The 288,358-nt window shown below is 46.8% G+C and overlaps 4 protein-coding genes across 8 annotated transcripts; 1 reads left to right on the forward strand and 3 right to left on the reverse strand.

The window, feature by feature from the left end:
- Positions 1-12,644: 12,644 nt before the first annotated feature.
- Positions 12,645-118,964, reverse strand: ABCA2 (ATP binding cassette subfamily A member 2). 3 transcript variants are annotated; one of them, XM_061603650.1, is made up of 49 exons: positions 118,285-118,964; positions 87,690-87,783; positions 83,761-83,872; positions 81,177-81,343; positions 80,794-80,921; positions 78,708-78,806; positions 77,685-77,870; positions 75,442-75,660; positions 73,104-73,432; positions 68,259-68,418; positions 65,656-65,784; positions 63,773-63,940; positions 62,749-62,845; positions 60,981-61,154; positions 58,966-59,068; positions 58,244-58,358; positions 51,023-51,213; positions 49,654-49,804; positions 48,294-48,498; positions 45,469-45,633; positions 44,572-44,752; positions 42,690-42,902; positions 41,988-42,184; positions 41,469-41,657; positions 40,261-40,445; positions 38,727-38,847; positions 38,421-38,630; positions 36,970-37,182; positions 36,223-36,325; positions 35,214-35,542; positions 34,108-34,321; positions 33,628-33,733; positions 32,370-32,481; positions 31,718-31,778; positions 30,490-30,664; positions 30,073-30,188; positions 29,386-29,533; positions 28,253-28,376; positions 27,043-27,175; positions 25,744-25,861; positions 24,842-25,020; positions 22,677-22,818; positions 21,286-21,420; positions 20,743-20,846; positions 20,440-20,532; positions 18,581-18,683; positions 16,300-16,437; positions 14,824-15,030; positions 12,645-14,686 (listed from the first exon to the last, which is right to left on the reverse strand). In XM_061603650.1, exons 1-49 carry the CDS (start codon positions 118,348-118,350, stop codon positions 14,651-14,653), a joined length of 7,443 nt encoding a protein of 2,480 aa, XP_061459634.1. In that variant the 5' UTR covers positions 118,351-118,964; the 3' UTR covers positions 12,645-14,650. The 3 variants fall into 3 exon arrangements, with proteins under 3 accessions (XP_061459634.1, XP_061459632.1, XP_061459633.1); XM_061603648.1 differs by having other exon boundaries at positions 38,340-38,630; XM_061603649.1 differs by lacking the exon at positions 118,285-118,964 and adding an exon at positions 88,899-88,983 and having other exon boundaries at positions 38,340-38,630.
- An 8,722-nt stretch (positions 118,965-127,686) lies between these two features.
- Positions 127,687-135,713, forward strand: FUT7 (fucosyltransferase 7). Its single transcript, XM_061603850.1, has 2 exons — positions 127,687-127,792; positions 133,024-135,713. Exon 2 carries the CDS (start codon positions 133,173-133,175, stop codon positions 134,196-134,198), a length of 1,026 nt encoding a protein of 341 aa, XP_061459834.1. The 5' UTR covers positions 127,687-127,792; positions 133,024-133,172; the 3' UTR covers positions 134,199-135,713.
- A 24,123-nt stretch (positions 135,714-159,836) lies between these two features.
- NPDC1 (neural proliferation, differentiation and control 1) lies at positions 159,837-213,923 on the reverse strand. The gene is made up of 9 exons (XM_061603948.1): positions 213,725-213,923; positions 176,477-176,623; positions 168,417-168,512; positions 168,072-168,242; positions 165,823-165,889; positions 163,806-163,893; positions 163,238-163,317; positions 161,037-161,133; positions 159,837-160,131 (listed from the first exon to the last, which is right to left on the reverse strand). The coding sequence occupies exons 1-9, from the start codon at positions 213,795-213,797 to the stop codon at positions 160,054-160,056; spliced, it is 897 nt and encodes a 298-aa protein (XP_061459932.1). The 5' UTR covers positions 213,798-213,923; the 3' UTR covers positions 159,837-160,053.
- Positions 213,924-217,910: 3,987 nt separating this feature from the next.
- ENTPD2 (ectonucleoside triphosphate diphosphohydrolase 2) lies at positions 217,911-276,449 on the reverse strand. 3 transcript variants are annotated; one of them, XM_061604135.1, is made up of 9 exons: positions 276,246-276,449; positions 246,580-246,697; positions 242,976-243,126; positions 241,744-241,903; positions 238,287-238,517; positions 236,588-236,857; positions 234,009-234,128; positions 224,933-225,067; positions 217,911-223,511 (listed from the first exon to the last, which is right to left on the reverse strand). In XM_061604135.1, the coding sequence occupies exons 1-9, from the start codon at positions 276,375-276,377 to the stop codon at positions 223,308-223,310; spliced, it is 1,521 nt and encodes a 506-aa protein (XP_061460119.1). In that variant the 5' UTR covers positions 276,378-276,449; the 3' UTR covers positions 217,911-223,307. The 3 variants fall into 3 exon arrangements, with proteins under 3 accessions (XP_061460119.1, XP_061460121.1, XP_061460120.1); XM_061604137.1 differs by lacking the exon at positions 276,246-276,449 and adding an exon at positions 249,362-249,450; XM_061604136.1 differs by lacking the exon at positions 276,246-276,449 and adding an exon at positions 247,219-247,292.
- Between the last annotated feature and the right edge of the window lie 11,909 nt (positions 276,450-288,358).

Consider the following 288,358-nt stretch of genomic DNA (forward strand, 5'->3'; position numbering starts at 1 on the left):
GTTGCTCCTGAGGGCTGGCTTCAAAAGAACCTCTTCTGATTTGGCAACATTCATTTTCCCTTTCAACAGAGATGGGTCCTCTTTCGCTTTTGCCTGGTGTTTGCTTTGAGCTTTATTCTGGCTTTTCACTGACTTTGAATCGTTCTGGCCCGTCTGACAGTCAATGAGGTTTACATTCAGATTGCCCTGTTCGTTTCTAAAAGCTTCCTTCTCTGATGTGAAGATGTCCACTGTCCCCTTTGCTGCTGGTAACCCTTGGTAAAGAATCTCCCTTTTCTCTTCACTTCTCCTCTCCTGAATTTTGTGGCAGGGAAGACTCTCTATAGACCGCAGAGTGGTTACTCCCTGCTGAAGACTGCAGGAAGTTCTGCACAAATCTGGCTCCAGATTTCTCCTGGGGAATATTTGAAGAGGTTCTGCTTCAGTTAAAATGGTCTTTCTTTTCCCCTTGACCTCGGGAAGTTTGGCATCTGATGCCTTGGGTGTCGCTGACTTTGGATCGGTGGTCTGGCTGTTTGCAAGTCCCCCTTGGCCCAGCCCTGGATCCAGAGGGATCTTGGGGACTTTGCTTAAAGGCTGGGGTGCAGGATCCATCCACTTTCTTTTCCCAGCCATGAAGGCAGGTGCCTTGCCATCCGGCTTGGCCTTCCCCTCACTTGGAGCTTTGTTTTTAATGGTGTCATCTTTTGGCTTGTTGTTTTTCTTCAGCTCTTTGAGTGGAAGCGGAATGCCAATATCCTTGATGATGTAAACTGGGCGTGGGATCAATGGGCTGCCCAAGGGCTGCTCCGGTTTCCTGTCCCGCTGACCTCTTCGGAGGAGGCATATGTGTCCTGGTGCTGCTGAGCCCTTGCTGAATTTTTGCACAGCAGGGGAAGTTGTTTCAGCCCTCTTGGGTTTCATATCATTCCCAGAAGAATCCAGTTGCTTGCCTCTTCTGGGCAGATGTGCATCTTCTGTGGTTGGTTTGCAGAGGTCAGTTGCTGGCCTCGCCTCTTCCCTTAGAGACTTGGAGGCCACTGGTGCTAATGCCTGGTCCCTCCCCAGGGCCTCTTCTGGAAGGCAGGCCTGAGATGGTTGTTCTCCAGGGGCAATGCCTTCCGTTGCCTCCTGGGAACCCAGAGGAAGAAAGAGGCATTCTGGAAGGAGCGGCTCGAGGGAAAGGATGAGGTTCTCTATCTCAGGATACTCAGAGAGGAGGTTCTCAGGCAGCTGGAACTCATCCCGAAGGAGACCTTCTTCGCCTGCTGGCTGGGGAGGAGGTGCCTGATGTTCCACCACTGAAAGAAAGAAAAGGAAAGTGTAGCAGTGACTATTTGAGGACAAAGAATCCTCAAAGAATCATGAGCCAACAGTGTGATGTGGCTACAAAAAAGGCAAATGCTATTTTAGGCAGCAAATCCAAATCATGTGAAGTATTGGATCCTCTCTATTTGGCACTGGTTAGGCCCCATCTTGAGTACTGCATCCAGTTCTGGACTCCACACTTTAAGAAGGATGTAGACAAACTGGAACAGCTTCAGAGGAGGGCAACGAGGATGATCAGGGGACTGGAAATAAAGCCCTATGAGGAGAGACTGAAAGAACTGGGCATGTTTAGCCTGGAGAAGAGAAGACTGAGGGGAGATATGATAGCACTCTTCAAGTACTTGAAAGGTTGCCACATAGAGGAGGGCCCGGATAACTTCTTGATCATGCCAGAGTGCAGGACACAGAATAATGGGCTCAAGTTGCAGGAAGCCAGATTTTTGCTAAACATCAGGAAAAACTTCCTAACTGTTAGAGCGGTAGGACAATGCAATCAATGACCTAGGGAGGTGGTGGGCTCTCCCAACACTGGAGGCACTCAAGAGGCAGCTGTACAGCCACCTGTTGGGGATGCTTTAATTTGGATTCCTGTTCTGAGCAAGGGGTTGGACTCAATGGCCTTATAGACCCCTTCCAGCTCTACTAGTGTATGATTCTATGAATCTATTCTGCTTGGCTGGGACAAAGCATAAGCAAACCTAAGACTCCCATGATTAACTATTGAGACATGTTAATATTAAACAAAGGGATCAAATTCATCAGTGTATTTATCTGGATCCATGTTAATTATGTGTGGGAAAACTATAAGAAGAGCTAGATTTGGTCATGAAATCAGTCAAGCTCCAGCCAGGGAGCTAAACTTGTGTTAGAGATTTTGGAAGATATATATTGCAGCAGAGTGCAGAAATAACTGGCCTCGTAGTTGAAAGAATAAAGAAACTTCACATTTATTACCACAAAGAAGAAAAGTCATGTATGTTGAAGCATCGATTCAGCTTCCACTCAGGGACCCCTTACTAACTACTTGAGAACAAAGACCAGAAGAGAAGGGAGGAAGGAGAGAAGCAAAGCCTGCAAAAACAACAAACACTCCATAGGAGGAACCAGCAGAGGGAAGAATAGATTGCCTTTCTGTCTATTCCCCCACCCCCATTGGTTCAGCTGACATGTAACACGCATTGGTGCTTTACTCTCAACAGCTTGGAAGGTGGATGGGCTTGCTTGCTCTCTGTGTGTTTCAGCATTCAGCCCAGCATTGTTGGTTCAGGGTTCTTTCATTTCTTGTTGGGCTAGAGATTTACCTGAGATGTCTGTCAGCTGGACACTACCTGCTGCTGCTGGCCTCTGAGGTTCTTGGGGAACTTGTACCACTGAAAGACATTAATTGGGAGGAATCAGTGAGTCTACAACCGAGGAAGACCTTTGAGATCATGATATGGGAACTCAGAGCTCACCGCAAGAACGTACCCAATCCTCTCCTACAGCAACAGGGAAGGGGCGACAGCACCAGGCTAACAAATGTGACCCTGGGCAAAGGCTTGAGACCTGCTGAGGCTATCCTAGGCACCCAATGAACTAAAGTGACCCAGACACCCTTCAGAAGGTGAATGCCCCCTTGGAAAAGATCAGCACAAACCTTTGGAGGGTGGGAAGTACCCACAGGCTGGAGCAGATGCCAGGGTGGTTTGGGATTCCGCTTCTTTGAGGATGAAAAGCAATTGGTTGTTTGCTGCCGATGGCATATGGATAGGTGTGCCCGTGTGGGCAATGGGATCCTTCTTTTCCAAAGGAACGGGGCCCAAGGATCTGTGGCTGTAGAGGCCCATTCCATCCCGGAAAGAGGCTAAGTGGACGTGTCCGTGTCCAGGAGGCTGCACTTGTACTACCTGGAGGTGGGATTGCATGGGCCTGGGAGTTGGGAATGTGCTGGGCTGTGCTCTCAGTGGCCCACAGAAAGGTCCCAAGAGATGTCCAGCTGTTGTCCACCCCTGCAGAGAAGGATGGAGAGCTCCTGGGCTGAACATTGGCAGCTGATCGCCCTGTACTCCCTGCAGGAGTGGTCTTTCAGCATGCAAGTATCTGTAAGTGGTGGCGATGCCTTGCTTGGGATGTAATGGCAGCACTGATCCTTGAGGCTGCACCCAACCCAAGTTCTGCCATGGTCCTGATGTTTGGGAGATGCTGTGTAGACCTCCCACAGTTGAGGCGGCAGTCACTGGGATGCTGAAGTGCTGGTTTTTGCACCCTTCCAGCCCCCTGCTGTTTGGAGTCTGTTCTGTAACAGAAAGAAAGTAGCCAGGCATGTGAAGATTGCACACCTCCTGATCAGCCTTAGTACGAGTCAGCCCTTAACTAAAACCCAAGTGAATATATTGTTATAAGATTGGGGGATTGGTCTGGATGATGTCTGTGTGAACCCTCCAAGCCTGTTATTCTGTATCTGGAAAGAATCTCCTGACCTCCTTTGTTAGGTTAATGAGTCTACATGTCTAAAGCCTTGGTCAAGAGCAGATGTGTTGCCATAAGAACAACTGGGGTAGGCCTCCCTGTCCCCTCATCCCAGGGCCAAGAGGTAGCCTATGTGTTTTTAGTCTGGAATAGGAGAGAGTCTTGCTCTCTGTGCTGAATCCAAATCAGGTATGGCTTTGGGGAGTCTCCCTGGAAGCCTGATGGGGAAGCAAGATCTCTTGGAGTGCTAATGCTGTAGTCCCTTCCATCTCATGCTCAAGTTGTATATTTGTGTAAATAAAACCATATATCCTAGAAGATACCACAGTCTCCGCTGATCTTTTATTCCAAGCAAACCAAACCCTGGATAAGCACAGGAAGCCCTAAAGGCTCTCGCCACTCAGAGACTGGGGTGCACACAACAACATTTAGCCATTTGGGGAGTTCACATACATGGCCTGAATGTTCCATACAACACTCCCATAAAGAAGGTCAATATTCAGCTGGAAAGGGGGGCTAAGACTGAGGGAACATGAGACTTGGTTGGTGCTCAAGCGCCTGTTTTTAAGTGCAAAAAGGAAATGTTTTTGGTGCTCCTTGCAGAAACCCAGGCTAAGGGATCCATTCAGATCAGCATCCCACAGAGGAGAACACATAGACCTGGGATCCTATGAACTTGTTGACTGCCATCCCCACAGCAACCCCCAAGATTCTAACCCGCCAGAGAATGTTATGATGCGAAAGGCAGCGCAAACTGAGGGCCAGTTGGCCTGAGATGAAGGTGCCAGGAAAAGCAGAGTCCCTGAGGACAGCCAAAAAGTAACTGGAGTCACAAAAAGTTTGAGTCATAAAAAGGCCTTCCATCCACTCCCCCGATTGTAGGTTTCTCCCAAATATGACTGGCGTAATTTGGATACCTAGTTCAGTCACAGGACCCAGCTAAGTCTTACACCTTTTCACTTTGCCAATTTATATAATTAAAACTGATTATGGTTACAACAGGAATAAGGAGCATCATCCATTTAAAGTCTCCCTTCTTCTAACGGAATGATTTTTATTTCTAGCTCTCAAACTACTTTTGGCTCTGGACCAATGTGGATAATTTGGGGTGATGCCCTCCCTGCGACCCATAACTTAACATTCTATCTTGTTACTGCCTGTAAACATTTAGATTATAAGCTCCTCGGGACAAAGACCTGTCTTGTTTGTATATTGTAAAAGGTGCAATGTACATTGACCATAGTACAGAAATAAATAAATCTATGCTTCTGAAAATACCTAAGCAATTGTGGGCACACAAAAGTTAATCAAAACTAAGTCCCACTGAAAGCCATCAAATAGATCTTAGTCATGGCCAACCCAACCCCTGCTAATGTTACTGGGACTTAGCCGTGACTACTTGGGGTGGATTGTTTCCTGTGCCTTTTGAAGTGAATTCCCCTTTCTGCCTTTTCTCTTGTCATCTATCACAGTTTCCACATCCATGGATTTTACCTCCTCTAAGTTGTCTGAAGACTTTATCACTTTCCCAGCTATGATTCCTGAACTTTACATATGAGACAATGAACACCTGGATGGCACAGTGTCCTACCTGCCATGATGATAGAGAATGTTCAAGTAACACAAGTGGGAAATTAACTTGCCAATCACTGGAGAGACCAAATCCAGTGCTCCTCATTGATCAAGCGTCCGGTAAGAAATAGGTAAAGGAATGGCGATGATGCAAATTGTTTATTGCTGTCTCTATGGTAACCCTGCAGATTGTGAGGAAGGGGCTAGGAGACTATTAGAATCAGAATCTGATGAAGAAAGATGATGTCATCATGGAAGGCGGAAGTGCAGGTCAGGGGTTGCTGCCTAGAGCTGAGCTAGGGTGGGAAAAGAGTGGCCAGTTCACCCCACCTGGTAGATCATTCATCTTCACAGCCACCCTTGCGGGACAGTCCTGCTTGCAGGCTTCCCCCAGGCACCTGGTTGGCCACTGTGAGAACAGGATGCTAGACTAGATGGGCCACTGGCCTGGTCAAGCAGGCTCTTCTTATGTTCTTATGTTCTTCAGTCAGTCAGTCACCTTCAGCCTCATCTAGACAGGGGAAACTGGAAACTTTGAAACATAGTCAACAACTTGAATTCTCCTTTAGGAGACCAACATGGTGCACATTTCAACATTAATTGCCAGCCTTCAAATGTCATCTTGTCAGGCACTAGATTTGGAAAGATCAAGCAGCTTGTAGCTGAGCATCACCATTCCTGGTATATTTTGTTTTTTGTGTTGCAGGAAGTTAGAGAGTCCCAATTGGAGAAATGGTGTAGTGTACAGTAGGACCCCGTTCATACAGCCGGTTACGTTCCGGACCCCCGCTGTAAAGTGAAAACTGCTGTAAAGCAGATCCCATTGACTTACATTGACCAAAATGGTGCCCGGCGGCAAAAAACCGATGTAAAAGCGGAACAAGTGCTGTAAAACGGGGCCTTTCTACAATTCACAGCCACTGTATTAGTGGAACGCTGTAAAGCGAAGCGCTGTAAAGCGGGACTCGACTGTAATAATCCAGATTTCAAATGTCACATTTGCCATGGATTCACTAGACAGCTCTAGGGACGGCCACTTTTTCAGCCTCAGTGGGCCCTCCAGCATGAGTTTCAGAAAAGACTACAAGAAGATAATGTATCTAAAGCACTTGGAACACATTTAAATACTTTTTTCTTTCAATTTTTTGCCCCATCCCTCCTCCTGGCTAGAACTCAAGGCAACTTAAATAAGATCCTCAAATGGTCTCCCATCCGCAGACTGGACAATCAAAGAACTGCCATGATGAAATGGATCTGATGACATGGGCCGTGGCCCACAAAATCTTACGTTATAAAATATTAAGTGAGCTTTCAATTGAATTCCTAGAAATCAGCTGGGAAAAAACTAGATTCAGTTGATAAACCAAGTCCAAGAAATCAAATACAGCAGTGTTTCTCAAACAGTAGGTCAGGGCTTGGCCCTTTTCTGGTGTGCCTCAGTGCCACAACCTGTCCATGCCCTCCTTAATTGCCTGCCTAACCCCCTTGCCAATCCATAGCTTTCAGGGTGGACCAATGCCCGCACCAGCAGTTCCTTGCATGCTGAGGAAAGGTGACCAGTCGACAGAGAAGTTCAGGGGGGAATCAGAGAATAATAGTGTTGGAAGGGGCTATCAGGCCATTGAGTCCAACCCTCTGGTCAATGCAAGAATCCAGCTTGAAGCATACCCGACAGGCAGATATCCAGCTGCCTCTTGAATGTCTCCAGTGTTGGAGAGCCCACCACCTCCCTAGGTCACTGGTTCCATTGTCATACCGCTCTGACAGTTAGGAAATTTTTCCTGGTGTTCAGCCAAAATCTGGCTTCCTGTAACTTGAGCCCATTATTCCATATCCTATTTTCTGGGATGATTGAGAAGAAATCCTGGCCCTCCTCTATGTGGCAACCTTTCAAGCACTTGAAGAGTGCTATCATATCTCTTCTCAAGGCTAAACATGCCCAGTTCTTTTAGCCACTCCTCTTTTTCCTATGTGTAAAACTTTGCATTTATCCCTGTTAAATTTCATTCTGTTTTCAGCCCAGTGCTCCAGTCTATCAAGTTCCCTTTGAATTTTGTTTCTGTTGTCCAAAGTATTAGCTATCCCTCCCAATTTTGTATCACCTGCAAATTTGATAAGTATTCCCTGCACCTTCTCATCCAAGTCATTCATAAAAATGTTGAAGAGTCCTGGGCCCAGGACTGAGTTCTACAGTTCGCCACTCGTTACCTCCTCCCAGATTGAGAAGGAATCATTGATAAGCACTCTTTGATTACAATTCTGTAGCCAACTGTGGATGCACCTGATAGTTTTTCCATCCAGCCCACATTCAGGTAGCTTGCTAATCAGAATATCATGGGGCACTTTGTCAAAGGTTTTGCTGAAGTTGAGATATATCATGTGCACAGCATTGCCACAGTTTGCCAGGGAGGTTGACCAATAAAAAATGAGATAAGATTAGTATGGCAGGATTTGTTCTTGGCTTCTAGTAATCACTGCATTGTTTTCAAGGTGCTTACAGAATGACTGCTTTATAATCTGCTCCAGAATTTTCCCAGGGATCGTTGTCAGGCTGACTGGTCTGTAGTTCTTAGGTTCCTCCTTTTCCCCCCTTCTGAAGATAGGCACAACATTAGCTCTCCTCCAGTCATCTGGCACTTATTTTGTTAAGATAATAGATGGTGGTTCTGAGAGTTCTTCAGCTAATTCCTTCAATACTCTAGGATGCAGTTCATCAGGCACTGAAGATTTTAACTCGTTCAAAGTGATTAGGTATTCCTTGACCATTTGTCTATCAATCTCAAGTTGCAATCCTGCCTCTTCTGCATCACATTTCCCAGGAGGGTCATAGACCCTCTTTTGGGAGAGGACTGAGCCAAAGTAGGAATTGAGCACTTCTCTCATTTCTTTGTCATCTGTTATCATTTTGCCATCTTCATTAAGTAGCTGTACCACCATTTCTTTTCTCTGTCTTTTACTATGGGTGTATCCGAAGAAATATTTTTTGTTGCTTTTGGCATCCCTTTCTAACCTCAGTTCATGCTCAACTTTAGCCTTCCTGACGCTATCCCTGCAACTCTGTGATACCTGCCTGTACTGTTCCTTTGTGGCCTGGCTTTCCTTCCACTTCCTGTATGTGTCCTTTTTTTGTTTTCAGGTCATCTCTAAGCTTTTTGTGAAGCCACATTGGCTTCTTCTGCTGTTCCCCCCCCCTTTCCTTGTTGGAATTGCTTGCCATTGTGCTTTTAGAATTTCCTTTTTTAGAAACTCCCACCCATCTTGGGCTCCTTTTCTCATTAGGGTCGCTTGCCATGGGACCTTACTTATTATTGTTCTGAGTTTATTAAAAATGGCTTTCCTGAAGTGTTTCCAGGGTGTATGTATGACTACATCAAACTTTTGCTTCCTTTAAAATCAAGAACCGTTGTATAACATGGTCACTTTCTCCCAGAGTTCCCGTAACTGCCACTTCATCCACCAAGTCATCTCTGTTGGTGAGAATCAAGTCAAGGATAGCCAATCCTCTAGTTGCTTCCTCCACTTTCTGTAGGAGAAAGTTGTCTCCAACACAAGCCAGGAATTCCTTTCTCCCTCTTCTGAGGGGAAAGGAATGAGAAGATGAGATAAAAGCCATAGAAAGGAAGGGGCTAAGAGAGGAAAGCTGTTATAGGAGGAAGAAGAGAATGTGAAAGGTCCAGGGAGGAGGGACAAAAGAAACTGGCAGCTTATTTTGGGGGAGGGAATAAGAGAAAAGTTGAGTGTGAAAGAAGAATGGGAGGAGAGATTACTGGACATGGGTAGAAATAGTTCGAGAGGCATGTGGGATTAGCAAATTCTGCCTGAAATGGGAAGGCTAAGTCACAACGCCTCCGCAGCAAATGTCTGCACTCCACTTAAGGTAGGCTAACCTATGGAACTCCTTGCCACAAAGAAAACTGTGGCAAAGAATTTCACAATTCCCAAAAGCAGATTAAATAATGGATTGCAGTACCTGGATTTTGCAGTAAGTGTCAGCAGATTGTGCCAAACTCTCCCTCCGCTTGCCATCATTGTGAGAGTGGCTCTGCCTCTGCACCACCATTTTGTGATGTGTGGGCCTCAGTAATTTCCAGCCTTCCCATGCGGGTCCTGGGGGTAGAAAGGTTTGGGAAGCTCTGCTCAAAGTCTTCCATCATGAGCAAGGTTTGCCAAAGCTCAGCCAGCAGGGCCCAGAGAGAGCTGTCCAGGCTCCTGATTTGCCTGGCCCATATTCATTACCGCTTCCCACCAGCAAGCACGAAGCCAAGTCCTGGGTCTTTTGCAGTGGTCCCCAGACAAGATTTCCTTCTCCTTCTCTTTTTAAAAAACTTTTCATTTTTATTTCCCTTTGCTGACAGGATGGTTGGGTGCTTTGCAAAAGCACAGTGCCCGTGAGACCCCAGCCATAAAATAAAGTACGTGCTTTACAAGGTAAAACACTAGTGGCCTCGGAGACTGTGGCTCTGAGATCCTCCAGTTGGCTGCACCAGTTACCTGGTTTCCACAGGTTCTGCACCCCTTGATTGAAAACTTGGGGCACCTTCCCCAAGCTGGCACCCTCCAGATGTCTTGGAATGCAGCTCCCATCACTCACCTATTCTTCTGACTGTAATTTCTTTTAAGCTATTTTTAACATTATATTTTTAAGTTGCTATAACCTGCCCTGGGACTTCATGCAGAAAGGCAGGTAAGAAATTGATCCAACAGTATGAATAGTAGTATTAGGAATTGTCATCTAAAATATCTAAAGGGACCAGCTGACCAGGAGCAGACATTTTCCATCATTTCCCCCACCAAACCCCCAGAGCCTTCAAAATTCAGCATGGCCTTTAAAAATAGTCTGTGATATATATACTTGTTGCTGGGAATCACAAGTAGAGAAATGCTTTTGTTCTGCTTGCAGGATTCCCATGGAGGCAGCCAGGACCTGGGCACAGTGAGTCTCTGACCACTTTCCTGTGTCACTTTTTTGCAGCCTGCTCCAGTTGGCAAGCCTCAGGGTTTGAGTGAAAAACAAAGTAGACCCCGCATGCTAGGGAGGGGGAACAAAAATTGATTCAGTTTGGATTAAAGCCAGGCCCATCAAATTCACACTTACCAAAACAATCTGAGAACCAAAACACAGCCATCCTTCAAAATTCACACTTAGCTGAATTTTGTGAGGCAGTTCTCCAACCAATCTTTACAAAAATGCATAACTCAGGGGGAGTGTGCATGAACGAATGAATATCATAGTGAAAATGACATTTAAAATGCATCATGTTGGGAGCAATGGCTTGCAAAAATGCGTAGATTAGTCAAAACTGCACAGAAAAAATGTGCTTATTAAGAGAAATTCACACTAAAATACTGAAGAATTTTCATTAGGATTTAAAAAAAATGCTGCAGAACTGAATTTAAGATTAGAAAAATGAAAAACTGGGAGAACCAAAACTGACAAGTCTTTCCGTCCCTACCGCAAGCCTAAAGTCTGCCCCACCCCAAGACACTTGACCATCAGTGGTTGGTTATTACATTTTATTAAAACAATCATGATATTCACATTTTGTTTTTTGCTAGCAATATACAGGCGCTTGTAAGTCCCTCGCCGGCTGCCTGTGCTTCCTGTGCAAACCGATTCAAAGAGAAGGACTCCAGGCTGGTGAGGCACAGTACGTACAAAGCTGGCACATGTTAGGACGTTGGGAGAGACTTTTGAAGTAGGAGACAGCCCAGAGTCTTAAGGCAGAGTGCCGGAGAGCAAGAATCAAAGAAAGACGGTCCTGTACAGGGCAGGATCTGGAAGCGTCTCTCAGTTCACTTGCTCCTCACATTTCACTCCAGCTTTTCAGGGTGCATTCTTGGCAGAGCTCAAAAGCAGGAGGTTCCAGGGATCAGGTTGTGAGCCACAACTGGCCTGAGCTGTAGCACCCATGCCACTCAGGCAGGAGCAGATTTTGGGAACCTGCATAAAACACCCCACCCTGCCCCCACAACCCCTTACATGCCATTGACCCTTTCCTCTGGCTCTCAATTCTCTCCTTAATCTAACCAAGCTTGCGCTCTCACTCTCACATTCTGTGTCACACACACACACAAAATCTCAACATAAATAAATAAAAAATTTGTGCTTGCTCAATGGAAAAACAAACAAAATCGATATCCAAAATCCTCAAGTTTCACAAGGTACAGTTTGTAAATCAACATGTATTTGTGCTAAGGGCTCCATTTGGCAAAAGCTGCTTAGCTTGCTGGGGGTGTAAAAAGCTGCTTTAGACAGGGCCCAACTATCTGTCCATCCATGTCCTCCAGGGATGTTTACTGGATGAAAATGAAGGGACATTCAGACAGACAGGTGTGAGCTGGTGGATTTTAGTGGTGATAATGAGCGAGGGACATGCAAGCTGCTGGGTACCAGGGTAAGGCCATCAGACTCTGACCAGAAGCACATGGAACAAAAATACCCAACAGGCAGAATTTTGGGAGAGAAGTGAACAGAATGCACCTTTAAGCCAGACACATGTTTAATACAGCCCAGTGTAGTCTATTCCAGGGTTTGCCCAAAATACAGCTTAATAAAAAGGAAGGCGTCATATGCAAAGTTGTCCATTTAGCCCCTATTCAGACAGGCAGTAGCTCTCCAGAGTCCACATCACCTGCTGACTGAGATTTTGCTAAGGAGCCCCCACCCCTGTAAAAAATGTGAGTGGCCACTTGTAACAGAGCCTTTTCAGTGGTGGCTCTGCAGCTGTGGAACGCCACCCCTTGGGGGGTGCAGCATGCCCCACCCCTTGCTATGTTTAAGAGGGCTGTGCACGTCTACCACTTTTCAGTCTCCAAATCCCTCTTAAACATGGCAAGGGATGAAGTGGGAAATATTCCCTGTATAATTCTCCTGGGGGCAGATTTCACAAAGTAGTTCTTCAGGGAGTTTCCTTCTTGAATAGCATTTCTTTATTTATTAAATTTATACCCCACCCTTCCTCCAAGGAGGAGCCCAGAGAGGTAGAAAGAAAAAAAAGATTATTTTGCTGCAGAAACACCCTACGTCTATAGTTTCTAGGTTTGCATCAGCAGCCTAATCTGCTAAAAGGTACCTCAATACTTGTAATGACCAATGGTTTTTAGCAAACACATTTGACTGATGGCCTCTTTCCAGTGGTCTGTACTGGGTGACATATGTAGGGGATTTTGTGCTGTGGGTCCTTCCATTTTAATGCTGCTTTGCTGTTTTATTCATTAGATTAATTTGTGGAATGTATCTTTGTACTGATTTTTTTATTTTATAGTAGCGCAAAGTTTGTTAAACAATTTGAGATATATCAGAAGCCACTCGTGTCTCAAAAGGCAGGAATGAATTTATTAAATAAAGTTAAACAGATGCTGGGGATTGAACGTGGACCCTTCTGCTCTACCAATGGGTTAGGGGCCGAATGAAAGCTAGTGAGGGAAAATGACATCCGAACTTAAGAAAAATATATAGCCGTTTGATCCAGAGTCACACCTATCAGCCCCTTAAGGCCTTCTCTGACTAGAAGTGGCTCTGCAAGTTTCCAGTCACTCAATTTCTAATGGTTTTACCTGGATTGATTGAACCTACACAACACATCTGTATACACTCTACCACTGAACGATGATACACCTTTTCCTCTGTATGCAAGCTGGAAATACACATCACCTTCACAGCTGAAAAGAACATTCAAGACTAAGAATTATCCATCCACAGAGGCGCATGTGAGTCACTGTTCTAGGCATGGTGCAAAAAGGGATAGGGCTTGATGAGCATCAGATGCCCGTTTTCAGAAGAGAAAGTTGGGGACGCACTGGAACCGGCAGAACAGTGAGCGTGTTTCTACCTGGAGATTGATGGTGCGATGTCTCCTGCACTCAGTGCTCTATTGCTGTCATGCTTAGCTCAGAGGTTCAGCTCAAGAGCCTATTCACTGGATACTCCCTATGAACCCCATTGCCAGTTCCGAGACAGGATTGCAAGGACCCAGGACCCAAATTCACTAAGAGGAAGCCCTCTGTCCTCTCAGCCTCAGCTATGCAAAGCCCCACTCTGAATGTTCTGCCTTCAAAAGCTTTTAAAGATGCATTTCTGGAGTTTTCAGCCATGAGGACCAGTAACACTAGGGTGTGTGTGTGCGTGAGTGTTTTAAGAGTGTGTTTGTGTCAGGGAGAGCAGCATTTCATGATCAGTCAATTTTAAAAAATAGCAGAAGGATCCAGGGCTGGATTTCATCAGAGCAGCCACAGAGGGGGAGAACACATGCATGCCCCACCCTTCCTTGGTTCACCAGCATTTTCCAGTTCTGTAAGCAGGTGGTGCCGTTGAACTCTTTTGGCCCTGCACTGAGTGACAAAGAAAGAAAGAAAGAAAGAAAGAAAGAAAGAAAGAAAGAAAGGAAGGAAGGAAGGAAGGAAGGAAGGAAGAAAGGAAGAAAGGAAGAAAGGAAGAAAGGAAGAAAGGAAGAAAGAAAGAAAGAAAGAAAGAAAGAAAGAAAGAAAGAAAGAAAGAGTGTCTTCACAAATATGACCTGCTGGAGTCCCAAAGGTTCACCCAAACAGCCCTCGTCTTCAGAGTTCCATTCCGATGAAACATCTCTCAAGATCCTGACCTTTTTGACATCCCCCCCCAAACCCACCTCCCAAAGATCCTAGATGCAAGTTATTTAGTTAGCCAGCTTCTTCACCTTCCAAGCTCCAGCGGAGATCTCACGACAGCCCCAAGGCTGCCAAACCAGAAATGTCAGGGCTATAGAAAAGACACACGAGCCTTGCAGGGTGCCAAAGGGGGCACTGGGAGTGGTTGGAGGCACCGGCTCCTCTTGCAAAAGCATCCGACTGTTGTCAACAGTAAAGAGTCACAGAGTCGGGGAACAAGTTGCAGCCCCACCATCGCAAAAAAAACCCAACCCAACCACCCTACAAGGCCGCTCCTGATTTGGCACTTTCTGGGCCCGAATCCTGTCCGACAGCCCTTCCGAGTGCCAGGAGGTCTCCTCCTCTGTGCCAGGTTCTGGAATTGTGCTCTCTCGAGAAAGCACCTCTGCCGCCCCTGCGGACACCGCAGCCCGCAATCCAGGCATGGCCCTCCCCCTGACTAGGCCAGCTCCTCTTTGGTGGGCCTTGCCAGCCAACATGGAACCATTGTGGCTCCCCAGGGCAAGCCGCCAAGGTCAGACGCTTGTGTGATGGGCCTCCTCGCGCCTCTTGCCCCTGGCGATCAACTGCCGTTCAAGCGAGGTTTGGTGATGGGGAAGGCTGAGGAAGGCAGATATCGAGAAGGGGGGGGAGTCTGTGGTTCCAAAGCCACGGGAGGGGGCTGCGTCCCCTCCTCTCCTCAGCAGAGCGTGTCAGTGTTGAAGGAGAGCTGGGCCTGGCGGGGAGAGACAAGAAAGACCACATTTAACCCTGCTGCTCTTGGGGGGGGGGGAGAATCCAAACCTCTAAAGAGCACCCCGCTGACACGAGGGCAGTCTTGGGGGGGCTCTCCCCCTTCCCTTGGCCCCTCACCCGCTCCTCTTCGAAGCTGATCAGTCCCTCGTCGTCTGTTTCCAAGTCCTCGGGCTCTTCCACCACCAGGGACCGCAGCTCCGTCGGGGCCGCACGGGGCCGCAGGAGGTTCAGCAAGCGTTGCAGGGGCGACTCCATTGAACAGGCCGGGCTGCTCTCCTGTTGATCCAGGTTGTCACTCTGCTTCTTTGCAAAGTTCACAAATACCTGGTTTGTGGGGAGGGGGGCAGAGGAAGAGAGAGAGAGAGAGAGATCTGTCTCCAGGGGTCTGGGGTCTTTCTCCACAACCTGCTACTTCAGATTCCTTTTCAAGTGGGCGTGCTAAGGTCTGGACCTGGCACCTTCTGTATGCAAAGCAGCCGCTGAGCTATTCCTGAAGGTGTGGAAAAAGCCGAACCTTGGCTCAGATGGCTTGAAAGGGGGCTTACACAAATTCATGGAGGAGCAAAAGGCCATCAGTGGCTTCTCCACGCTCTGCGAACTCCCATATTGGACCATTGCAATGCACTCTACATGGGGCTGTCCTTGAAGACGACTCAGAAGCTTCAGCTGGTCCAAAATGCAGCAGCCAGATGACTGCCTGGGGTTCCCTTTACAACTCATATAACCCCTGTTCTAAAACAGCTGCATTGGGTGCCAGTTTGTGTCCAGGCCCAATGTAAGGTGCCCTCAATGACTTAGGCTCCAAATATCTGAACGACTGCCTCCTTTTCTGTAGACCCTCTTGGGTGCTGAGATTGGCAGAGGGGGGACTTTTGGTAGTCCTGCCACCCTTGGAAGCTCTGGGTGGTGGCGGCCCAGGAGAGGGTGTTCTCTGAGGCAGCCCCTAAGTTGTGGAACCCCCTCCCCACCGAGGTGCACCTGGCAACTTCACTAAATAGTTTTCGGCGAATGCTGAAGATGCACCTCTTTACCTTGGCCTTTGGCACTTGAGAGAAATATTTTTTAAGACTCCCCCTACTTTTGTCACTGCAACTTGTTTTAAACTGCTTTTAATGTTGCATTTTAAATTGTTATAGCCCACCCTGGGTGAAGGGCAGGTGATGATGATGGTGATAATAATAATAATTGTTGTTGTTGTTTTGTGCCTCCAAGTCGATTACGACTTATGGCGACCCTATGAATCAGTGACCTCCAAGAGCATCTGTCGTGAACCACCCTGCTCAGATCTTGTAAGTTCAGGTCTGTGGCTTCCTTTATAGAATCAATCCATCTCTTGTTTGGCCTTCCTCAGAAGCTCCTCCATGATCAGAGATACAGTAAGTCTTCCACTGAATACTGGTTATAAGGCCTTCATATCCTGCTAACCAGCTTTAAGGGGCATCTGGCTGGCCCCTGTAGAAAAGAGGGTTCTGGACTAGACGAGTACTGTGACCCAGTTTCCCACAGCAGGGTGCTCTTATGTTCTGACTCTACCCTCGCGAGATGGGCCCCTCATGCCGGAGAGCGCCCCCCCCACGCCCCTTCTGCACTCACATTGTCCAAGGTGGTCTGACTGACGGAGTAATCCTCAATACCCAAGACGGCCACCACTTGCTCCATCTTGCTGAAGACCTGAGCCAGCGAGATCTGCTCGGACTTCAGCTGGTACTGCACTTTTGTATGGTGCCTCTCCTGCGGCGCACATAAGAGCAGAGAGGAGAAAATAAAAGGGGAAAGGTCAACGGCAGAAACCATCTCACTCAGCCCTTCTTTTGGTCACCCTTCTTCTCTCTTCTTAGTAGACTTTAATATCCACTGCTGTGTTCACAAGAATAGAGGGCAAGCTAGCTCGGGTGGATCAGGGGATTCACTTATTTATTTTATTAAATTTATACCCCCCCTTCCTCCCAATAGGAGCCCAGGGCGGCAAACAAAAACACTAAAAACACTCTAAAACATCTTTTAAAAAGACTTTAAAATATATTAAAGCAGAACATCTTTAAAAACATCTTTTTCAAAAAGCTTGAAAAACATCTTAAAAAGCAATTCCAACACAGACGCAGACTGGGATAAGGGCTCTACTTAAAAGGCTTCTTGAAAGAGGCGCCAAAAAGATAACAGAGATGGTGCCTAATATTTAAGGGGAGGGAATTCCAAATGATAGGTGCCACAATGCTAAAGGTCTGCTTCCTATGTTGTGCTGAACAGCCACTTGATGAGATTTATCTGCGGGAGGCCCTCACCTGCAGAACGCAGTGATTGACAGGGTCAATAAGGGGTAAGACAATCTTTCCGTTATCCTGGTCCCAAGCTGCATAGGACTTTGTACACCAAAACCAGAACCTTGAACTTGGCCTGATAGCTAAAGGACAGCCAGTGCATTTCCTTCCGCAGCAGGGAGACATGTTGGCGATACCCTGCCCCAGTGAGCAGTCTTGCCACTGCATTTTGCACCAGCTGCAGTTTCCAGCAACCTCAAGGGCAGCCCCACATACAGCACATTATAGTAATCCAGCCTGGAGGTTACCAGTGCATGGACAACAGCGGTCGGGCTATCCCAGTCCAGAAACGGACGCAGCTGTCTTACCAGCCGAAGCTGGTAAAAGGCACTCCTAGCCACGGAGGTCCCCTGGGCCTCTAGCGACAAAGATGGATCCAGGAGCAGCTCTGGATCCTACGGCTTGACTTGTGTAGGTTTTTCTCCTTTTCATCCACCACCAGGTTTGTGTTGGAGGGGTGTCGCTGATTCTTGCTCTGAATTGACCTTTTATTACATTTCTTTTTAAAACCCCATACTGCTTCCAAGGAGGTCAGGGTGGTGTGCCTGGTTCTCTCACTCCTCTTCCCATCCTCACAACAGCCCTGTGAGGTAAGTTCAGGCTGAGAGATAGCACCTAGCCCAAGGAGCTCCAGGGAGCTTCATGGCCAAGTGGGGATTTGAATCTGCCCCCCCCCACTGCCATTGCCCATTTTGCATCTAGCCCTCCAACTGCAACATGGGCTCTCTTATCCTGACTGTCTGTCTGTCTGTCTGTCTGTCTCTCTGTGTGTGTGTGTGTGTGTGTGTGTGTGTGTGTGAGAGAGAGAGAGAGAGAGAGAGAGAGAGATGTTTTTCACCCTGAGTCAGAGAGAGAGAGAGAGAGAATGTTTTTCACCCTGAGTCAGAGAGAGAGAGAGAGAGAGATGTTTTTCACCCTGAGTCAGAGAGAGAGAGAGAGAATGTTTTTCACCCTGAGTCAGAGAGAGAGAGAGAGAGAGAGATGTTTTTCACCGAGTCAGAGAGAGAGAGAGAGAGAGATGTTTTTCACCCTGAGTCACTCATAAAACTAGAACTCAGTGACGACACCCAATGTAGCTGAATGTTGGAAGATTCAGACAACAGAAAGTACTTCTTGACTCAGCACATAGTTAAACTATGGAACTCGCTTCCACAAGAGGCAGGGATGGCCACCAACTTGGATGGCTTTAAAAGAGGATTAGATAAATTCATGGAGGAAATGGCTTTCAGTGGCTACTAGCTACGATGGCTACGTACTACCTCCACTGCATACCAGTTGTTTTGAAGGAGCCACAAGCGGGGAGAGGTGCTGTTGCGCTCACGCCCTGCTTTCAGGCTTCCCATTGGGGCATCTGCCTGGCCACCGTGAGAACAGGATGCTGGACTAGATGGGCCTCTTTTGGCTTGATCCAGCAGCCAGGCTCCTGTGATGTTCTTTTACAAACCGTTCAGGCGGAGGGATTTGCAGCATCTGTTCCTTCCCCCAGAGATGCATTCAGGGGCCAAACTTTCAGAACGTGGAGCCTCTTAACATTCTCATGCCGGAAGACGACTCACCTTGAGGACAGCGTCCGGGAAGTTCCGGTTGAAGAACCGCACCACCTCCTTAACGTTCAGGCTGGATTTGGTCCGCACCGTGATCATGTAGCCGTCTCCAAATCTGGCCAGGATTAAGAGGGCAGGGATCAGGGATCCACCCTCACCACTCATGTGCATCCCCCCTCCCTGAGCAAGAACATGTCTTGATGTTTTGCACCTTGGCCTGTCACTTTGATGCGCCTCTACAGATGGACTAATGTACAGCTGAAATGAACAACTGCAGGAGCAGCAGCAGCAGCAAGGGTCCCTGATGAATCCATCAGCAGATCCACTTTTAATTACACAAGAACCCACACGTGTCTGAAATTCACGCGAGTATAAAAACTAGAGGGTATCCTCTCTCCTTTCTGTGAGAGAGTGTGGGAAAGCCTCCTCTAAAAAAGAAAGTAATGCAAATGAATACTCATTAAATCAGCTAATTCATGACTAAACCGCATACAATCAACTAGTCTGGAGCACCCAAGGCCTCCACAGCGCTCGCACAAACCAGGTCCTTCCAAATGGTATCTGATGACGTGGCACAAAACAGCAGTGAGGAAATCGCAGAGTGGAAGGCCAGGTGTGTTTGGAGGCCTGCAAGCCCTTGGCAGGTGGGAAGTTGTGTTACTGCTTCATGCCACATCCTGGAACAAGGCAAGGCCTGCTCAGATCCCCTGAAGACCAGACACGGACTGTGCACGTGCCAAGGCATACGTGGAAGTGCGGCTTCTGGGCAGGCCCGGTCTCAGCACCCGGCACCCTTGGGAAGCTGCCCCCCCCTTCAATTTCATTTATTTATGTATTTAAAATATTTCTATCCCACCTTTCTACCCTACAATAGGGCACTCAGGGCGGCTTACAATAAAATCGAGCCCGTACATAATAAAATTGTACACAATAAAAGCACAAAAACATTAAAGGACGTAAAATGCAATTAAAATACATAAGACTATACATATACACACATATATGTATATATAGGGAGTGGTACTGAAAAATTCTTGAAGTGGAAGTACTACATTTTGGGACAGATTATCTTTAGGCCTGTAAAGAACCTTTTTTTAAAAAAAATGTTAATATTTTGTTATTTAAATTCCTGTGCACTGTATTCTTTTTTTGATGTGCATTTTGTATTTGTGTTTCTTTTTTCCTTCTTTTGTGAGCCTCCTTGAGGGCCTTTTGGCCAAAAGGCGGCATAGAAATAGAAGGAAGGAAGGACCAAAGGAAGGACTACTGAGGTAAAAATTAACACAGAAAGCATAACATCAGTGTCAGGTTCAATCCCACCACCACCGTCGCAGCACTCTGAGCAGGTAAAGGGGGCTGCATCTCGCCATCCTTCATTCGAGGAAGGGTCCATAGCTCAGTGGCAGAGCCCTGCCTTGCATGCAGAAGGAACCTGGTTCAACCCCTGGCAGCATCCCCAGGTAGGGCTGGGAGGGACCCCTGCCTGACACCCTGGAGAGCGGCTGCCAGTCAGTGTAGGCTACGCTGTGCTAGATGGACCACATAGGTCTGGCTCAGTGCAAGGCAGCTGCCCATGCTCCCACAATCCCCTTCTGACCTAGCTCTGGGGCATTGTGGGAAATTACAAGGGTGATGAGTCCAGTGCTGCTCAGGCTGCCCCCCTCACAGCCAAAGTAAGCCCACTGCCAGAGGAGGGGCTTGCTTCAGCCGGGGCCCCTTCAAGCACAGAGCTGGCCACCCCTCGTGGGATCTGCACCCACAGCCAGCCTCACATCAGCCAATGCCGCTCCCACACCAGGACCAGCAGGGGCAGGCAGAGCTGCCCTTTGCCGCCACCCCACACCCTCTTGCCCCCCTCGCCTTGTTCTTACCTGTTCTTTAGGTGCTGGATGCTGCCCAGGCACTTCAGGCGCCCATTCACCATGATCGCCAAGCGCGTGCAGAGAGCCTCGCATTCTTCCATGCTGAGGGAGGCAAAGCAGAGGGCATCGGTGCAGAACCAGCCAGGCCGGGCAGATCCCCCTGGGTCTGGGCCGCCCACGTGGCCTCCCTCCACCCCAGAGCGAGCAACCCAGCGCATGCTCTGACTGCAATGAATTACCTCCCTGCTCCTCCCCCCTCCTCTCACCCTGGGTCTAAGAGAGCAGGGAGGGGCAGCTCAAGGCACCACCAACCTGTGCGATGTCAGAACCACTGAGCGGCCCGTCTTGATGATGTCCAAGATGAGGTTCCATAGGAAACGCCTGGCCTTGGGGTCCATACCTGTGGTTGGCTCATCCTGCCAGGGAAAGGGGGCAGAGGGTGGAATTAGCTGCCCACAGTGGCATCCTTGAGCCTTACCATCACTGGGGCTGGCCCCACACAAAGCTATGGGCCTTGAATATAAATCATTAGGGGAAGGAGGGATCCGTTAAGCCCAATTTAACAGTGCATGTTTGCTGCAATTTACATGGTTATCGTTTGTGGCTGGAAAACTTGGCTTTTTAAACCCCTCTGTAGATGAGAAACCCAAGTATTGTGGGTGGGTGGAAGGTGTACATTAATGCCAGCGTTCTGTCACTAGGTGTCACTAGAGTGACATAGACACAGCACTAGAACTGTAGTGCCACCTAGGGGCAGTTTTTCTGATAAAGTATTATCCATTATTGAAGCACGGCTCATTTTTCTGCGCCAGGAAGGATGGTGCCAGGGACCCTAACCCCACCTCCCCTCCTCACCAGGAAAATGAAAGCTGGGTAGCCAATAAGGGCAATGGCTGTGGACAGTTTCCTCTTGTTGCCGCCACTGTAGGTGCTGGCAGGTTTGTTCGCATATTTGGCCAATTCCAGCTTCTTCAGTGCCCACTTCACAACCTGAGAAAAGCAAAGGGGACATCACATATACATGCCCAGGTAACACCACTGTAGTTAGGGTGTTGGACCCAGGAGACCAGAGTTCGAATCCCCACTCAGCCACGGAGCTCACTGGGTCACCTTGGGCCAGTCACAGTCTATTAGCCTAACCTACCTCACAGGGCTGTTGTGAGGTTAAAATGGGTAGAAGAGCGCCTCCATTGGGCTCCTTAGAGGAAAGGTGGGATATAAATCACTACCTCGCAGCCTAACCTACCTCACAGGGTTGTTGTGGGGATTAAATGAGGAGAGGGGAGAGCCATGTATACCACCTTGAGGTACTTGGAGAAAAGGTGGGATATAAATGCAACAAACAAACTAACCAATGTAAGAATAGATAAGCAGAGCCTGACTGCTAGATCAGACCAAAGGTTCACCTATACCAGCAACCTGTGGTCAGCCAGACGCAGGGCACCAAGGCAATAGCCCTCCCCTGCTGTGGCTTCACAGCAACTGATGTTAAAAAGATGCACCGCCTCTGAACATGGAGCTTCTACCCTTACCTATCCTAAGAATATTGGAAGTATCCTGCAGGATAAAAAAAATCTGCCTAGCCCAGCGTATTGCTTACCCATCACAACCGTAGCCAGGAACAGACCTCTTATCCCCTCCCATAAATTTCTCTAGCCCTCCATTCAAGACCAGGGGCCACCACCACCACATCCTGTTCATCCCGCAAGTTAGTTAGTTAGTTTATTTATTTAGTTTGTTTGTTTGTTTGTTTATTTATTTAATTTATACCCCGCCCTTCCTTCCAGCAGGAGCCCAGGGCGGCAAACAGAAACGCTAAAAACACTTTAAAACATCATAAAAAGACCTTAAAATACATTAAAACAAAACAATGTTAAAAACATTTTTTAAAAACTTTAAAAACATATTTTAAAAAAAGGGCTAAGGATATTAAAAGACATATTAAAAGCAATTCTAACACAGACGCAGACTGGGATAGGTCTCAACTTAAAAAGGCTTGTTGGAAGAGGAAAGTTAATTACTTGTCGCGTAAGGAAGAAGCAGATCCTTCCGTCTGCCCTGATTCTACAGCCAATCACATTTGTTAGGTGAATCACAGAATACACTTTGCCCTTATTCATTAACAAATTAAATTCATATCCTGCCCTTCCTCCCAGAAGGAGCCGCAAAGGCTTCAGGTGGGCAAGCTGCCTGGGCAGGGGTCCCTGGGAAAGAGACGGTGGAGTCACCCCAGCTGCCCTCCTCACCCGTTCCTCGTCCTTCCACGGAATGCCACGCAGCCGGGTGTACAGCTCCAGGTGCTCCTGCGCGGTCAACTCATCAAAGAGCGCATCGAACTGCGGGCAGTAACCCAGGCTCTGCTGGACTTGCAGGAGCTCCTTCAGGATGCTGCAGACATGGAGAGGGGAGTGAGACCAAGCAGAAAAGCCAGCTCCTCCAAGTAGCCCCAAACTTGGAAACGCTGCACCCCTTTGAGGGAAGGGAGAGGTTGCCAGAAGCCACAGATGGCTTCCAGGACCAGGCTCCCTCCAGAAGAGCCAAAAGCCTGCAGGATTATTATTATTATTATTATTATTATTATTATTTCCTTTTGTAGATTGCTTACTATCTAGCTGCCCTCCCCGCTCTATGAAAGTGTCAGAAATTACGTTGGCCATGAAGAAGGTCAACAAGCAGGTAAAAGGTTATCACCCCTTGGTGCGGCTTGCCACCATTTATCTGCCGCTTTCTATAGCCCAGTGGGGAGGAGAGCCTGGCCGGGAGTCCAGAGGCTGTGAGTTCAAATCCCCGCTCGTGTCTCCTGGGTGTAAAGGGCCAGCTAAAGATCACCCCACAGGGAGTGGCTCAGGGGTTACGTGCCCTGCCACCTGTGCAGCCGTGGGCAAGCTGCAGAGTCCCAAGGAGCCCAGTTGCCCCCCAGCTGGCAGCTTGGACAAGGAAGGGCCTGTGGCAAGCTGAGCAGGCCCTAGCCAGCTGGGGAGGACTAGCCTCGGAGGGAGGCAATGGTAAACCCCCCCTGAATACTGCTTACCATGAAAACCCTATTCGTAGGGTCGCCATAAGTTGGGATCGACTTGAAGGCAGTCCATTTCCATTTTCCATTTTTTTTCAAAATCACAGGCTCTGGGAAAGCAGTTAGTATGCAGGTTTGGGGAACCTTTGGCCCTCCAAATGTTGCTGAACTACAACTCCCATCATCCCTGACCATTGGCCATGCTAGCTGGTGCTGGTGGGAGTTGTAGTTCAGCAACACTTGGAGGGCCAAAGGTTCCCCACAGCTGCTACAACAGGAGCGAAGCCTGTCAGATCAGACTATTTAGTCCAGTGGCCATACTTCAGGAGGCCCCCAAGCAGGGAATGAAAGAACTGTCCCTCGGTAGCGACTGGCATTCAGAACCACGCTGCCTTGACATGGAGGGAGCCATCCTGATTAACAGCCATCAGTAGGCCTCTTCTCTTCTGTGAATTGGTCTTTTAATGTAATCTAAGCCAGTGGCCATCCCTACATCCTGAGGCAAGGAGTTTCATAAGCTAATTGTGCAGTCTGTCAATTGCTTGATCCCCACAATCTAGCACTCACAGGTAGACTGCCTCTGAACATGGAGATTCTACCCAGATATTACAGCGAGTATCTATTGAGAGACCTCCCCCTCTTCCATGCATTGGTCTATAATTCCCCTTTAAAACCATCAAAGCTGATGGCCATCCCCACATCTTGTGGCCATGGGTTCCACAAATGATGTTTAGTTTCAAGAAATCTTAAGTTCATAAATGAGTTACACATACACACTACTAAACTTCCTAAGCAATAAGCATAATTATAAAGAAAAATATAAATGATTTCAATAGACATATTGTCTTCGTTTCTGAAGTACGTCTTGAGAAATACGCTTGTTTCACTGACAAAACAGTGTCCCCGGTGATGTTTGGTTTTAAGTTCTCACAAATCCCAACAATTTTGGAGGACCCAGAAATATAAACTTGTGCAAATGGAAGCTAATTATTTATCAGTTCCAGATGTGGTGAGTCTACTTGCCCTTTCAACCATCCTAAAATAATTTGCCGGGGGACGGGGGGCCATGTCCCATTATTTCTTGACGTTCACGTAACTATACATAAAGGCTGCTTAATTGCATTGCGTCTCTAGCAGGTATCAGTACGATTTGAATATAGCTCATGTCATCCATGGGGGAGAAGATGCCACTGGCAGGTTGCTTATAAACATATTTTCTTCCGGCTCCGCACTTATTAACCTGGTGGGAGCATTCACACAAGTGAACCGTGGGGAAGAAAAAGCAGAAATAAGGGGCCAGGTTTGCAATGCGACATTTGTGACCTTCTTGCCCTTAGAATAGGATAGGCTGTACAGAGCACTGATGCCGGAACTGAGCCCCACGCACCGTGGGCATACCTGTGGCCATTGATGAAGGCCTCGCCTCCAGTCGTGATCTCATCCCCCGTCAGCATTTTGAAGGTGGTCGTCTTCCCAGCTCCATTGACCCCGAGCAGGCCAAAACACTCTCCTGGGCGGACGCCTACGCACAGTCGGTCCACGGCCAGGATGCGTCCAATCTTGCGGGATTTGTACACCTGGCACCCAGCAAAGGAGCAGAACGATCAATGGAGGCATTTATGAGCACCTTGATGTACCATCAGCTGTGCTGGCAGCAAACTGACCAAAGGGCTGCTTTTCCTAGTGAGGGACTACCTGGATCTCGCAATGTGCAGCGTGTGTCACTCTTCCAGAAAACAGCCAAGCATGGCTGCCTCCAGGTCCCACAACAGGAGCCCGTTCCCCTCACCAGCTCGCCAAGAGGATCTCAAGGGCTCCAGGAAGGGTGTGCATGCGTGTGTCTTGCACCCAGACTCCCAAGGATTGCCTCCTCCTGGGCCAACAGCCCTCTGGTTCCACTGCCACCCCAGCACACTGGGTATTGGGTTTCAAGGGCACCCCCTGGGCTGCAATACCAGCCAGCCGGCGCATTCCATCAGCTGACCCCAAAGGACCAATCCCGGGCCACCAAGCATTATAAAGACGCCCCAGCCTCAGACCTTGTGCCTCAGTCACCGAGGAACGTGTCTCTAGTGCGAGGGCACTGCCTTTGATCCTGCTCCCCTGGACCTTAACCCCTGGGCCTTCTTTGGACTAATGCACCTGCTGCTGGCTTCCTCTGATCCTTGTTTGCTGCACAGGGAATCTGACCTTTGCCTGTTTCGGATCACACTCACAACATCAGGCCCACTTAGGATGGCACGCAGCCCCCTCCCACGTCCTAGAGTCCAATGCAGGGCTAGAGGAAAGGTGCCTTCTACCTTGGTGAGGTTCTCGATCTTCAGCATGTCGTTGTCCGCGTCTCCCCGCAAGACTCGATGGCGCTCATTCGCTACGTCCGCATCGTCTTCAATGGGCTTGGTGGATACGGGTAGACGCCTAGATCAGGTGGGGGAAGAGCAAGGCTCTAGGGTGAACGCAGCCAAAGAGGGCACCTCGCTCTTCTCCCAGACAGAGAGAGAGAGAGAGAGGGAGGGAGAGCAAGGCACTCTCCAAAGGATGGATTGGAATGCCTCCATCAACCAAAGGCGGCAATTGAGCGGCACTGTTGACAAGGCTCATCGCGTCCTCTGCAGCTGTCAGAACATGCCATCAATCACCCCTAACAGCAAAGCTGATCAACTGCAAACCCCCTGGAATGTCATCAACTGAACAAAGTGACTTAAAGAAAAAGTCTCAAAGCCACTTTCAAACCACAAGCATGAAAAGAAAGTGGCGATATCGTAGCTGGAATGGTTGTATGCCGAGAGAAACACACACACACCACAGACACGCACCCTATTCAATGGGGCAAACTCCCTAACTCAGCCTAATCTAGAAACGTGAAACTGAAAAAAATTACAGGGATTTTTCTCCTTCTTCACTCCTGCCTCCATTTCCCACCCTTCCTTAACTTGCCACCCGTGTTGAATGTTAGATTGCAAGACCCCTGGGGCAGGGACCTCTCCTCTTATATTTGCACAATGCCATGGACGATGATGGCACTATATAAATAGCAACCAGCACCTCAGCTGAGGATGAAGGTTCTGGCCTGAAGCTAAGCAGCCCCTTTTCTCTCTCTCCCATCATTCCAGCGGGGTCCCTGGTGGGCTGCCCCTCCCTCTCTCTTGGGATGGACAAATCTCTCCATTTCAGCTTCCCATATTTCCAGTCCATAGTTTGCCCCATTTCTGCATCAGCTTGTGATTTTTTTTTAAAAAAAGAAAAAGACAAAAGTCTGCACATCTTCATGTGCATTTCCTCTAATATAGACATTTTGTATGAAATCTTACCCAATATACACATTTTGTGCATATTTTTGATTAGAGAGCTGCACTGTGAAATTCATAGGAGTGCAAATTTCAAAGGGCAGCTGTGTTTCGCTTCAGGTATTGCTTCAGGAAGTGCAAATTTGGTAAGTTTGCTATTTCTCTCCCCCCCCCACACACACACACTTTCACACACATACACACTCACTGTGGTTTCTGGAAGAAATTGTAGCAAATTTCAAAATTTATTTCAAAATTTATTTCAAATTTTCACAACATTTCTTTCAAACTACCACACACATACATACTCACTGTGGTTTCCGGAAGAAATTGTACTGGCACATGATTGTGATGAAGAAGCCCACAAAGCCTTCAATCGTCATGGCGACCAAGCCCCGGGTCACAATGTCCCACTCAAATGGCGACTTCATTTTGTCAAATTGCCCTGGGGGGGGGACACAGAGAGACAACAGAACTAATGGTTGATGAGCACCAAAAAATCCTTCTTGCTGGACACGGTCATTGCAACAGCAAAACTTGTTCTGTTTCTGCTCAGCAGTTTTCAAGCCAGATGGCCCTTATGGGCTGTTTTCAGCTTTGATTAGCAAAAGCCCCATTTTATTCCCAAAACAACAACAGGTGCAGGGCTTGAGCCCATGGGATGTCTTTCTTTCCCCTGGATCCCAGATGTTTCAATGCAATGTTGTAGATACTTGAGTGGGTGATAGAAAGACATCTGCACATAAAATTATCAAACTGTAGAGTTGGAAGGAACCTATAAAGACATTGAGTCCAACCCCCTGCTCAATGCAGGCATCCAAGTTAAAACATCCCCAACAGTTGGCTGTCCAGCTGCCTCTTGAATGCCTCCAGTGCTGGAGAGCCCACCACTCTCTAGGTTATTGGTTTCATTGTCATACCACTCTCACAGTTAGGAAGTTTTTCCTGATGTTCAGTCGAAATCTGGCTTCCTTTGTCTTGAGCCCATTATTCCGTGTCCTGCACTCTGGGACGATCGAGAAGAGATCCCAGCCTTCCTCTCTGTGGCAACCTTTCAAGTACTTGAAGAGTGCTATCACATCTCCCCTCAGTCTTCTCTTCTCCAGGCTAAACATGCCCAGTTCTTTCAATCTCTCCTCATAGGGATTTGTTTCCATTCCCCTGGTCATCCTTGTTGCCCTCCTCTGAACCCGTTCCAGTTTGTCTGCATCCTTCTCAAAGTGCAGTATCCAGAACGGGATGCAGTACATGTTCAAAAGTTCTTTCCCCCTCCATTAGCGATTCACATGTCCCAGGACTAAATCATGGCACTGAAAGGGACTAAATCATCCTTCGCCAACCTGGTGCTCCCCACATATTTTGGACTACAGCTCCCATCTCCCACCATGACGGCCACACTGCCTGGGGCCAATTGGAGTTGCAGTCCAAAACATCTGGAGACCACCAGGTTGCTGACAGCTGGTTAAACTATCGCCATAACAAACGTAAATGGGCTGGGGGTCGGTCAGGTTGGGGAACTTACCAATCTTAGCATAGTATTCGTTGATGTACTCATTGTAGGCCATCTCCATCAGCCCATGGCCCAGGTTATAGTTGGGGAAAATCAGGAAGCAGCTTTTTAAGTAGCTGTTCACCACCTTCAGGTCCTGTGCAAAGAAGACGTGTGAAGAGCCCCAGAGTCAGATCAGACCAAACAGCCATTTATTCCAGTGTCCTGTTTCCCAGAGTCCAAGCGGTTGCCTCCAGGAAGCCCACAAGCGGGGCATGAATGCAGCAGCCCTCTCTCCAGCAACTGACATTTGGTGGCAGACTGCCTCTGGACATGGAGGCTCCATACAGCTATCACAAACTCAATAGCCTTTTCTTCCAAAAAAGGTATGCCATCTCTGCTCTCCCCCCACTTTTAAAGCCACCTAAGCCAGAAACCATCACCACATTTTGTGACAGTGAGTTCCATAAGCAAATTGTGCATAATTTTAGCCTTCTCTTTCTCCTGTCCAGAATTTTCTGCCCAACAGCTCATCACTGAATGACCCCATAGAGTCCTACTTGTATGGGAGGGGGAGATGGGATAAAAAACCTTAGCATGCGTAATTTTATAGTGGTTTGAGTGTTGGACTACGACCTGGGAGACCAGGATTCAAATCCCCACGCAGCCATGAAGCTCACTGGGTGACCTTGGGTCAGTCACTGCCTCTCAGCCTCAGAGGAAGGCAATGGTAAACCCCCTCTGAATACCGCTTACCATGAAAATCCTATTCGTAGGGTTGCCATAGGTCAGAATCGACTTGAAGGCAGTCCATTTCATCTCCCCCTACCTCATCCTTTTTTATACACTAAAAACCCTCCAACCCTTCAAGTCCCTTTGATCATTTCGTCTGGTCTTTCCTGCACCTTTTCCAGCTCTGCAATATCCTTTTAGATATGGGGCAAGAAGGGGTGTACAATTAAGGAAACAAGAAGAGCTGTTGACCAAATTAAAATCAAGAGAGAGAGGCTATCCCCTTTGTGAGTTTCATAGCTAAGGGGGCGGGGAGTTTAAACCCAGGTTTCCTTATTCAAAAGTCCGGCTCTTCAGCCGGCTCTCTAGGCAGCCTGGGGGTGGCGGCGGAGGAAGCGAGGCCATTCCTTTTCATAGCCCCTCGGACAGCTCACCTTGTCATGCTCAAAGAGCTGCAGCAGGAAAGTGGCCACGGTGGCTGTGATGCCAATGAACAGGTTGATGACGATGAGGAAGACGTATGCTGAGCTGGGCACCTCGAACCAGAAGGAGGCCGGGTACATAATGGGCGTGATGGACCAGCTTGGGGGTGGGGGTGAGGGGGTGGTAGAGTGGAAAAAGAGAAAAGGCATCAAGGGGCAAATCTTGCCGAGTGTGCCCAAGAGGCAGAAGAATTTCTCCCGCTGGATCAGGCCAAAGGAGGTGTCTAGTCCAGCCCCCTATTTCTCACAACGGCCAACTAGGTGTCCGAACGGGAATCTCACAAGCAGGGCAGGAAGGCAACTGCCCTCCCCAGTATGCCCGCAACACCTGGTTCTCTTGAGACCAGTGGTGGCCAGTGGCTGCAATGTCAGTTGGGCAGTGGAATCCACTCCGGGTTTCAGTCCAAACTTTCAGCTGTCCAAGGGGCTTCAGCTGATTCCACTGCCTCAATGACATGGATCCACTGGTGGCCACTCCTCACTCCCTGTGAACATGGTGGTCCCATCTAGCCATCAAAACAGAGGGAGGAGGCCTCCCTCCCTCCCCTCCCTCCCCTCCCTCCCCTCCCTCCAAAGATAATTCTGGATGTCCACAACTACAACACAAGACCGCAAAAGTCGCTGGTAGTGCCGACGTACCCGTACAGCAGGAAAAGAGAGAGCACAGCCGGGAAGTTTGTAGGTGAGGTGTACGCTGGCAGGTCGAACACAAAGAGGATGATAATGCAGCAAGTTGCAGGGACCAGGTAGTTCAGCTGGGGACAGGAAAGGAAGGCGTGAGAGGGGAGTTCCTTGCAGGAGCTACCACTGCCCCCACCGCCGCTGCCTCTGCTAATCTGATTGACAGAAGCTCTTCAAGATGCATCTGGCTTTTCCCAGCCTAGCTATGTAAGAGCTGCTTCTCTAGATCATAGAATCATAGAATAGTACAGTTGGAAGGGGCCCATGAGGCCATCAAGTCCAGCCCCCTGCTCAATGCAGGAATCCAAATCAAAGCATTCCCGACAGATGGCTGTCCATGGGGGGGGGGAAACAACAACACCCTTGTGAGGATACCATGTCCCAGACGTAATTGGCCAGCCAGTAGATCACCGGGTCACAGCCGCTCACGAACTGGAGGTGCTTGGCTTTGGTGGACTTCTCAGCCACTAGGAAGACCACAAAGCTGGCCGGCACGAAGGACATGGCCACGATGATGAAGATGGCGATCACCACATCAGTGCCCTGGAGGCTATGGTTGGGCAGGAGAAAGAAAGAGGAAGGCAATGAGCTCAGGCTCTAGGACGTGGTCTGTTGCAAGCTATGAGAGAAGGTTGTCAGAAAAGTGAGGGCTGCAGTCTTTAAATTGGTAGACCAAATCAAGGGTGCGTAGGGACAAGTCAGACCATTGGTCTAGCTCAGTGCTACCTGCACTGACTGGCAGTGACTCTCCAGTAGTTCAAGGAGGGGACACTCCCAGCCCTACCTGGAGATGCTGTCAGTGGGGATTGAACCTGTGACCTTCTGCATGCAAGAGGCTCCTACCTGCCAACTTTTGAAAACTCAAATGCAAGTGAGGAGGGGTGGAGGCTACTTCCCCCGGATCTTGTCCCCATCCTCTTTTACCAACGAGAAGGAGTAGAAGGTCCTCCTTTAGTGCAAGGAATCACATGCAGCCCCACTAGGTTGAGCATAATGTTAGGGTAGGTTTGGACAGTGGACTGTTTGGCTGCTTATGAGAGTCCTCTTTGAGACATCGGTGAGACCAGATGGGATCCAGCTGCAAGGCTCTGCTGACGTTCTTACGGACAGGCATGTTTATAAGACACCCACGGCTGTCGGCCTTCTCAGTGAGCTCTGCAAGGCAATCTCCCACCCACCCATGGCTGAGAGCGGCAGACTAATAGTTATGACCACCTGTTGTTGGTGGTTGTTTTACATTAATACTTTTATTTTAAATCAGATTTTTATTCCTTTATCTGGTTGTCCCTCTGCTTTGATGACATTTATCCCTCCCACCCACCCCCCAAAAATTATTTATCATTTTTATTTATTCTCTCCATTTATCAGTCAGCTCATAACAAAAGTTCTTTGGGCAAGAAATTACGTTTAAAATGAAATAAAGCACAACACAGAATCATATAAACTTTGCAATGTGTGGGGAGATGGAGACAAGCCTCCTTGGATCTTGCTCCACCCTCTTTGTTCTTTAAGGGGGGGCACAGGGTCCTCTCTCGGTATACAGAGTCAAACACAGCCCCAACTTTGAAATTTTGAAATCAAAAACAAAGAAACGGATACGTACAGGTAATCCAGGGAGAGGCTGGCACTGGTTTTGTTCATGGGGTGATTGGTCAGGGTGATACCTGCAGCACACAAGAAGGAGGATAGAAACTAGGTGAGTTGTTTCATGCTCCAGGAAGGGAAGAAGCTATAGCCAAGAACAGCCTTCTACGATCAGACGTTTTGAACTACAACTCCCATCAGCATTTGCCGGTGGGGCTGATGGGCGTTGCAGCCCAAAATTCTGGAAGGCACTAGCTTGGCGGAGGCCAGCCAAGAACCTATTCCTTTGATACGGTGTTCCCGTTCTCCAAAATAAGAGCCATCCAAGTGAGTTCCCGGGCTCAAGATTCTTTTCCATGCAACTCCGCCTCTATCAGATCATAGAGCATCTTCCACGGACAGACCACCCAAACCAACATCAGGACGAGAGACGCACACAAGAGGCCTCCTAAGCTACAGATTTAGCACATCAGCAAAAGATCACATAGGTATTTGTCAACTCAAATGAGGCACAAAATGCTGAGAACTATTAAGTGGAAATAAAAAAATTTAAAAAATCGACGTGCCAATACCTGTCTCAGTCGACAGTATTTGTTGGCTTCCTTACCACTGCAGATCAAGACCCTCCCACCCAGGTCCCCAATTTCAGCGCCGGGGGCGGACTGGCTCACCATAGGCAGCGCGGTTCCCCCTGGAGGCTGGCAGGTTGGCACGAAGGATGGCGTTGTTGAGGGTGTTGAGGTAAGTGGGCATGCTGTGGTAGCCCTTGTTGTTGTAGAAAACCTGAGGAAAGAGAGGGAGGGGATGAAACATTTCAGAGCCAATCTGCTCTTCTCTTGACAGCACAGAATGGCACCCACATTTTATCCACACAACAGCCCAGTGAGGTCAGTTAGGCTAAATGATAAGTGTTGCCCTAAGGTCATCAAATGAGCTTCATCACTTAGTGTCGCACTTGGAGTCATCTTGGGGTTGTCTTGGAGAAAGAAGACAATGGAAGAAATGTTTCTAGTGCTATTGGTCACAGAAAATGGGGTAAGGTGGGGAGAAGCAGAACGGGACATTGGAGAATAGTTTTAGATAGTTTTATAACTGTTATGTTCGGTTTATTTATTTTGTTATGTTATGTACATTGTTGAGATTTATTGTTATGTTTATTTAAAATGTGATGTATTTTTCCTTTTAATTGTACTGAATATGAATTGTATAGTATATGTTGTATTTGTTTTTTATGTTGTAAACCGCCCAGAGAGCTTCAGCTATGGGGCGGTATAGAAATTTAATAAATAATAATAATAATAATAATAATAATAATAATAATAATAATAATAATAATAACAACAACAACAACAACTCATCTGGGGCTCAAACCTGGTTCTACTACAACTTTCCCCAACCTGGTGCCCTCCAGAGGTTTTGGGTACAGCTCCCATCAGCCCCAGCCAGCACAGGTTGGGGAAGGTTGTTCCTAGTCTCACTGCCAATCCACTACACCATGCCTGGTTCTGATTCGGCCCACACCAGCCTCCAAGACCACAACGCCTTCTCCTTCCAACAAGCCTTTTAAGTAGAGACCTTTGTGCCCATCTGCATCCGTAATGGAATTGTTCTTAAGATGTTTTGTTTTAGAGACGTTTTTATTCTATTTCTTAATCACTTGTCGTTTGCCACTTTGGGCTCCTTTTGTGAGGAAGGGCGGGATATAAATGAGATAAACAACCACCCAACCAGAATCTCTTCCTTTGTCCAGTGTTTAATCGGCTCTGCTGGTTTTAGCCTTATGTGCTTGATGGTGTATTTTAGTATGGATTGTTGCTACTTTATCAATTGTTTGGCTGTTTTTATTTTGGGTTCTGTATTTTATTTTGTATTTAATTTTGGGTTCTGTATTTTGGGTTATAGAGATATTTTATTAAATAAAGCACACACCTGGGCAGCTCTCCGGACAGCAATTTTCCGCACCATGGGAGGAGCCATTGCCCCAAAGGATGCTGGGATGGATTTCTGAAGATTGCCAAAGGTCACCGCTCCGTACCTGTGAGAGAAGAGAATGCAAAAGGGAAACATCAAGGTCACACCTTTGCAAAGGATTTTAAATTTGAAAAATTGAGAACCAGAGGAACCACCTGGCTAGCTGTGGTGGCTGGTGCCCATCGGGACTTGTAGGGCGAAAGGTGAGAGTGCCAATAACACCCAAACCCACCCTCTCACCAGTTGTAAGTAAGAAGGCAGGCAGGTGAAGGGTAGCTGGGGGCAGACTGAGGATGGTGGAGCAGTGCACCAGTCGCCCCAACGGATCAGCTTCCAGTGCTGCCTAGCCTCCCCTCAAGCTGGGCAACCCAAAAGCACAATGGCAGAGACAGACAACTGCCTCACCTCCCTGCCCCCCAGACCCCAACACACACCTACCTGTGCAACCGAAAGCGGTCTGAGGTATAGAGCAAGTACTCGGAGATGTTGCGCCCCGTAATATCCACCAGGATGTCACCGGTCACCACCTTCCTCTGAGATGGGTGGCCCCCAACCCCGCTGGGGCAGGAGAACCCAGTGCCCTGCATGGAGCAAGTGCACTTGATGGGTTCATGAACGATGCTGGCCAGGGACGGGGCAGAGGTGACTGTCTCTGCAAAGGTAAGACCAAACGCACTGGGCTTAGCCCAAGGATTCCAGAAGAGTGTCCCAGCTGAAGGGCAGGGGCCCTCCAGATGTCCTTTTCATTGAGCATTCACAATGTTTTGTGCTCATGAGGGTATTGGGACGTTCATACACAATTATAGAGATTATCCTCGACTGTTCTTGAAAATGGTTTTTTTTAAAAAAAATCTGCCTCTAAAATATCAATATTAAGAACAATAGTTTTATCATTTTCTTTCATTTATCAATATTTCCTTTTAAATTAAGATCAATATTTTTTCAAGAGAAAAAAACAGATCAGTAAAAGCAGTGGCTAACAGACAAAAAACGACCTTGAATCAATTGCTGGCCCGTTAAGTCGATGAAATACTTTCGAACTGGCACCAACCAACAGATCCCGTCCCCAGACCTGTTAAAGGCTTGCATGGCTGTTTGTTTGTCTCATGAAGCTTTATCGTTACACCTAAAAACCACCCATCCTTGCCCAGTGTAGTTCCATCCTGCATGAAAGGATGGCGTCTCTGCTTCTTGCTATAAAAATGGAACTGTCATTTTAGCCGCAGTTGGTAACATACTCTGAAATCATCCTTTTCTGTTATTATTATTTATTTATTACATTTATACCCCGCCTTTCTTTCCATGCTAGAAACCCAAGGTGGCTTACATATGGTTCCCAGGCAGTCTCCCATCCAGGCACTGGCCAGACCTGACACTGCTTGGCTTCAGCAGGGGGCTGGCCTCATGTGCCTCCAGACCATAGCCTGGGACTGTCTGCTTCTTCAAGTATCCTAACAATGCATTCAACTGGAATTCTCAGCCTTCTGCAACCCAATCCTGCCTCCTCTGGCTCAGCCGCCAACAAGGCCACTCCCAAGTTTTACCTTTGACGGTGAAGGGGTAGGCGGTGGAGTTCCAGGCCCGCAGCAAGTCCTCGTCCAGGGAGAAGGGGTAGTCAGAGGGAGCGGGCGAGGGAGGGGGCGGCACGAAGTTGGAGAGGGGGAGGCCCTGGGTGAAGGAGTCCACGCACATGGCATCAAAGTACTTGGCTGCCAGCATCTTTGATTCATTGCTGTTGAGGTTCAGAGACTGCACCAGTTGGTCCAAGGTGCTGTTGAAAGCCGTCTTCAGCACGCAGGTGGCCCCCACCCCTGAGGGCAGGTAGAAGGTCCCGACCAGCTGCTGGGGAGTGGCATCTGCTGACTGCTTGAACCTGTCAAGGGAGGAATATCCGTTAGAAGCGGGGGAGCCGAAGATATCTTAACACACATCCCTCTCAACTAAAAGAGAATGGTTTAAGAGCAGATGCATCTAGCCATGCTCTCCATTTCCAAGAGGCACCAGTGGCGCCCACAAGACCAGAGCCAGTCATCGCCTATTTGACCCTGTTATTTGGCACTCTGAGATATACTGCTTCTGAACATGGAGGCTCAACTTGAGTGGTCAAGGACTAGCCACTGACGGAACTCACCCACCATACATTTATTTAAACCTTCACTAAGCTTGCGACCATCCTCACATTCTTGTGGCAATAATTTTACATGCTAAGCGTCTACAGTTGATGGGCACTGGTGGCATAATGGTAGCAGACTCTGAAGTACAGGCTCCAGTAAGCCCAGGCAGTCAACAAACAACCTGCCCACAGAGTGAGTGAGTGAGTGAGTGTGTTTGTACGTGTGTGCATTTTGTCCAGGCACTGATGCTGGATCCAAGAGGAAGCAGACATTCCTCAAGTGAAAGGGATTATGTTTGTCATAGAATCATAGAATAGTAGAGTTGGAAGGGGCCTACAAGGCCATCAAGTCCAACCCCCTGTGCAATGCAGGAATCCAAATCAAAGCATTCCTGACAGACGGCTGTCCAGCTGCCTCTTGAATGCCTCCAGTGTCTCACCTGTATTCCGGTCGCTCTTCACTGGCATATGGGATGAAGTTGCCTTTGGGTTGGGTGTAGTTGTGATATTGGGACGGGGAGAGGACGAGGGGAGGCAGATCTCCTGCAGAACAAACAACATCCATCTGAGAGAGAGCCTGGGGCGCCAGAGGCCACATTCACAGTAAACACTGATTCCACTGTTATTCCACTTTAAGCAGTCATGGTTTCCCCCAAAGACTCCTGGGTACTGTAGTCTGTTAAGGGTGCAGAGAGTTGGTAGGAGACCTCTGTTGTTAGGAGACCTCCCGCAGAGCTACAGCCCCCAGGGTGGTTTAACAAACAATCCCTTTGCACAGGGAACTCTGAGAATTGCAGTTCTGCGTGGGGAATGTAAGTACAAGACAGCTCCATGCATTCCTATATTTCTCCATTTCTATTCTTAGGCTACTTTTTCACCCAAAGGGCTTCAAAGCAGCTTGCAACTTAAAAGTGCTTTAAAATCCAGAATCCAAACAAGATGCCCATGCAACTGAACTAGAAAACCAGGGCACCTAATGGAATAAAAAGGGTCACTCCAAAAAATCTGAACAATGGAGGGCCCATGGCTCTGCAGGGGAGCCAGGTCCATGATCAAGGTGCAACAAAAAGGCCCTGTTCCTTGGTTGGCCTTCACCTCTGCAGCGTGCTAGCATTGGGTTTAATCTGGCTTCCTGTGTTCTGGGACAGCTGCAGTGGCAGAGCCTTTTCTGGCTGAACGGCACATACCTATCTCAGGCACGGAGAGAGCCACCGTCATCGCCACACAGACAAAAAAGGCAGGCAGCAGGATCTGGGAGAAGAGTGCCTTGGTGTTGCGCTTGGCACAGTGGAACCGTTTCACAATCAGCCCGTGGAACTGGCGCACCTTCAGCCAGGAGCCTTCCAGCTTGAAGCTCCCCTGCCCAGCAAGCCCGTGTACCTCCAAGTCAGCCCCTTGGTCTGCACCGGGGAAGAGCAGAAAGAGAGGCACAGGAGGGACTGAGGCACCTCGCTCGGCCACTCGGGTGCACTCATGGAGTGCTCCAAGGGGCTTTTCCTCAAGGAGATACGAGAACAACAGACTGCAGACATATACGTGGCTCCCACATACCAAAAACAGGGTCGAGAAGAAGCCCACCATCTTAAAAGTGAAGGCCTCCAAGAAAGGACAGGACAGGGGCCTATAGGAGTGGCACCCTATAAAGTAGCATTTATATGATGCTTAAGTCCTGCGCCTGCTCCGCCCTTAACCTGCACCTCTACCACCCCCTCCTGTGGCCTTCCCCACTGTCAAAATGTAGACTGGAAGCCCCTTTTCATATTTATATTACTCTGTAAAGTGCCTTGAACATGAATGATGTCTACAAATAACAAACAAGGGGGGGCAAGCAGAAGGAAGGCCTTGCAAAGCGATCTGTTACTTGATCCTAGAGGTTCCCCTTCACCCCCAACATTAGACCTTCCTCAGGCAATATTTGTTTACAAGTGAAGCTAAGAGCACAGGTTTTGGCTGACTGAAAACCTACTTTTGATTGACCAAAACTGTGCCCCAAGTTAATCAGGATGCAGACAGAAAAAATAAAATTCAAGACAAGGACCTATCGGAACTGCAGATGGAAAGCATCATAACTGAAGAGGCATTCCCCATTTTCCCCTTAGTCCAAGAAGGGAAAGTGAGAAGTGGCAAGTGTGTTGGAAGAAGTGGTTCCCCCTGCCCGCTCCTCATTTCTCACATGGGAGGGAAGGGCCTCTTAGTCAGTGGCCCCTGAGGCACACTGCACACACTCCAAGTTCATGGACTTTTATTATAATATTTGATTCTTGTTTTAAATCACTTTGGGACTTTTTGTTGTAGGAAACAATATATAGATTTAATAAGCCTCACCTTACCTAAAAACAAAGTCAAGCAATTAAATTTTAAGCGACAGACCTAATGAAAAACAGTTTAATCTGGAGGGGAGGAGAACTCCAGATATTTTTTTTAAAAAAACACACCCCAAATCCTTAAGATTTCCAGGCGTAAGATTTTCCCCACAGAGCTCCGCAGCCGGAATGTAGGATTCCCGTCCCCACTGCCTTCCCAAGGGAACACGCAAGGCCTCTCACGTGTTACAAACCTTGCAGGCTGATGTTATCAGGGTCTTGCGGGTTATCAAACAACGGAGAGTAATCCCCATAGAACTCCGAATAAGCCCCACCTTCATCGCCTCGCATGGAGCCTGCCGAAGATGACGACCGCAGCGACGTCTGAGACTGGGCCAGTTTGGAGCAGGCCAGTAGGTTGCCCTGATCGGCCTCGGGCTTCCCGAGAGTTTCTGCACTCGGAAGGGGCTCTCCATTGGCCTCAGCCTTGGGGCCCAGTTGGGAGTCGGGCAGAGGAAGGGCATCTTTTTTGGACTCTTTCACATCTGCAAGGAATGGACAGGGAGAGAGGACTGCTGGATGCATCCACAGAAGCACGGTGGGCCTCCTGAGACAGTGGGGCACAAGAGCTTGATTCTTACCAGCATCGCTGTTCTCGAGAGATTGGTCCTCCTCTGAGACCTTGAGGAAAACTTCTTCCAGGGTGGTGTCCATCAGCCCAAAACTGGTCAAGTCCAGTTCATCCAAGCTATGTTCTAGGTGCTAATGAATGCCGTTGGGAGGGAAGCAGAAGTGTGTTTGGCCACGGAATCAACACAGGTGCATCTGGCTATGCTCCATCAGAAGCCACCCTCTGCTCTCTTTATGCCCAGTTAAGATACTCTGGATAAGCCAAGAACATCTTCTCTTGCGCTTTCCATCCAGAAACAAAGTTTCAGTTGCAGAACCACATGCAGCAGTGGTCTAAAGCTTTAAAAAGAAGCATGGTCACCAACACGGCCACAAAACGCTCATGCGCTGGCCCGTCCTTTCGAGATGGGCAAAAGGAACTTCTTCATTTATTCATTTAGTAGATTTATATGGTGCTTTTCAGCTAGAATGACCAAAGCACTTGACACCTTTTATAACATGCAACAGATACATCAAGCCCCACTTGATGTAAAAAAGGGAGGGAATTAAACAAAAAACCCGCTGTGGATGCAGGAATCCACTCCAGATGTTCGTCCCCACAGGGAAGATGACATCAGCTGGCCCAGGAAGGGAGAGGGGACAGTCCAAAGGAAGTAAGGCCTCATCTTGCCGTCACCTGTCTCCCTCCCACTTCACACCATGCACATCTCACAGAATTTGCATTGACAAGTTATGCTCATGGCTGCCAGTTTAGGTGGCTTTAAAAAATTCACGGAGGGAAGGGCTGCCAGTGGCTCTTAGTCATGGTGAGCAGACAGACCCTCCATGTTCAGAGGCAGTCCACTTTTGAATATCAGTTACTGGGTAGAGCCACAGAGGGGATGGGCTATTGTCCGTGACCTGGCAATAGGTTTTCCTTAGACATCTGGCTGGCGACTGTGGGAAGCATGACTCTGGACTAGATGGACCTTTGCCTGATCTAGCAGGGCTCTTCTGATGGCCATGCATTGATTGTGCATGTCAGGCCTCCATGGAAGCACACCAAAACCAGAGCATGAGCATTCTGTGGCCATGCTGGTGGCCAGTGGAGGCTGGTGGCTCCATGTCAGCAGGGCAGTGGAATCCGCCCACGTTCTTAGTCCCAAATGTCAAGGAGGTGTCCACGGTGCTTCGGCACCTTGTTTGGACTTTCAGTTCAGACTAAAACCTGCCCCACTGACATGTAGCCACCAGCAGTTACTGCTGGTGACCACACTTTCATTATGACTCAGGGGGAAAAGGAGTGGAGATCAAAAGGGAGCAGTGTGTTGTTGTTTTAGAACATGCATTTAGCTATTAGCCCAAAAAATAAAAATAAAAAGCGTTTGTATCCCAGTGCCCAGGCATTTGAGGGCGAGGGGTGTGTGTGCATGATGACAGATCAAAAATCAAAAACAAAAACCCAACATGCCCCCATTTACTCATGCATCCCTGTCTGCCCGCTCCCCTCCTCTCTCTCTCTCACACACACTTTCTACTTTTGTGCATTCTCCAACTGCCTGGTACCTGGAACAGCCTTTCAAAGCAGCCCTTCTTGACTGCTTCACTGGGCAGGATGTAGGACAGCTCCGTGTTGGTGTTGGAGACAAGAAGGCAGGAAGCGACGTACTTCTTGATGAACTGTGTGACCCGCACCTCGGAGCAGGGACTGACGGAGGACTGGCAGGGAGAGCTGTGGGTCTGCCCAGAGTCTGAATGTAGGGCGGGAGGGCGGAGAGAGAGAGATGAATTACTCAGACCAGCCCACACCTTGCAGTGGAAGATGTACAGTAAAACAAACATGTGCGATGGGAAAGGAACTCAGGATGGTCAGCCAAGCTAGAGGCAAAGACGCAGAAGGCACCAAAATGAAAATGGATTCACAGAGCTGGAAAGAGCACCCAAGATGATCAAAGGGCTGGGACAGCCTTTTTTCTTTTTACAAGGAAAGTCCAGTGTGTTTGCAGCTTTCAGTTTGTGGGGCAAATTAAACATTAAAAAAGGACGAAATGAAAAGAAGCTTATAAGATTATGCAGTTTCTAAACTCTCTCCCCCCCACACACACTTTTTCTCCACACCATGGATAAAATTATAAAACCCTATCATTCTGTCACCTTAGCTCTCTCTGTCACGCATCCCCACCCTAGAATTTGGAGGCCACCCAATAAAACTGATGGCAAGTAGACTCATAGAATCATAGACTAGTTTAGTTGGAAGGGGTCTCTAAGGCCATCAATCCCACCCCCCTGCTCAATCCAGGATTCCAACTTAAACCATCCCCAGACTGGTGGCTGTCCAGCTGCCCCTTGAAGGCCTCCAGGGTTGGAGAGCCCACCACTTCCCTTGGTTCCATTGACTCAGGAGATATTAAAGGAACCATTTCTTTACATAATGCAGAATTACTTTTATGGAATTTTCATGATGGAATAATGACCTCTGGCTTAGGTGGCTATGAGAGAGATTTAGACGAAGGGTTGGAGGAGAAGGTTATCAGTGGCCACCAGCGGCAATAGCTAAATAGAACCCTCATGTTCAGAGGTAGTCTACATCAGAGTACCAGAAGCTGGGGACAAACAAACAAGGGTGGCCTCCTCTCCCCTGCTGCCCATGCCATGCATGAGAGGCACATAGAGTCAAGTTGTTCCACAAAGAATCCTGCTAGGGGCCTAATACAATTTCCCATAGCAAGGACTGACAGCAGAGCAGCTGGGACAGACAGGAGCAGGACACCCACCCTGACACATGTTGGTCCGGGCATCTGACTGTTTCTTGACGACAGTCAGCTTGTATCCATCGCCGTAGGTGCTCTTCAGAAAGAGGGGGGACCCACAGCACTTCAGCTTCCCGTGAGAGATTATGGCGATGCGGTCTCCCAGAAGGTCGGCCTCATCCATGTGGTGCGTAGAGAGGAGGATGGTTCTTCCTTTGGGACAGAGGAGAGATAGTTCATAGCCATCGTGGCTAGTAGTCATTGGGGGCCATACTCCTCCCAAAACACACCATTGCCAATATGCCAGCTGATCTCAAGGAGATCATCCAGCTACCCAACCCCAAGATGAATCCAGGCTAGAAAGTGCTATAAGGAGATTGCAAACCCAACTCCAGAAAAAGGACATCTGATTTTCTAAGCTGTTCTAGATAATTCAACCAGGCTGCACAGCACTGGAGAGGTGAACAAAAGGATTTGGGTTTGCAGGAAACACCTCCACCGTTAGAGCCCCGGTAGGGTGAGGCAGCCCCCCTTTATGCTTGCCTTGTTTATATTTGAGGATGAGGTCCCAAATAGCCCTCCGGGCGTAGGGGTCCACGCCAGCAGTGGGCTCATCCAGGATGATGGCCCGTGACCCCCCAACAAAGGCAATGGCCACCGACAGCTTCCTCTTCATCCCCCCCGACAGTGTCTGCACCAGGGAACGGCACTTGTGGGTCAGCTCCAGGTCCTCAATCATCCTGGAGGAACACAATGATATGTGGGGAGGGAGTCTTCCAAAGTGGCCGGGGCCGACTCCAGGACTTTGGGCCCCCTCCGGGAAGACTCACAGTGGCCCCCTGCAAACAGTAAGGGATGGAAGGAGGGTAGTATCCCCTGTGCCCCTCTCCCAAATCCTGGCCCCATCACCTCTAAGTATGATTAATCCAGCCTTCTCCAACCTAGTGCCCCCCACATATGTTTCGGATACACAACGGCCATGGCTGGCTGGGGCTGATAGGACTTGTACTCCAAAACAGCTGAACAGCACCTGGTTGGGAATGGCTGGATTAATATTTGGGGGCTCACAAATAATAATACAATAATAATACAAAGGGGGAATCTAGGATGAGGGCGACCATATGTGCACTGTTTCTGAATTTAGGATGTGCATGCAGGTCTCCAACCCCAACCATTACATCCGTGGGGGCGGGGAGGGAGGGAGAGAGAGAGCAAGAGAGAGAGGGGTGGGGTGGGCATGCCTACTTGTCCATCTCCTTGCTTATCTCCTCTTCTGCCATGCCCTTGAGCTGCGAGTAGAACCACAAGTGCTCCTCTACTGTCAGCTTGTCAAAAAGCACATTGTGCTGCGGGCACATGCCCAGGTTCTTTCGGATCTCGTCCATCTCAGTCCGGATATCATGGCCATAAATGGTGGCAGAGCCGGAGGTCGGAGGGAAGAGGCCAGTCAGGATGGACCTGAGCAGAAAGAAGGAAGAGACAGGCATCATCGAGCCGTGCCCACCGACAGCCAGCGGGCATAAGCAAACGAGGGTCACGGGCCAAGACAAAACGGCCTCCCAAATTGCCCCTTCCCCCCATTGTAGAAGGTGAATTTAGTAGATGGAATTTTCTCAGGGTTTTTTTGGGAGGGGGATGATGGCCACCATGGCAAGCAGACCCTGCAACTTTCACCCTGGACAAACATACAGTTTCCAGTAACCTGGCAGAGAATCTTCTGTTTTAAAAAGCAGACAGGCCACTAGCTTATTGTGTGATGTCATATTCATGTGATTGTATTTTGGCTTACTTGTTTTTAATACTGAATGTTAAGCTGCTGTAACCCATTCTGGTACAGACCTGGTGGTGAAGGGTGGGCAACAACACCAACAACAACAACAACAACACCAACAACACCAACAACACCAACACCAACACCAACAACACCAACACCAACACCAACAACACCAACACCAACAACACCAACACCAACAACACCAACACCAACACCAACAACACCAACACCAACAACACCAACACCAACAACACCAACACCAACACCAACACCAACACCAACACCAACACCAACACCAACACCAACACCAACACCAACAACAGTGTTGGAGGTGCCCTTGACCATCAACCTGCTGTGCAAATTGAAGCTGGTTCTGTAACTGGTTACCTATCATCACAGCTCCACCTTCCCTCGTGATGCCCACTACCTGGGGGCGGCAGTCTGAAGAGAGGACTGAGAATTCTTTATCAGACAAAGCTCCCCTCGCACGGCTGCAGGTCCTAGAGTACCCTTTGATGATGGCCATGACAGTTAAACAGGGTTGAAACTGGCTGAAAAATCTGTAGGGCCTTTAGAGCAGCCATCACCAACCTGGTGCCCTCCAGATGTTTGGGACTACACCTCCTATTGGCCCAGGATGGCACAGCCCTATTGTCTAAGGCAAGACAGTTGTGCTGGCTGGGCTGATGGGAGTTGTAGTCCCAAACGTCTGGAGGGCCTCTAAGTTGGCAAAGGCCACTTTAGAGACGGAAGAAAACCTGGAAAAGCTTCCAGCAACTGACCATTTGGAGGTGTGTCTATTGTCTATGTATTTTCGAGCTTATCATCTCACCACCTTAAGAACTCTGTCAACAGAGTTTCAGCAGCTGCCTTCTGTTTTAACTTTCAAGTGCCTGCTGAAAACCTTTCTGTTCCACCAGCTTTATGCAGGCAATTAAGAAAATGCTCTTTTTTTTGCAACAACTGACCTGTTTTTATTGTATTTTTAGATGTTTTTTTATTCTATGGTGGTGGTGGTTGTGTTAAACATGTTGTAAACTGCTTTGATGATTTTAACGAAATAGTGGTATACAAATATTTTACAAATAAATAAACTAGAAACTTGTTCTTTAAAAGCTAACAAACCAACATGCAAACTGCTATCCCCAGGGTGCCGGTCAAAGCTTCTTCTGATGGACTTCCATAAGAGTGTGTCCGTGCCCGATGAACTTCAGTGGGTCTGTTTCTTTTCCCATTGGTAGAATCTGCCCAGATGTAGCAAGGTTTGTGATGGACCTTGCCCCCCCATCCCCAGCCACTGTCGTCTTGCATTTGGCAATTTGGTTGCCCACCCCCCCAAGCTAAATCACTTACATGGTTGTGGTCTTGCCAGCTCCATTGTGGCCCAGGAAAGAGACCACCTGGTTCTCATAGAGATAGAGGCTCAGCTTGTTCAAAGCCAACTTTTTGTCTGTCTTGTAGATTTTGGTCAGTTTGTCCACACAGACCACCAGTGGAAGGTGGGTTGGCTCCTCCTCGATCCCACGAGTCTCATCTGCATGCAAAGCCAAGACATGGGAATGTCCTGGTTATTAGTCACTATGCAGAATGACACAGAGTGCCAAGGCCACCGAGATATGAGTTACAAGCTAGCCTAGAAAGAGGCTAGTAGTCTGTGTTTCCACGCTGGCTGAGGAGAAAATGCATATTACCTTTTACCTGGCTAGTGTTTTTTTTAAAGAAAGCCTTTTACGATGATGCTTTGTCTCTATCATCATCATCATCATCATTATTATTATTATTATTATTGATTAAAAAGTCCCAGGAAAGAAGGCACAATCAAGAAAAACGTAAACAAGAGAACGAAGACAGGAGAAATAACTTGCGCGGGAGGTGTCAACGGCAGGCAGGGCCATGTGCAGGTGGTCTCCTCTGGGTGAAAGCAGGAAACAAGCGGCAGCCTCAGCAGGAAGAGAGAGCAGGCAGTCCGAGAGGTTCCTGCCTTTGAGCAACAGGAGGAGCCAAATCCCACCTGGAAGCATCCAACCCCCGAGGGAGAAGATCTACTTGAACAAGAACACTTCCTGGCTCTTGGAGGAAAGGGGGGGGATGGATTTGTCTCAAATCTTGGTTGCCCTTTCCTGCCACCTTCTCTGCCTCTGTCCCATTGGGACCACTTAGCATTTCCTAAATTCCCTCTATAAAGCTTTTACCTGCCCTCTTGCTGGGCCTCTGCCCTGCCAGTGGGGCACTCCCATGCCTGCGACTTACCCAGCCTCCTGTTCTCCATGGCACAAGCTTGGTCTTCCTCCATGATACTCAGGCGGGCAGTTCGCGACCAGGGCCACGCCCACTCCCACGTCTCGGTGCGCCCATTTCCCAGCCAGTAGGATTTCTGCAAGGGGAAGTACCAGGGCCGGGGGAGGCCATACATTCCTAGGGGAAGGAACAAGAGCTAGCATGAAACCAGAGGCACAGCTGGGAGTTAGTCAAAATCCGTGCGCTACGAAACGTCAAGATGTGACCAGATTCCCCTCAACTGTTCTTTTATTTTCATAAACCCAGCTCTAACCTTCAAGGCTGGGAAAGTCATCACTTTGTCCCTGGTGTAAATGCCATCTACATCTGGTTAAAGATCACCCAAGTACAGTTTGTCACAGGCTTGTAAATACCCACTCATCTGGTTGCCTGCAATGAGGAAGAATCACCCCAGGTGATCAGGCAGCATTTGAGCATCCAGTTTTTTTGTTCCTTTAGGCAGCTGAGCTGCAACAGATGACTAACAGAGGTATGAGCTGACAGAAGCTGCCTACTCCCCTACAAAGCTGGCCTTCTAATATGTGCTGGCCAAACCTGAGATGAGACACATCTATTGCCACATGACCGGAAGAATCTAGATTTAACAACGAGGCTTAGAAATGGCATGTGGATGGCCTTTGTCCCCTAATTCATGCCTCATACCCCTGAGTTATTGGGGTGCTGATTTTGTGATATTATTTAGAAGAAGCTGGAACAGATGTTTCAGCTCTGTCTGTACTCAGAAACAGCCTGTGAGAAAAGTTATGCAGTTAACCAAAACAATGCAGCTTGTCCCATGCTTCTGCTCCGTCAGGTGGGATTGTTTATGGCTTTCTCAAACTTTGAAGGGACGATGAGCTAATTGGCTTACGAATGTTCCCACTTGGCTAATGTAAACAAGTAGCCTGATAATCAAAACAAGCAATCAACCTTGAGAATGTAACTGCATTCTCAGGCCAAGCTGTACCACATGCAGGGTCAGGAGACATCACCTGAGGGTGAAACTAGCTACCTGAATGATGGGAAGATGATGATTATTGTTATTATTATTATTTGTTAAATTTCTATACCGCCCAACTAGCATAGCTCTCTGGGCGGTGTACAACAGAGAAATAATACAACAAAGAAATATAAATATACACAGTATATAAGTAGCCAAACAATAATAATAAACAACAAACTAATGAAAACATCTCAATAAATATACAATTAAGCAATCCCCACACACTTCACAACAGTGTCTAACAAAAATATGCTGTAGTCCAAATAACAGCAAAAATGAATCTCCAAAATTAAATCTTGACCCCAAAAACAACTAAAAAACAACTAACCCCAGTAGTCCATAGACATCCCGAGCAGCAGGTTCACGCGCACATACACACACACACAGTCTCTGGCCCCTTCAGTAGTTGCTGTTTTTGTAGCTGGAAAGAGACAGGGCCCCACCCTTCCAGGCCAGGTGGAAATCAGCCAGAAATGCAGGGAGCAGGTCTTGCAGAAACTCACACAGGTAGATGGTCTTTGGCCCCTTCAGCAGTTGCTGTTTTTGTAGCTGGAGAGAGACAGGGCCCCACCCTTCCAGGCCAGGTGGAAATTAGCCAGAAATGCAGGGAGCAGGTCTTGCAGAAACTCACACAGGTAGATGGTCTTTGGCCCCTTCAGCAGTTGCTGCTTTTGTAGCTGGAGAGAGATAGGGCCCCACCCTTCCAGGCCAGGTGGAAATCAGCCAGAAATGCAGGGAGCTGGTCTTGCAGAAACTCACACAGGTAGATGGTCTCTGGCCTCTTCAGCAGTTGCTGCTTTTGTAGCTGGAGAGAGACAGGGCCCCACCCTTCCAGGCCAGGTGGAAATCAGCCAGAAATGCAGGGAGCAGGTCTTGCAGAAACTCACACAGGTAGATGGTCTAATAGGTATGGGGTGCCCCTCCTTAATCAGGGAGATTACGCCTTCAAGGAGCTGAAGAAGCCCCAAGATAACAACAAGATCAACCAAGACTCAAGAGCCACAACTCCTCCCAGGCAAGAGAATCCTCACTGCAGCTGTTCCAAAGGCTTCCAGCTCGCAGGGCAAATGTAAGAGCAATCAAAAACAGACTGGGGGTGGAGGCAGAGGCCCATTTGCCATTAGTCTCAGTTTAGTGTTTTATTCCTTGCAAATGACAGTTTGATGTACACAGCTTTGCTAATAAAGCCTTCAGTTTCTTCACCACCAGCAGTGTTCATGATCCTTTTGAAATTCCAAACTTGACAGTCTTGTGCTTGGCCAAGACTAGGCATTTGGTGTTACAACACGTGACTGCAAGAATGCATCACTCTTGCTGACGGAACTGGTCCTATGGAACTCCCACCAGGGGAAAAATCACTGGGCCCCTCCTCTTTCCCTCTTATTATCCATTTATGAGTTACATATATTAGAGGCCTATCAACCATAGCTCTCTCGGTGATGCACAACCCAAATCAAATATCAATGTAACAGGTCAGATAATACAACATCAGCACAAAAAGTATAAATACAAAAAAAGAGTCACAATAATGACTTAGGGGTAAAACTGAAGTGTTCAAATGCTGTTCAAAGTGGCACCCATAATCAGTATCAGCTTTAAGATGACAAAAATCTTAAATGGTCTGTGTCACGCACAATGAGCCTGCACATTTTTCTACCCCAAAGGCAGCAGCTGACTTACAGATCTCAGCCCCTCCCCTCTCTAGGTGCACACAGCTTCAGCCAGGAGGAGGTTGGGCAGCCCAGCAAGAACTGGCCTTTCCCCCATCTGCAAACACACACACACACGTACGTACCTGGGTGCACAGCCTCAATGTACCACGTCAGCACCCCGTAGACGACAGCATCAATGATCAACATCATCATGGAAAGGAGAAGGTTGAAGTCATCCCCCTCCACGGGCGACTGGCTGAAGGTGTGCCACTGGATGCCCACGCCCGCAACCTCATAGAGGGCGAAGTATTTAGAGCCCAGCCCAAAGGCTGTGGTAGACATCAGGGACTAGACAAGAAATGGGGGGGGAGGAAGGAGAAGAGTCAAAGATATGCTGCAGGATTTAATTTAATATTTGTAGGCCAGTTTTCCAGCAACCAAGCTGAGCTCAAACTAACTCGCAACAATTTATGAGTTGGGAAGTGACAACTAGGGCAGGATATATGATGTGGTGGGCTGTGTCTACTACACTGTCTGCAAACCTAGTCAAAATCCTGACTCAAGAGCTAAAATTAAAGTTTGGAAGCCAGTATAAATCATGCACACACCTGCACAATTCAACCTCCTGATACTCCTGGGAAGGGTGCAAAGAGGCCCCTGAAGCCCACCCCTCGTCTGGATTATTGGACATACAGCTCAGCCCCACTGGCCAGCAGATTTTGGCAGCTATTGTCACACAGATTGGCACTAATCTCCTCATTAGAAGGACTAGAAACTCATCAAAACAAAAAGTTGAAGCTGTTCTCAAGAAATAAAATTTCTACGGCCAGCATCAAAACTTGCTTGAAGTCCAGCTCTGAAGAATGGGCCAGCAACATAAGAACTTAAGACAAGCCTGGCTGCTGGATCAGGGCAGTAGCCCATTTAATCCAGCATCCTGTCCTCGCAGTGGCCACTCAGATGTGTCCAAGGGAAACCCAGAAGCAGAGCATGAGTGTATCAACACTCTCCCCTCCTGCAGCTGTCAGGAACTGGTTTTCAGAAGCATGCTGCATCTGACTACGGTGCCATTGGCAGAGCACAGCCATCATGGCTAGCAGCTAGTAGCAACGCCTTGAGGAGCGAAGAGGTTTGCAAAGAACAAATAACTGTACATTCCCCACGTTTGTTCAAGCTGGACGATGTTCTGCATGGCAAACGATGGTCTAGGACTCTAGTCCGCAGCTCAAGGGGCATTTTGGGAATGATATTAGGGGTGGGCATAAATATACGAGCCATGTTGTCCCTTCCCTTAGAAAGTTGCATTACCATAGACACCAGCATGATCACCACTACCCCCTCCCCTTTGGGCTGAAGATTAGCAACGGTGGGGTGTAGGCACCCTTCAGAGGGGCCAGATGTGGCACAAAGGCTTCCAGCTGTTGGCTCCTAGTCACCTGGGAAAGGAATCATAAGGAGCAGGGGCTGCCCGCCCTCCCCCGCTGGCCACGGCCTGTTACTCACAGCAATGCACTTCTCAAAGGCTGTGATCTTGTCATGTGCCACCTCTTCCCGGATGGCGACATACATGTAAGGGACGTAGCTGAGAAAGTAGATGATGCCTCCACAGGCCGAGGCGAGCTTGGCTTTGGAATAGAGCACAGACACCAGGAAGCTGAAGGGCGAAAGAGACAGGTGCACATCTAGCAAATACAGGAGAAAAATGGAGGTCCTGTTTCTCCAAAGCAAAGCCAATGGCCTTGGGGATGGTTCACCGACTGCAGGAGTCAAGCTCAGCCATCAGATTAGGTAGCTGATCTGCAGCCCAGTTCCAGCATCCCGCATGGCACTGCAGGGGATCCCAAGGTGAACCCGGTGGAACCTCTGAGACCATTGAGGCTGGGCATTTGTTGGGACCCCCATGCTCACTTTTGAAAGGGCACCCAAGCGCAGCAGGAAAGGACTCCTTGCTTGCATGCCCAGCTGCGCTCAGGTGAAGGGGGATCACTGGGGGCGCCTTGCTGAAATCCTGGAGCTCCTGGCACCAATCTGAGGCACAGATCTGCCCCTCCAAGGTGGTGCGCAGGCCGGGAAGGGCAAATATATAGCTATTATAAGGGCAAACAGGTGGGATGGTGTGCCACAGGCCAGGTTGGAAAAGAACAGCGGCTGAATTCACAAGCGTGGATAAATGTGTACAGTTAAATAGATATATATGCACCAGTTTGCTTGTATAACCTCATGATGCCAGATGGTCAAGGGTCTATGCAGGCCTCTGCACCATCATTCATTAACCTATCATGGGTCCTGATCAACCTCATCAGAGTTACAGGGTTGAGAACACGGTGGCAGAGGCCTAGTTCTTTCCTATGTGCCTGGACTGTACCACTTTTGACTGTAAGCGGGATTTGCATGCCTGTAGATTCCATCATGCTTCCACCCCAAATTAGAAAACCCTGCATATGGAAAACTGACACATCAGTGAGAAGGGCTCCATTCTCACCTTCTCCCTAACATGCTAGTTTTCTGTGCATAGGGATGTCAAAGCATATGGTTGGAAGTGGCATGATCCTGGCTCAGGTCGATCATCTCAGTGAGAAATGTAGGTGAGAGAAAATGGACTGTGAGCCAGGCAGCCCCCAGTTCAAATCTTGCCCCTGAGGCTTGCCACACAAAGTTTTCAATCACATCATCATAAGGTCTAGAAACTTGCTTCCCTACCATCACCATCACCACCACCACAAAAAAGCACTTGCAAATCAGCAATAGTAATAGCAATGCTGCTCCAAGGCGCACTGAGGATGGTTGTGACATTTTTGAAACATCTTTAAGCACTACACAAATGCAAGACACACACAGCTCCGACACACCCTGGTCCCCTCCCTCCACTCACCAGAACATGATGGTGGCCACAGCATAGATGGCCAGGAACAGCCAAATAATGCAGACGTCACTGTGCATCAGGACCTTGCCGTACTTGAGGATAGCGGTCAGCGCCGTGACGGAGATGGACAGCTGCACAAACCCCGTGATAAACCAGGCCACCCAATGCACTGCATTGTTTAGGCCCATCATCTTCATCACCTGCGAGGTGGAAGCGCGAAAGCATCAGCCCAACAGGCCCCCCTCAGTTCCCCTCTATGGGGACCACTCCCTCTCTTGCACCATTTCATGTTTCGTGAAAAACAGCATATCCAGTATCACATGTACATAATGTACATGAAATACCAGAGCAAGGTTTGGGTTGTGTTTATTTTGGTAATGACAGAATTTAATCTTCTTGTTCTGGTTTAATTTATTACATTTTGGATTTTGACTTTATTTTCTGCTTTTGTATCTTAATACTTTCATAGCACTTTGAAGGGCTTTCAGGTTGAAAAGCCATAAAAAATAAAGGTTTACTTCATCAACATCATCACCTTGCCTTTCCTCCAAGGAACTCAAGGTGGCACACATCCTCTCCTCTCCCATTCCAGCCATGCCTGTGACCGGGGGAAAGCCTCAATGCAATCACCAGAACCTACTTTTGAACAGATCAAGATAGCTGTGGTCACAGCTTGGAAAAGTTACTTTTTTCAACTACAACTTCCATCAGCCTCAGCCAGCATGGCCACTGGATTGGGCTAATGGGAGTTGTAGTTCAAAAAAGTAACTTTTCCAAGCTCTGGCTGTGGTCCTCTGTATTTGCATGCATTTGCATTTTGTATTTGCATATATTTGCTGTGTATGTTTGCACTTACATCGTTCATCTTGCAGCTAAGCTGCATTATTAATTGGAAATGATCACATTATGATCATTTTATGATAGTTATTTTTGGATTTTTGTTTTGTTTTTGTATTCAACTTTTTTCCTATTGAATTGTTTGTTCTCACATTATTGATATATTATTGTGCTTCTGATAGAAGGTTGACACTGAGTGCCTGAAGAGTTATTTATATGCTTTTGATGCTTGGTTGCTGCTATGGACCATTCTGAGTGCAACTTGGTTGATGGAAAAAGCAGCATAAACGTATTCAGTCAAGACAAAATTATATGGCCTGCCCCAGCACCTTTACAAGGACTGTTTCACCAGTTACATTTCCCCCCCCCAAGTTTTGCAAAAAGCAGACTGCGTGCAGGGGGATTATATTACTTTTTTTAAAAATGTATCCTGCTCTTCCTCCAAAAAGCAAAGAGTGGTACAAATGGCTCCTTCCTCCATGTTATCTTCACAATAACCTGATGAGATAGCTCAACCTAAGACAGAGGGGCTGGCCTAAGGGCTGGGAGAGGATCCTGTCTGCAGCCCTGGAGACCTACGCCAGCCAGTGTTGACAGTATTGGGCTAGATGGGCCAATGGTATAAGGCAGCTTTCCACATTATTATTTAAACCAGCCCTTTATTCAAAGCCACAAGGGCTGGAACTTTTATCATTAGGGAAAGGGCTGTAGCTCAGAGGCATCTGCTTTATAACGTAGAAGGTCCCAAGTTCAGTCCGCAATGGCACCTCCAGGTAGGGCTGGGAGTGTCCCCTCCCTGAAACCCTGGAGAGCAGCTGCCAGCCAGTGTAGACAGTACTGAGGTAGATGGGCCAATGGTCTGCTGGCTCTGGATAATCAGCTTCCTATGTTTCTCCATCACCCAGCAAGCTTTGTGACTGTGTTGGAATTCAAACCCAAGTCTTCTCAGTCCTAGGACAACATTCTAACCCATGGTAGCCAACCTGGTGCTTGCCGGATGCTGTTGGACTACAGGTCCCATCATCCCTGACCAATTATAACAGGAGGGCACCATGTTGGCTACCCCTGCTCTAACCACTGCAAAACACGTCTGCCGCATGGATGGAAAAGGAAACATGGATTGGGCTCCTTCTGGGAGGAAGGGTGGGATATAAATGTAATATAATTAATTAATGTAATTAATTAAATTGGCTGATCTTTCCTGTCACGTGGCAGCAGACATGCATCCACCACCAGGAAGAACTGGATTTGGATCAGCCAGTGTGGTGCAGTGGTCAGTGCAAATTAGGAGCTGAGAGACCAGGGTTCAAAATCCCCTCTTGGCCATGAAGCGCATTGGGTGATCTAGAGCCACGCACTCTCTCTCAGCCTAACCTACCTCACAGGGTTGTTGTGAGGATAAAATGGGAAGGTGGGGGAGAGAACCATGTTTGTATACCACCTTCAGTTCCTTGGAGGAAAATTGGGATAGAAATGTAATAAATAAAAAATTAAGAAGTAAAAACATCATTATAAATATAATAAAGACACAACAACTTCCATAGTGGCTTTAAATAGTTTTGTTTGTTTTAAGCCCAGAAGAATAAAAAGGGGGTTTGCCAGATGCCAAAACAAGAAAAAAGTAGAAGACGGAACAAGGGGATTGGCAATCCTGGACCTGATCTTAACTAACACGGACGAATTGGTCACGGGAATTAAAGCGGTTGGTACCTTGGAGGAAAGTGACCACGTAATGCTGGAATTCGTGATTCTGGGGAAAGCCAAAGGAGAATATAGTCAAACATGGACCTTGGATTTCAGGAAAGCCGATTTTAGCAAGCTCAGGGAAATGATGGGTAGGATCCCGTGGCTAGATAGACTAAAGAAAAAAGGAGCCCAAGATGCGTGGGAGTTCATGAAGAACGTATTACAAAAAGCGCAATCGCAAACAATTCCAAAGAGGAAGGAATTACAGGCTGGTCAGTCTGACTTCAATACCGGGAAAGATATTAGAACGGATGACAATGCTGTGATTAGAAGGAGCCAGCATGGGTTTGTCAAGAAAAAATCCTGTCAAACTAATCTCATCTCTTTTTTTGATCGGGTCACTAGCTTAGTAGATGGTGGAAATGCTGTAGATGTCATCTATCTAGATTTCAGCAAAGTGTTTGACAAAGTCCCCCACGACCTTTTGATTAGCAAACTGGTCAAATGCGGACTACATGGAAATACTGTCAGGTGGATTCACAACTGGTTGGAAAACCGTACTCAAAGAGTGGTCGTCGGTGGCTCTGCTTCGGACTGGAAGGAGGTTTCGAGTGCAGTGCCACAGGGTTCTGTCCTGGGGCCGATACTCTTCAACATTTTTATCAATGACTTAGATGACGGGGTGGAGGGAAGCCTTATGAAGCTTGCGGATGATACGAAACTGGGAGGGATAGCTAACACAATGGAAGACAGGAATAAAATCCAAAGGGACCTGGATAGACTAGAAAATTGGGCTGAAATTAATAAAATGACATTCAATAAAGACAAATGCAGGATTCTGCATTTAGGCCACAAAAACAAAATGCACGGGTACAGGATGGGAAATACCCGGCTTAGCAGTAGTGCGTGTGAGAAGGACCTTGGAATTGTAGTGGATCGCAAGTTGAACATAACCCAGCAGTGTGATGCTGCAGCAAAAAAGGCAAACGCGGTTTTGGGCTGCATAAACAGAGCTATAGTTTCCAGGTCAAGGGAAGTAATACTCCCACTATATTCTGCATTAGTCAGGCCTCATCTGGAATACTGCGTTCAGTTCTGGGCGCCTCATTTTAAGAAAGATATAGACAAGTTAGAGCGGGTTCAGAAGAGGGCGACGAGGATGATAGCCGGTATGGAGAACAAGTCTTATGAGGAAAGGTTGAAGGAACTTGGCATGTTCAGTCTGGTGAAGAGAAGGCTGAGGGGTGACATGATTACACTCTTTAAGTACCTGAAGGGCTGTCACATAGAGGAGGGTACAGATTTGTTCTCTGCTGCCCCAGAGGGTAGGACTAGGTCTAATGGTTTTAAGTTGCAGGAGCGTAGATTCAGATTGGACATTAGAAGGAACTTCTTGACAGTAAGGGCAGTTCGGCAATGGAACCGACTGCCTAGGGTGGTGGTGGGATCCCCTTCACTGGATGTCTTCAAGCAGAGGCTGGACAGCTATCTGCGGGAGATGCTCTAGCTGTGGATTTCCTGCTGTGAGCAGGGGGTTGGACTCGATGGCCTACAAGGCCCCTTCCAACTCTATGATTCTATGATTCTAAGATCATTTTGGGGAGGACTCTCCCCTGGGTCACTGCTTGTCACACTCCAGAGGGGACACACCAAAGACAGCTACTCTCTCTCAACCTCACTCCCCCAAATTTGTTAATATGAGGATAGTATCACTGGCCTACATTACAGGGCTGTTGTAAGGACATAAGAACATAAGAACATAAGAAGAGCCTGCTGGATCAGGCCAGTGGCCCATCTAGTCCAGCATCCTGTTCTCACAGTGGCCAACCAGGTGCCTGGGGGAAGCCCGCAAGCAGGACCCGAGTGCAAGAACACTCTCCCCAGGACAGATGACTAAAGTATGTACAGCAAGCATTGAATCTCGTTACGGCCAGTGAGACACTTCTTACTTTCTGGGCTAGGAGGAAGCAAGATATGCAAGCTGCAGCATTTAGTTCACACTCAGCATTGCTCCGCTGGCCCAAGGGAACTGCTGTCTAAAAAACTAGGCCATTAAATCACCATTTGTTATACCAACCACCTGCATCCATTGCTGCTGGCCTCCCTTCCTTGAGCTGACCCAATTTTCCTCCCAGTAGCTGAGCTCAGCAGTCAGTTAACAACAGTTCAGTTGGAGCATAGCTGAGTTGGTACTTGCCATAAAAAAGAAGGATTTTTTTTTGTGCAAAAAACCACACCAACCTCAATGGATGGCTTTCACCACTAGCCACCAAGAGCCTGCTAGAGCTCTCTGCTGAAATAGTTCTTTGAGGGCACTGAAAGTGGCTTGAGAGAGTTTAAAACAAGGCTGAGGAATCTCTGTGGCCCATCAGCTGTCGTTTATTTATTTATTTATTACATTTATATACCGTCCCATAGCCGAAGCTCTCTGGGCAGTTTACAGCAATTAAAAACATATACAAATTTAAAAACACATTTTTAAAAAAAACAATTTAAAAACACAATTTGAAAAATTTAAAAACAATTTAAAACACATGCTAAAATGCCTGGGAGAAGAGGAATGTCTTGACCTGGCGCCGAAAAGATAACAGTGTTGGCGCTGGGCACACCTCATCATGAAGATCATTCCATAATTTGGGGGCCAACATCAGCCCGAGCCAGCAAGCCCAATGGTCAGGGATAATGAAGGGCATTGCTGGAGGACCACAGCTTCTCCACCCCTGGTTTAGAACATATGAGCTCTGCTGCCCATTTCCCCAGTGTTAAGAGCGGGATGTGCATCCACCTTGCAAAGAGCGACCCTCTTCCAAGCTGCCTCTCCTATTGTCTCCCCAATTATGAGGACTGTTTCACAGATCTGTTTATGTGGCATCATTTATTCGGCCACCCAAGTTTCAGGCTTTAAAAAACCAACAACCTCATGCCTAATTTAAAATTAAAACAGTCAACTATTGGGAAGGGAATCATGTCATGCGGAGGAAGGAGCCATTGACAGAGCTTCAAGCCACTGCATGGCATTCCATCCAAAATGTCCCAACACATGCTGAAACTTGGAAACATGGTTTAAAAATGCAGTTTGCTGTAGCAAGGACAATCCAATTCTTTGCATTTAAGAGCACCTTGTATCCTTAACAGGCCCTCCTTTAATAAGGAATTGGTCCAAAATTGTGTACTTTAAGGACTTTTTCATCCTCCTCTTTTATGGAATCTTTTAACCTTCATCATCACCTCACAGGATTATGGGTATATTTAATTTTTATTGTTGCCGCCTGAGAGAGAGAGCTGCCAAGAATGTGAGATAGGGACAGGAATTGCCTGGTTGCGATAACTCTTCTTAACTCCAGTTCATGGACAGCCAGTCCTTCGCCCTGCTCCACGCTGGCAGGAATTGCTTTTGGCAAGCAGCACCTTCTGCCCGCTCTCCTTCCTCCCTCGACAAAGATGAAGCTATGTGCCCAGGCACTGGAAACCCTGGAGATTTACAGGAAGCACTAACTGGCTCAGTGCCCCTGCCACTTCATCATACTCTCGTTAAGCAGAGAGCCAACGATGGCCTAATGAGAGTAGCACTGCCAATACCCAGGAACAGAAATGAGTTGCCACTGGCAGGAAAAGGAGGAGGGGGGAGGGGGAGAGCACTCTCTGGCATTTGACGTAAACTGTGATATCCCCGCAGAGAAATGTCCTGGGAGAAAAGCAGGCATAGATCTGAGCAAGAGATCAAACAGAGCAGGGACCTCAGGCTGGTTTTCAGTGCCAGGATCTGGCCCTGGAAATTCAAAAGCCTGGGGAGGAAAATCCCTTTGGTCCAGTCCTCCAAGGCTATGAAAAGGTTGGTACTGGACAACATGGGAGTCAATATCTATTTTTCTATAACCCTGATGGAAGTCAACAGGAAGCCAATCAGTGGAACGGCATGTCAGCTTTTGCTAAAGTCAGCTTATTTGTTTATTAAACTTATATCCCACTCTTCCATCCAGTAGGAGCCCAGAATGGCAAACAAAAGCACTTTAAAACATCTTAAAAGCAGACTTTAAAATATATTAAAACAAAACACCTTTTTAAAAAAAAAAGTTTTAAAAATGATTTAAAAAGCAGTTCCAAAACAGACACAGACTGGGATTAGGTCTCTACTTAAAAGGCTTGTTGAAAGAGGAAAGTCTTCAGTAGGTGCCAAAAAGACAACAGAGATGGCACCTGCCTAATATTTAAAGGGAGGGAATTCCAAAGGGTAGGTACCACTACACTAAAGGTCCACTTCCTATGTTGTGCGGAAGAGACCTCCTGATGAGTTGGTGTCTGCAGGAGGCAGTGATCGACTGGGTCTATAAGGAGTAAGACAGTCTTTCAGGTATCCTGGTGCCAAGCTGTATAGGGCTTTGTAAACCAAAACCAGAACCTTGAACTTGAGTATCAATTTGCTCCCTGTCCATATGAAAGCAATCTAAAGCATGCAACAGCTGAGCAGGATCAGACCAAATGTTCACCTAGCCCACAGTGGCCAAACAAATGCCACCAGGAAAACCACAAGCTGGGAGTGAAGGAAGCATCCCTGCTCTCTCCCCAGCACTTGTTGGTCAAAGGTACACTACTCCTGAACACGGAGATTGAATTTAGCCACTAGTCGTTACTGGTGGCGGGCCTTGGCAAACAGCACCGCCTGCCAAGACCTCTCCCCCCCCCCAGAACCCCATCCGCTGGTCTTACTTCTTTCAAGCGGTGCTCCTTCTCTGCCACGATGTGCTGGATCATCATGGCTACCGAATAGACCCAAGAGATGACCATGCAGAGGGGCATCATGTGCTCAATGACAAACAGGAAGCTGCAGAGATGAAGAGGCGGGGCGTTACCTGCAGCAGGCTCCATGTCTGCAGAGCAGTGGAATACTGAAGCACCTTGGACAGATCCTTGAAAGTACGGACTGAAACCTGGATTCAGTATGCTTTGATTTGGATTCCTGCATTGAGCAAGGGGTTGGACTCGATGGCCTTATAGGCCCCTTCCAACTCTATAATTCACTGCCCTACTGATATCGGAGCCACAAGTCTCCACAGATTTTTTTAAATAAGAAATACTTGTATACCCCAATATCCTAAAAATATGCTGCGATATAAGGATTCAAGCAGCCTTAAGTTGTTCAGGCCTTTGTAAATTAATACAAGGACTTTGAAGATGGCTCAGTAGTAAATGGGCAGCCTGTGCAGATGTTTTAAGAACAGTCTGGCCACCGCATTTTGCACCAGCTGGAACTTCTGGACCAGGCCTAAGGGTAGCTCCACACAGAGTGCATTGCAGTAATCCAGCCTTAAGGTTACCAACACATGGATTACCATGGTCAGGTTAGAACTGGAAGGAAAGGGTCCCATTGCCCAAAGAAGTTCTGTGTCTCAAAACATCTCTCTCTCTCACACACACTTTTAAGGACTCACTCATCGCGGGTGTAGCATGGGTATGGAAACATCTGCACGTAGTTCCCAGGTTCCACCACATCATGGCCTACAAAGGTGTTGATAATGGCTCGCTCCATCATATCTTGCAAGGGAGAAAGACCACAATGACCCGTCACCCCTTTACTCAGGACATCTATCAGATATCACCTCTTACACCAATCATGCTTACACAGAAAAGGGGCCTTGGGACCATAGACTCCAGCAGGAAGACCAGAATGCTTTGCTCTCGGCAACCATCACGGCCACTTGCAAGGGACCTGTTGCACCTCTGTGCCACCACTGCACATGGCCAGGGGGCAATCTTGCTGCGAGCAATTCTGTTGGGATCAGGCGATGTGAAGGGGTCAGCATGGCTCCACCTGGCCCTATAAAAAGCTCTTGAGCCCAAGCCAGGTGTTGCTCAGCTCCATTCAGTTTTCTGAATTTGTCTCTTGAGGCCATGACCCAACCAACACTGTACACTCACATACACATGAGTACAGCTGAAATTCTGTGTTTTATTTGGACATTTCCACCACAGATTTCGGCTGCTGACAAGGGCGAGCTGCTCTTTAAGTGACCTCTTCCACAGTGGCGGCTGATGGTTCCATGTCAGTGGGGCAGTGGAATATGTTCTGGGTTTCAGTCTGAACTTTTGAAGAGCTGTCCAAAGTACTGGCCGCTTTCAGCACCTCGGACAGCTCCTTGATAAGTCAGACTGGTGTGGACTCCACTGTACCACTGACATTGGAGCCACAGTCACCACTGTTCTTCCGGATGCTGAGAACAAAGCAAAAAGTTCAGCAATACCCTACTATCGATTTACAATGAGCAAGGGGGATCCCATTGGTGGTGTCACCACTGGGGGCTGCCCAGCTGGCAGAGACCCATGAGAGAGCCTTCTCGGTGGCAGTTCACCATTTGTGGAATGCCTTCCCTACTGAGGCACGTCTGTCTCACTTAGAGATGTAAATTTCCAGACATTTTGAAGCCATGGGGGAAAAACACAGACATTTGGGGGAGAAATGAAAAATATGCAATACTTATTTTTTTAGCACCTTATACAAATCAAAAGTCAATTTGTTACTTTAGGAATGTAAAAAGTATCATATCCACTTAGTTTGGCATTAAATTATTATGTTTGGTATATTGAAAGTACAGTTTATTCAGACACTTACAAACTTAATTTACTTTTAAAAATTTTTTTGTTGCAAATGTAGCTACAAGCTGGAAAGAACCTAGCATCTCTTTCATTTTGCCAGTTTAGGAGAAGCCAGCAAAAAAAATAAAAAAATAAAAACAGGATAAACCATCCATGTTACAGTAAAAAAAGAAATTATGAATTCTGGAAATTGTGTCTCCTCCACAGTGCCAAGCAGACAGAAATCACCCATTTCCACAAAAACGGCTGAGAAAAGGAGGGGAGCCAATTAAGACTCATGGAATGCTACATGGAATTTCATCAGCCTCATTTTCTGAGCTTTCATGTTTCTGGTTCTTCATATTTGCCATCGTATTTATCATGGACTTGTAAAAACTGAAGGTTTGCCCAGATTGAAACAGACTGGTATACCCTTTCACAGCATATTTTCCCCCTAATCTTTCTGGGTTTTTTCCCAGGCCTTCATATCTCTTTCAGGAAGAATCTAAACACATTTCTGTTTACCCAGGCATCTGATGGCTGAAATTTCTGTTCCTGGCAACCCTGACATTATTAGCTGTGACAGCAGATGATTGTTCTCAGAAGTTTTAACTGCACGGGCTCCTTCTAGGAGGAAGGGGCGGGATATACATTTAATAAATAAACAAGTCACATTTTATCATGGATGTGTTTGCCTCCCTAGGCAGGCAGGATATACATTTTAAGAACAACAACTCACAGCTGGAGGACGTAGCCAGACAGGCAGGGCACAGGGGCAAAAACGTCCTGTCTTGAGGCTGAGAGGAGAGATGAAGGGGGCATATTTGGGGCCTACGTATGGGGCTGGCAATAGGGAGGCCAGGCATGTGCTCACCCTGGATCCAGACAAAGCCATAAAGGAAGTAGAAACGGCCTCCCGTGTTTGGGCCGGGCCTCCAATACGCTCGCCGGATCTCGTTGGTCTTTTCGGTGAAGCTGGAATTTTGCCGGATCTTGTACATGACGTGTGGTGGGAGGGAGCCGTCCTTGTTGGTCTGGAAGATCACACCTTCATTTGGAGAGGGGGAGGAGGAAGAGAGAGAATGGGGAGACACACAATAAGGGCCACAAAACTGCAAGGAGCGATAGGTCTACTCAGGCTCTGCCTTGCAACATCAGAAGAGCCTGGCTGTTGGATCAGATCAAAGGTCTGTCTCTTCCAGTGGCCCATTTCCTACATTTGCCTCTGGATACCAATGGGACTTGAGTGCAAGAGCCCTCTCTCCCACTTTGTTTTCCCAGCAACTGGTAATAAGCCTGGGTGCAAATCCTCAGAATATCAGGTTTCATTAGTTTGTTTTAAACTCAAGTTTCTAGCCTTAATGATGCAAATAAGCGTGAAATCCTGTGCAGATGATGCCTAGTATAACAAGGGCTGCAATTCTGTGGTAGCGAAGAGAAAGCACAGAAGATGGTTTTGGACACACAGGCCTAATCATTTTAACAAGACAAATCAAGCTTCTAGCCCTTAATCCCTAGCCCCAAAAGTAAGTGTGCAGGCAATGAATGCCTGCTGAAATCTGAGAAGCCAGAAGTAAGTGGTGGGGGAGTAAGATTTCCAGGAGTTGGCGGAGGGGAGCGGGGGGGGGGACACAATCATTCATGGTTTGCTCATGATTAGTAAAACAAGTATAAAATCATGCAAAATATCATTTATTTACTGTTTGCACAATTACACAGAACAAGAGGAATGATGTAAACTTGCTCCATTTCTGAGTAGTGCTGGGAGTGGAAAATGGGGACCCAGAACCCAGCGTAGAGACTGAGCCAGAACCTTCTGGATCAGGGACCCCTCAATCAGGGCCTTTGGAGCCTCTGCACACCCACCCGGAGACCCGGCAGGCCCAACACATCAGCACAGACAACGAGCTTGGAGGGAAGACTCTGGAGGAGGAGGAGGAGTGCTTGGCTTCAAGCCAGAGGCCTGCCCCTTGAAGGCTTTCTCCAGGAAAGGCTGGCACATCAGTGGGTGGCGATCTAGCCCAGGGGACATACTAGCCACCAGACCACTTCAAGAGGAGATTGCTCACTTGGAGCTTTCCATGGTGCTGCAACTCCCTCCCAGGTCAGGGTCAGGACAGGAGAAGTGGCTGCATCTCCCCCCTTTAACTGAGTAAGATGCATGCACAGGAAGGATGAGGTGGGGAGCAGGAGCCATCACTCAGTGGGGGCAGCACCTGATGTACATGCAGAAGGTCCTCCTGGGCTCAAGCACCTTCAGGTAGGGCTGGGAAAGAATTCTGCCTGAAAGCCTGGAGACAATAGTGTACTAGATGGAGGAAGGTAAGGTAGCTTTTTCTTTATTAAGAGCCACAAAGACTGGAATGTTCTTTCATTTTCAGGAAGAGACCACAGGCTCAATGAGACACCTGCTTTGCATGCAGAGGGTCCCAGCTGCAATCCCTGGAGGCATCTCCAGGTAGGGCTGGGAAAAAACCTCTTGCCTGAAACCCTGGACAGCTGCTGCCAGTCAGTGTCAACAGTATTGAGCTAGATGGACCAAGGGTCTGACATGCTGGAAGGCAGGTTTCCATATACGAGTGGGAAAACATGCAACGAGCCAAGGGCGGGAAAAGGGAAGGAGCACAAAGGAAGGGCCGTACTGGCAAAGACAGTGACGTTGTCTTGGTAGGCTTGGTTCAGTGTGTAGTTGACTATGCTCTCCTCATCCGGAAAGCCCTTGAAGATGTCCACGCTGACCTGGTGGTGGAAAAGGAGATTTCATTAGGGTCAATAGCCCACGGCTGGCGACGGCTTCCTATCTTAAGCCCTGTTTCCTCCATGGATTTATTTGTTTTATATAAAAGCATTTATACACCGCTTCATACTTTTACAATCTCCACGCAGATTCTGTAAGGCAGAAGCCTCTTTTCTTTGCAAGGGCAATCCCAGGTGCCTTGGAGCCGAGTAATGCACGAGGGACTGGGTGGGACCAAGCCACGGCAGCTCCAATTGAGCTGCATAGATTCCTTCACTTCGACTTTGTTATTCTTCCTGCTTACTGACACCCCTTTGGTTCCAGTCTGTTTGAGGGCTGGCAGGAACGCCTATAATTTTGGAATGCCGGTAAGGGATTGTATTCATGCACCCTCACCGTGATAATTTGGAAAAGGCAAATACAAACACCAAAGACCTATTTGCGCTCTGGTGAGGGGTGTTGCTTTGTTTTTTAAAATAGGGAAATAAATGCTCCATTTCTAGTTTTTAATAAAATTAAATATACTTTTTTTTAATTGTGCAGTTTCGAAAAACAAATTCATTGTTTAAAATGAAAAACAATTGGAAGTTTTAGTCTTTAAAAAACCACAAACATTTTGCAAGATTCCAGAAATATGATTTTGGAAGATTCCTGAATTCTAAACCTTTAGGTTCTGCTCTGATAAAGCAAAACCTCAAGATCCACAGCACAATCTGGCCGAGGTGGATTCTATAAGCACCCCTAGTTCCAGCCCAGCAGCGGCAGTTGGTGAGTCCAGTGTCAGTGGGGCAATGAAATCCACTCAGGGCTTTAGTCTGAATTTTCAAGAAGTTGAAGGTTCAGACTAAAGCCTGGAGTGGATTCCACTACCCCACTGACATGGAGCCACCAGCCATCGCTGCGGCCAAGATGGCATTAGGGACACCCACCTTGGACATGAACTGGATCCAGCCACAGGCAGCATTATCAATGGTGTCCAGTTGCTGCAGGAGCGTGCTGGTGTTGGGCAAAGAGAAGTTACTCTCCAAGAAGTTGTGAAGCAGGACGCTGTCTGAAACATTCAGGATTTCGGGGTGCTTGTGAAGGTCTGCGGCGATCTGCAGGTAACAGACAATGGTGGTAGGAAGGGAGGTGATGAGGGTTCTGCCTGTAGGCCAGCCTTCACCAACCTGGTACCCTCCAGATGTTTTGGACTTTAACTCCTACCAGCATGGTCACAGGCCAGGGATGATGGGAGTTGTTGTCCAACATCATCTGGAAGGAAAAGGCTGTTCTAGGTGCATGCCTGTTTGATGTGTGCGCACACACCCCATTCTGGGATGCCAAGATGATGCCACTTGAGCCTGGGGCCACTGCAAAAGAAGCTCTGCTCCTGGTGTCACCCTAACAATGACACCTTGGGGAGAAGAGTTTCACTGGCTGATCAGGAGAGCTCCATGATGGGTCCCACACCCATTTTTCCTACTCTTGCTCATGCATGCAGCACTCAAAGCACAGGAGTGAAGCCCCATCCCTGCAAAGACTCCTCCAGTAGCATCCCTGGGGAAAAGGCTCCTTACAGGGCCTGCCATCCACACTCATCTGGCCTGTCAGAAAAGATCCGACTGGAGAGGGCCTGCTGCTGGATAGCGGAGCAGGTGCGTGGCATGCAGAAGGACCCAGGGTCAGTTCTTGACTCCTCCAGTGACAAGGAATGAGTAGCAAGAGATGGAAAATGTCTTTCTCTGTCCAAGATCTGGAGAGCCACTGCCAGTCAGAGTCAAGATAATACTAGCCTAGATGAATAAACAGTCTGGCCTAATATGAGGCAGCTTCTGTCATCAAACAGGAGCTGGGAATCCATTGAAACTGCAGTCGAATTAGTAGTCTGGATTGTATCCAGTGTTAGTTCTACTAAGAGTAGATCCACTGAGACTGATGCACATAAATGGATCTAAGGTAGATCCTATACCTACCTTAGATCCATTTCTTTCGATGGGTCTAGTCTGAGTAAGTAAGATAAGTAACTTCCCACCCTCATTCTGCCACTGCCCCAAGGTTCACCATCAGTGGATTTGGAGTTTCTTACATCCAAATATTCAAAGTGGAAAGAGTAAAACCGACATATCCAACTGCAGAGGAAGAATTAAAGTACTGGATATCCCACAGCCGAAGACTGACTTAAATTTAATTTAACTGTCTTAAATACCAACATGAGTGGGAAGGGTTGCCCCCGCTGGCTGCAGAAGGCGGGAGCAGGCTGGGTTTTTTTCCTTGCCAAGGAGCTGTCTGCACAGAATTCCTTGTACTCCCATGACTAAAAGGGACTAGAAGCTTAGTTTTTAAAAATACAATTAAAATTAAATAGAAGCAGCCCTGTCACATGGGGACTTGCCTGTGGGTACAGTGACACAGCATTGGAACTTATACTGCTTAATACTGAATCAGCCCTTGTTCCATCCAGCTCAGTATAGCCTACACTGACTGCCAGCTGCTCTCCACGGTTTCAGGCAGGAGTCTTTCCCAGCCCTACCTGGGGACTGAACCTGCGACCTTCTGCATGCAAGGCAGATCCTCTGCCACTGAGCTATGCAGAAAAAATGCCTTCAGACCACAACCCAGACACCTTTTCTGTAACCTGCACCAGAATCCCAAAGCCTTAGCAGAGCTTGCATCGCTCTCTTCCCTTGGCTGTTCTCTCCTCGCGGTTGGGTCCAGCTCTTCCGGCCCCTTGTTGTTATAGCTGTGGAATGCAGACACATGCTGCCTATTCTCCCATTCCTCAGTGGGTGTGGGCTGGGGAGGCCACCACCCCAACCATCTGCCACCCTACCTGTTGCAGCCAGTGAATCCGTTGCTGTAGCTTGCCCTCTTCCAGGAAGCCGCGAATCTCTGCCGAGATGTTCAGCCACACTTGGGCGTAGCGAGTTACATTCCCGACGAAGGCAAAGGTCTCGTTTGCCTGTAGCGCAAGAGTAGCAGGCAAAGGGACATGACATAAAGAAGGCACACAACAGGCAGGCGTTTAGAAACAACCCCCAAATTAATGTCACTGCTGGGATAGTTTAAAAAAAGGGGTGCACAGCTGGTTTGGGGTGCAAGAAAGCCCAAAAGGCCCATTTCATCTAATGCCTGTAAAATTATGCACAAGGCAAGGATATGGTGGCCTCAGCATCTGGCATTCAGTGGTAGACTGCCTCAGCACATTGAAGCTCCACTTCACTGACTTCTCCTGCTGTGTGGCTCCGCTTAGAGTCTTAGTTTTTCCTTGCTCACGGTCCTAGGTTCAAGACATCCATTAAGCCCCTGGAACCTCTGAACATTTTGCTGCAAGAAGTAGAGGTGTGTCTGCTTCCTCAAATGCAAGCACTGTGCCAGTGCCTGGAGGCTGTGATGGGCTGGGTGAAGGCCACTAAACCGAAACTGAACCCTGATAAGACTGAGGTGCTGTGGATAGACAGTTCCCAGATACTGGAACTAGGAAGATGGCCTGTTCTGATGAGACAGCACCCCCCAAAAGGTACCAGCTTGGGGGGAGTCCTTGATTTTAAGCTATCATTGGGTGCCCAGGTGGCTTCAGGGGCAAGGAGAACAGCTGCGGCGATTTCTGGACCACGGCAGCCTGGCATCAGTGTCCCATATTCTAATAACCCAGGTCTGGGGAACCTTTGGCTCTCCAGATATTGCTGAACAACGCCCACCATCCCTGGCCTTTGGTCATGCCTGCTAGGGCAAATGGGTGCTGTATTTGTATATGCCTATAATACCCTCTTGGCTGGACTACTGCAATGTATTCTGTGTGGGACTGCCCTTGAAGAGAGTCCGGAGGCTGCAGCTAGCACACAATGCCACTGCCAGGTTGTTACATGGGGCATCAAGAAGGGATCCTATTGCACAGAGCCTTCGGATTCTGCCCTGGCTACATGTGAGCCAGCAGGCTCAATTCAAGGTGTTGGTAGTGGTATACAAGGCTCGTTATGACCTGGGCCCAAGACCTCCCAACCCCACTCCCATCTGGTAATAGGGAATTCTTATTTTCAAACAATAAACAAATATATATTCGTTGGGAATTGTAATATTTCTAATAGTGTAGCAGGCCAGCTTCAGTATACTAAGCTGGAATGCATGAAACGCTTGGCACAGCTTCAGCTCTCTAAGATAAGATAAAGCAACAAAAGGCTAGCACTTAACATCTCACTATCTTCAAGGCGTAGGAAGGATTGCAGTAGCTGAAATGCATTAGCTCATTAGCAAGAGTACTTAGCTCATAGGAAAATGTACTGGTATGTGAAGTGCTGAACATTACCAAATTGGCTAGGAAAATAACATAGGCAGTGTACCCTCTGTGTATTGTCTATGTAATGTTGATGTGTAACCTCCTGATTGGCATATGCTAAAGTCTTTGTCCTGGAATGTATAAAAACCCCAGGCAAACAGTGCCATGTTGCAGCTCTCTGCTCACTCAGAGGGAGACTGACCGTGCGTAAGCTTGTCACCAATAAAGGCCTAACTTTGCTGCAAGCCTGTGTCTTCAGTTTCCTTAAGGACCCCCGGTCCAACGAATCCCAAAATTCCCCATCACTGGCCCATGCTTTAAGATCTGTAAAGCTGCCCCTCCTCATGGTGCCAGCAACTGGCAAAGCCCATGGGGGGGTGGCCTTCTCGGGGGTGGCCCCCTGGCTATGGAAACACTTCCGATGGAGATTCAGTTGTGTGTCTCTCAGGGCTGTGGAGTCGGTATGTCAAACCGACTCCGACTCCAACTCTATTTTTCTACTGTCTGACTCCTTCATAAATGGCAAATGTATATTAATTTTTCTACTGTCTGACTCTGACTCCTTCATAAATGGCAAATGTATATTAATTTTTCTACTGTCTGACTCTGACTCCTTCATAAATGGCAAATGTATATTAATTTTTCTACTGTCTGACTCTGACTCCTTCATAAATGGCAAATGTATATTAATGTATTAATATTAATAAGTCAGTACATTTCCACCCAAAATTGCTTCCGACTCTGACTCCGACTCCACAGCCCTGGTGTCCCTCCCATGCACTGCTGTCATTGACACATCCCCTTAAAACTTATTTCACCAGGCTTTTGGTACATTTTAACAGAGAGCGTTTATTATTTTGCTTTCGGGGTTGTTGATATTTTTAATTATTGCTTTATAATAGTCACAAAAACAGTAAAGACCTGAGAACTCTGCTGAGCAGGGCTTCAGATCTAGAGGTCTCAACACCCACACCAAATACCTAATTCCCCAGATTCTTGGGGGGGCGGGAGCCGCAGACAGTTAAACTGAAATAAAACCAATATTTTTTTTAGTGCAGATGAGCCCTGCTACCTTTTCACAAGGAAGGGATGGGGTGGGGAAAGAGACAAGAGGCATTTGGTTGCTCATTCCAGAGCCCGCTCTTCTCACAGAGCCTCACCTTCAGGATGACTTTATCCACCTCAGTGCCGACAGGAGCGTAGAGGATCTTGGGGTTGGTGGTCATGAGGTGCACAAGGAGGCCGAGATTCCGTTGCTCTTTGCTGGTGAATCCCAAGGAGCTCATGTTGCCCTCTTTCAGGGCCTCTGGCTCAATGGTCCTGCAGAGAGAAGGAAGAGGAGGAGGAAAAACAAAGTTACTCATCTTTACAACTGTGTTGTTATGTGGGGAAACTGAGGCACGTCACAGGAAACTGGTTGTTTTTAACAGTTACATTTTTATCATGCTTTACCTCCAAACTTTACCCCCCTCCCCTGAGCCACAAATTAGTTAAATTTTATTTCTTGGGATCCGATGGTTGGGTTTTACCATCTCTAGATTTGCATTTCATTGGTATAATGATTTTAGTGCTACACCACTGCTCAGAGGATTCCAGCAATTAAGGCTTGTATCCAGTGTTGGTTCTACTCAGAGAAGACACACCGAAATTAATAGGCATGGAGATATTAGGGCCTATTCTGAACACAACCATCATTGGAAACAACCTTAAATTTGTTTGTTCGCTTATTTTAAATGAAGGAAACAAACATTATAAGGATCCTTGGTAGTATTCAGAGAAAGCATCAGCTTGTGGTGACATTTTCCCTATGAAAAGTGAGATAGGTCTAGCCTAACAATTCTGAGCCCTCGCAGGCTCATCCAGATTACTACTTTATTGCAGGTGCATGCAGCTACATGTCATCAATGCATTAATAGTCCATGAGAAGTGGATTTATTCTGGACCATCCACACATGCCACCTTATCAGTTCTTCTGCAATGAAATGGAAATGTACTGCCTTCAAGTCTATTCCAAGTTATGGCAACCCTATGAATAGGGTTGTCATGGTAAGCGGTATTCAGAGGGGGTTTACGATTGCCTCCCTCTGAGGCTGAGAGGCAGTGACTGGCCCAAGGTCACCCAGTGAGCTTCATGGCTGTGTGAGGATTCGAACCCTGGACTCTCAGGTCCTAGTCCAACACTCTAACCACTATGCGACACTGGCTCTCAAAATGGAAATCGACGGCCTTCAAGTTGATCCCGACTTATGGCAACCCTACGAATAGGGTTTTCATGGTAAGCGGTATTCAGAGGTGGTTTACCATTGCCTTCCTCTGAGGCTGAGAGGCAGTGACTGGCCCAAGGTCACCCAGTGAGCTTCATGGCTGTGTGGGGATTCGAACCCTGGACTCTCAGGTCATAGTCCAACACTCTAACCACTATGCCACACTGGCTCTCAAAATGGAAATGGACTGCCTCCAAGTTGATCCCAACTTATGGTGACCCTGTGAATAGGGATTTCATGGTAAGCGGTATTCAGAGGGGGTTTCCCATTGCCTCCCTCTGAGGCTGAGAGGCAGTGACTGGCCCAAGGTCAGCCAGTGAGCTTCATGGCTGTGTGGGGATTCGAACCCTGGTCTCCCAGGTCATAGTCCAGCACCTTAACCACTACACCACACTGGCTCTCCTATTTTAATCCTGCCCATTCCATTGTCTGCATTCCTGCCCTCTCCAATCCCTCCCCCTTTTTCCCCAAGCACATGTTAGTTGCGCTATGATGCCATGCCCCTTTCATCTGTACACTTTTAAATTTTTTATGCTTAGACTGTGATTGATGTACTAAACCATGCTCATGCTCATTTGTTGCAAAAGGAAAAAAAGCCACAGAAATGCCCGCGCATGGCATCCCCAGGAAGTAAGTGTAAGTGGCTGCGTCACAAAAGAAGTGGACACATTTCGGCACGTTTCTAAGGTACTCTTGCACTATAAAAGTGGGTGTAAAAAATGAACCAGCGCATTAGCAGCAGCAAAAAAAATAGGATTTTAGCAGGATACAACGGGACGTGCACCTGTTGCAGGCGAAGCAGTAGAATTGCCCCAAAATGTTTGCAGGCACAAATGGTATTGAAAGTGTGATCAAGTATGACCACCCTGAAAGCATCATAAGCACCCTGTGCTTTACAGATTACAGCAAAGCCTTTGACTGTGTAGATCATGAGAAAGTATGGAATGCTTTAAAAGAAATGGGAGTGCCACAGCATCTGATTGTCCTGATGTGCAACCTATACTCTGAAAAATCAAAAAGAGGAGGTCAAAGACCAGATGCTGAAAACTTATTCATTCACTGCTACTTTTCCCTGATTAAGGATTTTAGTTGGGCTGCTGCACTTTTAATGCTACTTTATTTTTATCCTTGCTGATTCATGGGGTCACCATAAGACAAAATCAACTGGAAGGCACATAACAACAATTTTTATACTTTTGTGTGTGTAATTTTGTGGTTTTACTGTATTGCTGCTGCTATTTGTTAACTATTGTATTTATTTCTAGTTTTAAATTAATTGTGTTTTATATTAATTAACTTAAGGCAGGCACCCTCACTATGCTGTTTTAGATACCTGGCAAAAACTTCCTTTCAGCAAGCCTATCTAGACACAATTTAGCAATGTATACTTGTTCTTAACATTTGCTATTTGTTGGGGGGTTTTTTAACTAAGCAGTTTATAATTTCCCCCCATAAGTATATAAAAATGAAGTATATTGTTGGAAATCACCTTGGGAGGGTTTACTCCAAAATATATATATAAAATGTTGGGCTTCTCCCATCCCCCACCCCACCCCCCAGCACAGCAACCCAGAACAAATAATCTGTTCCACAGACCAATTCTGCTGGAGAGCTCCACAACACCCCTGTTGCTGCTATGCAAGGAGCTGTGGATTGGGTCCCCAACCAAAATAGGCATTCAGAACGGAACAGGGCTTCTGTGCAGCCCCCTCCTAAACCCACATAATGGAAGCTTTATTTATTTACTTATTTATTAGTGTTTCTAAACCCAGTGGAGACTGATGGCTCCGTGTCAGTGGGGCAGTGGAATCCACTCTGGGATTTAGCCTGAACTTTCAAGGAGGTCTCCAAAGTGAACTCCAGTCTCCACTGTCTAAATTCCTTAATTTTTAAAAAATCTCTAAGTGGTGTACACTATGTGCAACATAAAAACAATACCCATTAAAATGAACACGCCAAGAACCGATAAAACAATATGAAAACATAAATATATAAACAGCAAATAGAACAGCAATTCAGAGGATTCATATATGTAAAACAGGATCCAGTCTTCTGGGTCAGGGAAAGTCTGGGCAAAAAGATAAGTCTTCACAAGATGTCTGAAGCAACTGATGACTGCGGCTTCACGTATGGCAAAGGGAAGGCTATGCCATACTTCAGGGGCAATGGCAAAGAATGCCCCATTTTCAGGCCACCACCGTATGATATTCTGTAGGGCACAAGCAGAATCTCTCCAGAGGATCCAAGTGATCTCTCACGGGTCTACACACGGGTAGGTAACTGTTTCCAAGTTGTTCAGGGCTCTATGCATTAACAGCCATACCCATCAGCTAATCGACAGCCAACGCAGTTCCCCTCAGCACAGGTGTAACACTGGCTCTTGTGGGTGACCCACTCCACAGCCTGGACGCAGCATTTTTCACGAGGTTATGATCAACTACTGCCATTCCCAATATTTCTGATGTGGGGGAGAGGGTGCTTTGCTGCGCAGGTGGCCATCCACATATATAAGGGAGGAATTGTCAGGCTTGGGGATGATGGATGGACTGCCTTCAAGTCGATCCCAACTTATGGCGACCCTATGAATAGGGATTTCACGGTAAGTGGTATTCAGAGGGGGTTGACCATTGCCTCCCCTCTGAGGCTAGTCCTCCCCAGCTGGCTAGGGCCTGCTCAGCTTGCCACAAGCCAGCCCCTTCTTTGTCCTCAACTGCCAGCTGGGGGGCAACTGGGCTCCTTGGGACTATGCCGCTTGCCCACGGCTGCACAGGGGGCAGGGCACATAACCCCTGAGCCACTCCCTGTGGGGTGATCTTTAGCCGGCCCTTGACGCCCAGGAGACATGAGCGGGGATCTGAACTTGCAGACTCTGGACTCCCAGCCAGGCTCTCCTCCCCACTGTGCTACACCAGCTGTCTGTCAGGCTTGGGAGAACCCAACAATTTACAGATTTTTTTAAAAAATCCCTGGTAGAAAAAAATCCCAAATTGGACGAGGGGGCAGGGGAGGGAAGCCTCCAAAACAATCCAACCAGTGGTGGGCTGACTGTTTGGAGGGTGCTAGAAATGGGCAAGTGGGTGGGGGAGGGTGGCATGGAGCGGCTGGGAATTTGAGGAGCCACAGTCCATGCTGCAACATCTGTTTGCTACCGGAGTTGCACCCTGTTCCTTTCTCGCCTGCCTTTCCACCACAGCATTCAAGGCCCCTCAGAAGGCAAACACAATACAAAACAAACACACACAATGTGAAACTAACTTCCCCATCACCACCACCAGGAAGAAAAGGTAAAAACGAGAGCAGATGCAAACGGACGATTAACACGCTGGCAGGAAAGTTCCTTGGGAAGGTAAAGGTTTTCAGAACAAGGTTCTGAAAAGATGACCACTGGCCTAAGGTCACCTTTACAGCTGATCTAAAAGCAGCCAGGAAGTGGGCCAGGCAGACCCTCTTAGGAAATCATTTCAGATCAACGATCTCACCAAAAAGGCCCTATCTGAGTACCCTACCCCTACCCCATTTCGCTGCCTGCCTGCCTGCGTCTCCAAAGGTGAACTAAGCTGTTGGGACAGGTTTGTGTGGAGGACAGCATTTCTGGACAGATTCTGGCCCCAAGTCATTAAAGGTCAAAACCAGCATTTCTAAGTGAACCCACAAACAGGTTGCCATTCAGGCGTTAGCAGCCAACAGCTCCTCCCAGAGCCCCTGAAAAGTCTCACCACACGGTGAGCCTGTTAACCTTACCGGTTATTGCCACAGAGGATGGGCTGCAGGCCAGCCCAGAGCTGGACAAAGGCCGAACATTGGCCCTGGGGGTTCTCAGGGGGCATCTCGTTCTCACTCTTGCCCTCCTCGGCGCTGGAGTTCGTGCTGGAGGTGATGTTCCCGGCAGAGCTGGTGCTATTGGAGGTGGTGGGGGGAGATTTGGTGGTGCACGCCCCCTTGGGGAGGAGCTTGGCCAGAGAGGAGAGGATGTCCACATCCTTCAAGACGTTCTCCATCTCCATCAGGTCCTCCAACACAGCATGGAGACGGTTCCGGGCCGCCGTGCTGTTCACCTCGTCGAGTTTCAGCTGCAGGATCAAAGACAAAGGGAGGAGTCAGCCTCACCAAGGGATTGGGTCCTTTCCAGAGGGCAGCTTCAGAGATCCCAGCCCCCACCAACAGAGCTCAGCAGGGCTCTGTGGGACCATCTTCAGAAGCAGACAAAACCCACAGACCACCTCTCCTTGACAGGCAGCCCATATCAGGGCTGTTGAAAGCCTCTGCCTCTTTATCGTCTGCCAGCACTCTAATGGTATCCTGCCTCTGACCAGAGAGGCTCCACGTAGACTTGACAAGGATAGGTCGGTCAATGGCTATCAAAGGATTACACAAATTCATGGAGAAAAGGTCTAGCCAGTGGTCATTAGCCATGAGAGCAAATTGAACCTCCACATGCAAAAGCAGTATACCTTCAAGTATCAGGTTCTGGGAACAAAGCAGGAGGGGTTACTACCCCCAGGCCTTATCCCTGGCTGGATGTTATAAGCAGGCAGTGGTGGCTGATGACTCCGTGGGGCAAGGGAATCCGCTCTGGGTTGTAGTCCAAATTGTCAAAGAGCTGTCCAATGTGCTGAAGCACCTTGGATTCCCCTGCCCCACTGACATAAGCCACCAGCCGACACAGTAAACAAGGATGGGGAATTTGTGGCCCTCCAGATGTTGCTGGAGTACAACTCTCACCATCCTTGCCCATTGGCCACGCTGGCAGAAGCTGATGGGAGTTGGAATCAGAGAACATGTGGAAGGACCAAAAGATATGGAACGCTGGAACTGATGGACCTTTAGCCTAAGTAACATCACATGACAGTCTGGAATGGAGCCTCCATGTTCACAAGCAGTTCACCTCCAAGCACTAAGACCATATAGGGCAGCTCTGCAGAATCAGACCAAAAGCACATCTAGTCCAGCAAACTGTTCTCACAACCACAGCCAACACGATGCCGATGGGAAACCCACAAGCAGCACATCAGTGTTAAAGCACCCAACAACTGGTGCTGAAAGGCTTACCTCCTCGGATCCTGAAAGTGACACACAACCAGCGTGGCTAGTAGCCATTAGACAGCCTGATCCACCATGAATTTGACTAACCCCCTTTTAAAGCTGTGCAAGCTGGAGGCCATGGCTCCCTCTTCTGGGAGCATATCCTATAGTTTAACTATCTGCACTCCGTGAGGAAGCAATTCTGTCTGTCCTGAATATCCCAGCATTCAGCTTGACTGGATGAGCAGACATTCGGGATACAAAACTGGAGAAAGGAGGGGTGCTCCCTTCCTGCCCTGCTTGTGGGCTTCCCAGAAGAGGAATGTGGCTGGCTACTGTGGGGACTGGGATGCTGGAGTAGATGAATCCTTGGCCAGAGCCTGCAAAGCAATTCTGAGGTTTCTTTACAGTTCAGCACATGGCCCTTGGGTGGGGTGAGGCCACCAGGTGCTAAACAACACAGCATCTCTCCGTACGCAGGCAGCAGGCGTTTATCTTTAAATTGTGCATTGGTGCGCATGTGCAGAATCTGAAGAAAGTGCCAAAGATCACAGTGGCTGAAGCACCTTGGACAGCTCCTCAAAAATCTGGACTAAAACCCAGGGCAGATTCCCTTGCCCCACTGGCCAGTGGCTACCAGGGACAAGAATCATACGAAGATAAGCAGAGCCCAACTGCTGGATCTGGCCAAAGGGGACCCCATCTAGCCCAGCATCCAGTTCTCACAGTGGCCAAACAGATGTCCCAAGGGAAACCTGCAAGCGGGAGCTGAGTGCAAAGAGCAAATAGTATCCAGAAGCATCCTTCCTCCAACTGTGAAGAACACAGCTAGCAGGCTCAAACGCTTCCCCAAAGGTTTGCAGCTGGACTAGCAGGCAATCCCATGGCGAAACACGTTGGCAGTCATGCCTCTGAGCCCACAATCAGCACAGCGCTGTGCCAGAAGCCAAACGTTGGGTACCTGGCCCAGCCAGACTAAGTTGTGGCTAAGCTGGCGGAAGCCTGGGCTGACCCACGTGCGATGCCCCCTTGCCACCCCTGCTCTCCCTGCTCTCACCTGGCTGATGACTTTGCAAGTCTCCAGCTGCTCCTTCAGCTCGGCAGCCAGCTGGCCAAAATAGTCCTTGCGCAGGCTGGCACTCTTGTTGCAGGCGGCAGCTTGATACGCTCGCAGAAGCGGGAGCCGGCTCTCCGGGACAGCCAGGATACGTTTCAGCTCATCCTGGCTCTGGTGACAGGTGAGGCTCTCCAGCACAGTGGCCGTGAAAAGGATGTTCTGGGAGAGGGAAGAGTTGATGAAGTCTTTACCTTAAATGCTGGGAAGGAGGGCTTCGGGCTAGTGTGCACGGCCATTGTGTGCCCTGAACAGTCAGTGTAATCTGGGCCTTAACCCTTCAGCAGGTTTGCCGCCCCCTTCCGTGGGTAGAAGCCAAGCAGATGGGTAGCTGCACGCCGGCAGTGGCCATAGGGCAGCACCCTCCGTCACACCCAAGGGCAGCAGGAAAGCAAAGGGGATAAAGAGTAGGTTATGTGTGGCACACACAACTCTGCCCCACACAACACGTTGCTGCCGGTCCCTGCCCCCTCCAGTCTCAGCTGCTTGACATGCCCACCTCACTCTGCCTAATGGTAGGGCTGGCTCAGGGAGAGTGGCAGCAATGTCAGGGAATGGTAAGCCAAGTTTCCTAAACGTAGGGGAAGGCAAGACACAGAATGTTCACAGTGTACCTCCTATGGAAGGAGCGGGTGAATGCCTCACAGAAAGTCCCTCAGTGGGAGGAGCCATGTGCTGTTAGCGGGGAGGGAGCAGCAAAGCGAACCGGGCATGAATTTCACATTTATTTATTTGGATATTCTGCTTCTCAGGCCAAAGCCTCCAAAAACAGTTTACATTTTTTTTGAAACTATAAAAATACAATAAAATAGAAAATAGGGCAACCAGGTTTTGGGGTCTTTTGTCTTGTTTAATTTGGCATCCAGATATCCTTTGCCAGTCCAATGTTCTCCAGATGTTTCAGACGACAGTTCCCACCAGCCCCAGCCAGCATAACGGGGGGGGGGGCAGATGGCATCACAGACATACTGCCTGGGGCAAATGTGGAGTTGTAGCCCAAAGGATGTGGAGGACACCAGGCTGGGGAAGGTCGCTTTAAACTAGAATCAAAGAATCACAGAACAGTAGTTGGAAGGGTCCTATAAGGCCCTCTAGTCCAACCCTCTGCTTAATGACAGAGTCCAAGTTAAAGCATATGTCTAAGCTATGTCTATGCTGATGATCTTTTTGCACAGGAGGTATGTGGGCATATAGAAGCTTCAGACTTTTAATCTCATTTGTGCTATCTGTTTGGCAGTGGGGGCTGGTTGCTTCAGTGTCAGAGGGGCAGTGCTCAGCACCTTGGACAGCTCCTGGAACGTTCAACCTGAAACCTGCAACAGATTCACTAACAGCCTCTGCTGTTCTTGAGTATTCAATAGAGACATCACTGAATTTCAAGCTCCAAGGGTAGAAAGCCAGAAAACCACGCTGATTTATCTCTGTTCTGCAGGCAGAGAAACCACAACCAATCCCAAGCAACCAGGGCTATCTCTTTATTGCTTTTACTGCTGTTTTCTCTGGTTTCTCACATAAAGCTGTCTTGAACGTCTCCACACTGGACAGCCAAAGGGCAGGTAATAAATAAGCACCTTAACACAGAGACAAACCAGACCTTTGGCTTGTAGCAGGTCCCGCTTGAACACGGGTGCACAGCAAGTGGTCTAGAAGACGTCGTTGAGTCCATGAGGAACGATCTGGAGTATGCAACAATATGATCGAGCCAACCATGCCCCTTCTATGATGAGCTTCCGCCGGGCCTTGAAGACCTGGCTCTTCAGGCAGGCTTTTGGGGTGGGTTAGGTTTTTACTGTTATGGTTTTAGATTTTTAATGCCTACGTATTGCATGCCTATGTTGTACGTCGGCCAGAGTGGCTGGACAGCCAGCCAGATGGGCGACTAACAAATTCAATAAATAAATAAATAAACCAGTCAACTCCGGCCCAAAGTGGGCTATGGGGAGACCCTGTCTAGAAGGTACGAGCAGCCCCTTAGCTTCTTCTATAGGAAGCTGCCTCATAGTGAGTCATTGGTCCATCTAGCTCAGTATTGTCCACACTGCCTGGCAGCCACTCTCCAGGATTTCCAGCAGAAGTCTCTCCTGGAGATGCTGGACCTGGGACCTTTTGCATGCAAAGCGGATGCTCTACCACTGAACTACAGACGTTCCCCACAAAGATTCTTGCTTCCAACTTTGGTCTCTCACCTCCATGTCCTTTACAAAGGCTTGAGGGCTGTAGGCGCTGGAAGACTCTGCCACGGGGCTGGCGAGGCCCAACGCCTGGGAGAGGAGGTGCAGGATGGCCTGCTTGTGGGGTCCCTGCTGAGGGTAGCGCAGCGCCTGTCGGACCAGCCCATCTTCCACCGTCCTGAAGCTGCTCAGAAGACTTTCCTGGTAAAGAGAAAGGAGGAAACCAATGAACGAGAAATGGGAACACAAAGACTATTCAGCACCTCGAAGGAGGTCTGGGCAGACGGTGTATATTTTTCACTCCCCCCCCCCATGCTGTCCTCACAACAGTTCTGTAAGTTAGGCTAGGCTGAGAGACAGCAAATGGCCCACGCTGGAGTGAGTAGGGATTTGAACCGCTAAGCACTGCCCCACGCTGGCTTCAGAGGAAGGTCTCGTTCCAGCTGGGGCTGGGAAGGGTTAGGGTAAAGCCACGGTGTACAAAATCAAGACGACTCCTCCGCATCTCCATCCTTGCGGGCAGAGTGGGCTCCTTACCCTTCTGCACACAGATGCAATGAAGGGGGGAAACTATAGGGAAACTCCACGTTCCTATAGGCTGCCATGCTTGCTGGGGAAATGGTCCAATGCACACTCAGCGTGCAAACAGGGCCGATGCCCCCAGAGTTTCCCAGGCAGAGACGTAACTCAGAGATGGGGCTGTGGTCTACTTACATTTTTACTAGCATTTCCAAGCAAATGGACTCGTGATCTCTTTAATGCAGTTCATCATCATCATCATCATCATCATTATTATTATCATTATCATTATTATTATTCCTTTTCCTCCCAGGGTTGCAGAATCTCAGGCCCAGGAGCTGAATGTGGCCCTCAAGGTCTCTCTAACTGGCCCTTGGGACTCTCCCTAAGCTGTTCCCCCTCACAATGGCTCCTCCCCACATTGTCCTCGCGTGCTTTTGCCTGGCCTGGAGGCGTCCTCCCCCTGTGAGAGGGCCTGCAGGGGAGCAAGCCCACAGAGCCCCAAGGCAGCCCTCTGACCTCCAGGTGAAGGAGCTTCTCGGCTGTGCTGAACCGATCCCACGGCTCGTGGAAGCCCTCCGCGGAGGCAGGAGAGGTGCCAAAGAACAGTCGGTACACCTGGCAAAGAGAAACAGGTTAGCTGTTCATGCTGGCACTTCTTGGTTAAAATTATTGCTGTTGTTATTCCTGTTAAGTTCCTGTGTAGATAAAAACACTGTATGAATGCACACACTCCCCATGGTCCTAGGAACCAGCCCCATTCTGGTTGGGGCTGATGGGAACTGTAGTCCAACAACATTTGGGATCCTATGGTTGGGAAAGGCTGCTCTAGGCACTACAGCACTCTCGGCTCCTGAGACGGCACCAAACATTGCGCACGCACCTTGAAGCCTCTCTTTGCAACCCGAAGGAAGGCTTAAACGAGGACAATCCAAAATTCACAGGCAACAAAGCTGGAGGGGAGGGGGCAGAAAGTTGCCCAAACTGACATGGAGACAGTCATGATGGCTGCCTGTTTGTGGTGTTGCCCACTAGCCATCCCAGAGCGAAGGCAACAAGCATCGCTCTTACTCCTACAGGATTCAGAGCCACACTTACTCACCACGTGCTGTGCCATTTTGAACCCCAGGAGCAAAGACAGCACTTGCTGCCTCCCTCTAGGGCAGCCTTGCCTGACCCAGTCCCAGGGTATGGACTGAAGGCACCTGAGCCCCCCCCCCACTGAAGCTAAGCAGGTCTGGGTCTGGTCAGTGCCTGGATGGAAGATCATCCGGAAGCCACAGGTATGCCGCCTTCGCTCCTTTGATGAAAGAAAGGCAGGGCATAAATGTAAATAAGGAAATAAATACACCTGCTGCCCTCCAGAAAGTGCTGGATTATCATCACTATCAGAAGCCACTTGCTACAAAAATGCTTTAAAGCAACTTAACATACATGATACTTGCTTTAAAATACATTGAAAAGACAAGAGGACATCGCCTTTCAATCAAAGGGCTATTTGATTGAAAGTGCTCATTCCCACTACAACATGCATCATCTCTGGCTGTCATCTGGCTGGAGCTGCATCCAAAAACACTTGGGGGGCAGCTGGTTCAGGAAGGCTACTTTAGAGGACTCCTTCAAAGAGACTAAATGATATCTACCATTACTGCCGGCACCACAAAACAGGCAGCAGCAAAATAAGGTAAGATAGGGGTGGCGGTATTAGGGGAGCTCTTCTTTGCCCCACAAATCTGCCAGATTTAAAGGTGAATGTTCTCTAAAGAACCTTGGAGAGCTCCTTGAAAGTTCAGATTAAAACCTGGAGCGCATTCCACTGCCCCACTGACATGGAGCCACCTGCCAGTCTTGGCCGGTTGCACAGTGGTAACTGATGGTGCAGCAAAACAATTAGCTGGCAGCTGGCCAGGCAGTGACTGGGTTGTAAATCTACCAAGGCTTGGGGATAATGAGGGGAAGCAAGGGAGGATCTGGGGTTTTGTTCCGAGCACCAAATACAAGTCCAGTTTCAGGAGGAAGGTCCAGTAGACAATCCAAAGGTCAAATATCCAGGCTTCAAAGCCTCGAAAGGGTCCGGGTCACAGGCAAGGCTGGTGAAGATCTGACACTGGTTTCCGACGTTGCTTCCAGCGGAGGGTAAAAGGCCTCTCACTGCCTTTTGCCACTCCCTGGTTCAGTTGATTGCAGTCAGCCCTCCGGCTCTCAGGAGCTTGCAACTTTAAATGGCCAGAACGCCTGCGTGGCTCTGATACGTGCTGGCATCTTCGTTCTGAAGGGGGCAGAGGTGCCTCCTGTTCGGTCCCTGAGGGGGCCCAGCTGTGCCCCAAACATTTCCCAGCAGTGGGAGGTCTGGAGCTGCATCTTCAGGGACTCTGCTTGTTCCCTCTCTTGGGTCTCCTCCTCCAAGGACTCAGCCGATGGAGGCATGACACTACCAGCCACTACTGAAGTGTAATGTGCAGCCCCTTAACCAAAGCCTTATCTAGGTCTCTTTAGAAGGCAGATGAACTACACCGCAAGTTCCCAGCCCAGGAAGTGGCATCGATCCCTTTTCTTTTCCCCAGACACTGCCTTTCCCCCCCCCCAAAAAAACCTAAACACTCACCTCTTTGAGGTTAATGTTGGACCCCATCAACAGCTCAGTGGTCTCGTTGGACAAAGAAAGGTTCTGCATGAGGAACCGGTGGAACTCAAGCTTGTCCTTGGCCGTGGAGTCCAGTGTGAAGCCAGGTGCTGCCAGGTTGAGAGGACAGAGGAGAGAAAACAGAAACACTGTGAAGAGATGCCAGAGGTTGTAAGGCAGGGCAGGGCCTGCAAAGCACCAGCTGTGCATGCAGGACATCTCCCATCAGCTGCTACCTGTTCCTGATCCTTTTAACTGGAGACGCCATTGCTGGGGATTGAACCCGGAACTTTCTGCATGCAGAACACAAGCTCTTAACCCCGGAGCTATAGACCTTCCCTGCAAGTCCCAATCTCGGAACTCACCTGCCTGATTGCTGAAGTGTGTCTCCATGGTGCTGGGTTCATTGCTGCTGAGAGACTCCAGGTGGCGCCGTAAAGACTCCAACTCTTCTTCCAGCCCCACGTGGTCCGGATCAAACAGGTTACTCTTCTCCACCACTTCACTGAGCCGCTCCAGCAGCTGCGTCACTCTGCAGGAAGGGCCAAGGGAGAGGTGTTAGCCACGGAGGAGGGTCATCGAGCGGAGGGGGGAGAACAACATTGGGAAGGAGGAAAGAGCAGCCCCACACTGCCAGCAGGCTCCCCTGGAACAAATCAACCGGACTACAACTCTTTGTGAAAGTTGCAGTTCTCTTACAGAGTTGGCTATGGGTGTAGAGTGTGGAAAATAGGAACAGGTAGGATTAAACAATGGTCAAACGCGATGACAGGCACACACAGGAAGCAGTGTTGTACTGAGTCAGACCACGGGTCCATCTAGTTCAATACTGCTGAGACTGACTTGGGCGTTTAGCTGGATTAGAACCAATAACAAAGTTTGATTCTGTATATTCGGGCCTGAAGTGAGACAACGGCTTCCTGTTCTGCTGATCTACTTAAAACATCAAGGTTATCACCCAGAACTCTGGCTACAGATGGCCGCTGTGCTTATTTTGCATACATTTATGCTTTCATCAAATTGTCACAGGCTGCGCTGTTTGCATTTTATCGTCATGGGGGAAGGGCTGTGGCTCTGTGGTAGACCCTCTATTTTGCATGTAGAAGGTCCCAAGTTCAGGCAGAGACTCCCTGCCTGAAAACCTGGAGAGACGCTGCCAGTCAGTGTCAGCAATACTGAGCTAGATGGACCCATATTTATTTTAATTTTTAATTTATTTATTTAATTATTTGATTTATATCCTGCCCTTCCTCCCAGAAGGAGCCCAGGGCGGCAGTCTGACTCAGTTTAGGGCCGCTACCTCTGTGCCTATCACTGCCTTTTACCATCATTTAATCCACCCTTTTACTATTTTCCACCCATCCCTGCCAAGTTAGGACAGCAGTCCTTGCATCTGCTGATGGGGGCACACGTCCACAAACGTTTCTCCTGTACTAAGTGGGTTGGCCTTTAACTAGATGCTTTGCTTCTTAAGATGCTACCCCTCTGGCACTTGTGCACGGAAGCCAGCCATCGCATTCCAGACTCTATGCAGGGAATTTAAAAAGCCTTGTCCAAAAGGCCATTTTAAAGAAGAGGACAGAGCTTTGCAGGACGGAAGTCCCAAGTGCCACCCCTTGCATCAGGGAGCAGCCGGCATGGAGGGGTGGTGCTGTCCCACCACCCTCTCAACCGCAGATTTGCGGCCACTTCCCCCAAAGTTTTCCGGGCCCAATTCAAGGTGTTGGTGTTAACCTTTAAATCCCTATACGGTTTCGGCCCAGTTTATCTGAAGGAGCACCTCCAGCATCACCAATTATGCCACCCGACAAGATCAGCCACGCAGGGCCTTCTCTCAATCCCAACAACAAAAGCAGCTAGGTTGGTGGGGACTAGAGAGAGGGCTTTTTCGGTGGCGGCCCCCACTCTCTGGAATTCCCTCCCGTTCAATCTTCGGCATGCCCCTCCCCTGGATACCTTCCGCCGAGCCTTAAAAACGTGGCTGTTTGGACAGGCCTTTGGGACCGCCGGGATGGGCTAATTACATACTGAATGCCCATTGTTGTGTACTGCTTATGTTGTTATTTTTGTTACTGCTGATTATATTGTATTTTATTGTAATTATTGTATTTTATTGAAATTTAATATGTACGTCGCCTAGAGTGGCTTCGGCCAGATAGGCAACCTAAAAATTAAATTTACATTTACATTTACAAAGAGGAAGGGCAGCAGGGAGCTCAGGGTGACATGAGCACATCCGCAGGACCACAAGACCCCAACCTCACTGCTGCCACGGTCTGGTAAACAGCAGCCGCTCCGTTGTCAGGAAGGCAGCGCCACCACATCGCCCCCCCCGTGCCGGCCACTCCTGCCAGAATCTCCAGGTAATGGATATCAGGTAGCAAAGACCAGTGGGAGCTGCCTTATCCAGAGTCAGATGACTTATCCATCTAGCCAGTATTGCCTATTCTGACCGGCAGGAGCTCTCCGGGTTCTTTTCTCCCATGACCTGCTACTCGATCCCGGAGATGCTCAGGGTTGAATCTGGGACTTTCTGCAAGCACGAGAGGCCCTGACCCCATCAGAGCCAGACTGTGAGCAAACCTCAGAGTAGACCCACTGAGTTTAATGAACATGACTAACTTCAGTCTGTTTCTTTATTTATAAATTGTACTCTGCTATTTCAGTTGAAAACATCAAAGCAGTTTACAAGAAAACACAAAACAATACAAAAAACTGTGCGGTAGAAACATTACAAATACAGTAAAAAGAAAGGTCAACTAATTTCAGTAGGTCTACTCCAAGTATGCCCTCACCCATTGGCTGCGTCTGCGAACTCCCTCGACCCCAACTCTGCTGTTGGCTTTTCTCGCTCTCATTTGAGCAGGTGCTTGTTTAAAGCAGACTTCGCCACCCTGGCGCCCTTCAGATGGACTACAACTCCTAGGCAGATTAGGGAGCAATACTCACTTGGAGTTGGAGTACTGCAAGAAGCCAAATTCATCTCGCTGTCCGTCGGGACACAGGGATTGCATCACCGGCAAGATCCCAGCAGAGGTGAGGGGGGCTGCCGTGTAATAGGCTAGAGAAGGGAAGAATATGAGAAGAAAGGAGGGAGGGGGAGTTCACAGGGGAGTGAGACCCACAAGTAGTTCAGAGGGTAGCACAAGTGCTGGACAAGTACCCCTATTGGCTAGTAAGTTCTCTCTGTTACGTCGAACAGTATTAAGAGAGTGAAGTTCAGAGGGTTAAGAGGTCAGAGGTCATCTTCTCCACTTAGCTTAGGATGCACAGTCAATAGAGAGAAGCTGGTACTGACCGGCTATTTTCTGATGGGGCAAACTCATTATGAAGTGGGATTCAGAACCAAATCAAAAATTCTTCCCAGAGTTTCAGAATTCAGTGCATATTAAGAAGCCAAACTCTTTGCTTCTCAATTTTTTTTATTTTTAAACATATTTTTTATTTTTAAATATTTTTAACAAAATTTATATACCTCTTGACTGTAATAAACCCCCTAAGTAGTTTACAAAAAACAATAAAACATTAAAGTTACCAGAAAAAGACAATTAAAAGCAGGTATTAAAAACATTCAAAAATTAATTAAAATCAACAGTAAGCTAAAAAGAGATTAAAAACACAGGTGAACATTCCACATGTCTGGATAGGCTTGCCTAAACAAAAATGTTTGAAAAACAGGCACTGAAAAGAATACAGCAAAGTTGCCGGCATGATGTTCATTTTTCTCCAAAACCTCATTCATTTAGACTCACAATATAAGTTGTCCTGGAATCATTTCTATGATCCCTTCTAAGGACCTGAAAAAATGATTTGGAGTTCCAAATGTTTGTCCTCAACTTCCAATTTCAAAAAATCAAATTGCTGAATTGCATGCACCTCAACTGACAGCACACCATCCTGAAATTGCCAGTGATGTCTGAGCAGTGATACAGCAAGAGGTGGGGGCAAGGGCAGGCATGTCAGTTGCATGCCTGCTAGAGATGCCCCATGTACACTCTGCCAAAGCACCAGGTCTACTCAACTGACACCACTGATGAGTCAGTCTGGTAGCTCCATTTTGCATCTACTTCTAATTAAACATGCTTAGGATACAGTTACTCCGTGGTTTAAGGTCAAAAAGAAAGATTCCAGAAGCCTATGAATGAGCATCCTATCTGCTCCCATGGAGAGTGAGACAACCCATGACCTTCCATCCCTTGCCAAGGAAAGATACCCTCCGACCAGCCAGTTAAAAGCATCCTAGAGTGTAAGGTAGGTTAGAAGAACAGACAAGAAGAACCCATGAGGAATAAGAAACTATTAAAGCACAGCATGAACCACTCGATGCCTCCCAGATCCTTTGGCCCACCACCTTTGGATGTATTCCTGTTTAGTGCCCCAAGTTCCAGTGAGTCAGGAGAGAAAATTAGGATGGGGAATGGAAAGGGAGGGAGGAAATTTAAGCTATAGATGAATCTAGAATGATTTAAGCCACGGATGAATCTAGAATGATTTTTTCTAGATGAATCTAGAATGCTGGTGGATCTAAAGTGTGTCAGGTAAACTACTTTGTGCACTCCTGGACTCCATCAACTCAGTTTTCAAAGCTGTCTGGTATCAAGCGGTTGCAAACGAATGACTGAATTTGGCTTATCTCCAGATTAAAATTTGCCGAGATCTTTGTTTCACTTAAAATGCACACAGATTGTTCATGCCACTATGATTTTGACATCACCCTAAGAGAAAGTGGAAGGGTGAGAAAGCACCTTAGTGAAAGGGCAAAGGGTTAGGCTAGCCTTTGCCAACCCAGTGTCCTTCAGACGCTTTGGACTACAACTCCTATCAACTCGAGCCAGTAGGGCTGGATGATATGACGATGATGGAGACATGGCTGTCCTGCCCAGGGGTTATGCAAGTTGTGTCCAAAACATCTGGAGGTCACTTGGTTGGTGAAAACTGGGTTAGATCAGGTCAACATAGCCACACTTTCCCCACAACGATTTGCTCAAAGCAAAAGGGAAAGAGGGAAAAAAGAGGAAGCCGAACTTACAGACTAGCAGAAACACGAACCACATGTCAAGGATGGGAAACAGAAGTATGAAGGGTGTGAAGAAAGAAAGAAAGAAAGAAAGAAAGAAAGAAAGAAAGAAAGAAAGAAAGAAAGAAAGAAAGAAAGAAAGAAAGAAAGAAAGAAAGAAAGAAAGAAAGAAAGAAAGAAAGAAAGAAAGAAAGAAAGAAACGAGGGCGGGAAGGAGAGAAAACACATGTATATGAGATAAAGAAAATCACAACCAAAAGCATAAAATGTCAGACAACGGCTCTACAGAGACACCACTGAGATGCAACAATGGATGCTTGACCTCAAACTATTAGCGTGTGTGGCTTTCCGGCAAAGCATCTCTCCAGGCGACTGAAGCCCAGGAGAAGGTGCTGGAGAGGTTCATTACAATGCTGCAACTTAAATCCAGAGGCGCTCCTTACTCCCTGTAAGAACAACTGTTACTGGTGTGGTCACCCCCATGCCGATCTACCCCTGTGTGACTCTTCCTTGGACCAAATCCTTCCAGCGTCTGGGCCATCAAAAGCCTCTCGTTAGGCCCTTGCCAACCACCTGCTACCTGAGATCCTTTTCAACCAGAGAGGCGGCCAAGAACTGAGCCTGGGGCCTGGCACATGCAAAGCGGCGGCTCTACCACCAAGCTATAGTCATCCACAATCTGGTTTGGCTACTTGGCGCGTTTGCAGCCTCAGCAAGCAACAGATCCCCTGTGAGACTGGCCATCGCTCTGGTGGTCTGCAAATACACCGGATGCCAAAAAGGCACATGCAGAAATCTTTATAGACATACCCAGGCCAGCTTGGGAACCACTGCGAAGTCTGCAGCAGCTATGGCAATGAACGCCAAGTCAAAGGGGCTCTTTAGTTCCTTCTGTTGCTGTGAGAACCAAGTCTACCTGCACCATCATACGGCTGCCCCAGCAACCGCTTGGCCTTTTCCCAGGAGGAAGCCCCCTCCACCTTCCCCAAGAGCAGTCATTCTCAAACTGTGAACAGGGGTCTGCATCCACGGGTCACCCAGCATTTCTAGCCGTGAGGGCCACATTCTACCTCCACTGTCGGAGGTACAATGCCTCTGAGCTGGATGAATCCTAGAATCTGGATGAATCCTAGAATAGTAGAGTTGGAAGGGGCCCATAAGGCCATCGAGTCCAACCCCCTGCTCAGTGCAGGGATCCAGCTTAAAGCATAAAGCATAAATGAAATGGGCCTTTGGCCTGATCCAGCTCTGCAAGGCTCTTCTGATGTTCGCTCTCTGTGATCCCCCCTTCCAGTGGGGCGTGTAATTCTGTTCCCTCTGGATTAACTAAGCGTTCCCCCAGGGGAACTACCTGCCCTTGGTGAAGGCTGACCATTGCATCTCTGTTTGATTCACAGCCCCTGGCCTTGCCCTCTTCTGGTCCAGGAGCCACACTCAGAACAGTAACTCGTGCAGGTGCACTGAGCAAAGCACCTTGTCAGCTTCAACATTTGAAAAAGAGACTGAGAACGCCTGGCTATTCAAAGTTTGGGAAACTACTGTGACCTTCTCTAACCGCCAGCTAGGGTTGCCCCATCCCCTCCCTGACCAACGCAAACCCGCCTTTTGCAGCTGTGTGGCAGGCAAACATTGAACAGGTGTGACACTTTTCCCAGTAGCGAAACAGGGGTAGCACCGTGACAAAAGCTTTACCTGTAGAGTTTCTGCCCATGTTGCATTCAAGGCACATTGCCTGCATGGATTAAGCTAGAACTTTAGAATCAGTGAGGGGGAAGAGCTCTACAGGGGACAGCCTCTGCCCAAATACCTTTGCCAGGCATGGGCACGGGTCTCCTTCCAGGCCCCGGGGGGGGTTGCTTACCTTCTTTCACAGGGATGGTGGGCTTCTTCTGCCGTAGCCCCAGCAGGATGAAGAAGAGGACCAAAGGGATGAAAATCTCGAAGGCCAGGACCCACTGAGGTGAGAAAGAGGAAGAGAATATTCTCATGAACCCATTTGTCATTTGTCATTTCCCCACTCTTTGCTCTAACTGGTTTTAATTTTATGGCAGCTGAGAGAGCCCATCCCTCGCCACCACACAAGCACTAAGTCCACACACAGGACAAGGGTGATGAGGGCCCTAACTCCTCTTTTTCCAATGCAGCGATTCTGAATTCACTGTTTCTGCCATCCACCAAGCCTTCACCAGCCAGTCCTGAGCCGCAGGGGCTGTGAACAGCTTCTCCTTCAATGCTTGTTTTAATTGTGCTGTAATTAACAGGCTCCATCCCAATTATCAGCCTGAAGCTTCCACCCATCTTTTATGCAGCCCCAAAGCATTATCAACACCGATCCTAAGGTAACCGATATCCAGAAAGCTCAGAAATTTTAGGTAAGACAAAAACCTGGTCATTTTTTTACAAAAAAAACTTCTTGAAACTAAAATGCTGTGCAGGCGCTGTGCCACAACCGCTCTCAGTCTCTGCCAGCAGCAACTGAGCCCCATTCAAAGCCCACCGACAGCAACCAGTGGAAAGAGCCCAACAGGGATTGCCATGCCAGCTCTCATCTCAGTCTGGCTCTCCTGCCCTCAGGAAGACAGCAGCCGGGTCCACGTGCCTCTCCGGGCAACACGTCTGCTGCATCAGTGACGTGCAGGAAAAACTAAAATGGCCAAAAAAAGAGAGTGCATTGTTGCTTTTATAGATATATTGCAAACCACCAGACCAGAGCAACACTATCATTAGTAGTGATCACCAGAAACAGTCACACATCTTAGTGCAAAAGGAGACATGCCTTTCACAAGCACTCCCAGGACACATTTACTTACATAACAAGAGACAGTGAGGCTGCACAGAAAGGACCCTCTAAACCATGGCTTGGAGGAGGAGGGAGGATCCTGTGGCCCTCCAGATGTTGTGGTGGAGGGTCACAGATATCCCCTGCTCCTGGTTAGGACAATCGGGAAGGAGCCCTGTGCTCTCCCACTCGCCTCTCCTGGCACAGTGCACTACTTCCTGTTTTGAAAAAACCCTCATTTGTAGGCAAACTATAGTTTGACCAAACCACGGTTTGCCGACAACAGCTTACCATCGTTTGATCCAAACACGTTGCAGTGCATTAAGCTGCGAGGGAGCCTGTGAGCCTGGGGCTTGTTCTCCAGCCTATGGATCTCTGTGTGGGAGCAGAACAAGGGAGGCAGAGTGAGATCTAAAGATGATGGGAAGTTGCCGTATGCCAGGCTTGATACGTATATGTCTATCAAGTCCACTGCAATCTAATCCGGGAGCAGGGAGACCATTTTACCCTTCTGGGGGAACCTTCGGGGGTCTGAATGCAGCGGTGGACCCAGCCAAAGGCACAACTGAGTGGAACAGTGATTGTGACTCTTCTCTTTGAACAGCAGGCCACATTCCAGGCACACGAAAGCCAGAGATTTCTAAACTCAGCCACGTTACCACCACATCCATCTCTTCATCCCGCAGGCAAGAGGCATTATTACAGGTTCAAGCAGTGGTGGCTGGTGCCTCCGTGTCAGTGAAGCAATGGAGTCTGTTCTGGGTTTCAGTCCAGACCTCAAAAATTCAGACTAAAACCTGGAGTGGATTCCACTGCCCCAGTAACATGGAGCCACCAGCCGCCACTGGTTTCAAGGACACGTTTCAACTGGGCCAAAGCAGCCAAGGAGGGCTCAGAGCAGGGCTGGGGCCTGAAGAGAGTCCTGGGGGCTTGCTAAAGAGGACTGGTGGCCTGCATTTGACCCCCTGGTTTACTCTGACTGGCAGCAGCTCTCTGGGGCTCAAGCAGAGAAGGGACTTTGGAGTGATTAACCGGAGATGCTGCAAGGCACTGAACTTGAGAGCTTCAGCACGCAAAGCCTGCACTCTGCCGCTTAGTTATGGGCCTTCTCCTGGTTTCAAGGTGCAGACGCGGGACACCGAAGCCATCTCAGGTGTCCCCCAATTGCATACAGTGCTGGAGGAACAAAGCACAGCAGAAAGATCCACACTTTGCCATTTGCTGTGCCGTTTTTGTTTTGCTTTTTAATCTTAGATGATTTTTAAATAATAATGACAACAATGCCATTGGTTAAATGAGCCGGTTTGGGGGCTCTGCCTAGCCACGGAAGAGAGGCGAGTGCTGCAATCCAGACAGGAAAGTGGCTTTTACAAACAACAGAAAAAATGAGGTGTTTGGAATTGCACGTGCCAACTAATTTTGCACATGTTTGCCAAGTGGAGGAGCAGAAGAACATCATAAACAGCATTGCTGCAATGACTCAACACAGCATTAAAGAATGACCACCATATATATATATATGGTGGTCATTGTTTAATGCTGTGCTGAGTCATTGCAGCAATGCAATGCAATGCCATATATATATATATATATGGTTAGCACTGCCACAACCTCAGGTCTACTCTAGCCCTGCACTGTAACCCAGAGCCTTTTGCTACCAGCGCCCTCCAAGGTCCAGAATTTTGATTTCTAGGTGTGCAAAACTGACTGAATGCTGTTTTGGACAAAATGATTCTCTGCACATTAAAAAAAAAGGCTGTCAGGGATAAGGGTACCCGCCTACCTTTCTCTCACATGCTAGTTTTCTGGGTGCAGGGATATTATGTTTTTAATAGGAAGGGAACACAGGGAGTTGCCTTATACTGAGTCAGATCATTGGGCCATCTAGCTAAGCATTGCCTACACCAGCCTTTCCCAACTAGTGGGCCATGTTGTTGGACCACAACTTCCATCAGCCTCAGCCAGCATTGCCAATGGTCAGGAAAGATGGGAATTGTGGTCCAACAACATCTGGTGGCCCACTAGTTGGGAAATGCTGGCCTACATAGACTGGCAACGACTACCTGGAGATGCTGGGGCTCAAACCTGGGACCTTCTGCAGATGCTCTGTCACTGAGTTGGGTCCTTCCCCAATAAGCAAACATGCTCAGTCATGGGGGAACCCCACCTGAAGAGGTACAACCTCAACCCAGATTGTTCACCTCAGTGAGAATGAGGCCTTAATTCAGCTTTCGCCAACCTGGTGCTCTCCAAGTGTTTTGGACCTCAGCTCTCATCACCTCCCACCAACATGCCTAGTACTTGGGGACAATAGGAGTTGTAGCCCCAAACATCTCCAGACTGCCAGGTTCATGCAGGCTGCCTTAATTGAACAGCACTAAAGGGTACTGAAAGGCATTCCATACTGGCAAGGGCCCTGTATGTGCATGCAGCGGAGGATAATAATAATCTCTGTACACTGGGGGAAGTCCTTCCTATACAGAAGCCCACCTCCCTCTACATACATCCCTGCTCATCAGGATATCTGAAAGACCATCTCATCCCTTATATACCCAACCGATCACTACGGTCTGCAGGTGAGGGCCTCGTGCAGATACCATCTCATCAGGAGGTCCATTCCGCACAACATAGGAAATGGACTTTTAGTGTAGTGAAACCTACCCTTCGGAATTCCCTCCCCTTAAATATTAGACAGGCTCTGTTATCTTTTCGGCACCTACTGAAGACCTTCCTCTTCCAACAAGCCTTTGAAGTAGAGATCTTATCCCAGTCTGTTTCTGTGTTGGAATTGCTTTGTAATATGCTTTTAAACCTTTTTTTTTAAAAAAAAATGTTTTTTAACCTTTTTTTTAAAAAAAATCTTTTCAAAGCTTTTTTAAAAATGTTTTTAAAGTTGTTTTGTTTTAAATCTGTTTTTATGATGTTTTAAAGTGTTTTTAGGGCTTTTGTTTGCTGCCCCGGGCTCCTGCTGGGAGGAAGGGCAGGAAATAAATCAAATAATAAATAAATAAATAATAAATAAATAATAGACATTGGTCTTTATTAATGGAGACTTCAAAAATTAGCCTCCCAGTTCCCGGCAACTCCTCAGCACCTTTGCGGGGTAGCTGCATAGACCTAAGTGGCCAACCTGTTAACCTTGCATCAACCCAAGTTGTTTGCAGAGAGGTGATACAATGACAGCCTTTTATTGAACATTCATTCTGATTTCTTTTGTGAAAAAGGTTATACAACATCACATCAAGCCATTGTCATCTGATACGTTCCAGTGCATTTGTACAGACCAATTTGTTTTTGGGGGGGAGGAGAACAGGTTTGTTGTGCAAGAGTGCCAGGTGCATCATTTATCACTGCGTCATTTGAAAATCTCACTGCCCTTTCTACCTTTGAACGTACGGCTTATAGTCATCATTCTCATTTAGACACCTGTTCTGATGGCTTTCATTAATGTTTACACTTAAAACAGGGTTTGAGGAATATTCTTACACCCAGCGGCAGCTGAAAATGCATTTTTCTTTTTGTCAATCTTCACCAACATCGTTTTTCTTTTCGTCCTATCATGGCGTAAGCTTTCATCTTTATGGATGCCACCGGATTCTTTGCTGCAGTTAAAAGAACAGCAGATTCTTTCCCCACAAACTTCCCCTGCAGCTGGTGATTTTAAGATGCCTTCCTAAAATATGTGGGGGGAGAAGAGACATTGGAGGCAATGATAGGGCTGTTGGCTTAACTTTGAAAGATCGCTTTCTTTTTGAGATGCTGTGATCCCTCCTATACAACTACAGGAATTCCCAGGAGAGACACTGAGTCAGCCAACATGCACAGACACACAGATTTCTGTCCCAAGAGAAGTGCTCAGATGGGATATGCAGAACATTGATCAGCAGTATTGCCCTCCAGATGTTTGGGACGACAACTCCCATCAGCTGTAGCCTGGCGTATGAGCAAAGGCTGAACACATTAGGGCTCTTTTTTACGACAACTCCCATCAGCTGTAGCCTGGCGTATGAGCAAAGGCTGAACACATTAGGGCTCTTTTTTAATTGCATTTTTAAAAGCAATTTCATTAAAAGAGGAGGGGGGGAAACCGCCAGCTCACATTAACAGAATGTTTAAAGATCTGTACATCCATTTTAGTTTGCACATGTAGATCAATATATGCCATCCAAATGTCCAAATATATATCCAGACGAGGTTGGTGATTCTAGAAAGTATGCTCAAATATAGAAGGGTGTTTAGGACACCAAACCACTGCATACTAGCTGGCAGGTGTTTGTCTTTTCAGGCTTGAGGTATATGAGTCTCTTAGGGTGCAATCCAACTCACCTTTCCACCAGGCTGGGGTGAGCTGGATGCCACAGAGTGCTGGCTGTGCCAGGAGGCTCCCGGTTATGCCGGGCTCTGCCGGCAGCATCCCTCCACCGCAGCAGAGATGTGGCTCTGCCAGGAGCCTGCCAGCGCAGCAGGGTATCCACCTGAGATGGCTAGCCGGCAGAACCCCTGAAAATGGGGCATTCTGGAGGTATGGCGGGGACAGAACTGCATGGGGACTTTGTGAGGTCTTCCTTGCGTCCAGACCCCTCTCCTGGGTCGTGACCCCCCTGCAAATTCCACTGGCCAAAAGGTTGGCACAGTAAAATATTTTTATTTATTCTCCATTGCTGCCTATAGGGAGGGCTTACTCCCCAGGAGGCCTGTTTGCCAGAGCCGGCGCTTCCGGACCAACTCAGGTGCCCAGCTCTTGACAGGGCCAGCAGCTCCAAAGTGGGAGGAGGTTCCCATGGAGCTTTCCACTGGCTCCTCCTCCGCCGGCTTCCCAGCCGTTGGATTGCTCTGTTAGCGACCATTCAGGCCCATAAAGTCCATTCTTGGCATCCTGCTATTAATCCCTATATAACACATCAGGGCTCTTTTAATTAAAAAAGAGATTGAGGAGAGGCACACACGAAAGAGAGGCGTACAACATGACGCATGGGGTGCAAAAAATGGATAGTAGGCCATCATTCTCCCATGATGCTAGAATTTAAGAGTCACCCAATGTTGCTGGTGAGCAGCAGATTCAGGAGAGACACAACCCATATTCATTTATGGAACTCACTGCCACAAGAAGTAGCAATAGTCCCCTGGCTTAGGCAGCTTTAAAAGGGGATTAGACAAATGGGTGGTGTTAGTAAAGTCTACCAATGGCTGTTTGCCATGACAACTAAGTAAAATGTGCATGTTCAGATGCAGCATCTCTCCAAATACCGGATGCTGGGGACATAAAATGGGGAAGGGCTGATGCTTTTGTGTCCTGCTGGTAGGTTCCCCCCAAAGTATCTAGTTGGCCACTGTGGAAAACAGAACGCAGGTCCAGATGAACCTTTGGTCTGATCCTGCAGGGCACTTCTTATGTAAAGCAACCGCCCCAAATTGCCTGGAAGAACACCCAGTGCCTGTTCAGCTAGACCTCAAATATTTTTGACTCGGGCAAACAGAATTCTGGTCATTCCCTCCTCTCTGGTTCTGCCCAGGGCTGGTCCCTAAAGGAATAATAAAAAATTATGCTGGCATCTAAACTCCAGGAATACTTAAATAGCACGTGGAGGGCAGATTCGCTTCCTATCTTCATATGACACCAAGCGCAGAGCCCCCCCACGACATCTCAAGGGGCAGCATTAAGATGGATACGAAGATGCCCAACAAGCTGGCATCAGCAATCTGGGAGCCACTCACTGATAACATGAATGGGGCAGGAAACCACAGTGCCTACTCTTTGAGTCATTTCTTGTGACAGAGCAAAGAAATATCCGCTCTGGAAGACACACGAGCGAGCGCCGAGCTTCTGTTAAGAGGCCTTGAGAGAGACGGGGAGATAAATTAGCGGAAGCCTTTGCACTCCTGTTTCGAAACATCTGCCAGATTAGTAGCTGGTGGAAGCTTGCAAGTGGAATTTGCTCATCGCCCTGACCTGGTGCTCCCATGCACAGATGCAATGTGCACACAGAGCATGTCCTTTCTTGACCAGAAGGAATGAAGCAACTCAGCTGCTGCCCTCCACCACAGCGAGTGAGGGGATCTGAGCGAGGGAATCTGCACTTAGAGAAGCTCACCAAGAGTTCTGGAACAGGCCACAGATTCCTGCATGGGCAGAATCCCAGGAGGCAGCCGGTTCTTCCTCATTCATCAGTGAGGAAATGTCGGTTAGTGGTGCACAGCCCTCACTCTAAGAAGCAAGCACTTTCTAACACCTCTCATCCAGAGTGGTAGGATCTGCCCCTCTTGCCACCTGATCCAGCCTGGGCTTCACCATTGTTCTTGGGGATTTCCTTTCCCCCTTGTTTACTTGTTGTTTGGGGGAGGAATCTCTCTGACAATTGTCACTTTGTCACCATGAAACATTAGCACCCATTTTCTTTGCCAGCTCCTGCCAGGCAGTGCCAAGTTCAGGGTGTGGCAACCTTGTTTTGCTTTGAGATTTCAGAGATGTCACTAGCATGTCTGCTCTTGCTTCTGAGAAAGCCAGAAAGATAAAGGCGTTTTATCATCACTAGTAGCCATAATGGCTTATCCGCACCTACAACGATCCTCTGAGCCAAGCCAAAATTTTATAGGTGGGGAGCAAAGCGTAACTGACAAAGGCTCAACCCCAGGTCACCAGAGCCGCGAACACCACAGTGAATTTATTTGTAGTGATTGCATCTGTGAGGAAATACACATGAAAGCCTCATTTATTGGCCGACAATAATTTTTCCCACCCACTGTTATTAATTTATTTATATCTACAATGCTCATTAACAAAAAGTTACCTGGATGGTCCACAAATAAAAGCTAAAACCGGGGAGTGTAAAAGAATAGGCAAGAAATCTTTAAAAAGAAAAAGAGCAATGGTGCAAAGGCCTCAAAGAGCCAGCGCTGGCACCAGACATGACTGGGCTCACAACGCCTGCCCACACATCTAACCTACTTTGTCTTGTATTGACATGTGAAAGCCCCTGCCACCATCTTAGTTGACGGCAGGCATGTGTGCACAGCGCGCACGGCATTCTCAGGGACAGGAGAGGTAGGTGGGGCATGCGTGCAGGCTTACTGAAGCCCACGCTGACTGTATTGGAGGGTGTCTGGGAGCTCCCTCTCCACAATCCGCAGCAGGATCGGGACCCAACTCTGCCATGGATCATGGAACAGGACTATCCTCCCACCCTAAGGAGGGGCCATTTGGGGCCCCTCTGGGGCATAGGGGCCCCCTGCCAGGGCCCAACCTGGCCACCCTCTGGTGCCGGCCTTGTAAGTAACACTAAACTAAACGCTCTTCACCAGGCACCAAAAAGACCACAGTGGGGGCACCAAGCAAGCAAAGCCTCTCTGGGGAGGCCACCCCTCACCGGGGGCCATGACCAAAAAGGTCCTTCCCCTAACAGCCAACCACTTTACCTCATTTGGCAAGGGAGCATTGAAGAAGATGTCAGGGTTCAGGCAAGTGTGATATATTTGAGAAACCATTGTGTTGCTCATACACAAAAGGCAGGTAGGCAGTGGCATTGTTGGGTAGAGTTAACCGGTCTCCAGTTTTTTTTGGGGGGGGGGGCTCCAGCTCTCTGGCTAGCACCCCTTAATCTCCAGACTCTCAGCTTCAATTAAAAAAAAAATTAAGTTTCTAGGTGGTATGGTTCCTGAGATATACACCAAAACATCAGCTGCCACCCCGCGACTGTTTAATCTATTTAACTGATACGACACTGAAGTTGGTTCCTAGTTCCCAGTTCCTTATTTGCTTGAAAGTTCAAAACACTAAAAACGAAGAGTTGGCAACTACAGCAACTTCAAACCAAACTTAACATGTCTCTGAACCCCAAAATATATGTTGGGGTACCCTGTATGATATATCACTGTGATCGGGGGACTCTCCCCGTCAAGAATAACAATACATTTAAGAAATCAAAATCAACAGGCTTCTGATATTATCATAAATACATAATGATGTCATAAAATCATAAAAAATAAGTAACTAGGGGTGCCCACCCCAAACTCTGCTTTGGGCCAGGACAAATCATACACCCCATGAAAGGGGAGGATGTCCTCTATGAGATGCCAATGCATCCCATCCGGCCCAGAGCTTCTGCTGGGCGCAGGGGAAGGATGAGGGCATCTATGCAGACAGAACAGGTAGAGAATCTTCTTACTCTCACTCATTTCTCAGACCTCTTTCTGAAGTGAAGGGTCAAATCTGTAAAGAAGTTTGGAGCAGCCACATTAAAAGATAAGGGCAGGGCATTCCAGGCAGGGGGTTGCCAACCCTGCTTGGATATGGATGTCTTTGCAGAGGAACCCTAGTCAAGCTTTACCAACAGCACAATCCAAACTATATCTACTCAGAAGTAAGTCCTGTTGAGTTCTATGGGGCTTAGTCCCTTAGTAAGTGTGTTTAGAATTGCAGCCTTCAGTGGCATCCATCTTTACTCCCCAATGCTCCCATCTAACATCTCCACTACACTAGGCTCCTTTCTTCCTACAATGGCCTTCTGGTGACTGGCCTGGCCTGAAGGCACTTAAACCCTTCTTGCCAAAAGCAAGTAGGCTAGATTAAATGTTCCCTACCCAGGCTCCATCTTTTAGCTAAGATGTCTAGCTTAATTTCCAGTCAGATATTCTTTTTAATTGTACACTCCAAGCAACTGTGATTGATGCTTAATGTATCATGCTTAATGACATCACTTGGGCCCGCCCTGTGACATCACTTGGGCCCGCCCATAAAATCTCAGGTTTGGGGATGCTTCTGACCTGGCAACCCTATTGTTGGGTAGGGGACCCAATCTTTTATATGGGTCACTGGATATCCTGTCCCCTTTTTTAAAAACAACAACACCCTTAACAAACTACAGTTCCCAGGATTCTTTGAGGGAGGGAAGCCACGACTGTTTTAAGTGGTATGATACTGCTTTAAATGTCTAGTGCAGATGGGCCTGCTGTCATGTGCCAAGTGGGCTTCCTGACAGCTGAAACAGCAGAGTACTTAAGTGGAGCTATAAAGGACTCACAGCTACAAGTTTGCTGGTGTGGACCACTCTTGGTCAGCCTCAGTGTTCCAGCTGCGATATGGGGATAATCCTTGCAACAACTCTGTGAGGAACAGAGATTATCAATCTGAGCACTCACTAATATTGACAGAGCATTTTAATAGTTCAGTGCTTGAAAAATTCCACTTATTGGCAGTGCAAAGATAAATGAGGTGCTTGAGATGTCATGTCCTTAACCTGAGTCAGAGAAGGAAAAAATTAAACACATCCAGAGCATTAAAACAATTTATGCTTCTTTTTTTCAGCCCATCCTGGGAGAACAAATACAATCTGAAAGTTTAACAATTGGCTAGATTTAATGAATAAAGGTGAATTCATTAAGCACAACCGTATGCTCAATGATGTTATGTTGGGACAATTGAACTTATGTTTACATGATGCACCAGTTTATACTTAAGCTATTTATTGTTTGGCTCTATTTAGCATTTTTTCCTGTTACTATTTCGAGTAAGGAACAGGGACATAAAAAAATTCTCTCAGCTGGCCACACGGTAAAATTTGTAAGAGTCAATCATGGGTAAACAGTTATCTGTAGCTAAGTGACACTTTTTATACCAGCTCCAGTGACATTTCTTTATTATATTTACGAAACGCCTCATAAAACAAATTCTCGCCAGTGTCACATAAATAAAGCCATGGAGGAAAACATGGCTTTCACCACAAAGGATTCTGGGAATTGGACCTTGGTGATGAGGATGCTGGGAGATTTCTGACAGAAATCTTACATACAAACCCACACGCAAAAAACTACACTTCTTCCCATAGAAAAAGAGATTATTATTAAATCAGTTTTAAGCCTGTGGTGTTGCTACAGGTGTACATTTTTGAAGTGGCAGCCAGCTCAGTGAAGGAACCACAAGGCAAGATTTCCACAGGATGTGGGAACCCTGTCACAGCCAAAACATGCGTCAAGTGAGTCACCTTTGCAAGACCTCACCATCTCATAAATGGCAGCCAGAGGGCTGACTTACCATAATCATTTATTTTATTTTATTTTATTTTAGAGGAGGGCAGGGAGAGTCATTCTCCCCCCCTTCCAAATCTTGAGGAAAGTTCAGCCATCAAGATCCACGTGGTAAAACTGGACTTCTGAAGGTGCACATACACACACAAATCTGCATGGAAAGATCACCAGTGTGGGTCTCGTGTGTGAAAAAGTGTCAGTTTTTGCACAATGGCCATTTCCACGTGCAAGAGGAAAATGATTAGGCCACTGTGATGTTCCTGCTTATAGTGTAAATATGGTAAGTGCTGTTTATATAGAAGACATATGGTAAGTGGAGTGAAAGAGGAGGGGGGAGTACATGAGCAGTAGAATGCTGGATGATTGGCTGAGCGTTTGAATGGCTGGGAGTATAAATGGAAGAATGACGAATCTGGGTGGATGTTGGGAGTGTGGAGAAAGAGGGAGTTGGAGTTCTGATTAATAATAAGTCAAGTACAAAACAGGAATAGATGAAACCATACGCTTGTGAAACATTCTAAAACTAATCTTGTTATTTCTGATATTTAATAAATACTTATTTGGTTTACCAAAGGCCTGATCCTTGGCTGGGAAATATACAGACCAGAAGGGAGGGCAAGGTAATTACCAAGGCTGAACAGAAACAGTATCTAATGGTGGCAGCGGTGAAGGGAGGAATAATAACAATTCAAGTATCCAGAGCAACCCAGAGTTGTATGCGTTATCTATAAAGATACAAGGGGGTTGGGAACAGCATAAGCAGGCAGTCACAAAAGTAACCAGCTAGAGAGAGACTCAGGCAAAGTCTCTGGGAGTATTGGTTATAGGACGTGACTGGTGGTGCTGCCTAGCAGGGGGATCTAGTGAGATCTGTGCTAGAGCGGAGTGAGAAACCATAAAAAGGACGGTCAGGACTGGTGGTATCCCTGGTGGTGCCTAGTGAAAGGCAGTAGCCACAAGCAGGTGGGAACCTGACAGGGAGAACCAGGGAAGGGCGTCACATGTGGTGGCTGTAGCGGTGGGATTCGAACCCTAGAGAGTCCCTAAAAGTGGTGTGGCTAAAAGAAATAACAAATAAAGATTACTTGTGAGAGTGACTGGCAAAGAGTGTGTGGCAAAGTGCGAGTGAACTCCTAAAAACATGACTGAATATATAAAGATGAAAAGAGAGGAGCTGGTGGAGAAGTGCATAACATTCAATTTACCTCACGAGGGTAAAGGGGTAAATGAATTGCAAGTAGCATTGATAGCATTCGCATCTGTTCAACAAAAACAACCTGTCAGAGAAGAAAACCCAGAAGGGTACTCAAGCGATCCCGCTTATATAGAGTATTTGAGAGAGAAGTTAAAGTTGGAAACTGAGAGATTGAGGATGGAAGGTGTAGAGAAGGAAAAACAGCGGGAGTTGGAAATTGAGAGAATGAGAATGGATACTGAAAGGATGAGAATGGGGTTTGAGGAGAGGGAGAAGCAGAGCTTGGAAAAGTTACTTTTTTTGAACTACAACTTCCATCAGCCCCAGCCAGCATGGCCACTGGATTGGGCTGATGGGAGTTGTAGTTCAAAAAAGTAACTTTTCCAAGCTCTGGGGAGAAGCAACGACCATTGGATGCTGAGATACAGGTGGAAAAGTTAAAATTTGAAAGAGAGAAGTTTCATTTTGATGAAACAAGAAAGGACAGAAATGAAACCAAAATAAAGGTTACACCAAAAGATTTTGCAGTGTTTGAACCTGGACAAGACCCACAGATTTACCTCAACACTTTTGAAAAGGCAGCTCAGATGTGGGGGCTACCGGAGGATAAATATATGCAATATTTATCAAATCTGATCAAAGGGGAATTGGCAGAGGTATACCAATATTTCCCCTCAGACAGGCCCGTCACATATGCCGATTTTAAAGAGGCAGTGTACAAAAGATTCAGACTGGGACCTGACTACTTTAGGAAGTTATTTCGAAACTGTCAGATCCAAGCAGGGAGGTCTTTTGTTGAACTGGGAGCAAAATTGGTGGACATATTTGGAAAGTGGATGGGAAGTGCCAAAGCTCAGTCAGTGGAAGAGGTGAAAAGCCTCATGATACTGGATCAATTATACCATCAGTTACCACCAGAAATAAGGCTCCTTGTCAAAGACCGTTCCCCTACATCTGTTCAAGAGGCCGCAGAGTTGGCAGATCACTTTGCCTCCAATAGAACTGGCTGGGTGGGGAAAACATCAAGAGAGTTTAAACCCAGACCATATAATGGTGGCAGAAAGGATGTGGTACCACAGCGAGTGAGTCCTCCAATAAAGTCTGAAGGGCACAGGACACCCCAGAGTGGATCTGTGTACCCTAAAATGGAGGAGAAATTATGTTATAAATGTGGTAGACCGGGGCACCTACGTTTTCAATGTGAGGTTGCCAACCCCACTGGTAATCCTGCTCAGGGAAGGGCAGTGAAAACAGAACCAAGGGAGTTAGAAACGAAGAAGGTTCAGTTCTGCCAGATAAACTGGACAAATGTAAAAGACTTTGATTTGAGTCTGAGGGAAGAAGTGAGTGTGCAAGGGGCAAATTATTGGGCATTGCTTGATACTGGTGCCGCTCAGACGTTACTGAGGCCAGATTTGATAAAATCTGAGGAAATATTACCTCAGGAAACGGTGACAATCCAAGGAGTGAGGGGTGAACCAGAAAGCATACCCATGGCGCTGATAAAATTAAAGTGGAGAGGAAAGGAGGAAATATGTAAAGTAGGTATTAATGCCCAACAACAAGAACCAGTGATACTGGGAAGAGATGTTATGGGGGCACAAGGAAAAATATATGTGGTGACCAGACAACAACTTGGCAAAGCAACAGAAACCATGTTAACAGAGGCCGAAGAAAACAGAGTGGAACCTGTTATCGAGCCTAAGGTCGCCATAGCAACCCCTGGCAGGCCTGCTAAAAGAGACAAACTGTATCGAATGGTCTCTAGTGAAGAGGCAGAGCAGTTCAGGGAAGAGCTGGATAAGGATGCAAGTTTGAAGCAAATGAAGGACCAAGCCCTTACACAAAAGATTCCCTTTACTGACAATCTGAGGAATCAAATTGTGTGTGAGAATGGGATTTTATATAGACTGTGGATGCCTGCTGAGAGAGAGAATGAATGTGAACCACTGAAACAAATGATAGAAGTTGTGCAAAAGAATTTAAGTCAAGCTCAGCAGAAGCAAAGTTACTGGTATGATAGAACAGCCAGAGAACGTGTGTATGATGTGGGAGATATGGTTATGGCATTCATACCCAGGAAACACAATAAATTACAGGCCAACTGGGAGGGACCATATACCATAAGGGAAAAGCGTGACACAGTGACGTATGTGATAACCACAGACCAATTAAAAAAGCATAAAGTGGTTCATGTAAATATGTTGAAACCTTATCACAGACCATGTGATGGGAGACCATCTAGGGAGGCGATTGGACCCATGGATGGTAAGGGAGTCAAAGGTGTACTAAAGAATGATAAGGAGATTGCAGAGAAGCTAAATGAATTCTTTGCATCTGTCTTCACAGTGGAAGATATAGGGCAGATCCCTGAACCTGAACTAACATTTGCAGGAAGGGATTCTGAGGAACAGACAAATAGTGGTAACGAGAGAGGAAGTTCTAGGCTTAATGGACAATATAAAAACTGACAAATCACCGGGCCCGGATGGCATCCACGCGAGAGTTCTCAAAGAACTCAGATGTGAAATTGCTGATCTGCTAACAAAAATATGTAACTTGTCCCTCGGGTCCTCCTCCGTGCCTGAGGACTGGAAAGTGGCAAATGTAACGCCAATATTCAAAAAGGGATCCAGAGGGGGTCCCGGAAATTACAGGCCAGTTAACTTAACTTCTGTCCCTGGGAAACTGGTAGAAAGTATTATTAAAGCTAGATTAACTAAGCACATAGAAGAACAAGCCTTGCTGAAGCAGAGCCAGCATGGCTTCTGCAAGGGAAAGTCCTGTCTCAGTAACCTACTAGAATTCTTTGAGAGTGTCAACAAGCATATAGATAGAGGTGATCCAGTGGACATAGTGTACTTAGACTTTCAAAAAGCGTTTGACAAGGTACCTCACCAAAGACTTCTGAGGAAACTTAGCAGTCATGGAATAAGAGGAGAGGTCCTCTTGTGGATAAGGAATTGGTTGAGAAGCAGAAAGCAGAGAGTAGGAATAAACGGACAGTTCTCCCAATGGAGGGCTGTAGAAAGTGGAGTCCCTCAAGGATCGGTATTGGGACCTGTTAAAACAAAAAGGGATTGCGAAGAGCTCCAAAAAGACCTCTCCAAACTGAGTGAATGGGTGGAAAAATGGCAAATGCAATTCAATATAAACAAGTGTAAAATTATGCATATTGGAGCAAAAAATCTTAATTTCACATATACGCTCATGGGGTCTGAACTGGCGATGACCGACCAGGAGAGAGACCTCGGGGTTGTAGTGGACAGCACGATGAAAATGTCGACCCAGTGTGCGGCAGCTGTGAAAAAGGCAAATTCCATGCTAGCAATAATTAGGAAAGGTATTGAAAATAAAACAGCCGATATCATAATGCCGTTGTATAAATCTATGGTGCGGCCGCATTTGGAATACTGTGTACAGTTCTGGTCGCCTCATCTCAAAAAGGATATTATAGAGTTGGAAAAGGTTCAGAAGAGGGCAACCAGATTGATCAAGGGGATGGAGCGACTCCCTTACAAGGAAAGGTTGCAGCATTTGGGGCTTTTTAGTTTAGAGAAAAGGCGGGTCAGAGGAGACATGACAGAAGTGTATAAAATGATGCATGGCATTGAGAAAGTGGATAGAAAAAAGTTCTTCTCCCTCTCTCATAATACTAGAACTCGTGGACATTCAAAGAAGCTGAATGTTGGAAGATTCAGGACAGACAGAAGGAAGTACTTCTTTACTCAGTGCATAGTCAAACTATGGAATTTGCTCCCACAAGATGCAGTAATGGCCACCAGCTTGGACGGCTTTAAAAGAAGATTAGACAAATTCATGGAGGACAGGGCTATCAATGGCTACTAGCCATGATGGCTGTGCTCTGCCACCCTAGTCAGAGGCAGCATGCTTCTGAAAACCAGTTGCCGGAAGCCTCAGGAGGGGAGAGTGTTCTTGCACTCGGGTCCTGCTTGCGGGCTTCCCCCAGGCACCTGGTTGGCCACTGTGAGAACAGGATGCTGGACTAGATGGGCCACTGGCCTGATCCAGCAGGCTCTTCTTATGTTCTTATGTTCTTATGATCTGTGTAAAGGATTTTGGCAGATGGAATTAGACGAGCAATCCAGAGCCAAAACTGCCTTCAGTACACCAGATGGGTTATATGAGTTTGTGACTTTACCCATGGGACTAAGGAACTCACCAAGTTCTTTTCAGAGACTAATTAATACTGTGTTGCGAGGCATGTCAGATTTCGCAGTGGCCTATATAGATGATGTGGCCATTTTCAGCAAGTCGGTGCCTGAGCATGTCAAACACCTGACAGCAGTATTAGAGGCATTTAAGAAAGCAGGGCTAACAATAAAAGCCAAGAAATGCCAGTTTGGGTTGAATGAAGTGATCTGTTTAGGACATAAGGTGGGGAGTGGGAAAATCACCCCCTTATGGAGCAAAGTTGAGGCAATACAATCGTGGCCCATCCCCTTAACTAAGAAACAAGTTAGGGCATTTTTAGGTGTGGCTGGTTTTTACCGTAAATTTGTAAAAGATTTTGGGGAAATCACAACCCCCTTGCATGAGCTAACAAGGAAAAAGTGTGCTGAGCGTGTGGTGTGGACGGATGAATGTCAAAAGGCTTTTGACCTTCTGAAGCAAGCCTTGTGCCAAGGGCCTGTATTAATAGCACCAGATTACGAGCAACCATTCATCGTGGCTACGGATGCGTCGGACCTAGCGCTGGGAGTCGTCTTGCTACAAGAGAGAGGAGGCACCAGACATCCAGTGGCGTATCTTAGTCGCAAGCTGACATCGAGGGAGAAGAATTATTTGTCGGTCCAAAAGGAGTGCCTAGCGGTCGTGTGGGGACTGAGCAAGTTGCGCCCATACGTGTGGGGATGAAGATTTACAGTGACGACGGATCATCGAGCATTGTTATGGTTACAGACTATGAAAAACCACAACACTATGCTGCAGAGGTGGTCCTGGGCCCTACAAGACTATCAAGTGGACTTCAAGTTCATAAAAGGCAAGGACAATGTATTGGCTGATGGACTTTCAAGGCAGGTGGCCAGGACTGCAGTGACGTGACCCAGACGTGGGTGCAATAAAAAAAAGACATTTTCCCCAAAGAGACTTGGTTTTTATTGTTAACGCGTCGTATGAATCCTAGAGCAGGAATAATACTTTGCTGTTATTTTAAGGGGGGGATGTGATGTTCCTGCTTATAGTGTAAATATGGTAAGTGCTGTTTATATAGAAGACATATGGTAAGTGGAGTGAAAGAGGAGGGGGGAGTATATGAGCAGTAGAATGCTGGATGATTGGCTGAGCGTTTGAATGGCTGGGAGTATAAATGGAAGAATGACAGTTGAATCTGGGTGGATGTTAGTAGGGTGGAGAAGAAGGTGTTTGGTGGTGGATGTCGGGAGTGTGGAGAAAGAGGGAGTTGGAGTTCTGATTAATAATAAGTCAAGTACAGAACAGGAATAGATGAAACCATACGCTTGTGAAACATTCTAAAACTAATCTTGTTATTTAATAAATACTTATTTGGTTTACCAAAGGCCTGATCCTTGGCTGGGGGATATACATACCAGAAGGGAGGGCAAGGTAATTACCAAGGCTGAACAACCGATTGGGAGCAGTGACCACAGTGCTATAAAATTAAACATACATGTAACTGGCCAATTGCCAAGAAAATCCAACACGGTCACATTTGACTTCAAAAGAGGAAACTTCACAAAAATGAGGGGATTGGTCAAAAGAAAGCTGAAAAACAAAGTCCAGAGGGTCACATCACTCGAAAATGCTTGGAAGTTGTTTAAAAACACTATATTAGAAGCTCAACTGGAGTGCATACCGCAGATCAGAAAAGGTACCGCCAGGGCCAAGAAGATGCCAGCATGGTTAACGAGCAAAGTCAAGGAAGCTCTTAGAGGCAAAAAGTCTTCCTTCAGAAAATGGAAGTCTTGTCCGAATGAAGAAAATAAAAAAGAACACAAACTCTGGCAAAAGAAATGCAAGAAGACAATAAGGGATGCTAAAAAAGAATTTGAGGAGCACATTGCTAAGAACATAAAAACCAACAACAAAAAATTCTATAAATACATTCAAAACAGGAGACCATCTAGGGAGACAATTGGACCCTTGGATGATAAGGGAGTCAAAGGTGTACTAAAGAACCATAAGGAGATTGCAGAGAAGCTAAATGAATTCTTTGCATCTGTCTTCACAGTGGAAGATATAGGGCAGATCCCTGAACCTGAACTAACATTTGCAGGAAGGGATTCTGAGGAACTGAGACAAATAGTGGTAACGAGAGAGGAAGTTCTAAGCTTAATGGACAATATAAAAACTGACAAATCACCGGGCCCGGATGGCATCCACCCGAGAGTTCTCAAAGAACTCAAATGTGAAATTGCTGATCTGCTAACTAAAATATGTAACTTGTCCCTCGGGTCCTCCTCCGTGTCTGAGGACTGGAAAGTGGCAAATGTTACACCAATATTCAAAAAGGGATCCAGAGGGGATCCCGGAAATTACAGGCCAGTTAGCTTAACTTCTGTCCCTGGGAAACTGGTAGAAAGTATTATTAAAGCTAGATTAACTAACCACATAGAAGAACAAGCCTTGCTGAAGCAGAGCCAGCATGGCTTCTGCAAGGGAAAGTCCTGTCTCAGTAACCTATTAGAATTCTTTGAGAGTGTCAACAAGCATATAGATAGAGGTGATCCAGTGGACACAGCGTACTTAGACTTTCAAAAAGCATTTGACAAGGTGCCTCACCAAAGGCTTCTGAGGAAGCTTAGCAGTCATGGAATAAGAGGAGAGGTCCTCTTGTGGATAAGAAATTGGTTAAGAAGCAGAAAGCAGAGAGTAGGAATAAACAGACAGTTCTCCCAATGGAGGGCTGTAGAAAGTGGAGTCCCTCAAGGATCGGTATTGGGACCTGTACTTTTCAACTTGTTCATTAATGACCTAGAATTAGGAGTGAGCTGTGAAGTGGCCAAGTTTGCTGATGAAACTAAATTGTTCAGGGTTGTTAAAACAAAAAGGGATTGTGAAGAGCTCCAAAAAGACCTCTCCAAACTGAGTGAATGGGCAGAAAAATGGCAAATGCAATTCAATATAAACAAGTGTAAAATTATGCATATTGGAGCAAAAAATCTGAATTTCACATATACGATCATGGGGTCTGAACTGGCGATGACTGACCAGGAGAGAGACCTCGGGGTTGTAGTGGACAGCACGATGAAAATGTCGACCCAGTGTGCGGCAGCTGTGAAAAAGGCAAATTCCATGCTAGCGATAATTAGGAAAGGTATTGAAAATAAAACAGCCGATATCATAATGCCGTTGTATAAATCTATGGTGCGGCCGCATTTGGAATACTGTGTACAGTTCTGGTCGCCTCATCTCAAAAAGGATATTATAGAGTTGGAAAAGGTTCAGAAGAGGGCAACCAGAATGATCAAGGGGATGGAGCGACTCCCTTACGAGGAAAGGTTGCAGCATTTGGGGCTTTTTAGTTTAGAGAAAAGGCGGGTCAGAGGAGACATGATAGAAGTGTATAAAATTATGCATGGCATTGAGAAAGTGGATAGAGAAAAGTTCTTCTCCCTCTCTCATAATACTAGAACTCGTGGACATTCAAAGAAGCTGAATGTTGGAAGATTCAGGACAGACAAAAGGAAGTACTTCTTTACTCAGCGCATAGTTAAACAATGGAATTTGCTCCCACAAGATGCAGTAATGGCCACCAGCTTGGATGGCTTTAAAAGAAGATTAGACAAATTCATGGAGGACAGGGCTATCAATGGCTACTAGCCGTGATGGCTGTGCTCTGCCACCCTAGTCAGAGGCAGCATGCTTCTGAAAACCAGTTGCTGGAAGCCTCAGGAGGGGAGAGTGTTCTTGCACTCGGGTCCTGCTTGCGGGCTTCCCCCAGGCACCTGGTTGGCCACTGTGAGAACAGGATGCTGGACTAGATGGGCCACTGGCCTGATCCAGCAGGCTCTTCTTAAGTTCTTATGTTTAACAGAAACAGTATCTAATGGTGGCAGCGGTGAAGGGAGGAATAATAACAATTCAAGTATCCACAGCAACCCAGAGTTGTATGCGTTATCTATAAAGATACAAGGGGGTTGGGAACAGCATAAGCACGCAGTCACAAAAGTAACCAGCTAGAGAGAGACTCAGGCAAAGTCTCTGGGAGTATTGGTTATAGGACGTGACTGGTGGTGGCTAGAGCGAAGTGAGAAACCATAAAAAGGACAGTCCGGACTGGTGGTATCCCTGGTGGTGCCTAGTGAAAGGCAGTAGCCACAAGCAGGTGGGAACCTGACAGGGAGAACCAGGGAAGGGCGTCACAGCCACCCTCAAAATGTGTGCCACATTATTACAAAGGGTGCAAAACACTCTAAACTATTTATTAAAAATAAATGTCTCCTTAAAAACACACAGAGAGAGTATACTTGGAATTTACATGGGTCTGGGGGCTTTGTGGGGGTTTTGGAGGTGAAGTTTCTTTGACCTCTCTCCAAACAAAACACATAGGACCTCCCACCAGGACCCAGAGGAAAAAATGGGTGGGGAGGGGGTTGGAGAGGGTGTGTTTTTTGCATCTTTAAAAAGAGAGAGAAAGATTTGCATAAACCCAATGCTAAGAATTTTGCACAATCTTAGTGGTTATTTTGATAATTGCTGTCTCTGTTCAAGGGAAACTGTTGTCGTGGGGACAGGAAAAACGTGGCTGTTTCAAGTGACAGCCAAATTTGACTCTGTTTGCTCCCCCCTCCCCCCACCTAAAAACCTCCCTTTTCAATGCCTCCTCCCACAGCAAAATAAGCCCCGGCCATATAAAGAAGATATTCTTTGCCATGTTTCCATAGCAACAGAAACCAGTTTAGAATTGCAAGCAGCCATAGCATTTGAGCGCCCCCCTTCCCCGGCACTAAAAACTCATTCTCACACACCCCAAAATCGCACGGTGTCAAGTGGGTTATGGATCCTACCCCCCCCCAAAAAAAGCTACAAAGCAAAAAGGCAAAAAAAAGAGTATGGAGTGAGTGGAAAGAAGAGAGGGGGTGGAGTTGCCAACTGACCCAAAAATCCTGAACCAGGCCTGCTCTTGTGCCTGCAACAGCAGCTTGATTTGCACAAAATCAGAATGTGAAGCTTTCCTTGGCATAGAGAGAAATGTTGTTTGCAAAACAGTGCAGGAACCAGAGCCAATAAAAAGTTGGCAATCCTAAAGAAGGGCGTACAGGGTGCACCTTCTAGATGGAATTTTATTCTTGCAGAATAAAAAATGAAGGAGGGGGGAAGGAGGATAGCAGAATTATCTGGCATTTCCTGTCTTCTTTTTTTGCCTTTCTAACACTAAAGGCAGAAGAACATTTGTGTGGTTAAATAGCATTTTCCTTTGCAAGAACTTGCTGGAATTAAAGCAAAGGTCCACCTCACTCTGCACTCGTCACCGCTGACAGCCAGACAGCTCCTCCTGGGGAAACTCACAATACAAGAACTCTGTGCTCAGCCAGCGTGACTGACGGGCAGTCGAGAGGAAGGACCCCTTCACTCCATGCATAAATCACTTACAGAACTTACTGCCACACCTGGGGATGCTGGCAACCATTGATTCAGATGGTTCTAAGAAAGGGCCAGGGCAAATTTATGGAGGAAGAAGTCTGTCGGATGCTTTCACTGCAATGGCTAAATGGAACTTCCAGGCTCAGAGGAAGTCTACCTCTGAATACCAGATGTGGCAGGGTAATAGCAAGAGAGGACTGCGTCTGCCGCTTTTGCGCTCTGCCAGTTGTGAAAGTTTTGGGCTCACCACTGCGGAAAACAAGATGGTGGATCAACGTTAGTCCTACTCAGAGTAGACCCCTTTGAAATGTATGAAAAGAGCTGACTGCGGTTCATTGATTTCAGTGGGTCTACTCTGAGTAGAACAGTTGGATACAACTCTAGGTTGCCCACTGGTCTGATCCAACAGGGGTTTTTGTATGTTCCTGCGGGGAAAACCTTGCTTGCAATGTTCTTTTCCAGCTCCACCACTCCACTAGGAGAAAGGTTATCCTTTTGCAATGCTGATACCTTTGGACTCCTTTTGTGTGCGGACAGACTGGGTGACATTTCCCTTCTTTATTCACAAGCCTAATCATGCCCAGTTTGAACAGGAGGGTTGCACCCCTCCTGTTCAAACAACAACACCTTCATTCGCTCAGCCCACACCCAGGGCTGGCATCATCTCCAGCCCAACACCGTTGTGCGATGTTGAAGCTACTTCCACAGCTCCCGCACTGAAGGGAGGAGGAGGAGGAGAGAGGGGCATCTAAGCTTGGTTTGCCAAACTCCCTCGTGCATCCCCATGGGAACGGCATGAGTGGAATCATGCCCACCCAATGCCACCTGTTTCTCCGCAGCAAGTCCAGCGTTCCATGCCTTCTAGCCGGAATGAGGTTGTTTTTTAAAAAATAAATACGTAAATAACCATGCCTCTTCTGCATGAAGGGAGAGCATTTGGCCCAAACAAAGAGAACGAGAGCTAGGCCAGTGGGGGCTGGCAGCTCCATGTCAGTGGGGCAGGGAAATCTACTCCGGGTTTTAGTCCGAACTTTCAAGGCGCTGTCCAAGGTGAACCATTTCAGCCGTCTGCTGAGGAGCACAAGCAGGGAGAGAGCCACTGTTGCTGTGCTCAGGTCCTGCTGGTGGGCTTCCCATTCGGACATCTGGTGGACCACTGTGGAAAAGGCGGCAGCTGGTCTAGATAGGCCTTCAGCCTGACCCAGCAGCTTGGCTCTGCTCTGCTCTACTTTTGGGTGGGGGTTCACATGACTGAGCACTACTTAAACAAACAAGCAAACTGGGGGGGGGGGAAACCATGCTAATTTTCCACATGCAAGGACTTTTTTATTTTATTTTGGTGCATGTTCCAAGAAGAATTCTTAGGAAGCTGCTTTCTACAGACCGCTGGGTCCATCTAGCTCAGAATTGTCTGCACCAGGCCTTCCCAAACTGTGGTCTTGGACCACCAGGGGCCCGCGGGCTTCATTCAGGCGGTCCATGGCAGGTCGGCATTCATATTGCCTCCCCACTGTGATTCCATTGCCTCTTTTGCATCTTATGCTGTATTTCATTGTATGACAAATTTGCATTCCATAGAATTCAAAATGAAATACAGGATTCAAAAGAAGCAATCAAAACACAAATAAAAATCACAGCGCATGTAGCACAGCACGTCACAATCACTACAACGGGCAGAAAAACCGTTCAGGGGTCCGCCGAGACCCTCAGCAATTTCCGAGTGGTCCGTGGGAAAAACATTTGGGAACCCTTGGCCTACACTGACCACCAGCGGCTCTCCAAGGTTGCAGCCAGTCCTTTCTGGAGACACTGCCGGGGACTCAACCTTTCGGCATGCAAAGTAAAGGCTGTCCCACTGAGCAAATGCCCTTCCCTTCATTTTCAGCCCAGACAGAGATACAGTACAGGAGAAGTAGGCCTTAGATGTTAACGAAGGGTTTTCTTGTCTAAGGCAGGTCACCCAAAACGAAGACTAAGATTGGGGGGCGAGAGGCATACCCCTTGAGGAAGGGCTGGAGCTCAGGTATCAGAGCACCTGCAGAAGGTCCTTGTCCAGCCCTTGGCAACTCCAGGCTTAGAGGATCAGATGGGAAAAGACCCCCTTCCCCACCTGAGACCCTCGACTGAAACGCAAGTCAGGCGGGCGCTCCATCTCGGCTGAGATCTGTCCCCTCTGTTCTCGCCCCTGCGCTCCGACTGGATGCTCCTCAGGGCACAGAGCTATTTCTCATGCGGCTCATTACCATTCGGTGTACCTTGGTGGCATTAAACAAACAACAATTAACCAGGCAGCGGCTGCCTCTGCCTAATGGCTTCAAAGCCTCGTGCTCTCTCCGCTTTCTGGCCGGGAAGAATGCCCACAGAACAAAACACGCCGTGTGTCTTTAGCAGCCTGGAAGAGCTGCCCCGCAGCCCAGCTGGGCAAGACCTGCTACTGTAGCTTTTCCCGCCTCACAGACAAATCCCCCTTTGTCCTTGCTGCAAAGCCCACTTTAACAACCACACACAAACACACAAATCTTCATAAAAACAGTAACAACGAACGCAACAAAGACTCAGACCAAGCATGTTGGTTTAGAGCTCAAGGGAATGCCCTTTCTTCCAGCCCCCAGGTTCAGACCCCAATCGTGGCATCTCCAGGTAGGGCTGGGAATGTCCCCAGGGCCTGACACCCTGGGGAGCTGCTGCTGCCAGTCGGTGCAGACAACACTGAGCTAGATGGGCCAATGGTCTGCCTGAGTACAAGTCAGCTTCCAGCGTTCCTAGCTGCAGCCCCAAACGTCTGAGGATGCCAGATGGGCAAAGGCTGTTCTGGCATCTCCACCACTCAGATGATGGGAATGGTCTCTGACTGGCAGCAGCACTCCGCAGTCTGCAACAGAGTAAGCCAAGGATGGAGAAGCTGCAGCCCTGGAGATATTTGCTGGCTTTTGGGTTTCATCATCCTTGACCTTTTGCCACTCCGGCTGGGGCTTATGGAAGATGGAATCCAATAGCAGTGAAAAGGACAAGGCACCTTGGCATGTCCGACGCCCCCCAGTCATAGGGCAATGCCCAGCTCAGGAAGACTGTGAAGCCCATAAGGGCCTGGCCAGCAACTAGCTCGGCTGCAACTTCAGGGGGAGTTGGGGCAAGGAAGTGGGCCAGAGCCCCATGTCTCCAAGTCTCCCCTAACCCTCAGAAGGTCCACGGCCAAGCCCCATTGCTCTAACAGATGCAGCTCGGCTGCACTACACCCAGGTGGAATAAGATTCAGCAGAGGCAGCCAGCAGTTCACCCACCCCCTACCCTCGCTGTAAGAGACTTCTGGGCCTCTCCCCCTCTCGGGGTTTGGGTATTTTTTTTTACCATGCTTTGCAAGGTCATCAATGGTTCTATATAATTAACAACAATCGACAGTATCTCCCTGAAAAATTATGTCCGTACAACAGATGCAAAAATGGAAAAGACCCATCAAGAAACAGGCCTGGCATCTTCCATTCCCCCCTCCCCAAGTATCCCTCAGTAAGTCTGGCTCCTCTCCAGGGGTGTCGTTCAGGGCTGGCCCAGCAGACCCAAGTCCGGGGTCTTTTGTGCTGAGCCACAGAACTCCTGCCCCTCCCCACTTTTTAAAACTCTTTTTTTTTAAAAAAAACAACTTTGCTCCTAGGGTAACCGGATGCACTTCAAAGAGCCACTGGATCCCAGTGTGACCTCTTACTGGCCCAGAGGCACTTCTTTCCATTTTAATGTGTACATAACTAGCAGTTCTGGCCAACAGAGGTGGGGCAGAGGACCTAATCCACTACATTCAGGATATTGGGCCCAGAAAATCCACTTGGCACCTCACCACTCAAAGGAAGCTCTGGTAGCCAGACTGAAACTCAGTCTAAATTTACATCTATACATCTAAATCAACAAATGCAAAATTTTAATGCAAATTTGTGCCATGAGTCTTTTAAGTATCCAGCAACACCCAAACTACTGGAATCTGAATTGTAACAACAGGAGAAGAGCTCTGACTGAAGGAGGCGAGCCCAGAGCAGTGATTCATGGAGAGAGGCAACACAAGAGTGACTCTCATACAGAGATGGAACATGCAACCACTTCTAAGTCAGATAATCCTGCTGCATCTGTGTCAGGAGCAACTGGATTGTTAAGTCACCCTCAATGCAGGCATGATGCAGCAAAATTACCTGCCCCCTGCACGGAGGCTGTATGTTGTCTGCACGAGTCCCTGCTCTCCGCATTCCTCCTTCCCAATCAGGCCCAGAGCCAAAAACACTCCTTAACCTTACACCAAAAATAACTTTTGCTCGGAGGGTGTTGGAGGAGTTACTCCAATCCCAGGACCCTTCTCCAAATCTTTCCCTGTTCTACAATATCCTTTTGGAGATGCAGCAGCCAGAATTGTACACAGTATTCCAAGTGCACCATGGATTTGTATCATTCTGATGCTCGGAGTTTTATTGTCAGTACTTTTCCTAGAGATCCCCAACATGGAATTCGCCTTTTTCACAGCTGCTGCACACTGGTTCGACATCTTCCCTGAGCTATCCACTACGAGCCCACGGTCTCGTTCCTGATCACTCCCTGCCAGCTCAGATTCCATTACTGTATATGTGAAATTAAGATTTTTTTCCCCTCCAATATGCATCACTTTACACTTGTTTATACTAAATTGCATGTGACATTTTAAAGCCCATTCACCCAGTTTGGAAAGATCATTTTGGAGTTCTTCACAATCTCTCTTTTTTTTTTTAACTACCCTGAACTATTTGGTATCACCAGCAAACGTGGCCACTTCACTGCTCACCCCCAACTCCAGCTCATTTAGTGTATGAACAAGTTAAAAAAAAAATAGAAATCAGATCCAAGCTGATCCTCTGGGCAACAGGCCACCAGTTGAGGTTTCAATGCAGCCTCTTTGGCGATAATGCCTCCGGGCATGCTTGAACCATCACTCGCCATTTATTACAATTGGTTAATTCCAGAAGAGCAGATTCTGGGGATCTAACCTTCTTGGAAGTCACAGTCTGACCCTCAAGCGCTGTTTCCACATTCGAGCCATTCAAGGACAAAAAAGGAAAGATATGCTGAACATTCTCAGAGGTACTTTCTTCATACCAGCCTAGTACCAGTACAAGATTCCAGGCCCAAGGCCCAGGCCCAAATCAAAAGCTCTCTGCAGAGTTAATCCCCCAGAAACAACATCTCACACTGGCTGCCGAGGAAGTTCTGGATTCGTCCTGCAAGAGTCCTTCATTAGAATGCACATAAATTAAACAGAAAAAGAAAGAAAGGAAAATCAATGGCCTTTGTAGCCTCACTTCTGCAGGGGAATCCGGTGCAATGACAGAGAGCTATACAAGGAATCTGACATTACTTCAGATTCATACAGGATATAAGTAGAAATGGACAGAACAGAGCCCAACACCTAGATTTTGAGCTTGGAAACTGGGGGGAGAGAGGGAAAAAAAGAGTACCAGGGCTGAACTTTGGGTTCCATTTTAAAGGCTAAGGCTAAACCCAGCACCATTGTCATGGTGCCCCTGCGGATGCACAGGCCTCTCTTCCCCAACCCTCGAGAAACCCATACTTGGCATCCAAAGAGGGATCAGCAACTGGTGTCTCTTAAGCCAAATCCAGCCCCTTTCAAAGGTGTGCTGCCGGCTCACCATAACTGCCACCCCAGAAGGAATTAGGAGGGTAAAAGCGGCACCTTCAGCAGGCTGCTTTGGGGTGGAGGGGGCAGCTGGGCCCACCGTCTCTCCCCCTTTCTCAAAACTGCTACCCCCAGCAAATCCGGTTGCCTAAAAGATTGCAGTGAGGAACTCGAGATGTGAAGGTGCGGGAAAAAAACAAGAAAAATGCGGCAGGGGGATGCTTTTCCCCCCAAATTTTCCAGGTTTTTTTTTCCTGGGCCTTCACATCTCTATGCAGGACTTTGTGTCCCTTCTCAAAATTAATCATTGCTAGCACACCGTCGGTGGGTGCAGGGAGGCAAACAGAGAGAGAAATCTGGACAGGTGCAAAATAAAGCACCAACCATTTCCCATCTCCCCCCTCCCCCAGTTCAGGCAGGCAAGACAAGCAGAGAGAAAGAAAGGGAAAGAGAGAGAGACCAGACCCACATAAGATATGGATGTGGGGAGGGGCAGGGAGAATGCTAAATATAGCACAAGGATCCATGCCAGCAGCTTGCAAATGCCACACCCGTTAGAGAAGCCCAATGCCGCCACCAGGGAACTGGGGGTGGTGATGACAGAAGCAGGGAGTTAAAGAGGTGCAACAAAAGCTCTGAACCCTGGCAGGTGCAGCGGTGGCAGGTGGGGGGGGCACATTCATTGTAGGGCACCCCAGGGCAGAGACCCATCCCTGGGCACGTCTACCCTGCATAAAGCAGCCACAGAATGCATCATCTCCCCGCAACGTACAAAAGAGGGTGACAGCAAATCTGGGGGTGAGCACGTCTGCATAATGAAGGGGCACCCCAGCGCCACTGTGCAAAAGTCACGCTGGCGGCAGAGACTGGGAGGGACAGGAGCTAGCGGCCTCCCCGCCCTGTCCCACTTTTTATCCCATGAAGTTTATAAATAGATTGCATCCAGATGCCACGCTTTTGTGGCCAAGCAGCCACCAGGTCTCTGTGCTGGCGGGGCGGGGCGGGGGGGGGAGAGAATAGATCCTAGCCAAAATCACAATTGGAGCATCAGGACATGCCACAGGGAAATTTCCATAGCCTTTTCCTCTGAGGTAAAATGGGGTGTGGGTGGGAATAGAAGCCACAGATATGCACAAGCTGGAAAAATATATATATTTGAGCCTTCCAGATCCGGCTCTACCCCAAGCCAGAGAATCTGCCTCAGGCGGCAGGCTTTGCTGCACTTTTTTTTAAAAGGGAAGCAAACAGTAAATTCTATAGAATCTGTACCAGCCTTTTCCAACCCAATGTCTTCCAGATGTTTTGGACTACAACTCCCATCAGCCACAGCACTTGGAAGACACCAGGTTTGAGAAAGCTACAAGTTATCATGTTTTTACAACTCTTAGATTTTCTGCCACAAAAACGGTTCTGCAAATTCCATAGGGACTGGCATCTTAAGCGTTTAAGTGCCCAAACCTGTCATCATTTTTTTGGAAGACCAAGCAATTGAGAGACAAAAATATGAGAGAGAGAGCAAGGGAGTTCTGTCTCCCTCATCAAAATTGCTCTATTGAGCCAAATCATCAGTCCATCTGATCAGTATTCTGCCAACAGAGAGTGGCCAATCAAATGCCCTGGGGAAGCTCACAAGCAAAGCATGATGGGAACATCTATCTTTTGCTGCTGCTGATCCTTTGCATATAGTAACTGGAAAATAGTTATCTCTGTAAGAGGAGGCTGGAAGGTTATCCTCACCAGAAGCGGTGATAGGCCTTCTCCATGCGTTTCCTTTCGGCCTTTAAAGAGACACGCTAATTCTACAAGCAATCAGGAATTCCTGTGACAATGAGTTCCACAGGCCAGTGAATCTAATTAAAGACCTGGTCCAGGGGAATCAGAATCACTGTATCCTCCCAGCAATATAAACAGCCCAGATTTTAAGGGTGCCCCTGCACCAATGTGAATGGTGCGCCCTGGCATTCCCCAGGACATCGCAAGGGAACTGAAGCCCGCCTCTGAGAGACAGCCTGGCCCAGAACAGACCCTTGTGACAGGAGACTGTTTCAAGGCAGCCCTGCAGGCCCCTGCAAAATGACAACTCTTCTGCTCTCCACACACAGGGCTGGCGCTGCCAAGAGGATAAGCAAGACTAAAATAATCTAATATTTAACAGACAGTGGGATGAAAATGGTTTTTAAAAACCACATGTTTTTAAAAGGTGCATTTTGAGCTGTGCAGCTAGCAGATTCCCTCATACCCACCCAATCCTTCTTTTGAGGCATGTAAGCGCGACATACCATAGCATCACTAAGCACACTGTTCCATAGGTTAACAATGTGCCATGCAAGGGAATATTCCCTTTGAACCTGTTCTCTTTTCCTGTCAGCAGAAGGCCTGGTGTTTGGGCAGCTGTTTATTTTTAAAAGGATGCAAGGGTGGGAAATGGAAAGGGGGAGGATAATCCACACCCATAAAATGTGGATGCACCACAAAATGCTACAAAGCTGGCAGATGCCCACTGCCAATCACCTTTTGTAGATTTGCCCACAGCAATTGCCGTAAATAAGTAACTAAAAATGAGAGTTGGAAGAGAGGAGACTTTGAGTGGCGGAAAGATCCCCCCCACCCGATGACAACAAAACAGAGCTCCCGAATAACACACAGCTGCAGACCACTTGTGCAGAAATAAGGGGGGCATCCTGCCCCTTTCAAATTAAAGGAGATCTTTCCCTGTTCGTTCATCCCCCTCTCATCTAAATTAAGAAAGGGGGGTTCTTTTCTGCACCCAAACTGGAGTGGGGATGGAAGCACCATCCCAGATCCTCCACCCAAACAGAAAGGGTGGGGGAGGGAGAGAGAGATGTCCCAAACACAGCCTAATGGGGTGCTATTCTCTCAGTTACCCCCATGCACCCACCCACTTGCAGCCATAGGATGGGGGGGAGAGAGAGATTGTCTTACCTGATCCCACTGCAAAAGAGATTTTAGCAATTGACACTTGCTCAGAGCCCGTCTGGTCTTTAGAGGCCTTGCAGTCTTGGAACTGCAGATAAAGGGATCCTTTAACCCTAACCCACCCCCTACTCTTGCCGGTGTGAAGCCTTCCCCCTCCCCCTTTTTCTTGCAAAAATCCTCAAAAACAGCATCCAAGCCTCTGCACCCCCCAGATCTCTCTCTCTTTCTCTCTCTTACACACACACACACACACACGAGACACCACACACACACACCCCTTCCACCGCCAACTCCCCCCCCCCTTTACTAACCGGACTCCGTCGCTTGAGGGTCACATTCTTCCAGAGCAAGAGATACAACTGGTGCAAAAACCCCATTTTGGCTCCTCCGGCGATGCATCAACTGCTGCTGCGGCAAGGCATTGCCTCGGGTGCGAGGGCAGGAGAAGGAATGCGGTCGCTGGGGAGAGAAGTTGGCCCGGGGGAGAGAAGCAGCCCGGCCTACCGAGGCAGGCCCCTCCTCCTAACCGCCCCCCCCCCGCGCGCGCAATAAAAGAGAGAAAGCCGGCTTTTGATCCAAGCAGCGACAGCCAGCCTCCTGCCTACGCGCGGTGCCTTTGTTTCCCGCAGATCGGGGGCGGAGAGGAAAGCGGAGAGTCCCCCCCCCCGTAAGAGCAGCAGCCGCCGCCACCCTTACTAAAAAGAAAAAATAACAATAAAGGGGGGGGGAGAGGAGGAAATCCGCCTCCACAATCCGATACAAAACAAAGAGGAAACAAACGCACGAAATGTGCAACTGACACGCTCCAAATCAATTTCGCTTTGCAAAGAAGCGCCACCGCCCCGCTGCCTTTTTCTCTACCAGGTGCACATCTGTCTGCCTGTTTTGTGTTCGCTCGCTGGCTCTCCCCTTGTCGCTACTGCACTGCCTTCCCTTGCAAGCCTCTTAGGCCGGCCCCATTCCACAGGCAGGCCCCGGCCTCTTAAAGAGACAGCAGCTACCACTCCGATTCAGCTCCGGCGGGGGGGGGGCGGGTTTGCTTTTGGATCACCAAATGAGCCAGTCGCCTTCACCCTCCTCCTCCTGCACAAAGATCTAGGAGAAGCTGAGTCCCAGCCTGCAGCCCAGTTCTAAAATTACAGTATTTCTTACAGATATCCCTCTGTCTCTCTCTCTCCCTGAAACCTTATGTGCCATAATTAATCTGTTAATTAAATAACCCATCAGGCATCTGATGAATTGGACTGTGGTACCAGGAAGCTTCTGGTGTAATAAAGTGTGTTCCTCTTTCATCTTTTTTGTTTTTCAGGCTCTTCTCTCTGACGGTTTTGCTGTGACAGACACTGAGTTTTATCCATACTCCTACTCAGAGTAGATGCACTGAAGTTAAGACATGGTTCACTTAGGTTTCTTCCTTTCAGTGGGCCTACTCTGAGTAGGACTTAAGTTGGGTGCAACCTGTTCTAATGCTGTTCCCCCGCTAAAAGTTAGGGCAGGCGCTGTTGTTGAACTTATAAGGATGAAATCTGATATTTATATAAGGATGAGTCATTTTATGAATAATTATAAATTAATAAATATTTATTTAAAACGAGGCTTTGGCCACCACCACCCCTGAAAAACTGCAGCATTTCAAAAGGCATTAAAAATAATAATTTAAAAAGAGAAAGTAGAGCCAAATCTCAGCATGAAAAATTCAGCAGACCTCATTAAATCTAGCTCACCTTACATGTTGGAAGGCTGGACAAATGGAAATGTCTCTGCCAGGCGCTGGAATGACATCACCGTTGGCGTCATGCAAACCTCCCTATTTATTAGTCTAAATATCATTTGGATCTCGCTTTCCTACAACTTTTTATACTCAATGTGCTGTAGAGGAAGAACAAAATTCAACTATAACAAGCAACATTTTCAAAAACTACAAGTTTTACAGAGAAAAATGGGAACACTTGTGTTTTTGATTTGTTATTGTTGTTATTATTCTGGGAACGTACAGACTGTCTTTCCACTTCCAAAAGGAAGGCAACTAAATAACAATGAACTGCATTTATTGCTTTTCTAAAAATCAAGCAGCACCAGCACTGGGGGCAACATTCAAACCCCATCTATACTACAAAAAGCTAGCCAGTAATGAAACCAGATTCACTGCCACAGTTCGATTGTTTGCTACGTAGTGTGGTCTGGGGTTTTTTTTGGGGGGGAAGCACTTTTTTTTGTCTGTGTTCTGTCTGTTCTGGGGTGTGTGCAGGGGGGTTGCCTGTTGTGGGGGGGGAGGTTCTGAGCATCACCAATTTTCTTTCTGTGAAGTGGGTATTTTGTGATGCTCAGGACTGTTTCTTCAATTTCCAAATGTGTCCCCAGGCCCAGAAATGTCAAGGGGAGGAGATGCTCTAAATTTCTGAAGAATGCCTCTGAATGCCAGCTGTTGGGGGTCAACCATGTAAGAAACAATTGCCTTCATGTCCTGCCCGTGGCTACTTTTGGAATCAGGCTGCTAAATTAGATGGACCCGGGTTCTGATCCATCAGGATTCGTAGAGTTCAGTGTTTATTAGCAGTGACTGCTGAGTGAAGCCTCCATGTTCAGAGACCGTATATCCCTGAACAACAGATGCTGCAGGAAAAAAGGGGGGGAGGATGGATATCTCTCATATTGTAGAGCTGGAAAAGGTTCAGAAAAGGGTGACTAGAATGATCAAGGTGATGGAGCAACTCCCCTATGAAGAAAGGTTGCAGAATTTGGGACTTTTGGCTTCAAACCCAGCATGGCCAATGGTCAGGAATGATGGGAACTATAGTCCAGCAACATCTGAGGACGCAAAGGTTGGGAAAAGCTGAAAGCCAGTAAGAGGTGGCATGATGGAGGTGAATCAAAATGATGCATGACGTGGAGAGAGTGGACAGAGAAACGTTTTCCTCCCTTAGAACACTAGACATCCAATGAAGCTGAATGTTGGAAGATTCAGGACAGAGAAAAAAGTCCTTCATGCAGCACACAAACTATAGAATTCACTCCCATAAGAGGCAGTGATGGCCACCAACTTGGATGGCTTTAAGAGAGGATTAGACACATTCATGTAGGATGTGGCTATCACTGGCTAGTAGCCACAGTGTCTCCACAGTTGGAGACAGCATGCTTCCGAATACCAGTTGCTGGAAACTGCAGGAGGGGAGAGTCGCTGTTGCACTGAGGTCCAGTTTCTGGGCTCCCCAGAAGAAGCAGCTGGTTGGCCACTGTGAGAACAGGATGCTGGACTGTATGGGCTACTGGCAGTAGAGGCTGGTGGTCCTAATGTCAGTGGGGCAGTGAATCCGCTCCGGGGTTTTAGTGTGAACTTTCCAGATGCCGAGCACCTTGGAGAGCTCCTTGAAAGTTCAGATTAAAACCTGAGTGGATTCACTGCCCCACTGACATCAGACCCACCAGCCTCCACTGGCCATTGGCTGGAAACCAGATGAATTTTTAATCCAACATAGCCCAGCCCTTCTTAAAAATAATGATTAAGTTGCACAAGACCTTCACTTGGCCTGTGCTTTCCTCCAGGTTTTGAGGAAACCAGTTTCCCGCATCCTCAAAACATTATGTCCTCCTGTTCCCTCTGGGGCTCAGGCACCTGGCTGAACTGCTGGATCAGGTGCAAAAGATCCCTGCCAGGATCACATGCAGAAGAGACTCATCTTTCAGGGAGCCAGAGGGTAAGACTCCTTGGGAGTCGAGTGTCCCACCTGGGCAGAGATTGATGAATGGATTCAGAATGTCGCAGGGGGCAATGCCAGTTGTGGATGCTTTACAATGACATTTTGCCCTTCTCGTTCCTGAGAATGGGCTTCAAACAGTCATTATGGGTGCAGCCTTTCTTGTCACTAGGGATCTGTGAAGGAAAATTGATCTGGCAAAAAAATCACCCTCCTCTGTTTAAAAAGCATCAAACAGCGAGGAGGTACACAACTCTAGCAAATTTACAAGGAAGGTTGCATTGCCAACACATTTTTTCCAGTTCTGTCAGTGGGTATCTAGTGATTTCTAATTGTTATCAAAGTGCTATCAGTGTGCATGACTCTTTTAACAGAGTACAAGAGAAGTCTCTGCCCCCAGGAACTTACAATCTAAAATCCAACACAGGGGAAACAATGGAAGGAAAGGGAGGAGTGAACAAAAGCAGCTGTTTCAGTTATGAATGCCAAGGGTCTGGTTACTGAGCATTCATCCTGATTTGTTTGTGGGGAAATTATATGACACAGTATCAAGTGACTGGTATCTCGTTTACCTTGGACAGCTCCTTGAATATATCCAGACTAAAACCCAGAGTGGATTCCACTGTCCCACTGACATTGGAGTCACCAGCCACCACTGCAGTGGAGGGTTGTGGAGATGGAAGAGCAGGTTCACAGGGTGGGGATGCATCAGGCTGGAAGAGCAGTGAGAGAAAGGGGGGTGAGGCCATGCTCGCCTCCGTAGCAATCTTGATGCCTGTCATGAGGACTCATCAGACGAGGATGACTCAGGAGTAACAGCAGCAGACCCAGAAGGAGAAACTGAGGAAACTCCTGAGAATCCAGCTCCTTCTCCCCCTCAGCTGCAGATCACCCCAGACACAGCTGAAGCCCTTCAGCCAGACGCAGACAGTGAACAGGATACTCCCCCCTCACCTGCAGAACGTAGACAGTAGAAGGTCAGGCAGAAGAGGGGCAGGCCTGTCCACTGAAGGCCAAAACGCTGATGGCTCACACCTGCTGACAAACCTGCTCCTTAAAAGACAAACCTTGGCTTCAGCTTGTGGCTGACTACAACGTCAGGCGTGGCTTCGTGTGTTTCTAGTTTCCCTGAACCTTATCTTGGACTGACCCCTTGGCAATTTAACCCGGGCCTCTACTGACATCTCTTCTGGACTTCTGGGTTGGCACATAAGCGTGGAAAGGGCCTTGCCCTTGTCACGCTTCATCCTTGTTAGCCTGGCAGATTTACGACCGAGCTGCCAGCTAAGGACTTTCCCGCCCTGGTAAATAACCAGGAATTTCCAGCCCCCACCGGCACTGCTGTCTCCGTGCAGAGCTGACAATGCCCCATCCACATCGGCCAGAGTCCCCAGTGGGGTGTCCAGTGCAACGTCTGCTGTACCTTCTTGGGATCGGTTTCAGTTGATGCAGCCTGATGACATCAACAAGGTGCTTGCGACAATGCAGCCAGCAATGTGTCCTCTTGGCCATTGCCCTTCTTGGCTTATTAAAGTTGCTGAGGGGGTTTGACTGAGTGGATCCAGGGTGTGGTCAACACATCATTGCAGGAGGGAGTGGTTTCAGCCACCCTGAAAGAGGCGGTGATCTGACAGCTCCTAAAAAAGCCCACCATGGACCCATTGGTTTGCAACAACTACCGCCCAGTCACAAATACTTGCATCTTAGGGAAAGTGATTGAGAGGGTTTCATCCAAGCAACAGATTATCTTGACCCATTCCAGTCTGGGTTCAGGCCTGGTTATGGGACTGAATAGGCCTTGGTCGCCCTGATGGATGACCTTTATCGGGAGAAGGACAAGGGGAAGGAGACCCTGTTACTCTTACTTGATCTCTCAGTGGCTTTTGATACCATTGACCATGGTATCCTTCTGGGCCGACTTGGTGAGATGGGTATTGGAGGCACTGTTTTAAAGTGGTTCTGATCCTATCTCCAAGGTCGTTTTGAGAGAATAGCATTGGGTGATTGTCTTTCGACCCCTTGGCAGTTGTGCTGTGGGGTGCCGCAGGGTACCATCTTGTCCCCCATGCTGTTTAACATCTATATGAAGCCCTTGGGAGAGGCCATCAGGAGATCTGGGGTGAGGTGTCAGCAGTATGCTGATGATACCCAGCTCTATTTCTCTGTAACATCTGAATCAGGAGAGGCTGTGCAAGCCCTGGACCACTGCCTGGACTCGGTGGCGGGCTGGGTATCAAGCAATGAATAAATATTATTATTATTATTATTTCTTCCTTTCTTACTGATATTATGCTAAAAGTCCTGCGATATCTTAAACCCATAACATCACTGCCACAGCAGAAGCATCTGGATGTTCATGCAGCACTGAAACTTATTGACTGAGTTGGGAGGCGGCTGCAAGAAACGCAAAATGAAAATTGTTTTCGCAACACTTTTGAAGCAACCAAGACAGCATGTGAACCTGCTGGCCATCAAGCCACCATCAAAAGGTCTTCATAAACTCCCACAAAAGTTTTCTGGCGGTATTGTTGATGGTGATGGTGTTAATTTTGAAGGAATTTTGAAGTGAAAATGAACTAGATTTCCAAAGGCTTCTCACCAGTGTTATTGGCCATTGTGCTCATGAATTGGAAAACAGATTCAAGGACAGAGACAAGACTGTTATAGAAGCAGCTTGCAAGGATTTGCTCCAGCATGGGCATGAGGACAACCTGAATTGACTCTGTGAAATATTGAAACAACTCAGACAATTGTAAAAAGTTAGAAAATTTAAAATCGAAGCTTGAGTTGGCAAAGCCCCTTATTAAAGAAAGACCATCACTGGTGCATTTTGCAGATGGCCTCACAAAATATGAGCCTGCATTTCCCAGACTTGGTCTTATGGTTAAGGCTGTGCCAACAATTCCAGGCGGTACTGCAACAATTAAAAGCTGCTTTTCTCCCCCTTTAACACCCATTTTAGGTCCACAGCGATTGTCAATGCTAGATGGACATAAAACTGATCTTGTTCTTTTAAGTTATTAATAAAGACATAACTAGAGTATTGGATTTGAATGAACTTGTGGTACATTTTGCAGCACTGAAGGCAAGAAAACTTTTGTTATAAACTATTATTTATTTATTTGATTTATATCCCACCAGCCCTCCCAACAGGAGCCCAGGGCAGCAAACAAAAACACTAAAAACACTCTAAAACATCATAAAAACAGACTTTTAAATATATTAAATCAAAACATCTTTAAAAACATATCAAAACTAAAACAGCTTTTTCAAAAAGCTTGAAAAACATCTTAAAAAGTAATTCCAACACAGACACAGACTGGGATAAGGTCTCTACTTAAAAGGCTGATGAACGATAAGAATACTCCTGTTGCAGCTTATTCTTGATTTTCTACTAGCGGGTTATTCTTGATTTTTATTTTACCTTCTTTGTTAATTGGTGGCAAGAAAAGTAGCAATTGCTGAAATTGCTTAATGAAAATGTTTGGATGTACATAAGCTGCAGTACTGCTGCCAAAAATAAGTTTTAAAATAAAAGCAGTTTACAGTTTTGACTTCAAAAGACCTGCAGACTAGATACACTGCCCTCTTACTTTCTGGTACCTCCTCCTCCGCCCCCTCCGGCAAAAAAACCTTTTAGGCCAGCTACAGGCCTGCAAAAGATGAGGAAAACCAAAGACTACCTCCTCCTGAGTTGAACAAAATGGGTCAATTCTTCGCCTGCTGCTCAAGGCTCCAAGCCTTAGAAAATGAACCATATTTTAAAATTAAGGCCATTTTTGCCCAGAAATGTATCATAAGAAGGGCCCTGCAGCAGCACCAGCCCAAAGCCCCATCTCACAGTGGCTAGCCAGATGCCCCGATAGGAAGCCTGCGAGCCAAACCTGAGCACAACAGCACTCTTTGTCAACAAAGGGTTACAAAGCTGGTGTGAGACCATTTGAAATCTAGTGTACGCTCTAGTTAACATCTCGTGCCTTGCAGGTGCAGGAAATGCAAACAAACAAATCCACACACAGATTTTAGCACTGTTGTGAAAAGCAGGGATTGATAAAAGGGAGCCCAATGTGGCATATTCAGGAACAAGAGCTCCGCCTGGGGGAAGAGGTAGGACATGCAAGGGATTGCCCCCCCAAGGCCCCCCACCTATCAAAGCCTTACATCTTTATCTGTTGAACTGCTAGGCAATCTGAGCAGGCCCTTGGCATCAAGGGTTGGCACGTTTGCGGATCTGCCAAGGGCCCCCAGTAGCTGTACGGAGAGGCCCCATAGAGGGTGCCTTGACCAAAGCGCACGCCAAAATCTGGAACCGGCACTGACTCGGTGCCCACTTCCACAAGTGATCCAAACTCTTGTGTGTCTGAAATTCAAAGACAAAGCTTGGAGTTGGCTGGAGTGTAAATCTGATTTTCAAACAGCTTCTCACCTGCTGCCCTTTTTCATTCACAGCTTCCAGATGTCCTCATCATAAAATTGACATTTGTGTAATGGGTCCCTAACTTTTGGGGGGTTCACAGGTTGGGTTGGAAATCTAAGCTACTGTGATGGACACCCCAAAATACCCATTTCACAGAAGAAAGAGTGGTGATGCTCAGAATACCCCCACCCCCACCCACCCATAGAAACATAGGCAAAGCACCTAGATCCATAGGAACACAGAAAGCTATCTTATGCCATAGGTCCATATAGCTCAGGATTTCAGACAGGATTCTCTCCTAGCCCTGCCTGGAGATGCTGGGGACTGAGCCTGGGCCTTCTGCATGCAAGGCAGATGTGTTGCCACTGAGCTATAATAGCCCTTCCCTGTCCCCTCAAACACCATCCACAAAACAGGCAACCTCTCCAACCACAAAACCCAACTCACCAAAAACTCAATTTAAAAAGAATAAAAAGTGGGAGGGGTGGGAGGGACAGCAAGGTGGAATGCAATCTGGAGCCAGCAGACACCATGTTGGGGGTCCCAGGTGTTGCACCTCACATGTGTTTGAAACGCCTCATGGACATGTCTCAGTAACCTCTACATCTGGATTTTTTGAACTGGGTGTAGGAAAATCCTGGATTTCCTTTGAAGCATCTCTGAAAGACTCTCGCGTGAAATCTTGGAGAGCTGGGGCCAGTCCGTATAGATCAGGGATGGGGAACATAAGATGATAAGAAGCCCTGAGGCTGGATCAGGCCAGTAGCCCTTCTAGTCCAGCATCCTGTTCTCACAGTGGCCAACCAGATGCCCATTATGGACCTGAGCGCAAGAGCATTCTCACCACCTATGAGTTTCAGCAACTGGTATTCAGAACTAGCATACTTCCTCTGACCATGGAGGCAGAGTATAGCTGTTGTGGCTAGTAGTCACTGACACCCTTCTCCTTCTCCATCCATTTGTCTAATCCTCTTCTAAATCCATCCAAGCTGGTGGCCATCCCGTGCTGTGTAAAGAAGTACTGTATTTCTCTTGTCATAAGAAACTTTTCTCCATCCACTTTTTCCACACCATGCATGCTGGGAGGAAGGGAGGAATTTAAATCCAATAATAAATAAATAAACAAATTAAATGTTATACATTTCTATCAGGTCACCTCTTACTCGTCTTTTCTCTAAACTAAAAAGCCCCAAACTTCTTAGTACAGACTAAGCTTTCAAAGAAGTCTGGGCTGAATCAATTCAGCCTTTTAGCGTTATGAGAGGGACAGTAGGAGGAAAAAATGCAAACCCTTCTGTCTCTCTGTCTCCACAGTAGGTATCATTTGATCTAGAACTCCTCTCCTCCCCCTAATTGTCTTAATCAAACCCAGGACATTTGTCAGTCTTGCCAAAGGTCTTCTTAAGTGGCCTTTCCAGAAAATGCTGCTCTCAAGAGTACAAAACCAGGCACTAGTGTGGGAGGAGGTTAGACCACACGAAGTCACTAAATAGCTTCCAGGAAGCAGTTGTGAAACCGAGGTGTGAAAGATGGTGATGGTGATGAAATCTCCTCAAGAAAGGAGGAGGAGGAGGAGACAGGAACAGACAGTGACTGCCAGGAGGCTGCTTTGCTCTGCTGCCTTCTCTGGACAAAAAGACTTCTTCAAAGGAAGGGTCCAGGAGACCTTGAGCATTGTATGACAACGAGGAGGAAGAGGACGATACGGTAACTAAACTGTCAAGATGGTTTGATGCTGCTACGCCATGAATGCTTTTCCTCAGATTTTTGTTAAGGCACCTTGAACACCACCAGGGCAGAAAAGGGTGGTATGTAGATGTTTAAAACAAATCAAATCAATACTAATTTTGTTTTTTTTTAAAAAAAAAGATTGGAACAGTGTGTTTTTAATTATTATTTGATCACCAAGGGCCAGCATTTCTGTGCATTTTTTTAAAAAAAGATAAATCTCAGCTTTTGGGGCTGAGGTTTTAAATGGCCCTGGATTCATTGACTTTTGTGGCCTTAACTCTGCTATCTCTCTTGTGCTGCCTTTTCTGTCACTGTCAGGAGGGGGGCAGGTTGTCCAGGGTGAGGGAGGGTCAGAATTTATTGATGTTGGCTGTTAGGCTTTTTTATGACATGGTTGTTTTAAATTTTGGGCTGATGGAAGGGTAAAATAGTCCTTTAATGAAATAAATCTCTCAGTCTCACTTCAGCTCCTGAGCTCTACATGCTCAGCCATGCCTCATCCCCCCTAAACTCCCCTTCCATGCATAAACTGCCCCCTCCTCCCCATGTCCTTATTAGTCTACCTCCAGAATGGGCATATTTTTCACATGTTTGAAATCCTGCATCCTTTGCCAGATTTGCAGCCAAGATTTCAAAAGGAGAAACCCTCATTTTCAAATCCATTTTTAAAGGATAATGCTTTTATAAGGAATTAAAACTTGCTAAATCATACATATCTGGAGCAGACTGTCATTATTTTCAGGTGGGATTCAATCATATACCAACTAGAGATAGAAAGTTCTGTCAATTTAGTTTCTCATTTTCCCAGTCTTAAATTCAGTTCACATTTCTGCAGAAATTTGCCATTTTTTTAAAAAAAAAACTCATGAAAATTCCCTAGCATTTTAGTGCAAATTCCTTTTAATAAACAGATTTTTGTAGGCATTTTTTTACTAATGTGCACATTTTTGCAAGCAATTTCTCACCAATTAATGCCTTTTTGCATGTTATTTTCACTCATATATTCAGTTTTATGCACACTTTCCCCTAACATATGTGGTTTTGTAAACATTGTTTGGTTGGTGACCTGCGTTGCAAAATTCAAACAAGTGCGAATTTCAAAGGATGGCTGTGTTGTGGTTCTCATTGTTTAGGAAGGTGCAAATTTGATAGATTTGGCGGCAAATGTGAACTGAATTCAATTTCTTGCCCGTCCCTACCAGCAAATAAAAGTTGTGTAATTACAGTTGATTGGAAGGACTTGCAGAACCCCCCTACCCCCCCAAAAAAAAGACTGGACTTTTTGCAAGGAGCGAGAAGGAAATTTACTGCAAGTGTCAGATAACAATTGCTTTGACGCAACATCTAATCAACAAACAGGTTGCCTTGAGGCACTCTTTTAAAAGTCTAATATTTTATTTGCATACTAACAGACTATTATTTTATATATTATATTTATGAGGTGCCTCATAAACCAAATTCTCTCGGGTGTCACACAAACTAAAAGCAAAAGAAGAATGGATGACAAAACCACAATCAATATAAGAGGCAACCAGCCAAAGAAGCCCAATGCAAAACCTCAGGTGTAAAATTCCTAACAAAAACGTCCACTGGTCCACTAAGAAATGAGTCCAGCTGAGCTCTGTGGGGCTTACTCTCAGGAAAGGGTATAGGATTGCAATCTAAATCCAGAAACATCTATAGCTGGGAATATTGTTAATAGTACAAATGAGGATTAGGGTTACTTCTGCTGTAAGCCGGTGACTGCCTCTCTCTCTCTCTCTCTCTATATATATATTTATATATAATGGTGCATGGTGTCCTGACAGCCAGTGTGGTGTAGTGATCAAAGTGCTGGACTGGGAAACCCGGGTTCAAATCCCCACTTGGCCATGAAGCCCACTGGGTGACCTTGGGCCAGTCACCAATTCTCAGTTTAACCTACCTCACAGGGTTATTGGGAGCATAAAACAGGGAACCATGTATGCTACCTTGAGCTCCTTGGAGGAAGAGTGGAATATAAATGTACTTCTACTACTACAACTAATAATAATAGTAAGACAATGCTAAACGTTTGCTTGCCTGTCCAATCCCATCCGATGTGTTACACTCAGGATGAGCCAACTGTGTTTTCTGTTGTAAAGTCTTTCTGGTATCCAATAAAGTTGAAAGAGAGAGAGAGAAAGAGAGAGCAGATTAGGGAGGAATAAATTTTAGTTTTGTTTTTTTGTTTGGCCAGGAAAGGGGAGCCAAGAATGACCTTGTCTTGATTTCAGGAGACAGACATTAAAGGACCCCTCTCCATTTTACCCACAACCTTCCACTTGGTTTGCACTAGAATCAGCCTTCCTCACTCTGGTGCCCTCTAGATGTCTGCAGCCTCCGCACTTCCTATGGCCAATAGTTTTCACATAACCCTCCCCCACTTCCTTCCTTCCTAGTCTTCAGAATTGTGGCTCTCAGTGATAATGTGTCAAGCATGCCTTTGATGTGCGGCAGATGACTGTGAATCTTCTTTGGCATTTGAGTAGACATTGTTGAGGGACTGCGATGCCTCAGTTAGGGCTTTTTTGAATTTGCAATTCTCATGTTAACTTCTGCATCCTAAAGAATAACTTGAATATGATGGATTTGCCACATATATACATTTTATTTTATAACGTATTTTAAACGTTGTGACATTTATATTATCAAGAAGAATTCTTTGTTTGGATTGTTGTATTGTATTTGAATGGATATTGGACTGTCATCGCGTTATACTGAGATGCATTTTTTTTCTTTTGTGTTGTGAGCTGCTTTGGGCACATTTGTGCAGAAAAGCAGCATACAGAATCAATAATAATATTAATAAATTATAATGAAAATAATAAATAAATAAATGATGATGATAATAATGATAATGATAATAATAATACATGAATGAATGATGATGATAATAATAATGAATGATAATAATTATTATAATGAATGATAATAATAATAATAATAATAAACACGTGAATGAAGTTGATGATGATGATGATGATAATGAATGGATGAATGGATGAATGAATGAATGAATGAATGAATGAATGAATGAATGATAATAATGTCTGATCCTCCATGCTTTGGTTTCATAAAATAAAATAATAGGATTGTTGAGTTGGAAGGGCCCTATAAGGCCATCGAGTCCAACCCCCTGCTCAGTGCAGGAATCTAACTTAAAGCATACTAGACAGATAGCTGTCCAGCTGCCTCTTGAACGCCTCCAGGGTTGGAGAGCCCACCACTTCCCTAGGTCATTAGTTCCACTGTCATCCATTCAATGAGGGTGGCATCCAATAGAGACGGGGCCTTTCAGCAGTGGCTCACAACCTAGGGAATTCACTTCTGAAAGATATACAACAAAAGGATGTATTGTATACATACTGCTGTTGCTACAGTTTTTGTGGCATTTTAAAAATATCTTATATTCAGACTTGCTTTAGTCTTTTATTACATTTATTGCTTTGTATGACATTTTTTATGTCCTGATATGTTTTTGATGAAAAGCAGCACAAAAAATACAACCACCACTACTGCTGCTACAATTTATATAGCAGTTTTGACAGGTAAAAATACCTGTTAAACAACTAAAACCAGAAGTAGGAATTCTTGCAATATTAATAGCTACCATAAGAAGAGTGCAACACAGACTCTACCCCACAGTTTCCAGGCAAGTGCATTCCCCTAAAAGCTTAAAAGAAAGAGGATGTGACCTTTGCCCTCATGCCCACCCAGACCTACAGGGGCCTTAGACAACAATCCACCTCAGTGTCTTCTGGTCACCTCTTACTTGCTGGCTGGTCTACAGGTGTGGTGGAATGCTGCAACCCACAGGATAAGGACTAAATGCCAAAACCCCTTTAGCTCACACCAAATACTCTGACGCCTTTACTGAGGCACAAGCTTTCTGTGGTTACCTGGGAAGGGGCTTCGGTCAAGAAGATTTTATTAAAGAAAGAAAGAATCAGTGCAAGCAGCCAACTGCACACGTTTAAAAATACAAAGCATTTGTATAGCAAAACACCTCACCTGCATTATCTTGTTCTAATCCTTGCCACAATCTTGTGGAGTAGGCCAGTATTATCCTTCCCTTATTGCAGCTGGGGAAACTGAGGGCAAGAGAGAAATCGCTTTGCCTCAGGCCGCCGCATGAGTGAGTTCACAGTGGCTGCAAAACCTCTGGGGACTTCCTCATTTGACCCTCACTGAGCAAGTGCGACATGCAAGATCCCTTTTTCAGCTTCAGTGTAACAATTTCAACAGTCTGTCGCCCTTCCATGGCGCCTCATGGCGTCAGGGCTGGAGAACAAGAGAACGAGGAAGAAGGAAAGCACGAGGGAAGCTGGACACAGTAACAACAGCCCAAAGCTTGTTTCTGTGCAATTGAGGAGATTCTTCATTCTCCATCAACCCCTTTAAAAAAAAAAAGTTCAGATAGCAGATATTGCAAAACCTGGACAGCTTTCACCAGTCTGTGCGGGCCAGCAGGCCCCAAACCTCCCCCCACCCATGGGCCACTTAAAAATTGCGGAGGGCCTTGGAGGACCACTTAGTGATCTTTCAGCCCATCGTAGCAATCGTAAGACACTGCGCCAGAGGCTGTGTGGTTTTTAATGTTGTCGCTCCTTTTACTCCCTGGAATTCAAATGGCAGCATCATAAAATACAGTATAAGGAACAAAAGGATTAACTAAAATCCAGTTAAAATCAGTATGAACATTTAATGGGATGGATGTGCCATGACCCATCTTCAACCACAAATGCACAGCCATGCCGCGGACCACCCAGGTGAACCTCATGGGCCACTGGTGTTCTGTGGACCACCATTTAAGGGGCCCTGGTATAGGCTATGTTGGGCTACATGGACAAATATAGTCTGGTCTGGTATAAGGCTGCTTCTGGTATAGAATCATAGAATAGTAGAGTTGGAAGGGGCCTATAAGGCCATCAAGTCCAACCCCCTGCTCAATGCAGGAATCCAAATCAACGCATTCCTGACAGATGGCTGTCCAGCTGCCTCTTGAATGCCTCCAGTGTCAGAGAGCCCACCATCTCCCTAGGTCATTGGTTCCACTGTCATGCCGCTCTAACAGTTAGGAGGTTTCCTAACCTTGCTAAATGCACGCAGAACTTGACAAAACAGAAGATCCTTTTTCGGCCTTGTCCCTTGCGTCCAACACTCTCTCTCCCTCTTCTCTGTTGCAGTTTCGCAACACCCACCCTGACCAAGGAAGACACAACACTGAGCTGAATTCGGAAAAGCAGAGGCGAATAAAGTGCTCCCCGCTACTGAAATTCCCAAACTGGGCCCAAAGGTGCGACAAGGACGAGGCTGAGTGGACCCCCTCTGTGAAATGGCCTCCTGCATCTCTCTGACCAGGAAGAAACTTGCTGCCATGATGTGCCTCCTCAGCGCCGCGCTCTGGAACTTGATGTCCGTTTCCCATCTGTTCCATGACCCCAGCCAAGCCCAGGCCCACAACCGTTCCCTGACGGTACTGATTTGGGGCTGGCCATTTGGACATGCCTTTAACTTTACCCAGGATGTCTGTGCCACCCTCCATGGTACCACAGGCTGCCACCTGACCTGGAACCGCAGTCTGTACAACCAATCAGATGTGGTGGTTTTCCACCACTGGGTGCTCCAGCATGGCGGGTCCAGCCTCCCCAGATCTAAGCTCCATCCGTGGCAAAAGTGGGTGTGGCTCTCCCTGGAGTCTCCCGCCCACACCAAAATTCTGGCTGGCTGGGACGGGATGTTCAATTGGGTCATGACATACAGGCGGGACTCTGACATCTTCCTCCCTTACGGGGAGCTTGTGCCTCAGCCGTCAGGCAATGTGAACATCCCAGAGAAGACCAGTTTAGTGTCCTGGGTGATCAGCAACTACTACCACACCCAAGAGAGAGCACACCTGGTCCACGACCTGTCCAAGCACATCAAGATCGACGTGTATGGCAAAGCAAACAGAAAGCCACTCTGTCCAGCCTGCCTTTTGGCCACTATTTCCAAGTACAAGTTCTACCTGGCCTTTGAGAACTCCATCTACCAGGACTACATCACCGAGAAGCTCTGGAGGAACGCACTCCTGGCAGGGACAGTGCCTGTGGTCATGGGCCCCCCCAGAGCCAACTACCAGCAGTTCATTCCCTCCGAGGCTTTCATCCACGTCGACGATTTCAGCTCTGCAAAGGAACTCGCGGACTTCCTGGCTACCATGAACGACAGCCTCTACCGCCGCTACTTTGAGTGGAAGCGGAACTATGCCGTAAAGCTGTGGGATAACTGGGCCGAACGCTTCTGCACCATATGCCAGCAGTACCCCAGCTTGCCCCAGGGAAAAGTCTATCCCAGTGTGGAGAGGTGGTTCCAGGCTTAGCAATCAGGATGGGCTGAAGTCAGAGGCATTGCTAGGCCCTTAAAAGCACAAATTTGCACATGGTCAATTTTTTATGTTTACATGCAGATATAGGCTCAGGTTTAAAGGGAAAGGTGCCCTGTAAGCAAAGGGCTGTTGTTTTTTTAAAAAAGTATAGTTAAAATGGAGGGAGAGCAGGGCAGGAGATCTAGGGCCCAGTGCAAAAGACCCAAGGGCACACTCAGCCCCACGGCTGGGCCACCCCGCCCCCAAACAAAGGCAGTGGCTGGATTAGTCAGAGGCAGTCTGCTTCCAAATACCAGTTGCCAGAAAACGCAGGAGGGTAGAGAGCGCTTCTTGCGCTCAGGTCTTGCCTGCGGGCTTCCCAGAAGAGGCATCTGGTTGCCCACTGTGAGAACAGGTTGCCGGACTAGATGGGCCAGTGGCCTGATCCAGCAGGCTCTTCTGATGGTCTGATTCGTTCACACCAGGAGCTTCCTGGGCTGTGCGAAATTGGGGTGAATAATGAGGCTGCAAGAGCAAATGACCTGTATTTTTGTCCCTATGCCCCTTGCTTCTTCAGCTCCTTCTGACCTGATGGGTGTATAAATTGTTCCCGGGGGAGGTGGTCCTGCTTGGCTGTTTCTTGGGCAAAGAGACAAATTGTTCCACAAGACCCCTGGCTGCTGCCTGTATCCTTAGTCAAGCACCCCAAACTCTGCTCTAGACAGTTTTCTTAACTCACCCCCCCCACACACACACACATGCCGCTTGCAATTGCCTTTGCTTCTTGATTAACTTTCCTCTGGATCAGCCTCAAGGCTCCACTGGGCTTCAGGCTGCCCCAGTCCTCTCAGGATTTGCACCCATGCCCTTGGCTGCCGGCTGCCCAGCCAGCACTGACACTTTAGGCCAAACTGTTCTTAATGTTGGTTTTCTCATCTCCACTCAGCGGCCAGGCTGAGCCTTGCACACCACACCTTTTGTCCAAGGCTCTGGGGGTTTCTACCAACCTGTTCCTGGCATATGGTTTCCATTTGGGGGGTGGGGACAGTTTTGCTTGCTTTGCACCAGACAGTGGTTGCATGTCTAGCTGGGCACCATTTTATGCCTTGCTGCAAAGATGGTTGGGTGCAATGAAAGAGATGAGGTGGGAGAAAGTTTAGCATTTTGATGCATTTTCATGTCTGGGCCAGCAAATGCAAAGGGTACAATCCCTGCTAATTCCCACAGCACATGCAGCATATGTTTTGTCCATATGAATGGGACACAGGGCTGCGACAGTGTCATGCTGTGACTCCACCAATGATCAGTTCTTGTCTCTTGTCACCTGCCACATCAAACTCTGCAGCCAGCTCAGCCTCTTAGAGGAGCCAGAGTGGGAAATGCTCTGGGGAGAAGTCTCACGCGGGTCAGTGCAAAGTTCACAAGGGTGCCAAGATCTGATTCTGGGAACTTACAACCTATATCTTTCCCACAGAAGAAGAAGAAAATTGATAAAACGAGTTTTACATGCATTTCCACAAGTAAAGATTTTTGGAGCTGATAAACCCCTTGTCTCTCTCTTTTAAACTCTTGTTTAATCTGTAAGGGTGGTGAGATTGGTTTTACACAGTTCTCTATCTGAATCAGCTTGCAAGTCAGCTCGCAATAAGCTTCACTGCAAGAATCATGTCATGCAAGAAGCCACCCTGATTCCAAACCTGTTGCATCTGCACATTCAATCCTGCAAACCGGTTAAAACTGTCAAAATCAAACGCAAAGAGATATATCTGACCCTCATTTCCACAAAGTGGGGGGAATGCAGAGAGAGGAAACCACCCTCCTCCATCACCTTTCAAATGAGACCTTCCTTTTCCTGTTTACCCAACATAAACTGGCAAGGGCTGGGCAGGAAAATGAGGCAGCCACCCCTGCCCCACTTTCAAAACTCTGAAGGAGAGTAGTTGAAGGCCTTCTTTGAACTCTTTAGAGATTTCTCTTTAGCATAGACAAGAGTAGGACAGAGAAAGTCATGGAAGACACATCCTTAGCAATTAGTCATGATGACCACATGGAGCCTCCATAGTCAGAAGCAGTCTACCACTAAATATCAGTTGCTGGAAGAGGACAACAGCATGGGGGGGCCTCATCTTTGGGCATCTGGTGTGCCTCTGATCCAGCAGGAATACTTCTCATCATTTCAGGAGGGGTGCAATGGGGAAGACTTTTCTAAGACCGAGTCAGGTCATGGCAGAGAGGAAACTTGTACCGGAGGCTTTCCGGGCGTGTAGCTCTAACTCTTTAGCCATTACATCACACTAGTCCTAAGGGAGAAATTGGATTCTGTTCACATTAAAACCACCGCAGGATGTTTTCATAGGAAGCAATTCACAAATAAAATAAATTAATAACCATAAATGATAACAATAATTAAAATGTGAACCTGCCTACCTAAGTCACACTTCCTAAGACAATATGTGAACGACAACACAGCCATCCTTCAAAATCCACACTTTTCTGAATATTGCAAGGCAGTTCTCTAACCAAAACCTGTGTACAAAATGCATATCTTAGGGGAGGAAATGTTCATAAAAAATGCACATATTTGTGAAACTAGCACACAAAACTGCATCACATTAAGGGGAAATGTTGGCAAAAATGTGTATATTAGAGGAAATGAGCCCTTACATGCTGACAAACGTGCATGAGGACTTTAAAAAAAATTTGCAACATGGTGCAGAAGTGTGGCAAACGCAAGACTGGAAAAACAAGAAACTAAAATTGACCGTTTTGCCCACTGCATGTCTATATCATCGCCATCATTTGAATTATTTGTCTTAATTATTTGTTATTTTTTTCATTATTATTTGTCTGAATTACATGTCTTATTTGAATTTCTTGCTATGTTTTGTAAACTGACTTCTCTCCACTACTGCTTTTGTTGTAAGCCACGAAGGGCACAGGGCACTGTGGAAAGGTGGCATATAAATAAACCCAATCAATCCATCATCATCATTTATTGAATGTATGTCCCTCCCTCCCTCCCAAAGGAGCCAGGGGCAGCAAGGATTTTAACCAAAAAATTAACAACAAAAAGAAAAGCGTTCTAAATACAGTTCTAAAAGTCTGACACAGAAGCACAGTTAAAAACATTCTTTCATCAGTGATCTTCAGGTTGCCCCTTCAGTCATCAAATGCCTGGGTAAACAGGAATGTTTTCAAATTCCTCCTGAAAGTCAATAGTGATGGAGGCAGATGCGCCTCACTGGGGACGGCATTCCACAAACAGAAAGCCACCACGGAAAAGGCTTCGTCATGGGTCTACTCTAGCTGGGCAGCCCCCCCAAAAGTATAACACACACCAAAAAGCATAATTTCCCTCCTTGATCTATTACACTTTGAACCACAGTGAGTTTGCCCTTCTCTCCTTAAAATCTGCCTCCTCTCCAATCCCCCAATCCTTACCCCACAACTAAAACAAATCCCAAACGCTGATCGCTGCATCAGCTCATACTTATTCCCTCTTATGTCTCCCACCACTTAGACTTTCATATTGTAGGCTTCTTGGGGGCAGAGCCCTCTCTTCCTGTGTATTTATTCACGGTTTTATTTTAAGAATCTGTACCCCACTTTGCAATCAATTCAAAGCAGCTAGCAAAAAGATACGGCGATGGGGGGGGTTGTGTGAGTGTTTGAGTGGCAGTTGATGTGCAACTCTATGAAGCTCTATCACTGATGAAATTAATACCAAGTTATGATAATAACAATGACAGTAATAATCACCCCATATGCTATGTGGGGAGCGTGTGTTGCTGGATGCATCATCCCTGTTCCCTTGCTGGCAGGGGCTGATGGGAGGTGCCGTCCAGTTTCCTCCCTTCAATGCTGCCAAGATTATCCCACCAGTGTACACAGAGCTCTTTGAATACTTGAAAGGTAGCAATGCAAAGCTAGCTCATGTTACCTGGTTAATAGGCTCTATAAACTGGTGAAATCCTTAAGCTTTTCTTTCTACTGAGGCTGGTGTTGTTTTCCAACATACAGGGTGTTATTCCCTTTGAAGCACAGCCAAGAAGAGACTCCAGCGGCGGCTGGTGACTCCATGTCAGTGGGGCAGTGGAATCCACTCTGGGTTTCAGTCCAAACTTTCAAGGAGCTCCTTCAAAGTTCAAACTAAAACCCAGAGTGAATTCAACTGCCCCGTTGACATGGAGCCACCAGCGGCCTCTGAAGGACTCCCTTATGTGTGTAGACCCTAGGGGAGAGCTGAATGATGGGTTTTTAGTGCTACTCTCCCGTTCAAAATAAAAGATAATAAATAACCAGAGGAGAAATTATGTCTACTTCCTTTGTGCTTTTCTTGATGCTGTCTAGCAAAGATGTCACTCGCTGGAAGATCAGGACATCAGCCACCACCAGACTGTATATAATGTTACATATTTACAGATGACATCGCCATAACTCTCAGCTGGGTACGAGGAGTGGCTGTGACTACCTTGCAACGTAGTTCAAAATAGACTCTCTAGTGCAGTGGTTCTTAACCTTTGCCACTGCCAGCACCCCTTGGATTTCCAAAATATGCTCTCGCACCCCCGAAAAAATACCTTTTATTTTTATTTTTAATTTCATTTTATTTTATTTTAATGTGTGTTTTAACCTAACTTAGCTAAGATGAACAGTGCCTTGCACCCCTAGAAATAGTGTCATGCACCCCAGGTTAAGAACCACTGCTCTAGTGCCAGGGGCGGGGGGCCTGAGGCTGGGGGGCTGAATGCGGCCCTCTAGCCCTCTCTGTCTGGCTCTTGGGGGAGTGACTCTTGCATGGCTGCAATGTAAGCTATCACATTGCTAGCAAACTCTGAACATCTTGCTAGAGCCATCAACAAGCCTCCTGTTGTAGCATTTTGCCAGCCTCCTACTTTACACAGACTGTTAGTAAGAGCTGTGCTGAAGCCACCTATCACCAATCCTGGGTCTCTTCCTTGTCACTCCAAACGCTGCATCACCTGTATGTACCTCAGGGAGACAGCCACTTTCACAAGCATGAGGACAGGCAGAAGATATTACATCAAACAGAACATCGCCTGCAGGACCTGCAATATAATTTATGTCATCGAATGCAAAAAAACAAGATGTCATATCCAGTACATAGGAAAAACTACAACTGACCTACACAAATGCCTCAGAAACCACAAATGAGTAATCTTGACAAAAAAAGTGGAGCAACCAGTTGCAAAACATTTCAACACTGAGGGCCACAGCCTGTTGGACTTTTCTATAACAGCGATAGAGATGCCAACAGATCCAGCAGCATTGACTAAGAGGGAGAACTTTTGGATATACTCTCTGGACACATTGGCACCACATGGCCTGAACCTGGAGGACAGTACAAGCATCGCTTAGCTTCTGCGAATGAAGCCCCTCTGAGCATTCCATCCTCAAAGCTCTATAACTGCCACCTTGGTAACAGCATTTGTATGTTAGCAGCTGATGAAGGCGGAAGCCAAATATATATATTAGACACACAGACACAGACCCCAAAGAGCAGCTGTGCATAACACAATACCCACTTTATAAGGTTCAGCAATGACTGCATAGTTTGCTGGGAGTCAGCTCCTTTGAACTCAGTGGTGCTTACTTCTGACAGAGATGTGAAGGCCTGGGGGTGGGTGGGAAAATGGGGAGCCTTTTTGTTTCCTTTTTCTCTCTTTTTTAAAAGCCCTTTTCATTGTTGTTTTCCTGAAAAACTGGGAGGAAAACAGAAAAAAAGAGGGAAAACGGGAGGCAACATTTCCCCCCAAATTATTCTGGGTTTTTTTGCCTGGGCCCTCTGTTTCTGACTACCTGGGTTCCACTTGTAAAACACAATGAGCTTTTTGTTTTTAATTAGAAATGCAAATAATCTTGCAAAGAAAGGTTACCATGTAAACTGCTATTATGAAGCAGGAACCTCATCAAAGAAAAGGAAAGAAGTATTTAGCCTCTGCTTGATTATCCTCTGACTTCCTCTATGCTAATCCATCATAAAGCCACTTGAAAGCCTTGTTATCACCTCATTCACTTGCCAAATCAAAGAGTCCATCGGTTACCCTGGTGCTCAGGCAGATGACATCATTGCTCCAGCTCTGAAAAAACTTTCTTGGGGTTGCACTGCTTTGCGTTTCCCCTCTGCTAGACTCACTTTTTTAAAAAAAAATCAAGGCACTGCAGCTTCACTCTTTGGGGCCCCATCATCACTGCTATTTTCCTAGGGGTGTACAAAGGGGAGAAAACAGGGTCAAGTCTGGAAAGCTGCAACTTCCTTCCCCGATCCAAACTGCAAACCAACTAACAGATCCAAAGGCAGATTCTGCCATTCTCTTTCTAGCTGTGCCCTTGAGGTATGAACTCATGGTGGCAGCAGGGGACGGTGGGAGGTGTAGGAAGAGCCCATCCACACAGCTGGAGTGTGCAGAGGGGACGTGAGACAGCTCCACCTGGCAGGACGGCTCAGATGTTGCACATTCAGGCTTCTCCCGGACCTTCAAAGGAGACTGGTGTCTCCCTGGCTTAAAAAAAAATCCAAATATTATTTTCCTCCAGTTCTGATGCAAAACATTTGACAAACATTGTACACGACCACACCATTCCCTTTGCGTTCCCTCTCCTGCGATTCCCAGTCTGCTCTTCCTCTGTTGTGATTGTTGCTGTGCCGTGCCAAGTTAGCACACAGCCTGGCATGTGTAGGAAGGAAAGGGCACCCCTGGCTGTATTCCAGGTTTCATTATGCATGGGCAAGGGATGGGTGAGAATTTCTATTCAGTTCGCATTTCAAACCAAATCTATCAACTTTCAACTTTCCGAACCAAAACACAACCCTCCTTTGAAATTCACCCTTGTTAGAATTTTGCAATGCAGTTCACCACCCAAACACCGTGTACAAAAATCCATATATTAGGGGAACGTGTGCATAAAAATGAATATATGAGTGAATAAACATACAAAAATGCATTATAAGGTGAGAAATGGCTTCCAGAAATGTGTACAATAGTCAAAACTGCCTACAAAAATTTGTTTTGAAGAGAAATTTGCACTAAAATCCAGGAACATATTTCATGAGGATTTTATATATATATATATTGCAAATTGCTGCAGCAATATAGAGAACTAAATTTAAGATCGGAAAAATTAGAAAGTGAGAGAAACCCAAATTGACATCCCTACTATGAGCATTGATTTGGAGTTGTATGTAGGAGTTTACTAGTGAGTTTATGCTGGTTTTATGAAATATTTGCATTAAATAACATGCACCTTAACTCTTTTTTAGAGCATTAGAAGTTATCCCTTTTCCTAAGCCTAAGGGGACAGGCTGCTCTTGCGCAGTGGTGAAGGAAGAGCATTCTGTATATTTTGAAAGTATTTTTTCTTTGGTGTGGCTATAGATGGAAATTGTGTGTGTGTGTGTGTCTAATAAGGCTCAAGAATAGTACCTGCAAGAGATTTTTATTCTACACCTATTCACTCTTCTACGTGAAAGGGAACCACTTTGCAATTGTGGATTCTTTTCACAGTTTTGAACATACCTGCCTGTTTTGCAATCGAGAGCTTCCCTGCCAGTTTGTAGGGATGAGTAGGTAAGTGTGAAATAGCAACAGAACAAAATTGTTGGTGGCGGGGAGGGGAAAACAGGGTCTGTTCCTGTGTGCTTTCCTGCTTGCCTCCATGCAGGCGTGCCTAGACAGTTACATAAAAATATGAGGGGGGGGGAGAGAGAGAGAGAGAGAATGTAGAAAATGTGGATACAGTCATGATGGAAACATGCAATACAAAGCCAGTGGTTCATTCTGCCCTTTCTCTGCATTGCATTGGGAGTGACTGCATGCTCCAAAGATGTTGCAGAATCAGAGGAGGTTATCTGTCACATCTCTGAGCTGTTGCTGCCCCAGGCTTGCCTCTGTCCAGCTCCTCCTTGGCGCAGTGTAGGTTGTTCTGCTCCCTTTTCTGCATCAATGAATCATGTAAAGATGACATAGTCTCAGAAAAGGGTGGCCGTTGAGCCTCTGAATGAGTCAGTGCTCTCGATTTGTTTCTTTCCAGTCAGAGCCATGGTCAGATCAGTAACCCTTGCAGGCACACCAAATGTGCTGGACTCCTCATTCTCACCCCAAAGTGCTACACAGGTTAATTGCTTTTGCATGCAAGAGTTTAGCTTTATAGAGTTATGTTTTAATTTAGGAGTTGGGGGACAGGGCAGGGGGGAGCTGCATTGCCTCAGAGTTTGGGAAATGCTGCTGTACACAATGCAGACATTAGAGGGGGCTGATGATCCACATACAACTGGCAGTCTTTGCATAGAAGGCTATAGACTATAGAAGGCTATAGCCTTGCATAGAAGGCTATAGAGTGGTGGCTAATCAGTTGTCGACACACTTGGATGAAACGGATTATTTGGATCCATACCAATCGGGTTTCAGGACTGGACATGGAACTGAAACAGCATTGGTCGCTCTAGTTGATGATATGAGGAGGGCATTAGATAGGGGAGAATTCACCTTTCTTGTCCTCCTCGATCTCTCAGCGGCTTTTGATACTGTCGACCACAGTATCCTTTTACATCGCCTGGAGGAATTGGGAATAGGAGGCACTGTACTACGGTGGTTCCACTCCTTTCTCTCCGATAGGCATCAACAGGTAGCATTGGGGGAGGAGGTTTCAGACCCTTGGCCTCTCAATTGTGGTGTGCCACAGGGCTCTATCCTCTCTCCCATGCTATTTAATATCTATATGAAGCCGCTGGGGACAATCATCAGGAGATTTGGGCTGCAATGTCACCAATATGCGGATGACACTCAGCTCTATCTCTCGTTTAAATCTTCACCAGAGTCTGCTGTGGAGACCATGTCCAAGTGCCTGGAATCCGTGAGTGGATGGATGGGAAGGAACAGGCTGAAGTTGAATCCTGATAAGACTGAGGTGCTACTCGTGGGAGACAAGGGAAGGCTGGGAGATGTTGACCTGGTGTTCGATGGGGTGAAATTGCCCCTGAAGGACCAGGTCCGCAGCCTTGGGGTTGTTCTTGATTCCAAGCTGTCCATGGAGGCTCAGATTTCGGCAGTGAGCCGGGCAGCTTGGTATCAATTGCATCTCATTCGTAGACTGCAGCCCTACCTTCCTGCTCATCAGCTCCCACTGGTGGTACATGCCCTGGTCACCTCTCGGTTGGATTACTGTAATGCGCTGTACGTGGGGTTACCCTTGAAAACGGTCTGGAAGCTGCAACTGGTACAGAATGCGGTGGCTCGACTACTTACAAACTGTCGCCGCCGGGAACACATCACCCCAGTGTTGTTCGACCTACACTGGCTCCCAGTTATTTTCCGGGCCCAATTCAAGGTGTTGGTATTAACCTTTAAATCCCTATATGGTCCCGGCCCAGTTTATCTGATGGAGCGCCTCCAGCGCCACCAACCATGCCGCCCAACAAGATCAGCCACACAGGACCTTCTCTCAATCCCGCCAACTAAAACAGCTGGGTTGGCGGGGACAAGAGAGAGGGCCTTTTCAGTGGCGGCCCCCACTCTCTAGAACTCCCTCCCGTATGACCTTCGACATGCCCCTTCCCTGAATGTATTCCGCCCAGCTTTGAAGAGCTGGCTCTTCAGACAGGCCTTTGGGACTTACGGGGAGGGTTCAATTTTTACGACCAATAGCCTACTACTCTGTACTGGAACTGTTTTATTGTTTTATTGTTATATTGTATTTTATGATGTATTTTATAATGATGTAATGTATTGTTGTTAAATTGTACGTCGCCTAGAGTGGCCATTGGCGACCCACAAATTAAATTATTATTATTATTATTATTATAGACAATTCCAAACAAGACTTTTCAATTTAACCTAAGAAGACCCCTGTAGCTGGGTCAGACCAAATGCCCATCTAGTCCAGCATCCCATTTCCCACAGGGGCTAAAATAGATGCCTTTAGGAAATCCACAGGTGCATACAGGAGGCGCCCGCACTAACCTGCTTCTGAAGATGGTTGAAAACACATTTGCTATGGGCCTATTTTAGATACTGTGTATCTAATACTGCTTATTTAGATTTTATGTATATTATGTATATTTCAATACATAGTTGGTTTTTAAACATTTTCGAGTTGGAATTTTATTCTGCAAAATGTGGAGGGATCCTTGGATGTGAAGCAGGCTATAAATGATTTTAATCTCACCTTTTTGCCCTGGCCTTTGGCTCCTGAGATGTGCGTTTTCAGAACCCACCCTAATCTTGTGACTGAAACGTGTTTTAATTTGTTTTAGTATTGTATTTTAGATTTTGTAACCTACCCTGGACCTATTGGTGAAGGGTGAGCTATTATTAATATCAATATTTTAATATTAATAATATTATTATTAATAATAATTACTATTTTATTATTATATTACTTTATTTTATGTTATTATTATATCAATATAGTATTAATATATATTTATTATTATTATTAATAATAATAATGATAAGAACAAAGAAAAACAAAACGTAAGGATCGAGTACAACCCCTCTCTCCTGCTTGTGAGCCCCAGCCACTGACACGCTGCCTCCAACAGCACAGAGGCCATTCGCAGCCGTCCTGACTAGTAGCTATTTGATAGACAAATTCCCGGAGCAGAAGGCAGCACCCTTTGAAAGTTGTTCCTCGTGCCCTACAATTTCAGATGGCATGGCTCATTTCCACCATCTAGTGGCGGGAAGTACCCTTTTGATTTCAAATCCTTCTCCCTTTCAAAATGGAAATGGCCTGCCTTCAAGTTGATCCCGACTTATGGTGACCCTGTGAATAGGGATTTCATGGTAAGCGGTATTCAGACGGGGTTTACCATTGCCTCCCTCTGAGGCTAGCTCTCCCCAGCTGGCCAGGGCCTGCTCAGCTTGCCACAGCTGCACAAGCCAGCCCCTTCCTTGTCCACAACTGCCAGTTAGGGGGGCAACTTGAGCAAGCTGCATTTACACTGGCATTTCTTGGCCTTTGCCGTATGTGTAATACTCATTGTTGAGCAAAACCACTTAGCCAAGGAGGAGCTTCTCCGAAACAGAGCTCAACACGGACAGCATCTGTACTATTAGCGGTGAGAGCAGCTAAGAAGCAGTATTTTGCTGCTACTATCAAGTCATCCCTCTGCCGTCCGGCAGAGCTTTTTAAAGTTGTCTGAGGGCTATTACATCCTGGTCCTCGGGACATTATAGAGCCATCGGAAATCCGCTGTACTGAGTTTGCTAGGCACTTCCAGGACAAGATTTTATGCATCCGCCGGGACTTGGACTCCAATATTGTAGCAGATGAACCTAATGAGGCATCCAGAGCACAGTCCTGTCCTCATTTATTGGATGAGTTTCAGTTGGTGCAGCTTGAGGAAGTTGACAAGGTGCTTGGACTGGTGCATGCGACCACTTCTGTACTGGATCCTTGCCCCTCTTGGCTAGTAAAAGCTAGCAGGAATGGAACAGCCAGCTGGGCCAGGGAAGTGATAAATGCCTCTTTACGAGAGGGAGTGGTCCCCAGCTGCCTGAAAGAGGCGGCGGTGAGACCACTTCTGAAGAAGTCTTCCTTGGACCCGGACAATTTGAATAACTATAGGCCGGTAGCGAATGTTCCATTCCTGGGCAAGGTCTTAGAGCGGGTGGTTGCTAGCCAGCTCCAAACACTCTTGGATGAAACCGATTATCTAGATCCATTTCAATCCGGTTTCAGGCCCGGTTTCGGTACAGAGACAGCCTTGGTCGCCCTGTATGATGACCTATGTCGGGAGAGGGATGGGGGGAGTGTAACTCTGTTGATTCTCCTTGATCTCTCAGCGGCTTTTGATACCATCGACCATGGTATCCTTCTGGAGAGACTTATGGAGTTGGGAGTTGGAGGTTCCGCTTGGCAGTGGCTTCACTCCTACTTGGTGGGTCGGCTCCAGAAGGTAGTGCTTGGGGATCATTGCTCGATTCCATGGGTTCTCCAGTATGGGGTCCCGCAGGGGTCAGTTCTGTCCCCCATGCTTTTTAACATCTACATGAAGCCACTGGGGGCGGTCATCAGGAGTTTTGGAGTGCGTAGTCATCAGTATGCTGATGACACGCAGCTCTACTTCTCCTTTTCATCTTCTTCAGGTGAGGCTGTCAATGTACTAAACTGTTGCCTGGCCGCAATAATGGACTGGATGAGAGCTAATAAACTGAGACACAATCCTGACAAGACTGAGATGCTGTTAGTGAGTGGCTTCTCTGATCAGATGGTGGATACTCAACCTGTTCTGGACGGGGTTACACTCCCCCTGAAGGAGCAGGTTCGTAGTCTGGGAGTTTTTTTAGATCCTTCGTTGTCACTTGAGGCCCAGGTAGCCTCGGTGGCACGAAGTGCGTTCTACCAACTTCGGTTGGTAGCCCAGCTACGTCCCTATCTGGGCAGTGATGACCTCGCCTCAGTTATCCATGCTCTGGTAACCTCAAGATTGGACTACTGCAATGCACTTTACGTGGGGCTGCCTTTGAAGATGGTTCGGAAACTGCAACTAGTGCAAAACGCAGCGGCTCAACTGTTGACAAGGACCAAATGATCAGAACATATAACACTTGTTCTGGCCCGTTTGCACTGGTTGCGTATACATTTCCGGCAAGATTCAAAGTGTTGGTTTTGACCTATAAAGCCTTACACGGTGTGGGTCCGCAATACCTGGTGGAACGCCTCTCCCGATATGAACCTACCCGTACACTACGTGCAACATCGAAGGCCTTCCTCCGGGTACCGACTCATAAAGAGGCCCGGAGGATGACAACAAGAACTAGGGCCTTCTCAGTGGTGGCCCCCGAATTATGGAATAGTCTTTCCGACGAGGTGCGCCTGGCACCAACTTTGTTATCCTTTCGGCGCCAGGTTAAAACCTTCCTCTTTTCCCAGGCTTTTTAACATATTTTAGCATATTTAGCACATTCTAGTATTCTAAATTTAAATTGTGTAATATGTTTTTAGCTCTGGGGAATTTTTGTGGTATGTTTATATTTACTATGTGATTTTATTATATTACTGTATTTTTATATTTATGGTGTACACCGCCCAGAGAGCTGTTGGCTGTGGGTGGTATAGAAATTGAATAAAATAAATAAATAATAATAATTAACCCAGAAGGGCAGAAACTGGCAGCTATTAAGGCTTTCTTGTGTTTCCTTTTTTTTTTTTTTTTTCAATAATTTTTATTCAGATTTTCATAAAACATACAAGACAAAATCATAAAACATTCAAAGACAAAAAACAAAATCAAAAATAGTTAAACAAAAAGAAAAAAAGAAAAAAAAAACAAAAATAAAAAATAAAGAGTAAAATATTGACTTCCCATTTGTCAAAGATCAAATCAGTTATAAGTCTATAATATATAACAATCCTGTCTCTTAAGTCATATTATAAAATCACTTTCCTCCAGTAGTTATCTTACTTAATCATCAAATCTCATAAACATTACTTTATTCTTTCCACAAAAAGTCAAAGAGAGGTTTCAATTCTTTAAGAAATATATCTATCAATTTTTTTTTCCAGATAAGCATATCGATTAATCCATCTCATTACTAATTATGATAATCTTATTGTCATAACCATAGTCAAAATAAACATTTCAATTAATCCATCACATCAGAATCTGTTAGGTTCAGTAATTTCAGTAGCCATTGTTCTATTATCTCTAGTAATTCCATTTTCCATCTTCCATCTTCAGTAGTCTTGTTAAGTCCAGTAATTTCAATATCCAATCTTCCATTATCAGCATTCCATAATAATCTTGCTGTCAAAGCCATAGTCATATAGTAAGAGTCTGATGGGAATTACCTCTATCCCAAATATTTTCTTGCCATCCATTCTGAATAGGTTGCTGAAATACTGCTGTAAAATCATATCTCTGTTCTTTTTTTCAAAATACACTGGGTCATCTCTTAAAAGTTTTTCCATTGTCACATGGCTGCAGTTAAGTCCATAGATTTTCTCTATATTGGGCTCCATCACATCATTCCAGTCCAGAAGATAGTCCATGCCATTGATAACTTTATCTCTAGAATCTTCATTAATTTCTTCAGAGATAACATTGAGTTCCAAACAATAGATTTTATTTCTAAAGTCCATAGACTCCAAATCTTGTTCCTGTTCCACGTTTGTTCCAATCTCCGGGATCTCCTCTCTCACAGGGACCCCTATTCCAGTCTCCAGGGTCTCCTCTCTCACAGGGACCCCTGTTCCAATCTCCGGGGTCTCCTCTCTCACAGGGACCCCTTCCAGGGTCACCTCTCTCACAGGGACCCTTATATCTTTAATCTCCTGCTTCATTTTACTCAATTCAATTTTCATTATCTCAATCTCATCCATTATTTTCTGAAACATAGTTATTTCCAGATTCTCAGCCACTTTCTTAATTGCCATTTTAAAAGAAAAATATAGGAAAACCACTTCTTATTTCAGCAACAATTGGGTTAATACTCCAAACTTGGTGACATCACAGTATAAACAGAGCAGACAGCCTTATCTCTCCAATAGTTAAGTAAACAAAATGCAGTTCCCAGGATCGAAACAATTAATGGCAATCGTCAAGAAACAGATTCGTCAAAATAAAATAGACCAAAAAGAGAGTAGTCTCAAAACAGTATAATATTTTTCAAAATAAAAATCTGGAATAGAAATCCCTCTTCTGTGTATATCTTTAGAATGCAAATCCAGGACAGCTTTTTGCAACAAAAACAGAGATAAGCTATTAATTAGTGCGTAGCAGAGAGAAGTTACGGCTCCCCAGTGAGATGTCAAAAACCGATCAATCTGGCAAATCTCTTTTAAACAGCAACAATTTAAGTCAAGTAAAAGAAAAATATAGAAAGAAGGGTGCTTGCCTGTTAGTGCGTTCTCTCTTAGAAGATAAGATGTACGTTCGCTTTATCAGATAGAGCTTGCTGTTGAAAATCCGTCCCACCTTCGTCGGCTGGACCTCGTCCCATAAATTAATGAGATCTGGTCGTCCCAACAAAAATAGGCTTTGAGGTTAATCTCTTCGTTTCTCCCTACCCGGGAGAAGTTTAATCAGTCAAAAAAAAAAGAAAAAAACTGACTGATATATCTGAATAAGCTTCTTTTGAGGCAGGAGCCCGTCTCAAAAGCAGGCACAGGCTAAGTCACCCTTCCCGGAAGTCTTGTGTTTCCTTTTTTAAAAGAAAGCATCTTGATAACATTCAGCTCAAGCAAGTAGCAGCTTTATGTAAGAAACAACGGTTCTAAAGAGACCTAAGACAAGATTTTTAGTGAAGCAGTTTCAAAAGCTTTATTATACGTTCTTGCAACGTCTTGCAAGAGCGGGTGTCCACAGGATGGGCACACCCCAGTGACATTGGTACAGTTTTTTATCCCAACGCTTTGGTTCCCTCCCCTGTTTCCTCATTGGTCGAGTACTCCAGGGTTTACAACCTATCCGTGCCGCCTATTCATGTCACATGAATCTCCGCCCCTGCTGACATCTCCCATTACTCAGATTTTACCTCCCCTATACTCTTATTTACTTTTATCCATATTTGGTATTTCTCCTCCCTCTTAATGTCCCTATTACATCAGTCGGAAAACCCCCTTGCTATGTTTGTCAGAGTAGAAATCCCCTTCAAGCAAAAACCCCTTCTGGGTTATTCAAGCGAATCAGAACCCAACCACAAGCTGTCTAGGACATCTTATTTTAGCTCGCCTTCTAATTTCAATACTTAACTACATTTTTATGTGTGTTTTCTAGCAGCTTCTAACTACAATCTACACAAAGGCACATTTCTATGAAGCACTGCATGAAAAGCTATTTTAACTATGGCCTTAGACATAAATCATTCTGCAAAAGCAACATATTTCGTGTATATCACATTTAGTAGCATGGACTGCCTTCAAGTAGATCCCAACTTATGGCGACCCTACGAATAGGGTTTTCATGGTAAGCAGTATTCAGAGGGGGTTTACCATTGCCTCCCTCTGAGGCTAGTCCTCCCCAGCTGGCTAGGGCCTGCTCAGCTTGCCACAGGCCCTTCCTTGTCCAAACTGCCAGCTGGGGGGCAACTGGGCTCCTTGGGACTCTGCAGCTTGCCCACGGCTGCACAGGTGGTAGGGCACGTAACCTCTGAGCCACTCCCTGTGGGGGTAATCTTTAGCCGGCCCTTGATGCCCAGGAGACATGAGAGCAGGGATTTGAACTCACAGATTCTGGACTCCCAGACAGGCTCTTCTCCCCACTATGCTTCCAAACCTCACTGAAATCCATGGGATGTTTTGAAGTCACTGGCAGCTGCTGGGGAGCCTGCAGCCGACTTTGAGGCCCCGGGACTTGTTCCCTCCTCTTCCAGATCTCTAGGATGGATCAGCCTCCCCCAACATGGTGCCCTCCAGCCAGTAGTGTAGTGGCAAATTCAAAAGCACAGGGGTCCCTTCATCATTGTTATGCCCCACCCACAGCCATGCACCCTTCTAAGATTATACAATAACATGAGCTTGCAGTCTCTTAATTTGCTTGGAGCTCTGTTGAGTGATGAATGCAGAATAAGGGCATGCCTTTTTGAGGTTCAGCAAGGAGAATACAGCTTCCAGAAGACTCTTCTCAGTGGCTAACATACTTTCCTTTCATGTTGATTGATCTATAGGTTGCTGGAGATGTAGGAAACCTGCTTCCCCAGAAGGTAAGGGGTTATGACTCCCCTTGACCCCAGATGACTACACCCCTTCCTCCAGCTGTTTTGAACTACGACTCCTGTCAGCCCCTGCCAGTGTGGTTGTATGATGCTGGGGCTCATGGTTGCGCTAGCTGGACTGATTTACTCATTGATCTATAGTTATATACCATCTTAATCAACAAAAGCTTGAAAGTGGTTTACATAAAACAAGATATTCATTAAAAATGCCAATAAAATCAAACATTAAAAACAAATGAACAAACAAAACAATCAAAATGTAAATAAAACCTGCAGGTTTGAAACAGATATGCATAATAAAAATTACATATTAAAATTGCATGCCTGGGCAGCCTTGCCTGATTTGTGGTTCCAAACATCTGGGGGCACCAGCTTCCTAAGGGCCCATCCATATCTAACCTCAAAATCTACATTTTCCATATTCAGTTGGTGGCTTCGAGATCCATATATATTCTGTTTGTGCTCAAATTTATTATTTAAAACCTAAATTCTCACATCCATACTCATTGGTGTTAAAAAAAAATTGGTCTAATTTGCTTCTGCATTAATCACACCCCTAAGTCCACCCCTTTATGGTGATTGGTCCAGAACGGTACTTTGCCTTTTCCATGCTTTTCCATGCTTTTCCAGAAGAGCACAGAAATGTATATCTGACTTTTTAAATTAACACGCATGCACAGGTTTGCTGTGTTTTCAACAAAGTCTATTGGCCTTTGTTTGCATAATATCGCAAAATATCTTTTAAGTGGACACATGATTCATTAAACATTTGATTTTATGTTTGATTGCAAAAGAATAGTTCAAAAACAACAAAAAAGCAATGTGATACAGCTGCAGAAGCCAGAAGGAGGCAGTGCCCTGGTTCAGTGCTGGAAGCAGGAATGAACTGTAGGAAAGGAGGAGGAGGTGTGGACAGAGGGTGGGATCCACCATCATTCGCTCATAATACAAAAAAGTGGGGAAAGATGTCCTTGCTGCAGAGGTTAGAGTGGACACAAAAAATTATTGGTTTATAGCAGAGTGAGGGAAGTGCAGATTTAACTAGGAGAAAGTCCGAAATGGTGGGGAATATCACATGGACACTGGTGAATTAATGGACACACAAAGGGGTTAGATTGCAAAGGAGATATGCATGGGCCCTGAGAGATCTTGGACCAGTCACCATCTGACAGACAATCCTACCTCATAGGGCTGTTGAGAGAATAAAATGGAGTGGGGAGGGGACTGTAAATGCTACATTGAGAGTGTTGCAAGAGAGAAATATAGTAATAAAGTCCTGCTGTAGTTCTTAAGACTTGTGAACCTGCTGTATGCAAAGCAATATTCAGAAGAGCTCTGAAGGGAGAGAGAAGCATCAGGTACAGTCGTGTAATGGCACATTCAGAAGCAAAGGGGCCCTTTATGATAGTCACATCGCACCCCCTTGCAGCCACGCCCCATGGTCCACGGTCTCTTCTGCCATTGCAGAATCAGAGAACCAGAATAAAACTGCAGTATGCAGAAGCTCCCAACCCTGCCCCCCTCCCAAAGCTCTCTGTCTCTCTCTCTCTGGGGACTAAGTATTGGTAGAAACCTTTTGATTTTAAGAATTCTGAATGAAGCCAAGTGTGGGATTAGGATTTTGGAGACTTTGCCATGAAGCTCACTTCTCACTTACCCTAGGAGCCAGTCAGCATGAAAAGGGAGACATGCATTAGCTACTGTGAAGAGTCTTCTCAGTGAGTGACTCACCTCCTTTTGCTCTGATTGGCTCCATTCAGCACAAAAGTGTTGGATGTGGGGCAAGAGCAACTCCTGTTTTTGTTCTTTTGTTTAAGCTCCAGAAGGAAGATAGAGCTTGGGTCCTCCAGATGGACAGGCTTGTTTACCTTTTACCTGTGATGCTCTGACTGACTTCCTTCTGTCGCTAGACTGTGACGTCTTTAGGGAAGCTTACCTGCCCCTCCTCCTTCCACCCTTTCCACTCCTTTGTCCTCCGACTGTCCAGGAGAGAGGAGACATCCCTTTGTCTCTGCTCTCTCCAAGCCATGAGGCTAACCCCTACACCTGGGCGTTATGCCTCCAACTTAGTTAGAACGAGGTATGCCTTTGTATCTACTATGTATTTCTATAAATAAAGTAGCTTTTCTTATTTTACTAAGTCTCCAGTCTCAGTGATGCTGAAGCAGGGTAAAAGCCTGCTTTCTTAGGCAAACGCACGCACACGCTGGCCCACTCGCATTTCAACATCTGCTGTTACTCTCTGCTGCTGTGCTGCTGCATTTAAACAAAATCAAGCAACACAACTACACACAGCGCAACAAAAAGGACAAGGAAGCATGTTATTAGCCAAGTGAGAAGATGCTTCCCAGTGGCTAACATGCTCCCTTTTCATGCCAACTGGCTTGTACATAAGGACCCTGCTCCCCAAAACATAAGAGGTCTATGACCCCATGTGACCCCAGAGAACTACACCCTGATCAGGTGCAGCCCATGTGGGGCCCTCCAGCTGTTTTGGACTCAAACGTCCATCAGCACCATCAATCATCACTGATGATCAGTTGCAGTCCAAAACAGCCGTAGGGCCCCACATGGGCCACATCTGAAAGGGTGACGATTGACCTGCAGAGCTACTAGTTCTCTTTCAGACAACCGGCTCTCAAAGGACTTGGTTGTTTCCTGATTATTGGTGGCTGGCAGCATTGAAGAGGGAAGACAAGGAAAATCCACCCCAAGGCCAGCCTTACCACCAGTGACCTGGGCCAATGTCAGCTTTCACAGGGCAAGGCCGGCCGTGAGTTACAGGACCACGGACAGCTCCATGAAAGAGTAGAGGGAGCCTTTTAAGGCCTCTAACTCCAGGCTGCACCTCCTTATGGCCAACGTGGATTCCTAAAGGGCCAACCCTTGAAAGACAGGCACTCTTCCCCGGCCCTGTGGTTTCTCACCTGGTGTGTTCTTTGCACCCTGCGGGAGGCATTTGAGTCCTGCAGTTTCAAATTTGTCCAGCTCCACCACCTCCAGTTCTGTGTCTCAATTACTTCTAAGGGTCATTAAAATTAAGAGGAAACTGCCCCAGGAGGCAGCAGGTGTTGGGAAGCACTAGTGTGGTGTTAAGAAACAGAGCTGTATAGGCCATATGCCCTGTGCTGCACCCACTAGGCTAGCCTGCGGGCCTCAGGAGGTTGTAGCCCTGTCACCAGTGTTGGAATAAGATTCAGCTGTCAGTCCTGTCAGCTTCAGTAGGTGGAGGGGAGTGGGGCGATGGGACCATCTTCTCCCTCACAAGCAGCAAAACAGCTTGGACCATCCCTTACTGCCAAGTCCAAAGGTCTCCATTCAGTTCTTATTTTACTTGATCTTCCTGCAGCCTTCAACACGGCTGATCATGACCTCTCGTTGGACTTCCTCATGATCTGGGTTTTTTGTGATTCTGTTCTTAGTTGGTTTGTTTCTTATTTGTCAGGCCGTTCATATAATGTGTCGCCTAGAGGCTGTGCTTCATCCTTTTCCCCTTCCTCGGTTGAGTTACCACAGGGCTCAATTTGAGGACCTTCATTGTGTTCCCTTTATGTGCCACCCTTGGTCAGCCTTATCCGCTTTCGTGGCCTTCAGTATCACTTGTATGCTGATGACAAGAGTTATATTTTTCAATCCCAGAACTCCCTTCTGATGCCCAGCATCATATTGTGACTTGTCTTTTGGACATTTCAGCCTAGATTCTTCATATGTGCCTGAAATTTAATATGGCGAAGACAGAATTGCTAATCTTCCCTCCTAAGCCTACTTCGCAATATACATTTTCCATCACTGCCAACGTCCCTCTCTATCCTGTGGAGGAAGCACGTAGCCTTGACTTTTATTTTTGACTCTTTTCCTGTTGTTTTGACCACGTCACTCCACTTTTGGAGTCCTTTCACTGGCTCCTGGTCTGTTCCAGGATGCAGTACAAGCTGCTGGTTTGAGCTTTGAAAGCTTTACACCACTTGGCTCCTCCACACCTCTCCAGTCTTACTCCTCCTTCCAGCCCTGCTCGGGATCTCCCCTCCTCAAACTCTGGGCTTCTTACTTGTCCCAGCGTTGCTTGCTCCGTAGCTTGACTTGGCCCATTTTCTCTCGCTGCTCCGTATTCCTGGAATTGTCTCCCAGAGCACTTGCGGACAGCTCCCTCAATGCCAGTGTCTGAGTCTTATTTAAAAGCCTTCCTTCCCCCCCCCCCCAAGCCTTTGAAATTTCAGCTTAGGGTTTTTATTTTTATTTTCTGCAGTTTGGATACCTTGAGTATGTGTATTTGAAGTCCTCACTTTGTCCTCTGTTTCCTTCTTTGTTGTCCTCATTTCATTTTATTTAGAGTGTATGCCTTTTGGGGTAGGGACTAGTTTTTATTTTATATACAGTGCCATGTGCACCTGACGGCGCTATATAAATAAATGATATTTGTCCAGCATCCTACAGACCAATCGGCATGAAAGGGGAGCATGTTAGCTGCTGACAAGAGTCTTCTGGAAGCTCTCATTGTCTTCTTGCTGAACCTCAAAAAGACAGACCCTCATCCTGTGTTCATCGCTCAACAGAACTCCAAACCAAGTAAGAGACTGCAAGCTGGTGTTATTGTTTCATCTGAGAAGGGGGCGTGGTGGGACTTTCACGAAGGGACTCCTGCACTTCTGAATTTGCCACTTCGTTACTGGTTGCCATTGCCCCAATTCCCATCAGCCCCAGCCATCGTGGCCAGCAATCAGTGATTACGGGAGTTGATGTCCAACAGCTTCTGCAGGGCCCCATCCCTGCTTTAAGAAATATATCGTCAGGGATCTTGTTTAGTAATGCTAGCATTAGATAAAGGGATCCTATACATAACAGTTCATACCTAGCAATGGGGAGGCCTGGCCCTCACATGAGCTGAGGGTACACCCCCAGAATGACTCTTAAAGGCAAAGAAACCAGATCATCTTATGGGACCCCCCGGGGGGGATAGAGAGCAGAAAAATGATGAATTCATTTGAAATCTGGTCATTTAATAACATTTCTCCCTCTCTTAAAATAATACTAAGCATGGTCTATACAACAAAATTAGTTTGGAGAGGGAGTCACATGTAACAGAACATGAGAAAAAGTAAGAAACCAGAGAAGTGGCATCTCCCCACCCCCAGCCAATCCCACTTTCAGGAGACTAGTCCTTAAGCCATTGCCATCCAGCTCTTTGCAAATGCCAGACAACTGGAAGGAACAATTATGAGTCTAGGATGCCTGCTCAGTGCGGGGGGAGGGATGCAGAAAATGTTAGCGGAGCTGTAAGAAAATGTTAGCATACAACCAAAGGTTGGGTGAACAGAGCCATTTCTTCCTCCCCTCACTTTAAGGTTAGGAAATTGTGTGGGCCAGGGCTACAGAGAGTCATGGCTCTCTGCCACAAGACCCAGGTTAGAGTCCCACGGATAGCCTTAGGCAACTTATTACTTGGAAAGAATGACCCACTTCACAGAGTCGTCGTCGTGGTAAGCTAAAGAGTATTTTGCAAAATTCAAAGCCAAGTGACAGAAAGCAGAAGCTACTATCCCAAAGATGTTATAGGGGAGGAGCTGGAATTATTTAAGAAACAGCCAATGGACAACCCTCAGATCATTCTTAAAGATTTGTATACATTACCCCCATGGATATCCTTTCAGCAATTCTTAAAGACATTTCCATGGCACTTTTAAATCCCTTTTACAATTTACCAGTGTGGCTCACTCCTATCCTAACATGCAAGAGGTAACAAGTAGATCTTAAACTTCTGAACTAACATCAGTCCAGAGAAGCAGCTAGACAGGGGGCTGTGGACCCCCTTGCTTTGGGGGCTTCCAAGGAAGGTGGCTGGAGAACACTGGTCCCCTTTCACAGTTCTGTGCATTTAAGATTTTATAAAGATGTCATTTCCTTACCCAGGACTTGCCTGTCACTTGGTCAGCCCAGACTCTGCAACAGTAGCAAAAAAACAAACCGGTCATAGCCCAACACTCTAACCACTGCGCCACACTGCATTTTTAAAAAAAAAATGAGAAAACTTAAGTTTCTAGACCTCATGACTGGGGAAAGCTTTTAAACACCACAGATGGCTGCTAATGTTGTTCAAAAATGCCTTTGGACTGAGAGACTTCTAAAAAAACAACAGGGTATGCATTATATGCAGCTGTCTTTATCCTGCATCTCTTTAAAAATTTATCTAGCCCCAACTCTATGTCAGCTTTCACCAACCAGGTGCCCTCCAGGTATTTTGGACTACAACTCCCATCAGCCCCAGCCAGCACAGCCACGATGCCAGGGGCTGATGGGAGTTGTAGTCAAAAACATCTGGAAGGTACCAGGTTTACAAAGGCTTCTGTATTAGAGGTCTCTCTCACACCTGTTCCTCTTCAGGGGGAGATGCCAGGGAATTGATCCTGGGCCTTCTATATACAAAGTGAGTTACCCCAACGTTAGAAATCTCATTCTTCCTCTGTCCAATAAATGACTGAATCTGGAGAGGTGAGGTGTGGGAAATATTTTCAAAACTGGTACTTTCAGTTGCTAACTTTTTCAACTAACGTTTTTCTACAAGTCCCTCTGAACCAGCATTAGAAAATTCCGCCATCACCACCCTGGAAAAAAGAAAATCCAAGTCTGAGATTTGAACTTTAAAAAAACAAACAAATCACTTGGCTAAACCCCAAATCCATGTGAAATAACCCCATTCAGGCTCCTGCTCAGAAAACCCCGCACCTCAGGGAGATGATTGTCAGGAACAGAAAACGGTCCCTTACACCAAGCCTAACCCTTGGGTCCCATCAAGCTTAGTATTGTCCACACTGGCTGATAGAAGCTCGCCAGGGTTTCCGGCATTTCCAGACCTACCAGAACCAAAGGTGCTTGGCAGAGCATCTCAGACCCTCTACATGCAAAATAGGGGCTCTACTACTGAATTACAGCCCTTCAGAAGTATCGAAGTATTGCTTCAGAATCCGTATCAGACTTCCCTTCAGCCAATCCATGCAGAACCACCAGTGAAAGTGCTCTGACCAAGAAGAAAGCATCCCCCAGAATCCCTTGTCACAAAAAATGGTGTGTGTGTGTGGCCATCCTCAGCTAGAGACGCTGGAGGTACCAATGGGAATCATTGCTGGGGGGTATGGGGGGAGTTAGAAGGAAAGCAACAGAAGCAAAGTTGTTACCCTTATTGTTAGTAAGAGGGAATTAAGCCCTATTTTATGGTAAACGGGAAGGAAAAGCAATGTTTGGCCAGCAGCTTTGCATTGCCCGGTAACAGAATCCCCACTCCTGGCTGGGAGCCCCAAGCTGTTCCAGCTTAATCCCCAATGGGGGCGGGAGGCAATGTATTTGCACTCAACCAGACTAGGAGCTGTTAGGAAGCAGCCTTACGCGGAGTCAGACCAATGGCCCATCTAGCTCAGTCCAGCAGCGGCTCTCCAGGGTTGCAGGCAGGCAGACTCACCCTACAGTGCCTGGCATTGAACCTGCCTGCAAAGCAGGTGCTCGACCCACGGAGATAGGGCTCTTCCCCTGCTGGAAGAACTACTGTCCAATCCGGCATGCAAATCACAACATCTTGGGGAGTAGCTCATCTTCCTTGACAGCCAGTGTTGTCTAGCGTGAGAACCTTCAGATCCAAGGGCCCCCTGTGAACGCCAAACTGTTTTATCGGGGTCCTATTAAACCGGGAGTGGCAAATGCACGGGCCAGATGAGGCCCACCAGGCAGTCTGAGATGGCTGGCCAGCCCCCTTGCAGGGGTGTCGCTTCCTTAACTTCTTCCTTGGAGACTCTGGAATCAAAGCATCTTCCTCCTCATTTCAGAGCCAGACTGGGCAACCTCTGGAGAGCGAAGCCAGTGATCTCCCTGTGGCCACTGCTGCATTTAAAGCACTGTGATTGAACGCTTAAAGGCTGCAGCTAGTGAAAAAGCCCTGTTAGTGCAGCAGAACTGACTTCTGAGTAAATATGCAGAGGGCTGCACTTGTACCTTTTTAAACTGTTATGCTTGCGTAGCTTCTCTCCGCCCCACAGTTCTCTTTTGATCTTGCAACACATCCACACTGCAGACCTTAATCCGGTTTAACAGCTATTCCCATTTCCCAGGAGTCTTGGGAACTGCAATTCTCTGGAGAGGGCCTGGAATCTCTGAAAGAGAATTCTCAGCAGCCTCAAAACTATAATTTCCCAAGATTCTTTGCGGGAGAGGAGAAGCCCTGAATGTTAAATGAGTATTAAAAACCATTCTATGTTTGTCATGTAGGTGGGGTCTCTGTCTTCCACCCTGTCTCTAAAAACGGCTGGACCCCATTGTGGATTGCATCCTAACAGCTGGAGATCCAGCTGTTTAGTGGAGATGAGGACAGCACTGATTACCAATTGTTTAGACACCAGGAACATTCTCTTTCAGCCTCAACCTGTCCCCCCTCCCATCTTTAAAATGGGTATTTTATTGCCCTTGGAATAGTCTTGCACAGGTAGGTCAAGTTTCAGGGGCAGATCTTGTACAAGGCATGACCACCTTCCTCCCCCTTCAAACCTCACAAAAAACTGTTTGGAGGGGGGGAAAGTTATTTTAGTCCCTCACCAAACTGTTCACATGTACCAACTGTTGGTATCTGCGACAAAGCATTGCAAGGTGTGTGCACATATTATATATATTAGAAACGAGATGGGTGGGTGGGGAACACCATGGGATATAAAATAGATTTCTGTGCATTTTATGCACAAGGCTGTCAACAGCTTCAGGTATCAGGCTTTGGCTAGGAGAATAGAGACGAGGGCTTGGCATCAGGGGGAATGCACTGCTACGGAAGGTAGTGAAAGCGACAGGGGCCCTTGTCTTCTCTGCCACTCCATCCCCCACTTAGCCAGTCAACAAAACATCCCAAAGGCCTGTTTCCCCCCATCCAGGTGCCCGTCCGCCCAGGCAGAGAGACGGCAGAATGTAGGAGAGGTCGGGGGTTACAGCGATAGCAATGAGGAGCTGGAGAACAGAGCCAGCTCCCCGGCAAGCCAAGGAGGTGCATTTATTTCAGAGATGCATTTGTTGGCGTGCGTGTGGGTGTGGCGGGTGTTAACAGTCAGGCATCTGCAGACACTGCGATGGATGCTCCCTCTTCAGGGCACGAGGAAGTCTGCAGCCTGGGAGGTTCCTGCACGTGGCGTTTCGCACAGACAGTCCACAGCATGCTCAGCCAGAGGTCACGGGTGCAGTTGGTGGGGTGGGGGGTGTAACGAGGAGTCATCGAAAAGCGGGTTCTTCACTTCCATTTCTCCGGTCTGCAAGGAGTCCGGCGGAAGAGGGGGACGGGCAAGAGACAAAAAAGAGTCATCACTGCATTAAGGATTTGTAATCCTCTCCCCCAGTTTATTCGGTATTTTTGTTTTTTAAATGTACAACCCTACATTTTTCAACTGGAAGACCTCAAAGACCTTTTTTTTTTGTTTACACAGTAAGAACTTGGGAAATCCTGCATCAGGCCGAAGGAGGCTCCTCTAGGCCAGCCTCCTGTCCTCACAGGGGCCAACCAGATGCCTCCAAGGGCAGCCCGCAAGAAGAACCCGGGTGCAAGAGCACTCTCCCCTCCTGCAGTTCCCAGCAACTGGCATTTGGAGGCATTTTGCTTCTGGCAATGGGCAGAGCATAGCCCTCATGGCTAGTAGCCACAATGGAAGGCAGGATCTGGTGTTTCATCTTCAAGAGAGAACACCAAAAGTCAGGGGTGGAGAAACGTAGGGCCCGGGGGCCAAACCTGGTCCTCCAGTCCCCTCTGAACAGCCTTTGGGCCAGGCCGCTCATCAGTTTGGCTCCACACAATCCTCAAGTCCTTTTGCCTGCCAAAAATGTGTCCTCAGACTGTGATCGTGCCTCTCGGATGCCTGGGAGGGAGAATGGAGTGGCGTGGCTGGAAAGCACTTTCCTTGCAAGGGTTATATCCATTGCCCCAGCAATGTTTCACCTCTGTAGCCCCCCTCCCCCATGTAGCCCCCAGAAGGATAGGCTGAAGACGGTTCCTCAACCCTTCTCTAGGAGAAGAAGAACAATGACATAATTATTGCAAAGTATTATTGCTTTTTAATCATGATTGGAGTGTGCACACCATTGCCCATTCAAAGAAGCAGAAATCAGTTAGCCAGAACTGCAGAAGGAACACGTGCAGAGGGGCAGGGAAAAAATCACTTACGGGAGCAAGCCCCGGGCACTCATAGACCGTGAAGTCTCCATCTTCGTTTTCTTCATCCGACGATGCAGATTCGGGGACTTTGGCCTCTTCTTTATGCCTATTGATTGGAAGGAAGAATTCACACACTGAGAAGGGGAGGGCGAAAGGTCCCGAGTACAACCACACCCCACCTTTTACCTGAGCCACTTCCCTCACACAAAGCACCAGCATCCCTGGGTGTTCCAGAAACTCTGGGAGTTATCCAGAGTCACTCCCAGTTTTTAAAAGATGCACATCGTAGCCCTGGAGTTAGAAAAGCTGAGTTTTCAGGCTGGACCATCTGCAGAACTCTGGCACTCAGACTTGCATTTTAAAACTTGTTCAGGCATACGTGTAAAGCTCAGCACCATCCAGACTGCCTTGCTGGATCAAACCAAAGGCCATCTGGTCCAGCCTTTCAGCTCTGACAAAAGCCACCAGATCTAAAGATTGGCAAGGTTGCAGGCAGGTGATAAAATGAGATTGCCACTCCCACCTCCACACGCATGCAAACACGCTCACGCTCACACGGACCACCTGAGCCCAGAAGTGTCCTACTTCTGAATGTAGGAGATTCCATTTGGAAATACACTCTGCAGATACACCTTCTTCTACCAATTTGAATAATCCTTTGGCAAAAGCTGTCTGGCCCAGCCTGGTGCCTTCCAGATGTTTGGGGCTACAACTCCCGTCCAGCATAGCCCTGCTGGATGGGTCCGATGGGAGTTGTAGTCTGGAGGGCACCAGGTTGGTGAGGGCTGACCTACCCTTCTGAAAAGGCCAGCTGAGTCTGTAGGTCCTAATACATCACATATGGCAATGAACTAGAGAATTGTTTAGACACTCTCCCAAGCGAGTCCACATTCTAAGGATGCGAGTGCGAGAATTTGAACTAACTCTTCCAGTTGTCCTGGGCAGAAGAAAAAGTTTCGAAATGCGGCATCCCCAGGGATCCAGTCTGCATAGTAAGCATGGAAAGGAAAAGGCCTGAGCAAATGCAAGGAATTTCAAGAGAGATCAAAGAAGCAGAGAAGACACCACATGGCCTGAAATTTTGAAATGGAATTAGCCATGACTGTGTTGCTCTACCTCTATGCCAGGGCCGGCACCAGCCTGCCCCGGGCCCTGGCACCCTCCCGCATGCCCCACCTACCTTTCCCTTGAAGTGAATGCTGTCTGCACTGCGGGCACATCCCTGCCATCAACCAAGTTGGCAGCCGAGGCTTCCCTAAGGGGCTGATGGCTCGGCCGCCAACTTGGTTGATGGCAGGCATGTCCCTGCAGTGCAGACAGCATTCACTTCAAGGGAAAGGTAGGTGGGGCATGCAGGTGGGTGTCACGGGCCTGCACGGTAGTAGGGGGGTGCCTGGGATCTCCCTCTCTGCAATCCACGGTAGGGTTGGGAGCCGACACTGCCACGGATTGTGGGAGTGCTACCCAACCACCAATCCTAAGGAGGGGCCCTCCACCAGGGCCCGACCTGGCCACCTTCTGGCGCCGTCCATGCTCTATGACTTATTTCCCTGGCAATCTAAGGGGCAGGCAACCTTATTCAGTTTGTGGCCTGAGGAGTCACTCTTAACTGTGCTGGGACATGGGACTTTCTGGGTCGTTCTGCCAATTACAGCAAAACTGCAGGACCAGAGGAGATTGATGGTGGCGCCAACGTCAGTTGGGCAGCTTTCAGCATGTTGGACAGCGCCATGAAAGTTCAGACTAAAACCCGAAACGGATTCACTGCCCCACTGACATCAGAGCCACTGATCTCCACTGTGTACGAGGCTAAACAGGAGAGGAAGTTAGATGGGGTGCAGGGCCTCGCCATCTGCTCTCCTGAAGGAGCAGCAGCCTCCATCCCCCTTCCCCTTCAACTCCTCCCATTCCACCTGGTCATTACAAAGAACTCTTGGCACTACAAAACAGTGTCCAAGTTTGCTCCTTTGCTTTCCTTCCTCCAAATTCCTTTTTCCTTTTGTGTGGTGCCTTTTAGATTGTAAGCCTGGGGGCAAAGACTGTCTTATCACTGACATTTGTGAGTTGCTCTGAGCGCCTTTTTTTTTTTTTTTGCTATATGGGATACAAGGATTTTAAATAAACAAACAGGTTTGTTGCCAGGGAAGTGGGGTGGGGAAAAGCAAAGTCTGAAGAAAAGGCTAAAAGCGCGAAACAAAGATGCTACTCACTTCTCCATGGAGAGCATTTGCTGCTTCTGGTGTTGATAGTGGTACATCTGTGCACTCTGTGCCAACTTTTTATCACCAGGCTTTTGAGAAAGAAAAACCACAGCCACAGTGCATACAGAATTACATGATGGGTACTTGCAGTGAGTTTGGAAGAAAAGAAAATGCAAAATAATCACAATATAATGTGGTATTTCCTGATGAGAAGGAGCCAACTCCAGAGCAGTTGCTCACACAGAGAGGCAACGGGCAGCCTCCTTCCAAGGGTATATAATTCTCGTGCCTCAGGAGCAATGCAGTTAACCACACCCAATGCAGAAACATGCAGAATGACTTAACCCTTCCTAGCAGAGACAGATTTAGAAGGTTGTGAGGCCAGAACAGTAAATCATACAGAGATGCAGTGGCAAGACTCTGCTATAGGTGGGTACCTTGGAGTCATCAATACCTAGAATTAGGCATATCAGTGATTCATGCACGGCAAATGGCTTGGGAACCACCAATTCCCTTTAAGTAGGGAACAGCATCACATTTACCACACAGCCAGCACATGCCCAAGGAAGTGACATACCGAGATCTTGTCATACGACGGGGGACCATCCTGTGGCTTGTGAGCTGGGTAGTCAGCTTTCCGAGCAAGGCGTATTTCCCTTTGCAGCCTGGGAAGAGGAGAGGAACATAAACGAACAACTGAACACCCAACAACAGATTTGCTGGATCAGGACAGAAGCCTATCCAACCCAGCCTCCTGTTACCAACAGTGGTCAGCTTTTGGAAAGCCCCTAAACAGGGCATGAAGCACTTGATATACAGATATACTGCCTCTGCACATGCAGGTTCCACAGAGGCATCAATGTGCAACAGGTGGATTATAGGGAATCATTCTTCCGTTTGGACGGACAGCCTTGCTAGACAGTTACCCTTCAGTAATCTCCTATTTGGAACACTGCAGTGCATGCCGGGAGCCGAGAAGTCTGTCTTATATCAAGTCAGACCATTGGTTCATCCCGCTTAGTATTGTCTACTGGCATTGGCTCTGCAGGGCAGAATTCTCTCCCAGCCTGGAGATGTTTGGGGGTTGAACTTGGGACCTTCTGCAAGCAAAGCACATGCTCCACCACTGAGCTGGTATACAGGGCTGCCTCTGAACCTGGTCCGGAAGCTTCAACTGGCCCAGTACAAAGTGGGGGTTTTAACGTTTAAAGCCCTAGATCCATCTTCACCACCCTGAGGACCTGACCTCCAGATGTTTGTGTCCCCTCCAGCACAACTGTGCTGGCAGGGGATGATGGGAGTTGTAGTCCCCCCCTCAAAAAAAAAAGTATGTGCAACATTCTTCTCCAGTTTATCATCGGCCTCCATTTCCCTCTCCTTCTTCTGTTGCCTCCCCTGGCTAGAATATTTGACTGTAAACTCCTTGGGGCAGGGACCTGGCCTCTTGTGATAATCTGCAAAAGCACTATGCACGTAAAGTATTTCATCAGGCTACGTAGTGCTTTTAGAAGTTTTCATAGCAGCCATTTTTACAACAATTGTGTATTAACATCTCCTTATTACTGGGCCGGGGGGCAGGGAATGCAGCAGGGGTTGAAACCAAGAGATGTTGGCTTGCCTACAGCCTCCTAGTGAAGGCAAGATTAGGACTGCTTGGCTCACAGTTCAACACTAAGCCATGAAATCCTCATAGACCTATAAAGCCACAATTAAATAATCAGAAGTGGGCAACCCACTAAATTCATCCTAGCATGGCCCAAGGCTAGTCTGCACAAGACTGGTACAACCATAGAATTTTAGAGTTGGATGGGCCCTTAGGGGTCTTCTAGTCCAAGGCTCTGGGAATTAAGTGTTGCAATTCTCAGACCCATCACAGAACCAGGATCTTTGGTTCTGCAATGCAGGATGCAGCAACAGCTTCCCTGAGAGGTGACCTCCTGACCTCTGCTGAAGGACCTCCAGCCAAGGAGAGCTCACCACCTCCCCAGGCAGTCTACTGCCAAACAGCTCTTGCCATAAGGGCAGTTCTGCTAATGTTTCACCCAAATCTGCTTCCCTGCCATTTCCACCCTGCCCTCTCTGGGGCAACAGAGCACAAGTCTGGCTCCATCTTCTGCCCGGCCGGCAGCCCTTCAGATATTTGAGCTTCTCTCTTCCAGGCTAAACAGCGAGAGCTCTTTCAACTGTTCCTTGCAAGGGTTGGTTTCCAGAACTATCCCCATCCTGGTCAACCTCCAAGCTGGTCTCCAGCTGTCTCCCATCCCCTTTTCCCACTTAAATCTACAAAACTTGTTTGATGATAAGCTTTGGGCTGGGAGAATATGGGGTGGGGCCAGGAGACCCAACAAGTCTCTTCAGGGGATAGATCAGAATGCCTCATTGGCATGGCCAAAGCAAGCTGCTGGCTCTGCAATGGTTCTCAGAACCACAACCGCCCTGCCGCACCACTCCCATGGGAACGGTTGCTGCTCTTAAGCAAATCCATCCCAACCCTGCCCCTCCAGCTCTCCTCCTGGTTCCCAAGAAGGGTGTCTCGGGGAGCCTAAGTGGAACTGCAGGCATCTTGCCAAGAAACGGCTTTCACGGGGGCCTACCTGCACCAGCAAATGGCCGCCACGACCAGAGCTGCAATCCCTGCAGCTGTACACACAACTATCATCCCTGCAGAGAGAGAGGGGGAGAGAGAGAGAGACCAGGGGAAGGGAGGAAGAGGGAAAAAAGCATCAGCAATATCCTCCTGGGATGACCCCCCCAACTTTATTTAGTTGCTGCAGGCACCAGCTTCATTTATTTAGCTTCATGTTTTGATGTTTTTAAGGATTTAATGGATTTGTTAATGTATGGTTCTTTGGATGTCTTTGCAAATAAATAATTAAATTTTAAATTTCTGCATGGTCTTTATGTATGCTTTGGATTTTTAAGTCTTTGTAATCTGCCTCAGGACCCACATTCCGGGTGAGAGGTGGACAAAAAGGTTTATTATTATTATTATTATTATTATTATTATTATTATTATTATTATTATTATTATTATTATTATTATTATTATTATTATTATTATTATTATTATTATTATTATGCTGTTCCACAGGACACGCTGCCCAAAGCAGGTGGCAACAAACATTGACCTTAAAAGTCAGCGTGAACCGTGCAAGCAGAGATCACCCAACATCCCAGGAATCAGAGCTTTCTTTAAAAGAGAGAGACAGAATGAACTTTCTAGCCTTTATCATTTTTAAATTAACATTTTATTTGTTTGGTTAAGCATTTACATCCTGCCCTTCATCCTGCTGGATTTCAAGGGTGGGGTACACTATAAAATCACTACCCAAAAAATCCAGCAATGAAACTGAGCCTTTGCAATTGCTCAGAGTGGGCTTAACCAACCAGTAGTTGAAATATATAGAAGAACAGCTTGTAAAAAGTGTGTGGGCAAAGATTTGGGACAAAAGCAACAGCCCGCTCCTCCTCCTGCTCTCCACCAGCCGGGACTCAAAAGGTAGACTGCCTTTGTGCATGGAGGTTCCCTCGTGGGCCACATGTCAGCAGCAGGCAGAGCCAAAACAAGAAATGGATGGAGCTAGAGCCAAAGTGGGTGGGGCCAGAGCTGGCAGATGGCAGGGCCACCCCCACAATCTCACACACACATGCATTCTATGTATATATATACACACACACGAATCCCCCCAAACAGTAATTAGTCTGCAATAAGAGATTCCCCCCCCCAAGTCTAATGGTTGCACTAGGTGTAAGGAAGACTGAGGAGGGGAAACTGCAGCGGGGGGGGCTCAATGCATCCACCTTGTGGGCCAGAGATCCCCCCTCCCTGAAGGGGTATAGGCTTGCCAAGTCCAGAGGTATGACTTCTTCCCAAACCAAGCACTGTGTGGAAGAAGAGATTCACACACTGATGGCCTTAAGACTTGATGACTGCAATCTCCTCTACACGGGGCTCCCCTTGGGCCTGCTCTGGAAGCTCCAGCTGGTGCAAAATGCAGCAGACAGACCGTCGATGAGGACAGACTACCGCTAGCACATAACTCTGGTGCTTAACTACAAGGTTGCATCGGCTGCCCTTACATTACTAGGTCAAGTACAAGGTTCTTGTATTAATTCACAAGGCCCTCCACAAGTTGGGTTCAGGATACCTTAAAGACCGCTTGATCCCTTATAGCCCTGCCCAATCACTGAGATCTTTGAGGGAATCACTGTAACTGATCCCTCCTGGCCCAGATGCATGGCTCATGTCCAACAGAAGCTGTGCGTTCAGTATTGTGGGCCCAGTTCCGTGCAACACCCAGCCGAGATGTGACAGGCCCACTTAATCTGCTGAGCTTTCGACACCTGGAGAAGACCTTTATATTTTGGCAGGCATTTTAAGTAAGTTTTGAGACGTTACGGTTAGTTCCAGAGCTTGGAAAAGTTACTTTTTTGAACCACAACTCCCATCAGCCCAATCCAGTGGCCATGCTGGCTGGGGCTGATGGGAGTTGTAGTTCAAAAAAGTAACTTTTCCAAGCTCTGGTTTAAACCTATTTATCTCTTAATTCATCTTTTCAGCCTTACTGTACACCACTTGGAGACTACCACTGACAGCTGGCATAAGGAACCTTTGGCCCTCCAAATGTGGCTGAACTACAACTCCAATCACCCCTGGCCATTGGTCATGCTTGCTGGGCTGATGGAAGTTGTAGTTCAGCAACATCTGGAGGGCCAACGGTCCCCCACCCCTGATTAGAGACTATATAAAGCTGTATATAAATATTATTTATCACATTGATAAAAATTATCTCTCATGTTCTGCCACAGGTGAAACGCCCAGTTACTTCGCTAAATAGCTTACCAAGTATGAGCGCGTCATTTGAAGAGAGGCGTGATGATTCCACCGGAGAGCTTCTGACTGCCTCTGTGGGAGGGTGAAATGTTGCAGGTGGGAGTCCCACCTGCCCCCTGGGCAAGGATTCTGATTTTGACACACCAACCTTGGAGTGCTGGCCTGCCGGGGCTGGAGTTTCTATGCAAGGTAAAATATGTCCACAGAAGTAGGAAGGGGAAAAGATTAATATATGCAGGACACTCCCCCCCCCAAACCCATGGTCCTCCCTTATTTAAAGGACAAAGCAAACTTTAACCCTGATGCTGCCTCTATGCTGTGCAGAGTGGAAGACTGTCCCCCAGAGAGACTTACCATCCTGAAGGAGACGTAGATGGGCGCCATCCTGTTTGGACAGCGCATCCGCCACTAAATCAATTTCCTCCTCTAAGTTGGGAACTGCAGCTTGCCCTAAGGAGGAAGACAAAGTTTTGCGGCATTGGAGAACAATCCAGACAAAGATTATCAACTCATTAACTGTCCGGCTTTTTAAATCCAACCAGACCAGGACTTTTAGCGGACCACATTCCTCTGGCATATTTGCATCCTAGCCTTCTTGCAACAAGTTGCTTTTTACCCCCACAGCAACCCTGTGAGGTAGGCTTGTCTGAAAGGCACCATGTGGCTGGTGCGGGGAGGCGAAGCTGGATTTCTCCCATATTGAAGCCTAATGCTATTGCCACTGGAAGACAGTTGCACATTTGTAAAACATGTTGATACATTTAAATACATGTACAATCACAGGGAAGGTGTGTATGTGTTTACCTTGAAAAAAAAGAAGGACCTCCTCACTAGTATAAATTGATAAAGCCATGATTTGTTAGAATGAAAAGTTCGGGAATATTGATTTCACCAGTCCCCCTTATTTTTCTTTTCTTTCTATGGAGTTTCAGAACAAGAGGTAGAATTTTACTGAATAACAATAAGTTGATTTTTATGTCACTTTTTACTTTTTCCCGGGTTGTACAGCTTGGGGAATAGAAACTCCACAGCTCCCTGAGAACAAATTGCTAGATTCTGCCCTGCATGTGTCTGCATGCCTAGCACACTAAAGTCAGAAAGGAATTGCTTTCACTTGCTTTCCAAAATAGTAGCTGTATTGATAAAAAAAAATCCTCTGAATACTTACTTTGCAAGTAAGCCCATCTGATATTCAGTGGGGCTTACTTCTGTGAACGTCTGCCTAGGATTGGGAATTCCAGTGATGAAAATTGAAGCAGAGCAATCTTTACTCTGGATTTGTTAATCCAGAACACTTTCGCTCTGCCCACCACCACCTTGTGGCCCCACCCAATAACCCCCAAGGGAATGTGACCCTCAACAGAACAAACAATTGCCCACCCCTGCTCTACTACAGAGGATAATGCTAGTCAATGGTTACTAGCCACAATGGCTATATTCTATACATCTGAATGCCAACTGCTGGGAATCGCAGGACAAAGTATTCTTGCACCCAGGTCCCACTTGCAGGTTTCTCATTGAGGCATCTGGCCAGCCACTTCAAGAACAGGATGCTGGACTAGATGGGCCGCTGGCCTGACCTAACTACAGGACTGTCCTTAGTAGATTTAGAGCTGCATCTTCCAAGTTCACAGAAATAAAATAAGTGCGCGCTCTTTTCCACCTCTCCCTTCCTGTGTTGCCTGCCCTGTGCCAACAATTAGATTGTATGCCCTTGAGGGCAGAGAGCTGTCCTCTGTAAAGCACCACGTACGTTGATGGCGTAATAATTACATATAGCCAGACCTCTTGAAAAGGGTATCATTGTGGAGCTCTCTCGTTTCCAGTCTGCTGTTTTCAAATTCAGTTAGACACCGTTCCCTGAATGGCAATTATGACGCTTGCCTGAGGAGCTCAGCGTCCTCGAATCAGAGTGAATGATTGCCAGGGCTTCTTGCGCACATTGTGTGGGTGGGTGGGCGGGCAGGCAGGGCCAAGAGGGAGCCAAGCGTCGCCATGTGGAGCCAGCTGGCTTGTGCACCATATTCGCTGCACTTCAAAAACAACCACCACCACCCAGAGAATGAAGGAGAAAAAGGTATATACTAGCCTTCCCTAACCTGGTGCTCTCCAGATCCTTTGGACTACAACTCCCATCAGCCGCGGCCAGTATGGTTGGAGAAGGCCGCTATGCTGTTTGTATACTGCTGTGGACAATTCAAAGTGTATTACAGCCACCCTGCAACTATAAATTATAAACTAATAATTTTATAGAAGTGGCAAGATTTGAACTGGGGACTTGGCAACTTCACATTCTTGCCGTTGCCACTGCATTTTGTAGTCTGTTTTTAAGATGTTTTAGAGTGTTTTTCGCGTTTTGTTTGCCGCCCTGGGCTCCTTATGAGAGGAAGGGTGGGATAGACATTTAATTAACAACAACTTCTTATATCAGGGATAAGGAACCTGCGGCCCTCCAGATGTTGGGGGATTATGACTCCCATCATTCCAGACCCCTGGCCGTGCTGGCTTAGGATGGAGCCCAACATTATCTCAATGGCCACAGATGTTCTCCAGCCCTCACTTGTTTGAAGCCTCAGCTCAAAGTAGGACAGAGAGGGTGCAACCTGCATTCCCCTCACCGCCAACCAGAGAGGTTCCCCACAGACCACAGACACGAGCCCCTGGCATCCCTTTCTCTTAGAAATCAAGTGCTGATTTTCTTTATTTTTATCTGTTCATAAATATATTTGTATACTGCTATTTTGTTAAAAACTTCAAAGTGGTTTACAACAAGTTAAAAAAATAACAATAACCATGCAATTAAAAACATTAAAAATACAATAAAAACAAAGGTTAACTATTGCAAAAAGGCATCTTCTTAATTATGGCGGAACAGAAAAGTTTTCAGCAGACATTTAAAAGAAACAGAAGGCACCTGCTGACATCAATTTTAACACTTTCATCCATTTTACTCTTGAAGCAAGCAATTGTTTTTCTTTTCTTCTAAAAAAGTCTACATTTCTGGACTTTTCTCCTCCCTCCTCCTACCTGCCATAATGGACAAACTATCTGAGATTAAAATACAGGTTTTAGTGGCTTGCATGAAATAGCAGGCCAACAGGTAGTCCTTTATGATCTATCACCTACCAGTTGTTGACCAGTTATTTTCTGGGAGGGGGTCGAATGCATTGAGTTGTTCTCCCCACTGCCAAACTCCAAAATTCTGTATATCAGCATACTTTGGAGATCCCTTACCCAGAGTACACCTCACATCCCATGAAAGCAAGCCCCTCACTCACAAGATCTCTCCCCCCCCCCCAAATCCATCCTGGGCACACTATTAGAGTTTTCTTTATACACATCCTTGTAGCCAGAGCATTATTATCCTAAAACCTGTTAATAGTTCACGACTCTGCCAACTTCCCCAGCATTTTATTGTTTGGGACATGAAAACTCTTTAATAATGCAACGTGCAACATAGCACAGAGCCTAATAAACCTACTGTCTCTCCTCACCATCACTCCAGGCTGAATGAAGGTCTAACTTTGCAAAGTTAACAGAGCTTCACTTTTTGCTCTGAATAGCTTTAGGAATAAAAGGGGGGGCACCAGCCAAATCCAAGTTTGCTCATTTCATGTCCTTAAAACCATCATCTTTCCAGCCCTTGAGCGTCTTACGTTAAAATATCACCATAATCTCCTTTTATTTGTTTAGAAGACTTTGTAAACCTCGTGATCAAAAGATTCTTAAGTGGTGTACATAAAAAACAATATAAAACTATCATCACTAACATACAAATAAAATCATAGCTGGATTATATATCCTGATAGGCATCCTAGCAGGCATCTGAACGCATACAAGGGTATACTGACAAGTAACACCAGATTTGACCCAGATCACAGCCCATTAGACCTGCAACAACAAAAAATGTTTTTAATGTTGCTGTGTGGGGTGCTCCTGTTCACAGTGCCAGCCAGCCATGCCCTTCCAGGGTACTCTATTCCATTCACCCAGCCAGCATGGCCAAGGTCAGGCTGATCTGTAGGGTGGTGCGCCCTTTGTGCCTCTGCAGAAGGGAATCGCTTTTCTAGGGCTTGGGGGAAGAGAGGCCAGTCTGTTTCTCCAAAGGTTCTATCAGAAGTTAAATCACTACCTGAATCAAAAGAACGTTATAAACCGCATAGGATCTGAGAAGCCCAAAACTTCCAGCACTTTAAAGAGAAAAAAAGAAGAGATACCATAAGTTGCAGATAATCTCCCCGGGTAACTGAAATGCAATTCAAACAGCAATTCCTTAACAACCAAACTCTTATATAACCTCCCATCTGTTGCTAAGAGTTATCACTTTGCCTGAAACAACATTATAGGCAGAAGATTGGGAACCTCATTGTACAAAGAATGTTTGCTCACTGCTCTGGTCAGGGACCAGAAAGTTCTTAACAAAGTGATACTGGGTTTCCGGTGCATCTTCTACCAGTGGAGTGGGATAGCATCTCCACGGTGGAGCGCCTGCTTTGCATGCAGGAGGTCCCAGGTTCAATCTACTGGGGGAGTTCTCAGTAGATAGAGCAAGTGACCCTGTTGAAGCCCTTGTCATGCTGTGGGACAGCGAGGCGTGTCAGGACCTTGACACGGTTGCCCCCAAGGGCCCTCTCTGGCACCGTGGAGCCTGCTTTGCACCCTGGTACACCAGTGAGCTAAGGGCAATGAAACAGGCTGGACAACGGCTAAAGTGCAAGTGGTGAAAGACATGCTGTGAGGCTGATCGGGCAAGAGTAAAACATCATAACCGTGCCTACTGTGTGGCTGTGAGGGTGGCGAAGAAGGCCCACCTCTCTGCCACCATCACATCTTCAAGTAGCTGTCCAATGGAGCTTTTCTGTATTGTCAGGGGTCTGTTGACATCAACTCCAGGAAATGGAGTTTTAGACCCTTCGGAGGCCCACTGTGAATTGTTTGCAAGGCACTTTGAGGGTAAAGTTGTTTGCCTCCGCAGCAATCTTGATGTCTCATCCACATCTACTGTAGTCCCCAGTGAGGTGGCCAGTGCAATGTCTGCTGCAACTTCTTGGGAACAGTTTTAGCTGTTGTGACGTGGACAAGGTGTTTGCAACGATACGGCCAACAACGTGTCCTCTCAACCCTTGCCCTTCTTGGCCTATTAAAGTTTGCTGAAGGGGTTTGATCGAGTGGATCCAGGCTGTGGTCAATCCATTGTTGTGGCAGGGAGGGGTTCCAGCCACCCTGAAAAAGGTGGTGATCTGAGTGCTCCTGAAAAAGTCCACCCTGGACTGATTGGTTTGCGACAACTACCACTCAGTCGCAAGTACTCCCTTTTTAGGGAAGGTGATTGAGAGGGTTGTTGTGCAGCAATTGCAGGTACTCTTGGATGAAAATGATTATCTTGACCCATTCCAGTCGGGGTTCAGGCCTGGTTATGGGACTGAATCTGCCTTGGTTGCCCTGATGGATGACCTTTATCAGGAGAAGGACAGGGGGAGCGCAGCCTGTTATCTTGCCATGCTCGCCTCCGTAGCAATCTTGATGCCCCATCCATATCGGCCATAGTCCCCAGTGGGGTGTCCAGTGCAACGTCTGCTGTACCTTCTTGGGATCGGTTTCAGTTGATGCAGCCTGATGACATCGACAAGGTGCCTGCGACAATGCAGCCAGCAATGTGTCCTCTTGGCCATTGCCCTTCTTGGCTTATTAAAGTTGCTGAGGGGGTTTGACTGAGTGGATCCAGGGTGTGGTCAACGCATCATTGCAGGAGGGAGTGGTTTCAGCCACCCTGAAAGAGGCGGTGATCCGACAGCTCCTGAAAAAGCCCACCCTGGACCCATTGGTTGGCAACAACTACCACCCAGTCGCAAATACTCACATCTTAAGGAAGGTGATTGAAAGGGTTTCATCCAAGTACTCTTGGATGAAACAGATTATCTTGACCCATTCCAGTCTGGGTTCAGGCCTGGTTATGGGACTGAATAGGCCTTGGTTGCCCTGATGGATGACCTTTATCAGGAGAAGGACAGGGGGAATGCGACTCTGTTACTCTTACTTGATCTCTCAGTGGCTTTTGATACCATTGACCATGGTATCCTTCTGGGCCGACTTGGTGAGATGGGTATTGGAGGCACTGTTTTAGAATGGTTCCAATCCTATCTCCCGGGTCATTTTCAGAGAATAGCATTGGGCAATTGTCTTTCGACCCCCTGGCAATTGTGCTGTGGGGTGCTGCAGGGTACCATCGTGTCCCCCATCAATATGAAGCTCTTGGGAGTGGTCATCAGGAGATTTGGGGCAAGGTGTCAGCAGCACGCTGACGATACCCAGCTCTATTTCTCTGTAACATCTGAATTGGGAGAGACCATGCAAGCCCTGGACCAGTGCCTGGACTCAGTGGTGGGCTGGATGAGGGACAATAAACTAAGTGTGGATCCTAGCAAGATGGAGACACTGTGGGTTGGTGGTTCCCACATTCGGATAATTAGTCAGTTGCCTACTTTGGATGGGGTCGTTCTTCCTCTGAAAGAGCAGGTCTGTAGTCTGGGGGTGCTCCTGGATCCATCTTTGTTGCTAGGAGTGTCTTTTATCCGCTTGAGGTGGTAAGACAGCTGCATCCGTTTCTGGACTGGGATAGCCTGACCACTGTTGTGCATGCACTGGTAACCTCCAGGCTGGATTACTATAATGTGCTCTATGTGGGGCTGCCCTCGAAGTTGGTCTGGAAGCTGCAGCTGGTGCAAAATGTGGTGGAGAGACTGCTCACTGGGGCAGGGTATTGCCAACATATCACCCTGCTGCCAAAAGAATTGCACTGGCTACCTATTAGCTACTGGGCTAAGTTCAAGGTTCTCGATTTGGTGTACAAAGTTCTATACAGCTTGGGACCAGGATACCTAAAAGACCACCTTACACCTTATATATCCAGTCGATCACTGCGCTCTGCAGGTGAGGGCCTCCTGCAGATACCATTTTATCAGAAGGTCCGTTCCGCACAACATAGGAAGCAAACCTTTAGTGTTGTGGCCCCTACCCTTTGGAATTCCCTCCCTGTAAATAACAGACAGGCGCCATCTCTTTTCGGCGCCTATTGAAGACCTTCCTCTTTCAACAAGCCTTTTATGTAGAGAGTTTATCCCAGTTTGTGTTGGAATCACTTTTTAATATGTTTTTAAACCTTTTGTTAAAAAAGGTGTTTTTAAAGCTTTTTTTAAAAAACAAAGATTTTTTTAAAGATGTTTTGTTTTAATATATTTTAAAGTTTGTTTTTATGATGTTTTAAAGTGTTTTAGTGCTTTTCTTTGCCACCCTGAGCTCCTACTGGGAGGAAGGGTGGGATATAAATCTAAAAAATAAAATAAAATAAACAAATCCCCAATGGCATCTGCTCGTGGGGCTTGGGAGTGTCTCCTGGATGGAACCCTGGACAGCCCCTGCCAGTCAGTGTTGACAGAACTGAGCTAGACTGATCAAGGGCATGACGAAGTATAAGGCACCTTCCTGTGTTCCTTTGCTCCTTTCCAACACTGTTCTCACCCTTCAAGGTATGGGTGGCAGAAGACAGATACAGCCAGGTGTGTCAAGGGCTGCCTGGGTACATTCCTCTGAGTCAGAAAGGTTCTTTATACAACAAGTGGCAAGGATTGAACTCAGGACCTCCTTTAACGCTTCTAGAACCATCTAGTGTATTGGACAAGAGTGAATGGCACTGAAGGGCACTGAAGTGTTTTTTTGAGTTATTGCCGTTAGCTGCCTAGAGATGGCACTATTGCTTATCAAGATCCACAGAGTTAAAAAAAACCCAGCAGGGAAGCCCCTAGAAAATGAACACTGTCTATTCTACTTAGGAGAACTTATCTGGATGCGTCCCCTATTGCTAGAGATGCTGCGCTTCAAACGAATAAGAAACACGCCAAATATTGATGCAACAAGCATGCTATTGCAAGAATTCGTACTCCTTCCTCTCAAATCTGCAGGATTTTTTTTTATCAAACCCACCAGAAAAAGTTTCAGCAAGCATTGTCATGCCATAGGAATGCCGGTTTTATGCTGTCACAATTATCTGCCTTGTCACAATTACACATTTTATTCCATGTTCTCACAATAGCTTCTACAAACTCCCTTTAAGCACTCAAAAGTCTGGTCTGTGCTAGTGGTTTTCACCTTTCACACCAACACGTGGAAACTGCCTGCAAGTCTCCCAAGGAAATGCAACTCTGAGCAAACACTATGATCTGATGATGCAGTGCAACTTGGAGCAAGTCTCCATGTTGTACAACAAGGAAAACTGGAAAGTGAAAATGCAGAGGACAACATGGAAACTAGACTTTCAGTTCAGGTGTGAATTGTCCACAAAATAAGCTTGTTGGCTGGGAATGGGGAACGGAATCAGCAATATAGTTTTGGCTGAGAGTTTCTGCACCTAGCCCTACCATTGGCTGCTCGCCTCTTGGAGATGCATTTCCCGTGTCCATCCTCAACAAACTGGGGGAGACATGGGCCACAGGTGAACGATCCGGGGAGACAGAACTCGCGCCGCTGTAGAGTGCAATCCAAGCTTCGAGGACATGACTCTGTTCCTAAATGGAAAAAAAAGAAAAGGATGCATCAGAGTTGTCTGTATTTTGCAGAACCCAAGTTGCAGTGGTGGCTGACGGTCCCATGTCAGTGGGGCACTGGAATCTGCTCTGGGTTGCAGTCCGAGCTTTCAAGGAGCTGCCCGAAGTGCTGAAAGTTCAGATAAACCCCAGGGCAGATTCCACTGCTCCACTGACATGGAGTCATCAGTCACCCCAATCGCCACAGACAGAGCAGATGAAAGGGTCCTCTGGCTCAGCCCCCTAATTCACTTTGTGGCCAACCAGATGCCTCCAGGATACTCACAAAGAGGCCACAAAGCCCACAACCCTCCCCTGAGCTTTCCCTCTCCCTCAGCAACTGATATTCAACTGCCCATCATCTCTGAACAGGGACGGAGCTCCTAGTCATCAAACACTCTTTTTGAAAATCCATCCACGCTATGGGCCTTCACGTTCTGCGGCCCTGAATTCCACAAATTAATCCTTTATTTGGTCTGTCCTGAATCTACCACCCACCCATTTCATTGGCTGACACCCCCTCCTGACATCTAGCTTTGGGGACAGGGAACCTCTATCCCACCCCCCTATTTCCACGGGCATCTGCAGGAATTTTCCAGGTGGGGGGCAAAGCAAAACACTGAAGGGGGGGAGCAGACTACTTTCTCACACACAAACACAAAAGTAAGAACAGCGCCTGCACATTTTGCCTCACATCTCAGGTTCTACAGATGCTAGAAATTTTTTTTTAAAAGGAATCTGGGAATCTGAGAGTTATAGTTCATCGGGGGGGGGAGACACTGCCTCTTCTCCCCCTGCCCGTGGACACCCCTGCCCATCTCTTTTCTAACCTGAAGAGTAGAGCTTGCTGAAACGGCCTTTCGAAATCCTCCAGCCTGTCTCGGTCCAGAGAAATGGGGATGGGGGGTATTTTCCCCAAATTTCTCCAGGGGGAGGAGAAATTCTCCAACAGTTTCTGGAGGTGGGGGCTCACCATGAGCAGTGGGCCAGTAGCCACAGCTCCTTCCCTCCAAAGGCAATTGCTGCTGCAGCTGGACTAGCAGTCCAGCCGTTACCATTTCGCATCCTCCACAATGCCCCGACGACCGAACAGAATTCGAGGGCACGGGAACGGTGGGCCATTAAAAAAAAACACCAGCAGAGAATAGTTGGGAGAAAATTCTGCAGAGTGGCATTCTTTTTTCAAGGGGAGAAAAGGGAAAAGACCACAGAAACTCTCAAAAACTAATTCTGAGAAATTTCAGCTCACTCTGCTAAAAAGCCCCCAACTTTTCAGCCTTTCCTTGCTAGGGATGGTGCCCCAACCCCTGATCGTTGGGGTTGCTCCTTGCTGCCCACTTTCCCATCTCCGCAATGTCCTTTAAGGAGACGGAGCAATCTGAACCGCTCCTTCTGGGAGGCAATAAACCATGATCTCTGGGCTCAACAAGAACAAACCCTGGCTACAGAATGTGTTTTGTTGAAAACAAACCACAATCCCTGGGGACAAGGCTAAGCCAGGGATCGTTGTTCATTTCCTCCTAGCAGAAAGCAAGAGCCACAAAGAAGGCACAGTTCACTTGTGCATGGTAAGCCACGGCTTATGGCTTATCCTGATGAGCAGAACTGCCTTCCAACTACAGCTGTGCCACAGATCTTCATGAACGAGCATCTCCATGGGGGGGGGGGCAGGGGAGAGATTTAGTTCAATTCACATTTTAATATGAACCCACCAAATTTGCACTTCCTGAACTAATATGCGAAGCAAAACGCAGCTAGTCTTTGAAATTTGCACTTCTCCAAGTCTTGTGGCAGCAGCTCAGCACCCCTAAAAAGTGTATTTTACTGAAAGCAACATGCAAAAAATGTGAATAGTTGGGGAAATGGCTTTTTAAAAAATGCACGTTAGGAGCAGCGTGCACAAAGAGTACATATGAATTTTCCTCTGGGATTTTTTTTTTTTATAGATAATTGTGTACTGTAAATTGTTAACAGTTTGAAGAAATGGGGAAACTGAATTTAATGTTAGAAAAATGAGACTCCCAACCATCTCTTTTTCATCTGCCCCTAAGCCATAGCAAACGCATTCACTTGCTGGATGCCAACTTCAAGACGCTCTGCATGCAAAAGTCGGCCAGCAGAAGGGACGGTTCAAAGGAAGCTGGAGCCTCCCTTCAATCCTGCTCCTTCCAGGAACTGCTTGCTCAAATGTGGACTAAAGAGGAGGTGGCGGAGGAGACTGAATCACCACCCCCACCCCCACCCGGAAAGCAAATAAGCTGGGCTCAAGTGATGCCCAGCCTACCAGGAGGCAGTATTTAATTTCATGAAGCAGGCTCACGTTGTGCGGAGGGCTGATTGCTTATTGCCAAGCAATAAAGAACATGGAATGGGGTGCAGGGATGGGAAGAGCATCCTTGATCATTTGCTTATAAGAAAGAAACGAGCAGAAGGCGGCTCAAAGAAAGAGGAGGAAGTGGCAACAGGGAGGTGGGTGGGGAGGAGGCAACGACACAGGAGCAGTTTCCATCCACAACATCGGTGCAGAGCAACCAGGATAACTGGGCTTCCCACATGGAGCCTTCAAAGAAAGAAAAAGTCTTGATAATGCTGGTGCCTGGGAGCGACTGCTTGCAGTGTGCAACCCGAGGCGGGGGACTCATTTCCCCATCACAGATGCATCCCCACTGGCCATCCCTTTCAGAGATCTTCTAGTTTTTAAAATGAAAAGAAAAAAATTAACTGCACAATTTAATAATGACTTGCTTAATGAATCCCTCCCTTTCCTCTCCTGGGTCAAACTATATTTATTTATCTCCTTAAACAATGACACCGCCTTAGGTGGAAAGCCCCTGTAAGGGGCAGGGGCCCGTCTTCTTTAATGCTGTTACCTAAGGGCGCTGGAAAATTCCTCCTCTTGTTGAGATGCTAGTCCTCAGGGGCAGGAGGCAGCCAGCCCAGATCCAAAGGGTGCATCTGTGCCACAGGCCTGCATCGGTTTTATGTGCCCGTTCAACTGTAAGAGTGTCCTCCCAAAGTCTCAAGGGAAATGCCGTTTGGCAAAGGTGCTGGAGATCCCAACAGCCACCCCTGTGCAGAGCTGTATCCCCTGGGAGGGAGGAGCATCAATGGAGCTTATTTAGTGGCTTATTGTGTCTGCAAGTCCTACAGTTTTTAAAAAAAGGTAAAGGTGTCCCCGCACTTGTAGTGCGAGTCGTTTCCGACTCTTAGGGTGACATCTTGCGATGTTTACTAGGCAGACCGTATATATGGGGTGGGATTGCCAGTTCCGTCCCCGGCCTTTCTTTACCCCCCAGCATATGCCGGGTACTCATTTTACCAACCATGGATGGATGGAAGGCTGAGTGGACCTCGACCCCTTTTACCGGAGATTCGACTTCCTCCTTCCGTTGGAATCGAACTCCGGCCGTGAGCAGAGCTTCAGCTGCGTTACCGCCACTTACCACTCTGCGCCACGGAGGAAGGGCAGAATAACAACAACAACAATCTGTGCATGTTGCACAAAGCAGAGCAGCGCATGCAGATTTTTACCTTTGTGCAATGGACTAGTTCCTACACAAATTCACGCATCCCTCTCTCCCTTCCAGCAAAGCAGGTACAAGGCATCATCACCACCCAAGAGCACCTTGCAGCTAGGTTAGAATGCTTGGGTGTGTGGGGGAACCAGGGGGTAGCCTAGGGACAGTTCTGAGGGACAGATGGAGAAGCCTGCATTGGGCACACGGGCAAAACCATACCTTACACCCTCCTCTCATGGCAAGTTACAGAAATTCACAGTATGAGAAACCCTTAAAGCACACAACATTCACAGGCTCCTGAAAACGTGCATCTCAGATGCTGAAGGCCAGGGTGAAGAGGTTCGTCTTGGTTGTTGTTGTTATGTGCCTTCAAGTCGACCACGACTTATGGCGACCCTATGAATCAGTGACCTCCGAGAGCCTCTGTCATGAACCACCCTGTTCAGATCTTGTAACTTCAGGTCTGTGGCTTCCTTTATGGAATCAATCCGTCTCTTGTTTGGCCTTCCTCTTTTTCTACTCCCTGCTGTTTTTCCCAGCATTATTGTCTTTTCTAGTGAATCATGTCTTCCCGTTATGTGTCCAAAGTATGATCACCTCAGTTTCATCATTTTAGCTTCTAGTGACAGTTCTGGTTTAATTTGTTCTAGCACCCAATTATTGGTCTATTTCGCAGTCCATGGTATGTGCAAAGCTCTCCAGGTGCACCTCTGTGGAGAGGAAACCCCACAACTTAGAATGCCCTCTCCTGGGGCCCGAACTTCCAAGGGTGGCGGAACTATCAAGAAGGCCCCCTCTGCTGATCTTAACACCCATGAGGGTCTATAAAGGAAGGAGGCTGTCGCTCACATATTTGGGCCTGAGTCGTTTAGGGCTTCACGTCGCTTAGGGTGCATGGAACACCCAAGAAAAATCCAGGCAACATGAGAGAACTCTCATGCTGCTCTTCCAGATCAAGGAGATCCACCAAGCAAAGTTGCCCAGTGGCTCAAGAACTTGCTGCTGCCTCTGTCTTCTCCCTTCCTGTCAGCAGACAGCTCCTGGGCCTGCTTTGCCCTTGGTGAGGTTCTCCCCTGTTCCACTTGCCCCCTTTCCTAGGCCCTTCCCTCTCTGCCCCCCTCCACCTCTACCAAGGACTTAGCAGCAGCAGAGATACTTATCAATCTAATGAAAGTTCCACGAAGGTTATCAGCTGCCATTTACAGTCTCCTATTACAACCGACCCCACCGCACGGCTACTTAAGAAGCAATTAAACTCACATTTGGTGGTGGCTAATGGTGCTGGAAATTTCGCTTTGAGAAGGGCAGCGAGTGGGGAGGAAGGCCAGCCTCATTTACCAGCACCCTCGCCTTCATAAACTGGAGCCCTTTTGTACATCCTTATAAAAGAATTAGACACATATGCAGTAGATTGTTCCATCAAGCATTGCTGCAACATAATCGGAGATTGCTTTGCAAAGGTGTATGACACAACAGCCTCGCTGATGCCAACCAGGTCTGTGCCTGGATGGGAGGGCTAGCGTGGAACCCCACATACACTTACTTGCCTTGAGTTCCGCAGAAGGAAATGGATATAAGTAAAGCCTCCACACTCAATGACAGTCTACCTGCAAATGCGCTACACTGGCTTTCAGTGTGGTGGTTCAAAGAAGAATGGAGACCACATGCCCTCACAGACAGCCTTCCTGGGGGGCACATGCCACTGAGGGAAAGGCCCAGAGGCAAATGTGGGCTGAGCAGAGGATGTAGCTCTTACCCTTTGCATAATAGGCTGTATTCCAGCCAGCGGAGACTGGTGGCTCTGATGTCAGTGGGGTAGTGGAATCCACTCTTGGTTTTAGCAACAGCCCCTTGGAAGTTCAAACTAAAACCCGGGGCGGATTCCACTGCCCCACTGATATCGGAGCCACCAGTCTCCGCTGATTCCAGCCCTGCCAACATACACACACCTCTTCCTCACCCTGGCATGCCAGAGGCATCATCACAGTTTACGGGCACATTCGGGTCAGGCAAAAGCACTGAAGGGGGACCCAAAACAGAGGGGTGCTTAGGGGTGTGTGGCCTTGGGAGAGAGTGCAGCTGAAGGGGAGCCCCCAGGGCCAGAAAGAGGCCTGGAGGACTCACTCTTCATCCCTCCACCTGTTCTACCTTGCAGGGTCCTTGGTCTAAGGAAGCTGCCTTATACCAAGTCAGACTCATTGGTCCACCTAGGCCAGTACTGTCTGCACTGACCGGCAGCGGCTCTCTGGGGTTTCAGGCAGAGTTTTCTCCTGGCCCTACCTGGAGATGCTGCCGGGAACTGCACCTGGGACCTTCGGCATGCACAGATGGATAAAGCGGGCGAGGGGTCTTCTCTAAAGACTTTTGTCTCCCTGGAGCAAACACAGGAGATGTGTCATCATCAGTTGCAGGTGGGAGGGCAGCCAAGTATAATGCAAAGCACCAAGACTGATGGGGGGCTGGGCTGGGCTAGTATGTCCAGAAACCTGTAAGTACCCCTGCAAGGGAGGGCACTTGCTCTCCTTGCGGGCTTCCCAGAGGCTGTCCACTGCCGGGGACATTGTCTGCTGGATTAGAGGAAGCTGTGGTCTGATCCAAACTGAGTTCGGCAGGGGATTTGATTAGCAGATGATGTACAAGGAACAGCCGTTCCATGGTATGTCGTTCACACTGCTCTTTGCCTTAGGTGTCGCCTAATAGCCCTGCAAAATAAGCATGAAATAGTCCCATTTCACAGATGGCAAAGAGACGCCAAGAGATAAGTAAGTGGCCCCAGGACACGGCAAATCTATGGCCCAGCACAGACGCAAACCTGGGACTTTCAGCTTCATAATCTCCTCCAACGAGCTTTACATTTCCCTTGGGATCATTTTTAGTGCCATGTCGGTTTTCATCAATACCCATCATTTACTGACCGGGCTTTTAAAAAAAATTAACCTAGGGTCATTACCAACTAAGGTCTACTCAGAATAGACCCACTAAGCAGAATCAACATCAGCTTTAACCCCTCGTCTTCATTATTTTGTTGTTCACTGACCTCCCAAAAAGTAAGTCAAGGGTGCTGCATTTTTAAAAATAAATAAATAAAAGTAGTGGCTGGTCAGATCCAAGTTTTCCTGGATGAATCAGAGTATCTAGACCCTTTTCAACCAGGCTGCAGGCCTGGTCATGGACAGAGATTGCCCTGGTTGCCCTGCTTGATGACCTACGCCGGGCATCAGACGGGGAGTGCGTCCCTGTTGGTGCTGTTGGACCTCTTGGCGGCCTTCGATACGATCGACCACGGTATCCTTCTGGGCCATCTAGCTGGGATAGGATTGGGAAACACTTTTACGGTGGTGCAGGTCCTAACGGATGGACAGGACCCAGAAAGTGGTGCTGAGAGACTACTGCTTGACCCCCTGGCCGTTGGCCCACGGGGTACTGCAGGGTTCCATTCTGTCTCCCATGCTCTTTAACATCTATATGAAACCGCTGGGAGAGGTCATCTAGAGTTTTGGAGTACAATGTCATCAATATGCTGATGACGCTCAACTCTATCTCTCCCTACCACCTATTGCTAGTCGGGCGGTATATAAGTCTAATAAATAATAATCATCATCATCTCAGGGAGGAAGCACTCATCCTGTACCAGTGCCTGGAGGCTGTGAAAGCCTGGATGTGGGCTAACAAACTGAAAAGTAACCCAGACAAGACAGAAGTGTTGCTGGTCAAGGGGGAACATGTGCCAGGGATAGGGTTGCAACCTATTCTGGATGGGGTTGCACTCCCCTTGGAGGAGCAAGTCTGCAGTTTGGGAGTCCTCCTGGATCCTGCCCTGCTGCTTGAATATCAGGTGGCTGCGGTAGCCAGGAGTGTGTTTGGCCAGCTCAAACTGGTCTACCAGCTGTATCCATTCCTGAAACGGTTGACTTGGCCACAGTGACACACGCATTGGTGACAGCAAGGCTTGATTACTGTAATGCACTCTACGTGGGGCAGCCTTTTAAAGCGGTTCAGAAACTGCAGTTGGTTCAGAATGTGGCAGCCAGAATGCTAACTGGATCACAACGCAGGGAGCATATCAACTCCACTGGCTCCCAATTTGTTCCGGGCCCAATTCAGAGTGCTGGTTTTGACCTTTAAAGCCCTGCATGGCCTGGGAGCAATGTGCCTGAGGGACCAGTTATACCCATATGTACCTGTTGGTGATTTAAGATCAGCTGCCTCTGGTCTCCTTTGCATGCCCGGAATGAAAGATGTTAGACTGGCAGGCATGCAGGAGAGAGCCTTTTCAGCTGTGACCCCCATGCTCTGGAATACCTTACCCCAAGAAGTTCATGCTGCTCCCTCCCTGTTGGTTTTCTGGAGACTTCTGAAATGATCTTGTTCCGGAGAGGACTGAGGGTAGAGCCTGACACTGACTTTATACTTTCTGTGTTAATGTTTACCTCTGTAGTCCCTTCAGTACCACTCCTTATATATGTGTGTGTATATACTGCATTTTATGTATTTTAATTGCATTGTATTTTAATTTATTTTAATGTTTCTGTGATTTTTATTGTGTACAATTTTTATTATGTATGTGTTTGATTTTAATGTAAGCTGCCCTGAGTGCCCCATTACAGGGTAGAAGGGAGGGATAGAAATATTTTAAATAAATAAATAAAACCAAACCCCAGAAGGACACACCGGCAAGAGGCTTTCAGAAGCTCAGCCAGGCTGACTGGACAACTGTCTTACGAGGAGCAGGCTCCATTTCATCACTTGGTCAGGGGAGTCAAACTGCGCAAATGGTAAGAAAAATCAGGTTCATCCTCCTGTTGCTTAAAACAAAACAAAAAATCAGTGCTGCAAATCCTCTGCCCACCTTCCAGGGGGCCTTATATAACTGCTCTGTTGATGACCTGAACGCTTTGCGGGGTGAGGAGTCAGAATCGCTAAGAGCTTTAATGCAGTCCAGAAAGCCGGTGGAGGCCACGACGTCCTTCCGAGGCTGCACCTAAGCGGAAGCAAACAGAGCCAACCGCTCCCATCCTGTGATTGTTCCGGGAAACCCTCCCGGATTTCACACAATGGGTTTCTGGCCTTGGCAGAGGCCCCGGCCACACAAGCTGGCCTTCGACGCAAAAGGCCCTTCCCTGAGTGGCTCCAGAGCAGACAGACAGAGAATTCTAAAAGCAGAGATGTACAAATGCAGTCACAACCGGCCACCACTTGGGAGGGCAGCAGCAAAATAAGGCACGATCCTAGAGGGACACTTGCCAAAACACTTCCACTCTTCCCTTGCTAGGACACGAGGGCTGTCTGATCATACGCGTTTCACCACCCGTGCATGCACTTTGCCGGTTATTTTCCAGGTTTAGGGTAACTTGAAATCTGCCTTATAGCAAGTCAGGCCACTGGTCCATCCTTCTCAATATTACCATCACTGACTGGCAGCAGCTCCTCATGGATTTAGACTGGGGCCTTTTCGATCCCCGCCTGGCGTTGCCGGGGACTGAACCTGGGACCTTCTGCATGCAAAGCACGTGCTTTACCAGTTAAGCTACGACCCCTTCCTTAACCCACAAAATTGAGTTATACTAAGTCAGACCAATTCGTCCCCCAAGCTCAGTATGGTCAATATTGACCAGCAGCAGCTGTCCTGGGTTTCAGACAGCGGGTCATTCCTGGCCCTGCCTGGGGAATAAATGTGGTTCAGTTTGCATGTAACGGTGAAGCTACCTAATTTGCACTTTCTGAAAGGATATGAGAACCAAAACACAGCTGGCCTTCGAAATGCCTTTCCAAATGGTGCCATGCAATTCTCCAGCCACGTAATGTGTACAGAAAGGCACACACTGGGGTAAAGTATCCCTCCCTCCCTCTCTCCCTCTCTCCATCTATTTATTGCATTTGTATATTGCCCCATACCCGAAGCTCTCTGGGCGATTTACAACAATTAAAAACATCAAGAACAAATATACACATTTAAAAACACATTTTTAAAAAGCAATTTAAAAACACACATGCTAAAATGTCTGGGAGAAAAGCAGGTATACGTGCATGTATTAGTGAAAAGATATACACATTCATGATGTTAGGGGAAATTCCCACTAAATTGTTGTAACTAATTGTTGTAAACCGCCCAGAGAGCTTCGGCTATGGGGCGGTATACAAATGTAATAAATAATTAAATCAAATGCTGATGAATTTCCATGAGAACTTAAAAAAACCACAACCGCAAACTGATGTGTTAGTGTGGAGAACTGAACTCAAGACTGAGAAGAAATGAGAAACCAAAATTGACAGATTGGCTCATGCCTGTACATTCACATGACCAATGATCCTCACAAGATCCACGAGAAGCTCTTACACTGATTTGCTTGTACTCCACTGCTAACCTTACTTGTGCCAGGCCGATACCATGGATGGAACTAGCCCGCTTGCACTTGCCCACAAGTCTCTGTTTGTGGGCAAAGACATGAAGTCCAAATTTCTCAAATGGAATATGAATTTAAAATGTCTTGGTTTTTTTCCTAAAAAAAGGGGTGAGAGGTTAGAAAGCTTTCAAAAATTGAAGTGGTTGTAGTTTCGGTTGTTTACTTTTTACTTAAAGTCATGCAACAACCACAGGGAACACACACACACATTTAGAGGGAACAAAAGATACAGCCACAGAACCGTACTTATTCTTACTCCGTTACATTTTGAAAAATGGATGCATTTTTTTTAAGTGCAAGACGGATAAATAGAACAAGATGTATACCAAGTCCCACCGCAGGAAATAAATAAAACAATAGCATCAATGAAATTGTTAACGCAAGCTTTTTTCTATGCTCTAGGGCAATTAAAAGACAACACAAACACTGGCGCTACTGTGAAAAAGAGGCGGCAATGCAGGCAGCCAATGTAGCGTTACAACCATGGACCAGCCAACACACACTCCAGGGGGAAAACCTGGTTGGTTTTACCATAAAGATGACTAAGAGTACCATAACGCTGTAACAGTGCTACTACTTTATCAACCGTTTGTTAACCCTTTTGTCTTACTCCCTTTACAGGAGGCTCCAATCCTTAAATCTGTTTGTTTTATTTGGAGGACTTGCACCCTGCTCTCCAGCCAAAAAGGCTCACAGAGTTTACATACAATCAATTAAAACAGGACAGTCCCTGCCCACAGAATTACAATCGAAAAATCACAGCGCAAGGAAAGAGGGGGGAAAGTGAACTCAGGTGCCTTTTCTTGCAGTTAATAAAAGGTAATGGTGTCCCCGCACTTATAGTGCGAGTCGTTTCCAACTCTTAGGGTGACGTCTTGCGACATTTAGTAGACAGACCTTATATATGGGGTGGGATTGCCAGTTCCTTCCCCGGCCTTTCTCTACCCCCCAGCGTATGCCGGGGACTCATTTTACCGACCACGGATGGATGGAAGGCTGAGTGGACCTCGACCCCTTTTACCGGAGATTCGACTTCCTCCTTCCGTTGGAATCGAACTCCCGCCGTGAGCATTGTAATGGAAATGGTCCAAGGGCAGGTGGTGCTTAATGGGGAGCTGATGGCACAAATCTGCTTCCCTGTGGAGGCAGCTCCTGGAATGACTGCTAGCAGGTAACAGTTTAGAGCAGGTGTGGGGAACCTTTGGCCCTCCAGATGTTGCTGAACTACAACTCCCATCCTCCCTGGCCACTGGCCGTCTTTGCAGGGGCTAATGGGAGTTGCAGTCCAAAAACATCTGGAGGGCGAGTGATTAGCCACATCTGGTTTAAAGGATTAACTACTACCCTAAAAAAAACAAACAGCTTTTTTTTTTAAGAGCTGAACAGTAGAACGTCCTTTGTCCCTCAGATTCATGTGCCAAACCTGGGACTGCTTGCAATTAAGTATTGATTCAAATGCCGCTCAAAACAGTCTTTGAGGACCCAAATGGGCTCCCCCTCTAGGGCGGCATCATTCCTGCTCTCTTCCTTTGCTTCTTCTGTTTTAAAGCATGACTTGCCCCTAGCCATCCTGTGGCTGAAGCAGGATTCAAACCTGAGTATAGAAATAGTCTAAATAAATAAATAAATAAAATTTCAAAACACTACACCCAGTAGAGTCTGGCGACTCCAATGTTGGTGGGACAGTGAATCTGCTCCAGGATTCACTCTGGACTTTCAGCACCTTGGACAGCTCTTTGAAAGTTCAGAGTAAAACCTGGAGCGGATTCACTGCTCCATTGACATGAAGCCACCAGTCTATGCTGCCTACACCTGCCCATGATTCCCCCCTCTAACTGTTCAAAGGAGCCCTCATTATGTGTGTGTGGGGGGAACACAGGTTTGTATTCAACCAAGCCCTACTCAGAGTAGACCCATTGAAATTATGACTCTTAAGTTTGTCATGTATATTAGTTTCAATGGGTCTACTTAGAGTAGCCCAGCACTGAAATCCACCTTCTGTTTTGGCTTCCTTCCATTCATAGTGACTGACACCCCCACAAACACACACATCGTATCCCATAGGAAGGGAATACGCAGCAAGATCCCAGACAACCTTCAACCAGGCCTAATTCCCAAATAGTTGAATTCTGGCAGCGCAGCGGAAGGATAAACTTGCCCCTGGTCTAAAGAGGGCAGCGCCCCCACAAGGGGCAGTGCCAACAGCCTCACGTCAGCAACAATGAAGACAAACTTCATGCCACCTTCAACACATCCCCACAGCAATGGTTATCCAAGGCGTTGGCTTCATAGGGAGAATTTTGCAAACAAGCAAGTGAGCTTTGCAAAGTGCCACCCTTTAACAAGAGAAAAGAAAAAAGCATCCATCAGGGGAGGTGGGAAGTTAACAGAGCTTTTGAAAAAAATATGAGTGGTGCAATTATTTCAATATATGCAATTGCTTTGTACACTGTTTTCACTGTATTGTGAAATCACTTCAAGATGCTTCCTAGGAAGCCATTTCCCAATGAAATCAACTAAAGTGAAATTAGCCCTCCACACACACAAACATAATCGCAGAATTTTGGATCACCCAGTGAAACTGACAGGCCAGAAATCCACAAGAGGAAACATATAACTCCCTCACACAGTACACAATTCACTTACAGAGCTCTCAAGCACAAGGTGCAGCAACAGCCGCTAGCTTGGACTGCCTTAAAAGGGGATTAGCAGTCTGTCAATAGCTGTTTGTCTCTATAGTTGAAGAGAACTTCCATTTTTCAAAGCAGCCTATCTCCAAGTCCCAGACATGTACAGCCATCTTTGTGCTTTAAAATAAAATAAAATAAAAAGCTGAAGCAAACCAGTAAGCCATTTCATCCACCCTCCATCCAGTAGAGTAGTGGCAAATTCAAAAGTTGACGGTCCCTTCATGACAGTCACAGCCGCACACTCCTTTTTTTGCTGCTGGGCTGAGAATTAAATCCCTTGTTAACGCCTTCTCCCACAACAGACATCCCTAGGAGCCAATCAGCATGAAAGGGGGAGAGTGTTAGCTACTCAGAAGACTCTTCTCAGTGGCTGACTCATCTCCTTTCACTCTGATTGGCTCCAATCAGCAAAAAGGACAAGGAAGCATGTTAGAAGACTCTTTTCAGTGGCTAACACACTCCCCTTTCACACCGATTGGCTCATCGGATGCTGGAGACATAGGGACCCTGCTGCGATGCTGCTCCCAAAAAGGTAAGGGGTGTAAGACCCCCTGAGACCCTGGAACACTACACCTCTGCCTCCATCCCTAGTAACAGCCAACTAAATTTTCCCAGGAAGCTGGATGGACTACCCCACTTGGTATTCAACCTCTGATAGCCTGCTTCTGTACATGGCGGCTCTGCTTGCTACCGTGGCGAATAACCATTGAGAGGTAGTTTCCAGAGGTGTAGCCATTCAATATATCGACTTACCAGTGCCTGATTGTCCATTATCAATAACAGTTCTCAATGAATGGCAACTATTAATATAGCAATTATCACTGTCTGTTCTTTTCTGCATTTCATTTTCTTCTGACCTCACTGTTTACAATTTCCCCCCACCCCCACCAATATAGTCTGTCTGTCTATATACACAAACCTGCAACTCAGGACAAACACTTCATGCACCTGACGAAGTGGACTGAATCCCACAAGAGCTTATGCTATAATACACTTGATAGTGTTGAAGATGCCGTAAGATTCTTCTGTTGCCATTGCAAAGTAAGAATTCAAGAGTTGCCTTCCTCGATGAAACCAAAGCCCAGCTAGTCCTGCTTCTGCCTGCAGCCAGGCTGATGCCTTGAGGTACGCATCAAGAGAATGGCCCTCCCTGTTGGGGAGGTGGGGGAGATGAATGGAAGCCATGACATGCCTTTCATGTCCCTGTGAATGCATCTGCATGCTCATTTTGAGAGGATGAAATTATTGCCCTCATTTTTCTTTTTCATCCTCCAAGGCATCCACCACCATGCACCCTTTATCCTCACCCACAACAAGCCTGTGAGGTGGGTTAAGTCAAGAAACAGTGACTATCCCAAGGTCACCTAGTAAGCTTTAGAGCCAAGAGGGGATGGGAACCTGGGTGTCCTGGCCCAGATCCGGTCAGTACTCTAATTGCTACCCAAAATGTCTCTCTCATTTGACGCAGAGCTGTTTTTGAAAAACACAGCACCAACCAACCTTCACAAACTAAAAACACACATGCAGCACAAACAACACTTGTGACTCCTCGCCTGACTGCTAAGAGGGTGTGAGCTTAAGATCCAGGGAACTGAGAAATTAAGCAACCCATTTACAGGATGCAAAGGAAGGGCGTTCCAAGAGAGCCAGGCGCTGCAACGGTTGAACACGTCAGCCCAGTCTGTTACACAGAGCAGAGCAAACAAGAGCCCATGGCTCCTGCCGGCCAGCGCAAAGCAGAAGGATCTTTCATTCCGTCAGATGAAGGGCGTTTAGGACAGGACCACACACACAGAGAAGTTTGGTCGTTGTGACATGAACTCAGGTCAATTTTGTCTTCAAAGTTGGAATCCTGACAATGGAGAGCTGAATGTTGCAGACACAGAGAGTGCACACAGTTGCCTGTGTCTGCCTTCCCAAACCTGGTGCCCCTTCCAGGGAATACAAGTTCCATCAGCCAGCTGGCTGATGCTGATGGGACTTGTAGTCCCAAACATCTGGAGGGCACCAGGTTCGGGAAGGCTGACATATTTCATACACTTCCAAGGCCCATGCTTAAAACAACTCCAGATCCATTTCTGCAGACAGCCAGAGACACTGGCGCTTACCTTCAGCATCCTACATGGGCAAAGGGACACCTATCTCCCTGTTCAGATCTGCTTTGGATTTTGAGTGGCCGTTTGCTCCATGTCAGTGGGGCAGTGGAATCTGCTCCAGGTTTAGTTTGAACTTTCCTGGAGCTGTCCAAGGTGCTGGAGTGGATTCCACTGCCCCACTAACATGGAACCACCAGCTACCTGAAATGAGGTGGCCGCAATGCCAGAAGGGGATCCCCCAACTATAGCACACACTCCCAGGCACTGCGTGACCGAGGTGGCCACCTTGATCATCTGATACAGAGTATCATACAGGACAGCAAACTGCATTCTGTTGTTGTTTTATTGGTTGCGTTTTTACTGCCACGGACATGGAAGATTGTGGGATTTGCTGCCTCAGGAATACAAATCACTTGGCCAGTCTTGGGTGTCTCCATGTGTGTTCCATTTGCTAGACTCTCCCCAGAATCAATTTGCCTTTCTCACCTTTCAGTACCAGGCAAACCCCTTTTTCATCTGACCAGGATTTCAACCTCAGTTGCAGAGAGAAGGTAAAACAATGCAACACTGCCTTGGAACACCAGCTTGAATTCAATGTCATGGGCCCAAGCCTGTGGAACTCCCTCCCACCTGAGATTAGACAGGCACCCCTCCTTGTTGAACCTCAGGCACATGACTAAGTCTTTCTTGTCCCAGCAGGCATTTTAAGGTGGTGTCGGGTTTTACAATGATTTCATTGCTTCATTTTGTGTAAGGCTTGTTTTTCAAGTACACCGCTTAGAAATGCGAATGATAAAGTGGTATATAAATGTCTTAAATAATAATAAAAAAAGAACTCCACTACTACTCTAGAGTGTCATCTGGGACAAAACAGGGCATGAGGTGCTTTGGGGTGCCCCCAGCAAAAGGCAGCAAGATTGGTGGAAAATAATAAATAGTACGCTTTTATGCTTTTTTATTTTTATTAGATGCAAGTTGCCTTGGGGAACAAAAAAAGGTGTTTTGTTTTGAAGTGAGGGATTAGCTAAAGGGGGGGAGAACCTTTCATCATTTATTGCACTGCTGAGAAAAACAAGGAGATGCACAGATCACAGGTGGCGGGTTTAGGGGAGGATGGGGAGAAAACCCATTACAGCCCCCCCATGCCCCATACACACAGCTTTGGATAATTGGTCAATTGCCTGCTTTGGACGGGGCCGTACTCCCTCTGAAAGAGCAGGTCCGTAGTCTGGGGGTACTCCTGGATCCATCCTCGTCTTTGTCTCTAGAGGCACATATTAACCAAAAAGGAGACAATAGTCAAGAAATCAGAAGAAGGCTAGGACTGGGGAGGGTAGCTATGGGAGAAGTAGAAAAGGTCCTCAAATGCAAAGATGTATCACTGAACACCAAAGTCAGGATCGTTCAGACCATGATATTCCCGATCTCTATGTATGGATGTGAAAGTTGGACAGTGAAAAAAGAGGATAAGAGAAAAATCAACGCATTTGAAATGTGGTGTTGGAGGAGAGCTTTGCGAATACCATGGACTGTGAAAAAGACACATAATTGGGTGTTAAACCAGAACTATCACTAGAAGTTAAAATGATGAAACTGAGGTTATCATACTTTGGACACTTAATGAGAAGACATAATTCACTAGAAAAGACCATAATGCTGGGAAAACCAGAAGGGAGTAGAAAAAGAGGAAGGCCAAACTAGAGATGGATTGATTCCATAAAGGAAGCCACAGACCTGAACTTACAAGATCTGAACAGGGTGGTTCATGACAGATGCTCTGGGAGGTCACCGATTCATAGGGTTGCCATAAGTCATAATCGACTTGAAGGCACATAACAACAACAAAAGTAGAGGCCCAGGTGACAACAGTGGCTAGGAGTGCCTTTCACCAGCTTCGGCTGGTAAGACAGCTGCAGCTGTTTCTGGATCAGGATAGCCTGGCCACTGTTGCCCATGCACTGGTAACTTCCAGAGTGGATTACTGTAATGTGCTCTATGTGGGCTGCCCTTGAGGTTGGTCTGGAAGCTGCAGCTGGTGTAAAATGCAGTGGGGCGACTGCTCACTGGGGTAGGATATCGCCAACATGCCACCCCGCTGCTGAAAAAATTGCACTGGCTGCCCATTAGATACAGGGCCAAGCTCAAATTTCTTGTTTTGGTTTACAAAGCCCTATGCAGCTTGGGACCAGGGTAACTAAAAGATTGTCTTACCCCTTATATACCCAGTCAGTCACTACGCTCTGTGGGCCTCCTGCAGATAAATCTCATCAGAAAGTCCATTCCACACAACATAGGAAGTGGACCTTTAGTGTAGTGGCACCCACCCTTTGGAATTCCCTCCCCTTAAATATCACACAGGCACAATCTCTGTTATCCTTTCGGTGCCTACTGAAGACCTTACTCTTTCAAAAAGCCTTTTAAGTGGAGACCTTATCCCAGTCTGCATCTGTGTTGGAATTGCTTTTAAAGTTGTTCTTTATTTTTTTTAAAAAAGGATGTTTTTAAAGATGTTTTGTTTTAATATATTTTAAAGTCTTTTGTTTTTAAGATGTTTTAGAGTGTTTTCATTTGCCACCCTGGGAGGAAGGGCAGGATATAAATTTAATAAATCAATAAATAAAACTTGCGGTGAAGGTTAGTGGCTCTGATGTCAGTGGGCCAATGAATCCACCCCAGATTTAAGTCTGAACTTTCAAGGAACTGTCCATTGCTTTGGGAGCTATGGCAATCTCAGTGTCCCCGTACATTTATTTACTTACAACATTTGTATCCCAACCAATAAGTTAACGTTCTCTGGGCGCTGAACAATTCAATTCACAAGCCATTATTTTTAAAAAAATGAACAAAGCAGATAAAAGCACCACAATAAAAACAGAAAAGATAAAACCAAAGCACATACACACCAAAAAACCCCCCACTAAAAAGACTAATTTAAAACACTAAAAACACCTTGGACAGCTTCTTGAAAGTTCAGACTAAAACCTGGAGCCGATTCCACTGCTCCATTGACATGGAGCCACCAGCCGCGACTGAAAAGGGAATTAGAGAAGTTCCCAGAAGACGGGTGCATCCATGGCTGTTATAGCCATACGAACCTACTGTTTAGTAACAGTCTACCTGTGACTAGCCACGATGGATATGTGCTAACTCCAGTGTTGGTGGGAAGAGTTGCTGTTGCAGTTATGTCCGGCTTGCAGGCTTCCCCTTGGGACATCTCATTGGCCACCATGAGAACAGATAGCTGGACTTGATGGGCCCCTTTGGCCTGATTCAGCAGCCAAGTTCTCCTAAAAGAGGGCTGGCGAATATCTGTAGCTTTCCACACACTGAATTCTAGCTCCCATCATGCCTGACCACTGGCTATCCTGGCTGGAACTCATGGGAGCTGGGAGGCCAAACACACCTGTAGGGCCGCAGATTCCTCACTTGCATCATTTGAAAAAGGGACCACCCCCACCCCCACTGAGCAGCAAGAAGGCACTTTCTAGCTGGCTCAGACATCCCTTTCTTTGTTTTTTTACAAGCTCTGCTGCCAACGGCGTGAACTGCCTCTTCCTGCCATGTAAGCAGTGCTGAATTATTGATGGCATTCTCCACAGTGCTGAGTGGCCTCAAAAAAGCAAAACAGGAAAAAAGCCATCAAGGTAACCTTCAGAGCCGTCAACAAATTTTTTGAATGGTAGGAAGCGTCTCAGGCGTGGACGTACTTTAAAAAAAAATTCTCTCTTGCATTTTCATAACAGTAAATTGAAAGGGCTTTGGGATGCCTCCAGGAAAGCCCACAAGCGGGGCATGAAGGCAACAGCCCGCCCCTGGTGGTGCTCCCCAACCAACTGGAATTCAGAGGTACGCTGCCTCTGAACATGGAGGCTCTACTTAGTTGTTTTTCCCTCTATTTCTGATGCTCAGTTGTGAGTGCCAAAGCTTTTGTAGAAAAATAGCCCCAGTTACGCACAACAGGAAAGTTATCAGCAGGCTCAGTGGACCTCTGAGGTTTGCAGAAGTACAGACAAATCTATGGGGGGGAACCAAGGGAGAAATGTGGGGGGACAAGAGTTCAATGATGACTGAGCACACTCAGTGGGCACAGAATGCGGACTTGCTGCTGTAGGACAAACCAGGTGAAAATGAAAATAATAAAAAAAGCTGTCAACACACTGTTGTACAAAGCTACGGTGGAATACTTTATTCAGTTCTGGTTGCAACAACTGAAGAGCTGGAAAAGATTCAGAAAAGGACAGCTGCACTTATCAAAGGGATGGAACAACTCTTGTAAGAGGAAAGGTTGCAACGTTTTGGGCTTTTTAGTTGAGAAATAAATAAATTTATGTCCTACCCTTCCTCCCAGAAGGAGCCCAGGGTGGCAAATAACAGGCAAAATGCTAAAAACATCTTGACACATCTCAAAAACAAAACAGCTTTAAATTAAAAAAAAAATCTTAAAAAGCAATTCCAGCAGAGATACAGACTGGAATAAGGTGTCTACTTAAAAGGCTTGTTGAAAGAGGAAAGCCTTCAGTAGGTGCCAAAAAGATAACAGAGATGGCGCCTATCTAATATTTGAAAAAAAATGTACTGCCTTCAAGTCAATCCTGACTTATGGTGACCCTACGAATAGGGTTTTCATGGTAAGTGGTATTCAGAGGGGGTTTACCATTGCCTTCCTCTGAGGCTGAGAGGCAGTGATTGGCCCAAGGTCACCCAGTGAGCTTCATGGCTGTGTGGGGATTCGAATCCTGGTCTCCCAGGTCATAGTCTAGCACGTTAATCGCTATACCACACTGACTCTCATCTAAGAGGAGGGAATTCCAAAGGGTTGGTGCCGCAACACTAAAGGTCCGTTTCCTACGTTGTGTGGAATAGACCTCCTGATAAGATGGTATCTGCAGGAGGCCCTCACCAGTAGAGCGCAGTGATTGACTGGGTATACGAGGGGTAAGACGATCTTTCAGGGATTACAAATACATGAAGAATAAGGCAATCAATGGCTACTAGAACAATAGTATAGTAGAGTTGGAAGAGGCCTACAAGGCCATCAAGTCCAACCCCCCATTCGCGATGGCTATGCTCTGCCTCCACAGTTGGAGGCAGTCTACCCCTGAATGCCAGATGTTAGGAATCACAAGTGGGGAGAGAGTGCAACTGAGCTCATGACCTGCTAGTGGACTTTCCATTGGGGCATCTGGTTGGCCACTGGAAGAAAAGGATGCTGGACTAGATGGGTCTTTGCCTTGATCCAGCAGCATCCTTTTTATGCTCTTATGAATTAAATGGTGTAGCCTGGAGGAGTACACTGCTGACAGGTTGGCTGCACTCCACTCTGCAACATTTTGTTGCAGATCCCACTTGCCAAGGACCAATCTTTCTCTTAATAATCCACAATAGCCCTACCCTATTTGATCGATTGATCGACTGGGTTTATTTATATGCCACCTTTCCACAGTGACCTGTGCCCAAAGAGGCTTGCAACAAACACTCAAAATAAAAGCACTGGGGGAGGGGAGAGAAGTCAGTGTACAAAACATAGCAATACATTCAAATAAGACAAAAATAATCAATTTAGCAAAATTAATTCAATATTACAAAAGAAATAATCTAAACTTAAATACGTAAGTACAATAAGTACATAGTGTATTGCCTCTCATACACAGGGATACATTGCTTCTGACCATGGAAGCTCCATTTTTGTCAACTGTTTGTAGGCTGAAATCACTGAACAAAGAAACGGGCCATTTATTTTTAAGCTAGCTCCGTGAACTGAGCAACAGCTGCTCTGGTGAAGTGAAGGTTATACTTCTGGATCCCAACATCTCCTTTGATTCAGCTGGTTCAATATTTGCTTAAGCTTATGATACTGCTTGTGCCCCATGAATGTGCTCATGCACTTGAGCACACAAACAGACACACACACCGAGGTTTGCATAATATTTCCTCCACTGCAACAGGAAATCTTCTTACCCAGGAAAATATCCATGTCTAATTTCCAGGACCAAATAACTCTTCTTCCTTTCCGTTATGGGAACTGAGGTGGGGAGAAAGATACTAATTACAACCCTGCTGCCTCCCATTAACTATCTTTTATCACATTAGCAGCTGGCTCTTGTACAAAGAGAGGAATTATCTGGAGCAGGCAGCCTTTCAGATAGCAGCCCAGGAAGGATCCTCTCCTGGGAGTCAGACCTGCCTGCAGCCATCGAGTGGAAACTGGAAAGGAAGGAAGTCACCATACCCCAGAACAGGCTAACAGTGGCCAGAAGCAAACACACCAGTCCAGAAGCCTCTCCTCCTGGGATCCCAGAGCTGCTCTGTCTTGCACCCTCTCTTCATGTACCAGCTAGGGCTGCATTTATTTTATTTACTTATTCAACAGAGCTAACATCCCACTTTACCAAAAAGGTCAGGGTTGCTACCACACACACACACACACACGTAAGCAAGCAAGATGCAACACCGTGCAAAAAGATCAGTACTTAAATAAGCAGCAAAAGCAGAAAGATTAATAAGAAGGGCTGAAAACCAGAGACTGGGGAGGGTGGTTGCCTTCCCACCTTGTTTGTGGGCTTCCCAGAGCCATCTCTTGGCCACATGAAAGATTAGGCTTTTCCATTCTGCAGGTACCATATCCTCTACTTCAAAAAGATTTTGCTTCAGCCCAGGTGCTCTAGCGTCCCTGGGGGGATGCCACGACTGGCAGTGCCAAGCTGGCACAAGAGTCATTGCCCTTGATTTGAGCCACTTTGCATCTTGCACAGCTAGCCTACAATAGTCAGAGAAGTGAAGTCCATGCTAAAGAAATAAAAGTCTCATGCCAGGCAATTCCGGCTTCTCAACCCTCTGAAAGTCTTATTTAGCCACACCTCTGGCTTTCAAGATTTCAGCAGCAGTGATCCAGTCTCCTCCCAGATCTATCTCTATATTGAGCAACCCACACTTATCTTACTATAGCAAAGATTGGACTGTTAAGCATATCTTCAGTCATAAGGTCTAGAAGCTTACTTTCTTAGAAAAAGAAAAAAAACTGGATAGGAAGCTGAGCTGTGCACCAAACACGACACATTACACAAAATAAACAGACACACAACTATTGTCATTAAGGATCTCATTTATAACGCACCGTTCGGCCACATGGTGCACTCAGCAAAGCAAACAGAGGAATTAAGGTTATACACAAGCCCTGATCATAATGCCATAAATCCAAAAAGCAAGGCAGGCCACACACACATCCAAATCTCAGGACTGGAGAAGTTAATCTTTCCTCTTCAGATATTATCTCCACCTCAGCAGTGCATGAAGAGAGAAGACAAGGGCTCTAAAATATGAGCTCTGTGGCACTCCTAATACTCCAGCTTTAGCTTGGAATAAACTATAAGCCAAACCCTAAATCTCTTCTTCCCCATGCCAGCAAAAAAAAAAGCATAAAATATTTCTGTTCCACCAAACATCTCTTATTTGAACACAAATAACGAACTATAAACTCTGTGTTTTCACATACATAACATATTGCCTGAAGTTCACAGTTGGGTAATGCCTTTCTTTATAGGCTCAACCAAAAGGTTACAAAAATGTTCCCCAGAAGTCTTCATGAGACAAGATGTGGCACAAGGCAATTGTTCTTACATACACAGATGTTTTGGCTGTTTTTATGTCAGCAATTGTTCCGGGTACACTTTTGTTGTATTGTAAAATTGCTTCAGGATGCCTCCTGGAAAGAGATTCATAAATGAAACTAATAATGAGGGCAATGAGGATGATAGAACAAGCAAAACTAATAAAGGGAAAAAAGTAGAAAAATTGGACTGGGCATTACAGTCATGAGGTCTGCTTGCAGATTACATACAGTCAGGGTAGGGTTGTGGAGCTCACTGGATAGGGCACTTGCTCTGAGTACAGAAGGTCCCAGATTCAGTCCCCAATGGCATCTCCAGGTAGCGCTGGGAATGTTACTTCCCTAAAATCCTGGACAGCCGCTGCCAGTCAGTGTAGCCAATACTGAGCTAGATGAACCAGTGGCCTGACTTGGTATAAGGCATCTTCCTGGGTCCCTAGATTGAGTCTCAGAGGGTGATGTCAGGCAAAGTTCCTTCCAGGTGATGAGATATCAAGTACACACACTCAGGATTCTGAGATGAAAAATAAAAAAATGGCTGCTGCCCATTTACAAGCCTGACATATAATCAGGGGTGTAGTTGTCCAGGGTGTGAGGGCGGTGTCTTAGACCCTTTACTTTTTTGGGAGCAGTGTCCCAACGTCTTCAGCACTGAGAAGAAAATCAGCATGAAAGGGGAGTGTGTTAGCCACTGAGATGACCCTGACAAGCTTCCTTGCCCTTTCCTGTTGATTGGAGCCAATCAGAGTGAAAAGAAGTAAGACAGCCAGTGAGAAGACTCTTCTCAGCAACTAACACTCTCCCCTTTTATGCTTATTGGCTCCTAGGTATATCTGTAGTTGTGGGAGAAGGCATTAACAAGGATCTCATTCTCAACCCAGCAGCAAAAAAGGGGGGAGGGACATGGCTATGGCTGACATGAAGGGACCCCACACTTCTGAATCTGCCACTGTACTACTGCTTATAACCCAGTTCAGCGACTGTCTGGCTTGCATCTGTTTTAGGGGTATTTTTATTTATTTACTTTTGTGGACATTTACTGTATATGGTACCCAGAGCTGTAACCCATTCCTGCAACTTAAGGAGACGTAAGCTCCAATAAATACATAAAATCAGTGATCACATCCAACCCTGTGGGTGGGTCGGTGCTAACATACCCATTTTGCACACTATTTCAGTAGCCCCCCTCCCCCAAAAAAGACTTTGTTCACACCGGAAAACTTTCCTCAAATGGGGAAAAAATCGCTTCACAAATCAAAGCAAAAAAAGTGTAACAGATGCCCTCCAATTTAAAGTGAATGTGGTGAACTGTTCGCACAAGCGCCATCGCACCCGAGCACAAGAAAGCTGGGGCTCCCATTCCCAAACTTTACCCTCCGCGCAGCACTTGAAAATTGCAGAGGGTCTTGGAGGACCCCTTAATGATTTTTCTGCCTGCTGTAGTGGACTGCTGTGTTAGACACTGCATGATTTTTAATTGCATTTTCATCGCTTCATTTGTTCCTTATATTTTATCATATCGCACTTTGCATTCAAAATTCAAAATGCAATACAATAAAAAGCAAGATGAGAAATAAAAGCTGCAAATCAAAATGCAATAAAAAACCAATGTGAACATTTAATGCAGACATACCGCAGACCACCTAAAAGCTTGCAGACCACTGCAGTAGTGCGTAGATGTCTTCTGCAGCAGCAACCTTGATTGCTAAGGCTCAGACACAGCCCAGTGCCCCTCCAGCAGTTCTGTACTACAACTCCCATCAGCCCCAGACAGCGCAGCCATAAAATGCTGCGGCTGCTGGGAGCTGCAGTCCGAGACCCGGAGAAGGGCATCAGGTTGGGGAACGGCTGCTCTAAAACACGCCTCAAAACACAGATTTCCGACACAGAGCTGTGAATCACACAGGATCAGATGATGCTCACAAGGGGAAGACGGTGCTCAGAGGCAACGCAGGAGGCAAGGCACAGATGCTCGCCATCCACACACAGTGAGCTGTCCTTGTATGATTCACACAGGGAGAAAACCTGCCTCCCCCACCTCCAGGCAGGGAGCCAGCGACAGGCCTGGCCCAGACTCTCCTCCTGCCTGAGCCTGCAGCCCAGCAGATGCTCCAGCCGCCCACCTGCCCTCCCTCTCACAGCTGCTCCTGCATAAGCTCAGCTCGACCAGAGCAAAAAAGCCAGACGAGGCAGCCACAGAGACTGGAGAAGTGGAGAGGAGAGCCGGGAAGGGAACAGACAGAGAGGAGGAGGAGGGGGGGGAGGAAAGTGGGTTTGCAGAAGAACAAAAAGAGCAATTTTGAGCTTGTTCCGGCTGTCTTGCCTAGGAAGAGGAGAGCCCATTTTGCTCGCAGCACAGACCTCAACCCCATGACAACAGCAACCAAGAGAGAGCCAGCGTGGCCTAGCACAGACACGGGAGGACCCAGGTTAAAATCATCGGCACGCTTAACTGTATCCATAACGTTCTTTTCAAAAATTAAAAAAATCAAATCATCAGCACTCGCTATTGTTTTTTTTTAAAGAAAGCTCGTGGGTAGCCTTGGACAAGCTTCAGGCTCTCAGCCTAGCCTACCTTACAGGGCTGTTGCAAGTATTAAGTGCATAACTCTCACGTTTACAACCCTGAGCTCCTTACAAGGGAGAGTATGGAGCAAAGCGGCACATGTGAGGAGCAAGCTGTTACAGCAGCTCAACCCCTTGTTTATTCTATATATACCAATTTTATAGACCGCTTCATAGCATAAAGCCTACAAGATAAAAAAACAGCACACAGACAAAAACACAACTTCTAAGAACGGAAAGATTGTTTCAACAAACTAAAAACAATAACACCATCTTTAGAAAATATCAAAACAAACCATCTCCGCGAATGTGCAATTAATATTCTATTAAAATGACTTGAGTTACACCTCATGGAAACCTTTCTTCAACGAAATCATGATACCAGGCACCTGTCTGCTTTCAGCTGGTAGCCGATTCTAGAGGGCTGGAGCTGCAAGCCTAAAAGCACAGTGCCTGGTACAATCTGAGTGCACCTCTGAGGCATGCGGCACTCTCAGCAGTGCCCTATCTGAGGAGTGCAGTCGCCAGGCGGGGATATAAATATCCTCGTTCCAAATGGTGTAGGGCTTTAAACACTGAAAGCAAAACCTTGAACCGTGCCTGGTAGCATTTTGCCAGCTGGGGCAGCAACCTCAGAAGGGGTGTCATCAGTAGCATAGTGGCAAATTCACAAGCACAGGGTCCCTTCATGTTAGTCACAGCGACCACCCTTTTTTGCTGCTGGATTGAGAATGAAATCCTTGTTAATGCCTTCTTCTACAATGATATTCCTAGGAACCAATAAGCATGAAATGAGAAGGTGTTAGCTACTGGGAAGAGTCTTCTCAATGACTAACTCACCTCCTTTCACTCTGATTGGCTCCAATCAGCAGGAAAGGACAAGGTAGCATGTTAGAAGACTCTTCTCAGACTCCCCTTTCATGCCGATTGGCTCATAGGATGCTAGAGACGTTGAGACCCTGCTCTCAAAAAAGTAAAGGGTCTAAGACCCCCCGAGACCCTGGATGACTACACCCCTGGGTGTCATACCATGTCGATGAGGTGCCCCAGTCACCAACCTAGCCCAGAGGGGCTGTTGATGGGCATGGAGGGCTCTGCAAACTTCCACTTCCTCCTCATGCCTTATAAGCCCCAGAGGGAGTCATTGAGGGTGGAGGCACAAAGGAAGTAGAGACTGCCTCGGGGGGGGGGGGAGGACCAAGGAGGTGCTGGAGGCAGGTAGGTGGGATTCTCTGCCTTCCCCCATGATGAACAGGGCTTCTCTGATCACATGGGCAGAAGGGGGACAGGCAGGTATGTTGTATTTTATCACTTTATGATTATGCAAAACAGACCAGAAACACTGGTGTGTGTGTGTGTGTGTGTGTGTGTTAAAAAAACACATTTGATTGTCCACTTTTAATTTTTATTTTAAGTTCTGAGGAGGAGGGAGTTTGCCCCACACGAAACCTCTTCGATAAGCACCAAACTTTTGAAAATTCTTTTGCACAACCGTCCTGGGTCATAACTTGCCATCCACACATGTCCACAGTCCCTTCCCTGTGGATCGTTCAGCCAACACAATCCCTGAGAGGCGCAAACATGCATGTCCTTCCTTTTCCTGGGATTGCAGGTCTGCCCTTGAAGTGCAGATGTCCAGGATACAGATGCTTATGGCTCTCTAGCCTTCCGCCTTCCAGATTAGGAGAGTTGGTGGTTTTTTTAAGCAATGCTGGGAATATCGCCAGGAAAGGGCGCTCCTGATCCTGTTTAAGGGATTATACGAGAAAAGCCAGGCATTGCCAGAGTAGTCCTTATTTGGAGGTGCGGGGGCACAGAATCTTACAGCAGAAGCCCTTTCGCTCCCTCAACACAAATTTGTGAGGACATGACAAACCAGATATGAAGGCCTCCTCCGCAAAATAAGTGGCTTGTGTCTGCATAAACAGGGAGCGTTTATGCTTCAACAGCCTTACCCATGCGTAACCTTGGATGGCTACAGACAACCCAATTTCGTTATCATCATTTTCCAACTGCATCAGGTACCTGAGTGTCAAAGTTCTCATAACGATGGGGGGGGGGAACCAACATAAGGCCACTATAAACAGTTCCAGCTCGATCCCCAAATTGATTCCCTGGCCACCAGTGCTTCTGCTGAAGTGGGGAGGGCCGTAACTTAGGGGAAAACGCCCAATAAAAGCGAAGTGTTTATTTATTATTTATTTATTTATTTGATTTATATCCTGCCCTGGGCTCCTGCTGGGAGGAAGAACAGGATATAAATCAAATAATAAATAAATAATAAATAATATTTAAGTGATATAAATCAAATAATAAATAAACAATACATAATATTTAAGTGTGCCTAGTGTCACGTTATGACGCAGCAACACCAGGAGCTGCCCTTTACAAAATCGAGTTCTTCCAACCCAGCACTCTCTACACTGACTGGCAGCAACTCCCCAAGGCTTCAGACGGGGTCTTTCCCAGCCCTACCTGGGATTAAACCTGAGGCCTTCTGCATGCCAGGCAGATGCTCTGCTGCTGAGCTTGGCTTTTACTCAGAGACTGCAGGAGGAAGGGGTACACCACCATCCCTTCCAGGGAAAGAGAGCCGTTTGCTGCTGCCTGCCTGCTCGCTGCTGCTGCTCGGCCGCCACCACCACCACCACCTTTTCCCAACACTGGTAGTCTTTGCTTCTTCCAAAACTCTAACCTTAATCCGTCTGTCTTCCCAAGTAATTTGCGGAATTTTCCGGAGGCAGCGTTGGTGGAATCTTTCAAGAAGTTGGGAGTGGCGTTTATAGATGGTCCATGTTTCACAGGCGTACAGTAAGGTTGGTAGTGCAATGGCTTTGTAAATAAGCATTTTGGTCTCCATGCAAATATCCCGATCCTCGAACACTCTACGTTTCATTTGGGAGAATGCCGCACTCGCAGAGCTCAGACAATGTTGAATTTCAGCATCAATGTCAGCAGCCAAATGCCAGGACATTTGGGACAGACAAAAGGAAGTACTTCTTCACGCACCTATGGGATTTGCCAGCACAAGATGTAACAATGGTCACCTTGGATGGCTCAGAAGGGGATCGGACACATTTGTGGTGGACACGCAATCAATGGCAACTTGTCATATTATCTGCAGGATGCCTTTGAATGCCAGTAACTAGGAATCACAAGCAGGAGAGCACTATTGCGTTCATGTTTTGCTCCAGGCTTCTCTCTGGGGAATCTAGTTGGCCACTGTGACAGCAGAAATCTGGACTAGATCACTAAGGTACTCTGATAAGTCACTTCTGGGGGTTCCCCACACCCCTGAGGTTCACTGGCTCTTCACTAGGGACGGAGCCTTTAGTGTGGTGGGCCCTACCCTGTGGAACTTCCTGCCATTAGAGGTTCAGGAGGAACCACCCCTGCCTTCTTGCAGACATCTTCTGGAAACAATATTGTTTAGACAGCCCTTTGCAATATGAATTCTTTTTCAACCAAGTGGCAGCTGCTGCTGTTTTATTGATGTTTTTAATTATGGATACTTTTACTGGTTTTCTGATCATTTGTAGGTTGCATGCCTCAATATATTTTATACGAAAGTGCAGATTATAAATATTTCAATAAACAGATAAATCAGTAGACAAGCCTGATGCAGGAAGATCTTCTTATGTGACATTTATATGGGAATATAGAAAGCTACCTTACACAGAGTCAGATTACTGGCCCACCCAGCTCTTTATGAAGGGGACATTTCCATCGCTTTCAAACGCAACAGCTTCTCCTCTATAGCAAAAGACACCACATTCCCCCTGCACGCTTTCATGGGAGTAAATCCCATTGAACTCAGTGTGGCTGACTTTTGATTAAACATGCTTTAAATTATTCCACTGTCAGGAAGATAACCTCTCGCTCATGAAATGGGGGGGAAAGAATACCCCTGACAGTAGCTCAAAACAACTTTTTTAAAAGTTTACTCATTTCCCATGGCACCTGTGGATGTTTTCCTTCTGATTTCTTGATGGACTCAGTGCAGCAATCTTGTTTTTGCAATGGCAGGGCCATTTCCTCCCCATCACCCTTTGCCAGGTGATGAGGGTTAGGCAGGAGAGTGCCAAGCAAAAAAAAAAGTCAGCATTTGAACCGCAGCCATTAAAAATAGTAATCATAATAAGTTTTTCTTGTCCTCAAATGGTGTTGATCACATGGAAGCCCGGGAGGTATCACTTTGGCTGTAAACCTTTGGCCTCCTTTGAAATACTTCAGGAAAAGCAGGTTTGGCAACCCTTGATGTTCAGATTCAGATAAACAGAGAGAAACAGCAGCCCCCATTTCCTTATTTACAAGGTCCCTCCATTTCTCTCCTATCACATCTTGACCAACACTGTCGCGAGCAGATAAAAAAAACTTATTTATAGAGTGCTCGAGAAACATTCAGAGTAACACCAGCCTACCTTGTCAGGTTGTTGTGAATAGGAATGGGGGAGAAATTCAACTTTGTTTACATTTTAATGAGAAAGGACTTAATCCTCACTTCTAACCAAGACACAAACTAAAACACAATTATCTTTCAAAATGCAAGCTTCTCCAAATTTTGCAATGCAGTCGTCCAAACAATGGGTACGAAAATGCATATGTTAAGAGAAGTGTACATAAAAATGCATTAGATTAGGGGAAATTGCTTGCAAAAATGTGTACATCAGTCAAAGATGAGTATAAAAATGTGCTTATTCGGAGAAATTGGAACTACTGTAAAATGCTGATGAATCTTCCATGAGAACTAAAATCCACAACTCGTTGGACTGCATGAAGCACCACTAACCTTTCTTCACTGGCATTATAGGAAGTTACCTTATCCAGGGTCCAACCCTTGAGTCCACATAGCTCAGTATTACCAACACCAACTACCAGGGGCTCTCCAGGGTTTCGGACTAGCATTTTTCCTCAGCATAGCTGGAGACGCCCTTGGGGACAGAAGTGGGGATTCTCTGCATGCAGAACAGGTGCTCTGCCACTGAACTCTAGCCCTAAAACCCATTTCCTCTCCACCCAAAATTCAACAGTTCGAAAGCATATACTTTCCCCCCATTTCACTCTCTCCTGCAACATCCCATTTCGTAAGCCTCCTTTCGGCCCTTATCCATTTGGAACCCTTTAGAAGAGGAAGCTTGCTCAAAAGACTGGGGAAGAAGCAAAGTATGTCAAAATTAAAGCACTCTTTTGAGGACTCAATTGAACATGAAGCTTCTCCATCGAATAGAGAGCACAGTCGTGCAGTACACCATAAAAGAATTAGGAGACACATTCTTACAGGGCACCCCATATATTGCAATTGGTCCCCTACCCTTTTTTTTTTATTTGACATTATCCAACTTCAGATGTTCATTGACACAGCATCATACGTCAGCCTCCTCCAATTCCAGATGACTCCCACAGCTGACTGGGGCTGATGGGAATTGCAGTCCAAAGCACCAAAGACTGTCATAAGCAATTTGGAACACTATTCCTCATTTGTATTATGTATTATAACCCAAATGTCTTAATATTACATTACTGTAGCTTTTTTTTACCACTTTTTGTACTTTTTTTTTAAAAAAAAAAAAACAAGTTTTATAATCCTGTACCAAGCCTGTCCCCCGCGCTCAAAAGCTAAAAAGCCTCCAAGGCAGAGCAACCTGTGTGTTGATCATGGGAGGCATTCACAAGGACTGCCTGTTCTAAACCATGACAAGTGCTGTCCTACAATTCAACAGAACATTCACAAACATTCCACCTGCTATAGCAGCACTCAATGCCGCCCATGCCTGCAGCTACAGCACCTCGACTCAGCAGACTGTGTCACCCAGGAACAGACACAAAACAGACGTTCCCACAACAACAACACTCCCCTCGGAGAAGATGCCTGCAGGGCAGCCCAAAAATACTGAGGACACCAGCTGTAAGCGCATAACCTTCATTCAGATTGGCAGAAATGTAGATGAGAGGAGAGCGGTGCAGGCAAGGAGGTGGAATCGGGCTGGGAGAATGGATAAAAGTCAACTGCCACTGGAGAATGGCAGGGCCTAGATGGAGAGGCCACATATGACAGGAGTGGCAATTGTGGTCCTCCAGATGTTCTTAGACTACAGCTCCCATCAACCCCAACAATGACCATTGCCCATGGTGGCTGCTGCAGAGGATGGATGCTGGAGTCCATCATCTGGAGGTTCCTCATCTAGCTCCTCATCTGGCCACACTGGCTAGGAGAAAGCCAGTGTGGCACAGTGGACAGAGCATCAGACAGGACAGGGAAGACCCAGGTTCAAATCCCCCCTCAGCCACAAAGCTTACTGGGTGACACTGAGCCAGTCTCCATCTGCTGGGAAAACCTACCCTACAGGATTGTTGCGAGCATAAATTTGGAGGGAGAGAGGAAGAAAAACCATGTACTTTGTCTTGAGATCCTTGGGGAAAGCATGAGGTATAAACATATCCAAACACACACAAAAAGCAAAGGTAAATAAATAAAATAGGAGCCAGACATAATTTTTTTATTTCTTGAGAGGGAAAAGACTATAAAGAGTATAAATAAGATTTCTTTCAAAGATGGGGCCACATTGCATAGAGTGGTCCCAACCTCTTCTTCTTGTGCACTGTGCCAACTTTCGTACTTCTCCCAAACACACATTTATATATTTGTGTCCTGCCCTTTCTCCATGAAATCAGGGCAGCACATATGCCCCTCTCATATTGCAACAACCCTGAGAGGTAGGTCTGGCTGAGCGAGCAGCTAGCCTGAGTGCCTGGCACCTAATGAACTTCATGTTTCAGAGGGGAGATCTGAACCCGGCTCTCCTCAGTCTGTCAAATGCTCTAACCACAGGCCAGCCCCCTTTCTCCGTGATTTGTGGCCGTAACCCTAAGGGATCCCCAAAGCAAACTGTCTCAGCTCCTTCCCCCAAATTATGGCTACCGGAGTGTCCTTCACAGCAGGTGGAAGGCTGAACCGGCCGTAGAGCTTCAAAACAGTTTGGATTTGCAGGTGTGACCTGCGCACTGGAGACTTGCAACGAATCTGGGGCAACGAATCTGCTCTGGACTTTAGCTCAGCACCTCAGACAGCTCCTTGAAAGTTCCGATTAAATCCCAGAGAGGATTCACTGCACCACTGACATGAGAGCCACTGGCCTCCACTGGAGCTGTGCGCGCTCACCAGTCAAAATGTCCTCCTATGGGTCTACCTAAATCCTAGGGTCACCAACCTTTTTGGGACCAGGGAGCACATCTTGAGTTCTGAGAGAGTACTGAGGGTGCCAGTCACAAAATGACTGCCATGGGGCGGCATGGCACCACACAACATGGCTGCTGTGAAGGGCATGGCATGGCACAAAATTAGAGAGAGTACCTTGTTTTCCCCAATGCCAACCCTAAACCAAAGCTGTACTTGCTTACCTGGGAGTAAGCCCCATTAAACACAATAAGACTTACTTATGAAGTAGACATGCATACCATAATCCTGTAAGTTAACTATACAGTGAATTCTTCATGAGTGCCTGGACAGCAAAGCCTCTATGCAAAGCTTTCACATTTTGCATTTGCCATTTGGGAAGGAAATTCTTTAACATCCACCCATACTTATTATGCATTTGCAGAAAATAACTTCTAGGGAGTACCCAATCTCAGATGAATCCACCACAGGAAAGATGCATCCTGGTTGCTAGGAAAAAAGGAAAGGCCAAACCATGGAGATTCTAAGGCTACTAGAAAAGAAGACAGAAGCAAGAAAAGTGCACAAAAGGGAAAGGGAAACAGCAGCTCTTTAGGACCCCCGGGATTCCTATTGCCTGATGTCCAAACAACTCACTTATCAATCACAGCTCTGACTTTACTCATTGGATGAAAACACTGAGAGGCAGGGAGCGGCCAGGCTGGCTCATTTCACATAAATGGCTTAGAAGAGTAACTGCACATTTTGCTTCCTAACTTTCTCTCTAGGAGGGCTAGAGGCTTACTTTAAAAACAAACAAAAAATGAAATCCCAGAGTCTGGGGCCCTTTCCTGGGTGTCTAATAGTGCATGCAATAGTGACTGGTAGCTGCAATGTTTCCCTGAGAAAACACAATCAACCAAATGTAAATATCAGAGTCCTCTGTAAACTGTTATCATTTCAAACTGCACAAACATGTACTCCCTGCATACAGAAATATCACACTAAGGACTGGGCAAGGAAAGATTCCCTTCTTTCTCCATGCAGGGACACATTTTTAAAAAATGAACAGAGTATTCAGACAATCTTTTTTTTTTCTGAAGCGGTTCAAGCCAGGAAGAACTCATCCTGAACATGCAATTTAGCAATGTCTACTCTGACACAGAAGTATATCCAAGTCATTAAGCTGCACTCTCAGTGATCAACTCCTGCACAGACTGTGCAAAGGAATGGAAGTGGGTGGGGGAGAGATGTGCTACAGATATGTCCTACCAAATGCCCTCAAGCTAAGGAAGGACATGCCCATGTATCTCCCTGGGAATAAAAATGTTAGTAACTCAAAGTCTGACTCGCCATTTACAAAATTGATTGAGGGGGTCGGGGGAAATCACATTTAATTCAGGCAAAGTGCCATTAATATGTGACCAGCTCTGCATGCATTTTGATCCACTACATTTGAGTGACTTCCACACCAGGGCCCTTTTAACCCAGGCCTCTCTCACCCATCACTTGGAATTAGAAAGCAGCTGCACACAACACTCAACTCAGAGCTCAATTCTTCACCACGTTTCTACATGCGAGGCCTGAATCCATATTTACTCAGTCCCGTACAGCAAAGGTTCTGCTTTTCCCAGCTACGGGTGCCTTACGTAGTCATTGCCAGATAGCTCCTGGCCACAGTCTGTCTTGAAATTGGTGGTTTACAACCCAAACAATTCCAATTATTATTGTTATTGTTATTAACAGCATTTGTTAGTTGCTTTTTTCCAAAAATAGGACTCAAAGCAACGTACAAAAAGGAAAAACACACTGCATATGAAATAGCCGACAGCAAGTCAAACAATGGCAAGCACAATTTCAAGCGAAATAATACAACAATAGAAAATATAACAAGTGACAGATATGATTGCTTGTTAAATATTTATATTAGCACAATTTCAATTAGTGCATTTTCAAAATGCCATCACAACTTTCACTTTATTACACACACACACACACACACACTTTAAAGAGGTAGTTCCTGGCCCTCATTATCACCAAAGTAACTCACAAAACCTCAAAAGCAAAAGGCAAGCTGAGCAGGATTGCCTGCTGTCAGTGGGGCAGATGAAACCTTCAGTGCTCTGTAACTGTCTCCAACCACATTATGCAAAACAAGGAAGCCAAATTTGCAGAACTTTTGCCAACCACAGAATTCATTTCTTCTTGGCACAGAATCACAATTTCATTATAGCACAGAGGATACGCAGCTCTGGGTGCACGCCGGCATTTTCAATGAACTTTCCCTTCACTTTTTGCCAAACTGTCAGTTAAAACCATTAATTCCTGCTTACAAAGCTAGTTTAAAATAGCAAAGCAGGACCCCCCTCGCCTTACAACATCCGCCAGCGGTGACTTCGAAGCCACTTCGACTGCGGCACCAAACGGCCAAATGCATCCTCTGCTGAGTCAGCTGCATCCTCAGAAAGTCTCACTTCAGAGAAAAGCTCTCGAGGGAAAGTGCCAAAGCCCCAAATAACCTTTCCAGCAACCATCAGCAACTACACAGGCCCAGGAGTCAAAAAGTAGGATGAACAGGGAGAAGTGAGTTCCTGAGCACCATCAAAGTCTAGCCACAAAACCACCTCTGGAAAATGACCATTGAGTGAAATTTGCAGAAGATCCAAACAGGACCCCAAAGAGGGACCGCAAATGAGAGGTCCACAAACAAAATAAGTTTGGGGGCCCTACTGCACTTTTTTAAAATCAAGGGGTGGTTAAAAAAAGAAGTTTGGCCATGATTGGGTGCAAGAAAGCAATTCCTCATTTTAATATTACAGATTGTTTTACGTGTGCACTGACCAGGCCAACAACGTTGTCCAAGGTTACGTGCTTCAACATTGCAAAGATCACCTCAGCTTTATCACGAAGGCTGAACACTACAGAGGTTACGCTACAAACATGTGCGTCAACCTTTTCCCACATTCCACAGCCGCTCCCTGATCGCCATCTGGAGAGCAGAGTAGCCCATTAGCCACCCATTCCTATCACTGAGAAAGGGGGCTTACATCCCAACATCCTGCAGCCCAACTTGAGAGAGTCCTTCCCAGCCCCTTCAGGCAAAAGCCGAGGAAGGATGAGTTCGAATGCTGCTGGCAAAGGGCAGCTCCATGTCAGTGGGGCAGTGGAATCCACTCCGAGTTTTAGTCTGACCTTTCAAGGAGCGGATTCCACTGCCCCACTGACATGGAGCCACCAGCCTCCACTGGTTGCCAGCTCAGTGATTGCGGAACACCAAGGCCTTTCCTGGTCTATGATAACAGCAGCTTTGCAGGCGAAAGGATAAAAGACACTCCATGAAGTCAATAAAACCAAACAGCAGAAGGGCAAGAGTTTGTCACTATTAAAAGGAAGGCCCTCTTAACTTCCACAGAGCGGGAAAAGAATACCTCAAATCACCACGGCTCCAATGAGCCCAAAACAGCCACCCATCAAGGAGGCTGCAGATGGCACCTCTGGATGATTTATCACTCTGGCCCCACCTCCTTCCAATCACAACAAGTCCGTCACTCACTCTTCACTGGGTGCAAGTGGCTAATGCAGCTATTCCCAATACGGAGTAGGTGTCGTGGCCCTCCCTCAGAGGATGCTGCCCAGTATCTTCCTGCAGGAGCCATTGCCCTATTCTATTCAGGAGGTACGCCCACTGGACCAGCAATTCACACAGGTGTACATCAGGCAACATCTTCCAAGGGCGGCTAATCCCAACCGTTATGCCCTTGTGGGAACGAAGAGGGAAGCACCCCTTGACCAATGGGTGTATCCAGGCAATTAATCACACCAGCACCTTTGGCACTACCTCACCACGTGATGTGTTCAAGGCTGCATTTGCATGAGTGCCCAGAAGCCGCAGAAGGAACTCAGCTTCTCGCTGGGGGGGGGGGGGGCTTCCATCAATCTGGCCCCATGCAGATATTTCGGACCGCAACTCCCATCAGCGTGGCTGCGTGCGCTGGCAGGAGACAGAGGGCACCAGGTCGGCAGAGGCTGTCCTGTGTCAAGACAGTTTTCAGCCAAAGCCTCAGACCAAGTGGGTCTGTTCCATAGCAAGACCAAACAGTAAGTTGGCAACTATACCACAGCAACAAGGAGACAGGCCTCTTCTGCCAGCCTCTGCCGAATGACACACAACTGCAGCCCTGACCTACAAGCAACAAGGTCTTAACCCCCTTCCCCTATAGAAAACACCTTGAGATGTGTGCGGGGGGGGGGGGAGAATCTACCACACCAGAGAGTGCCCTTGCACAATTCAGAGGTGCCTTCCTAAGGGCGCAAGAGTGTCACTCCCTTCCAAAACACCCCTGAGAAGTGGGGCAGAGCCACGGGAGGGGCTGGAGGTAGACCTTTCAAAGAGGCCACGCACTCTTTCGGCTTCAGCTACTCGCAAACTCCCTCCAAGCAGAATGCCAAAGAGCCAATGACAAATCCAGCCCTCTACAGCCCAGTGCATAAAGGGCGGCATAGGACTAAGAGGGCATCTGTGAGCACATATGCAGCGGGGGGGGGGGGAAGGCGGCGGCTCAGTCCGAGAGTACCATGGTTCGACAGAGGGGGCAGAACAGAGCCGTAGCCAGGGTGGACTGGGGGGGCATCGGCTACAAAATGTCTCCCGCCCCCGCTTTTTTTTAAAGAAAAATAATAATTGAATTTATTAAGAGAGAGAAAAACTCTCCCCCTCTACTTTCCCCCCACCCCGAAGTCTACGGGCCCGGTGGAGAATATGACTAAAGCTATAGAAGAGCATCTCCAGAAAAATAATGGGGGGAGGGAGTTACTGAAAAGAAACAGGGAAAGAGGGGAACAAACCATCGTTAATTAAGGCAAAGGAAAGGGAATAGGTACGGGCGGGGGGGGGGGGCAAAGTGGATCGTTCCGGCAAGGAAAAAACTGATGGGGGGAGAGAAGAGAAGCGAGATGATGGCTAAAGGGAGATCGGGGGGGGCGCCGGCTGAGCGGGGGGGGCACAGGGAAAGCCGCACCCCCCCGTCCCGGCTCCCCGGGCACGGGCTTACCGGGCGGGCCGGCCAGGAGGCCCCAGGCGAAGGGCGGCAGGAGGAGCAGGCGGAGGAAGGGAGCGGCGCGCATCCTTCAGCGGCTGGCCCGGCGGGGCATCGCGGCCGCGGCGGCGCTGGCGTGGAGATGCGGCCGAGCCCAGAGAGCAGCGCTGTTTGGCGCTGCGCTGGCAGAAGGAGAGCCCGGGGCGGGGCGGGCGGGGCGGGGCCAGGCGGGCCAATGGCAGCCTCCCCTGCCCGCCAGGCTCCGCCCCGCCCACCTGGCCGCCGCCGCCGGCAGCAGTGGCTGCAGGTGCGTCCCTGCCCGCCTCCCCTCGCTGGTTGGCTGGCTCTGGCCAGAGGAGGGGCCCGGCCCCGCCTCCTGCTCCTGGCCCTGCTGGTGGGGTCGAAACCCCGCATCAACAACGGCAGCAACTAATCAACACGATTGTTTGAGTGATCAAGTGAAGCATCTTCTGTTAGTTTTATATGTCAATAATAATGATAATAAATAATAACTGGTAGTAGGAAGAGGAGGGAAGGGAAAATAAATGGGGGAAAAACAGGTTGCAAAACCCAGGCTGGATGGTGTAGTGGTGAGATCAGCTTGTAGACTCAGTTCCAAGATGGAGACCCAGAACTGACCTATTGAAATAAGTGGTTCTTTGTAATCTCCATTATTTTCAGTGGGTCTGCTCAGAGTAGGGTTAGCATTGGACGCAACCCTTTGGAGATGATAATGTGTTGTTTCTTAATTCCTGGGCCATTAACAAGGATGAAATATTACTCACACAGTATTCCTAATAATAATACTTCTGTCATTGAAAGTAATAATTAGCAGAAGTACTAATTTGATGAGTACTATTTCATTGTCAGGTCAGGAGTTAAGCAACAACAATTTATCAGTAATAGTATTTCATTTTTATTAACAACGATTCAGGAGTTAAATACTTAATTATCGTCTTATAAGTGATGCGATTACTCAGAAATAAGTCCCACTGAGTTACTCCTCCTAGGTTAAGTGTGTATAGGATAGTAGCCTATAAGCGCAAGGATGAATTAAAACAATGCTTTTTTAAATTAGGGGTTTTTTTTATTAAGGTGAATATAATTTGTACTAATCTACTGTCTTTGGGTGGTTATACATTTTCAAATGTTGCTTCCTAAAATAATATTTTTTAAATCATTGGTTCAACTCTTGTTATTATTTTTTGCCACTGGCCCTCCCCAAGTTTTACAATGGCTTATCATTAATTATTGATAAACTTATTAGGTCATTGTCATTGAGATTATTGATTGCATTCGATTTATCCCACCCTTCCTTACCCAACTGCTAGGTGGGGTTGATTGGCTGTGCTCACTGGCAAAGGAGAGGCACTCTGTGCAAGCTCCGGATTTCTCTTGGCCACAAAACAACCTCATGCTTTGATTTGGATTCCTGCATTGAGCAGGACGTTGGACTTGATGGCCTTCCAACTCTACTATTCTATGATTCTATGAGGCAGGATGCCCTGAGAGAGAGGTGTTGCCCCCAAGGTCACCCATGCCCCTTTGTGGTTAAGCAGGGAATTACACATCATGACCATGAAGAGCAATCTGTGTGCTGCAATGTTTGGCATCGCTCAGTCGAAGTCTGCAAACTATACGTCTTATGGTCATATGTTCTTATGCCCCATTGATTTGACACACCTTTAATTTTGGTAATACCAAAGCGACAGAGGGGAGGGGGAGGCCAATGGAAGGGTTGCTTCTGATGGGAGATGCTCAACAGTGCCCACGGGGGCATCCCAGCTTTGAGATTTCCTTGCAGTGCTCCTCTGCTTTTAATGACTGGCAGGCATGGGCTGAGACTTCCGCTTTCCCCCAAATCCACAGTGGGAGAATTTATTCCATTTTAGGGATTTCTAAACCATCCTTCATCCAAACAGATCCCAGGGAAGTACACAATAAACAAACCAAAAAATCAAATGAAAGCAAAACATGACCCAGCCTTTCTCAAGCTGGTGCCCTCCAGATGTTTAGCTGGCTGGAGCTGATGGGAGCTCTAGTCCAAAATATCTGGAGGGCACTGGGTTGGGGAAGGCTGCATAATCCATCGTGAAACAATTAAAAACTAAAGGCAGCAGCTAGAAAACCCCCAAAGCAGATCAAAGATAAATGGAACCCCTTAAAAATGACTGGGTGAACCATCTGTTATATTTCTGCCTATTGTGTCGCTTTTAAAATGGACAGAAATACTGTTTGGAAGTACCAAAACCTACCAACCAACAAAAACCACACAATTTTTGTTTATCTGACAAACATTGTCCCAGCATTTCAGCAGCTTGTGGCAAAAACACCAACACTACAATCCAGCCAATGCACCTTGGTAAGAGCCTATATATTTATTCAGAATGACAATATTAAATGCTAGCCCCCCAGTCCTGGATATAACTCATGCAATGCACTCACATTTGGTTTTGTTTCAAAGAGTGCAGAGAGGTGCATAGGCTAAAGGCCTTGGCAGCGACATACTCTGAGAGCCTTCAAACCTGCCCTTAAGGACCGCTGACTGTATCCCCTCCATGGCAAAAGCACTCTGCAGAAGCTCAGGAGCCTCCTTTATTCATTACTGCAGCTGTTCTGAGAGCCCACAATGCATGCTATGTCTGAATCCTGGAGGGCAGCCCAGTTGCTGAAGAACTTCCAAGGTATTCGTCTGGCTACTATTATCGATGAGGTCTGGGGCAGCCCAGAGAGAAATCCCTACTCAGCCACAAAGCAAACTGGGTGGGTGACCTTAGACCAGTCACTGCCAACCTAATGAGCCTACCTCAGAGGGTTGTTGCGATTATAAAAGGAGGGGAGAGAGGACAACCACATACACTGCCCTGAGCTCTTTGGAAGGGCAAAATAAAAACAATTGGTAAAAGAAAGAATGTATTGGTTTTGATGATAAAGGTGGTACCGTTCTGCTATAGAAAGCAAGCTGGGATTCAGGGTCTGTCGAACCAGGACTTCATACCGCAACCCACACCACCACCACGGTTGCATACAATGCTGGGCGTGCAGATTGCATGCCGCTCTCCTCACAGGAGCACCTGCCACATAGGAGCAAAACAGCAGATTGTGCAGCCCGATCCTGAATCGCAGCTCGCTTCCCACCGTGTAGCAATGCCACCTTATGGCCAGCAATACTCCCAAACCGGTTCAACAACTTTAAATCTAGAAGCTCCAAAAGCCCAGCTAGACAAATGCCTATTCTCACCGCCAGTGTGGCATTTGCCCGGAAGGAGCCAAGGCACCAGGATCTTCTTATGGAAGTCCAGCTTTCAAGTGACCCTAGTCCATTAAGACACTGTTTCCCTTGTGCCCCCCCTTGCCCCACCAGCTGAGTGGAATTGGCACCTACCAAAATCCAGACTACATTCATGGAGGGTTTTTCTGCTGTTGTGCATTGCTTTGCAAATCGCAACTGTCAGGAGAGGCCTGAAGATCAGAAAGGCAGCGCACCTGCTTTCCATACGGAAGGACTCACGCTCAGTCTGCACCATCTCCAGTTAAAGGGCTAGGGCAGGGGGAACCCCACTCACAGGGAGCCAACAGCAACAAAAGTAAAGCTGGCCTACCTGCAGGGGTGTTACAAGGGAGTCGCTCAGGAGCCCGAGACCTGGGGTCTTTTGCACTGAGCCTCAGCTCTCTGACCTTTACCTCTTTTACATTTTTTTTTTACTTTGCTGGGTGTGTCCAGAGCTACAAGAGTCATCTCAATTTGCACAGGTCCTGATTCACACATGTAGGGTGCTGGGTCCAGAAGATTCTGCTGGCACCCCGTAGCTCAGAGTAAACCCTGACGGCAAGAACCAGAGTTTGTCCCTGTCCTGCTCTCCACCTGCCATCCGAAAGTCAGCCTCAGTTTGCAAATGTGTGTCCTGGGCCTGTGTACTAAGACTTTCAAGTGCCTAGAAATACCCCTGGGCCAGAGGGACTGGGGCCAAAGTCAAGCCTCCAGGTCTGTCTGGCCGTCCAGACTCACCCTAGGGCAGGGCCGGATTATCCATTAGGCTTAGTAGGCTGAAGCCTAGGGGCCTGGAGCTCTTGGGGGACCGTGCATAAGCTAAAAAAAATTATAATATAGATTTTTCATTATGTACAAAAAGAAAATGTTTGTTCTTTGCAATCACATTCATAACGTTCTAAAAGGATGGCTTAAAAGACAACGCACACCAGCCAAATAAAAACGGTCCATTAAACATTTTATTTTCCATAATTTTACTGCGCCTGCACACTGTGCTGATATTTAGTATTGATCGCTGTTTTTAAACTTCACGGTTTGTAGCGTGCATACTGTATGTATAGGCAGGGTTCATTGTAAGGGGTTTGAGAAAAATATTGCCTAAGAGGAGAAGGGCCCCCCAAACACCAATCAGCCTAGGGGCCCTCCTCAGCTTAATCTGGCCCTGCCCCAGAGCACATCTGTCACAAGCCTTGTGCTGCGTCCTTCTCAAATATTTCTGCCTGGCTGGAATGTGCCCCCAAACTCCGACAGTGCCCCCTTTCCTGCATGGAGCAAAACTGGATGTGTGGGTAGAAAGCTCTGACCTTTGCTTGGCAGGAGTGTAGCCAATTATACAAAGGTAAGAGTCACATCCATTGCCCCACCCACTTTTATCTCTGGCTCCTCCCACCACTGGCATGTGCCCCTCCCCAAGGTTGCCAATCAGGAAACACAGTCCTCAGGATGCAAAAAAGGTTACCCACTCCTGGACTAATAATCTAATTTATCAGCTCAGTGGTAGAACCCCTGCTCTGAATGCAGAGGATCCCAAATTCAATCCCTGGCATCACTGGTTCAAAGAATAATGCTCTACCCAAATCCCTGGCCAGCTTCTGCAACCCTACTCAGGGTTGGCAAATTCATCTTTCGGCAAATTCATCCTTCGTCACGACATTTCGAGCGTTTCAAAACACCACCTTGTAACAGGTCCAAAATCCTGGTGTGCGCCACTACACATTTGCAAAACGCAGGATATTCCTGCTTAGGGGAGGGGGGGAAATTGTTTCAGTTCACATTTGACTGGGAGCCTTCCCAATTTGCACTTACTGAACCAATTCACCTACAAACACTGAGATGCAGCTTTCAAAATTCACAAAATATTTTCCCAACTTTGTGATGCAGTTCACCAACCGAAACTTGTACAAAAATGTATCAGGGAAAGTGAGTGTAAAAATATTAAAGGAATGTGCAAAATTGCATTCCATTTGGCTGGGAAAAATGTGTATAATAGGTAAAATTGTGTAAAGGATGTGTATTTTAGGAGAAATATGCATGCAAATGCATAAGAAATTTAATGTGGGCTGTCTTTTTAAAAAAATCACAAAATGGGGGCAGATGAATTTAAGACTGGAAAAATGAGAAACTAAAATTAACAGATTCTTCTGTCCCTAATACCAGTGAATGTGTCTGGAAACCATTTCTTAAAGCATTGGTTGCTAATGGCAGAAAATAGTTTTTGACTCTCGTGATGCTAACATTGCTGTTCACAGGAGTTTGCAGTGAAATCACGGCCATGAAGCCATCAACAACTCCTCAGCAAAAGATACCAAGTGTTGGCATCCACATAATATTTTTATTTTATATTTGTAAAGCCAAGTAGCATTTTTCTTTAGCAGAAGAAGCGACCAAATGCAAACCCATCTTATATATATATATATATTTATACACACACACACACACACACACACACACACTCACATACACATACATACTAAGATCCTCCGTAGCACAGAGTGGTGAGCAGTGGTAACGCAGCCGAAGCTCTGCTCACGGCCAGAGTTCGATTCCAACGGAAGAAGGAAGTTGCATCTCCGGTAAAAGGGGTCGAGGTCCACTCAGCCTTCCATCCATCCATCCGTGGTCGGTAAAATGAGTACCCGGCATATGCTGGGGGGTAAGGAAAGGCCGGGGACGGAACTGGCAATCCAACCCCATATATATGGTCTGCCTAGTAAACGTTGCAAGACGTCACCCTAAGAGTCGGAAACGACTCGCACTACAAGTGCAGGGACACCTTTACCCTCTCCCTCTCTCTCTCTCTCTCTCTCTCTCTCTCTCTCACACACACACACACACACAGAGTTGCATACTGTTTTAAGAATACAGATGATGCTAATGAGCATTGGGGGGCAGGAACCAATAAAAGCACAAGGAGAAATATTTTCCCATGCTATGAGTGCTCCTTGGTGGGGAAGTATTTAATGCACTGGCAGCTCCACATCAGTGGGGCAGTGGAATCCACTCCGGATTTTAGTCTGAACTTTCAAGGAGCTGTTCAAGGTGCAAGGACAGCTCCTTGAAAGTTCAGACTAAAACCTGGAATGGAGTCTACTGACATGGAACCACCAGCCGCCACTGATTTAATGTAAGAACAACCAAAAGTTGAAAGGGCAGGGAGGGGGGAGAAGGAGAGATGTCAGATCTCCAAGTCTTGCACTCACCAAGCCTCTGATGTAGAGCTTTAAGTGTAGAGCTAACTCAGTAAATTATATTCTAAATTCGTTTTCTCTTTTTAAAAATCCATTCTTTCTCTTCTCATCGTTCCCTGTTTTTCTCTCCTGCCCCCTCCCCTCGCCGCCATACATTAAATCAAGGTTGCATATTTAAACGCAATTTTCCATCTGTCCCACCTGGAATTTTGGCAGGGCAAATTTTCATGGGGGAAAAAATGGCATTTCGCCACTTCAATTTCTCCCAAAGAATCCTGGGAACTGCCATTCCTGTTTCAGACACCTCTCAGCCAGTCGTGTGGCAAATTCAGAAGGTGCAGGGTCCCTTCATGTTACAACCAGTCATGCTCTCCCCACCTTTATTTTTTGCTGCAGGGTTGAGAAGGAGATCCTTGTTCACATCTTTTGCCACAACAACAAGCATCCTTAGAAGCCAATCAGCACGAAAAGGGAGAATGTTTGCTGCCGAGAAGAGTCTTCTCTGTGGCAAACTCACCTCCTTTCACTCTGATTGGCCCCAATCAGCAGGAAAAGACAAGGAAGCATGCTAGAAGACACTTCTCTGTGGCCAGCACTCTCCCCTTTCATGCTGATTGGCTCGTAGGATCCTGGAGACATAGGGACCTGGCTTCCAAAAATGAAAGGGATCTAAGAGCCCCCCCAAGACCCTGGATGACTGCACCCCTGCTTTCACTGAGGACATTGCAGGGTTCCCTGGCAAGCAGCAATGACCATCAGTGGCACATGCCTATGCATGCCTACTCAGGAGTTCGTCCCACGGAGTTCAATGGAGATTGCAACTGGCTGCAGTCTTTGCAGGCCACCCTAATAAGCCCAAGACACTTTGCTGTCAAGGACAAGCTGCCTCACTGGACTAGCTGCTTAATCTCACTTCAGCCCTGGCAATGGGGCATATTCCTGCCTGGTACCTGAGGACAGCAAATTAGCTTTTGGGGGCACAGCAAGGCAGCAACCTAGCAGGCTGCCTTATCCTGAGTCAGGCCATTGATCCATCTCGCTCAGTATAGCCTACACTGACTGGCAGTGGCTCTCCAGGGTTCCAAGCGGGGGACAACCCCAGCCCTACCTGGAGATGCCGCTGGGATTCAACCTGGGACCGTCTGCATGCAAAGCAGCGCTCTCCCCTTGAGCTACAGCCCCTTTCTTAGGCTGCCTGGTACACATAGCTCCTCTCTGCTCCTTGAGGCGGCTGCTTCACTCTGCCCAGTGGTAGGACAGGCCAGCTCTCTGGGCGGTCAAAGCCAGCCCAGACACAGCTGCCTGCATCCCTTCTGCAATTACTACCACGCCTGGGGCTTTTCTAGACTGTCAGTAACCAACCATTGCTTTACAGCTTCTCACTCTCTTCCTGAGTTCGGCCCAGAAAAATGGGGGGGAGGGAACCTGCAGTGACTGCGGGAAGCCAAATTCAGAGTCTGATTTCCCCACTTTCAAAACAAGAAAGGGATATTTTTGCACAATCCCTTTTTTGGCAAACGGGACGGAGCTGGCCCTGTTACAGAGGGATGGCAAGGGATCTCGGACAGATGACCTGGAGGACTGCTTGGACTCTGCCCACAGAAAAGGAAGCAGATCGACCCACAACACTCAGCTCTGGAAAAATCTTTCAGGGAGGCGGGAGAACAGCACTACCGTACCAGGGAGGGTCTTGTGACACATTGGCTCCCCCTTACAATAAGAGTTTGGCCGATGAGTTCATAATGTCAATAGATTCACCTAGATTTCTTGGGAGAGGAAGCATAAAGAAAGGATGCCTTCTCAAAGGAGGAGAGCCAGTGTGGCGTAGTGGTTAGAGTGTTGGACTACAACCTGGGAGGCCAGGGTTCGAATCCCCACACAGCCATGAAGCTCACTGGGTGACCTTGGGCCAGTCACTGCCTCTCAGCCTCAGAGGAAGGCAATGGCCAACCCCCTCTGAATGCCTCTTACCATGAAAACCCTATTTGTAGGGTCGCCATAAGTTGGGAGCGACTTGAAGGCAGTCCATTTCCATTTTCTCAAGGGCGGCAACTCATATTATCTCATTTGAACATCCCAGGAGATTGTTCACTTATTCTGACAGCATTTTTGCTGCTAAGGATGTGTGGGGAAGAAGGGGGGGGATTGTGAGATGAGCCTCAGGTGCCAAAATAACACGACCAGCCTTACTCTGTACCTTGCCGTGAGGAGAAGCAACATTTGCTGCTCCGCCTTAAGACCATCTACATTTTTTGGCAGTGGCAGCAGTTGGCTCTGTGTCAGTGGGTCAGCGGAATCCGCTCCAGGTTTCAGTCTCAACTTCCAAGGAGGTGCTTCAGCACCTTGGACAGCTCCTTGGAAGTTAAGGCTAAAACCTAGAGTGGATTTCCCTGTTCCACCGACATGGAGCCAGCACTGGGTTTGTTTTTTTTGTAAACAAGCTTCTTCTTTAAAACAGTTTTTGACAAAGACTGGCAGCTGTTTGTGACCCAGCTGTACCCTGTGGAATTGCCACGCCCACTTTCCAACCTTGGCAATTTAAATCTAACTGAGATTAACAGCAATGCTCCTTCCCTACACTCCTTCACGGGGGCTCAAGCCTTGCCAAGGAGAAAGCATTTATGACAGATCCTTACATAAATATAAATCTAACTCAGGGTCCCGGAGCCCCAAAAAGAAACAGATATACAAGCAGAGCAGCGGGGTGGGCAGAGTCCAGAAAAACATGCCTATGAAATAGGAGTCCTTGTTTTTTAAAACAACAACGACGCCTTCTCTTCTTGAAGTCGTGATTTTCACTGGGACTTCAGCATGGAGGCAAAAGATGGAGGAAAATCGCTCAGGCTGGAGCACTCCAGGATCCAGAGGAGGGCTTGTTCTTCATAACCCTCAGAGAGTTTGTTCTTTTATCCAGAGTCCATTTCTGCCTCCTCTCTCTCCAAGCTGCAGTTACAGGGTTTTTTTGGGGGGCAGCCACAGGAGGCAGTGGATTCTGATCTCCAGAAAGGACCCAAGCCAACGATACATGGGGAGAGGTTGGATGTAGAACAGGGACAGCAGGACACCCCCCAGTGCAGCCTTGCCCAGCATCCTTGCACAAACCCCACCAGGCTGGGCTGCCATGTGCTCAGTGCTGCCTCTACATCGTTCCACGTCCCTTGGAGGATCTCAGCAGGCAGAAGATGGTCACCAAAGTGACCAGGATGATGGCGACAAAGAGGAGGACGAGGCCAACCCAAGGGCCATACTCTGTGCCCTTCCAGAAGCCGACCTCCTCAGCCGGAATCATGTTGGTGAGGTTCAGCATGTAGCCCAGGGCCCAGCCAATCGACGTGTCCCCAGCCTACGGGAAGGAAGCACATCATTTCAAGAGGGCTTACGAGCTGCAGCACTGGGGCATCACCCCTCCACCCCCATCCTGGGACTGCTTTTGCTACAAAAGCACAGCTGCTTGCAGCCAGTTGGCATTGCGGGCTAGTTGGCTGCAGAAAGCCCTCTTCTTCCTACCACAGTTAGCAACTGATTCCTTCTCAAAACTGTCTGCATCAGCATCCAACGGCAGGGCTGTGCTCATGCCAGAATTCTGTCTGCAGAATTCAGGCTGCTGTAAATCACAGCCTATTTTTTGTGGTGGCTGGGCTGGTGGGAAAAAAGCAAGTTCCTGGCCCTCATTTGTTATGAAAACACGCTGGCTCCGACACTGGAGATAAAGCAAGTAATGAAAGCTAAACATCCAAAGAAATAGTGTGAACACTTTTAATTTAATTTAAATAGTATCTATCTGGGTCTGTAGGTCTACATTTAAGTGTTTAGACACACTTTGTGTAATTATATATATGCAATATATATTATCTCCAGTATGTGTTTGCCTAAAAATGCTATCACACAGCAGCTTGCTCAGCCATGAACAGGTGGAACTGTGAAGTACAGTATGACAGCTTCCGAGAGCTGCTATGTCAGCAGAGGGGGGACATGGAGATGCCGGCAGGCAGAATGAGTGGGGATGGCTGGCTTTGGAGACCTGCAAAGGGAGGGAGCGGCAAGGGGGTGGGGGTAGGTGGGGTTGGTGAGAGAAGTGAGCAGGGGCTCAGCCCCTAGTGCATGCGTGTGTGCGTATATATACATACACTCCCAAATTTGTCAAACTGGCTCTGGGGAAGTGGAAGTCGTCTGTTGTTTCTGTGATAACATATGTTAACATAGATTATTGAAAATTTATAATGGAATACTTTACAATAAGATTTAACTACTGTAATGTATTCTCTATGTACCTATTTTGCTGTTGTTTTACTCTATATGCGTATGGCCTGATTGGTCAGTGAGCAATAAATTGACCCCAATAATATCCATATATATAGACTAAAGAATTCAGTCTCTCACCTTACAGAATTTCTGTTTGTCATTTTAGTGCATACAGTCCTGCTAAGCTGCTAGTCCTCACTTTGTGGATCATTGTGGCTGCCCCCCTCACTCCCCCTTCCCTCGTCATCAGCTGCTCCTCTCATCCCCCATTTCCTTCCAATCTCATTCATGGCCGTCAGCATCGTCTCATTTGCAGCTCTCATGGGCACCCCCAAACCTGCCCCCCTGATCCCATTGGAGCCTCCTGCAATTCCATTCCCAAAGACATTTGCCAGCACCCCACTTCTCTCTCTCCTCCAACCCTGCCTCGCCCACAAGCAGCTGTGGGGAGACAACCACCACGTGGTTTCCACACCCTGTGCAGTTCCTGGCCCGTGGCTGGCTCCAAACCAAAGGTATTACCTTCTTCTGGAAAGCAATGTTGGGGAAAGTGTCGTTGTCAAATTTGTAGCCCTGCATGAGGATGAGGTAGACGAAGGTGGCGGCGGAACAGTAATCAGGAAGCCTCTTCTCCAGGCTTGGCGCTTTCTCAAGGAGCTGGATTTGCAGAAGGGTGACAGAGAGAAGGGAAGAGAAGGCGCTTGAATTCTCTTTAAATGCAAAGTTTTGCACATCTAATCCTGCGCACACGGTGTGGTCTTTTAGGTGGTGCATGTGTCATTCTTCTACCTGAATTATTTCGAGAGATATTGAAATGAATACAAAAGGGGGTGAACAGCATCATGAAAAGGGCTTGGGGAATGTGGGTGGGCGGGGGAGAGAGTTTTCTTGCATGGGAGCAGATCTTCCTTAGTGTTTGTGTGGAGGGGATGCTTTAGGTGCAATTGGTGGGGAGCCTGAGGCCAGGGGCCAAATGTGGCCGTCCAAGCCTCTTGATTCGGCCCTCAGGCCTCTTTCTAGACCTCTCACCAGCCAACCCCCTTCCGCATAAGTGCTTTCATCTGGCTTGAACGTATCCGTGAATTGTTTTTTTTTAATATAAATTTTTATTCAAAATTTCAAAAACAAAACAAAACAAAAACAAAAAGAACAAATTAATAACTAATACAATAAAAATATTGACTTCCGATTTGTCATAAATCAGCTATAGTATATAACAAACCTGTCCTTTAATATATTACAAAATCACTTTCCTCCAGTGGTTATCTTGGTTAATCATTAAATCTCATTAACATCATATAATTTTATTCTTTCCACAAAAAGTCAAAGAGAGGTTTCTAGTCCTTGAGAAATATATCTATCGATTTTTCTCCAAATAAACGTGTCAATCCATCTTATTCAAGTCTAGTAAATCCAGTAGTTTCAACAGCTATTCTTCCATTATCAGTGTTAATTCCATCTTCCATCGTCCATCCTTGCACACATAATTTTGCTGTCATAGTCATATAGTAAGAGTCTGATAGGAATTTCCTTCATCACAAATATTTTCTTGCCATCAATTCTGACTGTGTTACTGAAATATTGTTGTAAAGTCATATCTCTGTTCTTCTTTTTTACGGGGTGCACTAGCACATCTCTTGAGAGTTTTTCCATTGTCACATATCTGGAATTAATTCTATAAACTTTCTCTATCTCAAGTTCCATCAGATCATTCCAGTCCAGAAACTTTTTTGAAACATTGATAAATTTATCTCTGATATCTTCACCAATTCCTTCAGAGACAGCGCTGAATTCCAAGCAATAATCTTTGTCACTAGGATCCATCACAGCTATAAAATCCAAATCTTTTTCCAATTCCACATTTGATATATCTATTCCAATCTCCAGGACTTGCACCTTCCCTTTAATTTTTATTTCATTTTCTATTGCTTGTCCAGTTATATCTTCTTTTCTCATAGAATCCTTTATTTCTTTCAGCTCCTGTTTCATTTTGCCAAATTCAATTTTCATCTCTTGTCTGCCCTGTCTCAATTCTTGTTTCGTTATCTTAATCTCATCCATTATTTTCTGAAACATGTTTAGAGAGAGAACCCCTTCCTGTACATCCAGGGTCTCGGCCACTTTCTTGATTGTCATTCTTAAGACCGAAAAAAAAAAACCCCTTCAATTTCCAATATAGCCACTATTCCCAAGCAAAGAGCAATTTATTTCTTTTTCCAGCAACAAAGGAGTTAATATTTCAAGCCTCTTGACATCATCTTCTAGACAGACTGCCTTATCTCTTATGTTACCAAGAGTGCAAAACAAACTTAGTTCCCAGCATCAAAATAATTAGTGGCATAAAGAATAAGCAGATTCGTCAAAATAAAGTAGACCAGAAAAAATAGTCCCAGACAAATAGTACTCAAATGTTCATATTAATCAGATTTCCCTCCTCAGATTAGATGCCCCTCATCCGTTTATATCTTTATAATGCTCAATTCCATGCCAGCTTTTTGCAATAAAAACAAAGATAAGCTATTTCGATTTTCTTCTTCCTTAATTCCGTGTATAAAAGAGAAAGGTATAACTCACCCAGGGATTCTTTGTTGCTGATTCTATAACAAATCTCTTTTACTGTAACAATGATAAGAGTGATGGTAGTAGACAGAAGGATGCTTGCCTGTTAAAATCCGTTTTTCTTTAAAGAAAAAAAACACGTCTCGCTTAGTCAGTTTGAGCTTGCTTGAATTCCCTGACTCCGTCCGACGCTGCTGGCTACACCTTCGTTCATAGGCGATCCTGATGAATTCCAGTCCCCAACAAACACAATGAAGCTTCTGTGGGTGATCTCTTCATTTCTCCCTTGCCTGGGAGAAAGTTTTTACCAGTCAAAAAATTCTTCTGACTGGTTTTAAAACTGAAAAAGCTTCCTCTGAGACGGGAGCTCGTCTCAGAGGCAGTCACAGGCGGAGCAATCCTCCTGGGAAGTCACGTATCCGTGAATTGTGACAATGCCTCCTGCTTCCCTGGATGGATGATGGAGAGATTTGGGAGGTGCGTGGGTGGGCATGTATGGAAAGAAACCTCAGATGTTTGCTTGGCTGGAATGTGGCCCACAGTCTGAAGAAGTCACATCCGTTGCTCTGCCAATTTCTGCCTCAGGCCTCACCCACCATGAGCCTGGGCTCCCTTGAAAGCTGCTCACAAGAGAATGCAGCCCCCAGGCTGAAAGGTGTTCCCCACCACTGGGCGAAGAGCTCTGTTCCAGCCCAGATTATCTCACCTATTGTGAAATAATCTTTATTGTTTACGGCCATAGGCCATTACAATGTAGTACAAAAAAGTACAATCTAATAAAATTCCAAATAAAACCCACTGCGCTACTCATCCAAAATAAAATAAAATAAGTCCAGTGGGAAGAAGTAAAATAGCAATCCCCATCGTAAAACCCAAGAACGAAACTAAAACATCCACCGGAAGGGAATGCATATCACAGTGATGACACTACAAACCCGAGACTGGCATGGGTTAAAGGCTAAAACTAAACAGAGGGAGACCCCATGCGAGCACCCCATGTTGTTAGGTGTCGGACTCTCATTTTCCCAGCAGCCAAAGCAAACTTCGCCACCTGAAGAGTTACAAAAGGGTCAGAGCCCGCTAGGAGAACACATATTTGCTCCAGAGGGGCCTGCTTAGCAAGGGGCGGAGAATAGGAGCTAGAAATTTCAGCCGAAGCTCATTATACAGAGAGCATCTTAATAAATAATGCACAATGTCCTCCACTTCCCAGAGTTACAGATGCAAACCCTTTGGCAGACAGGAAGATTTACATACCTCCCCTCCAGAAAGGCCGAGGGCATAGATTGAAATCGTAGGGCCGTAAAGGCCTTTCTTAGGGAAGGGGGGGGTCAGGAAGCGAAAGTACTGTTCAAGACCAAAAGTTGTTTTGACAAGTGGATACCATAGCGAAAAGGCTGAAAGCGTGGAACCATAAACGTCCCTTCTTTTAGAGTAAAGCAAAATTCTGTCCTTATAAAGGAGCTTCACGCGGGGGGAAACGTGGGAGGGAAGAAGTTCGGTGTTGATCCCATATGTGGATAAAATCGCTTTGGAATGCGTAACCCAGGTGTTATAAAAGGGCCTCTGTAGCTGTTCCATGAAACACTTCTTAGGTAGCCGAGAGTCGCTCATACATACGAGCTTCAACCAGTACCTTGCAAGCGCCGCATGCACAAGCGACTCTATCGAATGGAGACCCGTTTCCATCCCTAAAAGGAGGGCGGGGGTACCCCTCGGGAGGGCAAGGATGTCCCTCAAGAAGGTATTCTGCACAATCTCCAGGGCAGAGAAGTTAGCATGTCCCCAGATCTGTGCCCCATAGAGGAGCTGGGGGATCACTTTACCACGGAAAGCCTCAACCACAGGGGAGATCAAACATCCCCCTTTAAATCTAAAAAACCAAGTAGTGAATGGGCAGAACGTAGTGCTTTCCACTTCACTGCCTCAAAATGATGCTTCCATGTCTGGTTGGAAGCAAAGGTTAGACCTAAATATCTAACACTATGAAGTTGACCAATAGGCTGATTATTAAGTGTCCACCTATGGACTTTTCGTTCCAAACGCCACCACATTAGTTTTGGTGTAATTTATTAGTAGATGTTCATTTAGGCAAAACCCGCCCAAGCTTCTGAGTAACCTCCTCATCCCAACTAAGGTCACAGAAACCAAGGCCAGATCGTCGGCATATAATAAAACAGAGAGGTTAGTATCCAGAATAGAGGGAGGAAAAAACTCTAGGCCACAGAGACCTTGCACAATATTACTCACATAGAAGTTAAAAAGAAACGGGGCCAAAAGACAGCCCTGCCTCACCCCTCTGGACATTGGAATTAGTTCCGATAGCAGACCATTAGCACCCACCCTGACCCTAAGGTAAGTATTTGTATGCAACATACGTAGCAAACAGAGAAGTCTTCTATCTATATTGGTCTGAGATAACTTAAACCATAAACGGTCTCTGTCGATGAGATCAAATGCTGAAGTGAAGTCAATGAATGTAACAAATAGTTCCCTTTTTCCAGTGTATTTTTGAATAAGATGGGACAATGTAAAACATTGGTCAACAGTTGATTTTCCTTTTGTAAACCCCGCCTGTTCTTCAGCAATCACCGAATTCACAGCAGCCCAAGCATCTAGTTTGCCTAACAAGTACTTGGCATAAAGTTTGGTAACTATATCGAGTAGGCTGATCGGTCTAAAGTTTTTGAGTACCCTTAGTACCCTTTTTATGAATCGGGACCACAATGCTGATTCCCCACCCAGGAGGGACTTTGCCGTATTGATTTCTAAAAGTAAACAGTTTGGCCAATACAGGGTTAGCGTTAAACAACTCTGTGGGAAGCATGTCCTCTCCTGGGGCTTTCTTTACAGGTACGGAAGAGATCAAGATAGATATTTTGTGAGGAGTGACTGGGTCCCAGTCCGGACAAGAAGAAAAGGTCAAAGAATTAAGGTTAAAGTAGGAATCAACATGGGGTGAGGGAGAGGAGTAGGTGAAAAGGGCAAGAAAATAGAAGGACCATTGAGAAGAAGTAACTTGGTTGTCAAGGGAGGAGTGATCCCCCCTGGTCCCCTTTGTCACTAGAGCCCAGAATCTATCTGCATTTTTTTCTAAGGAGGCCAGCCCGAGATCCATCCACTGCTGGCAGATATTGTTAACTTTTTTTTCTTGTAAGAGATGTTTATATTCTCTATGAGCACAGATGTAGGTCTCACCTATTGTATTAACCTTGCAGGTTCCAGACCAGTTAAGCAAACAAGAAATTGAGAAAATTTATATATAGAACTTCACTCAAGCTTGCTCTGGATCCCTATAAGGATTCCGTTAATCACCTAAAATATATATGAAAGTAATTGTGATTAACCAAACAGAGGTTTTTATTGTATTAACAAAACGTTTCAGCTTCCGCCTTCATCAGCTACTAACATACAAATGCTGTTACAAAGTGGCAGTTATAGAGCTTTGAGGATGAATACTCAGAGGGGCTTCATTGGCAGAAGCTAAGTAGTGGTGGTACTGTCCTCCAGGTTCAGGCCATGTGGTGCCAATGTGTCCAGAGAGTAAATCCAAAAGTTCTCCCTTTTAGTCAATGCTGCTGGATCTGTTGGCATCTCTATGGCTGTAATGGAAAAGTCCAACAGGCTGTGATCCTCGATGTTAAAATGCTTTGCAACTGGTTGCTCCACTTTTTTTGTCAAAATTGACAACTTGTGGTTCCTGAAGTGCGTGCGTAGGTCAGTTGTGGTCTTGCCTACATATTGGATATGACATCCTGGTCTTTTGCACTCGATGATGTAAACTATATTGCAGGACCTGCAGGTGACGTTCTGTTTGATGTAATATCTCCTGCCTGTCCTAGTGCTTGTAAAAGTGGCTGTCTCCCTGAGGCACACACAGGTGATACAGCATTTGGATTGACAAGGGTGAGACCCTGGATTGGTGATAGGTGGCTTAAGCACAGCTCTCACCAACAGTCTGCACAAATTAGGAGGTTGGCGAAATGCTACAACAGGAGGCTTGTTGATGGCTCTAAGCAAGATGTTCAGAGTTTGCCAGCAATGGGTAGCTCTCCCTGATTGCTCGGTGATAGTTAGGAGATGCTGGATGGAAATCTACCACAAATGGAATCCGTTGCTCTCTGCTCTTTGACACCTCAGTATGATGGAGGTTTCCTCTGGACAGAATGGAGGCTCGGTGGATGTTGCAATTGATAATATGTGGAGAATATCCTCTTAGAAGAAGGTGTTCTTTAAGTTCACTGATCCTTCTCTGGTATTTATCTTCAGTGTTTCAAATAAGTTTGATTCTCAGAGCTAAGCTATACACAATGTTATTTATATGCCTAGGATGGCAGGATTTCCAGTTTAAATAGGTGTGGGCATCAGTGGGTTTGCTGTAGAGATCAGTGGCTATTTTGTTGTTTTCAATGATGAGAAGGACATCCAGAAAAGGGATGTGCGGATTGTCATTTGTACTATTAAATGTAAACTTAATAGATGGATGGATAGATTTGATGTAATTTTTAAATTGTTCCAAACTCTCTTTACCATTTGTCCAGACCATGAAGAGATTTGCATATGATAGAGCCATGCAAGTCCCCATAGCTGTGCCTTGTTGTTGCAGGTAGTGTTCTCCATTGAATGTAAAGTTGGTACAAGTCAGGACTAGCGTAGCTAAAGTTGTGAGAACCTCTGTTGGAGGACTGTTCATATGTCTGGTGTTAAGGAACTCATTTAAAGCCTGAATCCCATCATTACGTGGTATATTAGTGTAAAGAGATGTGACATCTAAAGTAGCTAGTATAGTATTGTTGTGGAATTGATACTTCTTGTTTAAAGACTCAGTTTTAAGCAAGAAGTCCTTGGTGTCTTTCATATATGATGGGAGGTTTTGCACCATGTTTTGTAAATTTAAGTCAATGTACAGAGAAATCCTTTCAGTAGCTGTGTTGTTACCTGAGACAATTGGGCAACCAGGATTGTTGGCTTTGTGGATTTTAGGCAGCATGGAAAACCTTCCAGGGGTGGGATTTGGATTAACAAGGAGATCAGCAGTTTCCTCTTTAAGAAGTTTCCTACTTGTAAGGTTTCGTATAGATGTAATGATATGAGTATTGAGATCTGTGGTGATGTCTTTGTCAAGAAATCTATATGTTGTTTCATCCTTTAGTTGTCTTTGACCTTCTGCTATATAGTCTGTAGTGTTAAGTACCACAACAGCACCACCCTTATCTGCAGGCTTGATGACAACATCCCTTCTCATCTGAAGGTTCCTTAGGGCTATTCTTTCTTCTTTTGAAAGGTTGTCGTGAGTAGGAGTTGGTGTGTGGTTGTTGATGACTCTCTTCATTGGTAAGGGAAAGGTTTCTAGGACTGGATTCCTGTTAATGTTCGGTGTCCAAGTTTTAGGGGTCAGAAACTGTAGCAGAGGATCTCTATTGTAGAGGTCTATGTTGTTCTTAGAGTCATCATAAAAAAATTCAGCCAATCTACATCTCCTTTCAAATGCTTTGATGTCACATTTCATCTGTGCTATACTGTGCTCTCTAGGTGTTGGGCAGAAGTTGAGGCCTTTGGATAGAAGCCTAATGTCATTAGGTGACATTTTGCCTGCAGTGAGATCTATTATTGTTGTGGAGTCATTTCTGGAAGTTATGTCAGGTGATCTTGTTATACATGCGGAAGTTTTTGGAGTAACTCTTTTGAATCTCCTGTTTCTCTTTTTATTGTGGTTAGCTTTTGCTCTTGTAGTACATGAAAATATTTCTTTATAAATAGAACACTGTGTTATTAAGTTGGATGGAATAAGAGGAAGATGATATCTTAGAATATCCCTTTTGAGTATATATATATATATTAGTGACGAACCGTCCCACTTTGCCAGCTTCCCAATTCATAGGGAAATTCAGCATTGTTATAGGACTGCGAGGGTGGGTTTGGATGATGTCTGCGAGACCCCTTCTAGCTTATTGTTGTGGGCCTGTAAGAGATACAGTCTGCAATGGAGAGACTTGCTAAACTAGGCAAACCAGTTTCCTTTACATAAGCTAATAGTTTTAGGCAAGTCAGCCTGTGAGTTAATGGGTTTATTGAGGGGTCAGTCTGCATTTCCAAAGGGATGTGCCAAGAGAGATCCTGTTGCTATTGGAATTCTTTTCAGAGAGAGTTCTCCTCCCTCCTATCCTGGAGCCAAGGAGAGGCTGGTGTCTTTTTGGGTAGAGGCACAATCACTGTTCTGCCAATTCCAGCATGTCTCCACCTCTCTTTTCTGCTCCAGTCAAACCCTGCCCCTTTGTACTGCAAAACCCAATGGGATCAGCTCGAGTGCGTTTTTTTTTAAAAAAAAATCACTTCAAACAGATTTCACAACTGATCGGCAGATCAACCCATAGCCTCTCCAGGTGTGGCCAGTGGAAACGCTTTGCTGTAGGCAGCTAGTGTGCTCACAGCCTCAGTCTCGTCTTGGGGTGAAGCTGGAAAGGCACGGAGAGAGGCCTGTTCTCTGTGTCTGAACCCCCAAAGCTATGGGCTTTGGGGAGCAAGATCTGATGGACTGCTAATGCTGTGAACCCCTCCATATTACACTCAGGCTGCATGTATGTGTAAATAAAAACCATATATCCTATAAGACACCACAATCTCCGCTGCCCTTCTTTCCAAGGAAACCAAAGCACTGGAACCCTGGGAAGTCTCACACCACTTGGAGATTGGGGTGGCACACAACAGTATGCTATCTATTACATTTATATCCTACCTTTCCTTTAAAAAAACAAAAACACTGGGCAGCATACATGGTCCTCCCATACTCACAACAGACACACAAACACACCATTTTATCACCACAACAACCCTGTGAGGTGGTTCAGGCTGAGAGAGCAACTGGCCCAGTAAGCTTCACGGCTTCAGTATCTTAGTCCAACAGTCTATCCACTATACCACACAGCCCTACAGTTGAGATTGAAATCTTTTGAAAAAAATTTTTTAAATCACCTGCGTCTTCACGTCCAATTTCTGTCGCACTTTGCATCAGCAAAGGCCATCATATGGGCAAACCCACCTCAGGCCATGTTGCGCTGCATATATCAATTGCAGCGTCCTCAAGGTCTCTCGGCGTGTCCACATGTCTCTTCATCTGAGACTGGATGAAGTCCACCGTGTAGAAAAAGGCAGAAAAGGCCTGTTGAGAAGGAAGAGGAGGAAGGTGAAGATGGCAATGCAAACCATTGATCAAACCTTCTACTAACTAAAGTATTTTATTTTATTTAACATCTGGTGGTTGTCGGTGGTGGCTGGTGACTCCATGTCAGTGGGCCAGTGGAATCCGCTCCGGGTTTTAGTCTGAATTTTCAAGCAGCTGTCCAAGGTGACTCCATGTCAGTGGGCCAGTGGAATCCGCTCCGGGTTTTAGTCTGAATTTTCAAGCAGCTGTCCAAGGTGACTCCATGTCAGTGGGCCAGTGGAATCCGCTCCGGGTTTAGTCTGAATTTCCAAGGAGCTGTCTAAGATGCTGCAGCACTGCCCCCTGACATGGGGCCACCAGCTGCCACTGGTGGTTGTGCCCCAAGATTAGGGCATATTAGCAAAATATTGTGAGTTTTTTGTTGTCGTCGTTTTACTAAGGCCACATTCACACCATACATTTATTCCACTATTATTACATTTTAAACATGGCGTCCCCCAAAGAATCCTGGGAAGTGTAGTTTGTGTAGACCTGCAGTTCCCAGAGTTTCTTGCGAAGAGGGACTGACTATTAAACCACTCTGGGAATTGTAGCTCTGTGAGGAGAACAGGGGTTTCCTAACAACTCTCAGCAACCTTCATGAACTACACTTCCTAGGATTCTTTGGGGGAAGTCATGACTGTTTAAAGTGGAATAAATGTGTGGTATGAACGTGGCCTAAATTATACATGCTACTATTTGTCTCAACCCATTTATTGGATTAATTGGTCACTTCATGGAGCTAAAATCCCCAAATCAAATGGAAATTGTTATTCTAATCTGCTGGCCTCTGCCAAAACATGACTAGCAAAATATTGCTAGCCCAAATCCAAAAAAGACAGGCCTGACAGACAATAATTGGCTTGGTAAAATTTGGGAAATGCTAAAATACAGATTATTGCATGCCTTTTATGCAGAAGAGAGTTCAAAGAACATTTCTGGAAGGCAGGGACTAATTTTGCAAACTTTTACCACTGTTGTAGGAAAGCCTCATTGGATGTCTTACTGATATATACAACCCTTGCTTATTGTTTGGGGATACTGTGCGTTTAATAAATGTGTTTAAGTACCCCCCCCAGTCTGTTTATCTGTCTGTTCTCCTTGCCTCCCACGTAAAATAATTTCAAAATTTAACGTCTATGAGGGACTCCTAACAGTCCAAGAGCCATAGCTGAAGAATCACTGAAGCAGATGGCAAGGTCCAAAGGAAGTACATGCCACGTATCATTGGTCCTTCTAGCCCAGCCTTTCCCAAGAGTGTGCCTCCAGATGTTGTTGGACCACTACTCCCATCTTCCTGACCATTGGCAATGCTGGCTGAGGCTGATGGGAGTTGTGGTCCAACAACATCTGGAGGCACACTGGTTGGGAAAGCCTGCTCTAGCCTGTCAGAGGGTCTCTGAGGTTTCAGGCAGGAGGCGTTCGCAGCCCTCCCTGGAGGTGCCAGGAATTGAACCTGGGACTTACTGTGCGCAAAGCAGGGCCTCTGCCACTAAGCTACAGTCCTTCCGTAAAGGTGGACCTTTCATCTGGCACATTTCTTTTCAGTCTGACCTCTGGGATTTCCTGGAAGCAGAGCTTGGAAAAGTTACTTTTTTGAACTACAACTCCCATCAGCCCAATAGTGGCCATGCTGGCTGGGGCTGATGGGAGTTGTAGTTCAAAAAAGTAACGTTTCCAAGCTCTGCATGGGTGTCATGTCCCAACGCGCCCAGCTTAATGGTGCAATCAAACACTTTCCAAATCGTGTGGGGAAAGGGACTATCTGAACATTCCCCACCAGGGGGCAGTAGTTTCCAAAATCCCTGCAAACAGAAAACAGAGCAATACGGAGTCCATACTTTCAATCCAAATGGATGAATTGCTTATGATGGTCACAGACCAATCACACAAATAAAACATATAGCAAGGGTTTAATACAGTTCCTACAGTGTTTGGGCTCACAGGATTTGGAGGTTAGAAACTAGGAAATATTTGTATAATCCTAGAGGTGATAGTACAATTTGGGAGGTAGGCAAGCTGAACCATGATGCGGAGATGCCCCCCTCTAAGGAACAGAGGAAGCTGCCTTACACTGAGTCAGACCATTGGTCCATCTAGCTCCATATTGTCTACACTGGATGGCAGTAGCTTTCCAAGGTTTCAGATAAGGTCTACTTGGAGATGTCCTTGGGGACCGAACCTGGAACCTTCTGCGTGCTCTGCCACTGAGCTATGGCCCTTCCCCGTAAATCCCAGACAAGCCTGTGATTATTCCGTGTCAAATGCAATGCACTCTGCACATGCCCAGATGCACCCTCCTCCATTAATACTTCTTGTCTTCTGAAAACAGGTCCTACACCTGAGACGAAGCCCAAAGAGAGCCTCTGCTGCCCCGGACATCCAGCCGCCAACTTTAGGCATGTTGAGTTACTCACGATAAAGTTTCCCGTGACGCTCGGCTGGAAGATCTTGTCAAAGGAACAGCGGGAGTAAGGGCAGGGGGTGAACTGGAAGAGACTCTCCACATGCTGGCGGCAGCGGGCCGCGTCTCCAGAGCCACTCATGATCACAATAGCGGAGGGGAAGTAGCTGGCTGGCTTCTCAGCAACAGTGCAAGGGGAGTCGTAGACACTCTCCATCGTGAAGTTTCTCCGGTAACCTCTGGGCCAGCAGGGGTTGTTCACCTGCAGGATGTGCCTTTCAGCCTGTTGCAGGTGGAAATAATCACACTGAGTTAGCCAAGCAAAAACCAACCCCTTGGAGATCCTCTCCATCTGCGTCCTTTGGGATTCTGAACCGTGACTCGGAAGTCCTCTCTTCTAAGCTAGAAACCTTTAGAGGCAACAAGGTTATCTTCCTGAATGCAGGGACAGCTATGAGGCATTTATTTATTTTATTTATTTATTATTTGATTTATATCCCTCCCTTCCTCCCAGCAGGAGCCAAGGGCAGCATTTGGCACACAAGCAGCGCCCCTTCAGCAGTGCCACATTATGACTTTCATGGGCCCTAGGCAGTTTTGCCTTCATGGGCGATATCAATATTAAAAATTATTTTTGCTATACCTTTAAATACATCAACATTTTTTTTCTGTTTTAGGCAAAAAATAGATTTTTGTGGGCCCTAAAAGTTTCATTTTTTTCTGATGTGAGAAAAAAATTAAAACATTTTCTTCGATCCTAAACGTTCATTTTTTTCCTTCTGATTTTAAAAGAAATTAAAACATTTTTGTGGGCCCCTAAAAGTGTTGTGGGCCCTAGGCACTGTGCCTAATGGATAAGTCGGCCCTGCCTTTCAGTGCCCTGGCAGCGGCAGCGGCGATGGCACTCAGAGTCAGTGTCTGATGGCTCAAAGCCAATGTGCTACAAGATCCTAGAGCAGGGTAACCAACCTGATGACCTCCAGATGTTGTGGACTACAATTCCCACCATCCTCGGCCATTGGCCTTGCTGGCTAAGGCTAATGGGAGTTGGAGTCCAAAGCATCTGGAGGGTGCCAGGTTAGTTACCTCGGTCCTCCAGCAATGCTCAGCTGGGGACATTGTAGGAAGTTATATAATGGTCCTCTCCAGCACAGATTGGCAAGTCAGCCACTAGGGGGAAAAAAAGATTTTTCTCAGGGGAGCCCCAGGTAGGTGTCCCCAGTAGGCCCTGATGGATGGGGGAGCCTGCAAAACTGTTCTGCTCCATTTTCAGCTTTGCATCCTTCTCTGTTATATCTGCAGGTGTGACAATGGATGTGCTCAGTCGGTGTGTCTTGCCCAGTAATGGATCAGATGAGAACCAATAAAGTGAAGCTCCATCCAGACAAGACTGAGGCACTTTCAGTGGGTGGTTCTCTAGACTGGACAGCACCTTGGACAGCTCCTTGAAAGTTCAGGCTAAAACCCGGAGTGGATTCCACTGCCCCGCTGAGATTGCCACCGGTCTCCACTGACTAGACTCAACGAATCCCCAGATTCACAGCCTGCTCCGCCCACCCTCCTGCTCCCTTGGATCTGTCTGGTTGTACATACGCCTCTGGTCTCCCTGCTTCTCCCTCACTTGGATGGGCAACCAGCACTCCTGGAGTCCCAGTAATGAACTGCCTGGTGCCTGGCCGCCCTCTCCTGGCCTCTGGCCATTGCCCCCTTACCTTCAGCACCTTGGACAGAAGCCTCTTGAGGATCTGGTCCCTGCCATAGCAGAGGAAGCTGTGAGTGTACACTTTGTATGTCTGCCCATAGAGCCGCAGTGTCACCTCGTTGGCAGGGCGGCTCTCAATCGCCTCCGGGGTCTCGAAGGTGATTTGTGTGGAGGCTCCCCCCAGGTCCATGGCCCCCAAGGTCCTCTTCTTGGGGCGGATCCACTGCCCAATCCAGCCATACTTGCATGAAGAGGAAAGCAAAGGTCACCAGGAGTCATCTTAAGAGAGCCCTGGTTGAGGTACAGAACTGGCCTGGTGGCTCTGGACTTCAGTTGCCAAAGGAGCCCCCGTGCCTGATAAACAGAGACCAATCAACCTTTCTGCTAACTAGGGATGGGATCCATTGGCCAGTACCAGATCGATAGCATTCCGCCGACCTCAACAGGCTGGTACTGATTCAAAGTCATTCTTTGTCTGCTAGCTGCTGCTTTTAACCATCTGGGTTCACCCCCGAAAAAATAATGATATTAATATTGATATTTTGAAAGGAAACTGAATGAAATATCGATACACATGTTGATATTAATATCAATATTTTAGATGTGATTTTTTTTTAAAAAAAATCAATTTCTGAAAATAGCCATGGAAAATCACTACATAAAAATCCAATCAGCAATGATGGCAAAAAATAAGAGAATTAATGGCAAATTCTGTACCAGTTCCAAATTGGGCGGAATTCTAGCTCATCCTTGCTGCTAATGCAGTGTTTTCTGTAAATGGTTAGTTTCTCTTAAGGCATAGATGGGGATCTGTGGCCTTGCAAGTGCTGATGGACTCCACCTCCCCTCATCCCTGAGGACTGACCCTGCTCGCTGGGGCTGATGTAAGGTGGAGTCCAAGAACACCCAGTGGGCACCATGTTGGCCACCCTGCCTTGAACCGCTGCCGCGTGAAGTCAAAGGCCTTGCAACAATGCCTCTGCTTCGTGCCCTCTTGCAGAGCCTTCACTTCCCAACCCACATTCCCACACCGGGCCGACAGCCATCCTGGAGCACGATGCCAACTCCTTTCATGTTTGCAATCATCTGGATCAAAGCCCGCAAGGCAGGGTCATTGTTCCAAGGAAGCCTGCAGCCTTGTATCCAAGCTCCCTCTCCACTCCTTCGGGCAAGCTGCCATTCAGAGAAAAGCTGGCACCAGAACAGAACAATGAGAAGCAAAGGATCGGCCCCATTTCTCAAAAGCTTTGCCCCACCCGACAAGGAGCTCATCAGCTAGGAGTAACCAAAGGCAGTCCTTTCTGGGAAACCACAAAAGAGACAAAAATCACTGCAAAGAAGGAAAAGGAAAACGCTTTGTCTTATTGAAATCAGGGTTGTGAATTATGGAGGGCCACACAGGGTGAAAAATGTTGACAGGGAGGATGGGGGACAGGGCTGATCCACCGCTTTTGACACCGGTGCAGCGCTGGATGCAGAGGTGGCTGGTGCCCACTGGGGCTGGTAGGGTGGAAGGCAAGGAGGCCAACAGCAGGTGGCGCCAGAGCCACTGACAGGTAGAGCCAACTAATTCTACTTTTGCCCCCATCTTCCTCCTCCCTGCTGGGTTCTACAAGGGGCAACACTGAGGCTGAAGAAAAGGAGGAAGGGGACAGACAGGCAGGGCCACCTCCATTCCCCACCCCAAGCTGGATGTAAGTAAGAAGGCGACTCAGAGGCGACATGATAGAAGTGTATAAAATGATGCAGGACAGGGAGGAAGTGGACAGAGAAAAGCTTTTCTCCCTCTCTCATAACACCAAAACTCGTGGACATCCAATGAAGCTGAATGTTGGAAGATTCAGGACAGACAAAAGGAAGTCCACACAGCGCATATTTAAGCTTTGGAACTCACTCCCACAAGAGGCAGTGATGGCCACCAACTTGGATGGCTTTAGAAAAAGATTAGACAGATTAATGGAGGAAAAGGCTGTCACTGGCTACTAGCCATGATGGCTACGCTCTGCCTCCACAGTCAGAGGCTTCCAAATACCAGTTACCGCAGGAGGGGAGAGTGCTCTTTGCAAACAGGTCCTGCTTGCAGGCTTCCCATGGGCAACTGAGAACAGGATGCTGGACTAGATGGGCCACTGGTCTGATCCATCTTCATAAATATGAAGTATATGATTATGAGAATCTTCTTTTTTGCTTTTCATATTAAAGTTCATACCATTGTCCTACACTGTCAAGCAGCAAGGGTCTCTGCATTCTCACCAAAATGGTTCGTATTGTTTTCTCCAAATGTCATTGCGCCTCATTCAAAAAACTCCCGTGTGGAAGAAATACTTAAACTTGTTTATTTTAGCAAACGTTACTTGCAGATGTTGGAATTCTAGTCCTAAGGTTTGCAACTCAACCACCAGGCCCTCTATGACATCACAGTAGCTAAGCCAATGGCAGCCATGGAGACTGTGACACTGATCCCTGCAAACAACCGCTGTTTAGCATCACAGCAGGCCAGCCGGTGACATCCAGAGAAGTGGGGCAGGCAGAGGAGGGGGTTGGAAGAGGGAAATTCTACAGGAGGATGAAAATCTTGCCCATCGCATCTACAGAGCCCTTAATTTGTCATTTTTGGTTCCAAAAAGCCACTATGATCTCTCCTGGGTTTGAAAATAAAACAGCCGATATCATAATGCCATTGTATAAATCTATGGTGCGGCCGCATTTGGAATACTGTGTACAGTTCTGGTCGCCTCATCTCAAAAAGGATATTATAGAGTTGGAAAAGGTTCAGAAGAGGGCAACCAGAATGATCAAGGGGATGGAGCAACTCCCTTACGAGGAAAGGTTGCAGCATTTGGGGCTTTTTAGTTTAGAGAAAAGGCGGGTCAGAGGAGACATGATAGAAGTGTATAAAATTATGCATGGCATTGAGAAAGTGGATAGAGAAAAGTTCTTCTCCCTCTCTCATAATACTAGAACTCGTGGACATTCAAAGAAGCTGAATGTTGGAAGATTCAGGACAGACAAAAGGAAGTACTTCTTTACTCAGCGCATAGTTAAACTATGGAATTTGCTCCCACAAGATGCAGTAATGGCCACCAGCTTGGACGGCTTTAAAAGAAGATTAGACAAATTCATGGAGGACAGGGCTATCAATGGCTACTAGCCATGATGGCTGTGCTCTGCCACCCTAGTCAGAGGCAGCATGCTTCTGAAAACCAGTTGCCGGAAGCCTCAGGAGGGGAGAGTGTTCTTGCACTCGGGTCCTGCTTGCGGGCTTCCCCCAGGCACCTGGTTGGCCACTGTGAGAACAGGATGCTGGACTAGATGGGCCACTGGCCTGATCCAGCAGGCTCTTCTTATGTTCTTATGTTCTTATGATCTACTAAAAAAGCAGATTAAAATGTCCTTGGGGGGCAGAGACTGCACTTTCAATGTTTAATCATAAAAACAGGGCAGAGAAAGAGAGCAAACTCCCCTACCTTAATGAAGTTCTCCAGGAGGTAGTTAGCCGTTACCCAGCCAAAGACGCCCTCATCCTCTCCGCTCAGAATCCTTGCTCCCCGGAAGTCAAAGGGGTACAGCTTCATGGTGGTGGTCACAGCTTCAAGCACACTGTCTGAAGCCTTGGGGTCTGTGAGGCTGCACAAAAAATAAGAACCATTGTCTGGATCAGGCCAGATTTCGGGGACCGGTGAGCCAGGCAACTATCTGGGCTCATGGGAATACATGAGAGAATCTGTCTAGACAGCCAAAACAACAAAAGTAGAATGACTTCAGCTGTAAACTGACCCAGGTAGCCAGTAGTGTTAACAGTTTTTCTGATTTGCAAGAAAACTAAAATCATCAGCATCCATAGAGCAAACTTTGTGCATGAGCAATTGTGATCAGTGCACAAATGTGTGATCCTATAGGATAGGGATGAATTGTGCATCAAAATCATGAAATGGGCTACAAGTGCAATTTTAAAAACCAAGATATTCAAAAGTTAAACACACGGAGGGAATGTTGGAAATGCTACTCAGTGGCTGACCTTTGGGTCTAGAACTGGTCCTGGAGGACAGAAACAGCTGCCTCAGGCAGTTGGTTTTTTTGGAGCCGTGAAGAACAGCGGAGTGGGCAGATAGATCTTGCCCGTGGAGTTCAAACAAAAGGATTGGATCATCTTCAGCATCCGGGGACTTTGGGGTTCAGAAAAACAGTGCCTAAGGCAGTGGGAGATACAACTGAGGTTTATAAGTTGGTTATAAATTGAAGGTTTTATCTCTTTCTTGTAATACTAGAATTCAGGATCATCCAATTAAATTGGTGGGCAGAAGGTTCAAGCAAATCATGGAACTCCCTGCCACAGATATGGCGGTGGCCACTGCCTTGGGCTGCTTCAAAAGGAGATTAGTCAAATTCAAGGGGAGGAGGAACAGTCTAGCCTTGAGGGCTATATGTGGCCACCAGGGTCAGAGGCAGTCTACCTCTGAATGCCACTTGTTGGGGAACACCACCAGGAAAGGGCTGTTGCCTTTGTACCCTGTTTGTGGGCTTCCTGGAGGCCTCTGATTGGAGGCTGCTGGGCTGGGTGGCTCTTTTGGTTAGATCCAGCAGGATCCTGCATTGAACCCCATCTAGATCCCCATCCATGAGAAGCAACAAACCAATGAGGAGCCTTGTTCAGAGCACGGGGAAATGCCCCAATTTGTGCATAGGCATCTGTTCTTACTTGAGCAGGCGCATGCCAGCCGTGGCTCCAAGGTACAGTGGGGTAGCTACGTGCCTCTCCTTTGGAACATCACCCAGCGCCTGGTCAAGACACGCCTTCAAGCTCTGGCCAGCTGCAGGGGGGTCTGCGGCATAGCTGGAGATCCCGCCCCCTGCAAATTCAACAACAGAAAAAAGGCCATCATTCCAGGGGTGGGGGCGGGAATAGGGCGTGGATACCAAAAGGAGAATATGGTGCTGGAGATGTCAGCTGATTGTTGGTTGCAGGGAGCCTCTTTGAAGGTGCAGTCCCAGCACCGATCAGCTGATGGCGCCAAAAGTGCTTCTTCAAAGGAGGTGCATACAGCGATTGCCTTTGAAGTTTTGACATGTGTCAATCACCTGATGTCATTTATGATGCCAGGCAATCAATAGGTAGGTGACCCCACCCACCTTTTAAGATTGGCCTGAAAGTGGTGAGGGAGACAAGAATCTGGCTCCAGCTCTCCTCCCACCCCCTGTCCTGTCCTGACTAGCACAATGGCTCTCCAGGGTTTCAGTCCTCTCTCAGTCCTACTGGAGATATTGGGGATTTGACTGGGCATGCTTCTGCGTGCACAGTCAGTGCTCTTCCAGTGAGCTACAGCCAGCGAGCAGTGGCCAGCTGGTGGCAAATGAGGCCAAAGCCACCCCTCCACATCCATCCATTCACATACACACACACACGCTCAACATCTGCAGAACCATCTGCTGTCCCCCATCTTTTGCCCCACTCTCGTCTCTCTCCTTCTTGGCTCCCCCAGCACCTCTCACTCCTTTCCTTAATGCCAAGGCTGCTGTTGCAGTCCGGGAAGACAGCCGAGGAAGGCTCACGTGTGGTGCTCGGAGGCCAGACCATGGAGCATGGCAGCTGAAGCGCCTTTCCTAATCACCAAGCAAGGCAGCTACAGGGTCTGTCTAAAAGACCCTCTGGCTTCCGCACGCCATTATTTGTGTTTATTTACTTAGAAAATTTCAAAGACACACCTTCATCCAAACACACATTCCGAGGTAGCACATTGTACTTAAACATCTACACCGTATTAAAAGCAAACTTTTATCTGAGAGGCAGACCATGCTCCGTGGGCGAAAGGGCAAGAGGACCATAGCTCAGCACTGCAGCACCTCCTTGGCATACAAAAGGCCTGGGATTCAATCCCTGAGCAGGGAAAGAAACCCTGTCTGCAACCCTGGAGAGCCACTGCCAGTCAGTGTGAACAATATAGAGCTTGATGGACCAGGGAAGCTGACTCAAAATAAGGCCTCCTTCTCTGGCTTTCCATTGCCTCTCTGGACTGTGACTGCTGCCTCTGCAGGAATTAAGGAACAGGATATGCCAAGGGGTGGGGAGCTGCCTACAACAAGGCCACGGGTGTCCACCTCTGTGCTGAGGTGCAATGGTGCATGGGCCTCCTACACCTTCCTCCAGGCCTTTCTAAGTACTGGGCAACCCTCCGGGCTTTCCCAACAGCTGCAGCAGAGCCAACATGAAATGGCCAGGATTAAGTTGCACACACACACACACACATGCATGCTTGAGACACGCCCTGATGAAGCACCTTCCCAATCCTGGAGCCATTTGTTGCTTTGGTGCGGGGAGGGCGGGGAGGGCCTCCCACCCAATGGTGTGCAGCTGCCCCCTTTGTGACAGATTATTCTGTGTTTTGAAAACAAGCACCTGGGCTCATTGTGCCCTTTGCCTAGCCGATGCCAGCTCCGTAGGGAAGGGCACACCAGCCTCTTTTTTAAAAGTTGGCACTGCAGATTCCAAACTGGGCGGGTGGGGCTGGTTCTTTGTCTGATGCTCCGTGGGAAAAGGGACCAAGGCAGAAAACAGTGAATTGGCAAATCCGGCTTCTTCACTGGTGTGCCAGTTGTACAAAGCCACAATAGGCCTACCAGATCTGAGCCAGCCGCCCTCAATGTGCCTCCCATGGCAGGTGCCACCAGGTTGGTCCACAAAGGAACAAAGAACGCATTGGGCAAGCAATCACTTGAACTTGGAATTCCGGAGTTGTGCCCTCTAGGCACACCAGAGTGCCACGAGGGATCCGTTAGCATGCTGTACCCTGACAGAGGAGGCTGCCTATTGCATCTCAGTGAGAACCACTGATCTCGGCTGGCCACCTTCCAATCAGGGCTGCACATCATTCCGCCACATCTCCACATCAGATGCAATTTGAGCTCTGCTAAGAAGTTACTACTCATGTGTAGAGATATGAATAAGGCCACGGTGACTAGACCCGTCTCTGATATTGCACACACCAACAGCCCCAGGAAGAGCGCCAACATCTGCAGCAGTGGAGCATTGGTGAGTACGGCTGAGTTCAGTCGGGGCTGTACATGTGAAAACTCTGGCCCTGAAGTCACCGGTTCTGTATTCAGGGCTAATCAGCATGCATATGTTAATCTACATGTGAGTGATAACTTCTGAGCCATGCTCTAGTCTGGTCGCTCCGGAATCAGAGACAAGAGGGCAATAGGCACCTTCAGAGGATGCTGGTTGATGTACCTCTGCATGAGTCATTGTTCTCTCATCCCATCCCTCATGTAGAAACACAGGGGTGGCTTCCTCTCAGGGCAGATGATTTTCATCTTGTCTCAGATTAAAGCTTTTCAAGGACAAGAGTGGACTGTGGCTCCAGTTTTAATTGTGAAAAAAAAGTGAGACCTCATTCTGCTTTGAGAGTATAGGGGCTCATACATTACTAATCTCAAAATCCATGTTTTCCATATTTGGTTGGTAGCCTCGAGATCCATACATGTCCTGTTTGTGCTTGATTTTATTTTTTAAAACCCAAATCTTCAGGCATCATGTGGGCGTGTGGGGGAAGGGTTGGACTATTTCACCTTTGCGTTTTGTCAGATTGCAGATTAAAAGGAGGTATGGATGGGCCGTAGAGTTCTTTAGCGCAGAAAAGGTACTGATGAGTTAAATTTATTTGTTTGTTTGTTTATTTATTTATTGCATTTATATACCACCTCATAGCCAAAGCTCTCTGGATGGTTTACAACAATTAAAAACAAGTATACAAATTTAAACCCTACCAAATTAAAACCAATAAAAACTGATAGGCAAGTTAAAAACAACATGCTATTTAAATGCTGTTAAAAAATGCCTGGGAGAAGAGGAAAGTCTTGACCGGGTGCCAAAAAGATAACAGTGTTGGCGCCAGGTGCACCTCGTCATAAAGATCATTCTGTAATTTGGGGGCCACCACTGAGAAGGCCCTCTCAGGAGGTCTCTGGTTCCCCACAGTGGTGACAAGTGGCTGACAATAGAGTCAGCTAAGAATCTTTGGTAAACCTGAGCAGCTCACCAGCTTAGATCTAAGGTCTTGCATCGTCTACTTGCAGAATGTAGGATCTGAACTATCTTAACTTGCCAACAAACCACAACCATTTGCTGGGGAGCTGTGCATTTGAGTTGTTACCTCTAACTGCAACTAGAATCCCCTTCCTTTAAAGGTAAGCCACAAGATGCCTCAATGCTTCCATATGTTTCTATCCTATTAACAATACCAATTAACAGACTGCTAGCATCCCGTATGGGTCTGGAGGCCTAAGTGCGCATGAGCCACTCTTACCGTCCACATCGCACATGCTATGTTGACTGACGATCCCCGTGTCATTCTCCTTATCTGCTGGCCATTTATACACGAACATGGCAGTGTGGGAAGATCCCGCATCCAGAACGATCCCATACTAGGCACAAGGAGAGAGAGGTGGGGGTTAGCTTTGGGGAAAATGCATGCAGGCCAACTCCCCCCAATTTCTGCAGAAGACACTCAAGATTACAGATGACTGTGCCGTGAAGCTCAGAGGGTAATTGACAATTGGCTTCCCTCCCTCCTAGAATAAGCTGCCTTGCAGGATTGTTGCAAAGATCCAAGGGGTGGAGAAACCCACATATCCTGCCCAACCAAGAGCCAGTCTGACTCAAGTAGCAGAAGGGGGCAGTATGGCGAAGAACTGTGTTTGTAACCACCATGGAAGAGTGCTGGGGAAAGGAAAGGAGGAGGCCCTTTCCGCCTCAAATATCCTTGGGCCTTGTAAAAGCTTACAAAAAGAGAGAGCAAGGTGCAAAGGTGATCAGTGACACAATTGCCTGCTAAAGCGCAGGAATGGCAGAAGACACCAGTCATGGGGCCTCTTCAGAAAGAACAGAATTCATTTTTTAAAAGATGCTTTTGAATGTCAGCACGCCCACAACAGCTTCCACGTACCTACAAAACTTTTCAGAACTGCCAACGCACTTGGGCAGCGCCAAGCATCTCAGCAGGCTTTGACATTCTCTTGGCAACAGCGTGGGCCCAACCTGCATTCGCTGCGTTAACGAGAACGCGGAGGTGGAGACCTACAGGAAGTGGGGAAATTGGCTGGAGGGAAGGGGGCTTAACCCCCTCTTGCATTCCCAGATTCTGTCTTACAAATTCCAGCCCCTCTCTGGAGTCACTCCCACTCCCCACCCCACCCCACAGAGTCAGGCTCACTGCCAGCTTAGGTGCCCATCTGGAGAAACAAAATTAAGTTTTTTTCAGGGAGGGGATGAGGTACAATTCCTTGCTGCTGATTCTCCCCTGCAAAGCTTCCTTGCCCGCCCCGCTCGGTGTCACAATGCCCATTCAGCCACGACACCCACTGGGTAACCTTGGGACAGTTGCTCTTTTTCTCTCACACACCCCCAGCCTACCTTGCAGGGTTGGTGTAAGGATAAAATTAAGAGGAGGAAAACTCTGTAAGCCTCTCTCAAGAGGGTGGGTGGGATAAACATATAATATAATACATCCCACGGAACTGGGAGTGAATGCCGATTCTTGGGGCTGGATCCATTTGTGTTGGACTCAGCACAGAAAACTGCCTCTGAGCACATGTAGAGTGCCATAGGCGATTCATACACACCTGGGATTAGGCAACAGGGCTCCTGTCAAGGCCCAGTTTTCATGCAGGCTGAGCCCCCTCCTTTCTTTTTAAAAATACAAACTGAGTTTTGCTCACACACATGACTTCAAGGTGCAGGATATCCTTACAGGGAACGCAAGGTCACTTGTGGAGCTAATCTCCAGGACTTTGCCCATCAGAGAGTGTCATAAAAGTTTCTGTCCCGCACAACTGGAGCGGGTGCCAGCCTGAGGCAATCACCTGAGTGGAGGGACCCAGGGCTCCTTGTCAAAAAGCAGTGTGCGGGAGAGGGGCACAGTTCCCAAACATGCCTGTCCTTTTGACCATCTATGGATTTAACAGCCACCTTCTATAAATAGACCCTTTCCTTTCCCTCCTGCTTGCCAAGACAAGTCCCACCGTAGGCCTGTAAAGAACAGGGAACTGAAATACCACAGCGATGGAGAAGGGAACCCTTGTTCTGAGTCCTCAAGTCCTCGTAGCGAGGAATGGGGGAGAGGTTTTGTTTCAGTTAGTTGCTTGCACCTTGGACAGCTCCCTGAAAGTTCGGACTAAAACCCGGAGTGGATTCCATTGCCCCACTGACATCGGGGCCACCAGCCACCACTGCGTCCTGTTCCACTGGGTTGTTGCTGAGCAAATTGAAACAGGATTGAATGATCCAATGAAGGCCAGAATTTGGCATGGTATGCATGGGCCCTGATTGGATCTTCTGAATAGCACCCATTATAACGCAAACCTGCCTAATCCACAAATATGCATTGAAGAGGAAAGTGTGCATAAAATGCATCTAGTAGAGAAAATAAATGCATTGTTGTAGGTTATATTAAGATGTGGAATTCCCACCCAACAGCCATTTGTCTGGCTCCTTCACTATACAGTTTCCGGCTGAGTCCTGAAGACACACCTCTTTACCCTGGCTTTGATACCCAAGATGTGTGTTTTCAGGACCCACCCTATTCCTGTGACTGCAGTTTGTTCTAACGGTTTTTAATACTGAACTTTAAATTGTTGTAACCCGCCCAAATGGCTAATGTAAGTATTATCTATGAAAAAATGCATAAAATTGGGTATGGAAGAGCAGTGTTTCACCATTGAGCTATGGTCCATCCCCTAAAGAGATCCAGGGCCCACTGCAAAAAGGGCAGGGCTTGGACCCCTTGGACCCCCCCCTGACAATCCCCCTGAACCTGCCAACTCTATCCCTGCTTTTGGTCCCAGGAGCCGGGGGTGTCTTGTCCTCAGACAGCCCCCCCGGTGGGGAACTTATTGCAAGATTTCCATTGCCCTCATTCATCGCAGGACTCAACTCTTGTTTATCTTGCTCTCTATACACTGTGTTTCCTCCGCGCTGCTTTTCCACTGCTCTCCCTCTTTTCGGCTCACCACTAGCGATGAGAGCTCTAGACGCTCTTCCCCTTTTTCATTGTCCTCGCAGAGGCAGCCCATATTCCTCTTGCGACTCACCTCTCTTCCCTCCTCCTCCTCCTTTCCTTGGTAATCTCTCTCCTAAACCGCCCCGGGGATTTTGTCAGTCTTTCTCCTCTGTTGCTCCAGGCCCCCTGATCCCTTCGGGGACTCCCCTCCAGAGTTTTCCCATGCTGATAATTCATCTCTTGAAGCCTCAACACCCTTATCTACCTACACTTCCGGCTCCCACTCAGCTGGGAGTTGACTCAGCTGGTGAGTTACACGGGGAGTGCCAGCAATCTGTTGGAGCCCTTTCACAATGCCCGTTTTACAGGTGAGGAATACTGAGGCTAAGAGAGACGTTATGAGCACAAGAGCAGCCATCGCAGAGAATATCTTAACTTGCTATGGTTAAACTGTTGAGAGTCAGAACCCCTTGCCAAGTTCAAGGGGGGCAAACCCCGCTCCAGGCATTGTCCTACAGCCCTTCCCTATCTCAAGGAACACTGGTGGTCTAGGCGTGTTCAGCCCTCCAAAGTCACACAACCAGAACAGCACAGAACCCACAACTCTTTGACAAGCCACTGAGTACAAGCACAAGTGCCTGTCTCCTCTCCAGTTGTAGGCCAAGAGGGGTTGGAGCAGGGGTGTAGTCGCCCAGGGTCTGGGGGGGAGGATGATGTCTTAGACCTCTTACTTTTTTGGGAGCAGGGCCAAGCAGGGTCCTTATGTCTCCAGCACCCTACAAGCCAGTCAGCATGACAGGGGAAATTGTTAGCCGCTGAGAAGAGTCTTCTAACATGCTTCCTTGTCCTTTCTGCTGATTTGAGCCAATCAGAGTGAAAGGAGGTACGGCAGCCACTGAGAAGACTCTTCTCAGTAGCTAACACTCCTCTTTTGTGCTTATTGGCTCCTAGGGATGTCTGTTGCTGCAAGAGAAGGCATGAATAAGGATCTCATTCTCAACCAGCAGCAAGAAAAGGGGAGGAAGGGAGCGTGGCTGTGACTAACATGAAGAGGCCCTGCACTTCTGAATTTGCAACTACACTTCTGGGTTGGAGGGATGCCTAGGCCTCCCCCCCCCATAGCAATATGCACGGTGGGAAATTTGGAGGGGGTGGGGGGAACAGCTTCCATTTCTCGGGCATTCTGCTACTGCTGTTTGCCCTACACACTAATCCAGTCCTCCGGGGTGGTGAGAGGACATGTTATGAAGTGCATTTGCTTCAAATTGTCCTCCCCCTCTTAGAAGAATACATAATGAGGTGCATTTGCTTCAAATTGTCCTTCTTGCTTGGAAGAAAGGCCCACAGGATTTTTCCATGATTGCATTACTGGCAGTGGCAGGAAGATAAACTATTACTTATTTAGAAAGTACCTATAAAAGGAGCATGGTGCTTTTTAAAAAGAGGTTCCTGCCCCAAGGGGCAAACTAGTTAACAACCCAAAGCATCTGCGCATAGTCTCCCCAGTTAACCCTTCCGTCTCCCACTTCCCTCCTTGGAAATTCAGATTTTATGCCCGCAGGGGCATATAAGAACATAAGAAGATGGGTCAGATCCTGCTCTATTTGTAGAGGCAGAACTTGACACCATGTGAGTGGGAAAATGCTGTGGGGGTTTTCCAGGTGGGCAACTCAAGGTACCATTTATTTTATTTAACCACCCACTGATAAACATTCCCTTGGCAACTTACAACAAAATATTAGAAAGACAATATAGAATAATACCTCACTATTTGGCTGCTGTTCTGTATTTGCGCTTGCCCTGATGGCCTTCAGCCTGGTAGCCCTTCCAAACAACAGTTTACTCCTCTTGCCCAGCCTCTGGTGCCCTCCACAGATTTTGGACTACAGCCCAAGCCAGTCCAGCTTTCTGAAGGGCCTTGGGTCTTCAATAAGATCACAATAAGCAGCAAGGCAATGGCCCATTAAGAAAAACCTGATGGCTTGTGTTGGCTGATGGGAGCTGCAGTCCAAACTGTCTAGAGGGCACCAGGTTGGTGAAGGCTTGAAGAGTCGGCATGAACGTATTCCTTGAAAACACGAAGACAAAACGTTTGAGGTTTAAATGGCAGGAAGGTAAGCATTTGAGTCCCAACAAGCACAGGTGGTTGTCTATCGACCACAAGGCACAAAGGAAAGAAATAGCGTCTGGTGCTTTGGCGTTGAAGTTGAGGCTGGCATCTGTGCCCCTCCGTGAAGGGAATGAGCTTGCAGCCCTGAAACCAAGGACACAACCAGAGTCCTCTCTGTCAACTGGCAATCTGGAGACAGAAGTCTTACAAAGCCATCTGGGGGAGAAATCTCTCCTGACCTTGTGGGCGGAATGCATGTGGCCCAGACATCTAGGACCAGCCCCATTAAAGGGATTTGAGCCAGTTCCAGCTCCAGATTTTAAAAGGAGGGAGCTCCTTCAGTGGGCCCTTCTCCTCCTCCTCCTCTTCCTCCTCCTCACTACCGGCAGCACAGTCCATTTACTGATCCCTTTGGGACCAACTTGCGGAGAAGGCCAGGCAAAGATAGCAAAGTGAACAGAGGCATATTCCCCTCCCCCCCAAATCTCCTTGGTCCTCTCACTAGTTCAGAGGGGAATAGGCAATAACAACAAATAGGATGAACAGTAACAGGACCAGAGAAATCCAGGGTAGACAGCGGGCCTCTTTCTGGGGTGTGGGTATTAGAAAGTGCCTAGTGATGCCAACTCCTGGTGCCAGCCCTCTTTTGGGGCCATCACCCAGAAGGCAGGCCACACACTTCACATGCAGAAATAGCCCCATGTTCAATGTCCATGTTAGCCTTGGAATCACCTCAATCTGTCCAAAGCCCTAGAGAGTCGGTGCTGGTCAGTGAAGAAACAACGGTTGGCTGGGCAGGCCGGGGGACTAACTCAAGGACATAAGAATGTCAGAAGAGCCCTTCTGAATCAGGCCAACGGCCTTTCTACTCCAGCCTCCTGTTCTCACAGTGGCCAACCAGATGCCCCAGGGAGAAGCCCACAACAGAATATAAGGGCAAGAACCCTTTCCCCACTTGTGATTTCCAGCAAAAGGAATTGCTCCTGACAGCAGAGGAAGAACGCGGCTATTGTGGCTTGTAGCCCCTGACAGCCTTCTCCTCCATCCATTTGTCTAATCCGCTTTTAAAGTCATCTATGTTGGTGGCCATCACTACCTCTTGTGGGAGTGAGTTCCATAGTTTAACTATGCGCTGTGTGAAGAAGTATCTTCTTTCGTCTGCCCTGAACCTTCCATTGCTCAGCTTCACTGGATGTTCCCATTCTTTCTGATATTATGAGAGAGTGAGAAAAACCTCCGCCTGATTTCTCTGTACCAGGCATCGTTTTATCCATCTCTGCTGCTATTTGTTAGCCACAATGGCGATATAGTGTTGGAATGTATGAGGTTCAACTCCAACTTGTGGGTTGAGGCTGCATGCGGTTAAAAAGGGTAGCTAGAGAGGAGACCTCTTGGTTGCTAGGCTATACCTGTCCCTTTGATCTCCTGCTGTCTCTTCCTTCCTGCTAGACTGATATGCAAAGGACGTTGATCCCAGTTCCTTCCCTCCTTCCCAGTCTTCTTCTTTCTCTCGAAAGGGGAGCAGACATCTTTTCCTTGTCTCTCCCTCTCATCCAGCATGAGGGCGAGTACTGGGCTCAGTGCTCGTTGCTCCAACTTAGCTAGTTAGCTAGATATAGGACTCTTTCCTATCAAACATGTACTTCCAGAATAAAGTAGTTATTTCTTATTGTAAAGCTTAAAGTCTCTGTCTGACTAATTTGCAGGGAAGGTAGAATCTTAGCAAAGATTCAAACACACACACATAAGCTTGCTTGAAACTCTCCGTTCCGCTACGCAACTCTGCAGGGTCCTACAGGACATTGGGCCCAGCCTCCTATATATAGAATCTCGACGTGCGGAGGTCGTCTCCTTCAGAGTACAGACCCCATCCCCAGTGACAAAGAGGAGAGGGTTAGTGTCTCCATGTCCTGCTTATGGGCTTCTAACAGTGTCATGCCTAGCCCTGACCGGGTACCAGGATGAACCAGCCATCCCACAGGTCAAGGACCTTGAGTGGCAGGCAGGGCACTCTGAATCCATGCAGAGGATCCCCCCAATACCTGATGAAGAACCCTCAGAACTTCCAGGGGAGGAGGTGGAGCCACCCTCACTGTCCTCAAGAAAAGCTTCGAGTCCAGGCCAAAGAGCAGTGACACCATGTGTATCTACGGGCCCACAGTCATCGGTTGACTCCAGAAGTGGGGAACGTTTGGCCACTGGTGATTCATGTCAGAGCAGCAGTGGAATCTGCTCCAGGTTTCCGCACCTTGACATTTCAGATTGAAACCTGGAACAGATTCCACCGACCCACTGACATGGAGTCACCAGCCAACACTGCCTTTGGCCCTCCAGATGTTGCTGAACTGCAACTCCCATCATCCCTGGCCACTGGCCATGCTTGCTAAGGCTTATGGGGGCTGTGGTTCAGCAACATCCAGAGAGCCAAAGGTTCTCCACTCCTGGTTTACTCTTAAGGGACCTACTTTTGAGTAAGCAATCCCACATACTCCTTCATAGTTAGGCCACAGTGAGGTCTCCCTCTTGAGCCGTCCAGTTGCTGGTCTCTGGCACCTGGTTTCCCTGCCTTGTGGTGTTGCCTCTTGCCTGAATCCCCCATGACATTCACCATGGACTGTTGCCTGATTTTGTCTCTGGATCATGCTTGGACCTAGACTGATTCTCTGTGCTTAGCCTTGGTTTGTTCGGACTGTGCTTCACCTGCAACTCTGGTGAGTAGGTTGGTGAAAGAATTATATTGTCTGTATCAGGGGCCCTAGCTCCTAAGGGCATCCCCTGGAGTGTCGCACATAGGCATCTGGCTGGCTGCTGTGACCTGATGCTCTTACAAATGCCTCCTACATTTGCAAGCTCTCCTGGGAACAGGCTAAGGCGCCTCTCCAGAGAGCAAGCTACCTGCTACTGGATGGAAACAATGCTCAGAATTTGCCCCAGACCCTACTGTCTCCACCATCATAGGCGTGCACCTCTGAATCCCAGTGGGGAGAGCACTGCTGTTGCACTCCTGGCCTTCTCAGAGGCACCTGGATGCTAGACTAGATGGGCCCCCTTCAGCCTGATCCGGCTGCAGCAGAGGTCTTCTGATGTGATGCTCTCCAGTTTACCACAACACACACACAGGGTCAGTATTTGAAGTTCTACTCTGCAAAGAACCTGGGCAGTCCTCTTTTCTATCAGAAATCTGGTGGAGATTCTTGCAAATGCTTTTTAACACCTTTCAGTTATTTTACACGCACCTTGGGGGTAGACAATTTTCTAGGATGAGACTCGCTGCTTTGTGTTCAAGCAACAACATGATCATCCTCATGAGGTTGCCCAGTCAACATCGTGTCACCTCCGGCATGCAAAAAAAAAAGAACGCAAAAACCCTCTCACACTCCACCTTCCTTCTGAACAAGTCCTGGCACCTCAGTTACCTTCTCAATGTTACTCTGTGGTAGGGAGGGAAGAAGAACTCTGTTCAGTTCACATTTAAAGGCAAATCTTTCCAATTCTCATTTTCCAAAACAATATGCAAATCTTATCCCGGTCTGCATCTGTTTTTGGAATTGCTTTTTAAGATGTTTTTATTTTTATTTTATTTTTTTTTTAATTATTTGTTTTTGAGAAGTTTGAAGATGTTTTTAGTGGTTCGTCTCTTGTTTTCCGCCCTGGGCTCCTTCTGGGAGGAAGGACAGGAATGAAATTTACATCATCATCATCATCATCATGATGACCAGGGCCAGTGCCAGAGGGTGGCCAGGTCCGGTTCTGGCCGGGCCGCTCATTAGGGTGGGTGGGTAGCGCTCTCTTCCATGATCCATGGCAGTGTCGGCTCTTGGCCCTGCCACGGATCACAGAGAGGCAGCTCCCAGGCACCCCCCTACTACTGCACAGGCCCACGATGCCCACCTGCATGCCCCACCAACCTTTCCCTTGAAGTAAACGCTGGATGCACTGCGGGCACATGTTTACCATCAACCAAGATGGCAGCCAAGGCTTCCCTAAGGGGCTAATGCCCCTGCCACCATCTTGGTTGATGGCAGGCATTCGCACACAGCGTGGCCAGCATTCACTTCAATAGAAACGTAGGTGAGACATGCAGGTGGGTGCCAGGGGCCAGGGCTGGCTGGTGCCCAAGGGAACTGGCATGCCTAGCGCTGGCCCTGATGATGATGATACAAACCAAACAGAGCCATCCTTTTAAATTTGCACTCCTACAAATTTTGCAATGCAGTTCTCCAGCAACGTACTATATACAAAAATGCATATATTAATGTAAAGTGTGCATAAAAATTCATATATTAGTGGAAATAACATACCAAATGGATAATTTTAGGGAAACTAAAATTGACAGATTTGGAACTAAAGTTGACTTATTTGCATGTCCCTATTCTCTGGACGCCTCCCATATTTTAGAGGTTTTAGGGTTTTTCTTCCTGTTGGACAATCAAGGGAAAACTTTTTAACTGGTTGCTATATAAAGGATTGGAAACTAATTGTGATTCAAAACTAATTGTGGAAAGGAATTTTTTTTTTACTGTTTGATCGGCTGATTTTCCTGCCCAGAAACTGTGAATAGGCTTCATGCTGAGCTACACACATTGGAAAAAGCAGAAATTAGGCCTGAGTTACAGCCTAGGTGTCCAGCCAGCCAGCTAACTGTAGTGCGCATAGCCACCAAGAGCTTCGGCTATGAGGAGGTATACAAATGCAATAAATAAATAAATCAAGTACTCAAGAAAAATAGCTACTATGATTGTAAGTATAGTGAGTGCTTTAAAAGAGTAAAGGGTAACTTAGGATAGATCTTTTTCAGATCACTTTAAGTTAGCTCCTTATTTCACTCTATAACATAAAGGAGGTGTGAAAACTGGAGGAAGAAATATCAATAATTTAAGATATGCAGGCAATACCATACTAGCAGAAACTAGTAATGATCTGAAACGAATGCTGATGAAAGTTAAAGAGGAAAGTACAAAAGCAGGACTACAGCTGAACATCAAGAAGACTAAAGTAATGGCAACAAAAGATTTATGTAACTTTAAAGTTGACAATGAGGGCATTGAACTTGTCAAGGATTATCAATACCTCGGCACAGTCATTAACCAAAATGGAAACAATAGTCAAGAAATCAGAAGAAGGCTAGGACTGGGGAGGGCAGCTATGAAAACACTAGAAAACGTTCTCAAATGCAAAGATGTACCACTGAACGCTAAAGTCTGGATCATTCAGACCATGCTATTCCCAATCTCTATGTACAAATGTGAAAGCTAGACAGTGAAAAAAGTGGATAAGAATCAACTCATTTGAAATGTGGTATTGGAGGAGCAGATACCATGGACTGCGAAAAAGACAAATAATTGGATGTTAGAGAGAGGGCTTTTTCAATTGTGGCCTCCACCCTATGGAACTCCCTTCCAAATGATCTCCGCCAGGCCCCCTCTACAATGAGTTTCCGCCAGGCAGTGAAGACCTGGCTCTTCAGGCAGGCCTTTGGGGTGGGCTAGATTTTACCATTATCGCTTTTAGATTTTAATGTTATTGTATTGGTGTGTCATTTTGTGTTATTTTGTTCATTTTGTAAATCATCCAGAGTGGCTGGATGGCCAGCCAGATGGGCGACTAAGAAATCCAATAAATTAAATTAAATTAGAACAAATTAAATCACTAGAAGCTAAAATGATGAAACTATCATACTTTGGACACATCATGCGAAGACATGATTCACTAGAAAAGACAGTAATGCTAGGAAAAACAGAAGGGAGTAGGAAAAGAGGAAGGCCAAACAAGAGATGGTTTGATCAAGGAAGCCACAGAGCTGAACTGACAAGATCTGAACAGGGTGGCTCATGACAGATGCTCTGGGAGGTCGCTCATTCATAGGGTCACCGTAAGTCGTAATCAACTTGAAGGCATGTAACAACAACAAGCAAGAAGCACCCAACCCCGCTCTATTCATAATAGGTGCAGAATAAACAAACTCTTACTTCTTACTGCAGGCAAACAAACATGCTTCTTTATTGCTGGCTGGGTAGAGAACAGAACACAGCTGAAACTGAAATTGGAAAGCAGAGCAAAGGAAAGTCCAAGGGGTGGAGTCTAGCTTTAGCCCACAATACAAAGTTCTAATATTTAACCTTTCAAGGGTCATGTTACAATACTGGCTATTTTTTTCAGGATCACTTAAGTAAATAAAGGGAGATTGCGTTGATGAAAAATCCACCCTCAGTCAGGGAAAGTCTTGAGTAAGCAGACTTTGAGGGACTCTTCCAGACAAGGCTTTTGTTGCACAAGCGCCCTGCCTCATTCAAGGGGCACAAAGCACAGATCGGAGGGAGGGGTGCTGCACCCATTTGCTCTACCCTGGCTACGGGGCTGCCTGTACCTCTCCAGAGCTCCTGGAAAGCTGGCAGCAGCCCCTCATACCTCTAGGCCTCGGGGAGGTGGCTTCCCTCTCCACACTGCCCTCCTCCTTGCCCCCGGGGCCGCATCTCTCCTCCTGCTCCCCTCCTTCAGCCAGTTCTGCAGCACACAGCCCCCCCCTTCCCTGGGCCCTGTTTAGGCTTCACCCTCTCAGTCCCCTTTTATCCTCAGCCTAAGACTATCTCTCCTCAGTTTCCCCCCTGAAGCCTCTGATGTTCCCATCTATCAACTGCCGGTCTCTTCAGCCTTAAATTTTTCATCCCCTTCCTCCTTTCCCCTCTTCACGCCCCCCATTCTCCTTGTCCTAATGTTATTATTTATTTGTCCCATTTATGTCCCGCCTTTCCTCCAAAGAGCTAAAGGTGGCAGACGTGGCTCTCCTCCTCCATTTTATCCTCACAACAGCCCTGTGGGTAGGTTAGGCCAAGAGACTGACTGGCCCAATATCACCCAATGGGCTTCATGCCTGAGTAGGGATTTGAACCCTGGTCTCACAAGGTCCCAGTCCGACACCCTATCCACTATACCATCCCTCTGGTTCTCCTGCAACACACAACACAGCCCCTCCTCTCCCTAGGGGACCCACTTTTCTTCTTGGCCTAGTACCATGCACCCTCCTCCCTTGTTTTCCTGAGGCCTTTTATCTTTATTTATTATTATTATTATTTATTAAATAATAAATATTAAATATTATATCCTGCCCTTTCTCCCCATAGGAGCCCAGGACAGTTTTATCTTTCCATCCAGAATAGATCCCTGCCTGCTCTCCTTCACACTTTCAGCCCCATGCCTGCTCTCCCCCCCCACTCCTCACAGAATCATAGACTAGTAGAGTTGGAAGGGGCCTATAAGGCCATCAAGTCCAACCCCCTGCTCAATGCAGGAATCCAAATCAAAGTGTTCCCGACAGATGGCTGTCCAACTGCCTCTTGAATGCCTCCAGTGTTGGAGAGCCCACCACCTCTCTCTATCTCCTCACATGCCTTCCCATTTGTTATTTATTTATTAAATTTCTATCCCGCCCTTTCTCCCAGAAGGCGCCCAGGACAGCAAACAAAAACACTAAAATCACTATAAAACTTCTTAAAAACAACTTCTTCAAAATAATACTAAAACAAAACAAAACATCTTAACAGCATCTTTGTTAAAAATAAGCAGCTTTTTAAAAAAAAAATCTTAAAAAGCAATTCCAACACAGACTGGGATAAGGTCTTTACTTAAAAGGCTTTGCCAGCTCCTTTGCAGCACATGGCACCCTCCCAAACATCCCTGGGCCAAAGTTGGCTTTTACCGGTCAAGTGGATAATAGAGTTTTTGGCAGATGCAGTGACATCCTGAAAACGGCAACCAAAATGAACGAGGGATGATAGAGCAGCTCCCCTATGAGGAAAGTTTACTTCTTTGGGAGCTTTTTTAGTTTAGATAAAAAGGCGCGTACCTGCAACCACCCATTGCAATCTTTTCTCCACAACCTTTAGCCATTCCTCCCCAAACTGGGACATTCAAACTGACAGCCAGCCCATGTTTCCGGCACATCTGATATTCATCTGTGCCTCTGTCCCCTCCTTCCCCTCCCATTTTTAAGCCAGGCTCCCCCGGAGCTATTGAGCTACAAATGCGCAACGCCAGTCTTTCCATAAACAATACCTCTGGAGCTCTCTGCAGCAGAAAGCAGTCCCTTTCCTAACCACGACACATCTGTAGCACAAACCCCAGCCAGAAACACCCCCCCAACAAACCCCTCTGTTTCCTTGATAAGCCCACGCAGAAGGGCCTGGAGGGATGTCTGTCTGTTTTCCCCCCCTCCTTTGAGTGGAAAATCTAGAGCTGGGACTCTGACCTTTACAAATTCCAAGACAATATGTGCCTGTGATTGCCAAATGCATGGCCCATGAAGACCATGGAGTTCTTGGAGAGTCAACAAGCTCAGGAAGAGGACCTGGGAGCTGCAAAAAATAATGACGAACCCTAAGAGGATCAGGCCAAGGATCCATCAAGTACAACCTCCCCAGCAGCCAACCAGAGGATTCGAGGAAGCCCACAAGGAGGGCACAAAGGCTAGAGCCCTCTTTTGTTGCTGTCCAACATCTGGTATTCAGAGCAAAACAGCCTCTGAAGATGGAGGCGCCATCGAACAAGTGCCACAACGCAAGATGAGCCCTGCTGAGGCAGACTAAAGCCCACCTAGCCTGGCATCCTGTTCCCCACAATCACCAACCAGTTGCCTCTGGGGAAACTCGACAGTGCAGGATATGCAGAAAATCCTCCGAGTCCCAGGTTCAAAATCCCTGACATTTTCCAGCAGGGCTGGGAAAGGCCAGATTCTGAAACCCTGGAGAGCGACCGTCAGCCAGGGTAGACGGCGGTGAGCACGACAGACAGCTGCCTACCTAGAATTGTAAAGTCCCGGGGGGGAGGACTGGAAAAATGGGATGGAGGGGATGAGTTTCAGGGGAGGGGTTCCCATTTCCTCTGAATTTTTCCATTTTTTGCTGAGCCTTCACATCTTTCTTCCTATTCTAGCTTCTGTTATTCCAAAGTTTGTGTCAGAATTGTATACACCTCTATCATTTCCTGCCCCCTCTTAGATCATCTCTTTTTCTCATTAAAAAGAAAAAGAAAAAGAAAAAAAAGAACAGCCCCAAATGTTGTCACCTTTCCTCATAGGGGAGTTGTGCTGTCGTTGTACCCCTTATAGATCCAGCTGATCACTGCACTGTGCAGGTGAGGGCCTCCTGCAGATACCATCTTATCAGGAGCTCCGTTCTGCACAACATAGGAAGCAGACCCTTAGTGCAGTCGCATCTACCCTTTGGAATTCCCTCCCCTTAAATATTAGACAGGGAGGACCATCTCTTTTATCTTTTTGGCGCCTACTGAAGACCTTCCTCTTTCAAAAAGCCTTTTAAGTAGAGACCTTATCCCAGTCTCTGTGTGAGCTGGAACTGCTTTTTAAGATTTTTAAAATGCTTTTTCTAAAATATATGTTTTTAAAGATGTTTTGTTTTAATATGTTTTAAAGCCTGTTTTCAAGATGTTTTAGAGTGTTTTTAGTGTTTTGTTTGCTGCCCTGGGCTCTTTCTGGGAAGAAGGGTGGGATATAAATTTAACAAATAAATAAATAATAGTCCACAAATTGCTTTGGTTACCTTTTTCTCCATCTTCTCTTCTTTTGAAATGGGTTGTTTATTGATATCCTTAATGAACAGGGAGATAAGAGAGAGGCCTTTACCATGTTTACTCCCCTGGCAAGCAGGGGTGTAGTCATGCAGGGTCTCGGGGGTGGTGGTGTCTTAGACCCTTTACTTTTTAGGGAGCAGGGTCCTTATTTCTCCAGCATCCTATGAACTAATTGGCACGAAAGGGGAGTGTGTTTGCCACTGAGAAGAGTCTTCTAACATGCTTCCTTGTCCTTTCCTGAGGATTGGAGCCAATCAGAGCAAAAGGAGGTGAGTCGAGCACTGAGAAGACTCTTCTCAACAGCTTACACTATTTTCTTTCATGCTTATTGGTTCCTACGCATTATCAAGGATCTCATTCTCAACCCCACAGCAAAAAAAATGGGGAGGGGGCATGGCTGTGATTAACATGAAGGAACCCTGCACTTCTGAATTTGCCACTACCCTACTGCTGGCAAGGAAATCCTAACCCTACTACAGCTCCAAAACTCTGTGCGTGTTCTAAAACTCATGGGCTAGGGGACTTCCCAGGAGGATCGCTCCACCTGTGCTGCCTCTGAGACGGGCTTGGATGAAACTTTTTCATTTTTAAAACCAGTCAGAAGGGCTTTTTGACTGGGGATAATTTCTTCCGGATAAGGAAGAAACTTAGAGATTTCCCACACAGCTTTGTTGTGTTTGTTGGAGACTGGAACTCATTAGAATTGTCTGTGAAAGAAGGTCTTCCAGCAGCTCGGACGGAGCTAGGATTTCTAGCTAGCTCAGCTGATTAAGTGAGCCATTTTTTTTTCTTCAAAGAAAAACGGATTAACAGGCAAGCATTCTCCTGTCTACGCTCATTATTTTGTTATCTATACAGCTAAAGAGATTTGTCAAAGAACCAGCAATTAACAAACCCTGGGTGAGTCATAACCTTCTCTTTTATTCACGGAACTAAGGGGAAGAAAATAAAAATAGCCTATCTTTTTTTTAATTGCAAAAAGTTGGCATGGAAATCAGCATTATAAAGATTACAAACAGATGAGGGGTTTCTAATTGGAAGAGAAATTTTTTTTTTCATTTTTTAAGACTTTTGAGTAATATATGTCTGGGACTATTTTTTCCGGTCTACTTTTTTCTTTTTTCTTTTTTTGATGAATCTGCTCATTCTTTCTGCTACTAGTTATTTGGATGCTGTGAACTAAAGCTGTTTTTGCACTTCTGGACATATAAGAGATAAGGAAGTCTGTGCTGTCTAGAGTGTGACATCAGTTGGTTTGAAAGATTAACTCCTTTGTAACTGGGTAAAGAAATAAACTGTTCTTTGCTTGGGACATTGAAAATTGAAGGAGTTTTGTTCCTTTGGTTTTAAGAATGACAATTAAGAAGATGGTTGAGACCATGGATGTACAAGAAGGGACTTTATCTTTAGATATGTTTCAGAAAATAATGAATGGGATTAAGCTAACAAAACAAGAACTGAGAAATAACAGACAAGCGTTGAAAATTGATTTTTGCGAAATGAGACAGGAGCTGAAAGAAATTCAGGATTCTATGAGAAAGGAGAATAAAGATAGATCTGGAAAACCAAAAAAGGATGAAAGAGAAATTAAAGGCAAGGTTCAAACTATGGAGATTGGATTAAATATGGACTTGGAAAAAGATTTGGATTTCCTGGCTGTGATGGATCCTGGAGACAAATATTACGGTTTGGAACTCAGCGCTGTCCCTGAAGGAATTGATGAAGAGATTGGAGATAAAGATATTATCGGTTCAAAAAAATTCTTGGACTGGAAGGATTTGATGGAACTTGAAATGGAGAAAGTTTACAGAATTAATCCCTGTTTTGTGTCAATGGAAAAACCTTCAAGAGATGTGCTAGTGTATTCTGTAAAAAAGAGGAACAGAGATGCGGCTTTGCAACAATACTTCAGTGATACGTTCGGAATTGATGGCAAGGAAATATCTGTGATAAAGGAAATTCCTATCAGACTCTTGTTATATGACTATGACAGCAAGATTATTGGGCGCGTAAAGATGGAAGATGGAACCAACACGGATAATGGAAGAAGAGCGATTTGAAATTACTGGACTTAGTAGATTTGATGAGTTGGATTAATTGACATGTCTATCTAGAAAAAAATTGATGGACATATATCTCAAGGATTGGAAACTTCTCTTTGACTTTTTGTGGAACAATAAAATGATATGATGTTAATGAGATTTGATACCAACTAAGATAACCGCTGGAGGAAGGTGATTTTATAATCTATTAAGAGACAGGCTTGTTATATATTATAGACTTATAGCTGAACTACGACAAATCGGAAGTCAATAGTTTTTTTTTTCTTTTTTATTGTATTAGTTATTAATTTGTGTTTTTTCTTTTTGTATTGTTTTGGTTTTGAAAATTTGAATAAAAATTAATTGAAAAAAATAAAACTCATGGGCTAGGGGGAAGTGGCGACTGCAAAAGTACCTTGGACAGCTCCTTGAATGTTCGGACTAAAACCACAGAGTGGATTCCGCTGCCCCACTGACTTGGAGTCACCAGCCGCCACTGCTTAGGGGCATATTTGTCTACTTAAAGCTGTGGAAAGGTGCTATCTATTACCCTAGGCCTAATGTCATGTGGGGGGCAAGGAGGTTGTAGAAGGAGAGAGAAAAGGGGCACACTGCCCGCTACTGGCTCCAGCCCCATGGGCTACCAGCCTGGAGTCTGTGGCACATTGCCTCCAAGGGAGTGCAGTCCTGGGCAGAAAAGTTTCCCCACTAGAAGCACCAGTGAATGTCTTCCAGACAGACACCCTACCAAGAAGTATTTGTGATGATCACAGGACGGTGTGCGCAAGTTGGATATTTTTATGTGACACAACATTCACACAGCAGTTTCCATTCAGCCTGTGGGGATGCTCAGACCTGACTTTTCTCTGTCAGGCCACTTCTGGCAAATCATTCCCTGACGCCAGGTTCAGCTGGAGGCTTTTAGCTTTCAGTTACGCCAAGTTATATTACTAATGACACAAAAATGATACTAATCCTGCCCAGAGATGTAGCAGAACTGCCTGAATATACCCACTCCTTCCCAGAGAAGAGTGGCTGGATGGATCCAAACTCTGAGCAGGAAATCATACAGAGACACAGCGACCAACCTCCTATGTGGTTTGGTCCTAAGGATTCACAGGAGGCTTTAATTGCTCTGTGCATTACTGTGCTAAAACAATTGGTGGGGGAGGAGGCTCCTTTTTGGTCTCAAGCTGTAAAACAGCAGCAGAAGGATCCTACTGAGGAGGTCCTTAAAAAGAGGAAGAGGTTTGTAGTCGTTCAATGGTTGTGTAAAACAAAAACAAAAACCAACCCAACACTGCTTTGCACCTCCAAGAGCATTTTCCCATTCATTTTAACAATGCAGCAGAAACTGAAGGTGGCAATGAGGATTTGTGTTTCCCCTTCAGAGAATGCTCTTATTTAGCATATTTTGCAAGGTATTTCCTGCAGTCCAAAGCCTGTTGCAATTCATGGTCATGGCAGGATAGATATTGGACTGCCCAGCCTCAGGACTAATCAGCTACCTCTAAGAATGGGAGGAACTGGAGAGAAAGTCACCCCAGCTATGCAAAGATCATCTGACCAGCCTTCACCAGCCTCATGACCTCCAGAGGTTTTTGACCACAACTTCAGTTGGGCAGCACAGCTGTGCTGGCTGGGGGCTGGTAAGAGCTGTAGACCAAAATGTCTCAGGGGAAACCAGGTTGGCAAAGCCTGCTCTTGACCATCCCCCCTTCACTGTTTGCACACAGCCTCAACTTTCATCAACTGCACTGACTTGTCAACTAACTAGTGTGTACAAATGACACCTTCAGCCAGAGCCGACGGAATGCTCCTGAGCATTCCATTGCACCCATCTACAGGAATCTACTAAATGGAATGGTCAGAGTAATCTTCCTTATGCATCAAAGGTTGTGCAAGATAAAAACAAAAAGCACTAGTGGAAGCTGATTAGGCAAGGCCAGAACAGTGACTCATGAAGAGATACAGTGAATAACCTCCTCACTGTGGTGGTTTCTTTAGACCCGGGATGGAACACTTGCAGTCCAGCAACACCGCAGAGGGCCACAGCTTTGATCTTGTACACCGCTTCCATGTCTTTATGCTGTGAAGCCATCTGTAAATTTGTTTAATGGTAACAAGGGCCAACATCCCCAACCATCATTGCTCTACTGCCTGGCCTGTTGAGAACATTTGGAGGGCCCCCGCAGGTTGACCCTCCCTGCTTTAAGCTCACAGAAGCCTTTTCTCACTGGGTGCATTTGTCCCAGCTATCCTCTTGCAGCATACAATTCAGGGACAGCCACTCAAATCAGTTCACGGCACCCACGAGTCTTCTTAAAACTTTGGCCCCCAACGAGAAATGCACAACCGCGCTGGTTGCACAAAGGAGGCTGCTGCTTCTGCTGCTGGTTGCTTCCTTTGATAGCCTGATCACCCATCCAGGACTCCTACCAGAAAACATTGTCGGAAACCATTTGAAAGGACAGAGAGAGAGAGAGAGAGAGAGAGAGAATTCAAGAGCTCCTCATTAAAGCAGCTAGCTCTTGCTGCTTTTGGAAACAGCCCAAGACTGACCTCTCGATCTCTTGGAGATGTCCTGGCTCTCAATCAACTGTGCAGAGAAGGGATTTTTCTGAGCACACAGAGCACTCATTCTGAGCACACAGAGCAGTGGCTGAACAGCTTTCACAAAGAACAGCTCTGGGATTCCCAGAAAACAATCAACTGCAGCTTCTCTGTCTCCTGATTTAACATTATTATTAATATCACAGTCACCGTCTTTACACAGAGCCCACTGAGCACAGGGCACTTTGCAAGAAGGACAAGAGTTTGCAAGAAGCCAAGGAAACCTCTGCAGCCCTGCAAATGCTGCTGAGCTCTAACTCGCAGCAGCTGCTGCAGCTAGCATGGCCAGTGGTCAGGGCTGAGGGGACTTGTAGTCCAGTAGTATCTGGAGGGCCACAGATGTGACCCAGCCCTGGTTCACGATCTAAAATTTGAGGAAAGGAAGGTAAGGATAATGTCATCATGTGTTACTTCCATTTACACATAACTCAACTTGAGAGCCAGTGTGGTGTCATGGTTCGAGTGTTGGACTAAGACCTGGAAGACCAGTTTGAATCCCCACTCGGCCATGAAGCTCACTGGGTGACCTTGGGCCAGTCACTGCCTCTCAGCTCACAGGGTTGTTGTGGGGATTAAACAAGGAGGGGGAAACCATGTACGCCACTTTGAGCTCCTTAGAGAAAAGATGGGATATAAATATAAATATAAATAATAATAAACAATAACAATAATAACGAATACTACTACTTAATGGCTGGGCAGACTCAGTATAGCGTTGGAACAGGGAGAGGATAATTCTGTCAACGGCTACGAGCCACAATTGCTATGCTCTCCCTCCACTGTCAGAATCATAAGTGGGGATTGCTACTACACTCTGGTCCTTCTTACAGTCTTTCCATTGGAACATCTGGTTGACCACTGTGAGAACAGGATGCTGGACTAGACAGGTCCCCCACCGGGCCCTTCCTGACATCGCATCATCTTGCGACAGCAAACTCTGTTGTTTCCCACTGCTCTACTTAAGCCCACCAACACTCCCAGAGAAAGGGTGGGATACAAATTGATTTTTTATAAAACCCAGAAAGAAAGGAACAGGGTTTCAGGATTGCTCTTGTTTTAAGACCTGCCCCTTGGGAGACTTACTTATGAAGTCATGCTTTGGCATATTTACAGAAAAGTCATGGAGAGATCCAGCTGGAAAGGAAGGAAGGAAGGAAGGAAGGAAGGAAGGAAGGAACGAACGAACGAACGAACGAACGAAGGAACGAAGGAAGAAGTGAGCACATGGCATTTATATAACTCCTGAGCGACTTGAACGTTAATCTGGAGGAAGGAACAAGAAACAGCAGAGAAATCTCCAAACTCGTAAGAAGAAAAAGTGGAGCATCAGGGCACAGGAACCAAAGTGTTGGCAACAGAGCAACATTCCAAATAATTCCTTCGATTTCCTTCTACTCAAAGATATTCAGGCAAGGAGTGCCAATGCCAAAATAACATCACCCATGCACAAAAGGGAGGTCAGCAAGCGCAGGGCAGCTCCAAAGTTTGCAGAAGTAGAAAAAAAATCTGGTGAAAAAAATAGGGGGGGGGCTCTTCCCTTTCTAAATCCAGCTTGGACAAGAGGCTAATGTAAGGACAAAATATGGAGAAACCAATTGGTTCCCCATCGGAAAGGGTGTGAGACCGGGGTGTATTTTATCACCCTATTTGTTTAATCTATATGCAGAACATATCAAACGGAAAGCAGGATTGGACCAAGATGAAGGAGGTGTGAAAACTAGAGGGAGAAATATCAATAATTTAAGATATGTAGACAATACCACACTATTAGCAGAAACCAGTAATGATTTGAAATGAATACTGATGAAAGTTAAAGAGGAAAGCACAAAAGCAGGACTACAGCTGAACATCAAGAAGACTAAAGTAATGACAACAGAAGATTAAAGTAACTTTAAAGTTGACAATGAGGACATTGAACTTGTCAAGGATTATCAATACCTCGGCACAGTCATGAACCAAAATGGAGACAATAGTCAAGAAATCAAAAGAAGGCTAGGACTGGGGAGGGCAGCTATGAGAGAACTAGAAGAGGTCCTCAAATGCAAAGATGTATCACTGAACACTAAAGTCAGGATCATTCAGTCCATGGTATTCCCAATCTCTATGTATGGATGTGAAAGTTGGACAGTGAAAAAAGTGGATAAAAGAAAAATCTACTTATTTGAAATGTGGTGTTGAAGGAGAGCTTTGTGCATACCATGGACTGTGAAAAAGACAAATAATTGAGTGTTAGAACAAATTAAACCAGAACTGTCACTAGAAGCTAAAATGATGAAACTGAGGTTATCATACCTTGGACGCATCATGAGAAGACATGATTCACTAGAAAAGACAATAATGCTGGGAAAAACAGAAGGGAGTAGAAAAAGAGGAAGGCCAAACAAGAGATGGATTGATTCCATAAAGGAAGCCACAAACCTGAACTTACAAGATCTGAACAGGGTGGTTCATGACAGATGCTCTGGGAGGTCGCTGATTCATAGGGTCCCTATAAGTCATAATCGACTTGAAGGCACATAACAGCAACAAAGCAAATTGGTTGATGCATTAACCTAAACGCTTTCCCAAGCTCTCCCCTTTACCAAGCTCAAGATGCTAAAAGACTGCTGCACATTCAGGGCAGGTTTTTGGCTGCCAGCCTGCCCAGTGGGCCTCAGCACAATTATGCAAGATTGTTCCCAGGCTTTTTAAAAAGATCTCTGCTACCCTGGCAAATCACCACTCTCAAACTTGGCCCGGGTGCCAAGGGATTTAAAGAGATTTACATACCAAACATGGGAGGCAGGATCAGGGCACTGTGTCCAAACAGAGGCCATGCACCCTCCCCCAAGAGGTGGGGGGGGAACCACTCCAAATGCAATCCTCCTAGCAACCAAACCTATGCATGTAACCAAAAGCAGAAACTCCCCTGAATAATCTCTAAATTATTTCACATCTGCTGATGAGCCTTTCATTTACTGTATAACACAGGTCAGTAATTATTTTTCCCATGGTGCAGATTAAGGTGACTGAGGAGCCAGAATGTGAATTCAGCCTGAAGCAAGATTCGAACTCACAGTTCCATGTTCCCCACCTCACTCTCTCACTCGCTCGCTCCCATTTCATCTACTTGAGCAGACTGCCCTAGTCATCCCCCTTCTATGGCTCTATAGATTCCATGTTCACAGTTGAAGAATCTTGACTATCTTCTTCTAAGCAACCGTTTCTAGTCCATATGGAAGCAGTGATAGCCTTGAAAGCATGCAGCCAATGTCCTGGTGACACCACAGAAGTGACAAAGAGCCATGCCAAAAGGGGGAAGTTGATTAATCCACGTACGGGAGTATAAAAATGGCCTCTGTGAGTCAGACCGAGATTCATCTGATCCAGCATTCAAGAAGATGCCTTAAGAAAGCCTGCAAGTAGGAGGTGGGAAGTGATGGATATTTCTGAATCGTTGGTCTACTACCCCATCTGTTCGAAGCGGTAGACTGCCTCTGCACATGGAGGTTTTATTTACCTCTCAAGGCTTCTTTTCTGTCACGAACCCTTTGAAAGAAGGGGCGGGGAACCTGTGGCGCCTTCCAGATGTTGCTGGGCTCCGCCTTCCATCAGCCCCAACCAGCACAGTCAACGGGCAGGGAAGATGGGCTGCAGGCAACAACATCTGCAGGGCCACAGATTCCCCCTCACCTTGCTAGGGTGAGCCCCCATCACCTTTCATTTTGCTTTGTTGTTTCTTCTTCTTACATTTATATTCAACCTGCCTTCCATCACGGAATCTAAGCTGGCACGCATGCAGTTCCTAGGTGGCCATCCACCCATCCAGTCACTGGCCAGTCTCAGATCCCATCAGCCCCATCCAGGGATCGAGTGCAGCAACATCTGGGGAGTTGCAGGCTCCCCACCTCTGAGCCAGCCCTTTAAATTCTTTTAATGGTGTCCATCGTGATTCATGGCAGCTTTGTAAACATAAAGGAAAGTTAGCAAATTCCCTGACATTTATTCAGGTCTGGTACATGCCTGCGCAGGGAAGAGATCAGATTGCGTTGGTTCAAAATGCAGATAGCCCTGTCTCTTTAAAAAAAAAAAAAACCATAAGGAAGTCTCTTTCGCAACCTCCCTGCACAGCCTTGCTCCATTTGCAAATTGCACTTGCGAGATATATCCTTAAATGTTCAGCCTGAATCGGCCTAAATGTGCCATTTCCTAACTGTGCACCACAATTCACGGCGTCACCCATTCTTGTTGCTTATCTCTTTTCCCTTAGAAAGGAGACAATGGACGGGGGGGGGGGAGCGGGGAATGAGCAGCTGTGCCGAAAACAAAACTTAAAGATCAGGAGGGTAGGTTGAGAATTGCCACAATCCCGTGTTTACTTAAGGCAGGGAAAGTACATGACACGTTAGGCAACAGTTTCCACTATGATGACTCAAGAGGGCTTCCCCACTCCAGCCTTACCTCATATCTCCTCTCCTGACAACAGACGTTGTACCTGCCCCATTTGATGGGAACATAGATATGGAACAAACACAGCCAGGAAGGATGTGCCCAGCGCAATACATTGGATTGAAGGTGTCCTGTTTGTCTGGGACAGCGCTCAGCACCTGAAAAGTGCCCAACCAGATGCCCAGATGGAAAGACGTTCAGAGGATCTCCTAAGAAGGCTAACTTTAAGAGGAAAGAGTCCAGGAATTGCACGTGTGGGGCCTGAAGATGGGGCGAGAGGATTTGTTAACAAACTTGATCTTGGGGACACTAAAAACTAAGAGGACGCCTGTGTACTCCATCGACAGAGACTCTTAAATTCGCCAGCATCATCATACTTCCACGGTCACGGTTCAGACTGGAAGCACCTTAAGGCAGCGACCCTACCACCTCTGCTAATATTTCTCTGTAAACTCATGTTGATTCTTGTATAATCAATTGTGTTTTTATGATGGTTTATTATTTTAAACTTGTATTGACTTTGTATGTGCGGGAAGCCAACTGAAGGGGGCTGGATCCCAAAAGCGGGCAGACAGGAAGCGTTTTTAAACAAACACATATAGGGTGGTGTACATTCACCACCCCTATATACAAAAGAACAACAAGGAATTTGATCTAGCAGATTACTTTATTTGCTGGCTAAGGATGTGGCAAGAATCACGAGTGATGACTCAGCTTTAAAAGGGGGTTAGGCAAGTTCATGGGGATCCCTAAGACAAAGGGACATAAGCTAGGTTGATGAAGGGCTATTAGCTATGATCTCCAAATGGAACATCCATGCTCAGAGGCAGTCTACCTGTCAATACCAGTTGCTTGGTGGAAAGGCTGGCTTCTTCTTCATGCCCTGCATATGGGCATCTGGCTGGTGAAAAGGAGAGTAGACAGACAGACCTTAACCCTGATCCAGCAGAGTGCTTCTTCTGTTTTGATGTTTGAAAGACGACAAGGAGCCAGATTCAATCTTCCATATTTATTTCCTAGGTGACTTTGTTTGGAGGCCAGCTTCAGAAGGTGGTGAGGACTGAAGCTCAAGGGCTTTGTCCTGCCCCCAAGGACACTATCTTCAGTTGGAAGGGATCTAGGCCAATCCCATCAATGCAGAAGGCCACTGGAACAACATCCCTGAGAGGTAGGCATTGCAGGCTCCGCTTTAAAATCTCTCACTGAGACCATCTGCCCCACTGTCAGGCAGTTTCCCCTAAAATTTAGTCTAAAGCCTTTTTCTTGCAATTGGAACCCACTGCTCTGAGTCCACTCCTCTGGAGCATCAGAAAATAGAATTTGGGTCCATCATCTATGTGACAGCATTCAAATATCTGAAGATAGCTATTATCTGATTATTAAAAAATTATCAGCCATCTTTCCAAAATAAAAACACACACACTAAAAATCCTCCCAAGAAGACACTTCAAACTAAGGATGGAAAGATCTTATTTTGGTCCTCTGAGTTTCTCCTTCTTCCAATCTTAAATTCAGTTCTCCACATTTCTACAGCAATGTGCATATTTCTTTTTTTAAATCCTCATGAAAAATTCTTCAGCATTTTAGTACAAACTTCTAAAAAGACCATTTTTGTCTGCACTTCTGACTAACAGACATCTTTTGCAAGCAATTGCTCTTAATATAATGCATGTTTGTGTGCTATTTTCACTAATGTAATGTATCACTAGTGTAATGGGCTCCTGCTGGGAGGAAGGGCAGGATATAAATCAAATAATAAATAAATAACTAAAAATAAATAACGCATGCATTTCGTGCAATTCCCCCGCCCCAACATAGACATTTTTGTAAAGATCGTTTGGTTGGAGAATTGCAGTGCTAAATTCAGATAAGTGTGAATTTTGACGGGTGGCTGTGTTTCAGTCCTCATGTTGTTTTGGAAAGTGAGATTGGATAGATTTGGGTTTAAATGTGAACGGAATCAAGTATCTCCCCCAATCCTTTCCACAACCCAATCCAATAAACCACCATATAAAGGAAGGCAGAGGATTTGGGAGTATTTCTAGTAAACAGTGCATTTAGTCTGGACATTGGAAGCTTAAGCTAGATCAGACTATTTGTCATCAAACCCAATGTTATCTACTCTGACTGGCAGCAGCTTGCCAGGGCCTCTGGCAAAGTAGGGTCTTTTCCCATCACCTGCTAGGTGGGCATGCCAGTGACTGACCTGGGACATTCAACAGGTAAAGCAGGAGCTCTGTCACCAAGGGAGGGTCTGGAACCCTCCCTAGTCCAACAGGCGGCCCTCGCACTCTTAAAAAGTTGTTGACCCCTTGCGTTGGCATTTGCAGGCTCCCTTTGGGGTGAACTGAAGAAATATGGCAACTGTTACTCCACACTACTATTGACAGAGAGTTGGTTTTGAGATGGAAGGGTCAGATGCAAACCCTGTTCCAGTCACAGACAATAGTGTAGTGGCAAATTCAGAACTGCAGGTCACACTTCTTGATAGTCACAGCCGCACACCCTCCCCCCTTTTCCCTGCTGGGTTGAGAATGAGATCCTTGTTAATACCTTCTCTCACAACAACAGATGTTCCTTGGAGCCAAAAAGCATGAAAGGGGAGTGTTAGCTACTGAGAAGAGTCTTCTCAGTGGCTGACTCACCTCATTTCACTCTGATTAGCAGGAAAAGACAAGGAAGCAGGTTAGAAGACTCTTCTTGGTGGCTTGTAGGATGCTGGAGACAGGGACCCTGCTCCCAAAAAGGTAAGGGGACTAAGACCCCAGATGACTACACCCCTTGTGACAGAATGTGAAGGTGATGTTCAGTGCAGGTGGATTCCTGCACTGAGCAGGGGGTTGGGCTCGATGGCCTTAAAGGTCCCTTCTATGATTCTATGATCTCCCATCATCCCTGACCATTTGCCACACAGGCTGATGAGGTTGATGAGAGTTGCAGTCTAATAACACCGGGAAGAGCGCCAGGTCTCCCTGCCCTACACCGCTAGGCAGAGCCACCTAACCTGGCCTCAAATTCTCCTAGCAGGCTTTGCACATGAGCTGAATTTTGTCTTCCTTATCAGGTGGCCTTGCACAGTTGGAAAGAGAAGAAAATGACACCATCATCTGGTCCAGATTAGCAGATTCCCCCCCACACACACACACTTTGTTCAAAATGTTACCTGTTTCAAAAGGGGGGGCAAGGCCAGAAGGCTCTCAGACCCAGCCAACAGCCCCTGTTTATACTTTCCACTGTTTCTCAAAAGTACACTCACTTTTGAGTTGTTAACATCAACCTGGGAATGTAACATTATCTTTGATTTCTTTTTAATTCTCTCTCCTCCCCCCGCCCTCTGCTTTGAGCAATACTAGATGAAGAAGTTTGCAACCTGGAAAATGGCATCCTGGTTATTTTATTGGTGCCAATAAGGCCCCAACACAGAGTTCCTGTCACCAGAAGGATTTGCACCCTGGAAAGACCCCAACTTAGAACCCAGGGAGTCCATCAGTGACCCCTCCCCCCACACTCATACACAGTGATTAATTAATAAAATAGAGACACAGGGGTTCAATCCTGTCCTGAAATCATGCCCTCAAACTCAGAGATATATTAGCTTCTGATCTTTGATGGTTGCAGGCTGAGTGTGGTTATTCAAGAGTGAGGGGAATGGCACTCTGGACATGCTCAGAGGTGCTACCACATCTTGCACTACCATTTCACAGCAGTGGTGGCTAATGCCCATTGGGACTGGCAGGGCAGAAAGCAAGTAGCCCAACAGGAAGTTGAGCCAGAATCAATCAACATGCAGAGCGGACCAGTTCTAGTTTTGCCCCCATTCACTTCCCTGCTGAGTTCTACAAGGGCGAAATTGAGATGGAGGAGGAGGAGGAGGGAGCTGACAGCCAGGGCCACCCCCTCGATGGTGGTAGCTAGACAGGCAGTAGGAAGCAGGTGGGGGCTGGCAGAGGGCAGAAGGAAGTTGGTGGGGCAGTGCCCTACTCACCCTAACAGACCAGCCTCTGCCACAGTAGCTGCAGCGATGAGACTCCACCTTGGAAACAGGGGACTGGGGCTCAGGCCTGGATTCAGATCAAGCCCTGAAGGTACCCTTGAATGACAGCGCAAAGAGACGGGCAATCCCTCTTCTTCATCCGAAAGCTAAACTTTTAGGTGTCGAGGACTCTGTCCTCCTCCACCGGCTCACGAAGCAAATCAATGCCCACTTTTTTTGGAGGGGGGAGGGAAATGAACTCCCAAGTGCACCCCATGAGAGAGGCCAAGTCAACAGTTCCCCAAGAACCCATTTCCCTCCTCATCCGGGGAAACCCTGCACCTGGGCAATCAAAAAACCATTGGAAATGAATTTAGATCCACAAACCCTTAAACCTCAGAAACTTCCCAAACTTTACTCTAAGTTTAAAGTTTTAACTTTAAGTTTATGCTTAAACTCCCCAAAGGGAGCTCTGAACCTTTGCAACAAAAGATCAACACAGGAAAGAAATTAGAGTATTGTCCCGAATGACCCCTTCTCGCCCAAAGCAAATCTGGCCACAAACGCCTCCTCTGTTTGACAGAGGTTCCTATGGAAACTATGTCAATCACTGAGCCCCCACCCCCTCTACACCCTAGATGCGACCCTTGCATTTAATCTGGAGCAGGGCTAAGCATTCTCTTTCTTATGTTATTCTCCTGCCCCTCCCCCCCAAAAAATGCAAGGAAAAACTGAACATAGAAATTTTGAGTTCAGTATCGTAGCTTAACCTTTAAAGCTTTCTAGCTTTCAGTTAGGAAAAAAAATAAACGTTGGTTTGTTTTTAACTTAAGAGTTCAGACTCAACTGAAAGTCATAAAATGGGTTTGCAAAGGTGGAAAGGGGGAGAGGAGGGGAATCGCCCCCAGGAAAGTGGAACTAAAGGATCCCCATATTCCTCCAGTCTCAGCCCCCCCCCATAGCTGTGCTTAATTTTTTTAAAGAGGCTACTTCTCAAACTCACCTAGGAACTACATCCGCTTATCATCCACTAACTCAGCCCCCCCACTGCAAATATGTGGGGGGGAGGGCTGTGATTTATTAGCAGTAGCTCTTACATAATCACGTTTTTTTTAAAAAAAAAAACCAAGTATATGTCTAACCCTGACGGGAGATGAGACAATTAGAAATGACAGCTACATGGAACCTCCACATTCAGAAGCAGTCTACCTCCAAATACCAAGCAGTGGGTGGGTGAGAGGCTTCCTAGGTGAGTCAGGTGCACTCCTCCTGGGAAGACCAAGATCTGCCGGAATTTGAGTCTGAGACTGGCTCAGCAAAAGCAGTCCTTGGGTTCTTCGTGATGTGAGCATAAGGCACTCTGCACGTGCTCAGTGGTCACTCTGACACGCTTTTTATTTGCAGGGTGCTCAATGAAAACAGCTTTGGGAGCCAAATTTGAGTGGAGAAGAGTGTGTGAAAAGGTTGTATCCAGTGCTAATCCTACTCAGAGTAGACTCACTGAAACGAATGGATTAAGGAAACCAGGTCTATTAACTGCAGCGGGTCTACTCTGAGTAAGACTAATAGCGCATACAGCCCAAAGCGACCAAGTCCTGGATTTAATCAGGACGTGTGAAGGTGTCTCACACCAAATCAGCCCCTTGGTCTGCCTAGCTCAGCATTGCTTACACGTACTGGCAGCAGCTCCCCGGGGTTCAGAGGAGGGACATTCTTGGAGATGCGGGACCGAACCAGGAGCCTTCTGCGTGCGAGGCAGATGCCTCCTCACTGAGCCACAACCCTTCCCCTGCCAATAAAGCAAGGTGCCAGTCCTCATCGTTACTTTTACGACTCGTTTGATTTATTAGTTCTGAATGTGCAAAGCGCACAGGAAGCTGCCTTATCCCGAGTCAGGCCACTGACCCATCCAGCTCAGTACTGTCCGCTCTGACTGGCAGCAGTGGCTGTCCAGGGTCTCCGACGCGGGAAATTCCCAGCCCCACCTGGGATGCCCTGCGGATTGACCGGGGACCAGCCACTGGCCAAGCAGCGGCTCTGCCCCGAACCCGCCGCCCCGTGCAGCGGGCACATCTCAGTCCCTCTACACGTGCTTGAGGGTGCTCTCGTGCCCTCTTCCCCCGCCCCATACCAAAGAGCTAACTGCGGGAGACAGCGCCGGGGCGGAGCTGGCCGCCGGGGCTGCCCTCGGGGATGGGCGGTCTGCCGACGCCGGGCGGCTTACCTTGAAGACGGGCGGCTCGCGCAGGTTCCTGCTGGAGAGGCAAAGGAGCAGGAGGCCCACCACGGCCGCCAGGCACAGCGCGCCCAGCACCGCCGCCGCCGCCTTCTTGCTGCTGCTGCTCCTGCCGCCCATCCTGCCGGTGCCCGCGCTGTGCCTTGCCTTGCCTTGCCTCCGCCGCCCCGGAGCCGCCGCTCCGCCTCCTTCTGCACAGGGGGCTGGCCCTGCCGGGGAAGGAAGGAAGGCGGGCCGGCGGGCGGGCAGGTAGCTAGGGAACCGCCTCCGCTTCTCCTCCTCCGGGCACAGTAGCCAAGTCAGCCTCGGAGCTCCTCGGAAGGCATAGCCCGCCGTGGCAGCGCAGTAGAACCTCTCTGTGCAGGCGCAGTCTACCACTCGACAGACACACACACCCTAATGGAGACGGGGCAATACCACCAGGAGAGCGTGGTGGCTGGTCAGGGCAGGGATGGGAATTGCCCTCTTCCAGAGGTTGCCGTGCAGTGGTCTGGGGTGGCGGGGTCATAACCCCCCTACTTTTTTGGGAGTCCCAGCCAGGGCCCTATGTAAGAGCTAATCATCATGAAAGGGGATACAGCATGTTAGCCACGGAGAAGAGCCCTTGTCCTTTTGAATTGATTGGAGCCAACAGAGCAAAAGAAGGTGAGTTAGGCACTGATGACTCTTCTCAGCAGCTAACACACAGCCTCCCCTAGCGTGCTGATTGGCTCCTAGGGATGTCTGTTTTAGTGGAGTGGGGAAAAGGTGAGTGACTGGGAGGGGGCATGGTGTGACTGTCGTGGAGGGACCCTGCACTTCTGAATCTGCCACTTCGCGACTGGATGCTGCTGGACTCCATCAGCTAGTATGGGGGTTATACCCCAAGCTTGGAGTGTCAGCCTAGAAGCAGGAAGAGTCCCAGGCTCAAGTTCAAGCCCAGCTGCAAAGGTGGCTGGATGAGGATCCATTGCTATACTGATTGCAAATTCTCCTACCCCACAGGGTTGTTGTGGGGATGCCAGGCTATTATTTCTTTCTTGTGTGTTTTAAAATGTTTAAACCACCCTTCATCCCGAGGCAGTGTGCAGGTGCATGAGCAAAAAATACAAAGGGCACTGAGAACACTCAGGAGTGACTATTTCGTAATTTTCTAAACTGCATGTCATCCAAAACATGTGGTTGCATCCAACTGAGCTTTACTCAGAGTAGACCCATTGAAATCGATGGACTAACTGAGTTGTGCTTATTAATTGCAATGGGTCTCCTCTGAGTAGGACTACCATTAGATACAACCCATGAATGCCAGGGCAATGCATATAAAAATCAAATATTAGCATGATGGTTTTTTTAAAAAACAGTAAAAATCTGAGAATTCATGAACCAAAAGCTATTCACCCGGCTAAGACAAGAGCCGGGGAGGAGTTGGAGCTCAGTGGTTAGAGCATCTGCTTTGCAGGCAGAAGGTCCCTGGTTCAGTCCTTGACACCTCCAGGTAGAGCTGGGAAGGCCTCCTGCCTGAGAACTTGGGAGCTGCTGCCAGTCAGTGTAGGCAATACTAGGCTAGATGGACCAATGGTCTGACTCAGGATAACGCCAAGCCCTATGATCCTAATGCAGTAAATTTTAAAAGCTCAGGCAAATAAAAATTTTGAACCTAGCTCGGTGTCAGGGGCCAGTTTCACTTCTTAGGTAGAGTACCCCGAAGTCAGAGCAGCCCCTTAGAGGATGCATAATGTCCCTCTTTCTGCTACAGGTGGGTTAGATAGTGCTCCTTTTCTGATCCTACTGGGCTGTTCTTCTTAGGGCTCAGCATAGTAGCTAAATGGAGCCTCCACATACAGAGGCAATCTACCTCCAGATACCTTCCAGATGCTGGAAGAAAATGGGTGGGGACTACCTCCTCCATGACCCTCCCTTGAGGGCTGTTCAGAGGCACCCCTTTGGGTGACCAAGTTTTAATTATTCATGTAGCCATTTGTATGCCATTCAAGTTTATTTCAAGAGAATGGCACTTAAATATGCAGTGCTCAATGCACCTTCCTGTATGTCTGCTCAGGAATGCAATGGCCTCACCAGGCAGGCCAAACATAGCTGTATCCCCCATATCACAGACAGAGCTTGGAAGATTACTTTTAAAAAGTAATAAATTACAGTTACAGTTACATGGCCCAAAAAGTAGTAATTACCGTTACAATTACAATTGCTCTGACAGTAAATTATTACTTTACTTTTCCTCCAAAGTAATCACTACAATTACATTTCAGTTACTTTAAAAAAAACGCCTACAAGGTGCTGTCCTTGGCTCCTGCACATCTAAGTAGCCTAAAACAACATTAACAATAAACACACACATACAGAAGTAGTAGAATTATTTTTATTCATAAGATAGCAATGGTGATATCTCTGCTGGTAAGGGTGGTGGGGAGGGAGGCAGAGGCCACTACTCAGATCTTTGCACATCATACCAAGTGCAACCCCACCCTCCACTCAGCCAGCAAGCATAATCTCTCTCACTTAACCACCTTGCAGACCCTGCCCCACCACCAACTAAGGGTCACTCACTCAAGCAAACATTTTCCCCTGAGATGCAAAACAGTTAAAATACTGCAAATGCAGCACAGTAGCCAGAGAGGGTGGTGGAGGCCACTTTGTGTGCCAAGTGCAAACACAGTATTCTCTCTCTCTCTCTCTCTCTCTCTCTCTCTCTCTCTCTCTCTCTCTCACACACACACACACACACACACACACACACACACACACACACACACGCTGTCATCTTTCACTTCCACAGTTCTTTATCTCCATTCTGCTGCTGCCTCCTTCTCCTCCTTCATCCATGTTCTTGACCTCCGGCTCCTTTTTCCCTTCACTCCATTCTTCACTACCACTATCTGTTTTTTAAAATAATTGTTTTCTCCACTCCACCCCGTCTCACTCTCCGCCTCCTCCCTCGTCGCCTCCTACCCATCCACAGAGGATGAGGAAAGACCAACACTGCACAGAAGCCCAGTTTGAGGCACATGATCTTCATCCACAGATCAGAGGAGCAGAAGACTTCCCCTGCTCCCCCCCCCAAGTAATGCCCAAAAGTAATTCTGGAAACATTACAATTACTCCACAAAAGTAGTAAAATTACTCCTAGTTCTATTCAAAATGTAAAGGAATTACCCACTTGTTACTCAAAAAGTAACGAATTACAAGTAATTCGTTACTTGTAACTAGTTACTTCCAAGCTCTGATCACAGATAATGAGAAGACAGGATTCACTAGAAAAGACAATCATGCTGGGGAAAACAGAAGGGAGTAGAAAAAGAGGAAGGCCAAACAAGAGATGGATTGATTCCATCAAGGAAGCCTCAGACCTGAACTTACAAGAACTGAACATGGCGGTCCATGACAAACGCTCTTGGAGATCGCTGGTTCATAGGGTCACCGTAAGTCGAGATCAACTTGAAGGCACATAACAACAACAACAAATCACAGATGAGGGGTGCTGAGGCTGGGGAGGTGTGGTGTGCATAACAGCAAGTAGAAAGTCCATGGAAGAGGGCATATTTGAACTCAACACTTCATCCCATTACTGGTGTGGTCTCATGGCTGTGCAGTCAGTGACGGCTGGTGGCTCCATGTCAGTGGGGCAGAGAAATCCGTGCTGGGTTTAAGTCCAAACTTTCAAGCAGCTGTCCAAGGTGCACCACCCTCCTTGTTTGAAGGAATCTTTCTTTCTTTCTTTCTTTCTTTCTTTCTTTCTTTCTTTCTTTCTTTCTTTCTTTCTTTCTTTCTTTCTTTCTGCCAATGCATTTCCCCCCTCATTTCTGCCTTGAGAAGGCTTGTTGCTTGCCACCCAACCTAGATATTTCCAACCAGCATGGAAAGTTTTTTTTGTTTTGCAAACAGGATTGCTGCTTCTTAAAAGAGAAAGGGGAAAAGAGAAAGCTGCAAGAGAAATAAGAGAGCCAATGTGGCAAAGTGGTTAGAGTGTTGGACTATGACCTGGCAGACCAGGGTTCAAATCCCCACTCGGCCATGAAGCTCATTCTGTGACTTTGGGACAGTGACTGCCTCTCAGCCTAACCTACCTCACAGGGGTGTTGTGAGGATAAAATGGAGAGGGGGAGAACTATGTATGCCACCTTGAGCTCCTTGGAGGAAAGGTGGGATATAAATGCAATAATAAATAAAATAAGCAGAAAAGGGTTATTTCAAAACTGGCCAGGAACAACAGAAGCCCCCCCCAAGAAAAATAACTGAGAAGGCACCCCAAGGAACTCTAGTCCTAGTCCTAAACAGTAGAGCTGGCGTTTAGTTAAGAAATCCTAGGCTTCAATCCCCTATAAATTTCCCTGGAAGTAAACGCTACTGAACTCCGTGGGAAACTGAGTTATATCCACTTAAGTTCTACTCAGGGCAGACCCAATGAAAATAATGAACATGACTCATTTATTTATTTACTTATAAATATATTTGTATACTGCTACTTCATTTAAAAACATCTAAGCGGTTTACAGCAAGTTATAAAACAACAACCATACAATAAAATCATTAAAAATAAAAACCAAGGTCGGCTATTGCAAAGAGACATCTTCTGAATTGCCTTAAGTTCCATTTCCATTTCCATTTTACTTTGAGTAGGGCTTAGGTGGATACAACTCTTACTTTGTTGCAGACTTGTATAGGGCTGGGCTGCTACTCAATCAGTTCTGTTTTAGCTGATTAAATCTGTATAATTTTTGTTTGATAAAGAATGGGGGGGGTGTATGCACGTTTGTGTCCTTAATTGAAAAATGGAAATCGACGGCCTTCAAGTTGATCCCGACTTATGGCAACCCTATGAATAGGGTTTTCATGGTAAGCGGTATTCAGAGGTGGTTTACCATTGCCTTCCTCTGAGGCTGAGAGGCAGTGACTGGCCCAAGGTCACCCAGTGAGCTTCATGGCTGTGTGGGGATTCCAACCCTGGTCTCCCAGGTCATAGTCCAACACCTTAACCACTGAGCCAGTGTTGTGTCCTTAATTATAGACATGTAAAATTTAAAAGCCACTGACAGCAGGGCACTAGCTTAGAGGCTTTCCCACTTCATTGTCACACAGGGTAGAATGCCTCTTCCAAGATGACGATTGCGGTCAACACCCTCTAAAAACATCACACATGCTCAAAAAACCGAGTCCCTCCCTCTAACTTCACCACCTCATTCAAGATGGTTTATGCAGATCTCACAAGTGGCACCATCAGGGTGGAGAAATCTCTTCCTCTGCAAGCAAAAGAGAATCCTAAGATGATGCCTGCCAAATACTTTTAACAAGTGCATTTCTTTAATTTGCATGCTTCATCCGTTATATATCCCACTCTTTCTCCCTAAGGAGCACAGGGTGGCTAACAACAGGAATACAGTCATAGAACAATATATATTTTTTTAAAAAAAAATCAAGATCATTATCACACACAGTTGAAACACAGTTTAGCAGGAGAGCCAACCAAAATACTGCCAAAGGCAAATAAAGCAGCTTTTCAGATTGCATTTGAACCCTGTTATCCAGCCTCAGCTTGGTGATTTCCCTCATTCTCTGATTTCATCTATGCCAGGGGTCACCAACCCAACACCCAAGGGCACCATGGCACCCACAAAGGCCTTCATTGGCATCCTCGGGAGAAGGCCCCAGACTTTTGAGTCTTCATTTAAAAAAAAAAGTCAGTCTCTAGCACTCCTAGAAAGAAAGTTAAGAGCAAAATGTGTAGGTAGCTGTTGTGACCCGGACTTGGAAAGAGCTAGAATGGGCGTGAGAGTGGGAGGAGGAGACAGATGAGGATGAAGTCACTTGGGACTTGGACATTAGAGACCTTAGCGGGGAGGGTTCTGACAGACTTCAGCTCCTAAAGCCAAGCACATCTGAGGGTGTAGATCCAGTCCCTCCTGCAAGCCCACTGCCAGAACCATTAGAGGATGTTCCCCTGGTCACACCGCCCTTGGCCACACAGGATTCTCCGCCAGGCACTTCAAACCCTTCTCAGCCAATCAGCACACAGGTTCTGGAGCCTGCTTTGTCACCAGTCAAAGCCCCCCTTTCTGATGTGCCATCTGAGGCTTGTTCCCCCCTCGCCTCAGGCGAGAAGGTGCGAAAAGAGAGACTTTCAAAAGGTGAAGCTGAGGCAGAGCCACCGCTTACACGCAAAAACCTTCCCTGCTTAAGAGGAGGTTCTTCAAGGCTTAAGTGCTGAGTCAACTTCTCCAACAAGCTGCGGGGACTGGTTAGTTAGCTTAGTTAGCGAAAGTAGTGAGCCAGAGTAGACAGGTATATGAAGCTCACTGCTTTGGATGTAACCATAACATTAATAACAAGAGAAAAAGACCACACACCACCTCAGACTGATTCCTTCATGTCCAGGCAGGACAGTAGCCTTCTAAGTGATTTCTGTGAAACAAACCAGCCTGGCTGCTCCCCCAAGCGTTTTAGCCCATAAGTGAAGTGAAGTCAGAGCTGGGATTGATAAGTGAGTTGTTTGGACACCAGGCAATAGGAATCCCTGGGGGTGCTGAAGAGCTGCTGCTCCTACCCACCCACCTTTGGTGCACTTTTGCTGCTTCTGTCTTATTTGCTAGTAGTCCTTGGAATCTCCTTTTTTCCTAGCAACCAGGACATATCTTTCCTGTGATGGTTCATCTGAGATCAGGTACTCCCTAGGTGTTATTTTATGCAGAAACCAGTAATGATTTGAAACAAATGCTGATGAAAGTTAAAGAGGAAAGCACAAAAGCAGGACTACAGCTGAACATCAAGGAGACTGAAGTAATAACAGAAGTTGACAACAAGGACATTGAACTTTTCCAGGATTATCAGTACCTCGGCACAGTTATTAAAGATGATAACAACAACAACAACAACAATATTAACAACAACAACCAAAATGGAGACAATAGTCACGAAATCAGAAGAAGGCTAGGATTGGGGAGGGCAGCTATGAGAGAACTAGAAAAGGTCCTCAAATGCAAAGATGTATCACTGAACACTAAAGTCAGGATCATTCAGACCATGGTATTCTATGTATGGATGTGAAAGTTGGACAGTTAAAAAGCAGATAAGAGAAAAATCAACTCATTTGAAATGTGGTGTTGGAGGAGGGCTTTGCACATACCATGGGCTGAGAAAAAGACAAATAATTGGGTGTTAGAACAAATTAAACCAGAAATACCACTAGGAGCTAAAATGATGGCCGAAAGGCGGCCTAGAAATAAAACGTAACATAACAAAACGTAACATAACATAAATGTGAGAACTTTCCATGTCTCCTGTTGTGCAGAAGCTAATGTCCAAACACTCATTAACAATTCACTGTATAGGTGTACATATCTACTTCAGAAGTCTTTGTGTTTAATGGGGTTTACTCCCAGGTTAGTGGGGACAGGATGGCAGCCTAGATTTTGGTTTAGGTTTGGGGGAAATTATCTATCTGTCTAGCTAGCTAGATAGCTATGAGAGAGAGAGAGAGAGAGAGAGAGTTTTGAAAGCAACAAACACAACTTCACTCAAGCTTGCTCTGGATCCCTATAAGGATTCTGTTAATCACCTAAAAATAAATGCATGTAATTGTGATTAACCAAACAGAGGTTTTTATTGTATTAACAAAATGTTTCAGCTTCCGCCTTCATCAGCTGCTAACATACAAATGCCGTTACCAAAGTGGCAGTTATAGAGCTTTGAGGATGGAATGCTCAGAGGGGCTTCATTTGCAGAAGCTAACTAGTGGTGGTACTGTCCTCCAGGTTCAGGACATGTGGTGCCAATACATCCAGAGAGTAAATCCAAAAGTTCTCCCTTTTAGTCAATGCTGCTGGATCTGTTGGCATCTCTGTAGCTGTTATAGAAAAGTCCAACAGGCTGTGGCCCTCAGTGTTGAAATGTTTTGCAACTGGTTGCTCCACTTTTTTTGTCAAGATTACTCATTTGTGGTTTCTGAAGCATTTGTGTAGGTCAGTTGTAGTTTTTCCTATGTACTGGATATGACATCTTGTTTTTTTGCATTCAATGACATAAATTATATTGCAGGACCTGCAGGTGATGTTCTGTTTGATGTAATATGTCCTGCCTGTCCTCGTGCTTGTGAAAGTGGCTGTCTCCCTGAGGTACACACAGGTGATGCAGCGTTTGGAGTGACAAGGAAGAGACCCAGGATTGGTGATAGGTGGCTTCAGCACAGCTCTCACCAACAGTCTGCACAAATTAGGAGGCTGGCGAAATGCTACAACAGGAGGCTTGTTGATGGCTCTAGCAAGATGTTCAGAGTTTGCCAGCAATGGGTAGCTCTCCCTGATTGCTCGGTGATAGTTAGGAGATGCTGGATGGAAATCTACCACAAATGGAATCCGTTGCTCTCTGCTCTTTGACACCTCAGTATGATGGAGGTTTCCTCTGGACAGAATGGAGGCTCGGTGGATATAATATGTGGAGGATATCTGAACAGGGTGGTTTATAACAGATGCTGTTGGAGGTCGCTGATTCATAGGGTCCCCATAAGACACATCCCCACATAGCCATGAAGTTCATTGGGTGACCTTGGGCCAGTCACTGCCTCTCAGCCTCAGGGCAAGGCAATGGTAAACCACCTCTGAATACCGCTTACCATGAAAACCCTATTCATAGGGTCACCATAAGTTGGAATCGACTTGAAGGCAGTCCATTAAGTTATAATCGACTTGAAGGCACGGATGGCAAGATTTCCAGTTAAGATAGGTGTGGGCATCAGTGGGTTTGCTGTAGAGATCAGCGGCTATTTTGTTGTTTTTGATGGTGAGAAGGACATCAAGAAGAGGGATGTGTGGATTATCATTTGTACTCTTAAATGTAAACTTAACAGATGGATGGATAGAGTTGATGTAATTTTTAGATTGTTCCAAACTCTCTTTACCATTTGTCCAGACCATAAAGATGTCATCAATGTATCACCACCATATAAATGGTTTGTTAATGGTCTTTCTGAGGATCTCTTGTTCCAGTTTACACATAAATAGATTTGCATATGATGGAGCCATGCAAGTCCCCATAGCTGTGCCTTGTAGTTGCAGGTAGTGTTCTCCATTGAAAGTAAAGTTGTTGCAAGTCAGGACTAGTGTAGCTAAAGTTGTGAGAACCTCTGTTGGAGGATTGTTTGTATTCCTGGTGTTAAGAAACTCATTTAAAGCCTGAATCCCATCATCATTATGTGGTATATTGGTGCAAAGAGAAGGAGCTCAGGGCAGCAAACAAAACACTAAAAACACTCTTAAACATCTTAAACAGACTTTAAAATATATTAAAACGAAACTTTTTTTAAAAAAAAAGCAGCTTTAAAAACATCTTAAAAAGCAATTCCAGTTCCATCACAGACTCAGACTGGGATAAGGTCTGTACTTGAAAGGCTTGTTGAAAGAGGAAGGTCTTCAGGAGGCACCAAAAAGACAACAGAGATGGTGCCTGCCTAATATTTAAGGAGAGGAAATTCCAAAGGGCAGGTGCCACTACACTAAAGGTCCACTTCCTATGTTGTGCGGAATGGACCTCCTGATAAGATGGTATCTGCAGGAGGCCCTCACCTGCAGAGTGCAGTGATCGACTGGGTATATAAGGGGTAAGATGTTCTTTCAGGTATTCTGGTGCCAAGCTGTATAGGGCTTTGTACACCAAGACTAGAACCTTGAACTTGGCCGGGTAGCTAATGGGCAGCCAGTGCAATCCTTTCAGCAATGTGTCTTTAACAGCTGGATCTCCGCAATCTGGACCAGCAGGACAAAGCTGATGACTTCCCATGGTAAACATGAGGTTGTTGGGGGGGCTGTAATGAATGTACTCTTGCTCATTTTGTATTAAATCATGCCCCCATGGCAGCTATTTTATGACTGGCACCCTCAGCACACTCTCAAAATTTGAAATATGCTCCTGGTCCAAAAAGGCCGGTGACCCCTGGAGTTAGGCTTTGCCCTCAGCAGCAGAGAAAGCCTGGCACTGCCAGGTGACCTTGTGCGCCTTAGCTTCTGCGGAGATTCGCCAGCATCTTTGTTCAGGAAGTGATTTTCATACTGTGTTTATGTATATGGATATTGTTTATGTATTTTGCTTTGTAAATTAATTTGATATTTTTTATTGTACTTTGTGTATTCTATTGTAAACCTCTTTGAGATCTTTTAGATAGTAAGTGGTCTATAAATGGAAGTAATAATAATAATAATAATGATGATGATGATGATGATGATTAGGGGTGGTCCTGCAGCATAAGGAGAGCCCAGGCATGTGACAATGGCCCAAATAGGGCCATGGCTCAGTGGCAGGGCATCTACCTTGCACGCCCAAGGCCCCGGGTTCAATCCCCAATGGCATCTCCGGGTAGGGCTGGGAGAGACTCCTTGTCTGAAAGCCCAGACAGCCACTCCCAGTCAGTGTAGACATTACTGAGGTACATGGACCAGAGGATCCAATTCAGTAAAAGGCAGCTCCCCATGGCTCTACGTTCCTGGTTTCTGGATTCAGCGAGGGCTCAGGATGTCCTTGGCAATGGCTGTTTCGGAGTCTCCATTGTGGGAGCCCGAGGCTCCTGGTCCCAGCGTGTCTGTGTTGGGGCTCCACTTTTTTTCTTCGGGGGTCACCCCTTCCAACTTAGGCAAATGGGAACTTGCAGCATCTGGCATGTCGGTGAAAAAACCATGAACCACAGATTGTGTTCTGCTATGCAAATGAAGAGGGTTTTTGCAGAAATCTTGCTGACAAGATTTCTGATGCTGGGCTGAGCCGTTCCCTGAGCAGATTGCATCATGGCTGGCACGACATGCTCCCCACCTGTGGAGGGATAAGGAAGGATCCTTCCCACAGTCCCCTTGGAGCTGGGCTGTATTTCCAAACATTTGGAGAGGGGGTGGGAATCATCTTGAAAGCACGCTTGTTTGTTGTCATCTGTAAACAAACACATAGTCAGGATGGCTGAAAAGGCAAGCTGATTTGTTTTAATATATTTTAATGTCTGTTTTTATGATGTTTTAGAGTTTGTTTGGTTTTTTTGCTGCCCTGGGCTCCTATTGGGAGGAAGGGTGGGATATAAATTTAATCACTAATAATAATAAATTAAGTTAGAGAGCGAGATGATGATAATAATCCCATAGCACTTAATAACCCTTAGATTTATATCTGAAGAACAAGAGAGGGGAGGCAGAGTTTGGCTGCAATCCTCTCCGTGCTTGTCCAGTTGAATGTAGTGGGGATTGGGTTGCAATCATAACCCCACTTACCTGGGAGCAAGCCCCGCTAACTAAACATGCTGGGGATTGGGCTGTTCCAGTCCCTTCCAGGGAGAGTTCCACAAGGAAGGTGCAAGCTGCAAGAACCAGGAATGCTCCTTACCTGCCCAACTTGTTCCAAACATTGAAGTGGATCTCCCAAGAAGTCCTCCTGACTTCATAGAGAGGTTTGCATGGGACTTCCCGTGAAGGCCTACTGAGGACTAACTATTAATGGTCAGTTTAATGTCCATGCAAGAGATTTTTATTTGTATTTTTGAAGCATTTCAGCAGGAACAAGTAACACATGTCCAAGAGAGCATGAAGGAGGCCATCGTCACACACACACCCAACAGAGAACAGAAGAGCATTTGTCCATACTAAAAACCCTCATCCAGGGCAAGGGTAATTATAGCCATTTCCCCTTAGCCTCTTAGTTTGTTTCTTTTGTCTTCCGCAATTAGCCTGACAGCCACACGGCCTCCCTGATTCATTGAAAGTGACCGTCCTGGAAAGAATTTGCAAGCCGCAAGTGAAAAAACTACTTCCCCTTCCCCGAGCTGCTCTTCAGCTGGCATTTTGTCTCGGACAAAAGTCCAAAAGGTCTTCAGAGGCAAGTCCGTCTGGGCCAGGAGGCAACAGTTCTCAATGCCCAACCACACAGGAGACAGAAGGGGGCATCTGGAAAACTGTGCCCAGAGGCAAAGATGCCAAAAACAAAGAAGTAATTGTTTGAAGGTGATCAAAAAGCTTTCCCCACCATGACTGTGGTGCCCAGACAAATGGACCACTGGCCCTCCGGCCCGCTATTCTGTTTTCAACGGTGCTCAGCCAAGATGCCTCTAGGACACCCACAAGCCAGGCTTCTTGAAACCTCATCCA

This window comes from Rhineura floridana, chromosome 20 (genome assembly GCF_030035675.1).
Source record: "Rhineura floridana isolate rRhiFlo1 chromosome 20, rRhiFlo1.hap2, whole genome shotgun sequence".
Taxonomy (NCBI): Eukaryota; Metazoa; Chordata; class Lepidosauria; order Squamata; family Rhineuridae; genus Rhineura; species Rhineura floridana.

What these genes read in the sequence shown, in the direction of transcription:
- ABCA2 (XM_061603648.1), bottom strand. Translation starts at nt 118,350, where the DNA reads ATGGGGTTTTTGCACCAGTTGTATCTCTTGCTCTGGAAGAATGTGACC. An exon ending in GCTTTGAAAGGCTGTTCCAG is followed by an intron (nt 38,848 to 40,260) that starts GTACCAGGCAGT and finishes GGCATTCATTAG; the next exon opens with CACCTAGAACATAGCTTGGA. An exon ending in AATTTCTTCCGGAAACCACA is followed by an intron (nt 25,862 to 27,042) that starts GTGAGTATGTAT and finishes CACCTGATCTAG; the next exon opens with GCGTCTACCCGTATCCACCA.
- FUT7 (XM_061603850.1), top strand. Translation starts at nt 133,173, where the DNA reads ATGGCCTCCTGCATCTCTCTGACCAGGAAGAAACTTGCTGCCATGATG.
- NPDC1 (XM_061603948.1), bottom strand. Translation starts at nt 213,797, where the DNA reads ATGCGCGCCGCTCCCTTCCTCCGCCTGCTCCTCCTGCCGCCCTTCGCC. An exon ending in TCTACGTCTCCTTCAGGATG is followed by an intron (nt 168,243 to 168,416) that starts GTAAGTCTCTCT and finishes TACCTTGCATAG; the next exon opens with AAACTCCAGCCCCGGCAGGC. An exon ending in CAAATGCTCTCCATGGAGAA is followed by an intron (nt 161,134 to 163,237) that starts GTGAGTAGCATC and finishes TCCAATCAATAG; the next exon opens with GCATAAAGAAGAGGCCAAAG.
- ENTPD2 (XM_061604135.1), bottom strand. Translation starts at nt 276,377, where the DNA reads ATGGGCGGCAGGAGCAGCAGCAGCAAGAAGGCGGCGGCGGCGGTGCTG. An exon ending in GCGAGCCGCCCGTCTTCAAG is followed by an intron (nt 246,698 to 276,245) that starts GTAAGCCGCCCG and finishes CCTTGTGCCTAG; the next exon opens with TATGGGATCGTTCTGGATGC. An exon ending in TTCTGTCCAAGGTGCTGAAG is followed by an intron (nt 236,858 to 238,286) that starts GTAAGGGGGCAA and finishes CACCTGCAACAG; the next exon opens with GCTGAAAGGCACATCCTGCA.